This window comes from Meles meles, chromosome 12 (assembly GCF_922984935.1).
Source record: "Meles meles chromosome 12, mMelMel3.1 paternal haplotype, whole genome shotgun sequence".
In the NCBI taxonomy this organism is placed as follows: domain Eukaryota; kingdom Metazoa; phylum Chordata; class Mammalia; order Carnivora; family Mustelidae; genus Meles; species Meles meles.
Window position 1 is genome coordinate 12,536,401 of NC_060077.1, and position 215,141 is coordinate 12,751,541.

A 215,141-nucleotide genomic window follows, 5' to 3' on the forward strand; every position below is an offset into this window, starting at 1 on the left:
CTGCATGGCAGATACAGTGCAGGGGACAAGCAAAGCCATTCAGAACCACCCCTAACAGGACAGGGGTGCCACCGGACATCAGGCCCAGCCTCCTGGAGTGTGTGTGGTGGGGAGGGGAGTGGACCCGCCCCCACTCCATCCCGCAGGAGGAAGGAAGTGATTCCCTCCTCCCACCCCTTCCCTCTGGCTAGCTTGGGACCGGATTCTCGTGATTCGCGATTGGCTCCCACGGGCGGGACCTTTGTCCATCTGCAGGAGCGCAGGAGGCCCCGCCAGGCCCTGGCCTACGGAGCGGCAGGGGCGGGGGAGGGGGGCCAGCCGGAGACCAACAGTGAGACAGACCGGCCAGGGCAAGGGCCCAGAGACACAGGCAAGAGCCCGGGACCGTGGCGGGGCAGGGTTAGAGGGCGGGCTGGGGGGGAGGGGAAGGGGTCAGGAGGAGGGGCGGGAAGGGAAGGAGGGAGGGGCCGGGTGGCCCAGCGGGCGCCGAGCTCGCAGTTGCTGCGGTGGCCGCCGGCGGGAGGGGCGCAGGGTAAGTGCTCCGGGGCTGGGACGGGGGCGCGCCGGCTGTAGGCGCTCTCCCAAGCCCTCCCAGCCAGAGCCCTCCGAGGAGCGGACCCTCACCCACTCCTCGGGTCCCCCAGCCCCCCGCCAGCCTGCCTGGGACCCTGCCCCCAGTTGCCCTCTGTTCCAACGTCTAACAGCGCCGGCCGACGCGGGCGGACTGGCACTCCCCCGGGGACCCCCTGCCCTGTCCGGGGCGTACTAGAGTCAGCTGGAGGGACAGGGCAGGAGGCCTGGTGCCATGGGACCTGGGAGGGAAGACCCTCTTGGCCTCAGTTACCTCCCCTTGAAAACGGGAGCATTGATAAGAACTACCCTTTCGTCCCGGGCTTACCCTGGAGACAGGTGCCTTCACCACCCCGCTGAGGGCAGCAACAGGTGGGGTGAGTACCATGCTTGTCTCCGTTTTACAGGTGAAGACGCGGAATCCTGGGCCAAGCCACTTGCCTTGGGTCACCTGGCCGAAGCAGGCAGAGCCTGAACTTACACCCAGGTCTGTGAGAACCCCTAAACATTTTATTCACCATCCCTGCCCCCCCGCCCCCCCCACCCCGAGATTGCCGGGGGAGAAGTGAGGATGAAGGTAGTCCTGGGTATCCCAGGAGGAGGCTGAGATGAGCCAACCGCCAGGGCTGCAAGCCCTTCATCTGGGAATACTTTTTTTTTTTTTTCAAGATTTTATTTATTCATTTGAGAGAGCGAGCATGAGCAGGGCGAGAGGAGGCCGAGGGAGAGGCAGTCTCCCAGCTGAGCTTGGAGCCTGACGTGAGGCTCCATCCCAGGACCTTACAGCCCTCTGTAAGGTCAGACTCTTGTGTCCTGCCCGGGTCCTCCCACCGCATATTCCCTGCAGACCCACTGACCTCCTCTTTCTTCCTTGGACTTGCCAGGGTTTTGTTTTGTTTGGTTTTGTTTTGCCACCTTGGGGCCTGTGCACACAGTCTTCCTTCTCCAGGGAATACTCTTCCTGGGCATCTTCTTGTGACTTACCTCTTTGCAACTCAGGGACCGCTGTCCGAGTCACCTTCTCGCGTCTTCCCTGACCACTGCACGTGCAGGAGCCGCACTCGCCTGCTCTCTTCATGCATCACCATTACTCCTTCTCGTTCTTCCCATGCTTAGCCTTGGGGGATCTTACCTTGCTTACGTGTTTCCCTGGTTCCCTGTTTGTTTACCCAGCTAAAGTATCTGTCTACCACTGCCCTGACCTTTTTTTTCATCATTTCGGATTCCCACCCAGAACCCAGCACAGAGCCTGGCACGTGGTAAATGTTTCAGTTTTGTTGTACAATTGCCAGTCATGTGCGCAACCATCAGAGTTCTACTTGTCATTGCTTAACAGCCTTCTTTCTGTATTTCTACATAACCTCAGAATTGTTATTCCTTCTAACAACCCACTGCCTTTCTCAGCTGTTCTCTAAAGTGGGGCTTGTGGGGTCTTTCCAGGTTCTAGCCATCATATCCAAAGTAGCTTGTCCACATTGCACCTGTGTTTTGGTACCCAGTGATTTGAAACAATAGCTCCCAAACCGATGTGTTCAAGTCAAGAGTATGATTATTTTGAAGGGACTTGCCACTTATCACCAGAGGGCTGTTAAGGAAAAACAATGCCTGGCAGTGAGTGCAAGTTTCCCTACAGCCCCACAAGCACTGAGTTTTATCACTTTTGTTTTGTCTACTTTAATGGAGAGGTCACATATGTATCTTTAAATTTTCTGTTGCTTGAATTAGTGAAGCTGGTTGTTTTTCTATAAATGTGCTCTTTCTATTTCCTGTCTTGTGAAGGAAGGAAATCTCCAGGGCACCTTAACAGCTCCCTTCACCTTTGCCTGTGCTAAAGGTTCCACTTGAACCCGTCTCATGAGAGCAGGGTGAGGGCCCCCAGGGGCTAGAACAGGAACACACTGAGCTAGCTGAACTCTGCTGGTTGCAGAAGCCGTCCTGCCAGTCAACCAGCAAGAAACCCTCTGAGAGGCCCTTGTGCCCGCAACCCATGCTACTGAGCAGAGAAAGAACTTTATTTTTTTGTTTAAGTCTTTACGAAAATTTTTTCCAATTGATAATTTTTTCTTAAATTATCAAAGCACACGGTGTGCAGGGTTATTCATTAGAATACTGGGGCAGCAAAAGATTGGGAAGTAACCCAAATTCTGATCACTAGTGGGACTACACACATTCCTCTGGGGAAACCTTATGACCTTATGGAGTCATTCCAAGGAGTGCGTTCAATCTAGCGCGTACTGATCTAGAACAATCGGAAATACCGTATCAGTCTCCAATAGCCGCTATAACAAATTACCACAAATTGGATGGCTTAAAGCAACATAAATGTATTACCTTACAGTGCTGGGGATCTGACGTCCACACTCTGTCTCAGTGGGCCAACATCGAGGTGTTGTATGGCCAGGCCGCATTTGTTTTGGAGGCTCGAAGGGAGAACGTGTTTCCCTTCCAACTTTTGGAGGCTGTCCACTTTCCTTGGATTGTAATCCTTTCCCTCGGTCTTCAAGCCAGTAGCGTATTTGAGTAACATCTTCAAATCTCGGACTCCAGCTTCTGCTCCTGCACTCACATGTCCTTCTGTCTCTGATGCTCCTGCTCTATTCAAAAAGACCCTTCTGATGACATTGGGGCCACCTGGATAATCCCCATCTTGGGAGCCTTAATTGAATCACATCTGCAAAGTCCCCTTTGCCATGTACAGTGACATATTCATGGGTTCTGGGGAGTGGAACAGGTACACCTTTGGAGGGAGGGGGTTCATTATGGAGCTTACCACACCCTAAAGGGAAGCAAGCAAGGTTTGGAGCAGAGTGTGTGTAGGCTTACATTTGTTGAACTTTAAAGAAGAGGAAAGGAGTAAATATGGATGTGCTTGCAAAGGCACAGAAAACCCCTAAAGGCCACACAGGAAACTGCTAAGAGTGGCTGCTTCTGGGAAGAATGGGTAGAAAGGAAGCTTACTAGTCACAGTGTATTTTTTTGAATTGTTTCAGTTTTTTGGTACATACTTGTGTCACCCACATTAAAAATAAAATTTAACAACTAATACATACTCATTGTAAAGGGTCAGACCTTCCAGGAAGTGAAGGAAAATACCTACAAAAATCAGTCCCCTCGACCACTCCCTTTTTGTCCAACCATAACCACTGTAAACAGTTTGGCTATACTTTATGTACTTTTTAAAATGCATATGTAATTTTTCACGTAGATTGGGTCATACTGTATATATTATGCTGTAATATATATTTACATATACACCTTTTTTTTTTTTTTTTACAGAGAGAGAGATCACAAGTAGGCAGAGAGGCAGGCAGAGAGGGGGAAGCAGGCTCCCCACTGAGCAGAGAGCCTGATGTGGGGCTCGATCCCAGGACCCTGGGATCATGCCCTGAGCTGAAGGCAGAGGCTTTAACCCACTTAAACACTTTACATATACACTTATGTATATCTGTGGGTCTTTGTTTTAAAGTTTAAACTGGAGTGAAATTCACATAACATGAATTTAACCATTGTACAATTCTGAACAGTTCAGTGGCGTTTCTTGCGTTCCTGATGTCATGTGATGACCATCTCTATCCAGTTTCAGAACATTTTCATCAAACCAAAAGGAAACCCTGCCTCTGTTAAGCAGTCACTCACCATCCCTCCCCCCACCTCCTAGTCCCTAGCACCCACAGTCTGCTTTCTGTTTCTGTGGCTTTGCATATTCTGGGTGTTACATATCAGTAGAATCATGTCATATGTGAAGTTTTGTGTGTGGCTCCTTTGCTTTAGTGTCCTGTTCTAGGGGTTCATTCATGCTATAGCATGGGTCAGAACTTCATTTCTTTTTAAGACTGGATAGCATTGCCATTGTATGGATGGAACATCTTTCATTCATTCATTCATCCCCTAATGGACACTTGGGTTAACTTCTGCCTTTTGGCTAAGAGTATTTTTGTATATGCATTTGTCTGAGTACCTGTTTTCAATTCTTTTGGATACAAACCATGGGTGTGCATCCTTCCACATAAACTTTGAGCTTTATGCTATTTTCAGACACTGTTAACGTAAGCAAGTTAAAAATAATTTGTAACAAAGTGTCGCAAAGCACACACTAAGATAAATGATAGCAGGATGTCAGATCTAGACAAATGTTTTCTTATTTTCCAGATCCAGAGAGGACAGGAAAATGGCTGCCTGGGATGAAAAGGTAAATTATTTCTGATGGACCAGCAGTGTTAACGGACCTCCCCAGGCTTGAAGACCATTCTGGTTGGTGTTTCAAACAGGATAAAGGGAAAAAACCTGTTCGGGATGCTTCTGCTATCCCGAAGTGTTCAGTCACAAAAGTGAAAACTATAGCAGGAGTTCACAAACCTCAAGATACGCCCGTAATCTGAATCAGATCCTTCAAATCCCACCTGTGCATTTTAATAATAATCATGTGTCATGAGACCTGGACCTTCACCTCGCTGAGACCTCCGTCTCCTTATCTGGAAAAGGGAGAGAAAATTACCCTTGTTCCCGAAGCCTTGTCGGGAAGAGTTGAGGAGTCCGTGATCTCAAAATGCGAGGCTGATACCGAGGCCCTAAGTGGCTTTTCCCTCCTGCCCATTTTACAGAGAAAGACACTTGGGCACAGAGAAGTAAAGCCACTTGCTCAAGATCACACAGGTAGGAAGTGGCAGAAATAGGGTTTCACCCTGGCTTTGCCTCCTGTATCATGTGATCATCCCAAGCAGAACTATTAAACTCTGTCCTTGATATCTGGGGTGCAGGGTTGTTGGGGCTGGGGGGACATCTGTTATGAAGGGTGAGGACAAGGTAGAAAGGAAATGTGGCTTCCATTTTACTTGTTTCCTGGGAGGTTCCGGGGGGCCTAGCAGGTAGAGCTGGGGGCTCAGGGTAGCAGCAGGGTGATCAGGGAGGGTCCAAGAAGCAGGGTCATGGGTTGATAATGATGCCCATTTAATGGTAAGAATCATTTGGATTTTAAGGCTATTTAGAGTGTGGCAGGGGAAGTGGCCCATGCCGTGTGCTACCAATTCTGATTTCAGAAAAGTTGAAATCTGGGGAAAATGTTCCTCTTGGAATTCAATGAAATATAGCAGGAGAAGCATTAGCTATCGTAGCATGAACATCCGCGGAGCACCCACTCCGTGCTGGGCATGTGCTCAGCGCTTTCTGTATGTTTGGTTGTTTAAGCCTCTCAACAACCCAGTGCATTAAGTGCTGTTACTTCTTTCCTGCTCTTACAGATAGGGAGGTTGAAGCACAGCAAGGGTTATCGATTTGCCCAAGGTCACACAGCTGGCCAGAGGCCCAGACCCATGATGCCTGCCTTCCATGCCCTAAGTACGGACTAGTGATGGTGCCCTGTATGCTTTTCAGGCACAGTCTATCCCAGAGATAGGCTAGGTCTCCCGGGCGAAGAGCTCCTGGCAGGAAGGGAGCAGGGAAGGGGGATTGCAGGGGCCACAGGGGCTCTCTGGGGCAGATTCCTTCCCTCAGCCATTCCGTCACCTGACAAATGTTTACCAATGCCAGCTGTGTCCTGGCACCTTCCCCAGCTGGCAGGCTGTACCAGCAGTACAGCAGACCCTGGTCCCAGCCTGCCTGTGGCTTTCTCTCCAGCTGAGCGACAGATCCCTGTCGAGTTACAAAAGGGAGCGTGTGAAGGGGCACGTGTGCAGAGCCGTAAAGGAGTGGCCATGGTTCATGTGGGTCCCTCCCTGGGGCCATTGAGATCAGAAGGGCCTCCAGACCTTATCAGATCACAGGCCTCTCTGCCTGATACCTGGAGGGCCGGAGTAGGTAACCGGGTGCGGAGGGAAGACGGTAGGGGTGTTGTGGCAGAAGTAGTGGCCCATGCAGAGGCCAGAGGGAGCCGGGAGCAGGGCAAGGTGGGGAGGGAGCAGGGGCATGGCACGACACTGGCGGGGGCCAGCAGGTTGGGAGGGATTTGTGAGTGAAGTGCTCAGAACGTGGGGCAACAGTGGCCCTGGCGTGTATGCAGAATGGGGGACTGATGTTCAGAGGAGGAAGTCCGCTTTCCTTTGGAGGGTCATGGAAAGTTCTGCAGAAGATGCAGCCTTTCAGCTGGGGCCTTGGGATTTGAACTCATGGAATCCAAGGAAAGGGCATTTCCAGCGGCAGGAACAGGATAGACAAACACCAGGAAGCAGGCTTTCCTGTAGGGCTCCTCAGAGCAGAGCGGGATGGGTAGGGGCGATGACGGAGGAGGGAGAACCCTAGTGCCCGAGCGGACTCTCTGCCAATCTGGGAGATGCTAGTAGACCACCTGCTGCTCTGTGGCTCCAGTGGGTGGACGGCCTGGATGCCAATCCTGCCTCCGCCCGTGGTGGGCTGTGTGACCTCAGACCAGTTTCTGAACCTCCCTGAGCCTCCGTGTGCTTGGCCATGAGTGGGGTCAACAGTCCTCCCCGTGTACTTGGGTTTTGGATGTACAGTGCCTGCCACCGCGGAGTGAGGAACTCCAGGAGTTCGAGCGATTGTCATTCATCAGAGGCCAGTGGAAACACAATTCCTACTTTCCGTCATTTGTAGTTCCCTGTGAAAGCAGGAAAACCGAAAAAGCCGAAACACTCAGTGCTGGTTATTCTGTGGTGAAACCAGCTCCTACTTAGTGAGGGGCAGGATCACCCCTACAGTTGTTCTGGACAAAAATTCAATAGCATGTGTCCAGAATCATGACAGTGTTCCTCACCAAACCTGGTCCTCTTTCTTAAAAGGAAATGACCCATAAAAAGGAGACTAATTGCTAGCAACCTATTCCGTAGCCTGTCAGGCGCCATTATAGGAGATGCGCCATTATTTTGTCCTACGGAGAAAATAATGCTTCCATTCACTGTGATGTAACATGACCTAATGCTGAAATTGGTCAAATATGAGACAGTCAGCTTTCAGGAATGCTTAACTATAAGAAAATGTGGTCTTGGAATTGGTGATAAAGGTGCTAAAAATGAGGAGAAATCAGATTCCATAGCAAGAGCATTAACTTCTTGGTGAAGTTTTGTGACCATTAAAAAGGCATAAATCTATGCGCATAACTAACAGGAAAAATAAAATACAGAATTGTCTGCCATCTTTGATTATAATTAGAGAGAATGAGACCTTAGGTGGACAAGAAGTCTGGTGTGTTGGGATTATCGTGAATTCCTTTGCTTTTGCTCGCGCTTTCACAATGCTAGAAGAAATAGATCTAGGGTGAGGTCTGTTCACTGGGGTGAATGACGTCAAGTTGGGGATGGGGGCTGTGCAGGGGCTCTGTCTGACTGAAGCCAGGGAGCTGGTGGGATGGGGGAGAGGTTGAAGGCACAGAACCAGCAGAATCACAGAATGGGGGTGCAGAGCCAAGGAGGGGTGGAAGGGAGATAACTCCCGGGACAGGGGAGGGGCACAGAGGCCCGCCAGTACCAGGAGCTGGCAAGAGCTGGGCAATATTGGGCCAGGACCACCTGTAGCAGTTGAACCTCTATTGATTCAAAGGACAAGTTCCTTTTAGTACTTTACCCTTCTGGAGTTAATTGTGTTTTTAAAAATTTGTTTTAATCAGTTGCTTTTAGGAGCTTTTGAATTGTCCACCTGCCCTGTCTGAGGGGGAAATGACGGTGTCGTGGGAGGAACTGGTGGGGTTTTTCAGACCTGTCTAACCCGTAGGCAGCTTTGCAGAGCCCATCTCCTTGTGCCTCAGAGTTCCTCTTCTGTGAAATGGGAACAGTGATACTCCTCGGATTGCGGCGATCAGAGCCGCTCACTGAACCAGGGCCGGGCTACAGTAAAGATGCCACCCGTTCGCTGGATTCTTGGCCATCAGCTCACCTCGTCCTCCTTTCGGATGACGCGTGTTACCAGCCACATCTGGGGAACCTGGGAGCCAGTGTGCTCATTCATCGCGGTAGCCCTTTGCTCATTTCTCGTGGTTTACTTACAGTGCTGGTACTCACCCGAGGCTGCACATGGGAGGTCCCAGCACCCAGGCCACCCCTAGACCAACTGAATCACGATCCTGGGGCCTGGGACCCCAGCCTTGGGTTTTTTAAAAGCTTGCAGGTGGTTCCAAAGTGTAGCCAGGGCTGAGAGGCACTGGTTAGACTGTGGCTGGGGAGGGCTTCTCTCCGTGGGCTGCTTTGCAGTGAGGCAGGGGAGAGGGGCGTCCTGAATTCGGTTCTTCCCATCTTTTCCCGGCCACAGCATTGCTAAGATGCTGGGGCTGGGAACTGCCTGGATGACTCCGTCAAAATGGTGATAGGTCTTCGTTTCTGGCTGAATAACTGTTTTTTTTTTCTTGATAGGTTTTCATTTTCTTTACGCTTTCATAATAAAATAACATGACTTACGCTTCCCAGTTGCTGACGTCACATACTTTGAACAAGGCTGTCTCCTCTCTGGCAATCCCTTCCCGACCCCAGGGAAATAGACCAGGCCTGTCTTCCGCATACCCGTGTCTTTCCAACTCAGCTCATTGGTGACTCCCGAGTCCTTTAACGGGCTGCTATCTGTCATTTAAGCAATGGAATAGAATAAAATGGAAACCACCAAGAGTGCTCGCAGAGAGAAACTTGGTCATAGAACACACGTCTGTCAGTGTGTATTAAAAGGCAGGATTAAAATGTGTTTTTCTCATTGAGTAACACTGGGCTGAGCTCCCTGCCCAGTGCCCAGCCAGGTCCACCCAGGGTGGTGGTCCAAGAGGTTGTTGCAAGAAGAGGGGGCTTTCAGCCTGCCTCCGAATTCTCTTTCACTGGCTGTGGGCCCTGGGGCAGATTGTTTGGCCTCCCGGAAAAGGAAGTGTTTCGGCATCCTCTTGCCTTCCCCAGGCTGGCAGACAACTCTTTCGAGACGGGAGGGATCCTGACCCTGCGGGAAAAGGAGAGAAATGTTGCAGCATCCCTGGGGGTACCTGGGGTGCCTTAGTCCGTAAGCAGCAGCCCCCACAAGCTGGTCAGCCACCAGTGGTGGTGGTTTTTGTCAACCTCAGACTTCCTCCCCGCCCTAGAGAAGGAAAAGCTGCCACGCTTATTTAAAGACTTCCCTGATTTTAAAAATAGGCATTCCTCAGAACACAAATCCCCAGGGGCCTGGGGGTGGGGGCAGTAGCCCTGGGGCAAGTCACCTTGCTCCTGGAGGTCGTCCTGCCTCTCCACAGAGGAGAGTTTGCTCAGCAGGGGGATTCGTTCCACCATCCAGGCTGTGTTCAGCAGGAACCTGCAGGACGGGCCCTGATGGTGGGGGACAGTCCCAAACACAGGACTCACTCAGTTCCTCCAGGAGCCAGTGCTGACCCTGTGGGTCAGGTGTCTCCTGGGAAGCCTGTGAGAGACGCCGCCGTGCCCGTGGTTTCTGCGGGAGGCCGGTCACAGGGGTACCTTCTGTCCAGCCCTTGCAGACTCCCCGAAGGAAAGCCAGTGTTCCCAGTAAGCCCCGTTGCATACACAGTCTAGGCCCTGTGAGCTGTTCATATCTGTGAGTGATGGAACCTTCCAGATACTAGCCAAGGGCCAAGCAGGCCTTTCAAAGGACAGCAGCCTCAAGCCTGGTCTGCCCCTGGAGTGACAGGATTATGTCTTGAGACGCGCTCTCTGGCTGCCAATGGAGCTGCTGCGTCCTCCCCTCCGTGGGAGAGGTGGGGGTGAGGCTGGGTGGTGACAGAGGGTGGGAGAAGCAGGTGGCCCCGGGCTTCTTCGTGATGAATAGGCTGTGGGGGGAGGGGAAGGAAAGTGAGCTCAGAGGGACAGCTTCTCTGAGTATGTTTTAAGTGCCCTGGACCAGAAGACAAGAGACCCAGGCACGTGTCCAGGACTGTCTGCTGACTGGAGGCATTTGCTGTGTTATAGGGCCTCAGTTTCCCCATCTGCTAGGGGAGGGAAGATTGCACCTCAGAACCTTGATTCTACGTCTCACAAAATCCTCTTCTGTGGCCTCAAAAAAATCAGCTTTTCTGGTATCTGGTATTTTCCCCTCATTGGCAGAGCATTTCAGCAAGAACAAAGCTGGTAGACTTGAGTTCATATTGGCTGCCTTTACCACTTACGTTTCTTTGTTTTTAGGTGTTTGTTCTGTTCCATTGTTTTGGTTTTCTTACCCAGGGATTCCAGTAATGGATGTATTGATTCATTCTCCTTCCTGCCTGACCCCCAAATACTTCATTCACCATTCAGTTCTCTGTAGGCGGGATCTCCCTCCAAAAATGGCTATTTCTTAGGCTTAAATCTGATAGAATAAAATCTGAAAGTTTTTCTTCACCCTCCAACCTCCAACCTCATGCCCTTCTCAGAGGGAACCGTTTGATCTGGGTTATCGATTTTGTCTGTTTTTGGGGTTGGGTTGTGTTTTTGGTGGTTTTTTTTTTTTGGCCTTTTTTTTTTTTTTTTTCAGATTTTATTTATTTTAAAGAGAAAAGGGGGAGGAGCTGAGAGAGAGAGAGAGAGAGCTTCTCCAGCAGAGCCTGACACGGGGCTCTATCCCAGGACCCTGAGATCATGACCTGAGCTGAAAACAAAGCCAGATGCCTAACGCACTGAGCCACCCGGACGCCCTGATTTTGTCTCTTGTTAACAAAGATGGCATTCTATGATGCAATCTGGTCCACGATGTTCTGGGGTTCACTTAGAGTCTTTTTAGATCAAGGACGTCTCTCTGTGTCCGTGCCTGTGGGTACACACCGTGACCACCCTCTGAGCAGCTGCCTGGCGTTCTCTAGTGCGGGTCTACCACAGAGTGTGTAATGATGGACTTTGAGGTCATTTCCAGGTTTGGGCTGTCTTAGCAGCTCTCTAGGGACCATCCATGTGCTTACGTGTGAGTCCCTTATCAAGTCAAATGATAGGGACATTTTAGATTTTGACAGAAACTGGTTAAGGCTGAACTCCTTCTTTGCTCCCATGCCTGGCTCATTAGAGAGACTCATTTTTTTTTTTTTAAGATTTTATTTATTGGGGCGCCTGGGTGGCTCAGTGGGTTAAGCCTCTGCCTTCGGCTCAGGTTATATCTCAGGGTCCTGGGATCGAGCCCCACATCAGGCTCTCTGCTTAGCGAGGAGCCTGCTTCCCCCCTCTCTCTCTGTCTGCCTCTCTGCCTACTTGTGATCTATGTCTGTCAAATAAATGAATAAAATCTTTTTTTAAAAAAAGGTTTTATTTATTTATTTGACAGCATGTGCACAAGCAGGGAGAGGGAGAAGCAGGCTCCTCCCTGAGCAGAGAGTCCGATGTGGGGCTCAATCCCAGGACCCCGGGATCATGACCTGAGCCCCAAGGGCAGACACTTAACTGACTGAGCCACCCAGGTACCCCCAAACATCTTTTCAAAAATGAAAGAAACTGTCCCATTGGCCCCCTAAGATGAGTATCCCTTCCCTAACCTCTGTCATCCTGCCACACCATGTGACTCTGGGCAGTGGGTCTCTCCTCTCTGCACCTCAGTTTCCCCCTCTGTGGAGTGGACAGCCTGCCCTGTCTACCTCTCAGGATTGTTAGAAGCATCAAGTGAGAGTAGAGGCGGGCGGAGGTGGCCTGTAAGCTGTGACCAAGAAGAAGTTGCTGCCAGGATAGGTGGCAGGAACGGGCCTTTCCCAGGGGTTTTGCAACCTCTGACGGAGACTGCTTTCTCCTCGGAGCCCAGGATGGACGTGTGGCCCACGAAGGTAAAGGGAAGGAGCACGCCACCCATGGCCACCCATCACAGGCTGACTTGGGTGCGTGCTCTCTGCCTTAACTTCCTGGAGCTTCTATAACAAATAACCACAAACCAGGTGGCTTAAAACAACAGAAATGTATTCTGTCAGTTCTGAAGCCTCGAAGTCTAAAATCAAGGGTTTGGCAAGGTTGGTTCCTTCTGGAGGTTTTGCAGGAGCATCTGTTCTGTCCCTCTCTCCCAGCTTCTGGTGGTTGCTGGCAAGCTTTGGCACCCTTGGCTTGCAGACGCAGCACCCCAGTCTCTGCCTCCATCTGCGCATGGTCCCCTCCTCGTAAGGACATCTGTCTTTGGACTTACCGCCCATCACCCAGGATGATTTCATCTCAAGACCTTTTAACTAGTTACACCTGCAAAGACCCATATTCCAAGTAAGGTCATGTTCTCAAGTTCCAGGTAGAATTCTGTGAATTTGGGGGCAGCCACGTTCAACCCACAAATATGGCCCTAGAAGGCCCCACAGCCCTGTGCTCTGAAACACGGGCTCCCAGTCACAGCAGCCCAGGAGCAGATCCTGGCTCTGCCATTTTCCAAGCGCATGACTTGGGACAAGCCGCCGGCCTCACCAAGACCCAAAATGATGGCCTCAACCTCAGGGGTTTGTTAGGGACAAAATTAAATTACGCATTTTAGGAATTTTAGTGGTATGTTAATATACTGAAACATATAACGGAACGAACAATGAGGAATAGTAGAGGTCTCAGCTCTTGCATCTTCCTGGAGTTTTGGGGCAGGGGATGCTGAATGATGAGTAAATCAGGTCCCCAGAAGTAGGCTCTGGGAGGGAGCAGGGACATGGGGACTTAAGGGACATCAAGAGTCTGCCCAGTTTCTTTAAAAATACCTTTTTCTGTGATTGTTGGATGACCACAAAATAGGGACTTTTCCCCTCCTACGGGGGACAGCTTCTGACCAAGCCCGTAAAAACAGACATTCATAAGAACATTTTTTGTCTCTCTTCTACATCTGTTTTTCTCATTTCTACTCCCCTCTCTCCCAGGTAGTAATCTTTCTGGGATGATACTTGTGGTGTGTAAAAGAGAAGTAGGTGATCCATTTACCTTCCAGGGGTGACTCTTGTGGTTTGCTGTTAATTCTCTTGTTAAATAGTTACCGAACCCCTGCGTGTGACTGAGCGGGGAGGGGTCCCTGCCCCCCCCCAGAGTTCACAGACCAGGGCAGGAGACAGCACTGAGATGCCACAGCACTCGTTAGTCAGTGGCAAGACAGGGAAATAGAGGAAGGAGGCTCGCACAGCAGGTGGCCGCTAGGGAAGGCCTCCCTGGGGAGGTACAATCTCGAGGTCTGTAAGATCTGAAAGACCAAGAGCGTGCAAAAGGCAAAAGATCCAGCAGCCAATAGGCACAGGTGTGCCGAGTCCTAGAGCAAGAAGGAGTGAGGCACTGGGTGCAACTGGGGTGTGGCAGAGGCAGGGGCCCTGGGGAGGAGCCCGGGGCTGGGGAGACCAAGAGAGCTTTGCTTTGTCCTGAAGGCAGTGGTTGGCAGGGGGCAGGGTGGGAGGACAAAGGTCCTGGGGGAGGGGACAGGTGAGAGCAGGGACACAGCCCCATTGTCCCTGCAGAAGGGGGACCCTGGTCCCTGTCGTGTGGAGAAAGGACCAGGCAGGAGGCCAGGTAAAGGAGGCCAGTGCAGGCGTCCAGGCAAGCAGCGCTGGCAGCAGGAGAGGGTATGAGGGTGAAGAGAAGGCGGGCGCGAGCAGCCATGTCTAGGAGGTTAGACTGACATGCCTAGAGGGAGACAGAGAGCCCAAGATGAGCTTTGACTCCCGGCTTGGGCAGCAGGGTGAAGGTGATGCTGTGCCCTAGGGAAACGCGGAAGGAAGAGATATGGGGAGGAGTGCCTGGGTGGCTCCATCGGTTAAGCGTCTGCCTTCGGCTGGGGTCATGATCCGAGGTTCCTGGGTTCGAGTCCTCCACCAGACTCCTTGCTCAGCAGGGAGCCTGCTTCTCTGACAAATAAATAAATAAAATCTTAAAAAAAAATAAAGGAAAAGAAAAAGAGTGGGTACGCGGGAAAGATAAAAAATCAATTCAGTTTTGGTCCTAGATGAACTAATGACCTGGCAGGATACCAGACATCAGGCTGGAGACTGATTTGCACATGAGACTGATTTGCAAATGTTCTCAGGGTTGAGAACACAGGTGTGCTGCGACCACCAAAAGGGGGAGAGTTGCCGAGCATGAGCACAGGGTCAGGATTGGGGTCTAGGGGACTTCCAGGGGTGTGGGCGCAAGGACACGGAGATGGGAGAGAAATCAAGAGGAAGATGGTCAAACAGAACCAAGTTCACAGTGAGAGGAAGCGGGATAGTCAGGGTGGGAACCCCATTGTGCACTTTGATACAGAAGCCTGATCCTGGAGAGAGTGGTGTCAGGTTGTAGTGGGGCAGCGAGGGTTAATAGGGGGGGACATGGAGATGGGAGCTGTCCAGTGCCAGGGAATGTACTGGTCTTGAATCTTGGGGTGGCAAGTGACGGAAACAATTCGGTCTGGCGTAAGCCACAAAGGGACTCTGTCAGTTCCCGAGACCGAGGAGTGGTGGGGCGGTGGGGGATGCTGCGGAAGCCGGTGGCCGGCCAGTAAGCAGAGGAATGGGATATCCTCGGACGGCGATGAAGCTGGAGGACTGGGAATGAGAGTTTGTGTTGCTGAAGAAGAACAAGAAGAACGGTGGGCACCCATGGGGGGCTGGTCCAGGCCAGGCCCAGAGGGTGGTGCTTTCTTTTCTTTTTTTTTTTTTTTTTTTTTAAGATTTTTGTTTATTTATTTGGCAGAGAGACACAGCGAGAGAGGGAACACAAGCAGGGGGAGTGGGAGAGAAAGAAGCAGGCTTTCCACCGAGCAGGGAACCTGATGCAGGGCTTGATCCCAGGACACTGGGATCATGACCTGAGCCAAAGGCAGATGCTTAATGACTGAGCCACCCAGGTGCCCCGAGGGTGGTGCTTTCTCTGTGTAGCTCACTGAGTCAGTCCTTCCACCCGCCCAGGCAGGATGGGAGGAACCCGAGAGCCTAAAGTGGGTGGTGAGGTTGACGAGGCCCATGACATTTTCATGATCAGCTATATCTTTGACCTTTTCTGAAACTCTGGTTTTGGTATGTCACATTTTTTACTTAAAACCAGAGTTGTTTTCTGCTCTGCTGGGTGCCATAAATATTTTCATCCCAAATTACTGAAAGTTGCTTTTTACTGGTTGCACGGTTTCAGAAAGAAAATTTTCCTCTCCTGTAAAATATAAATGTGGTTTTTGCAAAGCACCCCAATGCTGCTAGCTACCATGCTGAAAACTAGCACCGGAAATTTCCATCTGACAGGTAAAGTGTTTTAGGGGGGAAATTATGGCCAGGAGCTGCTCAGAGGGCTTTGGGATAGCTGCAGACCTGGCTCTTGGTCACCTGTGGGACCCTCGTTGGGGGGGGTCCAACCTGAGACAAGGGGTCACCCAGCATGGGAGATAGTGGACCACTGCCCTCAGCCAACGGATGCTTGATGGGCTTCTGCTCTACGGCAGGCGTCCCATGAGACTCTGGGACACAGGCCTTGCTTTCTTGGAGCTTAACTGCTAGTGTGGAAAGAGGAGTCATAAACAAACGGCCACATACACCAAAAAATTCTGATTAGAAACTGTAAAAAATACAGAGAGAGGTTATAAAATTGAGAAGCATTCTGATTTAGATTTTAGGGGTCAAGGAGGGCCTCTCTGAAGAAGGGCCCTGTCAGCTGAGCCTTCAAGCATGAGTAAAAATGAGCCACAGCTCAGAGTTGGAAGAGTAGTCCAGGCTGAGGGCAGAGCGTGGGGAGAACGCAGAGCTTGGAGTGACAGAGGATAAGCAGTGTGGCTGGAGTGCAGTGAGCAGGTCATGGAAGGAGATAAGGCCAGATCCCACAGGGCCGTGCACATCATAGGAAGAATCTTGGATTTTTATCCAAAAATTAGGGGGCAGTGATGTGATCAGGGGCTGAGATCAGGGGTGAGGGTTTATTAGGCCTGCCTGGGCTACTGGTTGGAGAACACACTGGAAGGACTGGGTCCAGGGAGAGAAATCCACACGGAGGGTGTTGCAGTCTTATCTTTTTTTTTTTTTTTTAAGATTTTATTTATTTATTTGACAGAGAGAGAGAGAGACAGATCACAGGTAGGCAGGGAGGCAGACAGAGAGAGGAGGAAGCAGGCTCTCCGAGGAGCAGAGAGCCAGACGTGGGGCTCGATCCCAGGACCCTGGGATCATGACCTGAGCCGAAGGCAGAGGCTTTAACCCACTGAGCCACCCAGGCACCCCTTGTTTTTTTTTTTTTTTTTAAGATTTTATTTATTTATTTGACAGAGAGAGAGAGACAGACAGATCACAGGTAGGCAGGGAGGCAGACAGAGAGAGGAGGAAAGTCTTATCTTTTTTTAAAATAAAGATTGTATTTATGTATTTGACAGAGAGAGCACATGCACAAGTAGGGGGAGGGGGAGAAGTAGGCTCCCTACTGACTGGGGAGCCTGATGCAGGGCTCGATCCCAGGACCTTGGGATCCAGACCTGAGCCAAAGACAGATGCTTAACTGACTGAGCCACCCAGGCACCCCGAGGCCATTGCAGTCTACAGGGTGACAGGATGAAGGCTTGGGCTGGGGTGGTAGAAGAGGAAGAGATGAATAGCATATGTGGAGAGAGGAAAGCCAGACATGCTCCAGGATCATGGATGCAGAAGGAACCGGAAGGTTCACTCTCAGGAGGTTATGCAGTGGTCATAAGTTCTCCTTGGACCTCTTAGTATCTGAGGAAGCTTCAAATCAGGTGCTCCTAATGCACTTGAACTATACAGAAGATGGGGCAGAGGAGGCCATCTAGAATCCAAACTGTGGGATTCCTAGATGGAGCATTTCGGGCACTACCTTCTCCAAACTCATCACCTCCAACCTCGCCCTGCAGTCTTTGGAGTGTGGATTTCCCCAGGGCACTTAACAAGAAAATGTTGGGGTTCAGGGAGGCTTCTGAGAGAGGTGGTATCCTTTGTCCAAATTGGGAGCTTAGAAATGTCCAAGCATCATAGGGTAGTTGAAAGGACAGTGGACTGAGGGCAAAAGAGTTCGAGTTCTGTACTCCCAAGTGCGCTGAGACCTTGAGCAGGCCCGGGGTGCCCATCTCAGAAGTGCTCCCATCTCTGAGAGCGGGGAGATCAGGTCATCTCTTTGGACTCTAACGTTTTCTGAGCTCATGAAACCTATTATGAAAATAATCTGAGTATGCATCAAAGGTGTTCTGTTGGAGAGAGATCATTTTATTTTACTTCGGAAGGTGTAAAAATATAAAAGAATACAAATACTGGGCACCTGGGTGGTTCAGTCAGTTAAACATCTGCCTTTGGCTCAGGTCATGATCCCTGCCTGGGTCGAGCCCCAAGTCTGGTTCATGGCTCAGCAGGAATCTGCTTCTCCCTCTCCTCTCCCTCCTTTGGAACCTCCCCTTCTCATGGGCTCTCTTTCTCAAATAAGTAAATACAATCTTTTAGGAAAAAAACACAGATATTATCAAGTACTTATATAATCACCATCCTAAATTGACAACTATTAACATTTTGTCCTATTTTCTTCAAATCTTTGTGTGATTTAAAAAGATGTTTTTCAGATATCATTCAAGTACTTTTTTTTTTTTAAGATTTTAATTTATTTGACACAGAGAGACACACAGTGAGAGAGGGAACACAAGCAGGGGGAGTAAGAGAGGGAGAAACAGACTCCCCACTGAGCAGGGAGCCCAATGCAGGGCTCAGTCCAAGGACCCTGGGATCATGACCTGAGCTGGAGGCAGATGCCCAATGACTGAGCCACCCAGGCGCCCCAGCATTCAAGTACTTTTTGACTCCTTCAGTTCTGAGCCCTTGCCCCTCCCTAAGGGCAAACACCACCTTGTATTTGATGTCTCCTCTCAGTCCATTTGTTTTTATGTTTGTCCTCCCTGGTGTTCATTGAGCTTCTTGGATCTACATATTTATATTTTTCTATCAGATTTCAAAATTTTTTCAGCCCATTATTTCTCCAGATTTTTTCTGCCCCAGTCTCTCTCATCTTTTGGTACCCTGGGTATATGTATATTAGACTACTTGATATTATCCCTAAGGCTCTGGGGTTTTTTTCCCTCTGTCTTATTTTCTCACCATGTTTCCACTTGATGTTTTCTATTGCTCTGTCATTAAGTTCACTGATCTTTTCTCCTACAGTATCTAATCAGCTTTGTGCCCCTTGGATTTTTTTTTTTAATAGTTTCCATTTCTCTTTTTAGATTCTCTTTTGTTCCTTCATTAAGCTCATATTTTCTTTGAAATCCTTGAACATATTTATAATAGCTATTTACAAGTCTTTGTTGGCCGATTCTATTATCCATCCCTTTTGATAAGCTTTGATAAGTTTCTTCTTGTTATGGGCTATGGTTTTCTGCTTCACTTGTCTAGTAATTTTTTTAAAAAGATTTTATTTTTTTTGACAGAGACACAGCAAGAGAGGGAACACAAGCAAGGGGAGTGGAAGAGGGAGAACAGGCTTCCTGTGGAGCAGGGAGCCTGATGTGGGGCTTGATTCCAGGCCCTGGGATCATGACCAGAGTGGAAGGCAGATAGATGCTCAATGACTGAACCACCTAGACACCCTGTCTAGTGATTTTTTATTGTGTGCTATACATTTATAAACGCTACATTGTTGAGTATATTTTGTTGTCCTCCCTAGTAGAATTTAAATTTTGTTCCAACAGGAAGTCAACTTACCTGGGAATCTGCTTGATCTTTTCAAGGCTTCTTTTTTTTTTTTTTTTTCCCTTTTTATTTATTTTTTCAGCGTAACAGTATTCATTCTTTTTGCACAACACCCAGTGCTCCATGCAAAACGTGCCCTCCCCATCACCCACCACCTGTTCCCCCAACCTCCCACCCCTGACCCTTCAAAACCCTCAGGTTGTTTTTCAGAGTCCATAGTCTCTTATGGTTCGCCTCCCCTCCCCAATGTCCATAGCCCGCTCCCCCTCTCCCAATCCCACCTCCCCCCAGCAACCCCCAGTTTGTTTTGTGAGATTAAGAGTCATTTATGGTTTGTCTCCCTCCCAATCCCATCTTGTTTCATTTATTCTTCTCCTATCCCCCTACCCCCCCATGTTGCTTCTCCATGTCCTCATATCAGGGAGATCATATGATAGTTGTCTTTCTCCGATTGACTTATTTCACTAAGCATGATACGCTCTAGTTCCATCCACGTCGTCGCAAATGGCAAGATTTCATTTCTTTTGATGGCTGCATAGTATTCCATTGTGTATATATACCACATCTTCTTGATCCATTCATCTGTTGATGGACATCTAGGTTCTTTCCATAGTCTGGCTATTGTAGACATTGCTGCTATAAACATTCGGGTACACGTGCCCCTTCGGATCACTATGTTTGTATCTTTAGGGTAAATACCCAGTAGTGCAATTGCTGGGTCATAGGGTAGTTCTATTTTCAACATTTTGAGGAACCTCCATGCTGTTTTCCAGAGTGGTTGGACCAGCTTGCATTCCCACCAACAGTGGAGGAGGGTTCCCCTTTCTCCACATCCTCTCCAGCATCTGTCATTTCCTGACTTGTTAATTTTAGCCTCAAGGCTTCTTTTTAAGTATATTTGGGACAGGTCTAAGGTAGTTCTTACTATAGGGCTAGATTACGCATACTAATAAGGCATGACCTTTCTGGAATTTCGACTAAATTCTCAGGGTGTTCAACAAGATATCTCTACTCTGGATGTTTGGAACTTACACATCTCCCAACCCAGCCTTGTGTCATCTCTGGCAGTTTCTCAGCTGTTTAGAATTCAGCCAAAGTTGGATTTTTTTGGATTTCCTTCTCTGTAGAGCTTCCTATTCTCAGGTACTTTGCCATGCACATTCTTGAGGGAGGGAGGCTCAAAAGTCTTGCTGCCGTAGTCCAGAAAGTACCTCTAGGCAGAAAGCCAGGGTGAGTGTGGGGGTTCACCTTGTCTGTTTCTCTTTTCTCAGAGACCACTTTAAATTTCATTCATTGTATCCAGTTCTATAGTTTTTTTATGGCAAGAGCCCTAATCTGCTAGCAGTTACACTATCATGACCAGAAGCAGAAATCCCCTTCTTTTGTATGTTTACACTTCCATTTTATACATTCCCCAAACAGCATATAGTAGTATTTTGCATGTATTTTTAAATTTTTACATAAGTTATTATGTTCATATTCTTCTATATCTTCCTTTTCAACTCAACATATGTTTTTTGGGGGGATGATGGGCAGAGGCAGAGGGAGAGAGAATATTAAGCAGGCCCCACGACCAGCACAGACCCCGAGGTGGGGCTCAGCCTCACAACCCTAAGATCACGACCTGAGCCAAAATCAAGTCAGACACTTAACTGAGCCACCCAGGTGCCCCTAAACTCAACATATTTTTAATTTTTCTAATTCAGAAATATTAGAAAAATATTTTTCTAATATATAGTCTAATATTCTAATAATATAATATATATATTTTAAAAATATTTTTCAAATATATTTTCTAATATGTCACAAATAAGTGCAATAAAGAAAAAGATTTATTTGAGAGAGAATATGTGTGCCCATGTGCAGGAGGGGGCAGAGGGATAGAACCTTTAAGTAGACTCCCTGCTAAGTGCAAAGCCTGATGAGATCCTCAATCTCATGACCCATGAGATCATGACCTGACCTGAAACCAAGAGTTGGACACTCACTGACTGAGCAAGCCAGGTGCTCCTCAACGTATTTGTAAAGACCTATCCCCATTTATGTGTTCATTTAGTCACTTAAATATTTGGATGTTTTTAAGTATGTATTAAGTGCCAGACACTGGATAGGCCATTTGCCCAAGATGGAAAAAGTTTTCTCATGGAGCTTTGAATCTCGGGGTGGGGATGTGTAGGCAGATAATAAACAGATAAATAAGTTCATATATAATGTCACCAATAAGTGCAATAAAGAAAAATGAGGGGCGCCTGGCTGGCTTAGTCAGAGGATGAGACTCTTGATCTCAGGGTTGTGAGTTTGAGCCCCATGTTGGATGTAGAATTACTTAAAAATCTTAAAAAAAAAAAAAAAAAGTGAAGCAGGGTAAGTGGATACGGTGTGGTTGGGGAAGCGTGACCAGACCAGGTTTCAGCGGAGGTGATATTTGAGCAGAAGCCTGACCCAAGTGAAGGTGTGAATTGTGCAGTTGTCAGGGGGGTGGGGGTGGGGGGAGACATTTCCAGGAGGAAGGCCTGAGTATGCTGGGGAAGAAAAAAAAAAAAAAACACCACATGTGAAAGTTTTAAAGAAGGGCATGACGTGATCTCATTTCTATTTGAGAAAGTTCTTTCAAGTTGCTGGATGGAGAATGGATATTGGGAGGAGGTGGGAGTCTGCTGTAGTAATTCAGGCAAGAGAGCAGGAAGTAACAGGGAGAAGTGGTCTTACTTGGAAAGAAGTTAACAGGCAGGGCCAACGAAATTTACTGCTAGGTCAGAATTTTTTTTTAAGATTTTGTTTATTTATTTGACAGACAGAGATCACAAGTAGGCAGAGAGGCAGGCAGAGAGAGAGAGGAGGAAGCAGGCTCCCCGCTGAGCAGAGAGCCCGATGCGGGGCTCGATCCCAGGACCCCCGGATCACAACCTGAGCTGAAGGCAGAGGCTTTAACCCACTGAGCCACCCAGGCACCCCTGCTAGGTCAGTACTGAATGAAGAGAGAGACATTTAAAGAATGATACCAAAGTTATTGGCCTAAGGAACTAGACAAATGAAATGCCCTAAACTGAGATGGAGATGGTTTGGGTGTCAAATGAATAATTCTGCTTTGAACATGCATGCTAGGTATAAGACAACTTTTAGACAACTAAGGGTGGATGTCCTTAGTTGAGACTGGGATAGGAGATAGTGTTTCTGTATAATCCGTGTACAGATGGCTTTTAAAGCTATGCTACTGAATGGGAAGCTACCGGAACTGAGTATGGAGAAGAGACACCTGAGCCCTCAGTATGTTGATACTTAAATGTAAGGTCTTCCTCTTAGGGAATCCAGCAAAAGGGACTGGTAAGCAGTAACCGTCGGGGTGGGAGGAAAACCAGGAGAGTAAGGAATCCTAGAGGCCAGAGAAGGCAGGAGTGACCTGCTGTGTTCAGTGCTGCTAAGTGGGTAGCTGTGGATGTCATCAGTGACATTTAGTAATGCGGTTCATTCATTGTAGTGGCTCTGTAGCAGTCCCTCCCTCCTCCATCTCCCACCATTTAGGTGAACATTGGCAGTGATCATTCTTGAACAAACCACTGATTCGAGCACATGTGGGGGTGTTTCTCTTTGGAGCCTTTCTAGGGATGGAATCACTAGATTATGAAGAGAGAGATGCACAGCTTCGACTTGACAAAACGGTGCCGGATTGTTCCTCAAAATGGTGGTACCAGTGTCAGTTCCTATGGTCAGTGTTCAAGAGCCCCCACTGCATCACATCTTTGCCAGTATTTGCCATCGCAGACCTTAGAATTCTTTTTTTTTTTTAATTTTTAAAAAAGATTTTATTTATTTATTTGACAGAGATCTCTCTCAAGAGAGAGAGGGAAGGAAGCAGGCTTCCCACAGAACAAAGAGCCCAATGTGGGGCTCGATCCCAGGACCCTGGGATCATGACCTGAGCTGAAGGCAGAGGCTTTAACCCACTGAGCCACCCAGGCACCCCAGACTTTAGAATTCTTACCATTCACATTTTCCTGAGTCCTAGTGAAGTTGTGTCTCTGCAATTTGGGCTTCCTTTTAGGTGACCTATCTGTTAATATCAGTTGCCTAGTTTTCAAAGGAGTTGTCTTTTTTTATTTTTAATTTGTATGATTTCTTTATATATTCTGGACACTAAACTAAACAATGTCTATTAAGTATGTTGCAAATATGTATGTGTCCCACCCAGTCTGTGGTGCGTCTTTCTAGGGTTGTGTATGATATTTGTGTGTGTGTGTGTAAGAGAGAGAGAGAGAGAGAAAAGCTTTTAGTTCTGATGAATCAGGTCTGTCCATTTGTTTTGTGTCTTATTTAAGCAACCTTTCCCTATTTGAAGGTCATGATAATACTTGCTTATATTTTGTTCTAAGACTTCTAAAGTTTTTTTTTAATTTATAAAAAAATTTATATATGTAACAGTTAATGCATCTGAAATTTATTCTGTGTAGGGTGTGAGGTAGGGCTCTTTCATGTTTTTTGGTTTTTTGTTTCCTATCATGAAGGTCAGGTGTCCTGGCCTCTCCAGCCTTTTCCCACTGATCTGTACGCCACCTCCACCACACCCAGTGCCCTACTGGGGTATGGGTCTGATTGGGTTCCTTTTTCCTGTTCCGCTGATCATAGTCCCCCTTCTTGGACCCTTACCCCAAAGTTTTCATTATTGAACTTTATAGGAAATTTGATATCTGGTAGAGTCAGCTGGGCAAAGGGAAGATTATTTGCTTTTTGCTTTGAAGGCACTTGTCTTTAAGCCTCTGTCCACCACGCACTTCAAACAGCACCGGTTGTACTTAGGAAAATGTATTTGCCGCTCACATTTCAAGAACTGATCTGCGGCATGAAGGGGGCAGCCCTCCCTTTTCTGTGAAACTCTGGGTACTTTTACTTTTGGCTTTCCACACCCCTGCCCCGCCAACTCTCACCTCCGGTTTTTCAGGTTGTGATGTCTCTGAACCATGGGGCTGCTCTTCCGGTATTTACACGTGGTGGGTATTTTGTGACCGGGCTGTGGTACCGATTTCATTGGTTATTGCCAACCAGACCATAGTGACAGGCCTGATGGGTTCTGGGGTTTCCTGTTGCCTCACCGGCACCGGGACCCTGGATTCCAAAAATAAAAGCACAAGAAACCACCGTGACCTCACGGTCCCCGCTTGCCTGGTGCTCCGAGGGCCACAGGGCTGTCTTCCTCCCCGCCCCCCGCGGCCTGGCCCAGCCTGGGCCCTGCTCCCCGCCAGAGCAGCGTGAGGTCCGAGCGGCGTGGACAGGCTCAGAGGCCTCCCCGCCTCAGCACTGCCTCTGTGTCCCCTTCCCGCAGGCCAGCTCCCGCAGGACCAGGGCGGCCCCGACCCAGAGGATGAGCAAGTTCTTGAAGCACTTCACCGTTGTCGGGGACGACTACCACGCCTGGAACATCAATTACAAGAAGTGGGAGAATGAGGAGGACGAGGAGGACGAGGAGCAGACGCCACAGGCAACCGCCTCCGGGGAGGAGGGCAGAACCCCCGACCCAGCGGCAGCCCCCGGCTCCGCGCCCCGGCCCCCCCTCGACTTCAGGACCACATTGAGGAAGCTCTTCAGCTCGCACAGGTTTCAGGTAGGCGGGCAGAGGCCCAAGATGCCTGGGGTGGGGCAGAGCCGCCAGCCAAGAGTCACGAGGCCGGGGTGGGGGCCTGTCTCTGCCAATGCCCTGTTTGTGTGACATCGGTCTCCTGAGCCCTAACCCTGTGTCAGGCGCCCCGTCCAGCGCTGGGCAGACCCCGTGCCGTCAGGGATAAAGTCATGGTCCAGAGTCAGTGCAGCTCTGTCCCCTGACGAGTGAAGGAACAAGATGTAGGCTTGTCCATACTTGGCCGTGAAGAGGAATGAGGCAGTGACACCTGCTATGAGGGGATGAGTGTTGGCAAGGGGACACTCAGAGAAGCCAGACACACAGGACCACCTGCTGTCTGAGTTCGGTGATGCGAAATGTCCACCACAGGCAAACCCACAGAGACAGACGGCAGACTGGGGGTTCCAAGTCGGAGCGGGGCAGAATGGCAAGGGCCTGATTAACGGTTTCCGCATGGGATCATCGAGACGTTCCAGAACGATGTAGTGGTGATGCTTGCACACCTTGTGAGGGTGCTTGGTGCCCCTAAACCATACGCCGACTTCAGAATGGTTCACATTTTGTTATGGTAGCTTCAGGTTATGCAGATTTTACCACCTACACAAAAAGTCAATGAAAAGGTAGACATTGGAGGTAGAGAAAACGTTCCTGCGTTCATTCGGCCAATACCAAGGGTCTGCCCTGAGTTGAACAAAGCCAAGAGGGTCCTGTGCCTCCCAGACTTATCTCCATGGGGGCTTCGGTCTCCTATTTTGTGGAGTGATCTGCCTGGTGTAGCCCACCGCTGACCTCCGGGTGCACTGAGGGGAGAACACGAGAGGGACATGCGGACTTCCAAGAACAGCAAAGGGTTCAGTGTCTGTCAGCCTCTTCTGACTTTGAAGGACAAACGCAGGCTGAGTCTGGTGGGTCCTGTCTCAGCCCCCAGCCCTGAAGTGGGCAGGCAGGTGTCTGGAACCCTGTTCTGAGGGCCCCAGGAGAAGGCAGGAGGCTTGGGACACTAGGGAAGCACGTGGCCCCTTGTCAGCCCAGGTCCCGTAATGGAGCCATTCTGGGGACCCTGTGGCAGCTGTCCTAAACCGAAATAAACCAGCGCCTCCCAGAGCTGACTTCCCCTCTGGAAACAGAAACAGCCCTTGCCTCTCCCATGGCTGACTTTGTTCCAGGGTAAAATAGAAAAAAAATTTTTTTTTTTAATTTTGGTCTTTTTCTCGCTTTCATGTAGCTCAGAGAAATGAAACAGGCCAAACTCCCCAGCAGGCCTCACAGCTCAGTGCGTTCCTCTGTGGCTGTGACAGGAGAGGAAACGTGGTATTAAGTTGTTGGGGTTGAAATCCCAAACCCTCAATTTCAGAAGCAGAAGGAGCCAGTTTCCTTCCAGCTGCAAGGGGAACCCTGGGTCTCCCTGCTCTGGGAGGTCCTTCTGCTCCTGACTGGGCCACAGGGCTGCCCGCTGAGCCAGGACCTCTAAGGACAGTCCTCCCGGAGAAGCAGCAGCCTGACCGTTGAAACATAAGCAGAGATGCTTAGTCATTCACTGGACAGTTCCTTCTGGAACACTTTTGCAGGGGGGGAGGCGGTGGAGCACAGAGCAGCAAGCATGGGGTACGCCCCTGTCCTTACTCTCAGAGGACCGATGGTCTGTGGAGAGGCAGGCACTCCAGGAACCATCACCCAGACTGATGCTGGTTGCAAACGAAGAGAAGCCCTCTGTAGGGAGACAGAAGGGGGCTCTGAGAGATCCTGGGGGCAGAGGAACACGTGACCTAGGACTGGGTGTCAGAGGACATGTGGTGGAGGCGGCAACATTTCATCTGACACCTGAAGGTTGGGCAGGGATAGCCCTGTGCATGGTGAAGGGAGGAACTTTCCAGGCAGGGAGACGGTGTTTGCAAAGGGCCCAAGATAGGAAAGGATCTGCCACACTCCTAGAATCGAGAAGGGTCCATATGGCCTACGTGTAGCGAGTAGAGGGAGAACTTGGTAAGAGGAGGTGCCAGAAGGTCTTACGTGGGCGCTGGGCAGCCACGGAAAGTCGAAGCGTGTGGGTGGAGGGAGTGACATGAATGGATTTGCGGAGGGGCTCAGGGAGCCCAGCATGAAGTGGGGACACCAGTTCAGGGCTTTGATCTCAGCCAGTAGAATCAGCACGCGAGAAGATTCTGGAATCCCTTTCTCGGATACATTCTCTCTACCTGTTCCCATGGTTCGAAGCAGCCTAGGTGGCCTGGTGTACACTTAATTGCCGTCACTTCTCACACAGGATGGTACAAGCACAGGGTGGGGGGGTATACGGAGCGTGTTGGGCCTCTGTGGAATCCGTGGGTGGACAGCGTAGCTGAGCCAGGGAAGGACAGTCGTGAGGGTCAAGGAGCTTCACTTCATTACCCGCTCACTACTGCGGGGCCCTGTACTAAGCACCCGTCACACGTTACCTCAGGTCATGCTCCTGCTGTCATTCGAGGGAGGAAGATGTGGTCAGCCCCATTTTCTCCAAGAGGACGTTGAAACTTAGCGTTCCCACGGGAGGCTCATCGGCCTTGAGAGGTGGGCCAGGATCAGGGGAGGCTAACACGGGAGCGGACCCGTAGCCAGCGGGCGCCATGCCACTGTGTGCTCCTGCTGGGCCCGGCCCCCTTCGCCCCTTCTGGATGCGGAACTAACCAGCTTCCCTGAATTCTCGGCATTTCTCTTTGTGACGTGATTCCCCTCCGAAACAGCACTGCCTTGTGAAGTGGCCCATTCAGGGTCTGGGGATTCGTTGACGGAGGCCAGGACCGGGACCCAGGCATTGTAGTTTTGTGACCTTGGGTCAGTCTGTCTGGCTCTTCTTCACTGAGGAACTCACATAAAGTTGGTCGTTGTAAAGTCGGTAATTCAGTGGCATTTATGTGGCACTTCCACGTGCCGCACAGCCAGAGAGAGAGAGATCACAAGTAGGCAGAGAGGCAGGCAGAGAGAGACCCGAGCTGAGCAGAGAGCCCAATGTGGGGCTCGATCCCAGGACCCTGAGATCATGACCTGAGCCGAAGGCAGAGGCTTAACCCACTGAGCCACCCAGGCGCCCCAGGGCTCCTTCCTTTTTATGGCTAAATATTCACTCTGTTTTTGATGTCTCTGTGCCTTGGTTTTAGACCAGATGAGCTCTCATGTCCTGTTAGCTCTAAAATAAAACCAAGGATGAAGGAAGAAAGAAAAAGGAAAAACCACCCACCAGAGGCTTGAATCTTTATTGAGCTACTGAATTTGGATATGTGTGAAAACGTCATTACTTTGCCGTGCAGTTTTCACAGTAAACCACGTGCTCGAACACTTTAATTACTGAAGTGATTAGCTAGGGGCTGAAGTGGTCAGGAGGTTTACTAGTCCATTTTTGCCAAGGCCTGTTCAAGAAAATGGCCGATGAACCCATTGAATCCACCTGAGCGTGTCAGATGGAGGAAGCAGGGTCCTGAGGGAGGCAGTGGGGGGGGGGGGGGTCCAGAAATCCCAAGGGAAGAGAGGGGTCACACACTGTCTGTTGGGGTTCCTCCCATTGCCATTTCCACCAGCCTGCCATTAGGGCCCCCAGCAGCGTCTTCACCTCCTGTCGCACTGGGTTCCCCACTGCCGGTGAGAGCACATGCTCCCGGCACCCTGTCCCCACCATCTGCCCATCACCCCCACGACGAGCCTGTTACGTGGATGGTGGACGTCACTTAATCCAACTGCCTCAAGGAAGGCAAGTCCCTGGAGGGACTTCCATGACTCAGATCTCTGAGGCGGATCTTTTTAATTATCTATTGAGCATCTGTTCTGGGTGTACCGTGGCAAGAAAACCTCCAGAAATAGGAAAATTAAAACTTAAAAAAAATTTTTTTTGCCATCTAGGAATTAGCAGTTTGGCTTGAGAGATGCTGAGAAACAATGAATGAATACAGAGGACCAGTGGTGACTGTCACTCAGTGAGCCAAGCAGAGCAGATCTGGGAGGACAGGCACTGCCCAGGGGGGGCCAATGGGCCTGGAAGGTGCGCAGCTGTGGGCAGCGGCCTCCCATCCCTGGCATCTTCACCCAGTGGGTTTCCCTAGATGTTTCTGGCTCTTAAAGATGGAAGGAGGGTCCCTTTTTAGGTCTCACAGTTTCTCGCTCCTTCCCTTGGTCTGCAGGTTATCATCATCTGCCTGGTCATTCTGGATGCCCTCCTGGTACTTGCTGAGCTCATTCTGGACCTGAAGATCATCGAGCTTGACAAGAATGACTATGCTGCCAAGGTAGGGGGCCAGCAGCCCATTAAAACCGTTCACTTGTGTCTTTCCGGAGGTGGGCAGGGGGGGCAGAGAGCACCCTTCTGGGAGTACCAAGTCCTTAACAGAGTTGATTGGGTGCTTCTAACCAAAGAGCAGAGAAAATGTCTTCTTTCCAAATTATAGACAAGCATTTACTATAAGCAGGAAACCTCATTTCACTCGATGGCTCTAATCTCAGGTGGTGCTAGACCACTGAGCTGAGGCGTCACTGCTTCTAGGGGGAGGGTCTGACCAGGAAAGGGATACTGTCCCATCTTTAGTGGCAGATGAGCTGTTTCTCGGCCTGTCAACATTCTGACGTGGTCCCCATGCTGGAGACCTGCCCACTGTTTATTCCCCAATTCATAGCTGCTGCCTGAGCCCATCCCAGACATTTGCGCAGGCTTCACAGGGCAGCTGCTGGCTCTTCCTCTGTGGCCAGCCCAAGGCCTTCCACGGATGGGTGACTATTTTCCCTCTCCCTCTACTTTTAACATGATCACTGACATACCTGCTGTACTGTCTTTTAAGATTCTTTTTTTTTTTTTTTTTGAGAGAGAGAGAGAGAGAGCACAAGCAGAGGGAAAGGGCAGAGGGAGGGGTAGAGGGAGAAGCAAGCCCTGCTGAGCATGGACCCCCGCACCGCCCAGGATCATGAGCCAAAGGCAGACACTTAACCAACTGAGCCACTCAGGTGGCTGTCTTGTGCCTTTTTCCTCAACTTTTTATTATGAAAAATAACAAATATACTTTTTGCTACATTTGCTTTATCTCTCTGTGTATCCATAAACACGCCCATGTATTTTCAACCACTTGAAGGTAAGTTAGACATCAGGACACAAATACTTCAGTCTGCCTAAGAATAAGGTCTTCCTCCTACAGAACCATATCGCATTATCACCCCTAAAAAATTATCAATAATTCCATAATGAACAGCTTATGTTCAGATTTCCTCATTTGTCCCAAAAATATGTTATAATGCTTTTTTTTTTTTCAAACTAGAATCCAGACTTCTGATACGATACTTGGTTATATCTGCTCAGGCTCTTTTAATTTAGAAGAGTCCTCCCACCTTTTTTTTCTTTTACAGTTTTATTTATTTGTCAGAGAGAGCGCATAAACAGGGGGAGCAGCAGGCACAGCAGGCAGAGGGAGAGGTGGGCTCCCTGCTGAGCAAGAAGCCTGACGTGGGACTCGATCCCCAGGAGCCTGGGATCATGTACCTGAGCCGAGGGCTGATGCTTAACCAACTGAGTCACCCAGGCATCACGCTCCTGCCTCCTCCCCACCCCCACTTGAGTCCAGCCAGTCATCTCGTAGTGTGTCCCACGTTCTGGATTTGTCTGTTTCCCCAGAGGTCCTTCAGCTTGTTCCCTTATTCCCTGTGCACCAGAGGTTAGGTCCAGAGGCTCCGTTAGCAAGAGTGCTCAGCTAGTGGGCTGTTTTCTTTACAGCATGGCATGTCACTATAGGGATACTCGCTGGCATCACTGAAGGCAGAAAGTGTGAGCTATTCCACTGTCCAGGGCCACTTTCCCTTTGCAGTTAGAATTTGCACAGTGACACGTGACTATAGTGCAAAGATCGTCTTCCCCAGTTCGCATCCACCGGACGGTCGCTGCCCAAGTCAGTGAGCACACTGGGGGATGCACACTGAGATTTCTGGCATTCGTTCTACATCTGGTAGGTGGGTGGCTTTGTTGGTTTTATACATATATAGAAGAGCTTTCCTTTTTTCCCATATGTGTATGTATCACCAGGACTCATGAATTTTTTTTTATTCATTGTATTACAATCATAGTCATTCTGTTCGGGGTCCAAATTGTCCTACTAAATTTCGTCACTGTCTCTTCAGACCGACTGCTCTATCCTTTTAAGATGACTATGTAATCTTTGAGCATTTCCTTTGCTTTCTGGCCCCAAATAATGTCCCAGCTGCCTTTGTACTTTCCTTGTCCTAGAATGGAAATGGTTACTTTACTGAGAGCTAGTATTTCTTTTTTTATAAAGATTTTATTTATTCGACAGAGAGAGAACACAAGTAGGCAGAAAAGCAGGCAGAGAGAGAGGGGGGAAGCAGGCTCCCTGCCGAGCAGAGAGCCCGATGTGGGGCTCGATCCCAGGACCCTGAGATCATGACCCGAGCCAAAGGCAGAGGGTTTAACCCACTGAGCCACCCAGGTGCCCCGAGAGCTAGTATTTCTAAATCAAGATCCAGGAACCCTCCTCAATTACCATCTACCTGAGTAATCATTTTTAGTCAATACCTAGGAGTCAGCCTTGGTCTTTAACAATTGCATAGCGCTCCATATGGAGAGACTGTAATGCATTTGACAAGTGCCCTCCAATAGAATTTCTATTCTATGAACAAGGTAGAAAATCTTACGTCTGCAAACGAGGCTACAGCAAAGATCCCTACAACATGCCTTTGTGCCTGTGTGAGCAGAGCTGTGGGATGAAATACTAGCTTTTGGAATTACTGGGCCGAAGGGCATGGTGGTTTTCAATCCTGCCACTGCCCAACTGCCCTTCAGAGGGTGGAGCAGAGCCCTTGTCTGTGGTGTCCCAGCCGTGGCCCCAGTTGGAGAACAGCCCTGGCGGAGTTTGGGATGGGTCAAGTGCATTCGCTCTGTGGTGCCCAGGCAGGTGCTGTGCAGCCCAGCGCGCATGCACCCTGCCCCGGCCTGTGGGCAGCCCTGGACCTGTTCTCACTGTGACTCTTCTGTCCTCTCCAGGTCTTCCACTACATGAGCTTTGCCATCCTGACCTTCTTTATGATGGAGATTTTTTTTAAATTATTTGTCTTCCGCATGGAGTTCTTTCACCACAAGTTTGAAATCCTGGACGCCATTGTGGTGGTGGTTTCCTTCATCCTCGACTTTATCCTCCTGTTCCAGAAGCACCAGTTTGAGGCTCTTGGCCTGCTGATTCTGCTCCGGCTGTGGCGGGTGGCCCGGATCATCAACGGTATGTCCCCTGTCCTCCCAGGCCCAGAGGGACAGCTGGCTGGGTGGAGCCTGGGAGTGGACCCAGAGGTCGTGGTTCCTCCTCTTCCTGGCTAGTGTTTTCTAGAGAAAAATGAAGTGGTCTGATTCGGTGTCTCACCACTGCCTCTGTGGCTACAAATTTATACCAAGTTACAGATGCTTTAGGAGGAACCACTTTTCTCCATTAGGCCTCGTTTTCATGATTATTAGAAGATACTTGTAGAAAGGGCCAGACTAAGCTTTGATTAAGTCCCTCCAGCTTGATTCCAAGAACACCTTTGTTTTTAATTTGGTGTTTCCTGGAGAATGTTCTACCAAATCCCATCCCCCTGGGAAGGGCACCATCCAGAAGGGGTGAAGTAAGCTGAGAAATGCTGGACACTAGATTCTGCCCCTTCGAGGAAGTCGGAGCACTTGTGGGCATGAAGAAGACTGAGAACGCCGAGTTCCCCGAATTGACCAAGTAGACACTTTTGGGGAAGTAACACCTGTTAACCTGTCGTAGACTTTGGCTGTAGGGAACACTCTTGGGGAAATGGTGGAGGTCCTGTTCCTCACACACACCCTCGTGGTGCAGGGAGGCTCCGTGTCTGAGAAGCCATGTTTCTGCTGTTAACTGCTCAGCTCTTGGGGAATGAACCCCAGTCAGAGGTGCCCAAATGCTGTGAACCCACCCCATGAGAGTCACCTCCAGTGCTTCTGGAAGTCTGGTGTGGACCGTTCACAGGGTGTCTATTTTTGAAGCGCTACCTGGTGATTTGGGTGTCCAGCTGGCTTGGGAATCCCTAGACGAGGGCCCAGCACGACAGGTTCAGTCATTGGCAGTGAGCGAGTGAGGCAGGCCTGTCCTCTGACCTGGCGCTCCTTCACTCGGCAGCGCAGCAGGTCCTGTCCCGGCCTCGCCTGCTGGCAGGAGTGTCACGTCTCCGACGCAGGACTGCGTGAAGGGCTCTGCCCGTGGGCACCGGGGGCTCCCCCTGGCTTTAGGAGCCAGTGTAGATCTCATGAAAGCCCATTAAGAATATTCATTTGGGCTCTGTCAAGGGAAATAAGGGAAGTTTTTCACTTACTATTGAATATGCTTATGCTAATTGATTACTCATTTAATAGAAAAACGCTCTGTGCCAAGGTTATGTACCATGGAGGTAGATAAACCATTACTGTGAACGACTCATGAACACAGTTACTACCCTTTACTCTCGTATCACACCATGGTGAGATTTGCTTTTGCAGATAAAACCAAATCCCTGAGATTTGTTCATTTTCTTGGTCTGGATGGTGGCAGGCCACAGGACTGCCTAATGCCCACTGTTGTACTGCCATCAAATTTCGTGGCAGGACATGAGAGGTCTGAAAAAGCAACACAGGCTTCAACTGGACTCAGAGGACCAAGAATGCCGGCGACAAGGGGCCAGTGCTCCTGGGCCTCACACCCACCAAGTCCAGACATGGTCGCTCTCACTTGGAAGGCACGGAACATCCCCAGTTGCTGCACAGTCCTTTGAGGCCACGTCCCCACTGTGACGTGGGCATGTGGGAGCCATCAGACAAGGCTGATGTCCCCTCTGTTGGCCAAGCCTTAGTTGTCCACCTGACAGCTAAACTCAACTGGCCGTGCCTGTGGGAGGCGGAACACCGAAAGTGGCAGTCTCACAGCTCGGCAGCAGCGCTGGTTGTGAACAAGCTCTGTGTGAGGGAGTTTAACACTCATCTGGCCAAGTGACCAATAAAGGATTTCTTGGCCCGTGTGAGCTGGAGGGAAATATTTCCCTACTGGTTAGTGAGGAGCTCAGAAATGACAAATCTGATCTTCCTGGTTCTAACGCCTTTAAGTGATGGACTGTTTTGTCTGCCACCATTCTGCCCAACTGTACACACTCAGAAGGAAGACAAAGGTTTCTTTTCAAGTGGTTAAATCACAAACCTGTGTCACTGAGACCCTCAATTATTTTACAGGAATAATTATCTCAGTTAAGACACGTTCAGAACGGCAGCTGCTGAGGTTAAAACAGATAAATATACAGTTGGCCGCCAAGATCCAACACCTTGAATTCAGCTGCTCTGAAAAGGTAAGAAGACACTTTTGGGAAAATGCCATCTGTTTGCCTTCAGCGCGGTGCTTCTCCCTGCCAGGTCCTTGCTTGGACACTGCCCTTGGCTCAGTCTTCCTTGTCCTTTCAGATTAGGCATCGCCTCTTTCCCCACAGCTGTGCCAGGTGCCCCTCCCTGAGGACCTCTTGTCCTCCCTGAGGACCTCTTGTCACTGCAGTCCCCCAGTGGACCCTGGCTGACTGTAGCAGGTCCGCTGGCAGACTCCACCAGGAGCGTAGCATTCATTCATTTTTTGCGTCCTTGGGGCCCACTGAATGGTTGCCACATCCCTGGCGAGGTGCAGCAGGTAAACGGAGTTATGTATCTGCTTTTGTAATGACAGGAACGAGAAATTGAAAGACTGAACAAGCTATTGAGACAGAACGGACTCCTTCCTGAGGTCAACTAGACGTGTGCCTGCTCCATCCCAAAGAGAAGACCCCTGCCTGACGGGTGTGTACCTCTGATGACAGAGACAGCTGCCCCTCCTGGGGCCATTTCGGGGAGAGGTTTAGTTTGATGCTTTTGCCTCACCCCACCCAACTCGGGTTTTGGGGGCTGGGAGGGAAAGTCTGTGGGAAGGCTTGCTCCTTCCTTGTGGGAAGGTCTTGGCATGACCGAGAGCTTCCCATCCCATTCTCACCCCATATCACAATGTATCACAAACTATATTTTCCCACGTTGAACTCTGGACTGTTGCTTGAAAATGAACGACAAAGCCGGAAAACTACGAAGTTGTATATAAAATTTAATCTCATCAAATACACTTTTTCACATTTTGCATGTATGAGGAACCAAGGCATCCTTTCATATGAGCATTCTGAAAGACACAAGAAAAAAGGAAGCTACCTTAGCTACCAGCCCGTTCTAGAAAAGTCTTACCGTCTTAAGCTGTTCTAAACAGCTCCTCTTTGAGCAGATCCCGCCAGAGAGCATGTTCTCAGGTACCCAGCCCCCTCCTCTGCAGCCTCCAGCTTCTAACTGGCTCTACCTTGTTCTACCTCCTGACAACATTTTTCTCAATTACTGTACAATTAACATATAAAAGAAACTCCTTCCCCTGGACCCTCCTACTCTATTCTTTCCAGTATCCACTGCTTGGAACTGCTCTGTGGCATCCCGTACAGCCCACCAGATGGAGAGCTCCGGTGCCTGCCGCTGAAACAGCAATAGACCCAAGACTCCACAGAATGAAGATGACACTGGCGGGGAAGATCCCCTCGTGAGGCCGAGTCCTCTACTTGCATGATTTAATATACAGTATTTTGCTGTTTTTGTACTCATTTCCATGGGACCGGAAAAGAAAATCTGAACTACAATGAGTATTTTACAAATAACTCACGCCGAAGCAGAGGACGCATAAACTGGACAAACCCTCGACACCTGCTCTACTTCCGGGTCTGCGCCCTTTACCATCTTCCCAAAGGTGCAGTTTGGTTTCCGCACATGACCTACATGCTGACGGGACTGGAAATCACCAAGACCAGATGGTGCCCCGTTCTAAGGTCCAACCGAGGAGAATAAAGTTTCCAAAAGGAGGGGAGTGAGGGCAGAGGGGTAGTGTGTGGTCGGAGGGTAACCCCATGGGTCAGAGGTAGAATACCAGGATGTCTCCAAGGAGTCCACGCCCCACAGCACGCGATTCTAGAGGCAACTAGCAACTTACGTCAAACAAACGGAAAGAAGAAATTAAACGGCAGCTTGGCGTCGATGGTTGGCCGCGCTCTGAAGCCTGCCTCGGCAGGTGCAGATGCGTCCACAAAAGTAACCGCAGTGGAAATGAGAACCGTCCCCTCATTTCCTGAGTTGGTCTGCAATGAAAAGAGTGTTGCAAGCCCTGCCTTCCAGTGTGCACTCACGTGCTCAGGATGACAAAGCCGGGACAGGCTGCATTCCCTTCGGCCGAGCACGGTGGGTGCCTCTCCGAGGCATGCAGAGGGATCCTCAGCCGCTCACTCGGATGAGAGTTTTTCCCTAGGTTGTCCTAACCCACCAGTGTCCATCACAACTCCATTTTCGAAGAATTTTAAAGATCAAAACTGAACAAGAATGCTAGTGTCAATTCAACTGTTGTCAGTGGGGTTTTTTTCTCTAATGATTGCTGAATTGTTTTAAGAATTCAGATTAAAGTTCAATAATTCTCTCACAAAATAAATTTCATTATCACACTTGAGTTTTGTCTGGACTCACATCTTTACCCAGACCCTGAAACCCAAGTTAGACCTACCTCAGGAAAGGAGGATGAGAGGAGACTTGCAGTCACATTTACTATTTTAGCTTGTGGGTTTAGTAAGGACCCGTATTTAGTCCACTTCACTTCTATCACCAAAGCCACTGGGAGCTGGCAAGAGTCCTATACAACAAAAATGCCATTAATCAATCTGAACATTACACAACCTCATGTCAAACTTAATCTGCAGTTCAGAGTTTTAATTATAAAATGTTTCACATATTACAAAATGTTCTGAACAAGAGAGTGAAGAGACTCGAAGTTCAGATAAAAACAGCTGAGAGCACATATTTTCAAGTACTTAGTACTCCAAAAATATTTTAACACCTAAAGCATCATTTTCCATCCTCTCCTGTTTTGGAAGAAGCCGGTATTACTTGGAAGTTGTGGAGCTCCCAACACCCACACCAAACCATGGAACCTTGGGCCTTAACGGCCCGACCTCATCCGGCTCAGAGATTCCTGAGGGGAGAAGCTGGCATTGGGTGGGGAGAAGAGAGAGGATGGCATTAGTCATAGAAGTTAAACCCAGTTGCTACCCAGAAGAAATATAAATGCTTTCCTTTATTTAACCTCATCACTTGGCTATTAAGCTGTTATACAGGGTTGGGGAGGATGGCACACAGTGGAGTCCGTGAGCTGTAAAAGATACGAACTCTGAATTCTCCATGTGACCCGAGCAGGCTGGAGCTGTGGGAGCGGGCCTGAGGCCTCTGCCCCGAGAAGAGTGGCCACGGGGGCAGGGGCCTTCCCAAACCTTTCTGAGCCTTCACATCGTGTTTGTTGCCAAATGTGATAACCACTGAAGCTGCATGACAGGTAGAAGGAATTCTACTGTAATATTCTACTTCTGTGTATGTTTTAAATTTTCCCACAAAAACAAGCTTTTTAAAATATGCCTCTTCAGGGCATGAAAAGCTAGCAAGCCTGCTAAATTTGGTTCCTGCCAAAAAGGCACGGATGGAACTCCTTAGCTGGGAACTGCCTTTCAGGAAGGTTGCAAGGCTGGAAAAGTCTGTGAGGATCTGTTATTAGAAGAGACAACATGCAGCCAGCAGACGCCGGGCCTGGCGCACCCGGGGGCCACTGCCCCCTGAGTTTCCTGCAAGGTAGGTGCAAAACCAGCTCCAGGCCTCTGAGCTCCCCGCACCAGCACAGACCCCGAGAATGCACATGTCTGTGCTGCCTCTCCTCCCAACCTGTTTTCCCTTCTGAGGGGGGAACAACAATGTCTTCACCCATCTCTGAGAAGCCAGAAGCCAGGCGCCTGCTTCACAGGCCGCAGAACTGAGCCAAGACTGAGCAGCTGAACAGCAGGGACTGAGTCATCACTGGGCTCTGCTGGGGACTCAGGAGGAGGGCCGGATTGGCGCTGGAGGGCGGGTGCGCACCCCTATTGTCCCCCGGCTATAAATATGCTAAGCAGATAATGAGAGGCCTGAGAAGCAGCCACCAGCAAAAGCTGGGCGATTAAAGGATAAGCCAGAGAGCGCGCCGCCCACACTCTGATGGCTGAGACAAAAGAGAAAGGTGGGCAGAGGAATCATGTGTGATCAGGAACCTCTTTGTAGGATGTCAACTTCCATTAAACTCTTCAGGGAACTTTGGAATTGAAAGCTCTCACGTGTGGGCTGCCTTTACAGACCAGGGAACAACGGCTGGGACAGCGATGCGGGCAGGAGTCTCACTTCTTGCCACAGGCCTCACACTCCTCTGTCTCATGACGATGCCTCATGTCACACCAATGATCACAGGAACAGTCAGGACGGTGGTGAATCCCTATGTTTGGAGCAACCCCTAGGCCCCTCTGATGTTACCTCATTGAACTCCACTACCACATGAGGCTGACTCTATAGATCTCACTCCCTATTTCACAGACCAAGAAACGCCTTGAAGCCTCAAAGGCAAGAGGGCTAACAAAGGGCAAAATCAGTTTTCAAGATCCAGGCCCGTCTGATAACAAAGCCCGGGTTCCTGCCCAGAGCTACCCGCTGCCTCAACAGGTGGCTCCCCCAGCTGCCTCTACCCCCCACACCACCCCCACTCCCACCCCACCCCCGCCTCCCCGCCCCAGGGGCAGAGGAGCAGTGGGAGGAGGAGAGACAACTCACAGGTGGCCTTCAACTTCCGCTTTACCTTCATGTGGGATGCCTGGGTGATGAAGTGGACGGGTACCCAGTCCAGCACATCCTGGGCCTGGGAATTTCCGAAAGGGGCCACATAGTCCGGGAAGCCTTGGCCCTGTAGGAGGCTCTTCACTCTCTGCACTGCGAGCTGGCACGTCATGGCTTTGGGCAGTCTTTTGGGAAGGAAAAAGAAGTCAGTGGAATGGGGCTGTTGTTCATTCCAACAGTTCTCACAGGCCTCAACAGCACGCATGCCCTCACCAGTTGCCTTATTCTCTCTCTCCAAACATTATTTGACAGAAGCCAAATCTCTAACTCAGAAATCCTGGTAGGCCAGGGAGAAACAAAACAATGTTTCCCAAACTGCGTTCCATTGAGAGCCTCTGTACAAGGAGAGTTGTGGCCAAAAGTTTGGGAAATATTGCATTCTTATGTCCCTCCTGGAGCACACCATATTAAAGGCTCTTATATTAAAGGCTCACCATATTAAAGGCTCTGAGAAGTCCTTATAGTAAGGAATTGTGTTTTTAACTTCAATCTGGTGTTCCTCAAACACATTAACTGGACCACAGACATATCCCTACTGACTCTTTGGAAATGTAATCCAAGGAACACCTTCTGAGAAATACTGGTCTAAACAGATCAAAACGAATAATGTAAACGGTGTCTGTGAGTCTAACAAAACAATGATGTAATTACCCTAGGGGGACGTAGGGATGGGAAGTGACTGCGTGGTAGGGTAGGGGAAGAAAGGGGAAAAAGACAATCCTTGTCTTCCATAGTGGGAACTCAACAATTCATAAAACCTAAGTGTTAGGAAGTAGTATTACATATAGGTTATCGACAGATTTGGCAGTAAATTTCCAAAAAATCAGCTATAGGAGCTGCAAGTGATTGCCTGCAGAGTGGGAGAAATGAGGGTGGGAGCTGGCGTCTTTATAAGCCATGCAGGGCTGTTTGACATTTGACACTATATGCACGTTTGATAGGAAAAAGATAAAAACAGAGGTCACATTCAGGCTTCTTCTCCTTAGGTTTGTTGCAATACGTATATTAAAATTCAGAAATACTGGAAGGACTTTTTTTTTTTTTTTTAAAGATTTTATTTATTTATTTGACAGAGAGAGAGATCACAAGTAGGCAGAGAGGCAGGCAGAGAGAGAGGAGGAAGCAGGCTCCCCGTGGAGCAGAGAGCCTGATGCGGGGCTCGATCCCAGGACCCTGAGATCATGACCTGAGCCGAAGGCAGTGGCTTAATCCACTGAGCCACCCAGGCGCCCCCTGGAAGGACTTTCAAGCGAAGTATTTTTACTGTAACCTCAAGTGCTGTGCAACCTTAAAACCTACAAAAGCCTTGGGATTTGTACCCTGCCACATGTGACCGGAAAAATGACTGCAAGTTTTCCTCTGAATCACAACAAATGGTTTATGGTTGTGAAAATTACAATTAGAAAATACAAGTACAGTCACTAGTGCTAACGGGTCACGCCACGGCTTTCACAGGTGCTCGCTGGCTGATACGGAGATTTGATCAACTCAGTCAAGTTCCAAAAGCAGCAAGTTCTTCTCTTACCTGAGTTTACAGCCAGACTGCATGTTGTAACCAAATAATACTGGGGCCCGGATCCCCTCCACTGCAAAGCAGTCTTGCTCGGCTAGGCTACGAAGAATAGTAAATTGTCCGAATCTGTTCATGGTCTGAATAATCCCAGATATTCACAGAAAGTTAAGGGACAATCACCCAGGACTAAAGCAGTCTGATTCTCAGACCATGGTGACAGGTGTGTGACATGAGACATGACTGAAACTCAAATATCCCTTCTCGGGGTCTCTGTGATCTTGAGTTATTTCCCAGGGCAGAGCGAAAAATAGTTCTATTTTCCTTGAGTAGATTCTCAGAAGAAAAATCCTCAGAAACTGTTCCTCCAAAACCATTCCAAGTTTTCCAAATGACTAAATTTAAGAGTTTCTGCTTGCGTGTGTAATTAAATATATCTAAAAGTCTGTCAACTTTTCTGTCCCAAGATTTTCATTATAAAAACATTTCCCTGGGCCATGCTGTTCCACCCCCAACCACCAGTGTCCACATGGCCCTGTCTGCTGTGCAGCCAACCCACCAACCCTAAAGCTCCCCCCTCCAAGAAGTCCGGGCCAAACCTAACCTCCAGCCCACACGACCCTCAGCAATAAAGGGAAAAGCACCACACACACATAGACGGGGAAATCAGCCTTCTCTACAGAACCAAAAAGGATATCCCTTCTGAGGCCGAAATCCGGCAGCTAATGGGAGCCCCACAACATAACCAGGGTTTCCGCTGAGAGGAACCGGCTTTGTATTTTGCTGAAAGACAATGGAGAAATGCCCCCCAATGATTCTCATTTTAATAAGGAAATAGGGTGAAAATAAAACACTTCTCACAGCCAAATCTGGGATTTCCAACCAATAAAAGAATTTCTCCCCCTACCCAGAACTATAAATATATCTGCTGAGTGTAGGAGTACATCATTCTCTAAAAGAAGGAGCTCCCGTGGAAGAGAATCTTATTCCAGGAAAGGAAAAAGATACAAGAACTCTGCCTGATTTTGTTACAAACACATGCCACATAAAGCCCTTTGTTTAGTACAAGTGGAAAAATGGTAAGACTTCTCAACAGATTTTTTTTCACTAAGAAGTTATGATTTTTTTACTTGCAATTAAATACATGTACAACATTGATCAAACTCACCTGAATGAAATGAATTTCAAACTTCTGCTCGAGTGCAACCACTGCCTGGCTCACCGTCCCCAGAAGGAGAGCGAGGCCAGCCTGGGCTACCTCCCCTGCGTCTGTGTACCCAACGTTGTACTTCACCTGAAAACAAGAGGGAACTCCACACACACCTGCGCCCGCTGTGTTTTGGTAGCTGCATCGGGAACTCAACATACATAGAGCAGGCAAGTCCTTTCCCATTTCTCCACTCGTGGAAGCTTGTCTCTCCCGTCCCCTCAGCTTTCGGGAGGTAACACCTCAGCACCACCACCCCCCCCCCCCCCCACTGCCAGGGCCATTTGAGCCTCTCTGTACCTAGTTACAGGAATTCCCAATCAGCAGGTTTGAACAGCACGTGATCGATCTCTGCAGGTGAAATGTGTTAAAACAACAGCAACAAGAACACATTCTGGGGTGCCTGGGTGGCTCAGTGGGTTAGGCCTCTGCCTTAGGCTCAGGTCATGATCTCAGGGTCCTGGGATTGAGCCCCGCATCGGGTTCTCTGCTCAGCAGGGAGTCTGCTTCTCTCTCTCTCTCTACCTGCCTCTCTGCCTACTTGTGATCTCTCTGTCAAAGAAATAAATAAAATCTTTAAAAAAAAAAAAAAAAAAAACACATTCTGACATATTCTTGAAAGTCCCTAGGTTTGTGGAGAAAAATCACACGTGATTGTTTCAGAGCCCTTACCTAAAGAAGCATCCCCTAATGGTACAGCGGGCCGGCAAGCAGGAGGGCAAGTCAAGAACCAATACCCCAGAATGAGCCAGAACCTTCTGCGGAGGGCATCCAGTGACCCCTCAGGACCATGCGGCTTGAGTCTGCCACACACAGACTCAGCTTTCCGCGCCAAATCAGGTACCTACCTCGAGAACGACGTTAGTGCAGATTTTAACATCCCCAGCGTCGACAAGAGTCTGGTTCAATGTGACCGTGTCCTCTAGCCGGGTCAGTGTTTTATTCAGAGACTGAATGAGGACGGACTGAACAGTGACAGGGATCTGTGAAGTGAAGGAGAGCTGGCTCACGAAGGATACTGTCCGGCAGAGATGAATGGGTCACAGTGACAAGAGCCTAAAGATAAACCTCCGCGAACACACTGCCAAGCAGGGAAAAACAGGCAACAGCACAACACGCAATCTCCAACTGTACACTCGCAAAAACGCAGATGTTTACACGTATATGCCTGTACATAGGAAATACTAGAGAATATAACCCAAACTTGAAAAGTGGTTCTCTCCGAAAACCTACGTTCACACAAAAACTTGTACACAAATGTTCTCAGCAGCATTCATACAGCCAGAAACCGAAGAAAACAATGCAAATGTCCATCAACTGATATGTGGAAAAATAAAATATCGTATATCCATATAAAAGAATATTATTCATCCATAAAATGGAATAAAGGGCTAATTCATTCCACCACGTAGATGAATCTTGAAAACATGCTAAGTGAAAGAAGCCAGACACAAAAGGTCACATATTACATGAGCCCATTTATAGGAAATGTCTAGAATAGGCAAACCCGTAGAGACAGAAAGTAGATTAGTGGCTGCCCAGGGGCTGAGGGAGAGGAGTGGAGAAGAATGAGGAGAGCCTGCTAATGAGCACAGGTTTCTGAGGTGATGAAAATGTTCTGGAAGTAGGTAGTGGTGATGGTTGCACAACCCTGTGAATACTTGGTTGTGAACTTATATTGTGAGTTGTGTATTGTGAATACACTAAAAATCACTGAATTGTACACTTAAAAATGGTTTTATGGTACGTGAATTATAGCTCATTCACACACACAACTCCATCACACCACCCAACGTGTGCATGCGCTCCCCACCACAGCACAGCTCCCACCAGTCAGCGCAGTCGCTCTGTACACACACGTGCACATGCTCCACAGTCCCAGGACACATCCCACTAATCCCCACACCCTCCCTATACACAGGCTTGATCCATTCATGCACAACCTCTACACACACCCTTACATGTACACACGGGGCGGTGGGATCATGGGAAGAGAAAACAGACAAATCTTTCAAGCAGAATCAGGAAGTCCTGAATAACCCAATGCTACTAAAGGACATCTTTCATCTATGGCCACTGGCAGCAGAGTGACAAGCAGCAAGCAATCCTTTATATGGCTCAGCCCTCTAAGGAGCTGGGCCTCTTCGTACCGTGTGACAAATCTGACGTCCGCACTAAATGTCAGCACTTAGAAAGCACTGTTCGGGAAGGAATCTACCCTGTATCTAGTCATTTACATTGCTTTGAACTGCTGTGCCCTCAATTGTGTACCATGCTGTTTATAATTCAAAATCACTAAGTATTTAAGCTGTCATTTTATAGATAAATAAGTAGTCCTTAGCTGTCTGCTCCCATGACCAAGAAGACCTGTGACTGTCCTTGTAAGTCAAACCTCTAAGAACGTGACACGGTTCAGAGGCAAAGACAAACCGCCATGTGACAAGGGTGGCCAAAGGGCAACACCAATCCCCACAACACCGTCTGCGCAACAAGCCCTGCGGGTGAGTGTGAGCTACGGAGGCAGTCCCTTGCTACGAGGTGATGAGCTCTTCAGCTTATCGAAAGACAACCCTGGAGTCCTTTATCTGAACCTACTGATCCCTGGTTCAGCAATAATGCAGGCTTCCAAGAAAATGCACACTCTTCCACACCAGCCTCTGACAGAGCCGTTCCAGTGGTATGTGGGCGTGGTTGGCAGAAACCAAAGGGTCCGGGTTAGACAAGCTTTGGAAAGACGGAGGGACAAGTGTAGGTGGCAAGAGCTACCCTGGTCTATCAAGAGCCACTGGGGGACACCTGGGGGGCTCAGTGGGTTAAAGCCTCTGCCTTCCACTCAGGTCATGATCCCAGGGTCCCGGGATCGAGCCCCGCATCGGGCTCTCTGCTCCATAGGGAGCCTGCTTCCTCCTCTCTCTCTGCCTGCCTCTCTGCCTAGTTGTGATTTCTGTCAAATAAATAAAATATTTAAAAAAAAAAAAAAAGAGCCACTGGAATGGTCAAAGAATGAAAATGGTAGGGCTACTATGGTTTCCTGAATGTCCTATTCAGCTGTATCCCATTCCCACACTACCTTGTGGCAAAGGACTAATGGATACTTTTTTTTTTTAAGATTATTTATTTATTTATTTGACAGACAGAGATCACAAGCAGGTAGAGAGAGAGAGAAGGGAAGCAGGCTCCGTGCTGAGCAGAGAGCCTGATGTGGGGCTCGATCCCAGGACCCTGAGATCATGACCTGAGCTGAAGGCAAAGGCTTTAACCCACTGAGCCACCCAGGCGCCCCATAACGGATACTTAACAATGAAATTATAGAGCCATAACTTCATCTTTCATGGTTCGATAGATATGCAATAGGTAGATTCAATAGATTTAATAGATATTAACTATTTCAGGCAATCCTAACAGGCTGCATTTAATGAGAAGCCTGGATCCAATATTTATATTCATCATCTAACAAATCTTGGAAGTTACCTTTTAAAAGAACTTCAAGCAAATCTCTGATATGAGTTGACATGTTTGTCCATTAGAGCTCTGGTATCACACAGATCTGGGTTATAAGCCCCCATCTACCACTTCCAGACTGCATAGCCATGGGGTGCACAGAAAGAATATGCGTGAAGCTTGTAACTTGGGGCCTGGCACACAGTACAGCTCGTCCAGTGTCGCGGTTGAGAGTAAGGTCTTTGGGGATTCCTGTTCCAGGTCTGCCACTTCCTCACAGCCTTGAGCAGGCTAATTCACTGCTCTGTAACTCCTAAGCCAGGGAGGGACAAGAACAGGACCTGCCTCCTAGGCTTGCTGAGACAACTAACAGGCTTCAGACATGCACAGGACTTAGAACAGAATATGGCACACAGTACATGCCTTCCCATAACATCCCATCATCCTCACAGTAGGTCTTCCCTGCTTGATTGAATCCATCTCCTAGGCATTCACTCAATTAACCCACTGAGTGCCCAATACATACTAGGCCCCGCCTTAGCACTACAGATTTGTCATGAACAAGGTTGATGGGCTTGCTGCCCCCATACACAGTTCAAGGTCTGAATGGTAGAATCAAAGCACTTTCTAGAGGCTGGAGGTATTTGAGAGCTAGTCTAGTATATGGTTTTCACCCTGTGTTCCTGGGAGCCACAAGGTTCCTCAGAAGGAAAAAAAAAAAAAAAAAGAAAAAACAAACAAACAAAAAAGATTCCCCAGAAGAACAAAAAAGAAGAGAGATGGGGAGGCTGGACAGGTAGAGGGCTCTGGCCCCCACCCCTGCTCCAACCAGGGGCTCTGGATTCAATCCAAGTTACACACTAGGGAGAGTTCTGCTTGAGATCACATTTGAAAAAACTTTGTAACTAAAACAAGTTTGAAAAACACCTTCACAGATGAGGAAATCCAGGCCCACACATATAAGTGTGAAGTCCAAAGTCACAAGACTATTTCCTTCCAAGTGTCTACCTCAAACACGTTTGTATCTCGAGACTTAATGAAATCAGTTACAGCAGGTATCACTGTCCCAAGTGCCGCCTGGGTGCCAGACGCTGCACAGAGCCCATCACGCGCATTCCCCTACTGGGACATCACGTCAGCCTCCATCTGCTGGACAACTGAGGGGAATGAGGCACATTTCACAGGAGAAAACGATGGCAAAGCTGAATTTTGAACCAAGGCCAGCCAATCCCACAAGCTCTGGGAGACTGTAACAAGGCCAATGCCCTGGGCCTCCTTGGGGACTGTGCTCATAGACCCAAAAATAAGGGGTGTTAGATCCATGTCCTTTGCTCTGACATATCCACAGAAAGATCTTGATCACCTGATCACAGTCTGACAGAACTCCTGAGCTGGGGTCAAACAGAACCTACACCCACACCTCAACCCCGAAGCTACCCCGGGAGTGTTCCGCCCCTACACAGGAGCGGACATATACAGGCAAGAGGTTTCCATCTTCTACCAGAGACAGACAGTGTCTTGGGAGCTAGCCAACTCTCTGGACAAGAGACCAGATCTCAAGGGAGGCCAGGAAAGCAGAGAAGCAGATCACACCCATTGTCCGTGAAAACCCATTGTCCATGAACACAGCCATGCCATTTAAATGTGAAAAAGTGTTAACTGCAAAAACAGGGAATTTGGAAACCTCCCCCTTTTGTAATTAAGAAAGGTTGGGCCACTACAGAGCTTCCTCATTTCATTCTTTTGGCAAACGTTGTTACTGGCAGTAAGATATCCTTGTAATACTAAGTGTATTCATTTCAAAAGGCTTAGAAATAAGACAACAAATTATAAACTAGCTTACTTTCCATCAAGAAATACTCTTACCTCTGCCTCTGTTCTTAAACCAGGCACCTAAACAGAAAGAAACAAGAAATTTTGTTAAGTACATGGAAAGGCACTTTCATTGCTTTTTCAGACTACAGTTAAAGGGCATAATCATCTTATTAAAGACTTCATAAAGAGGAAAACGGAATTTCCTTAATCAAGACTTACAACCCCCGTATTTTCATATCTATGTCATAATCAAAGAGGTAGCTTTATCTTCCTTCTATATTCATTTCCTTCATATTGGAAGCTTAATAGCATACAGCAGCCCCACAGAGCTGGTCTCAGAAGTCTCCCTGCTTCAGGGTAATGATTCAGGACTTTCCACATGGTCACCAGTGACACAGCGCTGTGGGGAAGATGTGGCTCCTAGCCTTCTGGTCACCCTGCTGTGCCTGTCCACACCAAAAGGCCACCATCCCTGGCCCAGGCAATTTTCAATGCCTCCTAACCGCTCTTCCCACCTACAGCCCAAGCCCCTCAACAGTGAGCTCCTGCCTCCCCAACAGAGCCAAGAACTCCTTCTAAAGGAGTACTCCCTTCACTCCCCCCCCCCCTCACCACTTCTCATCACACAACACCCTACAGGGACAAAGGGAGGGGGCAGAGTAGACATGTTTGGGGAGCTCTGTGCTGACAGAGTTGTGCCTGCACACCTGACAGGCTACTGCCAGGACCACCAGGAGAAAGCATATAACTGGAAGAATTCACAGGCCTACGTAGCTGACTTACGAGAAGAGGGGAAGATGGAATGGGAAAGGAGAAGAAAATCTTCAACTCAATTCTGAAGACTGCAGTGCAGATGAATATTGATATCATGGACCACGCTACTCCCTTCCCGTTCCCTCCAAAATAAGAAAATCAGGTGGTGGAAATTCACAATAATCATACGATTTTTTTCATCATTGAACAAAATCTTCACCTCTTACAACCCTTCATAGCATGCCCCAAATGGGCCAGTGGCCTCTCTTATCCCTCTAGGCTTCAGTCACTACAACCAGAGAGAAAGGGCCTCTATACTGCCTTGACCTCCCGTGACCTCTTCTTTGCCAGCAGTCCTATTTCCTGCCTGTTCTTTCCTGCTGATTTCATCTGCCAACGGAAAGTGGATTTTCTATCTTTTCTGGACTCTCAGGTATCTTCTTGGTGCTAATGTGATCATTTCTGTCACAGACATTAAGATGTTTTTATAATTTCTGAAGTTTTGTGTTATTAAATAAAGTTTTTTTTTTTAATTTAGGAGAAAGAATTATTGGTTACCATCAAAATGATTGAAAGCCAAAAACAAAACAATGAACAAGAGCAAAATATGAACTATATAAAAATAAAAATCATTTAAGTGATTATTTCAATATCTTTGGTATCAGCATACCAAAGAACTAGAGAAGAAAAATTTAAACTTGAGTTGTCAATCATGTACTGCAATTATTCTATACTTGTCATACTTCAAAAGGGTGAGAAGAACAGAAAACAAATCTGACGAGTAAGTTTCACTTCAAAATAATTCTTACCCTCAAAATTTTAGGACTGCTGTAATAAGCCATGCCCAGGGCTTCAATTTCTTCACACTGTTCCAAATTTATTCTTCTGGTGCACTTAACAGCTTGGTTCACCAGAAATGCTAGAAATCATAACATTCCCAAGGAAAAAAAAAATGAAAGAATAAATTTTTCAACTGTTCAATGGTAACTAAAAAATTGTAGTCTAAATAAAACCATAAAATAAGTTATAACAAAGATATACAACATGCTTAAAAAAGGACTTAAAAATTGTATTTTTAGGGGCACCTGGGTGGCTCAGCTGTTGAGCATCTGCCTTCGGCTCAGGTCATGATCCCCGCCCGGGGTCCTGGGATGGAGCCTTGCATTGGGCTCCCTGCTCATTGGGAGGCCTGCTTCTCCCTCTCCCACTCCCCCTGCTGTGTTCCCTCTCTTGTGCTCTCTCTGTCAAATCAATAAATAAAATCTTTTTTAAAAATTGTATTTTTAATAGGTAATGCTCTCACACGATTCAAAATTCAAAGGGCACAAAAAGATACTAAGAGAGTGTCCCTCTAGGCTTGCCCCTCCCACCCATCCCCCAGCCACCACTGGAGACAACTGCTTGTCCCCAGAGACAATCAGCATCAAGTTTATTGTGTATCTTTCTGGAAATATTCTATGCAAATAGAAGTGTGTGAGTGTATACATATATTTTTAGTATTTCTTTCCCCTTTTGGTAAAAAACAAATGCTCTATATTCTACCCTTTGCTTTTTTTACTGAACAATGTATCCTGGAGTTCAGGCTATCTTAGAACATGAAGAGCTTCCTCCTCCTCTTTTTTTTTTTTTTAGGGATAATTAGTATTCTATTATAGATATGTCATAATTTATTCACCAAGTTCTGCATTAACAGACACTTAAGTTGTCTCTAGCTTTGCCATCACAAACAATGCTGCAATGTACTATTTTGTAAGCGGGCCAGATTCTGTAGGACCAACTCCTAGAAGCAGAACAATGGGTCAAAGGGCATATTCATTTGCAATTTTGACACATATTGCTAAATTGCTCTTCACAGAGATTGTAACAATTTGCAGTCCTGCCAACAGTGTAGATAAGTGCCTACTTCTCCAGAGCCTTAAATTTCTTAAGCTTTGCCAGGCCATTACATGGAAATGGTACCTCAGTTTGGTTTTAAATTACACTGTTCCTATGGTGAGCAAGGTTGAGTGTCTTTTCAACAGAATCCATTTCTGTTCCTATACGAAACGATGTTTCATTAGGGCCACATGCTACCAGACGCTACTTAGCTAGCTTCTTCGCAGTGGTGCGGCCTTAAGCATTGGAGAGCCACACCTGCTGCCTCCCACTGCCAAGACAGTCACTCCACAGATTCTGTGAGGCTCCTGAAAGGAGAAGCACATCCTGTGGGAGGCCGCTGTGTGGGCTGTATCCCTGCTCCACCACTGCCTGAGTGAGCCTGAACAAGAGACTGAATGTTTCTCAGTTTCCTCATCTAAAAAATGAATAGCCCGACCTTCAGGGATTACTGTGACAATCAAATGGGAAAACACATGCAAGCACACAGTAAGTGCTTAATAAATACTAGTTATTGACAAACTTTAGCTCCAGTGGAGAAAGAACTTTCCAAAAACTAGAAGGGTTAAACAACTGAGCAGGCTGGCTTCAGGTAGTGAGTTCCCCATCACTACAAGTGCTCAAGCAGTGACTGCGTGTGGCAGAAAAGATATGGTTGGAAATCTGACCTGCATTACCTTTGAGGTCTCTTTCAACTCTAAGACTGTTCCAGTTTTGAAGCCTGTTTAATTATGACTACTATAAATTTAAGCTTAGAGCAAACTATTTAGAGAGAGAATGATAAATACCCAGTGTCTTACCTGCAGGGTTATTATCAGTGCACAGAGATGACGTAAGGGGAGAGGGAAATCTCAAGAATGAATCTGAAGTCTGCAGAGGAGCCCCGTACTGCAAAGAGACCAACCAGTAAGTGTTACGGCGCTATGAAAGCATTCATGCAACACACACCAGACACCTACCATGTGCCAGGCAGCGTTACGGGCATCAGGAACACAGTCATGAGCAAAAAACCAGATGCGGTCTTTGCCTACATGGAGCTTATACCCGGCTGCTCCACCCCTTTCTTTCAAGGATATGTGTTTCTGTGTATGTGCATGTTATTTTATTTGCAGGCTTTCTTTTTTTAAGATTCATTTATTTATTTTAGAAAGAGTAACGTGTGTGTGTGATGTGCATGTGCACACGCACGCACAAGGGTGCATACGCAAGCAGGGAGGGGGCAGAGGGAGATGGAATCTCAAGCAGACTCCCAGGCAGAGTGCAGAACCCTGTATCAGGCTCCATCTCACAACCCTGAGATCATGATCTGAGCTGAAATCAAGAGTCAGATGCTTAACCGACTGAGCCACCCAGGCGCCCCTGCAGGCTTTTTTGTTACAGAATTCCTCTGGAAAGGTATATAAGAAGCTGACATAGTGTCTGCCTCTGCAGACAGGAACTGGGTGTCCAGGAACAGGGGTGAGAGAGGTAGTTATTTTATTTTATTTTATTTTATTTATAAATGCACAAGCAGGGGGAGCTGCAGAGGGAGAGGGAGAAGCAGGTCTGCACTGAGCAGTGAGTCCAATATGGGGCTCGACACCAGGACCCTGGGATCATGACTTGAGCTGAAGCCAGATGCCCAACAGACCGAGCCACCCAGGCGCCCCAAGGTAATTATTTTTTACTAGCAGTAATTATTTAAATAATAGACATAGTACACATTAAAATCATAACACTGATGGGCCTTCCTTCCCCAAACCAAACCACATAAAACCTTTCCCCAATATTCAAAACAAAATTTACAGCTATTGTGCATACAATCAATTTTCTTGAATTTAAAAGTATCCAAACGCTTTGGCACCAACAAGGATATAGGGGAAACAAATCCTCTCCTTCACTGGACCTGGAAGTTTAAACTCCTGTAATCTTTCTAGAAGGCAATCTGACATGGATATTTTAAATTTCCATTCATTTTAACTAAGTTGATCCAGTTATAGGAAGGTATCCTAAGGATTAAATCAAAGACATAAGTATCTATAAGAATGTTTATTGTGGATTATTTATAATAGAAAAACTGGAAACAAATGTCTGTTAATGAGTCAATAATAAAAGCTGATACATACACAGAAGAGATACTTTTTATCATTAATACATGTAGCTTCAACCGTGGCTCTACCAAGTTACTCTCCTATATAGAAGTTTTTCTTATCAGTTAAATGGAACAATGATGCATCCCTTTCAGGGATGTGTGAATTAATATCTGGAAAGCGCTGCGAAAAATGTTAACTTTTATACTGATATGAGAAGATGCATAAGATTTATCACTGAATAAAAAAGCAAGCTTACAGGGTGCCTGTGTGGCTCAGTTGGTTAAGCAACTGCCTTCGGCTCAGGTCATAAATAAATAAAATCTTTTAAAAAAAGAAAGCACGCTTACAGAACAATGTAGATAACTATAAATCTTACTTCTGTACAATACTATACATATATTTTTATAGGTACATTTCAACAGAATATAAACCAATCTGTAAACAGTGATTTGCAATGTGCATCTTAGTGGACATGGGGGCCTCTCCATCCCAGGTACCTCCATATTTTTAACTTTTAGAACTAGCACATGATGCTTCTGTATTTCTCTTTAAAGATGCTTCCAGGGGCACCTGGGTGGCTCAGTGGGTTAAGCCTCTGCCTTCAGCAGAAGCTTCAGAGGCTTCGGGTCATGATCTCGGGGTCCTGGGATTGAGCCCCACATCGGGCTCTCTGCTCAGTGGGGAGCCTGCTTCCCCCTTTCTCTCTGCCTACTTGTGATCTCTGTCAAATAAATAAATAAAATCTTAAAAAAAAAAAAAGACGCTTCCAAAAAATCTGAAACTTATTCAAAGTTAATATATATAGCATTTAAAGGTTTACTAATGAATGGATATAAAATAGCACATATCTTCCTAAAGTCTGTAAAACTAAATAGAGCTTTGAGAAGAGGACCCAGGCACCCAACCAATCCACTCCGTGCCCCTAGCAATATGATTCAAGAACTCTGCTGCGTCTTTTAAGGTGGAAGTACAAAAATTTCTGCAGAGATAAATGCAGGCTTACTAATGAATAAATAACTTTAAACCCTATGTTAGAACTCAACTACCCATTTTTAATTTTTGTGATCTTTGATTTCTAGCCACGAACATTACGTCTTTACCTCCATAATGTGAATTCTGTCTTGGGGAAGCCAATTTTGCTAAGAACATACTGAAAAATTAACCAACAAGGATGGGATATTTGCAAGAAGATGAGTGGACTTAATCAAGTTCTCGGCTCACCTTATATTTAGCAGGAGCTGGAGTGTCTGACTGGGTTGCGAAAGAAATCTCTGATTCTGAATTGAAGGAAAAACCATCAGATGTTTTCATCAGTTTATCAAAATTATTTTCATCAGGCACTTCTGGATTAATAAAGGATAACGCAGGTTTATCTGTTTTTAGAAAAAGTATTCTAAATCAGCATATAATATGTACATGATATATATATAACGTAATATTTTGGAGACAGTTTTTAGTAGCATTAAGGTTGATGTGTAAAAAATAGCCTCTCTTTCCATATTTACTTTACCCAAAATTTCTTGAGTCTTATTAAATAAACAGGATCCTCAGACTCAGCCTGCTTCTCTAACCGTGTGGAAGTAACGGTTTCTAAAGCCTGCAGGCAAACAGCACAACAGAAGCTAATAATAACCAATCTTTCTCCAGCCCATGGACTGAGGAGCCTGCTGCATTTACCTCTAAGGCAAAGCTCTCTACAGATGGCCAAGGGACAAACGATTTTTTCTACCCTCACACAGCTACCTCCAAACCAAAGCCCAGGAGAATAATGTGCTGTGTATAGGATATCTTGGGAGAAGGAGGAAATGGGCTGGTATGTTCACTTGCCTAGTGTTATGTCACAGAATCTGACAATGACAGAGCAGTCATTACTTTAGATTACAAATCCCAGAACACTGGGTGGCTCTGGGTTGCTCAGTCGGTTAAGTGTCCGACTCTTGATTTCATCTCAGGTCATGATCTCGGGATTGTGAGCTTGAGCTCCATGTCCATCCTGGGGTGGAACCTGCTTAAGATTCTCTCTCTCAATCCTCTTCTGCCCCTCCCCCTTCTTTCTCTTCCCTTCTCCCCCCCCCAAAAAAAAAAAAAAATCACAGAGCATTCGCCTAGTTTTAAACTGCAAGGGAACAAATTCAAAATATAAATATGTTCTGAAAAGATGATGAAGCTTAATTGATAAAACCATAAATATAATCTCTGATCTTAGATATCTTAACATTTTAAACTTACATGTACTTTGGATCTAAACACCTATTTGAGCCAAATGCTCAGATAAAAATAAAGATCCTGTTTTCATGCAAATATTCTTAGTAAAAATAAAAGAGAAAAAAGGAAATTGAAACCAAAGCTGAACCTGATTTTCAAACATTAAACCATGAGGAAATTAAAAAAAAAATACACACACATAGCCTAAATAAACCTAGATTCTTGTATGTGTCTACATATTATAAACACCAGTGAAATAAAGTACGAGATTTCAAAAGACCACTACATAAGCACATTGGTTTTAAAGAAAATGCTCATGCCCAAAGGTCTATAAAGTTACTTGCAGTGGCCTGTGAAACAGCCTCAGAAGATGCACCTTAGCCAAACCATAAAATTATTGCTTTAAATCTAACTCAATGAGACATATTTCCATAAAAGCACTTTTAAGATTTTATTTATTTATTTGACAGAGAGATAGAGAGTGAACAGAAGTAGGCAGAGAGGCAGGCAGAGAGAGAGAGAAGCAGGCTTCCTGCTAAGCAGAGAGCCCAATGCGGGGCTTGATCCCAGGACCGTGGGATCATGACCTGAGCAGAAGACAGATGCTTAACCAACTGAGCCACCCAGGCGCCCCTCCATAAAACAACATTTTAAAGAAAAAACTTCCAGGGCTTCTCAAAGCATGTCACCATCAAATACTTACAGTTTGTAATATGAATGCAGAAAATAGATGGGTTAATCTGGTCAACAAGTTTAAATATCCTTTGAGGTGGATTTGCTGTAAAATTCAACGAATAGATGGCTGCTTTTTGACTACAAAACTGACTATCGCCCCTGAAAATTAAAAAATAATAATACAAAATTTTAAGGCATATGCACACAATCTTAGCTAGATTATTTTAAAACTATCAGATGCCTGTACCGTACTGTGTTAACAACTACATGGAAGATATTTATGAAAGCATGATGTTAGAACTGAATCCACTTTTATTTAGTTTTTTCAGTGTTAAAGGGTCTGGCATTTGAAATTTTTTCCTCTAACAGGGAAAATATTAAGACAGGTAGAATAGCCTTAAAGGAAACCTTGTCAAGTATGGAATACAGATCAGGGTATAATTTTGATGTAAAGCAATCCTGTAAATTCTGACACAATCAATCATATAAAATTTTGCACAACTTCAGATTGTTTGTAAGTACCCAAAATGGATTCAAAATTCCTTGTCTTTAGAATAAAGTGATCTTTAAAGGACTGTGAAAATCAGAAAATGTGAAGTCATCTGGAAGTCTGGGGGCTTAGAAGTTAGGGTACAGGGGCGCCTGGGTGGCTCAGTGGGTTAAGCCGCTGCCTTTGGCTCAGGTCATGATCTCAGGGTCCTGGGATCGAGTCCCGCATCGGGCTCTCTGCTCAGCAGGGAGCCTGCTTCCCTCTCTCTCTGCCTGCCTCTCTGCCTAGTTGTGATTTCTCTCTGTCAAATAAATAAATAAAATCTTTTAAAAAAAAAAAAGTTAGGGTACAGTCAAGACTTCAACCAATCCCAGACTTGAGAAACTCTAATCAATTTGACACAGATATGGTGTGGAGATAGAGATGCAACAAAAAAGGATCCTAATTTACCCACTGCTTTAAAGCCTTTTCTCAATATGTGTTGCCTCAATATTTCCCATGTCATTGATAAGTTTTTTGCAATATTTTATGAAATGGCTTCACTGTATACCAACTTACTAAGATACTCCAATTTTTTTAGCCAAATCTCTGCTGTCAATTTGGGCTATTTCTAGTTTTCCCAGATTACATATAATACTATAACATCATCCTTACACATGTATCTTTATGAATGTCTCCAGCTATTTCCTTGGGCTATGCTCCCTGAAGTGGAATTGCTGGGTCAAAAGCTAGGTGTGTTGTTCAAGGCTTCTGAGACATACAGCCAGATCTCCCTCCAGAAAGGGAAGATGATCACTCACCAATACCCCAGTAAGAGTGTGTAGGTCCCTGTGCTCTTGCCAATAATAGATACTATCCAGTTTCTCCCCCTTGCCAATTTCATGGGAAAAAATCTGTTAACTCGTTTTAATTTGAATTTTCTCATTTACTAGGGAGCTTAAACATTTTTCCATATGGTTATTGCTCATTGGTATCTCTTCTTCAGTATGGTGCTTCTTCGTATCTCTGACCATTTTTTATTAAAATGTTTGTCTCCTCAAAAAAAAAAAAAAAAGGAATATCTTCTCATTGGTTTGTGAGAATCCATATCTTTAAGAATCTCCTCTGAGGGGCACCTGGGTGGCTCAGTGGATTAAAGCCTCTGCCTTCAGCTCAGGTCATGATACCAGGGTCCTGAGATCCAACCCCGCATCAGGCTCTCTGCTCCGCAGGGAGCCTGCTTCCTCCTCTCTCTCTGCCTGCCTCTCTGCCCACTTGTGATCTCTGTCTGTCAAATAAATAAAATCTTTAGGAAAAAAAAAAAAGCCTCTGCCTTCGGCTCAGGTCATGATCCCAGGGTTCTGGGATAGAGCCCCGCATCAGGCTCTCTGCTCGGCAGGGAGCCTGCTTCCCCCCCCCCTGCCTACTTGTGATCTCTGTCTGTCAAATAAATAAATAAAATCTTTAAAAAAAAAAAAGAATCTCCTCTGAGTATCATGTGTTGTAAATATTCTTTCCCTGTTTGCAACCTTTCAATTTTACAGTGTTTTTTGTCAAATAGAATCATTCTTTTTTCTTTCTTTTTTTTTAACCATTTTATTTATTTATTTGATGGAGAGACAGTGAGAGAGGGAACACAAGCAGGGGGAGTGGGAGAGGGAGAAGCAGGCTTCCCGCTGAGGAGGGAGCCAAATGCGGGGCTCGATCCCAGAACCCTGGGATCATGACCCTGAGCTGAAGGCAGAGGCTTTTTTTTCCTAAAGATTTTTTTGATGCATTATTCTTCCCCTATCTGACTGGAATTACACTTATAAATTAAGTTTTTATAAGTTAGTTTACACTTTTACATAATGATTCTTCCTATCCCACTACATAAACTATTTCTCCATTTAGTCAAATGTTCTGTCTGTCACTATATTTCATGTTTTCTGAGTACTTAAGTTTTTTTTGTTTTTTTTTTTTAATTTGTTTGTCAGCAAGAGAGCACAAGGCAGGGGGAGCAGCAGGCAGAGGGAGAAGCAGGCTCCCCGCTGAGCAAGGAGCCCAATGTGGGGCTCGATCCCAGGACCCTGGGGTCGTGACCTGAGCTGAAGGCAGACCCTTAACTAACTGAGCTACCCAGGTGTCCCTTAAGTTTTGTTTTGTTTTGTTTTTTTCTTATATGACTTTTTTTTTTTTAAGATTTTATTTATTTGTTTGACAGAGACCACAAGTAGGCAGAGAGGCAGGCAGAGAGAGAGGAGGAAGCAGGCTCCCCGCTGAGCGGAGAGCCCGATGCGGGGCTGGATCCCAGGACCCTGAGATCATGACCTGAGCCGAAGGCAGAGGCTTTAACCCACTGAGTCACCCAGGCGCCCCTTATATGACATTTCTATTGGGTGTTATGAATAGGATCCATTTCCATTATATTTTTTGATGGTTACTGCTGAAGTATAAGGAAGCTATCATTTTATAAGTGGCCACTTTTCCAAAAGCTTTGTACAGTTCTAATGGTATATCAGCCACTACTGTGGACATAAAGAATATTTTTGAAAAAATATAAGTAGTATATATGAGAAAACATGCAGCACTGAAAAATTTACACGGCCTACTGGGTCTTTTTTTTTTTTGGCCTACTGGGTCTTAAAGGATGCACAGGAGTCAGATAGAGAAAAATGGCCAACCCAAGGGTAAGAGTGGCATTGCCAAGGATGGGTAATGTACTGATGTGGTCTAGAAAACTGAGTACAAAAGTTAGGCGGCATGGAGGATTCAAGATGGGGGTTAGTAGGAAACAGGATCTGAGTTTGGTGATGGATCTAAATCCAGGCTAAGGGGTCTGTAGGGAATGAGAGCTTCTGAAGGCTTTTAGCAAGTGAATGACAAGATGAGGTGTGAGCTTATACAGAGGTAGGAGGAAGGGAGACACAAAGGCTAGCGTGAAGGAACACAGCAGAATGGGACTCCTTATTCTTCCCCTTCTAGTCTCACAGAGTGGATCAGTTTCAGTTCTGCATATTTCTCTAGTCATGACCTTCAGCATGGCAGGGAGGGTACCTATTCATTCATATCTGCAACAGTTTCCTCCTCAGTTCCCTGCCATCAGGCTTAGTCCCTGTGACCCATCATCCATGCTGTGGGAGAACTGCTTAAAATGGGAATCTAATCCCCTCCCTCCCCGGAGCCCTGCAGAATTCAGGACAAAAATCCAATCCCCTCAGCATACACACAAGACCCCTCGAGATCGGACCCCTGTCATTGCGGCACACTCTTCTCAGCCCCCTTCTCCCACCACACTGAGCTAACTGCAGTTAAGGCAACAGCCATTCTCCTTCACCCCCAACACTCCGCACGTGGCTCCCTTGATCTAGAGTGCCTTCCACTGAGTCCATGCTGACCAGTTTCCACTCGTCCTTCAGAACCCAGTTCAGACTGTCTTTTCTAGAAAGAGTTAACAAGTCTGGGCGCCTGGGTGGCTCAGTGGGTTAAAGCCTCTGCCTTCGGCTCAGGTCATGATCCCAGGGTCCTGGGATCGAGCCCCACATCGGGCTCTCTGCTCCGCAGGGAGCCTGCTTCCTCCTCTCTCTCTGCCTGCCTCTCTGCCTAGTTGTGATTTCTGTCAAATATAAAATATTAAAAAAAAAAAGGGTTAACAAGTCCAGCTGCCTAGGTTAGATCCTCCTCCTCTGAGTTATCTCAAGTGCTTGGGGCAGAACTGCCACCCACTCCTTTCTCTCTCTACTCAGTGGGCTCCCGGAGAGCAAGGTTGCATCCAGCTCACCCTACATCCCTGGTGTTCCTGAAAGGTACGGCATGGTGTGAAAGGACAGATGTGAGAAGGCGAAGGGGAGGCAGGAGTCAGGGTAGCCTCCAGGTTCTGGCTTAGGTGTCTGCCTGAGAGAACAATTGTAGAGAAGTCAAGAGAATACTAGAGGGTGCGTTAGGGGCAGAGGGGAGAAATTCATTCACTGATTCCACTCACTTCTCATGAGGGCCAACTACGTGGCAGGAGTTGTACTAGGCACTAGTGGCATACGGGATTGTATTCTTGCTCTCAAGTAGGTTTATATCTAGTGAGGAAAACAGATATTAATCCAATAACCTTAACAATAAGTTTATAAATCATTAGATGATAGGATTAGCTGTTAACTGTTTAGCAGATGAAAACAAACCTTTTATGAGTCAGAACCTACATAATGAAGATAATCAATTAGTTGGGACTATCAATTTTTATTTCATTATTTCTACACTTCTTATTTAGGAGAAAGTCATAAGCAAAACTAATTCAAAAAAATTCTGAGGTCCTTTCCTGAGGGCACTATGGATTCAGCTCTAACTTCTATACCAGGGGTCCACAAACCATACCTTATTTTATAAATGAAGTTTTATTGAAACATCGTCATGCTCATTCATTTACATGGCTGCTTTTGCTCATCAATGGTAGAGGTGAGGAAGTTGCAAAGAGACCACTGGCCTCTGAAGCTTAAAATATTTACTATGTGCCCTTATACAGAAAAAGCTTGCTAACCCGCATACTAAATAGTCTATATCTAAAATTCAGTATTGCCTAATGAAAGAAAAAATGCCATCTAAATTAATAGAGCCAAAATCTCACTCTCAGGCTTTTGATACTTATTAAGGCAGAAAAGCAGAATGATTTCTAACAAAGTCTGAACCATGCAGCCCAGATACCCAGAAAAATAATCTGACTACAACAACTACCATTCTCCAAACATTTTTAGAACTTTAGAAGCAGATTCAATTTCCCATTGGACAGTAATATAGTTTCTCATGAGGGGCACGTGGGTGGCTTAGTCACTTAAGTGACTCTTGATTTAGGCTCAGGTCACGATCTCAGGGGTGGTGAGATGGAGCCGCAGGGCTGCCATGGAGTCTGCTTGAGAGTCTCTCTCCCTCTGCCTCTGCACCCCCCGCCATTGTGTCATGTGTGTACTCTCTCTCAAATTAATTTTAATCTTATATTTTTTAATTTTACTTTTATTTTTTAAGATTTTATTTGACAGAGAGAGACAGCAAGAGAGGGAACACAAGCAGGGGGAGTGGGAGAAGCAGGCTCCCCATTGAGCAGGGAGCCGGATGTAGGGCTCGATCCCAGGACCCTGGGATCATGACCTGAGCTGAAAAGACGCCTTATGACTGAGCCACCCAGGCGCCCAATTAAAATCTTTAAAAAAAGAGTTTTTCATGGGAAAAGCACATTGTATTTCCAAAATCATTCAATCAATTGCTACAAGACTAAATTTAACTATCTCTGAATAATAATTGGTCCCATCCTGAATAAATTAGCCTCTTTTAAGTGCTGTGTTTTTCAAAGACCTTTGAAGTCTGAATTACAAGAAACAAATCATTCAGAGGAGATTGTTTCTTTACCTTGTAATCGACTGGGAATATCATTTTCCATTGTTCTCCTATACAATGTGAATTGTGAGAATTCCTGGTAGATTTATGTATCAGAAAAGTATAAACAAAGCTTTCCTGTCTAATTTTTTGTTACAAGTACTATGTCCACAACAAAAGCTGTAAATTCAAGTGCACTTTCCACCCTAGGCCATATGCATGAGACAAATCCACTTATACATAGCTGTACGCATTATCTGATTACAAATCAGAGTGAAATGTAATTCAATCTCTGAATACAAAGATTTCCTTATACTCTTAACCAAGTATGCTCTGTCTTTTGCCTGCCCTATCATCCAGCAGGATGCAAATAAGGGAGAGATACTCTTCTGCAGAATGGTCTGGATAGCATGGCTTCCGAATGCTGCAAAATTCAAGAAACCCAAGTTTGGGTGTTTTCACCTGGAAGGTTTTTCACTTTCTGTGCCCAGATTTTATAATCTTGGACCAATGTCATCAAAACTGCATGGGACACCAACTTACATGACAACTGGAACTGAACAGGCAGAAAAGACACTGACATCCGTGGAGCTGCAATCAGGATCACAGCAGCAGTTGACGTCACACTGCGCAGGAGTCAGGTCACAGACGCACAGAGCAGCAACTACAGAAATAAGAGGTGGGCCGCTGAACTTCGCCACCAGCGGGGAGTGACTGCCCCCTGCCACTGCGAAGTGTTGAAAGTCCATTTCATACAAAAGGTCCATTTTATTTTTCTATTGTACTTTGGGGGCGATCTGTGAAGTGAAAATTAGTCAGTTTGAATGCTTCTCAATCTGAGGTTTCCCCCAAGTAGCTAGCTAATCATCTGACTCACTTGGAAAATGCTGTTTGTGCTCCACCTACAAAGACTCTGATTTGGTAAGCTATGAAACCCAGGCATTTGTGTTTTTCAAAAACTCTCCAGGTAATGCTGATAATTAAAACAGGTTTAAGAACTAGCATGCTAAATCACTTCTCTGCCCTTAGAACCACCAGCTTGTCAGCTAGGAAACCCAGACATGTTTTTCAAAAACTTTCCAGACGATGCTGATAATTGAAGAACCAGCATGCTAAATCACTGCCGGACCATAAGTACCACTGGTGTAATAGTACAGATTCCCCTGCCCCTCCTCTGGAGATTCTGATTCAGAGGAGGAGCTCAAAAAAGGCCACCAGGAATCAGGGTTCGCAAACTTCTCTCTCTTTCCAGATGTCACCTGTGGCTTTGAAGCTGAGCCCACATTCACAAACTATTGATCAAGAATCAAGCTGATTTGGGTGCTTTGAACTTGGGGTTCTGGAAATATCTTTGGCAATTTGTTTTTAAGATTTTATTTGAGAGAGAGAGAACATAAGCGAGGTGAGGGGCAGAGGGAGAAGCAGACTCCCCGTTAAGCAGGGAGCCCGATATGAGCTTGATCCGGGACTCCAGGACCATGACCTGAGCCAAAGGCAGACACTTACCCAACTGAGCCACCGAGGCGCTCCTGTCTTTGGTAATTTAAACAATAAAGCATGAGGGGGACAGAAATCTCCCCACCTCACAACATTTTTCTTTTTTGAGACAGCACGTGAGGAGGGGTGGGGAGGAAGGGACTCAGGGTGAGAGAGAATCTTAGCATACTCCACACCCACTGAGGAGCCCCCTTAAAGGCTCAATCTCACAACCCCGAGATCATGAGCCCAAACCTAGACCTGGAAGCTTAACAGACTAAGCCACCCAGGTACCCCCACGACATTTTTAATAATAATGACTCTCTGGATTTTTAATTCCCTATTTTATTCTGTCAAACAGGGGAGAAAAACACCCGTTTAAAGATGGCAGAGCTTAAGAATGAAAAACACTGAATTCATGGTAGTAATTATTACTGGGAAGGGGAGAATAAGATCGCACTTATCTTACCTGTAGTATTTCATTTTTTTCAAAAAAATCTCATTCAAAACAAACAAGGATCGCAAGCAAATGGCGGTAGAGAGTCCACACAACATTCTGACTTGCATGGACGAACTATTTCATAACAAAAATGAGCTTTAGAGAAATACAGCTCAAAAAGGGTAAAATAACATACACTGAAAAGAAGTGTATGACTAAGAAGAGGAAAGTTTTGCCAATAAATACATAATCCTTTCTTAATCTGAGACACAGAAGTCTTCCCCGTAAGTTTATATACTCCCCTCCAGCCAAGCACTCCTCCATGTGCTTAGTAGAATGAAAATGCAATTCACGCATGTTAATATAAAATATAGAGTTTAGGCTCCCTGCCTTATGTGTTTAAAATTACAATCTTGATTTTCTAGAACTCAAAGTGCTTTTAAGTAGCTCTAAGACAAGTAAGGACAGAGCAATAGTGTTTAATAACTCCAGTGGGAGGGGGGGAGGTCTCTATCCAAGATGTGAGTGTCCTTAATCAGCTAACAAGTATCCGCTGAGCACTCCCAAGGTCTGAGTAGCTCTCAGCTGCTCTTCTATCCCTCTCAACATGGACATACCTGGCTCTAGAGCAAGATTCTAAGGAACAGAGCTCAGAGCAAGATGAATGTTATCACGTTTCTCTTCCACCTGTTATCCACCCTGCACATGGTGTCCAGTTTTCCACTCACAGTCAGCCCCTGCTCCTGTCAGTGGTGTTACCTAAAGGCAAGTAATTCACGTATCTGAGAAATGGGGATAACCCACATCACAGGGGATTAAATGAGAATACATGACAGACAGAAGGCTTAGCACAGGGCCTGCTACACTGCTTCATTGTAAGCAGTGAATAAATGCCAGCTGTCATCTATTATTACTTTCCAGGTCTAAAGCTGGGCCCTTTAAGAAGACAGGAGTGCAAATTCATCCTCCCCATGCTGGAAAACAGCCCCGAACACATGCCCTAATAATGATGGTTCAAGAATAGCTTCATTCTGGGGAGAAATCACATAAACAGATGGAATACTTAGATGGATAAAAGAAAACCCAGTCCAAAAACCGTAGAGAATTTTGGATATTGAACACTATGCTGCAGTCTGTCCCCATCTATCACTTATTTACCTTCCCTACTAATTCGGTAAATCAACAGTTTTGATGTAAAAGCTTTATTTTAAAAAAAGCTTTAGGGGCGCCTGGGTGGCTCAGTGGGTTAAAAGCCTCTGCCTTGGGCTCGGGTCATGATCTCAGGGTCCTGGGATCAAGCCCCACATCGGGCTCTCTGTCTCTCTTCCCTCTCTCTGCCTGCCTCTCTGCCTACTTGGGATCTCTGTCAATTAAATAAATAAAATCTTTTTAAAAATAAATAAATAAATTTTTAAAAGCTTTAGTATGTACTGAAACAGAAAATATATTTCTCTGTACTTTTCCTTACTCATTTTTTTAAAAGATTTTATTTATTTATTTGACAGAGATCACAAGTAGGGAAAGAAGCTGGCAGAGAGAGAGGAGGAAGCAGGCTCTCTGCTGAGCAGAGAACCCGATGCAGGGCTTGATCCCAGAACCCTGGGATAATGGCCTGAGCCGAAGGCAGAGGCTTTAACCCACTGAGCCACCCAGGCGCCCCTCCTTACTCATTTGTACTTTTATTTATACATTTATACTTATTCCTTACTAACTTACAAAGGAGGCCTTTTGGAGAAATGATGATTCAAGAACTAAGTCCGAGAGTACAAGGAATCACCCAAGGATGAGTTTTCTATGTACTAATACCGAGCCTTACTTAAGATCTTTTTCTCATATGAAGGGAGATAAAGAAAAAATATATATATATACTGCATACATACTGGAGTTACAGAGGACTTAAAGGGTTTTTGTGTGTGTGGTTTTTTTTTTTTTTTTTTTGAGATCACAAACCCTTTGAGAAACTTGCTCACTGCTAAGAACCCTCACCCAGAAAAATGCATATTCACAGAACTCTGCACTCTGAACATCTCAGGTTCACAGCCATCCCCTTAAGTCACCCACATCAAGTCAGATTATAAAATATTCGCTAATGTCTAACTCCAGAATTAGATCATTTTCTGAGAAATATGTTAATTATCCTTAATGATGAATCCTAAGAAGTGGACATAACCCCTCACCCCTTAGCTTCCCACCTCTAACTCAACACAGGAGGAATTCTGGGGTTTCATAACCTTAGACAAGGGCGTAGTCACATTTGGTAAACTAGACTTCTGGCGTTTCTTTTTGATAAATGAAAAGTTCAACACATCCTATGCATTCAATTTCCACAACTGCCCAGAAACTTCGGATTTATGTAATTTCATCTCTGCTGCTAAGGTGCAACGACTCGTTCCTTAATTACCTTTAGTGTTCATGTTGTCCAGGACAACTGCAAGTAATTTCAGAGTTAAGACTGTCCCACTTACGCTCCCTGAGTCTCGGTTTTCTCTTCCGAGAAGGACAATGAGGTCTACCCTACGGGTTCCTGAGACAATTAACGCTTATGAAATACTCGGCAATGCCTGTACACAGTAAGTGTTCAATAAACGTTCACTATCATTAGGACAGCTTCATCCGGGCTACCCGCTCCAGATTGGATCACTCTAGATCCCCAGGAACTACCACTTAGTACCCACCGTCCGTGACCGGGGTGGGCCTGGGGCCAGAGGTGGGGACGGGGGCCTTGGGAGTTCCAGAGGGCCTAGGAGACAAAGCGGGTCGGGGAGTCGTCCGGGCTGCCTCCGTAGAGTTGAGGCCCTCCGTCGGCACAGGCGGAGTAGCCCTGGTCTGGGCGCTCACGGAGGCCCAGCAATCCAGAAGCAGAAGCAGGAGCTGCCGGACGCCCTGCGGCCCCATGGCCAAGCTGAACGCCGCGCCACCCGGGGCAGGGACCGCGCGTTGCCTGGCAACCGCGGCGGCTCGGCGCAGAGCATTACGGGAAGGGTCTCGCGAGGCCGCGCGAGACCGCGGGGGCGGAGGGCGGGGCCTGGACAAGGCCAGCCAAGGAGGGGCGGGGGCGGGGGCGGGGGCGGGGGCGGGGGCGGGGGCGGGGGCGGGGGCGGGGACGAGGACCGAAAGAAGGCGGGACCAGGGAAACGCACAGACTGGGGGCTCTGTGAGGCTAGTGGGGGCGGAGGACTTGAGAATGCCCGCAGTGGCTTCCAAGCGGACTGCGGCTCTTGTTTAAAAAAATGCATATTTCCAAAGTCTGACCCTGGATTCAGACTCAGTAAGTCTAGGGCAGTGTCCAGGAATCAGTTTTTGTTTTTTGGGTTTGTTTTTTTTTTTTTTTTGCTTAATCAAACAATTTTAATCAAGTGAACAGTAACCAGGAAAAGTGCAATTACACGGACAGCCCCGTATTTCACATGTTCCATCTTTTCTCCAGTGTCTTTACTTATAAGGTGTTGAAGGCGGGACCCACTCTTGAATCTTCTTTCTAGTGGTAGAATAAGGTACAATAAGGTACATACTGTTCTGGAGTGCCACTCACATTGAACTTATCATTTGTCCAGATGAATTTTCGAGCAACAGGTTGTTTTGTTGTTGGAGGATCATCGGTCATACAGTGAAGCCAACGATGCCATTCAGGGGGCACCATGCTTCCATCCACATCCCAAAATGTGTTTTTGCCATTCATTTCAGTAGTGTATATAACCCATCTGTGACGGCCAAAAAACTGCTTGTTGTCTTCATAGTATTTGTTACCATATTTGTCTTCCCCTATTAAGGTACCAACCCTCACATCATTTGCCCTGAAGAAAACCCGTAGATAGCCACGGAGGCCGCCGTGGCCACTGACCTGCTGCAGCCCCCATCTCAGGACCTGCAAGAGCTCCCTCTTGTCCTGTAGGCCCAGCCTCCCAGGAATCAGTATTTTTAACAAAGGTCCTGACGTAACCAGTGAGGGGACGGAAATTTGGGATCCTATCTCCTAAAGCTACTAAATATCGAAGGAGCACAGTGACCACTTCATCGTCCTTGAATTTTCTGTCACACAGCGTGACAACATTAGCTTCGTGTTTTTTGTTTTAGATGGCCGGATCTAAGGAGGTTGCCAGGTAACTTCTCTTCACACTGTTGTAATAAGGGGGGGGGGGGGCAAATGAGCACTTAACTTTTTTTTTTTTAAGATTTTATTTATTTGACAGACAGAGATCACAAGTAGGCAGAGAGGCAGGTAGAGAGAGAGAGGAGGAAGCAGGCTCCCCGCGGAGCAGAGAGCTGGATGCAGGACTCGATTCCAGGACCCTGGGATCATGACCTGAGGCGAAAGCAGAGGCTTTAACCTGCTGAGCCACACAGGCGCCCCAGCACATAACTTTTTACAAACAAAAAAAAATTGACAAAAATTAAGTAGAATGATGTGTTAGTTTTAAACGAAACAAGCAAAAACAAATTGAAGAAACTCTACAAAATGACATGGAGACCACAAGACTTACTTCAGTAAGTCCCCTCCAATCAACTGGCTTATTTATAAAGATACCCCAGCCCAGGGATGTTGGCTATATGGTTGACACTTAATTTTCTTACCATTCAGAAGTAAATGTCAATGGGGCGCCTGGATGGCTCAGTGGGTTAAAGCCTCTGCCTTCAGCTCAGATCATGATCCTGAGGTTCTGGAATCGAGCCCCGCATTGGGCTCTCTGCTCAGCGGGGAGCCTGCTTCCTCCTCTTTGCCTGCCTCTCTGCCTACTTGTGATCTCTGTCAAATAAATAAAATCTTTTAAAAAAAGAAGTAAATGTCAAATTAAAATGTCATGGTATTTACTGAAACACATTTACCCATTCAGGGAAAAAATGCCCAAACAGTACATATATGCAGTTTATTAAGTTTATATAACAAAGCTAATCATCAAAGAGGCGCCTTGAGCACCTTTCTCTGTCATACCATAGAAAGTGTAGAAAAATATAATTGGACCAAAGGTGTACTACAGATATTTCCTTTTTTTTTTTTTCCCCTACAAAGGATTGCTTTAACATCTGACTGAAATTCTGGGCCATTTTTGACAACTGATGTAGTGCTTTCCTTTAAAAAAAACAAAACAAAACTGTATTTTCTCAACCTTTATTTCATAATGTCTAAACCCAGGACTTGTTTGTTTGGTTTTTTTTTTTTTTAACTTCTCTTTACCTCCAGGTACTACTTTCTTTTCTATTCCTTAATATCTGTGAATCACTTTGTCTTGTTTTCTGTTTTAAAACAGAAGGTTGCTAGATTAAACTTCAATGAAGAATCCTTTGGCCATAACATTTTCATTTTATGGTTCGGGAAATCATCTCAAAACCCCTTTTTGTCCAATCTCAAATACTTGGTAGGTTGCCCAAAGGTAATTTTATGACATCTTGCAAGGTTGAAATGAGGGCTACATCAGCTCAGATCCATTTTTTAAATCTTGGGAACACTGAGACTTTTCCTTTCACAGGTGACCCATTTCTGCCAGGCTTTTTTCATCTTTCAACCCAGAGGATCCTTCCTCCCTTCCTTTTCTTCTGCCCTTGGCAGGTTCTCTCATGAGGATGGAAGGACACAAGGAAGACCAAGATCAATTTCTGTATTTTATCCAAAACTGCATAATTTGGGTTGTGCATAAATGTTTGTGATTTAAAATGTCCATCTGTTTCTCTAGGATTATTGGCGTTCTCAATTCCTTATAGTCTGTGCCAACATTGGGAGGAATCGAGACAATTCAGCTTTTTGGAATTCTGCATTTGGAAGCTGCCTTATATGAGGAGACTGAAAAACCAAAGACAGGAGTGGCTAGGTGGAAAAACAGCTAAGGCTGCCTTTTTAACACAGCATTAACCATTCTGACTTGATCTTTGGCATGGTTTGGGGTGAACTGGTTTCTAACCTATCTAAAATTAGGTATCCAGTTTTTTCTATCTTTATTCGACTTGGCCAAATATTTTACAGATAGAGAGGCAGAACCATCAAGCTTTATAAAAGAATTGCTTAGCACTACAAGGAGATCAAGGCTGTGTGAGGACAAAGGATTGACTCTGCCACTTTGGTTGAAGTGAGCAGTCCAGTAATTGATTTCTAAATCAACACCCAGAAGAAAATAATCCCTAGCTTCTCTCCTCCTCCCATTCTTATGTGACAAATCAACCACCAGGCATCGTTCTTGTTCTGAAACATTATGGGGACAGGAGGACTGTTTGAGCAGACTTCACATTCTTGGAAGTTCCCAAATTTACAAGTTTGACCTTTCCTGAAAATGAGGTAAGAAATATGGTCACAGACATACACTCACAGGAATGAAATAAGAATTTTTTGCTTACCAAATAACTTTAAAACTACATCCTGTTAATGGGCTACACTGCAGTTTGAATAAACTAGTTGGGTTTTTAAGAATCATTTTTGGTTTTGTTATTTGCATACTGAAACAAAATCACAATCAGAGTTACAAAAAATACCACTATACACTGCACTGCACTGACCAGATTTGACATTTTGCCATATTTACGCCATATTTATTTTTAGTCATTTTCATGAGGGATAATATATATACATTATAAATTTCTTTGTGTACAGTTAACAAACACATATGGTCATGTAACCACAATTACAGTCAAGATACAGAATAATTTTGGGGCACCTGGGTGGCTCAGTGGGTTAAAGCCTCTGCCTTTGGCTCAAGTCATGATCTCAGGGTCCTGGGATTGAGCCCTGCATGGGGCTCTCTGCTCAGCGGGGAGCCTGCTTCTTCCTCTCTCTCTCTGCCTGCCTCTCTGCCTACTTGTGATCTCTGTCAAATAAATAAATAAAATCTTTAAAAAAAAAAGATACAGAATAATTTTACAACCCCCAGGCCCCTCCCCCTGGTCCAGCTATTTAGGGCAGTGATCTATTTTCTGTCCCTAAGGTTTTCCCTTCTCCAGAATGTCATGTCAATGGAATCATACAGTGCATGGCCATTTGAGCCTGGCTTTTCACTTAGCCTGATGCCTTTGAGATTTATCCAGGTGGAACCATCCAGTGGTTCCTTTTGTTTTTGTTTCTATGATTCTATGTATTTATTTGACAGAGAGAGACAGCGAGAGAGGGGACACAAGCAGGGGGAGTGGGAGAGGGAGAAGGAGAAGCAGGCTTCCGGCCTAGCAGGGAGTCCTACTCGGGTCTTGATCCCAGAACCCCGAGATCCTGACCTAAGCCGAAGGCAGACACTTAAGGACTGGGACACCCAGGCGCCCCCAGTGGTTCCTTTTGTGACTGTCTTATTACACTCTAATATTCTTGAGGTTCATCCAGGTTATGGCATGTGACAGGATTTCCCTCTCTTTAAGGCTGCATAATATTTCATTGTGTGTATATATACCACAATTCTTTTAAAAAAAATTTTTATCTGAGTGTAGTTGACACCTAATGTACATCATAGTGTTTCTGTAAGTGTATATATGACGCTACATGCCCCACAAGTGTAGCTCCCATCTGTCGCCATGTAACACTATTATAATATCATTGTGTAGCCTTGGCACCCTTGTTGAAAAGCATTTGGCTATATATGCAAGAGTTTATTTCAGTCCACTCCTTTTTCTTTCTTTTTTTTTTAAGATTTTATTTATTTATTTGACAGAGAGAGAGACAGAGAGAGATCACAAGTAGGCAGAGAGGCAGGCAGAGAGAAAGAGGAAGCAGCCTCCACGCTGAGCAGAGAGCCCAATGCAGGGCTTGATCCCAGGACCCCGAGACCATGACCTGAGCTGAAGGCAGAGGCTTAACCCACTGAGCCACCCAGGCGTCCCTCCACTCCTTTTTCTTGCTGACAAGTATTCCATGATGGATATACGCCAGTTTCTTAATTCCCAGTTGAAGGTATTTGGGTCTTTCTAGTTTGGGACAATTACAAATAAATCCCTATAAACATTCATATACAGATTTTGTATGAACATCCATCTTCATTTCTCTTGGGACTGTACACCTAGGGGTAAGATTTCTGTGTTGTGTGGTGGGTATTTAATTTTACAAGAAACTGCCCAACTTTTTTCCAAAGTGACTGTACATTTTGCATTCCCACCAACAAGGTAAGAGATTTCTAGTTGCTTCACATGCGCATAAAAACTTGGTATGGTCAGTTTTGTTTTCATTTTCATTTTTAGCTATTCTAATAAGTGTGTGGCGGTGTCTTATTGTGGCTTTATTAGTGGGATTTTAATAAATTCTGTCATCTTGCGACAGCATTCTTACACTGCATTTTAATCTTGGGGTGCCAAAAGCGCTTGTTAAATATCAAATGAAGAAATGAATTATTCGTTTTTCTATAGACAAAGAGCCTCAAAATAAAATGGAAGTGAGTTGTCCTCTCCGTGCCCTTGAAGGTCCCTGCTCTCCCCTCCCCCACTTCTATTTCTACTTCTCTGTGGTAAACATGTTTTCATCATTGTTCTCAGAATCTGCTTGTAGTTCTGCTTTTATTCACCCCTGACTGGAAGCCTGTTAGTGAATTCTTCCTGAGGCCTGAACCTGCTTCATTTTGCCCTGTCATGGGGTCAGTCATTTCTATTGCAGCTTGTTTCAAAGCACGTACCTTTTGTTAACCTAAATTCCTCGGAAAGAATGTGGAGACCAAAGTGAGCAAAAACAAAGTTGGGTAAGCCTGTGTCAAAAGCCTCAGCCTCACACTTTTGAAGTATGTTTTCCTCCTCAAAACCAGGACCCATGATCTGACAAGTCTGTGTATAATTTTGACGACAGTGAAAAAGTTGGAATGTCCTGGAAACTTCAAAGATATCATGGTCATGGTTATAAAATATCTGGATAGAGGGGTGCCTGGGTGACTCAGTCGGTTGGGCATCTGCCTTCGGCTCAGGTCCTGATCCCAGATCCCCAGGACCCAGCCCTGTATAGGGCTCCCTAGAGGAACCTGCTTCTCCCTCTCCCTCTGCCTCTCCCCTCCACTGGTGTGCTCTCTCTCTCTTTTTTTTTTTAAGATTATTTATTTATTTATTTGACAGGCAGAGATCGCAAGTAGGCAGAGAGGCAGGCAGTGAGATAGAGGGGAAAGCAGGCTCCCCGCTGAGCAGAGAGCCTGATGCAGGGCTCGATCCCAGGACCCCGAGACCATGACCTGAGCCAAAGGCAGAGGCTTTAACCCACTGAACCACCCAGGCGCCCCGTGCTCTTTCTCTTTAAAAAAAAAAAAAAATCTGGATGGAATCAACATTAATTCCAAACTCCAGAATCCCCATCTCTACATTATTGTCAATTTATTAGGGGGGAAAATGGTCTGATGAGAAAAGATTTTGTTTTTATCTAGGTCTCTTTGGACAAACACGCAAACTGATATCTCTTTTTTATCTAGATCATTTGTTAATTCCTTAAAAGAAAGAATGAACGGTCTTCCGATCTGAATCTAGCTATAAATTCTCCCTCAAGACAGCTTCTTACTTCGTGGGATAATAAAATATCAGTCACATTTTAACTTCTATCCCCTCCAACATGAATCATGAACAGGCCTGAAAGTTTCCTTTTAAAATGTTCTCTTCAAAAAAAAAAAAAAAATGTTCTCTTCAAGGCATAAGAAGCTGGTAATTGTAACAGTTTCTGGGGAGAAGGAAGGGAGACAAGTCACTCTTCAATCTATTGTGCCTGTATTACTTTTCAGTTAAAATCGAATTGATTTTTCTTGAGGTACCTGGTTGGCTCAGTCTGTGGAGCATACGACTCCTGGTCTCAGGGTTGAGTTCTTTCTTTTTTAAAAAGATTTCACATATTTATTTGACAGAGAGCACACAAGCACAGGGTGTGGGAGAAGGAGAAGCAGGCTTCCCATCAAACAGAGAGCCAGATGCAGGGCTTGATCCCAGGACCCTGGGACCGTGACCTGAGCCAAAGGCACATGCTTAACTACTGAGCTACCCAGGTGCCCCTTCAGGGTTGATTTCAAGCCCCATGTTGGGCATAGAGCTTACTTAAAAAACAAATTTGGCTTTTAAGTTAAATGAACGTGAAAACAAAATAAATTTTTAAGACATATGTTCCTCGACTTTTTTTTTTTTTTAAGATTTTATTTATTTGAGGACGGTGGGGGTTGGAGGGAGAATCAGACTCCCCACTCCGCAGGGAGCCTGATGCAGGGCTTGATCCCAGGATCCCAGGATCATGACCTGAGCCAAAGGCAGATGTTTAATTGACTGAGCCACCCAGGCAACCCTATGCTTCTCCTCTTAATCATCATTTTTATATCCCATTAGGGAGAACAGTTGGAAAATAGGGCAAAAATCCTTCCTTCCTCCCAGCTTTGCCCAATGTCTACTGCTTAAAGTACACTTGAAAACAAATTTTAAAGGTTGTGAACATTTTCAAGTCTAAAAAAAATTAGACTCAAACAAATACTGTAGGCTTCTGTGATTATACCATAAGAAATGTTTACTGTCAGGAATTATCGAAAATATATGTCACTCTCAAAATTTTTTTTAAGGACGGCACAAAGGGAGACCATTTGGCTGCCCCACATGCCTTCTGTCGGTCACTGGTCATCATGATTTGCAGGCTGGCTCTCCATTCTGACATTTCAGAAACCAAATCTTTCCAGATCAGCCCAGGATTACTGGGTCATGATAAGCAGATCTTCCAGAGATCATCAGGAGAAGAATTGTCCATTTATTGCTCCTATTTATCCTCCAGATTTCACCTCCTCCAGGAGGCCCTCTGGCCCTGACCCACCAAAGAGCAGAGTCTCACAAATTTCAGAGCAAGGCCAGTCTCAGTTAATCTAGTTCCATCTCTTATTAATTGGGTGCTTAACTTTTCTGGTAAGGTCTATCCTACTGACAGTTCCAATTAAAATCAAGACTGTGGGGCACCCAGCTGGCTCAATCAGTGGCCATGTTGTGAGTTCGAGCCCCATGTTGAGTGTAGAGATTACTTAAAAATAAAATCTATTTAAAAAATAAAAATAAATAAGACTAGAGGGTTTTTAAAAAAAGATTTTATTTATTTGAGACAGGCAGAGCACAGCAGGGAGAAGGGTCAGTGGGAGAGAGAGAAGTAGACTCCCTGCTGAGCAGGGAGCCCGATGTGGGGCTCCATCCAAGGACCCTGAGATCATGACCTGAGCTCAAGGCAGAGACTTAATGACTGAGCCACCAAGTGCCCCAAGACTAGAGGGGTTTTATTTAAACATATTGATTTTGTATATGTATTTCTTTTCTCCCACACCATAAAGGTCAGTTCTTGATAATGCCAACATAATTTATTACTTGATTTATCCCAAAATACACATTTAGCACAGGGCTAAGTCTCAGAATAACAATGTCAACACTATCACCAACACATGGGTATTGAAAAGACAGGAGGGACACCTGGGTGGCTCAGTAGTTAAGCATCTGCCTTTGGCTCAGGTCATGATCCCAGGGTCCTGGGATCGAGCCCCACATCGGGCTCCCTGCTCTGTGGGAAGCCTGCTTCTCCCTCTCCCACTCCCTGTACTTGTGTTCCCTTTCTCACTCTCTCTCTGTCAAATAAATAAATAAAATCTTTAAAAAAAAAAAAAGAAAGAAACGAGATTTCTTTGTAGCTGCACGCTTTCATTTAATGCCTCTGTTTTTATCATGTTGCCTCCACTCTTTTCTCTGAATGCTATCTCTCAACTTAGAGCTGTTCTGTTTGATGTTCTCCAGAGAATAAACAGCTAATATTCTGCAAGGATCAAGGCAAGATGTCACACAGGAGGAGAGTCTGAGGTTATGCCATTGGAATCCTAGGATATGTTACTGGTATAATTAATGGTCTGCTTTGACTCTCACCTTTCCTGTCTCTGCACCCCACCGTATCACCCCCCCAACACCTGTACCTGAGACCTTCAATCCCTGAGCCCTTCTGGGGCTCTGCAGCTGCAATCGGCTTGCTTCTCCTTGGCAACTCCTTCTGCAAGACCTAGGGCTTCTCCACTCACCCAAATCATCCATCCATTTTCTAGCCTCCAAAAAGGATTTGACATCTCTCAGGAGCAGTCATCATCTCTCCCGTTCTGTGTGGGTTTGGACCTTTTCGCTCCCTCTTCCATCATGTTAGTAGTGTTTTGGGGAGAGCGCAGAGATAAGTGGACAGGTCTTATCCATCATGTTTCTCTGTTTCACATAAACGTTTTCCATATCAGGAGTACTGAGGTAGCAGACTGAATGATGAAAAGTACACCCACGGTGTTTGGGTCCAGATCCCTGGTTCTGCTACTTGCAAGCTATGTAATCTTGGGCATGTGTCCTGTGCTCACATTCCTCATATATAAAATGGGGATAATAGTGGGACTGGTCGTAAAATTGTGTGAGTGTGTGACCTGGTACTGGACACTTACTAAGCACTCTGAAGGTTTAAAAATGTTATTAAAGAAAGGGTGCAGGGTTCCTTAACTGGAAAGGACAAAATGGAGTGCCTAGTGGGCTCAGTCAGTAAAGCATACTGATGTGGGAAACAAAGGCAGAAGAAAAATTATTCAATTTCCTTACTACCTAGAGCCCTCTGACAAGTCTTTGAAACAGAGTGACATTCTTCTAGGGACTCAACTCCCTCAATGTTGACCGTTTGCTAAGGGCAAAAGGCAATCCTAGCTACCGCCCGCACTGCTCTCCACCCAGGATCCTGTAAGTCTACTTTAACATATAAAAATTCCTTTAGAAATTTTCTTTATCTCCAAACCCCCAAGATATGTGTTGGTAATCATCTCCCCAAGCATATCGCTCACCGATATACATCTGAACGGTCTCATGACTCAGGTTTTATTAGCCAGTAATAAATGAGCTTCCCTCAACAATAGCTAGCCCCCTCCAGGTTCTGGAAGCCTTGCTTCCAAAATTCCTTAGAGACTTAAGCTATCCCTAACCTCCTCCCAATTTGAAAGGATATAATGGGTCACTCCTCTTGATCCCAGTGCAGCTCTTTCTGCCCACAGGTCCTGTCCCCATGCTTTAATAAAACTACCTTTTGCACCAAAGATGTCTCAAGAATTCTCTTTTGTCTATTGGCTTCAAACCCTAACATTCTTTCCTAGGTCACATGCAACTCCTGATCTCTAGGTCATGAGTTTGAGCCCCATGTTTGATGTACAGCTTACTTTAAAAAAAAAAAAAAGAAGAAGAAGAAGGAAAGGACAAAGTGATATTGATGAACTCTGCCAAAAGCTAAGGAAGAACACTTGATTCTCTGATCATCTTGTCCAGAAGTTGACTGTATTCTCAAGGTTTAGCAGCTATGAATCTTGCAGTTTCACATTTGTCCTGCAGGTGGCAACCTTTGTCACCAAAACTTTGTTCTCAGCCAGCGCTGACCCTGAGGGGAAAAACATACCCTTCTAACTTCAGGTCTCCTTTGGTTTAATCATTTATTCAGTATTTACTGAGTACCTACTGTGTGCCAGGAGCCACGGAAACAACGGTGATCAAGTACATACTGCCGCTGCCTTCTCAGAACTTAAGAGTTTGCAACAGCTCTGGAATTTAATTCAAAGAAACTGAGAGGACCCTTCTTTTTAAAAAGATATTCCCACATTCCTCCCCCCAAAAAAACCTTCCGTGTGACTGTGCAAGTATGAGGCACAAGCCCTAACTGGAGACCTACTAAGAAACAGAAGGCCCTCTTGAGCGAAAATGATGCCATAAAGGACATTACTTATCACCAATAATTTTTCAGGCCTACTGGTACTTAAAGATTTTCATAAGCTCCACCCTCCAATGAAATGGTTGGGAGGCTAAGGGCCATTGAGATAGTTACCAACGTAGAAAGGGGCTTTGGGGTGTTGGAGTGGGTGGATGGGAGGATTTAGGAATTACAGGCCATAGATAACAATTCTCAAATGTCCCCCCAATTTTTAAGCCATACATCTCCTTTTGAAGAAAAAAATTATCCAGAATTTGGAAGTAAGACCAAGAGAGGGCAGCATAGTTCTTTCAATGTTATCTAAGACATCGTTGACCAAGCCCACCTAAGGATGAATTCTCTAGCAGCGGTCTGGAAACTTTTCCTGTAAAGGTCCATATAGTAAAATATTTCAGGCTATATGCTCAACTATTCAACTCTGTTTTCTTAGCACTTTCTCTTGTAGAGCAAAGGCAGCCTTAGACAACATGTAAACAAATGGCTTTGACTGTGTTCCAATAAAACTTTATTACAAATGTAAGCATCAGGGCCAGATTTGGCCCCCTGGTGTAGATATAAGCCAAGGAATGTACCTTTGTTTGCCAAGTTATCTACTATTGGTTAAAAGCTCAGGATTTTTGTCTGAGAGAGTTTCAAATCATTCCTGTCCAGTGGTGGCAGGGGGAAGAACCCTGAAATGTATAGTCTTTATTACCCTGTGGAGATTAATCAGTTTTGTATTTAAGTTTCTTACTTCTCAAAATGCTCTCTGACCCAGCTGTTTCCTTTTTAACAAGTGGAATAAATTTTTCACATGTGTTTATCCTCTGTTTAAATGAGTCATGTGTAACTTTTGACATTGTTTGTTATACTTTTATTGTTCTCCAGTAATTAGTAAAACCCATTACCTTCGAGCCCTGTGTTACCATGGAGGTAGCAAAAAAAGAACTTGGGAATTCCATTCCAATCTCTTGTCAAACTCAGAGGACAGAAACTCCCTGTAGTAGGGACAGAGATTTTGTGCTTTTGGCAAGGAATTTTTTTTAAGCCCATATCATTTCTCCCCTAATTCCCTTGGCATGAATAAGGTACAATTCTTTATATTTCTAAACAATACACTATGGGAGGAGTCATTATATCTTAGCCAGTCTCAGGCACTCTCTAGGCTCTCACTTCCACATTTTAGTCCCAAAATCCCGGCCTCCTTAAATCCACTTTTTTAAAATAAGCACCTCACCAAAGTGTTATGAACTAAATGTTGACATTCCTCAAAATGCATATGTTAAAGCCCTAATCCTCAATGTGACCATAATTGGAGACAGGGCTTTTAGGAGATAATTAAAGTTAAATGAGTTCATAAGGAAGGGGATTATGGGTGAGGTCATAGGCAAGCCAGAAAGAGAGGCCTCAGAAGAACCCAGCCACACTGACACCCTGATCTCAGACTTTCAGAACTATGAGAAAATAAATTTCTGTTGTTTAAGCCACCCAGTTTATGGTATTTTGTTATGATAGCCCAAGCTAAGACATGGTCAAACCTATTCCCACCCCGGGACATTTGCACTGGCTGTTCCCTGTGCCTGGAATGCCCTTCTTCCAGAACTGGGAATGGGTAGCTGTTTTTTCTCAACTTTTTGTTTAGGTTTCAGGTCAAATGACACCTTTCAGAGTGGCCTTCTCTGCTAACCCTCATGGAGCCTCCCCACTGTAGTCATGTACTTGATCACTAGTGAGATCACCTATCTCATAACATGTCTGTTGGACAACTAGGTTTCTCTTCAGAAATGCCCTTGTTGGGGCACCTGGGTGGCTCAGCGGGTTAAAGCCTCTGCCTTCGGCTCAGGTCATGGTCCCAGGGTCCTGGGATCGAGCCCCGCATCGGGCTCTCTGCTCAGCAGGGAGCCTGCTTCCTCCTCTCTCTCTCTCTGCCTGCCTCTCTGCCTACTTGTGATCTCTGTCTGTCAAATAAATAAATAAAATCTTTAAAAAAAAAAAAAAAAAAGAAATGCCCTTGTTAAAAGCTAAACTGAGGCATATTAAAAACTTTAGGAGTTTCCTTGAGCACAAATCATTTGAGGTAGTGCCAAACCAGAAGTGGTTAGGAGCACCAACAGGAGCTAGGAGCAAGACTTCCAGGAAGACCAGGAGGTAAAGCAAGGAAATCACTTGATCAGCTGTATGGTAAGTGATTGCCTTATGTGAGAGTCCGGTTGGCTCTTTGTGACAGGTTGTCCTTGGGTTTGAATTTCATAACCTTGAGGCACCTACAGGCTTATCTTTGGGTTTGCTTATGTAGGCTGTTAGGGCACTAAGCCACCTCACTCTAACAGCCTCTTTGTATAATTAATTTAATACCCTGTTGGTCATTTCTCATATTTTTCTACTTTTCTATTGAGTTCATTTTCTTTACTATTATGAAGAAGTTCTTTATGTACTCTGGATACTAATCCTTTTTGACTTTATGCATTATAAATATCTTCTCTTGGTCTATAGATTATCTTTTTTTAAAAAAACTATTTTTATGATGACTTTTGTTGTGCAGAAGCTTTTAAAAATGTTACCTGTGGTAAAATATACATAACATAAAATTTAAGATGCCCTTTTTAAGTTCAGTGGCATTTTAAAAAAAGATTTTATTTATTTATTTGACAGAGAGACATAACGAGAGAGGGAACACAAGCAGGGGGAGTAGGAGCGGGAGAAAGCAGGCTTCCTGCCAAGCAGGGAGCCTGATATGGGGCTCCATCCCAGGACCCAGGGATCATGACCTGAGCAGAAGGCAGATGCTAAAGGATTGAGCCACCCAGACTCCCCAGTTCAGTGGCATTAAGTACATTCACATTGCTCTGCAGCCATCACCCCGTCCATCTCTAGAACTCTTTTTGTCTTCCAAAACTGAAACTCCATACACATGAAAAAAATAACTCTGCATTCCCTCTACCCTTCAGTCCACAGTAACCACCATTCTGCTTTCTGTCTCTATAAAGGTGACTACTCTACGTACCTCATAGAAGTGGAATCCTATAGTATTTACCTTTTTGTGTCTGGCTTATTTCATTTAGCATTATGTCTTCAAAATTCATCCGTGTTTGAGGAGACATCAGAATATCCTTCCTTTCTAAGGCTAATATTTTTATTGCATAGATAGTAAATCCCACATTTTATGTATCTGTTCACCCATAGCTGAACACTGGTGTTGCTTCCTCCTTCTGGCTATTATGACTAATACCGCCATGAACAAATAACAGTTCAAGTTCCTTTCATACACCCAAAAAAAGCTTTCCGTTTTTTTGGGTATATGCCCAGAAGTGGAATTGCTGGATCATATGTTTAATTTTGGAGGGAACATCATACCAGTTTCCACAGCAGCTACACAGTTTACATTCCCACCAACAGTGCATAAGGGTTCCAAATTCTCCACATCCTTGGTAACATTTGTTATTTTCTGGTTTATTATTATTATTACTATAATAGAAATGATACTTATTATATTATACAGTAACCATCGTATGTGAGGTGCCAACTGTGTGGTTTTGATTTTCATATCCCTAATGATTAGTGATGTTAGGCATCTTTGCCTGTGTTTATTGGCCATTTGCGTATCTTCTTTGAAATTTCTATTCAAGTCCTTTGCTTATTTTTTATCCTTTTTTTTTTCCTGTTGTTGAGTTGTGAGGGTTTTTTTTTTTTAACATATTCTGATATTAACTCCATATCGGATATATCATTTCCATGCATTTTCTCCCATTCCATGATTATTTTTTCACTCTGTTGATTATAATCTTGGATGAACAGAAGTTTTAAATTTTTATTTAGTCTGATTTATCTATTTTTTTCTTCTGTTGCATGTGCTTTTGCAGTCATGACCAAAAATCATTGCCAAATCCTATGTCATGAAGCTTCTTCTCTATATTTTCTTCTAAGAGGTTTACAGTTTTAGCTTTCATGTGCAGGCCTTTGATTTATTTTGAGGAACTTTAAATGTAATCAAATTGATCAAAATTATTCTTTTTTTAAAAAAGATTTTATTTATTTATTGGACAGAGAGAGAGAGATCACAAATAGGCAGAGAGGCAGGCAGAGAGAGACCCAAGCTGAGCAGAGAGCCCAATGTGGGGCTCGATCCCAGGACCCTGAGATCATGACCTGAACCGAAGGCAGAGACTTAACCCACTGAGCCATCCAGGCACCCCATGATCAAAATTATTCTTAACAACATGTACTCTTTTATTATTGAATCCATCACTTCTCATCCCAATATGCTTTTGACCCCTGGAATTTACTCTTGTATATTGTGTAAGTTAGGGATCCAGTTTAGGTTTTTTTCTCCAGAGGGATAACCAATGTCCTCACACCATTCAAAAATAATTTTTTCCCCAGGGTGCCTGGCTGGCTAGGTAGGTGGAGCATGCAACTCTTGATCTTGGGGTTGTGGGTTTGAGACCCATGTTGATTACTTAAAATTACTTAAAAGAGTACTTAAAAATAAAATCTTTAAAATCTTTAAAAATAATAATAATAATAGGGGCACCTGGCTGTCTTAGTTGGTTGAGCATCCAACTCTTGGTTTCAGCTGAGTCTTGCGTCAGACTCCACACTCAGCTCAGAGTCATCTCGGGATTCTCTCCCTCTCCCTCTGCTCCTTTCCCGCTTGCACTCTGAATGAATAAATCTTTAAAAAATAATAAATAATAATAATTGTTCCCATTAATCTGTAATATTACCTTGGATTCCTCTCAAGTTTCCATAGATGCATGTGTCTCTTCTCCCTCTTAATATCTGCCTAGCTGAGCCTTCAGAAACTCATTTATTTCCCTTGTCGTATCTGTCTGGTTGGTCTACTAATATCACAATTCCAGCTTAAAAAAAAAAAATCCCTGCCTTCCCCTATCCAGTTTAGTAAGCCGATCCCTTATTTGTCTTCCATCTTTCCACTGGTTTTGTTCTGTAACATGACAGAAGTGTATTTTAAAAATAAGAAATAAAAAATCTTCATCCCTCTCTGATTTCCTCAGCAAACATGTTTCCCAGAGACAAAGTCTTCTGGGCATAAGCATCATTAACTGCCCTCTTAGCTTTCTCTATCTCAACTCATAAAGAAACACTGCCTCCTGCATAATAAGGGTTCTATTCTTTTCCTTTGTTTTCATTAATAAAATATACCCCGTTATGTGGGTAAATCAGAGTCTGAGCTCCCTAAATCCAAAGCCATGATCAAGGTTCACTCAGTTAGCAGAACAAAGCCATCCTGGGATCGCAGTGGTGAGATGAGCCTTACCAGCAAGTGACAGACCAAATAAATGTTAAGAAATCAGCCCCTCCATGGGTCTGGCTCACGGCCCCAAAGGAAGCTCAGAATAGCCCACAGAAGAACGGATTTGAGGTTGTTAACTTTGTGGCATCCACCTACACTCTGTGTTCCTGCTGCAAGGAGGCTACAATCTCACAAAGAGCTCTGCAGACCCTGTATAATTTAGCTGTCTTGGCTGTTTTAAAGTCTAGCCTAAAGTTTTTCTGAAAGACATTCTACAAGAAGCAAAAAACCTGTCCTCCAGAGTCTAGATATTTGGAGACTAAAATTCTGCCCTCTTTGGAGTAAGCCTTTCCTGGGACAAAAAGATTTTTTTTCCCCAATGACCTAATCCCTGTCCCCACCACCTGCTGAGGTCAAAGCTGTGCTCACAGGGGTAAGGTCAAGGCCTGCCCAAGAGGCCCTTGTACTCAGGCCACTGCCAGTTAAAATCCTGCCAAACAACTGTAGTTGTCACAAAATACCCAGGTCAAAACCCACTTGACCCACAATTACCTTTGAGCCTAGGGCCCTGACTGCACCAGAAACTTGATCTCCCTGTGCTATTTTAGCCCCCAAATGTCAGTCCTCATGCCTGTCTCTCAAAGCTTTCTGAATAGAAAATGAATACGTTGGGGGTAAATGTATGGGGTTATCATTAATTACACCCTCCTCAGCCTTTCCAAATTCTAAACCTACTGAGAAGTTGATGTATGAATCGGGTAGCCGGGGCTCAAAAGTATCAGCTTTATGGATAAGGCTGCTTGGACATCATGGCTTCTGTGTGCTCTCAGTTCCCCCTTCTGGATTACAGAGATCCTCATGTCGGCTGGATTACTGCAAGCCTCCTCCATAGGGACAGGCTCCCCAAGTTGGAGGAGGAAACATGAGTACCCCAAGGTCAGACCACAGCGAGAAAGAGAAAAGAGAAAGGGACTGGGCAACATGCTCAGAATCTTCTCCCAAACTCACCAATCAGACAAAGCACTCATCTCATGGATGTACAAAAAGAAGAACCCAGAAGTTTGCCTTCACTCGTTTTTCTAATGAGGACTGGGAGCTCCTCCTCCACTATGTGAATAAGCAGAGGATAATTTCCCTCCTCACAGCTGCCTTTGGTTTGGGGACTTATTCTTGGTTCAATAAATGTAACCATGGTACCTGGGTCACATGACGTGTTTGTCAGGATTCACAGTATTGCAAGCCAAACTGAAACAGACTTGAGCAAAAAAGGGAAATAACAGGCGTTCAGGGAATGTTCCTTTTGCAGGTAAAGTTGGTTCCGGGGGTGTGCTCAGTGTCACCAGGCCTCTCTTTCTTACCCTCTGTAGGCTCTGCTTCTCTTTGTATTGCCTTTATTCTCAGGCCAGCTCTTCCCGAGTACTGGCAAAAATGGCCATCAGCAGCTCCAGGCTTGTAGTCCACCAGCTTACAAACCCTGGTGAGAATTTCTCCTTCTTAATACTTTTAGCAAATTGCATGGTGGAGTCTCACTGGCCTACCTTGGGTCACGTGCCTTGACTCTGGACCAATCACAGTGACCAAGAGAATGCAGTGTTCTGATTGGTCAGACCAGGGCCATGTGTCCACCTCGGTTGTTGGATTACACCTGCAAGGAAAGTCAAAATACTATTATCAGACAATGGGGGGAAATGGATGCTAGGTGGGAAAAAACGACACCATCACACACAATGCAAAGCAAGGTAAGTTGGGTGAAAAGAACAGCCTGTGGCTAGCTCCTTCTAAAAGGGATTGGCCGGGCAGGCACCAAGAGTTTCCTAGAGACCTCTCCAATTCAGCCCAGCTCCACCCATGAAATTTGTAGGGGATGAACATGTTTCTTGCTCCCTTTCTTCAGCTGTAGAATAAATTGCTTGTTCTGTGTGATCTCTAAAGTTCTTTTGTTCAACAGCATTCACATCCTAGATTTATTCAGTGCCGGGACTTGCCAGGCAGTGTTCTGGAGACTTGAGATAAAGGAGTGAATAAAATAGACAAAAATTCCCTGCTTTCGTAGAACTTACGTTTTAGTCAGGGAGGAGCCAAACAATTGATAAAATAAGTAAGTCCTACAGGCTGTGAAGGAAACAGCAGGTGGGACTGTTGGGTAGTCACATGATTAGGTGGTCAGAGTAGATGGTACAGGTAAAGCAGGTGGCAAGTGCCCAGTCTGTGGTGTCCATGGTTCTCACTCTCATTCTTCTTCTCAGTACTATTGTTTATTATTTTATTATAATTGTAATAAAACTTATTACTTTATTATTGTCACTAGCATAGTAAAAGCATTTGGTGACCCCTTCGTGTTTCCAGCTTAATGCAAGTAAGCTTAGCAAATAATGATCTCTGCAGTAGGTCCTCAACAATTTTTTATTTATTTATTTTATTAAAAGATTATTTATTTATTTATTTGACAGACAGAGATCACAAGCAGGCAGAGAGGCAGGCAGAGAGAGGGTGGGGGAAGCAGGCTCCCTGCTGAGCAGAGAGCCCGATGCGGGGCTCGATCCTAGGACCCTGGGATCATGACCTGAGCAGAAGGCAGAGGCTTTAACCCACTGAGTCACCCAGGCGCCCCCTCAACTATTTTTTAACCTTAGATGCAATTCATGCACTACAACCTTTGCCCTTTAAAGTGCACAGTTTAATATTTTTTGTATATTTATAAGGTCGTGCAACCCTCACCACTATCTAATTCCAGAACGTTTTCATTACCCCAAGAAGACACTCCACACCCACTAAGAGTCACTTCCCATTCCCCCACACCCAGCTTCTGGCAACCCCTAATCTGCTTTCTGTCTCTATGTGTTTGCCTATTCCAGACATTTTATGTAAATAGAAGCATACAATGTGGTCTTTGGGGACTGGTTTCTTTAATCGAGCATCACGTTTTCAAGGGTCATCCATGTTGAGGCATGTGTCGTCACCGCTTCACTCCTTTTTGTGGCCATAATAGCTCCTAGACTACTTTCCTAGCCCTGTTCCTCATTATTCCTCATTCAGACTCTAATGTGGAACAGTACATCCTTGTTCTTCTCTGGTCACTCTCTGCGTTTGTTTCGTTTCTATATCTTCCTCTCACACTGGCCATCCCCTTGTCCCCCCACCTCAGACCTCTGTCTGTGCATTCAGGCCTCTTCCAAGTTTCACCTCTTCGTGAAGTACCCTTAGTACTTCTCCCACCCCAACGGGTCCCATTTCTCCTCCTCATGCTCCTTTTTTATTTCAACCGATGATGCTTATTTTTTCTATGTATTTACTTAGCTCCTGATCCACTGCGATTGCCACGAAGGTACCAATGTCTTTTGTCCTTATCCCACAGCCTCAGACATCACAAAGTGCTCTTCAAGTATTTGCTAACTTGCATTGCATTGTTATCACCCAGTCAGTGGTATTTGGAGGGTTTGGGGGGTTTTTTTGTTTGTTTGTTTTTTGTTTTGTCAGAGAGAGAGAGAGAGATCACAAGTGGGGGGAGCTGTAGACAGAGGGAGAGGAGAAGCAGGCTTCCTGCTGAGCAGGGAGCCCAATGAGGGCCTCAATCCATCATGACCTTAGTCAAAGGCAAACGCTTAACCGATTGAGCCACCCAGGCATCCCATCTACCCAGTAGTTCTAAAGCGGGGGGGGGGGGGGGGGGGGGGGGAACAATTTTGTTCCCCAGGGACCATTTAGCAATATCTGGAGACATTTTTGGTTGTCCTAACTAGGGGGCGAGGTGTGCTGCTGGCATCTAGAAGCCAGGGAAACTGGCTAAGCCTCCTCCAACGCACAGAACAGTGCTTCATGATAAAAAATTATCTGGCCTCAAATGTCAATAGTGCCAAGGTCGAGAAACCTTGCCGTAAACTAATTAGTGCTCCTTTGGAATAGGTTAGCAAAAAGAAATTAGGAGAGATCAGTGCACCACTCTGGCAGAAAATCATATTAGGGAATTTTTTTTTTCTTTTTTTAGGAGCTGGGGGTGACTCCAGTGCAAAGCTCTTGCCTAATGCCACAGAGGTGCCCTGGGAGCACAGATGGTATTTTCACCACTTGTTCGCCTTTGAGAGTGACAACTGACCTCCCAGGAATCTTTGAAGTGCTAGGAATGTAATTCTGTTAAGGAAGAAAACTCTTAGGGCTTTTTAAATCTATCAAAATGTCAAAAGGGATTTGTGCTTCTGGGGGAGGGCAGGAGAAGGTGCTTTTTTTTTTTTTTTTTTTCTTCAAAGTGCTCTCTTCTGACTTGCCCACGATGGTGAAACTTTTCGGATCTGTCTCTGGAATAAATGATTCAAGGGAACCTGAGGCCCTGTCTCCTCTCCTTTCCAAAAGCTGCAAAGGAGCTTTAAGAAAGGATTTTGTTCACATTGTGCTGTGGGTGAACAACTCATTTGCAGGAAACTCAAGGCACCAGTATCACTTAACTGGAAACAGCAGCCCCATTAGAGCAGAGGTTACCAACTTCAGAGTCACATCTTAGCTTCCTGCTCGTCTCATCCGACCGGTTCTTTTTTTTTTTTTTTTAAAAAAGATTTTATTTATTTATTTGACAGAGAGAGATCACAAGTAGATAGAGAGGCAGGCAGAGATAGAGAGAGGGAAGCAGGCTCCCTGCAGAGAAGAGAGCCCTATGCGGGACCCGATCCCAGGACCCTGAGATCATGACCTGAGCCGAAGGCAGCAGCTTAACCCACTGAGCCACCCAGGCGCCCCTCATCCGACCGGTTCTTATGAATGACATGGAAATTAAATAATATATGCCCTGAAAATGAAAGGTAGGAGCAGTCTGAAGAAGTTTGACGAGGCAAGGAATAGGGGTTGACATGCTATTTTTAAAAGTTTGTCCTTGGGGTAGAATTACCTGACATCCTGGCTGGGATTTGGTAGTGGTGTGTGCTTAAAAGAACAACCTTTAGCACAGCTGGCATAGACATAAATGCCAAGCAGAGGATCTGCAAGCCTCCGCCCCCTCTTCTGGGCGTGCTCCCAATTCTTGTGGGTCATAAAAAATAGCAAGGTGTGACTGCGATCTTGGAATCAACCATAAATGAACTTTTTCTTAGTTCACATACTTGACAAAATGCCGCTCACTATGCAAAGTGATTTATTCCATCCAATTTTTATGAAAATCCTTAAGGATAGAAATATATAGAGCACTTGGCACACTGTGAAACACAGAAGTGTTTGATGATGATAGTAATTAGGATAATGGAACAATGCACTTTGAGTGAATGTTTGGCAGGACTTCCAATATATTAAGAAAGGTATAAAAAAGAATCATTTGACGAATGAAATGGGAATCCCCAGAGTAGCTACACTAATGTCAAAAGTGAACTGGAGGACGCCTGGGTGGCTCAGTTGGTTAAGCAACTACCTTTGGCTCAGGTCATGATTCCGGAGTCCTGGGATGGAGTCCCGTATCAGGCACCCTGCTCTGACCCTCCCCCATCTCATGCTCTTTAGCTCTCTCTCTCTCTCTCTCCCCTCTCTCTTAAACAACTAAATAAAATCTTTAAAAAGAAAGTGAACTGGAAAAGGGCCAACACATCTGGGTTATAAATGTTTGTTTTAAAAAAAACCTAAAAATTATTCCAAATTGGATCACTTGTCTCAAATCTCAGTTTTCTTTTATTTGTAACTACTCTTCATCCAATCATTCTTTTATCCAACAAATGTGTTTTTTAATATTATTTATTGTTCCTATTCAGTTATTCCTTCTTTTATTCAACATGCACTTACTAACTCCCTTACCATGTGCCAGACAGTACACTGGATTCTCATAATACAATGGCAAATGATTTTTTTGTCCTTAGGGAGTTTAGGATCTAGTGAACTATTCATTCATTCTTTCATTCATTTAGTAAAGTATTTACTGTGTGCACAGCAACAAAGAACATAGGACCCTGAGGTAACAAAATTACTTTCTAGTGAGTAGAAGGAAGAGCGAGAGGATAGGCCCTGAAGCATCTGCAAACATGGCTGGAGCCCAGTTAGTGAAGGGACATGGCACCAAATGAGATGGAGAGGTATGCAGGGGCTAGATTATGTAAAGCCCCATAGGGATAGTATGTAATCTGTACATTCATACACACATACAAACATATTACACATATTTGGTGATCTAATCTTTCCATTAGAATACAAACTCTTTGTTAGATTTAGCTATTTAACCTAAATAATTTCAGAGAAAGTGTGTTAATAACAATCAAAATCTGGAGAAGGCTACTGTGATGTCTTTGTTAGGGTTGGGCTGAGAGCTTAACAAAAAAAGCAAAGGAACTGTCTTTCTTATCAGTGGCTGTCCTTCTGAAGAGAGGAGGTGTCAGCTGTGGAAGGAGAGAACAAGGGGCCTCATCTTTGCAAGTCTTCGCCACTGTATGACCTGTCTGGGCACTCAAGCCAGAAGTTAGAAAACCTGCTTAGACACGTGGACCCTCAAGAAATTTAAGATTTAGGGCAAAGAAATTTGGGGCCTGGAATTGTTTATCCCCAGATTGTCAGAATCGTTTGCAAAGTCTGAAACACTTCTATATGATATATCTATAGTGGCCATTTCTTTATCTCCATCACTATCTGCCTGTTCACCCCCCAGTCTAATACGGACAGTAATAGTTCCTCAAATTTTCCTAAATATTATGTAAAATGGCTCTTCTTTCCAGATTGCCGCCTTTAAACCCTTCCAGTATATAAATTCTGGAGATGTCGCTAAAGTTGTGTTCTTCAGTTTCTTAAGCTATGTACTGCGGAATAATACTACATGACCTGACCCTAGTTTCTTTTGGGTTTTTCTTTGAACGGATGGTGGGGTTATTTAAAACAATAGCCTTTAAAATATATGGCTAAAACAGGGAGGAAACTTTCAAACAGCCCATCTGTGATTTTCAATAACTTAATTTAGGTTCTGGATGCTAAGCAGTGAAGTAAAGAGACTACAACTCCCAGGAGAAATTGCGTCCACACCCTCTGCGCACGCTCAACCTAGGAGACTATATAAGGCAACGAGCCTGAGGGGGCGTGGCTCGGGCCTGAGCCGCGAACTGTGGGCGGGGCCGTGGGCGTGGCCATGGGGGGGCGGCGCTGCCGGCGCGGCCCGGAACACGCTAGTGGAGCGGAAGATGGCGGCGGCAGCGGTGGCTGCAGCCGGGACCCCACTTGGGCTGAGGTGGAGGAGCCGCCGGCTCTGACCTCGCTCTGGCTCCGGTGCGCGCGGCGGAGCGTGTGCGAGGCCCCGCGCGTCGGGCAAGGGCGGCGGCGGCGACTCTGCGCCGCCCTGAGGAGCGCCCCGGCGGCGGCGCTGCTGCGGCTGAGGAGAGAGCCGGCTCCGGGCCTCCGCGTCCTCCTGCTCCCCGGGCCCCCCGCCTCCTCGGGGGGGCGGCGGCGGCAATGTTCTCGGTCCTCTCGTACGGGCGGCTGGTGGCCCGCGCCGTGCTCGGCGGCCTCTCGCAGACCGACCCCAGGGCCGGTGGCGGCGGTGGCGGTGACTACGGGCTGGTGACGGCCGGCTGCGGCTTCGGCAAAGACTTCCGCAAGGGCCTTCTCAAGAAGGGCGCGTGCTACGGGGACGACGCGTGCTTCGTGGCCCGGCACCGCTCGGCAGATGTGCTCGGTGAGTCCCCGATCCGGGTCCCCCCCGCCCCAGCCCCGGATCCGCCTCCTGGGGACTCCCCTGCTTGGGGCTTCCCCAGTTTTTCCCCAGTTCCTCCGGGCGGTGAGAGGAGCCCGAGAGCCAGTAGTAGCTGTAGGGAGCGAGCGCTTACTATGTGCCAGGCGCCGTGCCAAGCGCTCCAAGGTGCGTTTTCCGTTGCAACAACCCCCATTTTAGAGATGAGGAAACTGAGCCGCAGAGCGGTCGAGCTTTGTGCTCAAGGTCACACAGCCTGACAATGTGACCAGTTTGTCCGAGTCCAAAACCGCACTGTTAGTCACTCGGCTTGCCCGTCCCGACGACCTCGTCCCTCCCCCCGGAGACACCTGCAGACACCTAACCTCGCTCTTGTTCCCTCCCCGCCTCCTCCCTCTGCGTGCCCCGGAGATCTGATTCTTCGCGTGCTCCTGACGCCACAGCCTGACCACAGGCTGCGGGATCCAGAGCGGACTGACTGTCGTGAGCCCCAGACAGCCCAGCCGCATTCTTTCGCCGCCTCGATGGTGACCAGATCTCCATCCTTTTCGGAGTCTCGCAGCCGGTGGCCTGGTGAAAAAGCACTCGCAGTGCATTCTCCCAAACTGCTCTGGCCCACTTGAGGTCAATTGGGGTGGAAGGGAGTCTCCTTGACCCAAAGTAGAATGGTCGAACCTTCTTCAAACTGCAGCAAAGAAAACCTTGAGAATTGGTTAAAGCGTTTTCAGGCCACAGGTGCTTCCAGAGGCCTATGCCAGTTACACCTTTGGCTGGGAGACTTGTGTATTATCTTATAGAAAGGGCTAAATATAATTCACAGGCAGTCAGAAAGTTTATCATAATGCATGTCTTTGGAGACTGTGTGTATGCCTTAGAATCATATGCCACTAAATCTCTTTTAATGAGTAAAGCACTTCCTTTGAAATTGAAGGACATGCTGTCATTGAACTTAGGTTCAAATGTCACTTTGGTTGCACTTCTCAGGTGAGGTTGAGTTTTTGACTGCTTTAAATTTCATATGCTGAGGCACAGTTTGGCATTGGAACAAATGGTCCTGTAACTTTTTATGACAATAATTATTTTTTAATTTGATTTCAGAATAACTGCCTATTATCTTTGTTTCTACTACATGTAGTGTTTGTGAACATGGTTACTGGAAATGTTGTTCTCAGTTTATGAATGACCCCATTAGCTGTGTTGAAAAAAATCATTTAGTGTTTAGGCAACACTCTTGATGTTAACTTTAAGAGGGTAGGGGAGGATTCAGTAGGTGAGGAAGCTTGTACATAGAAATCATACAGATTCACTTTGAAGTCAGCTTGTGCTCGCTTCGGCAGCACATATACTGAAGTCAGCTTGACCCTGACTTAGTATCTTTTTTAAGAGGCCGTCAATAGCTGTCTTTTCCCATTACATTTAGAAGCTTCATTTAATGAGCTTGTGACCTGTGCTGCTTTTTCAAAATTGGAGTCAGTGCAACAGAATAGGTGATAATGAGCCACTGATGTTCCCCCATACAAATCTGTGTGCTGGCTTTTGTGAGAGATTTGCAATTTGATTAATGATTTGGGGACATTTTAATGAGTCAAATCCCTATGCTTAAGCTTGATTTTAAATTTTTTGAAGGCTACCTTCTTAATAAAGTGGGGTATTTATAAGGATATGGGGAATTTTGGTCAAACCCATTTTGAAAAAAGTATAAACCTACCATCTTGGCAGAAACCCTGCCAAACCTGGTTCTCAGCTTTGTCAACCTGTCTCTATCATACGTGGTTTTGGGCAAGAGCCTCTCAGCTCATTTTCTTCATCTAGACTAGAGGATGAAGGGAGTGGACTGACCCTTAGGGACTTCTGACTATCAGATCATATTTTCTTTGTGTTTTGAAAAACCTCACCCTTTGTTATTTTGTGCCTCAAATAACAGGCATTACTTCCTATTGTATTCACATGGGTACCTTCCGTGTATTTCTCCTCTTTCATATTTGGCGCCAAACCAGTGGTTCTTAACTTGCCTTGGTTCACAGCCTCAGGAGTTTTGACTGCCCAAGGGCTCTCTCTCCAGAAAAATGTGCACGGAGACAAAATTTTGCATAGGCATTCAGGAACTTCACTGAGCCCCCTCCATCTGTGTACCATTTAGTGGTCCCTCCACAGGGACCCAGATTAGGAACCCCTCCAAAAGGAATACTGCCGGGCATAACCAGACAGGTATTGCTTAGGTGACCTAGGGTTGGTCTTTGGCCATATTTGACAAAGAGCCAGTTTGAGAGAGAGAAAGGGAGAATGTGTGTATGTGTGTGTTTGATGTACAAATCAGGGGAGCCAGGTTCTCTAGGACTGTCCTGTTTTGGAGGAGCTCTTCCAGAAAGTCATCTTGGGGTCCACCTGAAACAACTGTTGAGTAGGCCTCATTTGAACTTTGGCTTCTATAAACCAGTTTGTGTGGTAGTGACTTCTATTTTATTGACACTATCCCATCACAGGCAGATCTGATTATTTCTTGCTATGAAAGAGGTGAAGCATCTCAGCAAGTCCTTAGTGAAGATTTTCCTCCGGAAGTTGGAGTTGTAAACTGAAAAGCATTAAAGGACTATGTTGAATAATGTTATGTTGAACCTCAGTGCTTTGAACCTCCTAGTTCTACAGATAATTCATTTTCTTTGGGTTAACACTGTGTTTGTTACTAAATATATGTACAACTCACTGTGCTCATCTACAATTCCTTGACTATTTGGAATAAAAGCTGTTTATTTCTTTTTTCTTAGAAAGAGAAAGTTGTTTTATTTCTTTAATTTAGAATTGATCTGTTCTATTAGTATACAGTGACTAAAAGTACTTGGTGCTTTACAGCATTTTTGTAGCGTCCCCACTGGATTTCTTTTAGGAAAAACCGACTATAGTGGGTGTGGTGAGACATAGGAACCACTCCTGTCCCTTGGGAAACTGGCAAAGGTGCTTTCTCTTTATTAGGTCCAACAGGAGTAAACCAATACCATCAGGAGCTACGTGCACTTTTGTTTTTTTCTTCTTCATTGTGGCTAATCCCGAGTTCTCTCATTACTCTATATGGCTTGGATGCGTAAGTACACAAAAATATGAGAGCTGCCTAGTGTGTATTTGGTAGGCCTCCCACAGGTCTAAGCTGCTTAACAGCAGAATCAAAGACTGGTGAGAGTTCTAAGACTTAGAAACCGTGGACACCAGTGAGGAAATGGAGGCCTACAGAGGGTCAAATGATTTTGCCAAGGTTATTCCACTGTATGGCCGAACTAGGACCAGCACCAAGAGTGCCCATTACATACAGTCCACTTTCTGTTGCATCACTAGTTAAGTTTTCCTGATAACATGAGTGAGTTCAAAACCAGTCTTTTCAGGTATAGTTTGTCCTTCTACTGCTTTTCCTGCTTGAGGGTGTGTGTGTATATATTTACAACTTCTGTGTTCACACAATGACTCATAATTAAAATGCAACAAAAGTTCCTCCGCATACTAAACCACAGTTTACTGAAACACTTCTTTAAGAAATGGCAGCATGATCTATGCCATGTAAAATCTGACCTTGGAATAAAGTTGTAAAGTAATTCTTATAAAACTGCTGGTGTTTCTTGAAGCTTGATTTAACTTGAAACCTTAAAAAGAAATTAAAACAATTTCATATTCTAGCCTTTGGATATGATTTTGATTGTGGCCAGGATTTTTGAAGTGGTTTTGTGAGTAATGCTAATCTTAAAAGTAGTTGTCTTAAGGTATAAGGATTATGTGAACAACATAAGGATTAAAAGTTTATTTAGGAAGTGAGTAGATTAGTTAGAATTTTATGTTTTCCAACAGTCATGATAATTTTAATATATTTGATAGAACCTCAGTAGCTGAAAGTGAATTATCCTTTTAATAACAAAGTAGTCACATTGGGAGAGTGTTTATGTGTACTAATTTAAGCCTTTGAAGAAGTCATCTTTGGAATTTCCCTCAGCTAGATTTTAAGCTGTGTCAGAAAACTAGTCTCATTTTTATATAGTCATAATTTTCTGAAAGTCAAATTTTAGCCGGATTTACCTCTTGACAGCAGACATGACCCTGGTTGAATTTTTAAAAATTGAGATACAGGAAAAAAAATTGAGATACAGAATTCATCTGTCAGAACGTTTAGCTTTTAAAGTTAAAAAAAAAAAATGGTGGCATTTAGTATGTTCACAGGGTTGTCCAACCACCACCACTGACTAGTTCCAGAACATATTCACCACTTCAAAAGAAACTCCTATGCACTAGCAGTCACTCTCAGTCTCCCCTCCCTCAACCCCTGGCAACAGGAAGTATAGGCTGACTAGAGATTTGCCTATTATGGACATTTCATATAAATGGAATCATATAAAATGTGGTCTTTTGTATCTGGCCCTTTTCACTTAATATATTTTAAGGTCCACCCACATTGTAGTTTGTCTCAGTGCTTTGCTCCTTTTTATGGCTGAATAATATTCCAATTGTATGGATATAGCATGTTTTTTATCCATTCACGTATGAATGGACATTGGGTTGTTTCCGCAAGTACTTTTAGCTGTTGGAATAGTGCTGCTATGACATATCCATGTACAGGCTTTGGTGTGAACATATATTTTTCATTCTCTTGGATATATACCCAAAAATGGAATTGTTGGGTCTTACTATAACTATAACTTTATGAGGAATACAGCTGGTTTTATATAATTATTTTTATATACTTATAATTGAGCAAGGAAAAATTTTTTCTTCAATATTTTATTTATTTATTTGAGAGAGACAGTGAGAGAGCATGAGAGGGGAGAAAGTCAGAGGGAGCAGACTCCCCATGGAGCAGGGACCCCGATGCGGGACTAGATCCCAGGACTCCGGGATCATGACCCCAGCTGAAGGCAGTGGCTTAACCAACTGAGCCACCCACGCGCCCCAAGGAAAATATTTTTTTAAAGGTAACAATCAAATGTAAGTTCTAAGATTAATCAGTACTTTGTTATTTTTTTTTTTAAGATTTTATTTATTTGACACACAGAGAGACAGGGAATACAAGCAGGGAGAAGCAGGCTTCCCGCCGAGCAGGGAACGCCATATGGGGCTCGGACACTGGATCATGACCTGAGTGGAAGGCAGACGTTTAACAACTGAGCCACCCAGGCGCCCAGTACTTAATTTTTTTTAAATTTTTTTTTTTTTTTACTTTTTAAAGATTTTATTTGTCAGAGAAAGAGCGCCATTAGTGAGCAAGCACAAGCAATGGGAGTGGCAGGCAGAGGGAGGAGGAGAAGCAGCCTCCCCACTGAGCAAGGGTCTTGATGTTTGACTCATCCACGGACCCTGGGATCATAACCTGAGCTGAAAGCAGACATTTAACCTACTGAGCCACCGGGGTGTCCCTAATCATTACTTTTAACTATGCCTGATTTCATAATCTATGTGCTTTCAAGAGAAAATTGTGGACTATTAAAGGAAATGGAGGGTTGTGGGTTCAGTAAAAGAACTTTCTAGGACTCATAGAAACAGCAAAGCTTAAGAAGCCACTAACCCCTCCCAAAAAAAGGAAAGAAAAAGCCACAAATTTGACTAGTTGCTGTCTGACTTTTCTGAGTGTTCTGTCATTGTGTAATAAATAAGATTACAAGGTTGATGGTTAGAGGAATTTTGCTGTTTGATTTTTGAACTCTTGCTCCCTGATATTTTTCTCATTTTGCTATACAGATATATTGTACTTTTTAGAGGTTCTTATAAGGCACAATATTTTTAAAGTCATTTCCTCATTTGTTAAACTGTCAAAACTTCTTTTCTTTTTTTTAGTCTTTAGAAATTCTCAAGCTTGGTTTTAAATTTCCCTAATTTTCAGCTTCTCTCAGTGTGTTAATCCTTTTAAAGAATTTTGAATGAATTTTTTGTAGAGCAAGGAATTGAATTTTGAAAGCATGACTGTTTATACTTTTTCGAAAATACTTTTTTGTTAAAAGGTTTTAAATTGTAGCAGGAGGTAAGATGCACGCTTTAGTTGGTTGCAGTGGGGGGTTTTTTTGGGGGGCGGGGAGGGACTGGATCAGAGGAAGCTCTTCCCTGAACTTTAGCACTGCCTTATGAAACTGGGCAATACCAAAACTTGAATAGCTGCAACAGTATCCAAATGGAGTTTGTACTCAAGTGTGACTCAAGAAGCATTATACTCAGGCCACAGTATTTGACTTACAACCATGTTCTTTGAGTAGATGCTTATGTCAAGTTCAAGCTAATTAATGTCGAATGCATTTTATGTAGGTCCCCATGCCTTTTAGAGAGGCCTTACTTGGGACTTCAGGTTCAGAATTTTCAGAAAAATGCTTTAGAAAAGTAAGTTAACATTAGTATTTCCTTCCTGAGGAAATTTGACTTTTCAAACAAGAAGTTTTAGTTAGTTGAAAACAGTGTACCTTGTGAGTTTGTCTTCCAAAATTAGTGTTACTCTTGGTCTCATTTTAAGAAGTGGTGCCCTGAATCCTAATTTTTGTCATTAGTGATCTATCTGTTTTGTTTGGGAGTTGTCAAATATTTTAAAAATACAGTAGTTTTCAATCTCCTTGAGAGCTAAAATCATGTTTCCTATTAAACAATACACACAGTTTTATAGAATTGCATCATAAATCAAGACTTTTTGCAAAAACTGACTCACTGCAGAGGGCATTGGACTGAAAACACATACTGAATCATCTAAACTTGATTTGGCGAGTGGCATAGCTCGTTCAGTTTAGTTTAAAATTTTGAGGAAAAAAAGATGCTTAGTTCTTTTGAATAAGATCCCAAATAGAATTTTGGGTGGATTGAGAGGTGGGTGTATAAAACTTTTCCTTAAAGAGTGAAAGTGCTTCACTCTTTTTCCTGAGCATTTATTCAGCATCTTGACCTAAAATATGATTCATCTTATCAGTGCTTTATATATAGTGATTTAGATTTAACAGTGTGTTTTGTGTTTTACATTGTTTAATCTTTTAACTGTGAATAGCTGCTTACTTAATCTCCACTTAATTTGCATCTGTTTCCTTATGTATAAAGTTGACTCATCAATAAAGTCAATATAGCTAGTATCATAGCTGGAATTTGGACCTAAGTTTCCTGCTTGTGTGTCGAGTGTTTTAAGTAAATGCTTTTGTTTTGTGCTCGTAAAAATAATACATGTTCAGAAAAGTGCAGTATAAAACACCTGTAACTCATAACTGAGCTATAGTCAGTGGTTTCCTTCAGCTTTTGTGTATATAGAATTGCATGTATACATACTATTAAATAAAGTTGAGTTAATATATGTATTCTCTGTAGTGTTATTTTTATTTAACATAAACTGAGCATATTTCCATGCATAACTGCGTAGTATTTTTTGCACATATAACCCATGATTTGTTTAATAACCAGTTCTCTATTTTTAGTTATTTAGATTATTCCAGTTTTCTTTTTCAAGATTTATTTACTTATTTATTTAAAAGATTTTATTTAATTATTTATTTGTGAGAGAGAGAGCACACACAACCAGGCACTGTGGCAGGCAGAAGCAGAGAGAGAAGGAGGCTCTCTGCTGAGCAAGGAGCCCGATGTGGGGCTCAATCCCAGGACGCTGGGAGCATGACCTGAGCCGAAGGCAGCGGCTTAACCGACTGAGCCACCCAGGCGTCCCTTCATTTATGTTTTTAAAGTCTTACTTAACTAATCTCTACACCCAGTGTGGAGCTTGAACTCACAACCCCAAGATCAAGAACTGCATGCTTGGGCGCCTAGATGGCTCAGATGGATAAACAACTGCCTTCGCTGGGGTCATCATCCTGAAGTCCCCGGATCAGGTCCTGCATCAGGCTCCCAGCTCAGCAGGGAGTCTGCTTCTATCTCTGACCTTCTACCCTCTCATGCTCTCTTTCTGTCTCTCTCTCAAGTAAATAAATAAAATCTTAAAAAAAAAAAACACACAAAAAACCCAAAACCACATGCTTTACCTACTGGGCCAGCCAGGCGCCCCAATTTCCAGTTTTTTGTTTTGAGTAACATTAGAGTGAATGAGTATCTCTGCACCTGAATACTTCCTTAGAATAAATTCCTCGGAAGAGTTCTTGAGTCAAAGGCTGTGAACATTTGCAAAGCCTCTGACTGTTAGCAATTATTGACTATTATTGACTGTTATCAAGACTATTAGCATGGATCTCTCCAGAAGAGTTATGCTAATCTGTATCTTCCAGTTGTTATGAAATCGCTGTCATCAAAAGCTTATTGTTGATCTTGAGTCTATCACATTTAACAATTTTATAAATTTACCAGGTTCTTAAATAGTTGTTTTTGTGGTGAATAAGTTTGGTGAATATCCTAGAATTGATTGGATTGTTGGTATGAATCCCACGGACTACAGAATGACTGCAAAAACTTTGCCAGAGACTAAAAAAGTGACTTACTACAAAGAGTGCTTTCTGTTGAAAGACCCAGTATTATTTTGACTCAGGCCAATTCCAACACATTTTTGTACTGGTTTTCCTTTTACTCATTAACAGACTTTTAAAAAGAAAGGGAATTTCTTTGTGTGTGTGTATGTGTGCTGCTTTGACTGTACCTTTTGATCTTTCAAGGATGCTATCATCCAGGAAGTTTTTTGGCTTATCAGAATTAGTCTAGGCTGTCATTTGATGTAGATGAAAAAGATTAGCTGTGCTGAAGGAAACAAAAAGTGCTTCTGTTTTCTTTTTTCTTTATTTTATTTATTTGACAGAGATCGCATGTGGGCAGAGAGGCAGGCAGAGAAGAGATGGGGGGAAAGTAGGCTCCCTGCTAAGCAGAGAGCCCAATGCAGGGCTCAATCCCAGGACCCTGAGATCATGACCTGAGCCGAAGGCAGAGGCTTACCCCACTGAGCCACCCAGATGCCCCATGCTTCTGTTTTCACATCAGTGTTTGGATATAGCACTTTTGGATAAGAAAATAGATGTGAGCTATTTGCGTAAGAGGTAGAAAACTGTTCATGGCCTCTAAGTTAATCACTGATTGGTAATATGGTGATCAGTCTTGCTATGAAATGAAGTCTAGACAAGAATGTCTTATGCATACATTTTTTTTTAAAGATTTTATGTATTTATCTGACAGAGAGCACAAGCAGGGGGAGTGGCAGGCAGAGGGAGAAGCAGGCCCCCCACTGAGCAAGGAGTGTGACTGATGTGGGGCTCAATCCTAGGACCCTGGGATTATGGCCTGAGCTGAAGGCAGATGCTTAACCAACTGAGCCACCCAGGCACCCATGCACACATTGTTTTTAAGAATTCACTTCTTGGGGTGCGAAGTCCGGCATCGGGGTCTTTGCTCAGCAAGGAGCCTGCTTCCACTTCTCTGCCAGACCCTCTGCCTACTTGTGATCTCTCTCTCTCTGTCAAATAAATAAATCTTAAAAAAAAAAAAAAAAAAAAGGAATTCACTTCTCTTGGTTCTTGAGCAACAACCTTGATCTTATCGTTGCTTTTTTTGTTCTTGTATGCTAAATTCACTGAACAGTCAGTGGTCTTTGGATAACAAAGTGTGTTTTGTGAATACGTTCCATGTATGCATATTTATTTACAGATCATCTGAATTCAGTGAAGTAAATTAATGCTAATCCATAACCATCTTTTATTCTTTTATCAGAATTTCAAACTGAAAAATGGTTGGCTGGACTTTTTGTTAATTAGGCTTAGTTTATTAGACTTCAGTTAGGTTTAAAGAAAAAGCATATTCTCCAACATTTTAGGTGGTTAGAACAAAAGTAGAAGGATATGGGGCAGTATTTTTACTCTCTGAATCATTATTGAAACTTCTCTGAAAACATACATGTGTTGGTGTAATAAGGAGAAAGGAAAATCTGGGAAGGCTAAAATGGAGCCTTTCCTTTAAAACTAGGTCATGTAATAAATGTAATGTTGTGTGTGAAAGATAAAGTATAGCTATATGTTAACCTTTATTTTATAGTTTCTAAAACAGGTTCCCTTTTCTTGCCATATGATTTAGAATCCCAGAATCTTAGATCTTAGAAAAAGGAACTCTTGGGAGAATTTGTCCTCCTGCCCCTTATTTCACAGGTGACAAAACTAAAGCTTAGAGAAGTCATTTGGCCAGTGTCCTACAACCAGTTAGTGGCAAACTAAGCTGGGAGTGGTGTCATACCTGACTCCTTTTCAGGGTTCTTTCCATCAAACTTTCTTACATGGTCTGTGAGAGGAGCATCCTGTAGCTAGCTCCAACCCACGGCACAACATCTCGTGCAACTCTAAGTTGAAATACTGGATGCATTCTCGTTTTGGAGTTCTCAGATAAAAGTTTGTACACCAGAGTGTTGGTATTCTAACTTTTCAGTACAGTCAACTGAATTCATTGTTTACTGGTTGTTTCCTGTAAGTCCCTGATGGGTGCTATGAAGAAGACCAAGAATAAGAGAGACTTCGGCTCTGAAGTCTGGCAGGGAAGGCCACAGGAACAGTACGAAGAATACACACACATTAGGTGTTGTGGAAGCATGGAGTCAGGTCTTAATAGATAGGTTTTTCAGTAATTGAGGCAAGTGAGAAGAATGGTCAAGCTCTCCAGAATGAAGGATCAGCAGACACAGAAGATTAAGATTCTTTAAACTACAGCTGCTTTATGGCTAGAGAGTAGTTTGGGCTGACCAAGCGGCTTTGGGAGGACGATTGAGAATTGTTAGAAAATAGGTTGAGACCAAACTGTCGAAAGTCACAATTGCCATGTTAAATAACTGGGTTTCTTTCTTTCTTTATTTTTTTTTTTTTTTGTTAGGAAGCTATAGAAGATGTTTTTGCCTTTGTTTTGGGTTTGCTTTGGTGGCTTTGGAAAAGGCACCACATTGAAATGGTACAAAATTTAAAAGGTATATTCTAAATTTAAAAGGGTGCAGAGTGAAGTCTCTCACTCTTGACTTCTAGCCGCAGGTTCCTCTCCCGGAAGGAACTAATGTTATCATTTCTTGTGTATCCTTCCAGAGATTTTTTTTTTTTTTAAGATTTTATTTATTTGATAGTACAAGCACAGGGAGCAGCAGGCAAAGGGAGAGAGAGAGAAGGAGGCTTCCTGCTGAGCAGAGAGCCCAATGTGGGGCTTGATCCCAGGACGCGAGGATCATGCTTGAGCCCAAGGCAGATGTTTAACCAACTGAGCCACTCAGGCGTGCCCCACTCCCCCTCCCCCTACCGAGGATGTTTTTACATATAAAAGTAGAAAAGTGTATATACATGGAAGGTATTTGACAAGAGTAACATGGACATAGTAATCTTATAAAAAGCAACAAAGAAAGAAAGAAAAGAAAATGATACAGAGTGTAATGGGAGAATAGGAAAGCAAAAGACCAGTTAGGAAGCTACTGAAATAGCCTGAGCTAGAAAAGGCTTTAACTAGGGCAGTTCAAAGTAGTCGGGCTTCAGAAATATTGCAGAATCAATAGGACTTAGTGATAATTAGACGAAGAGGGTGAAAGAGAAAAGAGAAATTGAAGTTGGTTTTTGAGATTTTGCATCTGGAAGCCTCCTTAAGTTTCTAGCCTACAGGTGTAGGTGGGTTGGCTGCTATTAATCAGGTTAGGATATGCAAGAGAAGGATCAAATTTGGGAATGGAAAAACAGGATTGCTTGGTGGAAGAGGCATTTCGGAGATGGAGTCATCTGGCTCATGTAATGGTTAAGTCCAGCTGGTCTTTACTAAGTTCTGCAGTGATTCTCATTAGGATCACCTGTGCAATTTGGTTTTGATCCTTTGCTAGGAGGTCCAGGCCCATCCTGGACAAACTGACTCAGAAGGTGGTGCTTGGGTAATCTCCGTGTGCAAGAATTGAGAACTTTGGTACCATGTACTAGGCCAGCCTCCCGAGATGAAAAAGATGGTTAGCAATGGAAAGAGACTCAGCCCTGAAGAGGAGTCACAATATAGAGAGGGGGGAAAGGAGATAGGAAAGTTGTGATAGAGGTTCTGTAATTATTGTAATTATCTAAGGAAGTGGTTTTGGCTAATTTATGTATCACTAGTTGTTACAAGATTTTCCATTTAAAATAAAGAATATCTAAGTCAGAACCCTGGCACCTAGCAGGCAGCAGGCAATTAAGAAATAATTGTTGTTTTAAAAAAAGATTTGTTAAAAAAGATCATTTCAGAGCAATTTCTGGAAAAAGAAAACTAATTTCTACAAAATGCAGGTGGATCTGTTTTTCCTTGTGTATTTTTTAGAGACATAAGTTTGTTTCTTACTTACTGTTAAATGTTTAATGAGATATTGAATGGTGGTGGATGTCTGATGGGAAAAACTGAATGAACCACTCATCTTTTATACATTATCTGTGAGTGGGAATTATCTTTCGGTTGTGACCACATAACAGTGTTTGTAGACTACAAACACCTAATCAAAGATTGTTTTTCTGATTACTAAAGGTCAGACTATTCTCTGTGCTGTTATTTAATCTTAAAGAGAGGCATAACTCTTTTATTGCATGTTGACTGGGAACTGAGCATTGTGGCTGGTTTTCTTTAACACATTATCCCTGTTCCTCACATCAGCCTTGTGAATTCCATTATTATACCCATTTACAGGTGAAGATACTAAGGCTCAGAGAGCTACCCAAGGTCACCTTTGGTACACTTAACTCTGTCCTGGAGCTGCAGTTTGAACCCAAATCTGACTCCAAAGCCTGTGTCATTGCCTAGTGTGTATACACACTGCTTTTCAAGTCAAATGATCATTTAAAACTTTGTTTTACTGAAGTGATCTTTATTGAGTCTGGATATTACTTTGATATTAGCTATTCCTAGGCTAACAGTTGAGCAAAGCCCCTTCATTAAAGCAAATAAAGGCCTCAGTTGAACTAGTTCAGTGGACCGTGGGGACTTGGTGGCTTTAGGCCAGCCCTTTCTTTCTGGGACCTCCTTTATGCCTGAATTCCTGCAGTATATGTCATTTTGGGCTGATTGCTGGTCAGAGGTTCCTGGAGGAATGTAATAGGCATTTACCTGGAGGTCAGGTTTCTCTGCTCTTAGAACTCTAACCTCACCTTTATTACTGCACTTTATCCGTATTAGTCAGAATCTTCAGGAACTGACCAAATTGCCTCTATCCTCAACTTCCTCCCTCATGACTCATGCTTTCATCCTTCAGGGCTCGTATCAGCCACTTCTTTTCTCCATGAATATTTTTCCTGATTCCTTTAGCTAGATGTAATCTGGTCTTCTTACTTTAGTTTTTATTAGTGCATGTTTATTTTGTTAGAACCATTTACCATAAACCTCTCCAAACCCCTCTCCCCTGCCATAGTCACTACCATTTGATTTTAAGCGCCGTTTGGAGGAAATCTTTTGTTATATGTAAATTCCTTTAGCTGCTTTTCAGTACAGTGTCATGTATATAGAAAAAGTTCAATAAACCTTTCAATAAAAATTTTTTTAAACAATAAAATTTTTCAGTAAAAAAGTATTGAGTAACTTTAATATTGTGTGTAAATGTAAAATGTAACTCTAACTGGATTCATATAGTTTTTTTAATCCCTCCCATAATGGTAATATACATACCCATTATTGGAAAATGTGGAAAAGAAAAAAGAAAAACAAATACTGGTCCTATCACCCAAAGATCATTACTTAATTAAACAGCATGTAGGGAAAAAAATGAATTAGTGTTTAGAAATTAATGGACAGTTCTCCACTTGGCAGGGTTATTCACAGGAATTATGTTCTCATTTTTTTTTATAAAAGAGTGTTTGTGCCAGAGCTACATGTGGCTCTTGACCTCTCCCAGAGGGTAGTATTTCAGTAAAGGCCACCTCTTACTTTTATAGAGGGGTGAGAAAACCAGGGAGGTAAATAGTAACCTCTTTGGGGTTACATCAAGGATATATAGCTTAGTTGTCATAAATACTAGGTTAACCTCTAAGACCAGAATTCTAGATCTAATCTTATAAATTATAAACAGAAGGAAGAATTCTTAGCCTAACAGGCCAGTACAAGTAGGCACACATCAAATAGCTAGACTTTAATTGCTGCTGTTTTCTTATTTAAATGTCAAATTATTAGGTGTTATATAACATTTTCTAATATCTAGAAACTAACAGGAGTCTCAGCTTTAATAGAAGCCCTTAATTCAATAACACAGTAAGAGCCCTGCCCATGCTGTCCATAGTTCACTCTAAGTGTGAGCCTGTGATGTGCCTGTTGCTTTTTTCTATTCCGAAAGCATTGCTAACAGCATTTAGCATTTGGGAACCATATGTTGCAGCTCATAAAGGAGTGAAATTACCTTTTCTGTGACTTCACCTTCAACTCTTCGGTTTGTGTGGTGAGAAGGTAGTGATTCCTACCCAAGTCTGTAAGATACCCAAGGTCCCCAGGCCACATTGAGCCAAATGTTCCACATTAAGTGTTTGGTGTTTAAACAGAAGAGCTAAAGTTAGAGGAAGAACATTTTATTTTAAAAAGGTTGGCTTTAGGGGCACCTGGGTGGCTCAATCAGTTAAGCATCTGACTCTTGGTTTTGGTTTAGGTCATGACCTTGGGGTCGTGAGTTTGAGCCCTGCATTGGGCTCCGTGCTTAGCTTGGAGTCTGCTTGGGATTCCTTCCCCCTCCCCCTCTCTACTCCTCCCCCTGTTCTAAAATACTCCTCTCTCTAAAATAAAATAAAATCTTAAAAAAAAAGAAGTTTGACTGAGTTTCTTGAGTTTCTTTGCCTTCACACTGTCATTTCCTTAACTTCTTTCCAGTGTTTTTCACTGCTTTTTTAAGGCAAAGTAGCTGCCTAGAATAGTCTGGAAGTTACTTTCTCTAGAGAATGATGTATTCTGGGCAGTAGGTATGAATATGTGTGTATGTGTTCATTTTAATTTGATTAATTATGAAGTAATTTTGTGTTTACTAAATTGGAAAGGAATAGCTATTTTGTTTGGAATTCTAAAACACAAAATGGACCATTTATTCCTGCGTTGGGGTCCTTATTGGAGTTTTGTTAACTGCCTCAGACAGTTTCATTTCTTTAGCAGAATTTGAGTTTTGCTTATAGGTTCCACTTAAGCACGTTTTATTATAGGATTGAACCTTTCTTCCTTTTCATTCTTTCAGCTTCGTTGCCTCAGCTGTTGAGTTATCTGTTCTGCTTAGAGATCTTGAGTTCTTGACGTAGACTTGGTCTCTGAAGAATCAGAAGAAGCAGGTTTCGTTGTGATTAATGCAGAGTGGATGCTTTGGGGAAACTTTTTGCAATGGGAATATATCACTTGCTTGTTAAAGCAGGAAGAACATCATAATCTATATAATTTCACCTCTAGAGAACTGAAAGGACTGTTAGTCAAAGCAAATTGTACTTTTCTGAATAACTCAACTGTTGAATTTTTTTTCCAGTAATCCTTTTTGTTCCCTTTGGGATAATTATTTGCAGATACAACATTTCACAGTCCTGAATCACAAGGGAGTGTTCTTAATGCCCAAATAGTTGAGGCTTCAGCAATGTTGATACAAATATGATCTGTTCTATTTGATAGATATTAAGTTTATACTCTGATCTCATTTTTCTTTAGTTATAGTGCTTCATGTTGTGATGTCCCTAGAAAAGAAGGTTGGCTCTGAGAATACTGGATTATAGTATTTGAAGAAGAACCTCTTCATCTGAAAAGAAGCTGGCTATAGTACTGCAATAAATACAACCTCACCAGTGCCTCATTAGATGACTACTTGCTGCTAAAAATGTAAAACCAGATATCATTATCCCTCCTTATTCAACTCTTGTGATCAAGCCAGATTCTTACTCACTTTCTCTTCTGGAATTTCAGTTCACTATCAAGTACCCATCGTAGTAGATAGGAGATGTTTTGCTAATGGAAAAACAATCCCTGTAGACCTGTCTTACTTTATTAGAGTGTGAGGCTCAATGTAAAATGCCTCAAGATCATCAAAGATGCAAGAAATAAAGCTCTTACCTTTGGGTACTATTTAATATTTGAAATTCTGCCAGCTTTTTTTTGGATAAAATAAAATTGCCATTTTTTTTCACTGATACGTACATTAAAATTGAAATTTAGTATTTATTCTCTAGGCATCACTATCTTCTGGAAAATGTTTGCTTTGTAACTAATTGCATGTCAGTCTGAAGATGATTGTAGTAGAAGGGCTTAAGAAGAATAGCAACCTCATGCCCATGGCTAATAATGGAGGACAGTGCTAGGGAGAAACGGGCTTAGTTCAAAGTCTTTTTCAGGGTGAGCCTTTTGCAGCTACACAGTTAGGTGACCATAAGTAATTGGAAAATTGGGATTTTTAAGGTTCCACAATTTTAGCTTACCAAATCTATTTTCCTTCACTTTTTGGCATAGAACAAAGGTATTAATTAAAATTCTCAGTTTAATAAAAAGTTGAATGATTTTTAAAGTACAGTAAAATTTTGTTTTTAGATGCTTATAAACTAAAGCAAAGACAAAAATGTGTTAGAAAAATGAAAATTGGTATTCCTTTAAGAATTTTTTTATAAAAATATAGACTTAAATGATGGGAAACACACCAGAATTACCCTTTCTCCTTTTCTCTTAAGTCTTCACTTTAGAAAAACAGTCTCTGGGAAGCTTAACCAAAATATTCTGTGAAAAATTGTAATTATCATATATATTTTCTAATTGATTATCTCTGACTTCACAAAACTGCTATTTCCATGCAAATAGTACCTAAAGGAATTATCTGCACTCTATAGTCTCCTCTCAGCCTTCTGCTTGGCTATTTCAGATATGTAACCATTATCTTAATCTAATAATGGTTTTAATTGGATTTTTGGGTCAAAGGAAATACTTAAGCTAAAGGTATGCTGACAGAATGTCATTAATGGAGACATAAGATGATTACAGTGAGTTAAAGGAAATAATTTCTATATTCAGTATAAACTCTTGGCATTCAAAGACTTCCCAGTTATAAACTCAGCCTACCTTTTCAGCTTCACCTCTTTCCATCTCTAAAGAAATTCTGTCTTTCTGCCAAACTGGATACTTCCTCGAACTTAATCAGCTATCGTATTTGTGATTGTAATTTGATGTCTAGAGTAAGGTGCAATTCACAAGTGAGCTCTTTGGCCAGGAATTCTCATTCCTAAGATCCCCACTTGAATTTATTACTGTCTGTGCTTTCTCTGACCATGTCATCTACCCCAGTGGTTTCAGTTCCCTATCATTGTCAAAGATTTGGTGGCCCTGATTGCCTTTCCAGTTGCAGACTCATAGTTCCTGACTTCATATAGAATATTTCCCTAAAAATGTCCTCCTGGCACCTAAAACTCCACATACCGTGAGACAGAATTAAATGTCTTCCAAAGGCATTTCCACCCTTTTCCCAATTGGGGAATCATCTAATCAGTACTCATTCCTGAAGTCCAGAAATCTACTGATATAAAATACATTGATATCAAGTCCAGGTGTCTTTCTGTATTCATTCCTTTGTATTTCCAGTGATTATTTTTCTTCTTACCTCTAACCTAAAATCTTGCAGCTGATGCCTGACCTCCAACCTCTTCCCAACCCATTCTCTCCATTGCTATCAGGATTATTTTTCCAAAGTATAGATTGTAGGGGCGCCTGGGTGGCTCAGTTGGATGAGCTTCAGACTCTTGATTTTGGCTCAGGTCATGATCTCAGGGTCCTGGGATTGAATCCCCACAATTGGGCTCACGTGCTTAGCAGGGAGGCTGTTTGAGGATTTCCCTCTCCTGCCCCTCCCCCTATTCATGCTCTCTTTCTCTAAAATAAGTAAATCTTTTTTTAAAAAACTAAGTTCTTGGGGGCGCCTGGGTGGCTCAGTGGGTTAAAGCCTCTTGCCTTCGGCTCGGGTCATGATCTCAGGGTCCGGGGATCAAGCCCTGCATCGGGCTCTCTACTTAGCGGGGAGGCTGCTCCCCGCCCCCCCCCCCCCCTGCCTCTCTGCCTACTTGTGGTCTCTGTCTGTCAAATAAATAAATAAAATCTTAAAAAAAAAAAAAAATTAAGTTCTTGGATAACAATTCTTGGCCCTCCACAGCTTCAGCTCCTGTCCTGCATTTTTCAGCTTCTCAGCACTTGACCCAAACCCCCAGCCACACCTAATTGCCCTCCACTTGTTTCCTGTTACTATTCTCCCTTAGCCTGTGGAAATCTGACTTATCTTCCAGGGCCCAATGTGAATGCTATTTCCTAAGCAAAGGCTTGCTCCATTCCCACAGTGCCCCATGAACCTTAACCATTTACTCTTAGCCCCCCACCCCCCATAGCAGCATTTCTGGGAGCTGTTTGTCTAGTTCCGGTGCGAGTGAGTAGTCGCTGCCCAGTGGAAGGCGAGCTTCTCATAGGCAGGATGTGTCTTCCTCAGTTCTCTATTTCCTAATATTTACTATACCCTCCATTTGCTCTTAGAGATGTTCTTATTCTTTGCTGTTTCGTATCTTTGGTATCTTAAGCAATCTCTCCTTTTAACAGTTGTTTTCTTTCCTTTTGAAATGTATTCTGAGTGAAATTTCTTTTTGTATCTGGATTAATTCCACTGTTTAAAAGGTGTTCTCCCTTTGTGGATAGAAGTTTTTGCTTGTTCATGAGAGGAAATACTCATTTCCTTGTAGAAATAACCTACTAATATGAATTAAACCAGGTGTCAAATGTACCTGTGGTAGGTTATTCTGGTTTTAGCCTGATTCTAATCCCAAATATGACTCTTCCTCTTACATAACTTGTTCTTTGGTAAGTAAATTATTTATGTAAACTAAGGTCTTTTTACCCCACAACTTTATTGAACACTTTATGTGCTTTTTGAATCTCTTTTTTTCCCTAAAGAGATTTCACCAGTGGAGCTTTGCGTGGTATCTTTTTCCCATAGAAAAGCAAACAGGTGCTTGAAAGGTTGCACTCTATTCTGGGAGAAATCTGATTAATGTTGAAGGGCTCTGTCAGGTCAGACTCTATAACCTGCTGACAGATTGTTTAGTGAGTGCCAGGATCAACTCTCAACGTTATCTCAGATTTTAATAGTTTTCTTGTGAAGGACATTTGTAGATGAAACCACTTTGTATTTAAAATTAATTGTGGCTCTTAGATCAGACACTGGTTAAAGAGAAATTCTTTTCTCAAGCAGGCAGTAATTTGGAAAGAATAAATGATTCATCAGATGGAATTGCAAGGTTTATAATTGCATTCTGTATTTTAACACAAATTGTTGCATTTAAAATGATGGTAAGGACAAGTTGCTTGGCTGGCTCAGTTGGTGGAGCATGAGGCTCTTGATTGTGAGTTCAAGCCCCACATTGGGTGTAGAAATTACTTAAAAATTAAATCTTTAAAAAATAAAGTAAATAATGGTGAGCTCTTAGCCCTAATGAAAGGGGTAAAGAACCTTCTATTAAACTACTTTAAATTCTCTTAAGAATTTCCAGATATCCTCAAAACTGCTTGAAAAACAGGAAAAAGTAATACTTCTTCCTGGTAGAGTAGACCTTAGTCATTTCTTATACTTCTCTCTCCCCACCACTGCTACACCGCTGTCCAGTATACCAGTAAGTCCTTCTGTTTCACTGGATCTCAAATCCCTGCCCTCTGTCTGTACTGCCACCATTTCATGACCAAGCTACTAAGATAGACTCCTGACTTGTCCCCTTTTTCTGCTCTTGCTCTCCACACAGCCAGCAGAAGAATCTTTTTTCTTTCTTATTATTATTAGTTCTGTTTAAACTTTGTGTAATGGCAAATTTCAAATATGTAGCACTTCTCATTCTACTTCAATTCCATTCATGGCCAATCTTGTTTTATCCATTCCTCCATCACTCCTCCCCTCTATTTTGCAATAAATCCCAGGCATCATATCATTTTTTTAAAAAGATGTATTTCTTTTTAAAGATTTTATTTATTTGACAGATCGCAAGTAGGCAGAGAGGCAGGCAGAGAGAGAGGAAGGGAAGCGGGCTCCCCGCCGAGCAGAGAGAGAACCTGATGTGGGGCTCAATCCCAGGACTCTGAGATCATGACCTGACTTGAAGGCAGAGGCTTTAACTCACTGAGCCACCCAGGCGCCCCTAGATTTATTTATTTTAGAGTGAGAGTGCAAGTGCCCGGTGAGGGGCTCTTGCAGAGGGAGAGGGAGAAAAAGTTTAAAACAGACTTCATGCTGAGCACAGAGCCCCACTCAGGGCTCAATTTCACGACCCTAAGATCTTTACTCTCTTTTTTTTTTTTTTATTTTATTTATTTATTTATTTTTATTTATTTTTTCAGCGTAACAGTATTCATTCTTTTTGCACAACACCCAGTGCTCCATGCAAAACGTGCCCTCCCCATTACCCACCACCTGTTCCCCCAACCTCCCACCCTTGACCCTTCAAAACCCTCAGGTTGCCCCAACCTCCCACCCCTGACCCTTCAAAACCCTCAGGTTGTTTTTCAGAGTCCATAGTCTCTTATGGTTCGCCTCCCCTCCCCAATGTCCATAGCCCACTCCCCCTCTCCCAATCCCACCTCCCCCCAGCAACCCCCAGTTACGACCCTAAGATCTTGACCAGAGCTGAAACCAAGAGTGGGGTGCTTAACCAACTGTGCCACCCAGGTGTCCCCAGATATCATATCATTTAATCAACTGATTTGGAATTGCCCCATAATGAAATTTTGCTTACTGGTTGGTCTCACAAAAGGTAGGGAAAGTTGCTGCCCCAACAGTGATGTTGTCTGTCACCTTCTTTTACTCTCTGCCAATTATGTTTTATCTAATGTTTTTCAGAATATATTCCATTTCTGCTGAGAAATGCCATCACCAGAAAACATGTTTCATGTGTTCCTTTCATGTTAAGCCAGTTTTTTTCTGGGATGCATTATATAGGCATTCTCCTACTTTTGTACCAAATAGGTTCTTTAAAATGTGTGTGAAAAAAAATTTAATAAAATGTGTATGAAAGTTGAACATATAAAAAATGCAAATATGTATGTAGGGAGGATGTTTCATGCTCAGCAAGCCTTAAAAATGATAAAATTCCTAAATATTTTTTTATGAAATCAATACATGATCATTATAAAATTAGATTTCAAACTATAGAACAGTATGAGGGAAAAAGCTAAAATCTCCCTGTTTGTTCACTGGTCACTTGCAGTCTCTTATTTCTAAAACTACCATTAATATTTCTAAAACTACCATTAATACTTCTAAAGATCCTTCCAGAAAGGCTCATATATAGTCACTTAAATCCTTAATATTACATATATATATATGATCTTATAGTTTCCTCAGTTTTTTTTTTTTTTTAAGATTTTGTTTATTTGAAAGAGAGAGAGACTACAAGCAGGCAGAGCAGCAGGCAGAGGGAGAGGGAGGAGTAGGCTCCCCATGGAGCAGGGAGCCCGATGTGGGACTTGATCCCAGGACCCTGGGATCATGACCTGATCTGAAGGCAGCTGCCCAACTGACTGAGCCACCCAGGAGCCCCTCCCTCAGTTTGTTAGAATTTGGTAGACAGAAATTGATTTTATTTTTTTAAAGATTTTAGTTATTTATTTGACAGAGATCACAAGTAGGCAGAGAAGCAGGCGGGGGTGGGGGGGCAGGAAGCAGGCTCCCCACTGAGCAGGGAGCCCGATGTAGAGCTCGATCCCAGGACCCTGGGATCATGACCCGAGCTGAAGGCAGAGGCCTTACCCACTGAGCCACCCAGGTGCCCCCAGAAATTGATTTTAATGTTGAACAATTAGCTTAGTGTTTTGCAAGGAGTTGAATAGGATATAGTATGATTTTGACTTTGATGTCTTTTTTTTTTTTTTTTTTAAGATTATTTATTTATTTGACAGACAGAAATCACAAGTAGGCAGAGAGGCAGGCAGAAAGAGAGGAAGAAGCAGGCTGCCTGCTGAGCAGAGAGCCCAATGTGGGACTCGATCCCAGGACCCTGAGATAATGACCCGTGCTGAAGGCAGAGGCTTAACCCACTGAGCCACCCAGGCACCCTTGACTTTGATGTCTTACTGACTTTTTTAAGATTTTATTTATTTATTTGACAGAGATCACAAGTGAACAGAGAGGCAAGCTCTCCCCACTGAGCAGAGAGCCTGATGTGGGGCTCCATCCCAGGACTCTGAGATCATGACCTGAGCCGAAGGTAGAGGTTTAACCACTGAGCCACCGAGGTGCCCCTCTTACTTTCTTGAACATTAGTTTTCTCTTGATGAAGGAGTCTTGTGTGGACTCTGAACTCATCAACAGCTCTAGGGACCCATGAAAATATCTATATCATTGCTGTCCAATAGAAATATAACATGAACCACACATGTCATTTTAAATTTCCTAGTATTTGCATTAGTTAAAAATAAATAGGTAAAATTAATTTTAATCTCTAGCACATTACATCCAAAATATTTTGTACTAAGTTTTCAAAATCCAGTTTGCATTTTATTCTTTGAGGACTTCTTAATTTGAATCAGCACCATTTCAAAGGCTCAGTAGTCAAATTTGTAGTGGCTGTTGTATTAGACAGTACAGGCCTGTACAGAAATGGTAGTGGTTGTCTCTGAGGAAGGAGGAAAGAGGATGATGTATGTTCTTAATTTTCTTTCTTTATTTCACAGTTACTGACCAAAATTTGAAATTAGAGTTTGCTGTTTTTGATATTCTGAATGATTGCCAGCTCTGGCTCCGTTGTATTATCACTAGTTTCAGCACATTTTTAAAAATTCAGTTTTCATTCTTATAGAACAAAGATGAATAATATAAATACTTCCACACAAAGATGATAATCCTGCTGAAATTGAACTCTTGGCTAGTAGGCAATGCCACCCTGTGGTCACTCACGTATTTATTTATCAATATATGAAAGATCAGATTCAAAGAAGAAAATGGGGAATAAGAGAATTAGTGTGTAGTTAAATTCCAACACTTTTCATTCTGAATTTCAGGGTAGATGTATGTACTAGTATGTAATAAAATTACCTGTTAAGAGGAGACAGGGAGAAGAATTTGAGAAGTTGGTAAGAACATTCTTTCAATTGTAATTTTTGTTCTGTTTTGTTTTTAGGGGTTGCAGATGGTGTAGGAGGGTGGAGAGACTATGGAGTTGATCCATCCCAGTTCTCAGGGACTTTAATGCGGACGTGTGAACGGTTAGTAAAAGAAGGACGGTTCGTCCCAAGTAATCCCATTGGAATCCTCACCACAAGCTACTGTGAGTTGCTGCAAAATAAAGTACCTTTGCTTGGTAAGTAGATATACTTACTGTGTTTTCCTCAGTAAAGAAGTGCATGAAATGGTTAACAACAAAACTAAGAAAACCACTTAGCAGCCCAGCCTTTTTTCTGAAGTTCTTTACTCAGCAGAGTTTGATAGAGAAGCTATGACCTTACCAGAATATATACTACTGCTCTGAGGGAATATAAATAGGTATGGCCACTTTGGAAAACAATTTGGAATTATGGAATAAAGTTAAATGTAAAAAGGTAGTATGCCCTAGCAATTCCACTTCTGGGTCTACACCTTAGATTAGAGAAACTCTTGCACATCTGTGTATTAAGAGATGGGTACAAGAATGTTCATTGCTTATAATAGCAGAAAACTGAGAACGACCTAAAAGTCCACTTACTGTAGAAAAATGCATTTTAAAAAGGAACAACTTGGGGTGCTAGTGGCTCAGTCAGTTAAGCATCTGTCTTCTGCTCAGGTCATAATCTCAGGGTCCTGGGATTGAGCCCTGTGTCGGGCTTCCTGTTCGGTGGAGAGTTTGCTTCTCTCCTTCTGCTCCTCCCCGCAGCTTGTGTTCTTTCTCTCTCTCTCAAATACAGAAAGAAAAGGAACAACTTAAAGCTGCATTCAATACTCAGGAACATGTTGTTGAGGGAAAATAGAACATTGCAGAATACCACCTAACAGTCTGATTCCATATTTCAAATTCAAAAACATAAAAAAGTAAAACCGTTTTGTTCAGGGACTCCAAAATAGGATAAAAGAAGAAAGAAAAGTAAGTGATTGTATAATTCAGGATAGTGGTTCTCTCCAGGGGTGGAAGAAAGGGAATGGGATCTGGTATGTAAAATTAAGGTGGGGAGTTCAAGTGGTAGATAGGCATCCCAGACTGCTAGCAGGTAGCTGATTAGTCTGTGAAATAGCATGGCACAAAATAAATCCCCATTAATTTTGTATTAGAAAACTTCCAGGGCGTCTGGGTGGCTCAGTTGTTAAGCATCTGCCTTCGGCTCAGGTCAGTCCTAAGATCGAGTCCCACCTCCGGCTCCCTGCTCAGCAGAAGGCCTGCTTCTCCCTCTCCGGTTCCTGTGTTCCCTCTCTCGCTGTCTCTGTCAAATAAATAAATAAAATCTAAAAAAAAAGAAAAAAGAAAGAAAACTTACAAATACCTAGTGTGTGTTTATCTGGTATGCTAATGGAGCATCTTTTGGCCAAGCTTCTACATTTGTTTGTTAAATGGTTTCCTGGGAACTTACCCAACAACTTACCCAGCCTTCTGAGCAAGCTCTCAGAAGGGTGTTACTAAGTTTCTGCTAGTTGCTAGGATCTTTCTGGTTACTAGAAGTAGCCTCCCCCCGAGTCACTGTCCACATTAAAAATCAACCTCTGTTCAGTGTTAATGGAGTTCTCCACGTTGTAAAATTTTGCCTTCAATTTAAATGTTTTATAAGAAGGGGTTCTTTTCATCACGCTGCCATCTTCTGTCTTTGTGCTGTGACTAATCAGCTTGTTTTCCTTCTAACTGAAGAGAAACCTTGTCTTGAGGTTTCAATATACCGCTTTGTCTTAATCCGCTCTTTTGGACATGCAATCTGGAGCTTGCCTGGCACAGTGAAACATCCTAGAGTCTGTTTCTAGCACCTCTCTGTCAACTTGCCGTATGACTTTGGGCAAACTACTTAACCTCTGACCCTCTTGCTTCGTCTGTTAAATGGAGAGATCTTTTTTTGTGAAAAGGAACGGCTCAAAGCTTCATGCAATACTCAGAAACATGTTGAGGGAAAGGGGACATTGCAGAATACTATCTGAGTCCGACATCTAACAAAGAGCCTATAGATAGATTCCAGGTCCCAGCTCCTGCCTGTTCCCATGAGTCCTCTGCCAACATCCCCCTATCCATTTACTATGACTTAGAATAAGCAGTTGGAAACCACCTGTCCTGATTTTGCACTTTGAAAGCTTCGGGGTTTTTTGCTGTGTCTTCCTTATCCCTCCTTCCTTTCCTGTTTACTGTCATATAGTTTGAAGATCTTAAAATAAATTTAAGGACTTATTAGAAGTTTTCTTACACTGAATATTATAATCACTTTTCTCCTAAAAGACATGTTGAAATAATCCTTCATTACTATGTTTGACACATAGACACTTCTCTCACCTAATCTATATACATACCTCTAAGCTTTTGTAACTAAGCTCAAGCATTTTTTGGCAAAGACGGCCTACTGAATTTTACTGAAGCTCAGATATAATTGCAAATAATGATAACTTTACAAGATTAGGTAATCCTTTAAAAAAAAGAGATTTTATTTATTTGACAGAGAGACAGCAAGAGAGGGAACACAAGCAGGGGGAGCGGGAGAGGGAGAAGCAGACTTCCCATTGAGCAGGGAGTCTGATGTGGGGCTTGACCCCAGGACCCTGGAATCATGACCTGAGGTGAAGGCAGATACTTTAAAAACTGAGCCACCCAGGCATCCCAATCCTTTTTCTTTTTTAATCCAGTAATTGCTAAAAAGCCTATAACACAATCCAAAATAAGGGTCAAATACCTGTTTCTTGAGAATTTCTAGCTGCTTTTCAGCCTGGGTTGACATCACAGACTAATTGGTAATATGTATTTCCTCAGAAACTGTTAAGTGGAGTTAAGTCTTAGGGAGCCAGCATATCTTAAGAATTTGAGGAGTCAGTCCTAATAAGATTCTTTCTTTGCTGCACAAAATGTTTCATAGTAGTTTACAAAATTAGGGGATATATATTATTAGGATAAAAGTATTTCCATTTTAGCATGAATGATTTGTTTGGGTGCCTGTCTGGGTTTGTTGGTGGTCTGAACATCGGATGCTGTTGTTCTCAGCACTTCTTTTCTTCTTTTCCTGCTTGTTCCTCTCCAAATACATATGAATAATGAGCTCTTCTCCCAGTATTAGGTTCTCAGGGCCTGAGCCATGTGCACACATCAGTTATATGAAGAGGCAGAGGAGGAGTATACACTCCAAGCCTACATAATTCTGTAAGGCTGGGCTTACCTTCTGTTGATGCTGCTTTGCATATTAAAGCTCTGTCACTCACAAGGACCATTTTGACTCTAACTCAGCGGGTGACAGCCACCGGGGTAGCAAAATGATAGCCTGGGTCTGTCAGTGAGTAATAATGAGTCAACACAAGTCCTTCCTGCCCCAGGATTTTCAAGGCTCTACTACTCATCTGTCATTTTTCCTTCTCAGATTAATCCCATTAGCTTTCAGAAGATCTTTTGTGTGGTGATTCTATTGAAGTGTGCACTGAGTTAAGAAGGAAGGGTAATTGGTGATCTTAACTGTCCCATAAGCTGTGCAGTAGGTTATCTGGCAGCACTGCCAGTTAATTACAGTGCCTTTTTCCTCTGATGCTTGATGGGTGGAGACTAGATAGCTTAGCGTTAGGGAGTCAGGTTAGATAACAAGGAAATGGAATTTCTGAACATTATGATGAGATAAATGCTTAAATTTAAGGTTTTTTATATTAAGTTATATATTTTCATCATACATCCTTCATCAAGGAAAAATATCAGAAATTAAATTATCCATAATCCCACCCAGAAAACTATTATTATTTTAGTGATTATGCGCCCTGATTTTTTTTCTATGTATGTTTTTGTGTAGAATAATGGTAATAGGAATTGTGAATATACTGTGTGCTTACAGCAGCCCCATGAGGTAGTTCTTTTGCTTTTATTTCCTATTTTGTTAGGAAAAAACTGTGGCATAGAGAGAATAAGTGACTTTCCCACAGTCACACAGCTAGAAAACAATGAGGCCCTGGGATTAAACACAGCTGGCTTCACAGCCTGTTTCTTTTGTTTTGCTTTTAACCATCATCTTAACAGCTTAGCTTTTGCCTGCTATTGGTTTATTTTTTTAATTACATTAAATTTCACTTTTTTTGATGTATAATTTAAGTTTGATAACATTTTTTATTGAAGGAGACTTAAATACGTAAAAACTTAACTAGCTTGAAATCTATTTGTTTCACTTATCTTTCATTTTCAAATATATTTCTCTAATAATCTTAGTGGCCACCAAATAGCTAACACTTACTATGGGATTTAAGTGTTTGATATGATTTAACTAATTTTATCCTCACAACACTAAGAGGTAGTTATGGTCTCCCTATTTGTAAATGAGGAAACAGGTCCAAAGAGGTTAAGTAATTTGCCCAGGTCACACAGCTAGTAAGTAACAGAGCCAGCATTCAGAGGCAGGGAGGCTGACTGCAGAGTCTGTACTCCTAAGTATTATATGACAACGTGTAGCTTTCTACTATATGGATGTACTGTAATTTATTTCGCTGATTCCTTAATTTTAGGTGTGAGGTTGTTTCCAGTTCTTGATCTTTTGATCTTAAATAATGTTTCTGTACTTACTTTGTTTACATCTCTAGTTGTTTCTTAGGAATTGTTAAATCAAAGGATAAGCACTTTTTTTAAGGTTATGTTGCCCTTTAGAAAGTTGTGTAGTGGGGCGCCTGGGTGGCCCAGTGATTTAAGCCTCTGCCTTCGGCTCAGTTCATGATCTCAGGGTCCTGGGATCGAGCCCTGCATTGGGCTCTCTGCTCAGCAGGGAGCCTGCTTCACCCACTCTCTGTGCCAGCCTGTCTACTTGTGATCTCTCTCTGTGTGTCAGATAAATAAATAAAATCTTAAAGAAAAAGAAAAGAAAAGAAAAAAAGTTGTGTAGTTTTACTATGTTGTTGCCATGGAATAAGAGTGACCATGTTCCCTGCATTCTTGCCAATACCATGCGGTATCTTTTTTTGACTCTTATTAAACTAATGGGCCAAATGGCTACTAGTGCGATGATGATTTTTTCATATATTTACAGATTGTTTACATTTACTTTGTGGTGAACTGTTTATTTTTCTATTTTGCCTTTTTTTTTTTTCTGTAGGTATAGGTTTAAATTTTAGTACTTGAAAGTAGTCTTACAGGTTGTACATTAGCTTTTCAGTCTCAGGAAGGTCACATGAGCTGTGGGCTGCAAAGGTACACAGAAGCTTTTTGCTCTCTGCTTGGAATGTGGTCTCTTCCCTCTGACCATTAATAGTCTCTGTAAATTGAACAGGATGATTGCACAGGCTACCTGCAAAAATTGGTTTTGTCAATTCATAGTGACTCAGTCTCCAGTGAAGGTTCTTCCTGACCTCAACAGATGGAAATCTGGTTAAAAATTGTAGTTATGTGCCCTGTCTTAAATTTTTGTGAATATCATGGAGAAGGCTTCCTGCCAATGACTAATGAGAAATGTCAGGAAAACATAACATTCTTATTCTGGCATTTAAGTATTAAAACTTAATATCTCAACAACATGCTTTTGAGCATTTGGCATAGATTATAGTACTACTGAAATGAAATAGTGTGATTAAATACCAGCCGTTTTTATTGTTTTCTATCTCTGCAAATGGAAGAATTCAGATTTCAGGGGCCTGCTTACTATATATAATATAAATCCCTTTTTCTTTCCCCATCATGTTGACCCTGATCAGGTTACTATTGCTAGTTGTTAGGGTACCGGCATGACTAAGATAAGCAAAGGAGGTTCCAATGTGGCTTTTTGAGGTGATGGGATAAAAATGTGGATGCAAAGATAGCCTTGGAAGAAAAAATAAATGGAGATCATTTTTGGTTCTAGGTAGCAGTACTGCCTGCATCGTGGTGCTGGACAGAACTAGCCACCGCTTACACACAGCAAACCTGGGTGATTCGGGCTTTCTGGTTGTCAGGGGTGGTGAGGTTGTGCACCGATCAGATGAGCAGCAGCATTACTTCAACACTCCATTCCAGCTCTCAATTGCACCACCTGAAGCCGAAGGAGTCGTCCTGAGTGACAGGTAATCTCCCCTCTTAGCCATTATGAGTGAGCAGGGCATGGCTGCTCTTCCTCCTGTCCCCTTTAACTACAGTAGATAGGCATTTTCAGTTGTCATGTACAATAAGAAGGTACAAAGAGAATATTCTCATCAAAAGGACCTCTTTGACTTCAGAAGATATTTTGCTGGCTCTTGCAGCCAAGTTGAATTCAGATAAACACCCAATAATTTGATAAGACTGAAAACACTCTTCAAGCTTATAGAATATCAGTTTTTCATACCAAGACCAACATGGTACATATGGTTATAGTTGTTAAATTGTGCTGGAGAAATGAGTCATTGTCCATGCATGCCACTGCCTGTACAAGATTTTGCATATGTTAGGGAAAAGTTCAAACAGACATCTGCTTTATTTATCAGAATAACTTCCTGATTCTCGGGGCCTTCTATTTTATGCATCAGATAGAACTTTTAAATTGTTAAGACCTTTCCAAGACAATAACTACTTTTTTAAAATCAACTTTTACAGTTTATTTTTTCTAAGATGAAAATACAGAGTGAGGCTAAGCAGTTTCAGATTCCTCTGCCAGTAACAATTTTATAGGACCTGGCACAAACACCGCTGGTGATTCATAAATGTTGTTAAATGGGTAATGAACCTTTTTAAAAATAGAAGTAGTCTTGCAAGTGACTATTGTCTCTATTTAATAGTTCTCATTAAGCCAGATCTTGAGTACAAACTAAGATAAAATGATTATTACTGCCATTTTTAAACTGAAATAAGTATATTATATAATTAGTTATTCAGGATTGTCCATCTAAAGTCTATTGCTGACTCTTAGCTAGAGGGAAGCATTTTTTACTGTCAGATTAGGTATGTTACCATAATTGGAACAATATTTCATTATAGGCCCTTCTCCAGTTAGCTGAAATATATATATATCCATATTAGTTGCATTGGAGTGAGGAGAAACCAAAACACCAAGGGCTTGGTACATAGCAAGCTCAGCTAACAGTTGTAGAGAGCAGTGTTTTAATTTTCTTTTATTTGATTCTTGTATTGGCATCTAAGTGCCCTGCCATATCTCACACCCTGTCTTTGGGACTGTGTGGTTAGGGCAGCATTCTGCCTGGCCTGCCAGCGAGGTGGAGGTTGCTTCCCCTGGAGCCCACAGACAGCTTGCTAGCATGTGACTTCAGCTCGTGTTTCAGTGCAGTCAAAAGTTTCCAGCGGCACAGTATGTTCAATCAAAATGGGCAAAACTGCAGCTGGCGGAACACCAAGCTCATGGGTGGGAGTGTTGGGAGAAGAGGACGAACTGTCCAATGGTAGTGAGTCTCGCACAGGCAGGATAGCAAAGGACACTCCTGAGGAAGAAAAACCTCAGCATAAAATAGAGCTTCGCTGCCAACCTGGTCATTAATCTAAACTTCTAGAATCTGATTTGTTTCCAAAGTCTGAACAACTGTGAAGTGTCTTGTATTGTTTTTCTTTATTCCACAGAGGGAATCGACCTGGTTTCCACCAGTTTTAGTCTTTTTTCCTCTGCTGCATGAAAGTATTTACTTTTTTTCTTACTTAGTTCCTCTTACCTATAAAATATAATTTTAACCTTAATTTACAGGTTTTCCTTTAGTAGCTTTTTATATAAAGTGTTCATGGTATAAATGTGTAAGTGGAAGTTCCTGGCCAAAGCCCATCATAGCACTATTAAACGTGCCCCTTCTTTGCTCAGTCAGGAGAGGATGAACCTGAAGTTTTCTCAGTATACTTTGTGTAAATCCCCAGCAGGCATTAGTGGGCTGTTTGTTTTTATGTTTTCTCTTCACATATTTGACATGGTTATGTCAGTGACACAAGTTTTGGGGTCTTTCTGTCAAGCTAAGGTGCTTTGGTTCTGGCTCCTCCTTTTTGGGGTCACTGTGTAAATGTTTCCTTTGCACTTGTTCCCTGATTTCATTTCACCATTCCCTCACCTTGGAGGCTTGGATTCAGTGAAGCTGGCCTCTGGAAATGGCTGGGAACCAACCTTTGAGAGGGCCATTAATTCTTTGACTATATGATCTTTTCTCCCCACTGGGTGTACATTCCCTACACCCAGTTCTTGTATGTTTTCATCAGGTGTTATCAGAAAAGCCTTCCTTCTATCCTTTTTAAAGTTTTGTACAAAAAGATGTAGCGAAAAATCTACCTCCTATCCCATCCCAACACAGTTTCTCTCCTCAGAGACAGCCACTATTATCTGTTTCTTTGCGTCCTTCCAGATTTATTCTCTGCATATAGAAGCATCTATATCTATGGGTCTACCCCCTGTCCCCCCACCAAACACACCCACACACCACTGTCTGTACGTCCCTTCCTTCATTAGCAATATATTAAGGAGATCCCACCTACCCCACCCCACCCCCATTTGGAGGGTTAGTTACTTTGTTTCTTCATTTATTAGATATTTCTTGAAGACCTGCTATGTGCCAGACACACTAATAATTAAATAGTTACCATGGTGAGCACTCTTTAAGCCCTGAGAGACACACGGTTCTTACTCTGCCTTACTAGTCCATAGTAGTCCATACTAGTATGGACAGCTTGCTAGCATGTACAGAATACCATTGTAGTAAGAAGAAATACCATTGTAGGTATTTCGTGTGAATTAAGTCTTACGGGATTTGCACGTTCTTATCCATAGTGCTCTGTTGTTCCACTATACAGCCTCCTGAGAGCCAGAGTCAAGCCTGCAGAGAACTGATGAGTAGAAAATGAATAAGAGAGGATGGAATTTGGCTATAAAGATTTAGGAAATAAAGACTCATTTCTACTAGGATTTTGCATGTTAGTTCTGACTCAGAAAAGAACCCTTCCTTTTAAACCATCTGTGACTAATCATCAAACTCAGTTTTACTTGGTAGATTCAGTTAAGCTTTTGAAATAGTTATATCAGATTTTTCAGTTAAATTTTTTCAAGGTTAGGAATTCAGAATGGTTTTTATTATTGATTCTGTTATTATAGTTTTTCTTAAAGCCTTATTGCATTGTAACATAGTGCCTGTTGAAAACTTTGAACCTTATCTCTGAAGGCCTCTTGTAACTTTGCCCCTACCCTGTCCTTGTCACAGCCCGGATGCTGCTGATAGCACATCTTTTGATGTCCAGTTAGGAGACATTATTCTGACGGCAACAGATGGACTTTTTGACAACATGCCTGATTATATGATTCTTCAGGAGCTAAAAAAATTAAAGGTAATTAACTCAAAGGTTGGTTGATGGAAACAATGGCCCTCTCTGGGCAGCTAAGTTTTACTGGTCCAATTGTATTATCTCTTTTTGTAGTTTTGGAAAAAGCTATATATTGCGAATTTAGGAAGACAGTGGTTCTGGTCTTTCAAGCAATTGTAAGGGGAAATATTCACAATTGGAGAACTTGAGGGTAAAAGAGGTTTTTCACCCACACTTTTAGTAAAGTGGTAAAGACTGGAAAGCCCAAATGAGAAATTTCTTGTATTTTTAATGGTGTTAGCTCCTGGCTGCCTTAATCCTCTTATTCTTTTCACAAACCCAGCAGGTGTTAAAGTTGGGAAAGACAGGAAATCCGCCATACTAGAGCCAGACGAGGGCAGCAAGCAGCTAGGGGCCTTAATGTGACCTGAGCTGTCACCAGTAACGAAACCGTTCAGACTTGGCCCATACAGAAAGTGGAAGGAAGTGAAAACCAGTTTTTCCATATTTTCCTGGCTTTGAAAAAGTACTAACTCTGGGGGAAATTAGTCTTTTCCTATGTTCTTAACACTAAGCAGTATTGACTGTAAGTTTCTAAACTTTTTAAGCAGTATTTTCCTCACCTTTAAAGTGGGGGGTACCAAAGGTCCTATTTTATAGAGTTGTGGTGAGGATTACCTAAGACCATGTGTACAAAATCCTTAGTGCCATGCCTCATCTGTGGGGTACAGTAAAGGTCGGGCGCTTAGATGGTGCTAGCACTGTGCTCTGTGTGGTGAGGGGGGAGTAACAGAAACGTCACATTCTCTCCCCATATGGAGCTTATATTTCCAGTGGAGGAAGACAGATAATACAAAGAAAGAAATATATGATAAATGTTGGTGGTAGATAAGAAGAAAAATAAAGCGGGGTAAAGGAATAGAGAATAAAGAAGGCTACTCTTTTAGAAAGATTGGTCAGAGAAGGCCTCTTTGAGGAGGGGACATTGAAGCAGAGCCCTTTTATTATTTATACTGAAACTATTCAAATCTTAGAACGGTAGAGCTAAAATGGACCTTGTTTCCCATCCCCGTTTTACAGATGAGGAAGTTGAAGCAGCAAGGATAAGGGTATGACTCAAGATTACACAGCTAAACAAGAATCTTTCATCATGATATAAAATTCTAAAGGTATTTTCAGTAGGACAACTGGCAGCTCTTACTTGGAGAGCAAACCGTGATTGGCCAGGGTTGCATTCCTAAGCAAGGAATATTTTGAGGTCAACCTAAAGTGCTATCAAAACCTGCCTTTTTAGTCCCATCCAATTTTAGCAAGAATACCTCAAGAATTCCAAATGAGAAAAACAGCAAAAATGAAAATCCAGATTAGAGCCCAAGGCCGCCCTAGCAAAGGGTGACATCTGATTGACATCTTGTGCAGACTCACTAGTGGTCTTGTTCATTTTACTGAAGATGCAATGTTGTAAAATCTTCTCTGTGATAAAACTGAAATGGTGGAAACTGTGGTTAGTTAAATGTTACTGTCTCAAAAAGTGATATTTGCAAGTAGTACACTTGCATGCCGAAATCATGTGAGGCATTATGGTAAAAATAACTCCATCGTCCTTTCATCTTAGAATTCAAACTATGAAAGTATACAGCAGACGGCAAGAAGCATTGCTGAGCAAGCCCATGAGCTGGCCTATGACCCAAATTATATGTCACCTTTTGCACAGTTTGCATGTGACAATGGATTGAATGTGAGAGGTAAGCATTCTTTAGGAAGGTCATAGGGACTGACTGGGGACATAGTGGGATGGGAGCATTCTTGGCTGTGGGGTGAGGTAAACTAGAGCACTGGGGTGAGACTGGTGAGGTGTCCTTTTCCAGCTGTGAGCCCATGGCTTTGAGCAAGGTCAGCAGGCCCTAACACTGGAGGTCAAGAGCAAGTGCATGTCATCATGTCTTCCCCACTGAGGATATCCTCCAGAACTGCACTTCGTTGGCTGTAGAGGCAGGCAGAACCTGAAGCCCTTTATTGCCACCACAGCACTGCTTGGACCTGAGCCCAGAAGGCCTCCAAGTCTGCCTAGAGGCCCTGGACATTCCTAACAGTTTAACATTCTGCCCTTCACGGGTCTGACATTTCACTTCTTCCTTCCCTCTGGCTTTGTGGGACTCGTTGACAATATTTGCCTGCCAAATTACCACAGCAGATTTTGAAGAGGGAAGCAATGTTAAACTGTCCTTGCCTAAAGAGTCCTTCTATCTACTGAACAATATGTAACTTTGGGAACAGGCCAGTAGCTCAGTCTTAGGTCTGGAATGACATATTGGTGCTGCTATATCAGAACTCATGGATTTGGTCAGTTTCTTGCTGATACAATATTATGACATGTAAAGCATTTCTTAGCCCTCCAGGAAGTATTAAAATAGAAAAAAGCACATGCCATAGCTGTTTGGCAGATTAGAATACAAGACTATTCCTAGTTTCAAAACATTAGATATGTTTGTCCAAATTAGGATTGTGAGTAGAAGCATGTAACTTTCTCGTCAGGCAGAATTTATCTTAACTAGATTTTGTCTTTACTGTGATTGCTATAAACAGAGGATGTGGTGGCCATTTTAATAGAGCGCCTGTTGTAAAGAAGCAGTGAAGGTTTTTGTTTTTTAAAAAAACGCAGAACAAAAACTTCAATTAAGTTACATGTAATTTTTTAAAACAATTCTCTTTATCAAGTTTTTTTTGTTTTGTTTTTTTCGCTAGAACACAACCAAACCTGCCTGGATTACAAGCATTTGTCTCTTAGTACTTTCTTAGGCTTATATTTTTAATTGACTTTTCCTTTTAAGATCTATGAAGACGTTTTCATTTTCATTTTAGGTGGAAAGCCTGATGACATCACCGTCCTTCTTTCAATAGTGGCTGAGTATACAGACTGACTCGCCTAGGTGTCAACTCCGGCCTTTCCTTTCATCTTCCCAAATTCTCCCCTGCCATGTGTGCTGATCCTGCTGGCAGGACTGTTTCTTTGCCACTGATCTTGATGGCCAGTGATGTAAGCCTTTGCCTGTCTTTTTGAGACCGGTTGAGATCTTTGTGGAGAACCACTACTGTCTTTCACTAGCTCGTATCTGCCAGCAGCTTTGAAGAGAATCAAGATTCGAAGATTGACCTTCACTTCTTACTGTCCTTTTTATGATGGAATGAAGGTTTTCAATGCCAGAATGGCTATTATGTTTTAAAAATGGTTTAAGTATTGAAAATGAGTGATGTTAGTGAAGTGAATTCAAAACTACAATGTGTAAAAGGGATTTTAAAAGTCTAACACAAATTGTATGTTATGGTACATCTACTAGAAACGTACATTATCATCAAAAGAAATGTTACACGTGTACTATACAGTCTTTGTTATGATGATTGGTGTGGCTTTATGTTTTCATTATAAACTCCTATTTTTCAGGGGCTTATAATTCTGCTCTAAAACATTGCTCTGGATTATGAAATCATCATCCCAGAAGCTTTTTCGTTAAAAATTGGAAGAAAAATTTAGTTTAGTTCTATGGATGCAAATGTTTTTCTGGTTTTTAAAAGATGCTTAATTGTGCTCCTATGAGGAAAGTTCCAGCAGTTTATTGATTAGTCCAAATTATAGGCTTGTGGCCTGATGTGCAGGAGGCCTTGGGGAGACACTCTACCAGATTTTTTCGATGGAAATATTACCCAAGATTATAAAACCCCTCAAAGCCTAGAAATGTTCATGTTATGGCTGAAATTCCTCCCAGCTTTCTGATAGGAGATCCCTATGTGGGAGCTCTAGGCCCACAGGCCTAATAGGTTGAGAGTGGACAGCTGTAACTTTGAACCTGGTTGTTTTTTGATGTTCATGCTACTCCTAGTCTCCCTCTCAGACCTTTCATGACTAGCCTTGCTTTCCGTAGAGCATGCACCAAATTCAGGGAGTCTGTGTGAAAAGAGCACCGTGGGCAGTGGCAGCAGCACAAGAGCCCACGAGGAAAACTCCCGGTGATGATCTGACATTTGCATTTGCCCTACACAGAAATTTAGGGGTCCGAATCAAGCTTAATGTTTACAGTTTCTGAATAGCCATCTTGCAGTGTATAGTTTCCTTATAAAGCCTACCCTGCATTCAGTTTTCCCTTTATCTGCAAGCTCAAACTTATTTTTAAGGTTTGTGTACAAGTCAACTGCTGTAAAGATATATATTTTTGGGTCAGTTTTTTTTTCCTTCATTAACTTGGTGGTAGAAAAATATATATACTTAGAAATCCTTAAATTAAAGCCATGTTTTATATATAAGTCAGGTAACATTGGTGTATAGATGAGAATGCAATTAAACCTGATGAGGATCTACTGGAGGAGAATACAGAAAGTGTCTTTCTCTAAAGGAGATACTTATTCCCTGGTTTATTGCATTAAAACTTATGTTTGAGGTTACCTCAACTTGTTTTAAAAGATTTTGTTTTGTGAATTTGTACTGTATATTTGAGTAACTGTCAAGCTTTTGTTTTATTTAAAATTGTTTAAACATGTACCATGTACATGTCATTACTATATTTCAATGCATCATGCTTGTAACAGGCATTTCATTTATAATAAGAATGAGTTATTCATTTGTAAGCCGTTCAGTAATTTATCTACTATTCCTAAATTGGCATAATGTTAGATATCTATTTTGAATCACCTTTAATTACATGTCAGAATGCCTTAACTACCCTAACTTGACAAAACAGAATTCTTTGGTAGAAGAGATAGGGGACTGGGCAGGGAGGGGTGGGTGGAGTTACATTCTGTTTAAATAAAGAGTACCCATCGTGCTGTGATAAAACATGGAAGCATGAGTGGCAAGTGGCGGGGTATTTATTTTGCACAAACTGTTTGCAGTCTCTGTGTATTTAAAAAGTAAAGTTGCATCCAGAAGGGTTTTGTTAGAAGGAATACATTAATATTTGGGCTGACAATTTCGGTTCTTTTGTTTGGGTTTTTAATTATTTCTGGTCAGAGGTATGTAGTCTTATGATCTGGATATATTTTGCATTAATTTTCCAATGCCTACATTTAATTCCTTGTAAGAGCGGTGCTGGTCAAGTCACTGGCTTTTCTCTGCTCTCATTTAACCCATCAAACACAATCTTTATAAAGCTAGATTGGTGATGTTTTACATGACTCATTTTACATGACTCATTTAATCAACTTCGTCTTTTTTGAGAAATGACCATTAGAAATCGACAGTGTAGGTGTCAGTGATATGGAAAATAGTTGGAAAAGAATTTGAGTTTCACAATGGAACTGACTTTGGACCTGGCCTATAGATTAGTGACACAGAATATTTTCTCTTTCTTTTTGCCCTGTCCTTTGTGTGTGACACAATTAATTTTATGACTGCTAGGGAGTGATGGGGGGGGTGATCAGTTGGAGTGCTGCTCAACAAGTAACACTCCTTCCACTCCCAGTAGTTAGAGGCTCTGCTGGACCCATACTGGAATTTTCCAGGTCACAGAACCCAAGTCTCTGTAGGGTGTGACTGCGATATACCACTTGGTGGGTCTGATTCTGAACTTGATGTGTGTTAATTGCATTTTAAATCAAGCGGAATAAAACACACACATTTGCCTCATGTAATGGACTTTTATAACAAAGAGAATTTGGATTTCTAATTTACAAATGGCAAATTATTTATCCCTCTCTGGATGCACCAAAGACCAGTAAAGTTTATAGCTTTTCCATCTATATTTATAAAGCAATACTGTATTATAAAAATCAATATTTTTATCACATGCTTGAAATTTTTATTTTATTCTGTTTTAAAATGTGCACTCTAAACATATCAGAACCTTATTTCTTCCTGTGAACTTAAGCTGCCTGCGCACAAAAAAAAATTCACTGAATGGATAATGCGGTAGAGTCCATTAGGCTCTTGAAAACTGAAAGAAGAAATGGGGGGTGGGGGAAACAAGTTGTTTGTCCTGAATTACTGTACTGGCTTGACATGGTTGATAGGTACTAAATCACAAAAGAATCCATTCCAGGTATGCATGTCTGGGGGGTGGGCTGTGTCTAGAGTAGAAACTAGATTTCAAGCTTTGCGTGATAGGAGAGTGTCCTCTTCTATCAGCTGCATTTGTTCCAGATAGAGCAGTCGCCTTCAGGACCACCTTTAGTACCACCAACCTACCACATCGAGTAACAAGGCAGAATTGTGGGAATTCACGGAGTCAGTTTTGAGCATTTTGGAGATTGTAAACAAGATTGGCTAGAACTGTAAATGTTTGTACTTTTGAATAAGTTCATGGTTCCTTGTCACCTTACACCAGCTATCTTTGTTAGAAGCTACAGCATCCAATTTCCCTAGAAACTATCACATTTTTGCAGTTAACAAATTTCACAAGATCAAAAAAATCTCCCAAATCTGCTTATAAAATTGAAAATACGAAGCAGAAAAGCATTTGGAGTCTATTCATTAAAAAAAATTCTTTGCAAAATTGAATTTCTCAACTAAAAAGTGACAGTGTCCATGTCAAAATTTTAACTGTTAGCAGGTAGTTTGTGGCAAAGATGGCTAAATACTGAAACAAATTTGAATTTGTGTATACTAATGAGCTGCTTTTTTCTGTTGAGACTATCATTATTTGTCTTACCCAAGAGGCAATGACCTGAATTGGATGTCTGAAATATAACTTATGCAGGAATAGTTCTGTAAATACATTTAAATAAACTGTAAAGATATTTAATAAATATAGTATTTATACTAACCTGTGTAACTCCTCTTAATTTGAACTGTTACAGAGTAAGACACCAGTCCTTGGCATTTTGTTGGTTTCTATATCAAGTCCTCATTTCCAAGCCTCTTAGTCATTCTAGCAGGAACTCCTTAATTTGTAGCTGTCGTTTTCTCTCTTTTACTAGTTTATCCCCCTCAGCTCTTTTTCACCAGCTGGTTTACTACATCAGTTTAGCTGCCTCAAAAATTCCATCAAAATGGACTGATAATTGAATGAAAATATAGATGTTTTCCCAACTGAGAAGGCTTTTGCATCTTCTAAATGGTATGGAATGAAGCCACAAAAAAATCTGGTGTCATTTAAACTTAACATTCTGTATGCAAACTCTAAAACCAAAATTATAGATAATTTAATAGTGTAACTATCTTTTCCAGACTGGTGCTGCACCCAGGCAATTACTGATGAGGGTGCCCTCACAACCTATAACCCTCGGCCTGTTTCGGTGAGTGAACCAGAAACTTCATCCTCTGCAAGATCTATAGTTACTTGAGTATAAATGCTCTCTTTGTCATCATCTGCATCTGTCAGGAATATGTGAAATTCAGTGTTAATCATCACTGTAAGCATAAGATATGTAAATCTTTAGCCTACAGTGTGAAAGGACTTGAAATTATGTGGGCATTGCCAATTTCCACAAAAAGCTTGGTGAAAACCATTTTCATTCATTGAGGAACATTTTGGGACGAACTTGAGTTTTTATTAGGTTATTGTGGGTAGCTCTGACTCATTACTAAGCTACAAGAGCCAAATTCATTCTGGTTTTAGTTAGAACTGTGTTCACAGTTCTAAAGTTTACTAATTCACTCAGCCACCTTTGTGTATGAATTCTCACAAAATGTAAAGTACAACTGCTTGCCAGTTAACATTTCCTTGTGATTTGTTGGTTTCACAAAGACTTCACAGTAAGACATTGCGGAAGTCAAGAGTTTGTCAGGTTATAACTGACTGTAAACAGGTTAGGGGAGGGAGAGGCGCGCATCATATTATGTAATAATGGGTTTGTGCCAGATTTTTTTAGTCTGTTTGTTCAGGTAAGAAGCTAATTATTACAGGGGCGAAGAACAGAGACATTCGTCATCTACCTCATTTTACTCCAAACCAAGGCTTTTCTAGTGGAGGTTGCTGCTCTATGTCAGATAATACAGAAATAATTTAAGCAGCAGTTCCATTAAATTATTTTCTGCATCCCACTGCAAAATGTATATATCACATGTGAAAAGCAGAACAACTTAAGGCTGTAAAATAAAATTTCACAATTTATTAAAAGACTTCAAAGTGAGGGGGCTAGCTATATATTTTTATTCTTGACCTTTTTTTCAGGGATTATTCTTACTTAAAATCTTAACAAAATATAAAAAGCGACGGACAAAAAGTCATGGCATTACATGGGAAAAGACTGCATAGCTTTTAAATATGTCTCAAAGCACCAAAACTCAAATGTTTGCAATCAAATACAAAAGCTACCTACGAGTCACAGAACTATAAGCCATATTGATGCACTCTAAATGGCTGCTGAAAAAAGTCTAAATACCTTTATAAAACTGGCAAAGAAAACGCTGAAAGCTCTAGTGTGAACGTGCGTTGAATTGAAGAATTCTAATGAGCTTTTTCCCTACACAGAAGACTTCTGCCTCCAAGCAGCATAATGGGTTTTAAGCAAATATGTAGACTTAACAAGCAGCTATTTCTAGATATGGCTGTTACACAGGATGACGATGTTTAGCAAAGCAGAAGCCCATCCTCCCATTTCAAGGAAGTCCAAGACAGTATCTCTATAGACTAAATGTGAAAACATGTTTGAGGCGCGAGTGAACTAACAAATGGGCTGGGGGCCAATTCAGTTATCATTAAGTGTTAGAATGTGGAAGATCTGCCATTATTCGTGTCCTCTTCAGTGTCACTTGCTGTTGCCAGACCGTCAAAAGGGTGGTTGAAGTGTTCTTGCTGGTCAGAAGAAACTGCTCCAAAGAACATGCAAGAAAACTGGAGGGAAAAAAGTAACTCCACTGTTCATTTGAGCAAAAGTCAGTGCTCATTAGATGCTCCAGGTAACAGCCCCTTTTCAGAAACTTGGCCCGTGTGGTTTCCCTAACTTTGATTGTGATGGTTCATGGAACCAAACCTTCATGACTGCTACAGCACATCCTAAAACAAAACCCTTCCCTGCCTAAAAGGAACAGTTTGGGATCAGTGATCTTCTGACTCCTCTACTGGAGCCGTTAAAACTCACACCAAGGGAATGATAGACAAAGGGACCCTCTGCAGGCAATCCTACTTGACTAATCCATCTTCTCCCCTTTCCCTCCTACTGCAGCTGAAGCTACCACTCCCAGCTACAGCCAATCCTTCTCTCCCCATCTCTGCCTCCCAGGTCCTCCCAGACGGCTTCTCTGTTGAATAGGAATACCACATAGGGTTCCTGGGTGACTCAGTCACTGGGCATCTGCCTTTGGCTCCGGTCATGGTCCCGCGGTCCCGAGCCTGGAAGCCTGCTTCTCCCTCTCCCACTCCCCCTGCTTGTGTTCCCTCTCTTGCTGTGTCTCTGTCAAATAAATAAATAAAATCTTTAAAAAAAAAAAAAAAAAAAAAAGGAATATCAGCAACTAAGTGTCTCTCATCTTTAAAATACAAATAGCCTTGGGGTGCCTGGGTGGCTCAGTGGATTAAAGCCTCTGCCTTTGGCTCAGGTCATGATCCCAGGGTCCTGGGATCGAGCCCCGCATCGGGCTTTCTGCTCAGCAGGGAGCCTGCTTCCCCCTCTGTCTGCGCCTGCCTCTCTGCCTACCTGGGATCTCTGACTGTCAAATAAATAAATAAAATACAAATAGCCTTATCCCATCCCACCCCTTGCCTCAACTATTGCCTTACCTCTGCTGTCAAGCTTCTACCTTCACTGTCTCCATTTTCTCATTCTCTGATTCCTCAGTCCTGTTTCTTGCTGATACAAGAAATACCACTTCACAAACTGTTCTTATGGTCACCCAAATCACCACATCCTTAAGGCAATGACCATTTTCAGTCTTTTTTTTTTTCTTAAGATTTTATTTATTTATTCATGAGAGAGAGAGAGAAAGAGGCAAGGGCAGATGGAGAAGCAGGCTCTCTGCTGAGCAGGGAGCCTGACAAGGGACTCAATTCCAGGACCCTGGGATCATGACCTGAGCCAAAGGCAGACACCTAACGACTGAGCCACCCAGTTGCCCCCATTTTCAGTCTTCATCCCAGTTGATACTCAGACACTTTCTTCTTGTCCCTTCCTCAAGCCACACTCTCCTGGTTGCTTTTAGACTTCTCAGCTGGCTGGCCCTCTTCTGCCCACCCTTTCAATTAAGGTTTCTCCATCCCAGCACTACTGACATTTTAGGTCTGACGAGTCTTTGTTGCAGGGGCTGTGCTGCCCAGCAGAGGGTCCTTGAGCAGCGTCCCTGGCCTCTACTCACTGGACGTCAAGTGTCACCCCCCTTCCCAAACTGCAACATCCAAAAATGTGTCCAGACATTGCTCAATATCCCCTGGGGAGCATAATTGCCCCAGGTTAAGAACCACTGCTTTCTGTGATGGTAGTCCTCTCTTCTGTACCCTCTCCCTAGGAGATTCCATTCATACCCCTGGCTGAAATTGCCACCTATATATGCCAGGGAGTCTCAAAGTTAGAATTTGAACTTCAATCCATATATCCTGCTACTTACTTGATTTCTGCAACTTAACATATCCAAAACTGACTTTGTGATCTTAGTGAGCAGTGAACCTGTTTCTCCAAACCTAAGTCTTTCTGAAACCTCTTTTTCCTTTAACCTCATAACCATAACCAAATCCTGTTACTTTTACCTCCTCCGTTGGTTGTCATCTTTGGCCACGCCCCTCCATCTCTACTCTAAGGGATCACCATCTCAGATGCTACAACTGAGCTTCCACTCTTGTCTCACTGTATCCCGTTCTTCACATGGTAACTGTTTTGTTCTACAGTTACCTTTTAAAAAATCCAACTCTGTACAGTGCACCCAAAATAAGAAGATACCTAAGAGTAAACCTAACTAAAGATGTGAAAGACCTGTTCTCTGAAAACTATTAAAAAAAAAAAAAAAAAAAGGATGAAAGAAATTGAAGATGACACAAAGAAATGGAAAAACATTCCATACTCATGGACTGGAAGAACAAATATTGTTAAAATATCTTTACTACCCAAAGCAATCTACACACTTAATACAAACTCTTATCAAAATACCAACAGCATTTTGGCAGAACTACAAAAAACAATCCTAAAATTTATCTGGAACCACAAAAGAACCCAAATAGCCAAAGCCATCTTGAAAAAGAAAAGCAAAGGCTGGAGGCATCACAATTTCAGACTTTAAGTTATATTACAAAGCTGTAGTGATGCAGACAGTATGGTACTAGCACAAAAATAGACACAAAGATCAATGGAACCAAATAGAAAATCCAGAAATAACCCACAATTATATGGTCAGTTAATCTTTAACAAAACAAGAAAAGACTATCCAATGGGAAAAAGAATGTCTCTTCAACAAATGGAGTTGGGGAGACTGGACAACAACATGCAGTAGAATGAAACTGGACCACTTTTTACACCATACACAAAAATAGATTAAAAATGGACTTTTAAAAAAATTAAAAATAAAATAAAATGGATTAAAGACCTAAATGTGAGACCTGAAACCATAAAAATCCTAGAAGAAAACATAGGCAGTAACTTCTTCAACACTGGCTGTAGCAACTTCTTTCTTGGTGTGTCTCCTGAGGCAAAGGAAACAAAAACAAAAATAAACTATTGGGACTACATCCAAAAAAAAAAAAAAAAAAAGCTGTTCTACAGCAAGGGGAACAATCAACAAACTGAAAGGCAGCCTACAGAATGGGAGAAGATATTTGCAAATGACAGAGCAAATAAAGGGTTAGTATCCAACATACATAAAGAACTTATATAACCCAACACCCAAAAAAGAAACCAATTTAAAAAATGGATGAAAAGGGCACCTGGGTAGCTCAGTTGGTAAAGCATCCCACTCTTGATTTCAGCTCAGATCATGATCTTGGGGTCGTGAGAGCAAGCCCCAAGTCAGGCTCTGTGCAGAGTCTACTTGTCCCTCTTCCCCTGCTCCTCCTCCCTGCGTGGGCACTCTCTCTCTCTCACTGAAAGAAATAAAATCTTAAAAAAAAAAAATAGAAGACATGAACGGATATTTCTCCAAAGAAGACTTACATATGGCCAACAGACACATGAAGATGCTCATCATCACTTATCATCAGGGAATTGCAAATCGAAACTACAATATTACTTCACACCTGTTAGAATGGCTAAAATCAACAACACAAACAACAACAGGTGTTGGTGAGGGTGTGGAGAAAAAGGAACCCTTGTGCACTGTTGGTGGAAATGCAAACCAGTGCAACCACTGTGGAAGACAGTATGGAGGTTCCCCAAAAAGTTAAAATAGAACTACCTCATGATCCAGCAATGGCACTACTGGGTATTTACCCAAAGAATAGAAGAACACTAATTCAAAGTGATACATGCACCTCTATGTTTACAGCAGCATTATTTACAATAGTCAAAATACAGAAGCAGCCCACATGTCCCATCAATTGATAAATGGAGTAAGAAGATGTATATATATACAATGGAGTAGTATTTGACCATAACAAAGAATGAAGTCTTGCTACTTGCAACAACATGGATAGATGTAGAGAGTATAAAGCTTAGCGAAGTAAGTCAGAGAAAGACAAATTCCACATGATTTCACTCATATGGAATTTAAGAAACAAAACAGGAGAAAAATAAGGGAGAGAGAAAAACAAAAAAATAGACTGAGGGCATCTGGGTGGCGCAGTTAGTTAAGCGTCCGCCTTTGGCTGAGGTCATGATCCCAGAGTCCTGGGATCAAGCCCCACATTGGGCTCCCTGCTCAGTGGGGAGTCTGCTTCTCCCTCTGCCTCTGCTTCTCTTTGCCCCACTCATTCTTTCTCAAATCTATAAAAACAAAAAACAAACAAACAAGAAAACCAGACTCTTAACAACAGAGAACACACTGATGGTTACCAAAAGGGAGGGGGATCGGGGGATAAGTGAAATGGGTAATGGGGATTAAGGAGCACACTTAGTGATGACCACAGACAGGGTGATGTATGGAAGTGTCGAATCATTATTGTACACCTAAAGCTAATATAACACTGTAAAACAAACTGGAATTAAAACCTAAAAAAAAAAAAAAGTCAGAGGCAGAAGGGAAAACCTCACTGCAAAACTAAAACTAAGGCTAAAAAATAGAATTTAACAGACACTAAAAAAATTTTTTTTTTAAATTTAAATAAAACAAGGCACCTGGGTGGCTCAGTCAGTTAAGCATCTGCCATCAGCTCAGGTCATGATCCCAGGGGCCTGGCATCAAGGCCTGCATCTCCCTTACTCAGTGGGGAGTCTGCTTCTCCCTCTTTCTCTGCCTGTCACTCCCCCTGCTTGTACCTTCTCTCTGTCAAATAAATAAATAAAATCTTTAAAAAAAAATTTTTTTTAAATAAAAATCCAACTTTTGTCAGCCCTCCCTGTTAAAGTTCTTCAAAAACTTTAAATGCCAAGGTACTTAAATGGCCATTTATGTAGCTTCCAGGACTCATGAGGCATGATCTGGTCCTCAACAACTGCTCTAACTTCACCCTGTGCCATTGTTTCCCCTTGGCTATCTGCTCTCTGCTATCTGCTCAGCCAGCCTTCACTTCCTTAAAACTACCACACTTCCTCCAGCACAGGGCCTTTGCACATGCCATACATGCAGCCAGTTCCACTACTTTAATCTTTCTAGCTCAGCCCAAACACCAGTTTCAGGGAGGTTTTCTGACCTAAATTCGGTAAGTCACATCTTTTTTTTTTTTTTTTTTTTTAAAGATTTTATTTATTTATTTGACAGAGAGATCACAACTAGGCAGAGAGGCAGGCAGAGAGAGAGGAGAATGCAGGCTCCCTGCTATGCAGGGAGCCCGATGCGGGACCCGATCCCAGGCCCCTGAGATCATGACCTGAGCCGAAGGCAGAGGCTTAACCCACTGAGCCACCCAGGCGCCCCGGTAAGTCACATCTTAAATCCTCTCAAAGCATCCTGAACTTTTCCTTTATTGAACTCATCACAATTTTTAAAATTAGCACATATTTAGTCATGTGACTATTTCTTTACTGTGTATCTCCCCCCTAGTCTATAATCAGGTTTAGGAATCTTGTTTATTTTGCTCTCCATTGTATTCCCCACATCTAAGACACATGACCCTTAACAGATACTTATGGGAATTCCATGGTAGTTGGATGGATGAATAAATGATGGACCCCTGTTCTGGCTCATTCTCACATATCAGAGAGTGAAGATGCTCTCTGCAGAGTGGCAGTCTGACAGCAGCTGTGGAATTCTATTTCAGATGGAACACCGCAAATTAGCTGTGATAGAATGCCACCCCAATGGTGTGTACATCTTAATCCCAAGAACTTCTGAATATGTTATGTCATATGGAAGAGGGAGATTAAAGATAGTAGATGGAATTTAAGTTGCTAATCAGCAGACTTGGACCATCCAGGTGGGCCCAATGGGATTACAAGGATCCTTAAGGTGAAGGAGGGAGAGGAAGAATAAAGGTCATGGTAAAGCGATGTGAAAAAGACTTGACCAGCCATGGTCTGTGTTTTTTTTTTTTTAATTTTATAAGCACATTTCATAATTTTATTAAACTTCTAAAAAAGATTTTATTTATTTATTTGAGAGAGCATGAGCAGGGGAGAGGGGCAAAGGGGGAGGAAGAAGCAGGCTCCCCGCTGAGCAGAAAGCTCAATGCGGGGCTCAATTATAGGACTCTGGGACCATGACCTGAGCCAAAGGCAGATGCTCAACCAACTGAGCCACCCAGGTGCCCCCACTGCTGGTTTTGAAGATGGAAGAAAACCACAAACCAAAGAATGCAGGTGACCTCAAGAAAGTAGGAAAGGCAAGAAAACAGATTGTTCCCTAGAGGCTCCAGAAAGGAACATACCCCTGTCAACACCTAGATTTTAGCCCAATAAAGACCCATTTTTGGACTTCTGACCTTCAGATCCTTAAGACAATAAATGGGTGTTTTAAGGCTCTAAATTTGTTCTAGCAGTAATAGGAAATTAATACAATATTGGCTTTGATTTTAACTAGAGGCATAGTCTCATTTGCCTCTAAAGAATTTAGCTTGGACCAAGGTCAAGATCCTAAGGCTGGAAATGACCTAAAGATAGCACCTGCGTCCGTTCAGTGTATATTAATTACATGCACATAGCTCTTCATAATGTTTATGGTGCAATATAGTACACTAGAAAGCTTATATTTACTTTGGTTTTTGAAAATTGCCCTGAATTTGCTATTGGGGTAAATAGTCTTTGCTACCCTCTCTGTACTAAATCTCTGTACTTCACTGTAAATATAATTTGGACAAAATGGGGAATGGACGCACGGAGGCCATGGGAAGGCTCCATGGGAAGGCTCCCAATAGTTTGGGTGGAAGATGATAAGGGTCTAAATAACAACCATATTGTAGGGGCGCCTGGGTGGCTCAGTGGGTTAAGCCGCTGCCTTCGGCTCAGGTCATGATCTCGGGGTCCTGGGATCGAGTCCCGCATTGGGCTCTCTGCTCAGCAGGGAGCTTGCTTCCCTCTCTCTCTCTATCTCTCTGCCTGCCTCTCTATCTACTTGTGATCTCTCTCTGTCAAATAAATAAATAAATATTTTTTAAAAAACCATATTGCAATTTCAGTTTTGCAGGAGTTTGCCACATTAAAGTAAATAATACCCTTTAAATTAGAACTGTGTTGGGGCGCCTGGGTGGCTCAGTCTATCAAGTGTCTACCTTTGGCTCAGATCATGATCCCAGGATCCTGGGATCAAGTCCCACATGGGGCTCCTTGCTCAGTGCATGGTGGGGAACTTGCTTCTCCTTCTCCCTCTGCCTGCTGCTCCCCCTGCTTGTGCTCTCTCTCTCTGTGTCAAATAAATAAATAAAATCTTTTTAAAAAATAGAGCTTTGGGGCGCCTGGGTGGCTCAGTGGGTTAAAGCCTCTGCCTTCGGCTCAGGTCATGGTCTCAGGGTCTTGGGATCGAGCCCTGCATCGGGCTCTCTGCTCAAGCGGGGAGCCTGCTTCCTCCTCTCTCTCTCTGCCTGCTTCTCGGCCTACTTGTGATCTCTGTCTGTCAAATAAATAAATAAAAATCTTAAAAAAAAAAAATAGAGCTTTGTTTTTAAGAATTGAAGTGGCATGATGGGAAAGTTGACGAAGAGTCCTACAATGGTGCTCATGGAGCTTACAGTTCTTTATAAATGTCACTTTCCCTAGCGAGGAAATGGAAATCTTAGTGAACTTCAGGGAAGCGAAATGGTCAGAAAATGTTTTTGTGTTGTTACCTTTGAAAAAGTAAGCACATTATGTGTGACCAAAAGCAGAGGAGGAGAAAAATGCTTCTGTTTAATGAAAGACAAATTTCAGTTTTAACCTTATGACCAAGCTAGTAATACACAAGAGAAAATTGCTGTAACTGTTAGGCATATAATAGGTATTCAATAAACACAGCATCAAACTGAATAACGAATGGCGTTTACTACCCAATTTTACTGGCCTAAAAGTCTTCTATACAGTGTAAGATAATGACTTTTTTAAAAAAGATTTTATTTATTTATTTGACACACAAAGAGAGACACAGCGAGAGAGGGAACACAAGCAGGGGGAGAGGCGGCAGAGGAAGAAGCAGGCCTCCTGCCAAGCAGGGAGCCCCATGTGGGGCTCGATCTCAGGACCCCAGGATCATGACCTGAGCCGAAGGCAGACGCTTAACAACTGAGCCACTCAGGCACCCCAAGATAGTGACTTTTAGAAATACTATTTCTTCCTTCAAATTTCTAAGAAACATATTTTGAAACCAATAATAATAGCAACAGTAAAACAAGCTTGAATAGGGGCGCCTGGGTGGCTCAGTGGGTTAAAGCCTCTGCCTTCGGCTCAGGTCATGATCTCAGGGTCCTGGGATGGAGACCCACATTGGGCTCTCTGCTCAGCAGGGAGCCTGCTTCCTTCTCTCTCTGCCTGCCTCTCTGCCTACTTGTGATCTCTGTCTCTGTCAAAAAATGAAATAAAATAAAATCTTTAAGAAAAAAAAAGCTTGAATAGAACATTAACGTAAACATGTTAAATTGGGACTTATTATTTGAGATACTTCAAACTCTAATAAATCATAGTTCTCGTCCATTCAATAGATATCATAAGGTCTAACACAATAGCATTCTGTAAAGTTTATTGTCCAGCTAGTAAAATGTTGGTAATAGAATAGGTTACTGACTGGGACTCCACTATGAAGTAACTGGTAATATTTGTTGGGATGAAATTTATATTTGTACTACAATGAGTAAAGGATTTCTCAACCCAATTTGAAAAATAAAATGAAGACAATTGTCTTAGAAAGTAGATTATATGACTTTAGCATACCATTTGTATTCAAAGTTTATCCTGTAAGCAATCATAATTTATTCTTTAATACAAATGACCCAAATATCTACTTGAATATACTTTGTTGCTCAAAGAGCAATTTAAACTCTTATACTGACAGCCCATAAGTCAGGCTGCTCCATTTCAGACTGGTTTCTCCTATCAAAAAGTAAGGAAACTATTTTCAGGACATTGGGGTGGGCTTGGGCAGGGAGGCTGCCAAGGGAGACAGATGATAATTCTTGACTGAGACGTGGTCGTGCCTCAACATTTTCCCTTTACCTTCCTCAGATATGAAGAGCCTGGCATCTCCTCCATGTCGCTGACGCTGCTTTCTGGCACTTCACTAATGTCTCCATTCACTCTTTTCATTATAGGGCTGCCACAGTTTTCCAGCGCAGGGACATCTGTTTGAGTCTCATTAGGATAAAGCCTTTTGGGTGCTGTTTTTCTCAAGATACATCCCGGGGCCTTGCTGGTTACATTTTTACCAGTCTTTGAATTGTTGTTTGGTGAACACATCAGATCTGACCTGAGGTATTAACGGATTAAATGAATGAACTTTTTGCCTGGAAATGTATATTTTTATGTAACTAATGAAACAATATGGGATGACAATGAGAACACTAGAGAAGATATTGGAACAACACAGAACTGAATTTTGAAAGTTTAAAATTTACCTCAAAAAAGTTGAAAATAGAACTACCCTACGATCCAGCAATTGCACTACTAGGGATTTACACAAGGATACAAAAATACAGATTTGAAGGGGTACATGCACCCCTATGTTTATAGCAGTATTATCAACAATAGCTAAACTATGAAAAGAGCCCAATGTCCATCGACTGATGAATGGATAAAGATGTGGTGTATCGCTTCTTGGCCTTTTGGCTAAGATCAAGTGAAAAAGATGTGGTGTATATAATGGAATATTACTCACCCGTCAAGAAGAATGAAATCCTGCCATTTGCAACCAGGTAAATAGAACTAGAGTGTATTACACTAAGTGAAATACATCAGTCAGAGATAAATGCCATATGATTTCACTCTTATGTGAAATTTAAGAAACAAAACAGAAGATCATATGGGAGGGGGAGAAAAAGAGAGGGAAACAAACCATAAGAGACTTTTTTATTAACATATAATGTATTATTTGTTTCAGGGGTACAGGTCTGTGATTCATCAGTCTTACACAATACAGAGCACACACCATAGCACATACCCTCCCCAATGTCCACCATGCAACCACCCTATGCCCTAAATCCCCTCCCCTCCAGCAACCCTCAATTTGTTTCCTAAGAGTCTCTTCTGGTTTGTCTCCCTCTCTGGTTTTGTCTTATTTCATTTTTTCCTTTCTTCCTCTATGAGCCTCTGCCTTGTTTCAGTGAGATCATATGATAACTTTCTCTGATTAACTTACTTCGCTTAGCATAATACCCTCTAGTTCCAACCACGTTATTGCAAATAGCAAGATTTCAATTTCTGATGGCTGCACAATATTCCATTGTGTGTCTGTGTGTGTGTGTGTGTGTGTGTGTGTGTGTGTGTGTGTATCACCTTTATCCACTCTTCTGTTGATGGACATCTAGGTTCTTTCCATAGTTAGGCTATTGTGGACATTGCTGCTATAAACATTGGGGTGCAGGTGCCCCTTCGGAAAACTACATTTGTATCTTTAGGGCAAATACCCAGTAGTGCGATTGCTGGGTCGTAGGGTAGCTCTATTTTCAACTTTTTGAGGAACCTCCAAACTGTTTTCCAGAGTGGCTGCACCAGCTTGCATTCCCACCAACAGTGTAGGAGGGTTCCCCTTTCTCCGCATCCTTGCCAACATCTGTTGTTTCCTGACTTGTTAATTTTAGCCATTCCAGACTGGTGTGAGATGGTATCTCATTGTGGTTTTGATTTGTATTTCCCTGATGCCGAGTGATGTGAAGCACTTTTTCATGCGTCTGTTGGCCATATGGATGTCTGCTTTGCAGAAATGTCTGTTTATGTCTTCTACCCAAACCGTAAGAGACTTAACAATAGAGAAGAAACTGAGGGTTGATGGAGGGAGGTGTGGGGGAGGTGTGGGCTAGATGGGGGATGGGCATTAAGAAGGGCACTTGATATGATGAGCAGTAGGTGTTATATGTAAGTGATGAATCACTGAATTCTACTCCTGAAACCAATATTGCCCTCTATTTTAACTAACTAGACTTTAAATAAAAATTTTAAAAAATAAAGCTGAAATTTACATATATGATTACTTAGAAATTTTCTCTACAGATTCAAATTCTTCAGTAAAGCAACCCAGTGTGTATGTGACAAACCTGTGATATAGTAACAGGGCCTGGGTTAGGAAAAAAAGTCAAATCATTATACATCTATATGATAAAATTCTATACAGTTATTAAAAATCATGTTTCTAAGTCATAATCAGTGATAATGGAACATGCTCACAATATATTTTGTGAGAGACAAACAGGATAGAAAACTACATATCCTACATGATCCTGATCTTTTCTTAAAACCTTATGCAAAATAAAAAGTCTGAAAGAAAAAACAGTGAGCCAAATGTTAACAGTGGCTATCTCCAGGTGGTGCAATTTATCTTCTTTGTACTTTCCTCTGTCTTCCAAATTTCCCATAGTACCTTTAAGGTACTTTTACAGTGACGCACCCTGCACCAAAAGAAAAAAAGGGGGGGGTGCCTGGGTGGTTCAGTGGGTTAAAGCCTCTGCCTTCAGCTCAGGTCATGATCCAGCATCAGCATGATCCTGCATCAGGCTCCCTGCTCAGCAGGGAGCCTGCTTCCTCCTCTCTCTCTGCCTACTTGTGATCTCTGTCTGTCAAATAAATAAGTAAAATCTTTAAAAATATTATTTTTTAAAAAGTCATCGAGACAAAAGAAAGAAAAACAAAGGCTGTCCCCTTGTCCGAGAAAGAGTTCTAGGCAGTGAATAGAAACTTACCCATGAAGCTTAACACTGTATCCCTCCTAAAAGATGACTGCCAAAACTGGAAATGAGGTTTGGGTAATAACAAAGATAAACCAGACAGTCCCGTCAAATTCTGATCAGAATAGAAAAAGCAAATGTCTAGTGTGTGACTGGTGATATTCCTATGCTAGTTAGGTCCTACTGCAGCTCTTCCTGACTCAGTCAATATTTCTGATCTTCTCGTGTTTTACTCCTCCATTGTTTCCCATATGGATGCCAATGAACTCTTTCAGAATAGGATTGCACTGGCTTTCTCTAATAAAGATGTTAAAACATTGGCCTTACCTTTTTTGTTTTTGTGAAAGACACAGTGATTGCGGAGAAGATGCTCTACTTGGCTCATCAGCTAATGTAGCCAAAATAAAGTTAGCTTCCAATAACATATCATCGATACTTAAAGCCATAGGTCTAAAAACAGGCAAAGTAAGAGCAAGCATCATACACGTTTTCTGAGGGACATTAGGAAAATTAGAAAATGACACTTCAGGAGTAAAAAGAGACAGTAAAAGTAAAAGTCCTATTTGTCTTTTCACAAAGTAACATAGTCCTAAGAGCTGAAAAGGTCCTTAGACATCATCAGATCCAATTTCAAAAAGTGCATCTATCCTAACCCAATCTCTGAAATTTTAGTTCTGAAATGAAATATCATAGTTTCATAAAAATTAGACTCGCTTCAGCCATGTTTACTTTTCTAATTAGGCAATTAACTTAGCACCATGTCAAATTTATAAATGTTTTCACTCTGCAGAATGTATCTTTCTCAATTACCAATTTAAAAATGTCACATGTGGCATCCTTCAAAATTTCCACTTGGTAAGTGTTGCTAGTAAAGTTAAGGAATTCTTGAGGTAATGAATTAATTTCAAAGTGATCCAAAGGGTTTTATTATTGATATACAACAAAAGGAAGGAAAGGAGGAATGAAGGAACTCAGAAAAATTCCCAAGGACTTACTTCCCAGGAAAATCAAAATGAATGGCTATAGGAGCATGTGTAGCTTCTGAAAATGTCAGCATTCCCTGAAAGAGAAAAAGAAGAAAAATAGTTGGAATCTTCATTTAAAAAACTACCAGTGAAAGTGTGACACAAATTTTTGTTTACCTTCAATTCTTTGAAGCAAAATGTTATTTCAGTATCAACTCCAATTTGAAAGAAGTCAAACTCTTCTGGGCCAACAAACATTTCACTGTACACAGAATTGGTCAAATCTGTTCAATATTGTAGGAAAAGGAGGAATAGAATTAGTTCCAGGGGTACTTGTTAACTTTTAATATGGAAATATAACTAACTGTAAGTGTAGATTAAAAAAATTTGACACTCCTTCCCTGAGAAATGGGGTCTTTGTCTGTGTCCGTGTCCCCTCCCCTTAAATTTGGATAGTTGGGTTCTCTGACTGCTAAGATATGGAGCTAAAAATGATCTGGGACTGGTTTCTGAGCCCGGGCCTTAAGAGACTGGCAACTTCCACTTCCTCTATCCTCCATCCACTTCCTCTATCCTACAACACTCACCCTTAGAACTTGGCCACAATGCCGAGTTCATGCTATATGAAGGCCAGGTTAATGAAGAGGCCATATGTGTGCAGTCACTCTGGTTAACTCCAAGCATCAATTATCAGCCATGTCAGTGTGCCATCTTGGATGGATTCAGATGATTCCAGACCCAGCCACTATCTAACTGCAATTGCATGAGACTCCAAGTACGAACTATCTAGCTGAGCCCCATCAACCCACAGAAACATAAGAGATAAGAATAAATTATTTGGAGTTTTTCACTACAAAAACGTTTGGTATACACACTCAGAAAGACACACACACAAATAACTTTTCTTCCTTTTTCTCATTTTCTTTCTTTCCTAATTGAAGTTAGTTCACATACAGTGTTAGTTTCAGGTATATAATATAAAAATTCAGCAACTCTTTATATTTCTCAGTATTCATCAAGATAAATTGCTCTTAATTCCCTTATCTATTTCACCCATCCCCCCTCTGCCAACACTAGTTTGTTCTCTGTATTTAAGAGAATGCTTGTCTCTTTTTCTTTGTTCATTTGTTTTGTTTCTTAAATTCCACATATGAGTGAAATCATAAGGTGTCTTTTACTGATTGACTTATTGCATTTAGCATTATATTCTTTTTAAAAAGGATTTTACTTATTTATTTGAGAGAGAAAGAGAGGGCATGTGCAAATGAGTGGGGGTGGGCAGAGGGAGGACAAGCTGACTCCCCCTTGAGCAGGGAGAATGATGCAGGCTCTATCCCAGGACCCTGAGATCATGACCTGAGCCAAAGTCAGACCAACTGAGCCACCCAGGTGCCCCTAGTATTATGTCCTTTAGGTCCATCCATGTTATTGCAAATGGCAAGATTTCATTCTGAGTAATATTACATTATATATACACCACATCTTCTTTATCCATTTGTCTATGATGGGTTTAGGTTCCTTCCATATCCTGGCTATTGTAAATGATTCTGCAGTGAACACAGGGGTGCATATATCTTTTCAAATCAGTGTTTTCATTTTCTCTGGGTAAACACGCAGTAGTGGAATTACTGGATCATATGATATTTCTATTTTTAATTTTTTGAGGAACCTCTATACTGTTTTCCATAGCGGCTACACCAATTTACCTTCCCTCCAACAGTACACAAGGGTTCCTTTTTCTCCACATTCTCACCAACACTCATTATTTCTTGCGTTTTTTATCTTAGCCATTCTGACAGGTATAAGATGATACCTCATTGTGGGGTTTTTTTTTTTCTCTTTAAAGAAAGGCAGACTACCAGGGCGCCTGGGTGGCTCAGTGGTTTAAGCCGCTGCCTTCGGCTCAGGTCATGATCTCAGGGTCCTGGGATCAAGTCCCACATCGGGCTCTCTGCTCGGCAGGGAGCCTGCTTCCCTCTCACTCTCTCTACCTGCCTCTCTGTCTACTTATGATCTCTCTCTGCCAAATAAATAAAATCTTTAAAAAAAAAAAAAAAGAAAGGCAGACTACCACATGCAGCACCTCACTTGGATATGTCTGGATTCTTTTTTTTTTTTTTAAGATTTTATTTATTTATTCGACAGAGACAGAAATCACAAGTAGGCAGAGGCAGGCAGAGAGAGAAGTGGAAGCAGGCTCCCTGTTCAGCAGAGAGCCCAATGCGGGCTCGATCCCAAGGACCCTGGGATCATGACCTGAGCTGAAGGCAGAGGCTTTAACCCACTGAGTCACCCAGGCGCCCCTGGATATGTCTGGATTCTTGGATGCTTGGCTACCCTACAATCTCCTGCAAATGGACCTTGAGAGTTTGCTTGAAGACCTAGCAGGGAAGCACAGCTATTCATATACCCTTGACCAAAGAATAGTCCTCCCCTATTGGGAAGGTTGTCCTCTGAGGGCACAGCTTTGGGAGGGACACACATGGAGTGGTGAGGTTCCCCCTCACTAGGGGGGACACCTGCCTAGCAGCCAGATCAGCTGAGTCAGTCCTGGTGGTCTATGGGGTGACTGATGTTTCAGCCACATCGCCCTCACATCTTCCTTGTGGTTTTGATTTGCATTTCCCTGCTGATGAGTGATGTTGAGCATCTTTTCATGCATCTGTGCCCATCTGTATACATTCTTTGGAAAAATGAATATTCAAGTACTCTGCCCATTTTTAAAAAATTATTGATTGATTGATTTAAGAGAGAAAGAGAGAGTGAAAAGAGAGAGCTGGAGGCAGGATCAGAGGGAGAGAGAGTCTTAAGCAGACTCCGCCCTGAGTGCCCGACATGGTCTCGATCCCACGACCCTGAGATTACAACCTGAGCCGAAATCAAGAGTCAGATGCTAACTGACTGCACCACCCAGGCATCCCAATCTGCCCATTTTTTAAATTGAATTACTTTTAATAGCTTCATAGTATTTAATTATCTTTACTCTAGCAATCTTCTGGTACTAGATCTGAAGTTCAGAAAACGTCCCAAACTATTAAAAGAACTTACCTCTGGATAGTGGGATTTCAGGTGACTTTTTTAAAAATTTGTGCTTATTTTGTGTTTTTATTTTCTTCAATGAACATGAATTAATGTAAGTATAAGAACAAAAGATAGGGGCACCTGGGTGGCTCAGTGGGTTAAAGCCTCTGCCTTCAGCTCAGGTCATGATCTCAGGGTCCTGGGATCGAGCCCCGCATCGGGCTCTCTGCTCAGCAAGGAGCCTGCTTCCTCCTCTCTGCCTGCCTCTCCACCTACTTATGATCTCTGTCAAATAAATAAATAAAATCTTTAAAAAAAAAAAAAGAACAAAAGATAAACAGTCTATTTCTTTTTTAAAGATTTTATTTATTTGACAGAGAGAAATCACAGAGAGGCAGGCAGAGAGAGAGGAAGGGAAGCAGGCTCTCCGCTGAGCAGAGAGCCCGATGTGGGACTCGATCCCAGGACCCTGAGATCATGACCTGAGTCGAAGGCAGCGGCCTAACCCACTGAGCCACCCAGGTGCCCCAACAGTCTATATTTTTTAAGGACCAAACACTACCCCAGAAATCATCCCTATCAAACAAGGAGGCTCATGTCACTGACATAGAGGAATTTCAGAAATAAACATTGGGGGACGCCTGGATGGCTCAGTGGGTTAAAGCCTCTGCCTTCAGCTCAGGTCATGATCCCAGGGTCCTGGGATCAAGCCCTGCATTGGGCTCTCTGCTCAGCAGGGAGCCTGCTTCCTCCTCTCTCTCTGCCTGCTTCTCTGCCTACTTGTGATCTCCATCTGTCAAATAAATAAATAAAAATCTTTAACAAAAAAAAAAAAGAAAAAAGAAACATTGGGTCCCCAGTCAACCATAACTATAACTACTCATTAGAAAGCTGCTCAAAGGGGCGCCTGGGTGACTCAGTGGGTTAAGCCTCTGCCTTCAGCTCAGGTCATGATCTCAGGGTCCTGGGATCAAGCCCCGCATCGGGCTCTCTGTTAGGCAGGGAGCCCGCTTTCCCCTTTCTCTCTCTGCCTGCCTTTCTGCCTACTTGTGATCTCTGCCTATCAAATAAATAAAATCTTAAAAAAAAAAAAAAAAGCTGCTCACAAGGGACAATGTCTTCTGGTTACTAAATGGTACTAAATGGCCATCTTTATTCAGAGATGGCATTATGGAATACAAAAGAGACCCTTTCACTAGCCAAGCATATATTTTCTATATCATGCACTTCTGAGTATCAAAAAACAATGTTAGATAAGACTAGAAAGAAGCAATAATGGCACCGTGGTAATGAGCCTGTGCCTTGGAGTCTATGTTCAGATAATCCACACTTACTGTGTGACACCAGACAAGTCACTGAGTCTCTTCGTGCCTCGCATAGAAAATGGTCATAATAATAGTACCTAAATCACAGAGTTGTTACAAAGATCACATGAATTTATAAATGGAAACCATTTAGAAAAAAACAAAACATGGAGGGACACCCCGATGGTTCAGTTGGTTGAAAAGCCAACTCTTGATTTTGGCTTGGGTCATGATCTTGGGGTCCTGGGATCGAGCCCTGCATCAGGCTCCCCAGTCAGTTGAGAGCCTGCCTGAAATTCTCTCTCCCCCTCTCCTTCTGCCCATCCCCCTGCTCACACTCTCCTTCTCTCTCAAAATAAATCTCCTTTTAAAAAGTTAAAAAATTTAATCATGTCTTATCTCCATTCAATCTAGGTAACTCTTGGAAGAGCTGACTTAAGAAGTATTCGCATTTTCTGCCATGTGTATTTGCCATCTGGAATATCTTACATCTAGTTCAAAGCTACTTTTTCTTATGTGATTAAAGATAATCTCAATTGGATTGCTGGCCTCTTAATTTTTCTTTATGATAAACACAAAGGGTGATAAAAAATGAAAAACAGGGGTGTCTGGCTGGCTCAGTTGAAAGAGCATGCAACTCTTGATCTTGGGGTCATGAGTTCAAGCCCCATGTCAGGTGTGGAGATTACTAAAATATAAATACATAAACTTAAAAAAAAAAAGATGAAAACCAGACCTTAAAAATCTTAACTGAAAACATACTTTTCGCAGTGACGATTCTCCTAATTTTAAAACAACCTGAATTTCAAAGCCAATTATTTTAATTATTGATTATATTCCATTTCCTGGATCTCTTAAAATTTTTATTTTATTTTTTTTAAGATTTTATTATTTATTTATTTATTAGAGAGAGAGATCACAAGTAGACAGAGAAGCAGGCAGAGAGAGAGAGAGGGAAGTAGGCTCCCCGCTGAGCAGAGAGCCCGACGCGGGACTTGATCCGAGGACCCTAAGATCATGACCTGAGCCGAAGGCAGCGGCTTAACTCACTAAGCCACCCAGGCGCCCTCTTAAAAATTTTAATGATCTTTCTACATCTTACTGCTCTTTATTTTTTTTTTAAGATTTTATTTATTTATTTTACACAGAGAGAGAGAGATCACAAGCAGGCAGAGAGGCAGGCAGAGAGAGAGGGGGAAGCAGGCTCCCCTCTGAGCAGAGAGCCCAATGTGGGCCTCGATCCCAGGCCCCTGGGATCATGACCTGAGCCGAAGGCAGAGGCTTTAACCCACTGAGCCACCCAGATGCCCCTTTACTGCTCTTTAGACAAGAATATATGTTATGCCACCAATGCTCACTGTATGGTCAGTCATCAAGAAACTCAGGGAATGACATGCTATCCAAGAGCCACACAGATGTAGTCCTTACCCATTGGTTCGTCACTGGAACTCTTAAGGCAAACACTGAGTGGGGTAACAGCAAGAGTAACTTCTTCTTGACTTGATGTAAAAAGAACAACTGCCTCAGCGAGCACTCTACAAATGTAATGAAAAGTATTATGTTGTTTGAAAAACAAGAAGAAAGAACCTTATTAAATGGGACTCAGATCTTTAATCTGGAAATAAACAAGGTTAATCAGCCGAGATTTTTTAAAAACTTACCCCCCAAAAAACCTATCTTCTTTTTTCTATGTGAGCTACAATATTTTCAGCATATTTTAAAATTCATTTGAAGGCCAAGAGAATAGTAAAATATATTCTTAGTAAGACATGTGAAAGCTATGGAATAAGCCAAACGCTGGAAGGAATGTCTTCAATTCCACAGTTTTATATACCCCATATATATTTTTAATGGCCTGCAATCATACTCCTGAGGGAGGTACTAGAAAACATTGCTGTTCAGATAGAACCGGGTGGAACCATGCTGGAGACGTGGGTGAGGGGTAGAGGTTTACGAGCAGCCTAATACTTAGATTTTCTTTCCATCTGTTACTTGCCCTAGATTATTACCTATTACTTTCAAGGTTGTCGTGACATCCCAAATGCCCTTTTATCCTGGGCTCCCTTTTAAAAAATAGTTTTATTGATAAAGAATTCACATACTGTACTCCCCAGATTTAAAGTTCGTTAACTTGTATTTCTCTAACTACTAAATAAGTTGAGCGCTTTTTCATGTGCTTTTCAACCATTTGTATATCTTCCTTGGCAAATGATCTATTCAAATCCTTTGCCCATTTTTTAAAAGACTTTATTTTTTTTTATTTGACAGAGAGAGATACAGCGAGAGAGGGAACGCAAGGGAGTGGGAGAGTGAGAAGCAGGCTCTCCGCCGAGTGAAGAGCCTGATGTGGGGCTTGATCCCAGGACTCTGAAATCACGACCCGAGCCAAAGGCAGATGCCCAAAGACTGAACCACGCAGGTGCCCCATGTCCATTTTTAATTAGCTTATCTTTATTAGAAGATATGGGCTACTTATGAAATTGAAGTGTTGTCAGATAAAAATGAGATTCTTAGAATGTATATAATATTGACATTAACCTGATACTAGACATTAGATCAGCAGTGTTTCTTGACGCCAAAATGTCAGGAACACCTACCAAATTCATCTAGGAGCTTCTCCAGTGTTGTGGGGGTGGTGTTTTATAAGATACCAAATAACCTGATACCAAAAAATTACAACATAAATGTGTAATTCAAAAAGGAAGAAAAATACAATCACTAATAAATATATGAAAAGATGTTATACTCCCAAGGAATCAACACAACAAAATGGACATCTAATAATTCAATTTTCTACCTATCAAGTTGATGAAAATTTTGAAGACTGATCATATATGTTACTTGAAAGGACCCTCCTACACTTCTGGTGGGAATGTAAATGGGCACAACATTTAAGATAGTAATTTGGTAGTCAGTATGTATGACTACCAAAATTTAAAATTTTAAATTTTGTGCCCATTTACATTCCCAAATCCCCAAAATTTTAAAATTTAAAATTTGGTTAGCCTTTGACCCAGTGATTTCATTTCTAAGACTCTGTATTAAGCCTATAAGGTGGCCCCCCAGTGATCCCCACCTCCTGGAACTCATGCCTTCCTATAATCCTCTGCCCCTGAATGTGGGCTTAACTTACTGAGTCACTTCTAACAAAGAAAATGGCAGAAGTGATGAAATGTCAGTTCTGAGATTAGGTTATAAAAAGACTTTGGCTTAGGGGCGCCTGAGTGGCTCAGTGGGTTAAGCCTCTGCCTTTGGCTCAGGTCATGATCTCAAGGTCCTGGAATGGAGCCCCACCTCAGGCTCTCTGCTCAGCAGGGAGCCTGCTTCCCCCCTCTGTCTGCCTGCCTCCTCTCTGCCTACTTGTGATTTCTCTCCCTGTCAAATAAATAAATAAAATCTTTAAAAAAAATAAAAAAGACTTTGGCTTCCATTTTTTAATTCTCTTTCTCAATCGGTCATCTCAGTCAACTCTCTGTCTTTCTGATCCAGTGGCCATTTTGTGATGATAATCAGATAGTGCACAGAGAGGCCTGTGTGGTGAGGAACTGAGGCCTACCACCAGCCTGACTAGTGAGCTTGGAAGTTAATCTTCTGAGACCTCTCCACAGCCATGTCAGTGAGTGTGGGAGCGAATCCCGCCCCAAGTCCAGCCTTCAGATGAGACCACAGCCCTGGCTGACAGCTTGACTTCAACTTCATGAGACACCTTGAGCCAGATATACCCAGTTAAGCCACACGTATAACCATGAAGTAATCAATGTCTGGTTTCTTAAGCTCTGAGTTTGGGGGAAATTTGTTCCACAGAAATAGGCAACTAATACACTTTTTGTGTGTGGCAAAAAGCTGGAAACAACCTACTTTTTCACTAATACGATAATGGGTATCTAAATTATGGTTCATACAATGAAAAATTATGCAATCATTAAAAACTATAAGATTGATTTAAGTGAACTGACACAGAAACTTAAAAAAGCAAGTTGCCAAATAATAATAGTAGGACATTTTCTTTGAAAAAATTACAAGTATGTGTCTCATAAGTAATATAAATGTGAGAGGGGAGAAGAAGGAAGAGAGAGAAAGAAAGCTATCCATAGCTATAGGAAGAGGCTGAGTTACAGAGAAATTGGCTATATATGGAAGAAGATCCACAAGCATATACACCAAATTGCTGACTGATGTTACCTCTGCCAAGTGGGGTAGAGGAGCAGAACTTTTCATTTTTTATCTTTGCAATCCTCTATAAATTCTAGATGTATTACAAGGAGCATGTATGGCTTGTGTAGCTTAAAAAACAATAAGGATAAAATATCTTTGGTTCACAAAGTAATTAATGTTTAATGCTACAGCTTAACTAAATAATTGGGTGCACTTTTACTGACAAATGTACCTAACTCATTCTCTAAAGAAAAAAATGCAAACACTTGGGATAAAATCAATTTACATAAAAAATGTTAATGTTTCCTTGTGTGTTTTATGACTCAGACAGAAGGCAATATATAAATGCAAAGTATTATTAGGTAATATATTTTTCTCTTGGTATCACTTAATGTAGAATGCCACTAATGGGATATTTTAGAACTTTCTTGCCACTAAATCATATTGCTACCATTAATCAATTACATTATCTACTATTATCTTTCTCAGGGTTTCTTCTTGACCTTGTAAGATTTTTCCAAGTCAAATGTTAGCTTTTTTAAAAAAATGTAACTGACTTCAAATTTTACTTAAAGGCATTAATTATTTACTCTGCTCCCACATTATACTCAGAAAAGGAAGAATAAACACCAGAAAATTCATTACCTTGGTTGAATAACTAGTGTATTAGAACACATACTCTTTTCAAAAATAACTTGCAAGGGCTGACTTTCCTGAAAACACACATTATGAGTTCTTCTAATACCTTAAAAAGAATAAAGCAATCCGTTAATAAATTTAAGTGCGATGTGAACTATTTAAAAAGTCTAAGTTTCACAGCCACGTTAAAATAAAATTAAAGAAACATTTCCTGTCTGGCAGGTGCATGTAGCTTGAAGGAGCACTATTTTATGAAATGTGTTTATCGCCCCCTAGTGGACACCTTGCAACACGCCATATCCAATCGGGTAGTAGAGCTCCCAAGTTCTTCTGAAATACGGTTATTCCTTAAATTGTATGTAAAATAGTGACTGACCACTACAGTTCATGTAGCTATCATTCTCTTTCACTACCTTTCATCCAGGTCTGCTATTTCTGGATTTCTGGTAATTCTGGAAGTCAGACATGAATGAACAACTGGTCTGTGAATTCTTTTCTTCCGAGGGGAGGATGAGGGGAAGAGTGCGTAGCCATAGCAACTAAGGCTCTACGTGCCAGCAACTGTAGTACGCATTCTACACACATTACCTATGGTCTTCACAATATCCCTATGGGTAGGCACTTAGTCTCAGAAGAGGAATCTGTAGCTCGGTGAGGCTGACTTTTACAAGGCTATTTTAACAAGGGTCGGTAGAATGTGAGTCTAAGTTTGAATATAGAGCCATGTAATAAAATCCAAGTGGGCTGTAACTTTCTACAGCATAATAATGTTGTGGTGGGAATCAAAAGGACTCACTAGAAACACTTCTCATCTAACTTGGATTTTTTTTTTTCTTTTGGGGAGGGAAGAGTGAGAGAGAGAGAGAGAATCCCAAGCAGGCTCCATGCCCAGGTACTCCTGGATATATTTTTTCACACAAAATTAATAATGGCAACATTTATTAATTTTGTAAGTATTTACTGACCACCTACCATGCACAAAGCTGCATTAGTTAGCTTTTGCTAGAAAACAACCCACTCCAAAACTTAGTGGCTCGAAATAACAAATATTTGTTATTTCTCACAGTTCAGCTGAGTAGTTCTGGTTTCAGCTGGTTTAGTGGTGGCTGGAAATCTTGGATGGCTTCACGTTCATGTCTAGGACCTCAGTGGGGACAACTGGCACAGCCCAGACTGCTGGGAAGGCTGAGGCCTCCCACCACATGGTCTTAATCCTCCAGAAGTCTACTGTGCAGCACTTGTTCTCATGCTAAGGGAAAGGTTCCTGCCTTCACAGGGGAAGCTGCCAGGGCTCTTAAGGCCTAGGCTTGGAACTCACACAAAATCGCTTCTATTTAATTGATAAAGCAAGCCCACGGCCAGCCAAGATTCCAGCTGGGGAAACAGACTCCGGCTTTCGAAGGGTGGGGAGCAGCGAATAATTTGTGAGCACTTGTGTGGTAATCTACTACACGGGAACAATTTTAGGAGCTAGGGATTAGCAAAGCACCAATTCGACAAAAATCTCTATCCTCACAGAGTTTACCTTCTAGGGAGGGGAGACGGATAATAAGAAAATAAATAATTATAATAACTGATAGGTCACGTCATAATAAAGGCCACAGGAAAAAAGCAAAACAGAAAGGGCATTAAGGGGTGCCAGTCATGGTAGAAAGCAGTTTTTTTTAAAATTTCTTATTTATCTATTTATTTTATTTATTTGAGAGAGAGAGAGAGAGAGAAGGAGAGAGAGCATGAGAAGGGAGAGGGTCAAAGGGAGAAGCAGACTCCCTGCCAAGCAGGGAGCCCGATGCGGGACTCGATCATGGGACTCCAGGATCGTGACCTGAGCCAAAGGCAGTCGATCAACCAACTGAACCACCCAGGTGCCCCAGCAGATAGCAGTTTTAAATAGGAGGTCAAGGAAGACCTCATGGAAACGAAGCCATCTGAGTAAAGACTTGGAGGACAAGCAAGCAATACGATATCCGCAGAAGAAGCTTGCTAGGCAGAGGGCTTCCGACCCATGTAGGACCTTACTGACCATTGTAAGATCTCTGGCTTTTACCCTGGATAAAAGGGGAGGATTTGCAGGGTGGGGATAGGAATTTGGAACACTGGAATGACATATCCAACCTATTACATCTTTGCACGCCTTCATAAATTTTTGGATATACTACAAAGAGCATGGCCCTGTGAGGAATTACTGTGATTTCGACTTTGGGAAGACACAAAGCTCCAAAGTTGGCACAACTTACCCTATTTTAAAAACTATTTTCAAGTTACTTTTGGAGCAACGGGTATTAGATGCTTGTGGTCTAAATTTCAAAAGATACCAAAGAGCAGACAGTGGAAAGCCAGTCACCCCCAGCCCCTGACTCCTGCCACCCCCCGTACCCTCCACAGAGGGAACCACCGTTACCAGTTTCTTCAATATTCTTCAAAAACAGCCTTACAAGATTTTTGAAGGATCACTCACTCAAAAAGTGGTATATACAGCATGATCATACCTCTAGAACATACCTCAAAATATTTCATTGAAGTGAATAGTGGCATTGTCAAAGATGTCCAAGCAGAGAATGTCTAATTTCTTTGTCATTCCTGATGCTCCTTTTCTTGCCACTTGCTGTCTTCTCCTTTTTCCTTATAGACAAGCGTCAAACACTTTCAACCTATACCTTTGCTCACACTGCTCTGTTCTGCTCCCTCCTCACAGAATGCCTTCCCATTTCCACCTACTGGAAACTCACCCAGTTATGGTGCCACTAACCACAATGCCTTCCCTCTTCACCTTTCTCTCCTTTGAATCTCTGGTCCAAAGAACATCCACTGTGCCCTCTTTATCTTATTTTTTTAAGTAGGTTCCACGGAGCCCACATGGGGCTTGAACTCACGACCCTGAGATCAAGACCCTGAGCTGAGATCAAGAGTCAGACACTTAACTGACTGAGCCACCCAGAAGCCATCCACTATAACCTTTTTTTTTTTTTAAGATTTTATTGATTTGACAGACAGAGATCACAAGTAGACAGAGCAGCAGGAAGAGAAGGGCGGGGGAAGCAGGCTCCCTGCTGAGCAGAGAGCCCAATGTGGGGATCGATCCCAGAACCCTGGGATCATGACCTAAGCTGAAGACAGAAGCTTTAACCCACTGAGACAGCCAGATGTCCCCACTATGCTCTTTTTAAAGCATGTAGCTCTTCACTGCGGTTTTTCTAGTCTTCTAGGTTAATTACAATTTTCCTTGATAGGCTGCAAGTGGGATAAACATTTAGAAGTCCTGTTTTCTCCCCAGGTCATTTATGAACTTTATCTTGTGCTGCACGAAGTACTGGATTGTCTTTTTTTGTTGTTGTTCTTTTTTTTTTTTTTAAGATTTTATTTATTTATTTGACAGCGAGAGAGAGAGATCACAAGTAGGCAGAGAGGCAGGCAGAGAGGGAAAGAGGAGGAAGCAGGCTCACCACTGAGCAGAGAGCCCAATGCGAGGCTAGATCCCAGGACCCTGAGATCATGACCTGAGCCGAAGGCAGAGGCTTTAACCACTGAGCCATCCAGGCGCCCCCAAAGTACTGGATTGTAATGAGATTAGAATGAGAAATGATTTTCACTGAGAAAATCTTACTGTTAAAAACAACAACTGGGGTGCTTGGTGGCTCAGTCTGTTTAAGCGTCCAAATCGATCTCAGCTCAGATCTTGATGTCAAAGTTGTGAGTTCAAGCCCCACGCTGGGCTCCATGCTGGGAGTGCAGCCCACTTAAAAAGAAGAAAAAAAGGGGCGCCTGGGTGGCTCAGTTGGTTAAGCGTCAGCCTTTGGCTCGGTTGTGATCTCAGGGTCCTGGGATCCAGGACTCCCGCATCAGAGTCCCTGTTCAACAGTCTGCCTCTCCCTCTCTCTCTCTGACCCTCCTACCCACTTGTTCATTGTCTCTTTCTCCCTCCCTCCCTCTCAAAAAGAAAAAAAGAAGAAGAAGAAGAAGGAAAGATAAAAACAACAACAACAACAGCTGAACTAAAGCAAATACTTAGTCATATGTTTGGCTTAAATTCTGGCGTAAGCGCCTTATCTCGCAGACCGGTAACAAGAGTTTGGGGCCCAGCAGCCAGGTCACGGATCATTCTGAGTAGTAATGTCTCACACCATCTGCTCTTGGCCATGGGACTCCTGATGTCAGGAGAGAATTCTACTTGCCATTTCATGAGCTGAATTTGGAACTTCCCTCAATGGGTCCAGAGAACGCTTGCAAACCTGAAGGGGTACGGCTAAGGAACCACCATTATTTTGGAGATGTGACATTTGTAGAGTTTAGAATTGTGGAGGAGAGTGATCCTTCAAAAATCTTGTACGTTATTCAAATAGGACCCGATCCCTCTAAGTTCGTTGTTAAGTGAGTTTAAAGTGATTAGCACATTTGTAGAAGGCCCTTTGACAAAAACTTGCAACCCTGAAGTGGGAGGCCAGCCTTCTTGACATCACTTCATTAACACAAGCATATAAATCAAAGTTTTATTTTCACTCAGTAGCCCAGGGCACTCCTCTCCTCTTACAGAAGCGCCCCTCTGCTGGAGTGCTGTCCCCTTGAGCCAGGACGGGACATGGGACACATTAGCATGCGGCGTATATCCGAGAGTGTTCTTCAGAGCTCAGGAACTCATTTGTACCAACTCTAGGGCCAGTGCAAAAACGTATGGAGAATTGGCGGAATTATTAGTAAAATACATATTTCAGGTGCATCTTGGTTCTTGATGATTCAAATCCTCATCTCCTATTAACAGATGATAAATAATTCAAGAAACCACTGTTCTGGAAACTTTTCGTGGTCAGATTTAGAGACATTAGTCTTTTTTAGTAGGTCATGTTTTTTCAATTGTTTTCTATCAGTGAAGAGCGCCAAATTTACATTACTGTCCTTAATTCCTTCGCAAATCCCAAACATGTATTTCTAGCAGCTTATGAGCTCTCTCTACCCAGGTGATTTTTCTCAAGTAAATTTGAACAGTGTTTCCTCATCAGGTTATAGATACAAAAATCACAAGCATAATCTGCCATGTGCATACAGTTTTGGAAACTATAACCACACCAATTACGTACCAGCATCCATGCCCTCTGGTCCCCTTCCCTCTTGAGCTGACCCTTCCCCATTTCGTAGCAGCCCTGAGTTTCAGGGGGCACTAACTCTCCTTCCAGAATCCCTGATAGGCTCTCATTGTACAAATCAAATTGGGGTAAGCTTATCCCCCCTGCAATTAAATTTGGACCAGACACGGCACTTAGAGATGGAAATGCCCTGTCCACTAGGATTAATGTAAGTTGGTGCAGTTAGCGCAAAGCCAAGCGCTTTTGTTCACTGGATATGTGAGGTAAGGCTCTCACTCCCACTGGCTGTGAAAGAGGAAACATGTAGCCCCAGCTGCTGCTGCAGAAAGCCTTAGCATTGAAAGTTTATAACAGAAGCTGGCCTTAGGATAAATCACATGGAGGAAAGCAGAACTGAGTGAATTTTAAAAAGAAAAGGAAAGAGGCACCTGGATGACTCAGTCAGTTAAGCATCTGCCTTCAGCTCAGGTCATGACCCCGGGGTCCTGGGATGGAGCCCAGCATCACATCGGGATCTCCGCTCAGTGGGGAGTCTGCTTCTCTCTCTCTCTCTCTCTCTCTGCCTGCCTCTCTGCCTGCTTGTGATCTCTCTCTCTCTCTCTCTCTCCCTCTCTCAAGTAAATAAATAAAATCTTGGAAGGGAGGGAGGGGAGAAGGGGGGGGGAGGAGGAAAAGCAGTAGCAGCTGCTGCAGCCTGAATCAAACCATGTCTATGACCTAATTTCAAACTTTTCATTACATGAGCCAATATTCCTCCTAACTATTAAAGTCAGTTTGAGTTGGGTTTTCTGTGTGTTTCTTTTTTTCTGTTACTTGCAACTCAAAGCATCCTAACTCCTACAGCTTGCCTACGAAAGCTATTAAAAATCAACCAATCACAAATATGTATTAGACATTAGACATAATCAAGCCACTTGGGAGAGTCTTCAGAAACTGAAAAATGGGTTGTTTAAAATCTAGCTGGAGGGGCACCTGGGTGGCTCAGTGGGTTAAAGCCTCTGCCTTCGGCTCAGGTCATGATCTCAGGGTCCTGGGATCAAGCCCCGCATCGGGCTCTCTGCTCAGCGGGGAGCCTGCTTCCGTTCCTCTCTCTCTCTACCTGCCTTTCTGCCTAGTTGTGATTTCTCTCTATCAAATAAAATATTAAAAAAATAAAATAAAATAAAATAAAATAAAATCTAGCTGGAAATAAGTGATGAGGGTCATTGTAACAGCAGGAATCACCAACGATGTAGTCCTCTCTCGGAGCCAGACACCACACTATGCTTCACACCGATAATGCTTCACAACAACCCCGGAAGGTGAGAGCAGGTAAGATTATTCCTATTTCCAGAAAAGAAAATGTGAGTTCAGAGAACTGATGAGAGAAAAACTCTCTAAAGGCCTGACACACGAGGGAGGCCATCTTAGATTTCTTACTAAGTTCGCATGACTGTACGTAAGCTTTGTTCGCACCAAAAGCCTGATGTATTGCCCGCCACACGTGCAAAGTCCATCTGCTTTGTGAGTGAGTGACCTAAAGCAAAACCATCTCGGCCCTGCGGCATCCCAATCAATGCTGCTGCTCCCTGCACTCCTTTACGATGAAACTCGTGATGCCTGCCTGCATGCTCAGCTGTAATCTTTTCCGCTTTTACAAGATGTAAAAATGTGCGTAACCCTGTAGAAACTGTTCATCCTCTGGAGCACCTTCTTCCCTGTGAAAAGTGTGTTTCCTGAGCAGGGAACTTGGGCTCAGAAAAAACTCTCTTACTCTGAGATCCTAAAAAGTTTGTTTAATTTGCTTTGACAAAGCTTATGTACTTTCACAAGCAAATAAGAAATATAGAAGAGGGGCGCCTGGGGGGCTCAGTCGGTTAAGCAACTATCTTCAGCTCAGGTCACGATCCCAGGTTCCGCAGGAGCTTGCTTCTCCCTCCCCTTGCTGCTCCCTTGCTTGTACTTTATCAAATAAATAAATAAAATCTTTTTTTCTTTAAGGGTTTTGTTGTTTTCTGTTTGTTTGTTTTTGTTTTTACAGAGAGAGAGAGACAGTGAGAGAGAGAACACAAGCAAGGGAATGGTAGACGGAGAAGCAGGCCTCCTACCAAACAGGGAGCCCAATGGGGGGCTCGATCCCAGGACCCTGGGATCATGACCTGAGCCAAAGGCAGACGCTTAATGACTGAGCCACCCAGGCACCCCAAATAAATAAAATCTTAAAAAAATAAAAGAAAAAATATAGAGGAATCAACACCCAAGTCTGTGATGTCAAGGCCTGCTGAGCTTTTAATTATGCTCTTTAAGTGATTCTGCTATTATGTGAACTAAAATTCAAAGAAGGGGGAAAATCATGTTAAATCATTGATATTTTGCAGGGAAAAAATTGAAGAATATAATAGAATATAAGCTTAAAATATTAAGATAAGTGTCAAGCAAAGTAAGATAATTATAACACTATCATAACCTTCCAGAAGACGGTTCCACCGCAAAAAAAAGATTTAGACTTATAATATCACAAGCATGAGCTTTTTTTTTTTTTTTTTTAAGATTTAATTTATTTGACAGAGAGAGACATAGCGAGAGAGGGAACACAAGCAGGGGGAAAGGGAGAGAGAGAAGCAGACTTCTCATGGAGCAGAGAGCCCAGTGCAGGACTCCATCCCAGGACCCTAGGACCATGACCTGAGCCAAAGGCAGATATTTAACGACTGAGCCAGCAAGGCGCTCCGGGAATGGGCTTTTTTAAAGCATTCAATTCTACCTGCTAACTTCAAATAAAATAGCAGCAGTTATAAAACTTGTAACTAGAGCTAACACTTAGAGAATGTGCCAGGCATTTTTTTAGACACTGTAGAACTCTAACTTCCTATAACTCACTGAATCCTTACAAAAACCCAAGAATGCTGGGACTAACATGATCCCCATTTTACATCTGGGGCAAATGAGGCACGCAGAGGTTAAATAATCTGCCCAAAGTAACAGCAAGGAAAGGACAGGACAGAACTCTGCCCCAGACCTTGTGCCCTCCAGAATTTGTGCTCTTAACCATCATGCTAGAAATACTTAAGCATGTAAAAGTCCTGTGAGTAAAACATTTGAATATCTACCCGACAAGGCTATAAGGCAGGAAATGTGTTTTACAGCTTGGTACGACAGAGAGAATGTGTAAAGGTTTTGGCTCCTATTAGTGGGGCTCAACTCAAAGCCAGGCTCAGCGACTTACTAGTTCTGTGACCCTGGGGGTGTTAACACACTTCTTTCGGTCCCAGATACGGGACTATCTGCCTCCCAGATCCAGGACTATCTGAATATCTGACTTCCAATACAGGCTGCCATTACTCCTTTCTGTTCTTACCAAAGAACACTGTTACCAAGGCACTCTCACAGAATATCATCAAGCAGCCAGTTAATTTTAGAAACACCTATTGTTTGAATTGAAGTGGACATTTAAAAAAAAAAAAGTGGTTTGTATGCAGGCAAAGCTTGTGCCGCTGACAAGTCGGAAAAGGAAAAAATTATTACCAATTACTTCATAATACTTCTACGGAGACATGTAAGATAATACTTTTCAAGTACTTACAATGGCTCTACCACAAAACCAGATTCTAAGCAGGAACGCAGTGAGAACTCTTAATTTGCAGTTTGAATACTCTAAACAGAAAAAATACTAACAAAAACACACAGTGCTTTAAACTAGCTTTAATGACACCTACCATGTCTGCAGAAGAACTGAATGACGACTTTGCACTGATCGGATCTGGTGAAAATTCTGCAATTCTCTACATTTCTTTCAAGGGAATTCAGACATCTAAAGATGGGCAGAATTGACTGTAACACAAATACAACATAGAACAGCACATACTTAATACGGTTTTGGTTAGTTTAACAAAAGAAGAGTATGTATATTCATAAGTGAATAGGTTTGGCCTACATGTTTTTTTAAAAAATATTTTTAAATTTTTATTTCTGTTTTGAACTATGTGACTATGTAATGTCAACCTTAAAAATAAAATAGCCAGTGGGGTGCCTGGGTGGCTCAGTGGGTTAAAGCCTCTGCTTTCGGCTCAGGTCATGATCCCAGGGTCCTGGGATTGAGCCCCCAGTCAGGCTCTCTGCTCAGCAGGGAGCCTGCTTCCTCCTCTCTCTGCCTGCCTCTCTGCCTACTTGTGATCTCTGTCTGTCAGATGAATAAATAAAATCTTTTAAAAAAGAAAAAGAAAATAGCCAATATTAATTTCTTTTCTGGGTTGAGAAAGTATTTTACCCTTCTTTTAATACTGTATTTTCTTTTTTTTTTTAATTAAATTCAATTAATTAGGGATGGCTGTGTGGCTCAGATGGTCAAGCATCTGCCTTCGGCTCAGATCATGGTCTCAGGGTCCTGGGATGAAGTCCCGCATTGGGCTCTCTGCTCAGCAGGGAGCCTGCTTCCCCCTCTCTCTCTGCCTGCCTCTCTGCCTACTTGTGACCTCTCTCTGTCTGTCATATAAATAAATTGAATCTTTCAAAAAAATTTTTTAAAATAAATTCAATTAATTAACATAGTATAATATGAATTTCAGAGGTAGAGTTTAATGAGTCATCCGTTAGTTACATGTAACACCCAGTGCTCATTATATCATGTGCCCTTCTTAATGCCCATCACCCAGTTACTACCATCCCCCAGCCACCTCCCCTCCAGCAACCCTCTGTTTGTTTCCTATAGTTAAGAGTCTCCTGGGGCACCTGGGTGGCTCCGTCATTTAAGCATCTGCCTTTGCCTCAGGTCATGATCCCAGGGTCCTGGGGTGGAGCCCTGCATTGGGCTCCCTGCTCAGCAAGGAGTCTGCTTCTCCTTCTGACCCTCACCTTGCTCATGCTTGTGCTCTCTCTCTCTCTCAGATAAATAAAATCTTTAAAAAAAAGAGAGAGAGAGAGAGAGAGTCCTTTATGGTTTGTCTCCCTGATTTCTTTTTTTTTTTTTTTAAGATTTTATTTATTTATTTGACAGTCAGAGATCACAAGTAGGCAGAGAGGCAGGCAGATAGAGAGGGGGAAGCAGTCTCTCCACTGAGCAGAGAGCCCGATGCGGGGCTCGGTTTCAGGACCCTGAGATCATGACCTGAGCTGAAGGCAGAGGCTTCAACCCACTGAGTCACCCAGGCGCCCCATGGTTTGTCTCCCTGATTTCATCTTATTTTATTTTTTCATTCTTTCCCCTTTGATTCCCTGTTTCACTTCTTAAGTTCTACATATGAGTGAAATCATATAATTGTTCTGTGGTTGACTTATTTCACTTAGCGTAATACCCTCTGGTCCCGTCCACGTCATTGCAAATGGTAAGATTTCATTTTTTTTAAAGATTTTATTTCTTTGACAGAGAGAAAGATCACGAGTAGGCAGAGAGACGGGGGAAGCAGGCTTCCTGCTGAGCAGAGAGCCAGATGCGGGGCTCGATCCCAGGACCCTGAGATCATGACCTGAGCCAAAGGCAGAGGCTTACCCACTGAGCCACCAAGGTACCCCAGATTTAATTTTTTTTGATGGCTGAGTAATATTCCATTGTATATATATATATATATATATATATATATATATATATATACATACCACATCTTCTTTACCAATTCATCTGTCAATGGACATCTGGGCTCTTTCCATAGTTGGGCTATTGTGGACATCGCTGCTATAAACATTGGGGAGTCCTGCATGCCTTTTAAACCATGTATTAAATGCAGAATAAATGTTTTGTCCTGTGTAATAAAAATTTCTACAATACCAGAGAAAACCAGGGCCACTTATATTTACCTTCATTCCCAATTTGCAATTTAAATTTGATGTTGTCGAATCATTCTCATTTACTTTCACTGAGGTTGACCATTGATAATGTTGAAAAAACACAGGAGAGAAGAGGACACATCCGTATGCTGACCGACAAGAATTCACAGATCTTAGAGCAAGCTGAAAAATAAGAGGTATTAAGGAAAAAACTTCCTTTAAATGATCAATTTTAAAAATTCTGTTTTGTTTAAGACTGCAATTAAATGTGTTCATATAAGGCTGTGGGATGGTAACTGCATTCTATGGATGACCTTATACATATGAATTAATATAAATATTAAATGAGTTGTGTCATCATTGTATATTGAATTTGCAGACATATTCATACATGGATACACATCTATATTGAATACATGTAAGTATTAACTCTAAAATCTTGCATGTTGATATTGTAAAGTTGTAAATGCCTTTAACTTTAATGCAATATAAGTTGGTAGAAGGGAATTTAAAAGGGGGTAAGAAAATGGCAGCAAAATGACAATCTCTTGCCTCATCTAAAGTGAGAAACCATCAGTCAGTGCCAGCCAACTACTTACGCCTGGGAATGCTGGCCTCAAACTGTCAGATCTTCTAAGTTTTTAAGAGAAGAAAGAAACTCAGATCTTTATGTGGATCTTCCCAATTTTTAAGCTTAGAAAATTTTTCCATTTGGTGTGCCTGGGTGGCTCAGTCATTAAGCACCTACCTTCGGCTCAGGTCATGATCCCAGGGTCCTGGGATCCAGTCCAGCATCAGGCTCCCTGCTCAGCGGGAAGCCTGCTTCTCCCTCTCCCACTCCCCTTGCTTGTGTTCCCTCTCTCACTGTCACTCTCTCCCTTTCTGTTAAATAAATAAATAAAATCTCTAAAAAAAAATGAGTGCATGGGGCTCCTGGGTGGCTCAGTGGGTTAAGCCTCTGCCTATGGTTCAGGACATGATTCCAGGGTCCTGGGATCGAGCCCTGCATCCAGCTCTCTGCTCAGCAGGGAGCCTGCTTCCTCCTCTCTCTGCCTACTTCTCCGCCTACTTGTGATCCCTGTCTGTCAAATAAATAAATAAAATCTTAAAAAAAAAATGAGAGCAATCCCACAAAACATATCTAGGCTCTTGACCATCAGTTTGCAAGATCTGATTTAAATCTCGTGTGTTTCTCTGCATGATTTTTATAATGTGCTTTTAGTGTATTCAGATATGTAAAATAAAGATGAACAGTGAAAGGATTAATTACAATTTCTGGGTTTCCAAATTAACATTCATGGGATCTTTAAACATCTTCTTTTGCCTTAATAGATGGCATATCTTACTTACACCTTTTTCAGATGGGTCTAGCCACAGCTCGTCACTGATTCGTGATAGAGCTTGGATTGCTTTTCCAAATACTACGGAGAAAAAGAAAGGTACTGCTTACATTCTTCCCTCAAAGAATAAATACAAATCATAGGACTACTTCAGCATTCACAGGACTCAAGTTTTAATGCACAAAGAACAGTGGTTTATAGACCAATGCTAAAAAATGTTTTAAATCCATAATACTCTTGACAAAATGTGAGACATATAGTAAGAGCTCAATAAATTTACGGAGTGTGCAAAATGACAAATTGCACACTCTTCCTTTCTGTATATTTGCATGGAGCTACTGTAGCAAGTCAATTTCCATACTAAAATATTTTTAGACTTGATTTAAATACATATATTACCTGCCTCCTCTCCCCTCCCAAAAAAGAAGTGTGAAAACAGAGCAGGGAGGGATTTGAAGGAATTTAATAACTTCATGGGTGGCAAGGTCAACACAGAGAAATTAGAGGCATTCAAGATGCATCTCTGATATTTGAGGTTAGCATGCAAGATGCCAGATCTTCCCACCAAACACACTCAGATGCTGTGTAAGGAAGAGAGGCTAGGCTGGGTGACATATCTGTCTAATCTGACAGTATTAATATTCTTAACAATTATGAATAAGTACAAAATGTGGCAAACAGATAGAGGATACTATGCAAGCCCCATGTTGGGCTCTATGCTCAGCATGAACTCTGCCTCTCTCTCCGTCTACCAAATAGACAGATAAAATGGATGGCCACATCAATTCACAGAACAGTAGAAAAAAGAAAAAATTCCAGAACATAAAATCAAATTATAATGCTTAAGAATCAGAAGTGTGTGAATTGGGGATGCCAGCCTGAAATTGAGATAGAATGAAGGGGGGGGGGGGGTTGACGGGATGGTTAGAGGCATTTCTCCCTTTTTACCACTTCCTATTCAACACTTTCTCCTGGAGCTACCTGATGCAGACCTTTCACTCATCCAATGAATAGTTTTTGAGCCCCTACTATGTTCCGAGTACAACCCACCGCCATGCGGGCAGAGCAATGAACAGGACAGGAATGGATCCTGCCCTCCCAGTGCCTTGAGCCATGTCCAGGAGGAAAAGCAAAACAATCATACAAATATTTGTTTATTGAGAATGAGCTATGCACTGCTAGAGAAGTTCTAGAACACTGAGAACCTGTAACAGCCGGGAGCTTGTGCTTCCCTTTCCTGTTCATTACTAGCGTTCCACGGATGGCCTCAACCCAGAGCAAGCTAACCACGACACAAGACGCCCTTCTACGGTCACTTCCACGTTACAATCTGTAGGAAGCCGTTCTTCCCTTAAACAGAGACTTTCTGGAGTAACTGATGTGTAAGTACCATTGATAACATATAACAGTTTCTGCGCCGTCCCATCTATTACTGAGCTCTTTACATGCCTCTGTTTCATCCCTACGAGCCCTATGATGAAAATGCTGTCGTTATTCTCATTTTTACAGATGAGGAAACGGAGCCCCACAGTGATTCAGTGAATTGTCCCAGCTCCTACATCGAAAAATGGTAGAATCCAGAATAAAAACCAGGTTGATGCTTTCCTCATGGGACTAAAATACTTAAACTGTTCAAGCAACCCTCCCCCCCACTCCTCCTCACGCAGTCCTTCTCATTCTGAGTTTGAGGCCCGCATTCCAAATCTCTGTTCCAATGGTGCAGGTTCATTTCACGGACACTGAAGACAATAAATACTATTATGCATTAATCAACGCAGATGGGCCCTCTTCCTCCCCTCGGAAGCGACTAGGAGCCTGGGTGGGTGGCGGCGGCTCATGGCCAGGCCTTGTGTCGCCAACCCCTACGTATAACGGGCAAAGGGGAAATCGCCATGAACCTTAGTCTCTCTCTCTCTCTCAATCGCCCTTTTTTTTTTCTTTCCCTTTTCTACATCGGTAGGCAAGAAAAGTCGCTCCACCTTTCACCTGACTGCCGCTCATCCCGCACTTCAGCATGGCCGCGGGCCCTAACAAGCCACGCTCCAAGGCACGCCTCTGCTCGACGGCCCCCAGATGCCCGGATGTCGCCCGCTCTTTTCGAAGTTTCGAGATCTTGCTCCTTCCCTACCCCGCCCCCCCCGCCACCATTTCCCAAGGAGCAGCTACGTTTTACGGCGGGGACGGGCCTCTGCGGGCCTCCGTAGACCGTCTTCCGCCGACTTCATCTGTCATTGGTTGAGAGCGAGGTGGGCGGGTCGCCGAGGAACCCGAGGAAGAAGGCGGCGACGGTGGTGGTAATTGAGCGGAGCCCAGTGACAGGATGGTGAGGACGGCAGATGCGGCGACCGAGGCCTAGCTCTTGGCCGCGGTGCTGCGTCGTTGGGAGCAACTGGGAGTCTCTAGGCGAGGGCGTGGGCCATTTCGGAATTGGTGGCGCGCAGCCCAGGGCCAGGCCTGGAGAAGGCCCGGGGGAGGGCAGGAGAGGATAAGGAGCAGCCGCCTCTGGGTGCGGCCGGTTCTGGCCTCGCACCCCCGACCCGGGGGCCAGAGGACGTCCGTGGTTGGGAAAGGGCCGCTCTCAGCAGCTCGTCCAGTCACGAGAACCGCACGCCCGATCCGGAAAAGGCCTTTAGGCCTGGGCCTCCAGCGTCCCCGAGAGAGGGGCATAGCATCCCCTCCGTTTCCAGACCTTTCCCTACTCCTTTCCCTCAAAAGGCACCTCCGGCTGGTTGGGATACCCTGGTTGCCACCGCATGTATTGAAAGCTGGCTTCTGGGATGCAAAACGGGAAGTAACGAGTATAATCCCCTATCCATTTTAATTTGCCATCTGGGGAAAGGGGGTACAAACTATCCCTTTCGCCCTTGAAATAAAGTGCAGCTGCCATTGAAATGTGGTAGCGAGTCCCCAGGGGACTGGATTTGGCCTTAGAATGGCTGGAACGGTTGTTTTCTAAATGGTTTATGAACTCCCTGAAGTTAGAAAATTTTGTGAATATGTATTCACATATTTATGTATTATATATACATATTTATATATGTATATATATATGTATATATACATATACATATATATATATATATATACATACATATATATATACATATATATACATATTCACATATGTATGTATGTTTTTTCAGGTAAAGAGCCAGTGCTGGTGCCAAGGGGGTACTTTGGGGAGTTTTACCTCAGTCGTTCATCAGATTGCCCAGCCAGCTTCAGGGCTGGCCCCCCACGCGCTGGCCTCCAGTAGGTTTCTGCCCCTAAGACCGCCCTACCTAAAAACTCAGGAGCTGCTACTGAAGAGGGCTCATAACTGTAATCAGATTTTCAGAGATGCCTATCACCCCCTAAAAAATTAAGAACGTGTTCAAAAAGAGCTCCGATTATCTTGTTATTTGTGTTGCTGAGGGTAACTCTAAAGGGACTTCTCTTTCTGATAAGCATCCGTGGCATTTTTAAGATTATCACGGTTCTGTGACAAGCATATCCTTTAAGGTGGCTTATAGATGTGACAGCCAAAGATTTATGGTACATGCTTCTTTGTTGTCTTTGTATATAAGAAAGGCGTTAATCCCGTTTTTGAATTTTGCTTCTAAACAGACTCCAGTTTAGAGTGATCTGGTTTACAGTAATTTTGAGACAGTTTTAAGAAGATGACATGATTCCATACTCATGTTTCTAAAGTTTTTTTGAAAGATGAACACTTTTTAGGGTAGTTATACTGGAATGTAACTTGTCACCTGAGATAGAATTGGGCAGAATTTAGCATTAGCTGATTCTTTTATGTTTAAAAACCTTTCACGTGGCAAAGTAGACTAGAAATGTTCAACACTTAGTAGTGTCCAGAGTCAATGGGCAGCAAATTCAGGTGTGGAGAGGGTCCAATTTTAGCTGAAGGAATGTTTTTGCTTTTTTATCATCTTTAGTTGGTGACTTCACCATCTGATAATTTATTCAAAGTGCTGTGTTAGCTCTGTACAAAACAAGGATCTAGCTGTGGCATAAATTTTCCACCTGCTAGAATTTTGAGCATAAGAGAATTAAAATGAGTACACTTGAGGAATAATTAGTCTTTCAGAATCCACAAAATGTTAGCTTTCATTTACATTGTTAGTGATGAATTTTCCAAGTTGTCTTATCAAATTCTAGACAACAGGAAACGGGAGGAAGGCAATATAGAGAATAAGATGAGAAGTAGAAAAAATTGGCAAGGCAGTTTTTCTTTTTTCTTTTTTTACAGTGTGTGTATGTGTGTGTCATGTTTAAAAATACAGCAAATGGTTCTTTCAGTGATATTTTGAGCAAAGCCAATTTTTAACATTTTCTCTCATAACACCCAGAAATCATTAACAATTGTTTGCGTATTCATTTGATATGAGTTTTTTGTTGCTCTGTTTTCGGTTTGTTTCTTTTCGTTGCTTTCTTTTAACATTGGTCATGTTTCACCCTTTTTTTTCATTCCCCTGTCTGCAATCAACTTCTTCATTCCACTAAGGCTGGGCACAGAGTAAGTTTCTTCTCTTAGCTCATACTAACAACGGTGGTCGGGTGGCTGATTACTGGGATTTTCACCCTTTTACAGTCTCTCCAATAGGAAGTAGCCAACTTCCTGTGCTTTGATTGGGTTGGTTCTTATTTGAATTTAATAAGACTGCCAGTTCAGGATCTTTTGCTGTGTCAAAAGACTATAAACTTCGTCTAACCTGAACTGTCCAAAGTGTGGAGTTTGGGCAAGGAAATTCCTCAAAGTATGACATTTGTTATGTGACACTATTTCCCAATAATTTAGTCATCTACATGAAATAAGAGTCTTAGTAAGAATCTTTACTAGTTTGAAATAATTTTTGTTTGGTCATTCCTATAGTTATATCTTTAAACTGTTAATAATCTGGGTACACTTGAGCATAATCCATAATACATGATAGAATTTAGGTCATTGATCATTGTGAAGTATCATGTCATACTAATATCCTTTTTAGCACATTCAGATTGAACAACTCATTCATTATCAGTCCCAAAGATTTTCATCCTGCAGTAGACATACGCCCTTTATGAGTTTGAGGTTCTTTTTTTTTTTTTTAACTATAGAAATCTATTTTTTTTTTTTTTTTTTTACCTTTTAATGCCAGCTTCCCACATTAACTATGTACTTCAGTCCATATCCGAAGGGATCCCCCTCTAAAGATGAAGACTGTTCTCTCTCCAGGTACTTCTGCATTGATTACGCATGAGGTTGGAAATTTCATAGTTGTTTCTAGTTTTACAGTAAGATGTTTTATCACGAAGATCTGGATTGAAACCATTTCTTTGTAAGATCTTATTTATTTGACAGAAAGAGACACAGCGAGAGAGGGAACACAAGCAGGGGGAGTAGGAGAGGAAGAAGCAGGCTGCTTGTGGAGCAGGGAGCCCCATGTGGGGCCCGATCCAGGACCCTGGGATCATGACCTGAACCAAAGACAGACAGGCAGGTGCTTAAGGTCTGAGCCACCCAGGCGCCCCTGGATTGAAATAATTAAGTCACCGAACAAATACCAGCTGAAACTGCTCTTTAAAAAGAAGAAACTTATTTAACAATTTCTTTTTAAAGTATGCTAATTTTGTAATCTTGCGTTACTTCAGTTACTCTGTGTCCTGATAACAGTTCCTTTCCTTTGTAATCATGTTGATATTTGTTGCAAGATGAGTCAAGTTTGTTTTAGTAATAATTATAGTTTCACACATTTTGTTTTTGATTAATTTCAGTTCACAAAGTCTATGGTGGCAAAACTATTTTGTTTTTATTCTACTTTAGATATTTAATGTTTTCTTGGATGATATTAAGGAATAGTCATGCCTTCTTTAAAAGGAGTTAAAGGGCATGTACATTTATGGATGGGATGTCTGTGTGGGAAAACATCCTGTTACAGAATGAAGGTGTCTGTACTAATCAACAGGAAGAAATTGATTATTGTCCTTTGGACGACAAATATTTAAAATGACCTTTGACAATATTCCATTAAATGACTGAATTAAGTGATATTAATATATCAACTTTTGAAATTGCAAAATTAAAATTTTATAGGATTGAAGTTTTTTATTCTGTTATACTTAAGTGCAAAATTTATTTTTGTCATCTGAGACTGTATTGCAACTCTAAACCACCTCCTGCTAAATTCATCATTTATTTAGCTGATTTCTTTCTCTCTCTCTCTCTCTCTAATGTTCTAATGCACACGAAAGACTTAAAATGTTATTTTAAGTTTGGGAACCAAACTGAGGATACATAGTCCGTTTAATCTAGACAGTAAAAATATGACAGCGAGGATTTCTAATAAGAGAGAACAGAGATCATAATTCAAAAGCATATGTTTTCTTTGAAACATAGGCTGTTTTTATTCCCTTGTACTATATAGCTAATAGTTTTTAGTGACAAATATTGTAACTTTTGGCTGCTTTTCCTCTAAATAGTTTCAGTCTAGTAAACATAAATTACAAAATTAAGTTTTTTCTCTATCACTACATTTTAACAGTTCTCTTCATTAATGTTCCTGGAACACTGGAATCAGTACATTATGTTTGACATTATAGCTGCAGAAATATGAATTACCATATCATTCAAAAATGCCAAATTCCATAGGACCCCACAACATATTTTTCATTTTGCAATTTTTAAAATTCAGTGTCATTTATAGGTCTCTAAATGAATTGCTTAAGAAAGCCTGATTTTATTCTTGGTAAGTAGAATGATGACCTGTATTGTGTATGCACAATGTTTATGACCAGAGTAAGGCTGATGAGAACACAGTATGTTACCAGTGTCTTTGTTTAAATGGTCATGATAACTATATGGATAACTTCTACTCTTTTGAGTTCTGGAATGTCTGCTTAGTTTAATTTACAAGGGGAGTTAAAGTTAAGGAGAACATCTTGTTTTGACGTCATGTTTGACATTACCCTTGTCTCACCTTGACACTTTAAAGTTGGTGTTGGTATTAGGAGACCTGCACATCCCACACCGGTGCAACAGTCTGCCGGCTAAATTCAAAAAACTGCTGGTGCCAGGAAAGATTCAGCACATTCTCTGTACTGGAAACCTTTGCACCAAAGAGAGTTATGACTATCTCAAGACGCTGGCCGGTGATGTTCATATTGTGAGAGGAGACTTCGATGAGGTGATGTATTTCTCTTTCCATTCACAAATATTTCTTTTCTTGATTCTTACATGTATAAGCTTTATCCTTTACACCTGAGTTTCTCAACTGTCATCGTCTTTTTATTGTTGTTAACTTCCCCAATACAAGTCTACTACACTACTTGTTCCTTACTCTTTAAAAATCACCGATGTTAGACTAAACATATTACCATACTTGTTCTAAACTGATTGATACGGACTAAAAGTGATTTTGTCACTTTGTTACAGTACTATCCCTTAGTTTATAAAGTTATTACAGACTTTTCACCACTGCCTTTACTACCCTGTTCCAAGCCACCATATCACTTTCCTGTGTTCCAGCTTCCTCATTCTACCCTTCCTCCCTTCATAGTTAGTTCTCCAAGTAGCAACTAGTGTGATCCTTTCTAGGTGAAGTAAGATCACATCACCACTATGCTGAAAACCCCGCTGTGGGTCTCTAACTCCAGGGTTAATTACGAAGGGGCGTGAGGAAGTTTGAGAAGGTGATAAAACTGTTCTGGGTCTTGGTTGTGGCAGAACTTACGTAATTGTATGCATTTGTCAAAACCCCTTATACACTAAAAAGAGTAATTTTAGTATATGTTAATTATGCCTCAATAAACCTGACTTCATTTTTTTTAAAGATTTTATTTATTTATTTGACAGACAGAGATCACAAGTAGGCAGAGAGTGCTCGCTTCAGCAGCACATACACAAGTAGGCAGAGAGGCAGGTAGAGAAAGAGGGGGAAGCAGGCTCCCCACTGAGCACCGACGCGGAGCTCGATCCCAGGACTTCGGATCATGACCTGAGCCAAAGGCAGAGGCTTTAACCCACTGAGCCACCCAGGCACCCCTAAACCTGACTTTAAAGAACAGTTAGAAGTTCTGAGATTGCAGCTTTGTCCATTGTTAATAATGAGATTTTAGGCAAATTAACATCTTCTTTCTGGCCTCAGTTTCCTCTTATGTAAATGTGATTGGAGTAGATGATTTTTAAGACCCTCAGCCCATACTAACATATTATTCAACATGATAAATCTGATGTGTGAAGAATTTTCTTTGCATTTCTGGGAAAATAAGCTTTTTCATTTAACTTCATTGGTGCTGTTTACTGGTGTTCCTTAATAAGAAACTGAATAAGCATAGTGTCTTTTTCTTCTTTTTTTTTAGTGGATTTTAAAAAAGAGTTCAGATAACCTTTCACCTGGGGGTGAAAGACAGGGAGATGAGAAGGGAAGGGGCAGATTTCTTGTCAATAAACAGAATGTAGGTTTGGTTTGTTAAAAACACATTTGCAGTTCTGTTTATATTATGCTAAAGACAAGTTTGGTAGCAAGAATTAAAATTTTTTTCTTCTGATTTGGCTTAATCACTTACTAATGTGTGACCTTGGGCAAGTTATTTTAACCTTTCTTTGCATCAGTTTCCTCATCCATAAAGTGGGAGTCATAATAGAAGCTACCTCTTAGGCTTGTCAGTATTAAATAGGTTGATATTTATAAAACCTTTAGTGCCTGCTTCATACTAAGTGCTATATGAATGTTAACTATCATTATTATTTGAAGCCATCTATATAATTATTAAAGTCTGGGATATAATTTGAACACACCTAGCTTATAGGTCATATACCTAGGATTCTTAGGTAGAGGAAACTAACAACTTTAGGGGAATAATTATTCTCTACAGCTTTCCCTAAAGAACCCAGATTCTGTTTGAAAAAGATAAACACGAGGCAGGGATTGCATGATAAATTCCAGTTTACCTGAAATAAGGTATGTTTTGAGCATAGTTGTAGCCTTAGAGACTGAGGAGTAATCATATATTTAGTAAATGTGTTGGTTGTGGAGCACTGTATCAAAATATACACATGGGATTAAATACTTAACCAGGTTAAGTACTAAATCAGTTTTTAAACATCAGTATCTCTTAAAAAAACACACATATATATATATGTGTGTGTGTGTGTGTGTGTATATATAATGTCTGTTTCTTATTCTAGAATCTGAATTATCCAGAACAGAAAGTTGTGACTGTTGGGCAGTTCAAAATTGGTTTGATCCATGGGCATCAAGTTATTCCTTGGGGAGATATGGCCAGCTTAGCCCTGTTGCAGAGGCAGTTTGATGTGGACATTCTTATCTCGGGACACACACACAAATTTGAAGCATTTGAGCATGAGAATAAATTCTACATTAACCCAGGTTCTGCCACTGGAGCATATAATGCCTTGGAAACGTGAGTAGTAATTCAGGAATTTTTTAAAGTTAATAATTGCATGTGTGACATTTCATAAAGGAAGAATGCAACCATTTCAATAATTACAGCCTTGTGGGCAATCTTCTTTTGGTGATTATTTTCAATATATAAGAACTAGAATTCTCCTTGAATCCAAATTGTTATAAATTGAAATTTTAGTGCTGGTGCTTTTCACTGACATTATTTATATTTTTTTCCAGAAACATTATTCCTTCATTTGTGTTGATGGACATCCAGGCTTCTACAGTTGTCACTTATGTGTATCAGCTAATTGGAGATGATGTGAAAGTAGAACGAATTGAATACAAAAAATCTTAAAAGCCAGGCCTGTCTTGCTGGGTATTTTTTCATTCCCCTGTTCAAATCAAGTAATTAAACATATGAGCCACAAAATTGTATCACTTTTATATTTTGCAGTAAAATATATCATCTTCTGTTAATACAATGTTCTAAGCTTCTTATAAACTATAAGAATATATTCTGTTTCCGTATTTGATTTCTATGGAAAAATGTCCATCATACAGTAAATGGTCATGCGTTAAGAAAAATTTATCCTTGTAAATATCTTCAAAGTTGATATCTGGAACTTTATTACAAAAGTAGTGCATGAGGAAAATGAATCTAGATTTTCTTGTATACGTTTTTCTCTCCAGTAATAAACAGTTACCTTTCATTTATACTTCCTTGATAAGCTGTGTTTTAATTTTTAAAAATCATAAAAATGAGAGACCATATAAAACTGCGCCTAAGCATTAAAGTGATGAGGTAGATGGGTTGACTTTTGGGACTCTCTCATTTCTTAAAATGCTCTAGGCCATAATGTTGGGCTCAGATTAGATTTTCTAAAAAATATATTGACATATTAGCAATAATTCCTCAAACTGTTGCTTTAAATTGCCCTATTCCTATATTTCAATTATGTTTTAATTATGTACACACACACACACACACACATATTTTTAAACCAGTGTTTAGAAAGAAAGCACAGTAGAGTGAATATATAATGTAAAGAGTCTTCTTGGTACAATTACTCCCAACTTACTCTGGTTTGAGAGTCCAAGCGTTTGGCAATTTTCATAAAATAGGGCAAGTTCATACTTCCCACTTTTAAATTGTATTTAAGCAGTAAATATCAAGTGCTATTTTGTATCAGACTATTTCAGAGCTTTCCTTAACCAGACCCAGAGAATACTTGGGACCCCTGGGTGATTCAGTGGGTTAACCCTCTGCCTTCCGGGCGGGTCATGATCCCAGGGGCCTGGGATTGAACCCCTCATTGGGGGGGGTCTCTGCTCAGCGGGGAGCCTGCCCCCCGCTTTCTGCCTGCCCCTCTGCCTGCTTGTGTTTTCTGTCTGTCAAATAAAAATCTTTAAAAAGAAAAAAAATACTTATAGGGGATTCTCATGTTTTTGTTCTAGGACTTGCTATATGGAGAAAAAGAAGCAATTTATTGGACAGATTTAAAAATAATACAGTTTTGGGGCGCCTGGGTGGCTCAGTGGGTTAAAGCCTCTGCCTTCGGCTCAGGTCATGCTCCCAGGGTCCTGGGATCGAGCCCCACATCGGGCTCTCTGCTCCTCGGAGATCCTGCTTCCTCCTCTCTCTGCCTCCCTGCCTACCTGTGATCTGTCTCTCTCTCTGTCAAATAAATAAGTAAAATTAAAAAAAAAAAAACACAAAAAAAAATTTAAAAAAAAATAATACAGTTTTAAGTGACAAGAAAAATTTTAATTGTATCTAGCTAGAAATACAAGCATATATTACACATAACTTTTATTACACAAATATCATTAGTACATGGAACTAAATCAACCAATTAATTTACACTGTTGCAAACGTTTCTGAACAAACTAAAATTACTTAATGACTTCATGGTGAGTAACAATACTATCCTAAATGTAGAAAGAGGACACAATTCACACACACCCCCTTTTGGCACTTCATCAATTCACAAGACTATCAAGTTCACATCAGGTGTTCTCCTTGTTCTTCAATTGACATCGATTGCATACATTTATTTAGTAAATCTTCTTCCTTTTTTTCTTCATTCATGTATGGTTCAGAATCATTTGTAGAAACTGTAAGAAAAATAAGTTTATAATGTCTGTTTTGGAAATACAGGTGTATTTCCTGAAAATGGGGATTTGTATATAAGAACCACCTTCAAAATGACCTACCTTAGTAATAACCCTTTCATAAAAACAAATGGCCTGCGATTTTCAAAACTTAACCAATTCCTCCCCCCAAATCCTTACTTTCCCAGTAAGTACTGCATTCAGCCAAGTTATTGTACAGCACATTTTCTGTCACTAGGTCCTATTTTGTCTTCACTTGTCAAAATCTTTTGGTTACAGGAAAGTCATAGCTTCAGCATTCTCCTCTCCGTAAGCATTATGTTCCTACTCCTCTCTCTCAGGGATCACAGGAAATTTCCCCCTACCTGGGGTTCCTCCAGCTACTATTTTGGGAACTAGACTTACTTTTTCCCCGCCATAACCCTCATTTCTTGGACTGTCACGTAGCAATGGGATAGGGGTTCCGAAGGCCTAACTTCCCTACTTCCTGTTTTCTTCCCTACTCACTGTAGGAGCAACTACAACATTGTTTAACTTCCACTTAATCCTTCCCACTTTATCAATTCTGCGGAATCCTTCTGAACATTCTTTCTTCCCCTTTGGCCCTTTTCATTTCGTAGTCTTCTGAACTTGTAGGATCCTTGGGCACCTGGGTGGCTCAGTAGGTTAAGCCTCTGCCTTTGGCTCAGGGTCCTGGGATTGAGCCCCGCATCGGGTTCTCTGCTCAGCAGGGAGCCTGCTTCCCCTCTCTCTATGCCTGCCTGCCTCTGCCTACTTGTGATCTCTGTCAAATAAATAAATAAAAATTTTTTAAAAATGCTGATGAACTTGTAGGATCCTTTATGCTGATACTTACCAACTCTGGACTTATCTGAGTTGCTCTGCAAAATTTTGATACCACCTGGTTGGCTTGCTTCCACTGGTGTGTTGAATATTAAACAAAATTTATATAGGTGACACAGCCCTCATAAACTATGATACCATACAAAATACTTTGTCCCATTCAAAAATGGCACTATCTCATAAAAGTGCTATGGCTTGAAAAAGTCATGTTTATGGCTCTGGGTTCTAACAAATTCATTCTGTTAAAGTCTCTGACCTTGATATTGTAAATACCTTTGTTTAGAAGTACCTTGAATCTTATTCCCCTGAGGTGAGTATGTTCTTTTAAGTGAAAGCAGAAACTGTATTTCATACTCACTTGGAGAATTATAAGCAAATCACATTCTAAATATTAATGTCTTCAGTAATAGAAATGAAATTAATGGGTTTAATATTTTTTTAAGCATAAGATCTTTCAAAATGCGTATTTTTAAAATTCCACATTTACCTGATTGCATGAACAGTTTGCCTGGTTTTCTAAAAATCTTCAGTGACTTACATCTTGTTTTAGATGCATATCCAGTTTTTAAACTATAAGAAAGAGAAGCATCTTAATTGGAATCAGCAAAATCAACAGCTGTCTAATGCATGTGGAGGACCACACAAATTCTTTTTATTAAGCTGCCAGCATCACCATAAAGACTCTTTCAGTGTCCTATGAGTAATTAACCCTGAAACACAAAGCTAACTATTTTAGTGCAGGTTGAATAATCAGTCTTCTTCTTCTCTTTTTTTCTTATTTCCTTTTTTTTGTTTATAGTTTTCTCCTGTGCAGAAGCAACCATATGCTCCTTCTGGAAGTGTTTGTACTATTTTGAATTTAAGTGGGAATTACTGAAAAGGCCAGTCTTGGCTATCTCTAGCTGATCAAGAAATTTTTACAGTTCCACAAAATGTGTTCTAAAAAGAGTGGCATATCCCAGTCAGATCAGTAAAGAGACTATAAGATCCTTTTGTGCTTTTCGTCTAACCTTTTCTGAATTTAGCCAAATGAACCTATTAGGAAACAAGATTTAATCTCATGTAGCTACCGTTCCAATAAAATTGGGGTGTATTTTCCTCTTTTAAACAACAAGAAACAGACCCTTCTTTGTTTCTCACTGGTCGCCAAAGGGAATGCTGTAGGATCATTTCCGGTGCGGGTGCAGCGGCCATGTCAGGAGGCCCGGAGTCCACTCTCTCCAGTTGGTGTCGCCATGTGGTGCAGGGGTAATGCTGCTTCTGGGAGTAACGAGAACTGAGGCGGCTCCTGTGATGACTGAGGATACCTGTCATACAGATCACCTCTGTTAGAAGACCCTCTGGTTTCTTGTGAGAACTAGTGAGAAACGAACGAGGTGCACCTGCCTGGCTTTTGTGAGCTGTGCTGGATCACGTGCACGTACTGCCTCTTCATTAACGTCCGCAGATAGTTGGCGTTATAGATCTTAGCGATGCTACACAGATAGCGCTTCTGGCCTGTGGTGAGGTCTGGATGCTAAAAGACAAGATTTATAGGCACCGTAGAACAAGAGGTTGGCAAAATTCCTCATCTGAAAGGATGAACGTTCAGGAGAGCTGCACCACACGTACATTTTGCATATTCAAATTCAACTATGCTAATCTGGCCGAAAAGAGAAAGAAATGGCCATTTAAACAGCACACGTGGGTCCGCCTGCCGTTTTCACTCAAGTGATTCAGATGTGTCTGAGGGGTGAGGACCACTGCCCTAGAAGAGTAAGGAGAGTAGGGATATGCTGCTCTGTCCGTGAGTCTTAGTTCCTGTGTGCCTCAGTGAGTGTAGGCATCTTGCCCTCTAAATACAATTTTTTTTTTAATATTTTACTTATTTGACAGAGAGAAATCACAACTAGGCAGAGAGGCAGGCAGAGAGAGAGGAGGAAGCAGGCTCCCTGCGGAACAGAAAGCCCGATGTGGGGCTCGATGCGGGGCTCCATCCCTGGAACCTGGGATCATGACCTGAGCAGAAAGCAGAGGCTTTAACCCACTGAGCCACCCAGGCGCCCCTCTAAATACAATTTTTGAGGTATCCTGTGGCATCTGAAAGCAACTCAACTACTCTACTTGATCTTAAGAAACAGTCTTCTCTAGCACCAGAAGAATAACTGTGTTGAACACACTGAGGGATAGTCTATGGGTCTTTGGTAAAAGTAATTTTAACTAAGATTTTCACTTGCTGATTTTAGAAGGTAACACTCACTTAAAATGTATATGCATGTGTGTATACACAGGATTTACTGAACTGAATAGGTAAATCCAGAGAAAACTCAAAATGTGGGTCAGAAAAATTGACCAATTTGCACGGCTGTATTGTAATCATTTGCTTTTGCACTGCTCTCACAAGGATACTTCTGGCAGTTATGACCTTTAATGGGTAATAGAAGTACAGCCGTCTTAAAATGCTGACAGCCATTTTCTTTATTTGCTTGCTTCTAATTTTGCAGACTTTCAGTGGAATCTGTGAGTTTGGGTTTCCATCTCTGGAATGTAACTTTTCTTAGGGGCATTGAGCTTCCTGAGTAAAGGGACATTAGATCTCAAGTATCATAAAGCCTTCAAAGAACTCTTAGGATAAAGAATCTAGGGGCGCCTGGGTGGCTCAGTGGGTTAAAGCCTCTGCCTTTGGCTCAGGTCATGATCCCAGGGTCCTGGGATTGAGCCCTGCATCAGGCTCTCTGCTTGGCGGGGTACCTGCTTTCCCTTCTCTCTCTGCCTGCCTCTCTGCCTACTTGTGATCTCTCTCTCTGTCAAATAAATAAATAAAATCCTTTTTAAAAAAGAATCTATAATGATAAAAATCCTTATATTCATTTCATGAGTTTACTCAGCAGATAGTTATGGGCTCCTGGATGTATGCTGAGTGTACCTTATCTTCTGAAGTGCCTTACCCTCTAAGAAGCTTATCTTCAATAATAAGTTCATCTCTGAATACAAAGAATTTGGTACTTCAACAAAATATTGATATTTAGTTAGCTTACCTTTAGAAAGGACGCATCTGTCATTGATTTAGGGATGTGAATTGCTTGAATTTGAGGAGTTTTCCACAACTCTTGCAGCTTGGCTATGTGTGTGTTCATTTTGTGTCCATCTTTGATTCTATCTGTAGACAAGGACATATGTGAATTTCATGAGCAAACATCAGCTCAATAAACTGGTTATTAATGTCTATATATTTACACGGGTCTGTGATTATCCTGGAGTAGTAGTATGAATCATTCTGTTAAATTTGAAGAGACTGTATGATATGGCCATTTGGTTTTAGAGCATACAAAACTCTAAAGATATTTATGAACATTTACTACATATATATCCTTATATACAGACTACATCATTTTGAGCTCAGCTGAGATGCAAACTGTTGACAGCAGCTTATTTTTGTTAGCTGACTGTGTCAGACCACATTTAACAGGAATATACATGCAAACTTGCACTGTAAAGATTTACAGCAATATTTTATCATTCGTTTGACGAGCATATAGTATTAAAGTCAAGATAGAATAACACAAATTTTATATCTTTAATGAGACAGTTAAAAGGGCTTTGCAGAATTTTACTAAAACCTATTTTTACACAGTTTCATTTTTTTTCAATGTTTTTAATACTGATGTGGGTAGATTAAAAGAACAGTTGTTTAATAAAATAAAAGTTGAGGCGTATCTCGAAGAATGAATCTAATTTTCAGTTTCAGATATTGCAACCAGGAACTTAATTTAGGGTATAAACTTCAGTAGCACTTTGGGGAAAAACAGTATCTGGGAAAATTTAACTAGTAAATAACTCTTTATAACACTCCCCTTCTTCTCACATACTCCCTCCCACCAGATGGCTTTCTAGCACTATGGTTAGTATCACTGTAAATCAGTTTGCATTTTCTTGAGTTTGATATAAGTGGAAACATACAGTATATATTCTGTTTGTCTGGCTTCTTTCACTCAACATAATTATACGGAAATCGATCAGTGTGTGATATGTAACAATAGTTCATTCCTTTTTATTGTTGGGTTATATTCCAATATATCACAATTTGATTATCCATCCACCTGTTGATGGACATCTGGATTGTTTCCAGTTTTACGCTAGTACAAATAAAGCTGGCAGAACAGTTTTTAAGTTAAAAGCTTGTATTTAGGAAGTCAAATTAAATAGCCACAGTTTTGTTTCAGTACTGACAACAAAGGTCACTACAGTTTTACATATTAAACTTTATTTATTTCTTCCAGATTTTGACAAATTGGGAGAGTTAATTCAGATAAGTAAGGGTTAAATGTGCTTTACTGAAGGACTAACTAGTTTGCCAACAGATGGAAAATCATCTGGAAATTATGTTACTACGACCTTTAAGATATAATTTGGAATCTATAATAATAAAAGTTAATTTTTTTAAAAAATCCTTTTTATGTCATAAATGTGGACTAATTATCTAAGAATATACCTTTGTGTCCCTGCTAATCAATATTTCTGAGATGCGTTATTATAGCCTGGACTAAAATTCAACTTCTCAAAACCTTGATAGCATTTCTTTACAGAACAGAAACATTTAAAAGTATTAGGGGCTTCTGGGTGGCTCAGTCAGGTAAGCAGCTGACTCTTGATTTAGGGTCAGGTCATGATCTCAGGGTCTTGAGAGTGAGCCCACATCCCAGTTCTGCACGCAGCAGCAGGGGCCTGCTTGAGATTCTCTTTCCCTCTGCCCCTCCCCCTCTCAAATAAATAAATCTTTTTAAAAAATAATAGTTAAAGAGAAACACCCAACTGAAAAATGGGCAAAGGACTTGAATAGACTTTGGATGTCTCCAAGGAAGAGAACACAAATGGTTAGTAAGCACATGAAAAGATGCTCACTATCACCACTCATTAGGGAAATATAAATAAAAATAATGATGAAGTCCCATTTCATACTCATAAGGATAACTATCATTTAAAAAAAATGAAAACAAGTGTAAGCTAGCATATGGAGAAACTCAGACTGTGTGCATTGCTGGTAAGAATGTAAGATGGTGCAGCTACTATGGAAACAGTATGGTGGTTCCTCAAAAAATTAAACAATGAGGGACGCCTGGGTGGCTCAGTGGGTTAAAGCCTCTGCCTTAGGCTCAGGTCATGATCCCAGGGTCCTGGAATCGAGCCCTGCATCGGGCTCTCTGCTCAGCAGGGAGCCTGCTTCCTCCTCTCTCTCTGCCCTGCCTCTCTGCCTACTTGTCTCTGTCTGTCAAATAAATAAGTAAAATCGTAAAAAAAGAAAGAAAGAAAGAAAGAAATTGCTCCCCCCTCAAAAGAAAAAAAAATTAGTGATATGCCTTTGGGGATTTGTCTTACTCTTCATCCCATCAGCTTTATCCTTTATTTCAAGTGAGAGGAAAATCGCAACATTGAGAAATATTTTATGTTCTTTGAAGTTGTTCAAGTTAGAATTTTTCCCTTCAATTTATAAACCCCAGGCCATACTCTGTGCTTTTCTAACATCAGTTATAACACAGTTCTTTTCAGATTCATTGCTATTTTGAAGCACTCTTTTTAAAATGTTTGATGTGAAATGTCTTAACAAGAGAGAAAGAACCTCCTGCTTTGTTCTTTGAAAATCTTAAAGACTAAGGTCACCAGGATGCTAATAAAGTCTATTTTTAAAACTCCATTATGTTGGTAGTTATAGCAAAATTAGCATCTCTGAACCATGTTTTTTTGTAGGTATTATCTGCTTTATATGTTCTACTTACCAATACCTTTGGAACTCTGATAATAAGAATGTCCAGCTGATCTGTTGGAGGGAAAAAAGGATTTAAATAATATGTAATAATTGACAGCTTTATAAGCATTAAAGAAAGTATTTCAAATGAAAAAAGACAGTATTGCATATGCTTTTTACTTTTCATGTTTCTATCAGGTGGAATATCTTGCAAATTTTCTCCTGTAATCCTGGTTATATCCTAATGGCTCCAGGCTTTTTCAAAGTGGGTTATCCGAGGTTTTTACTCTACTAAAAAGGATTTACCTTGAGCCAGATTTGGTCTTACTTTTAAGGCCTTTTAATCTAATTCCTGCATTGAGCTCAATAAAGAATTTGGGCTTCTGTGTTATCTGTGGTATTTCCGGGCTCTCTTTATTTTTAATAAAGTAACTTGGATATGGAAAAGACTATCTTGTTCTTTACTGTACGTAATTAAGGTATACTGGAACTGATAAATTGGTCTGAAATGTTTCTATTTTTGTACAAGTTCTTTTTTCTTCTTTCAAATTAAGACAAAACACACATCCTTCCCGCTTCCTTCAATTTATTCAGTGACCAAGTGTTCACTGATCTCCTGATATATGAGGATCCAGCACTTAGTCAAACACAATAATGGGGCACCTGGGTGGCTCAGTGGGTTAAGCCTCTGCCTTGGGCTCAGGTCATGATCTCAGGGTCCTGGGATCGAGGCCCGCATCGGGTTCTCTGCTCAGCAGGGAGCCTGCTTCCTCCCCTCTCTCTATCTGCCTCTCTGCCTACTTGTGATTTCTGTCAAATAAATAAATAAATAATCTTTAAAAAACAAACAAAAAAAAAACCACAATAATGAACAGAAAAGAAAGCCAAGACCCCATCTTTAACAGCCTTCCAGGGGCCCCTGGGTGGCTCAGTTAGTCAAGCGGCTGACTCTTGATCTGAGCTCAGGTCATGATCATAATCTCAGGGTCCTCACTCAGCAGGGAGTCCGCTTAAGGATTCTCTCTCTCCCTCAGCCCCTCCCCCTCCCCCTCCCGCGGCCTCCGCATTCTCTCTCCCAAATAAGTGTTTTTAAGAAAGTCTTCGATCCACTATATATATATATATATATATATGTATATAGCTACTATACTATATATAGTATATATATATACATGACCACTATATATGTGTGTATATATATATGTATATGTATATGTATATGTATATATATATACATATATAGTGGTCATGGGTGCAGCAAGAGCCATGACTGCGAGCTTTTGGAAAAACACCCTGCAGCTTTCACTCTTAGGGAGTAACAGTTGGGAGCCATGAGATCCTGAAGACTAGTTGTCATCAGCATCCAGGAAATAATAGTAAAAAACCTGCTCAAAATAAAATGGATTTATGAAGAAAAACTTCAGGGGGAAGAAAATGTCAAATCAAGGTGTCTCTAATATTCATAATTATCTGTCACATCGGCATTATGAATTCCCTGGACCTAAAGGTGGCTAATGTCGCACACACGGAACTGATTTATTGGCTTGGAAACCCTGGGTTGAACCTGTTTCTGCTGGGCCCTCAACCCCCTCTTTTTTATAGAGATCCTGTGGGAGACTGCATATTTTCCAGCAGGTTTCGCAGCGCCCCCTCGAGGCAGAAAAATGCACCCAAGCAATGTCGCAGTCACCGCGTTTAGTCATTGCACCACCACTCAATCCTACCTCACAAGCCCTTCCCCTAAACAGTAAGTCGGCTTCCATCTGTCCTACCCCGGGCACAACAAAGGTTGTCCCCTCCTCTCACTTCAGTCCACCGGGGACGAGTCCTTTGGAGCAGCCAGCTCCCACCCCCTCCTCCACAGGGGATCACGAACCGGAGCCGGTCATCGTCCTCCCTAACCCTTCAGGGCCCCTCAGCCTCACCCGCCGCCGCCACCCTCGGTCCCGGCCACTGCGGGAGGCTCTGCGGAAGAGCTGCATTCTGTCCAGTCGGACACCGGACCCTGGCCGGGCATCTCCTCCCCGGTGCCCGGACCTTGAGCGGTGTGCGGAAGCAGCTTTCCCCTCTCCCCTCCCCCGTCAGCACGCGTGCGTCAGGCCGGGCGATATTGGGGGTGAAGAGGCGGACGCCGTATTCTAGCCCCCTCCGATGTGCTCCGGACACTGCCCGAATAGCTTCGGGAGAGCGGGGAGGGCAGATGCACGACGCTGGAATAAGTTGGGGGAGGGGCAGGAGTTCTTTAGTTGATTGCGCGCTTGCACGGTTTGTGGAAGGGATTAGTTCATGCCCTCTAAAACAGGAGGTGCCTTCCAGACCCTCAGTATTGCAGACCCTCTAAAAATGTGCAAATCTTGAGTGTCACCATAAAGGTCAAATACCAGGACGCAAATCAAGGACCGAAGTCCCCAGCGCAGGGATGCATAATGTTAGCCGTTATCCGTTATCACCAAGGCAACCAGGCGTCTCTAGCATCCCAACTGCCAATTTCCGCCAGCTATTTCTGCGCACGCGCACACCGCCCTCCCTGCCCACCTCCCCGCTCGCCCTCCACCCCCGCGCTGAAGTTTCCTGAGAAGGCGTTTCACACGAGATTTGACCTGCGGGACGCTCCGTAGTCAGGGATGTGCTAGAAAAGAAGGCACAAAAAGACTTTGGATTGCGATTGGTTCGCACGTGGGGTTCCCGGAACTCAGCGCCGCGCGAAGGCTCAAGGGAGCGGGGCGGTCGGCTTCTGTTGTGCGGCGGGCGGCACCGGCCACCGGGACCGCAGACATGCCTCGGTATGCGCAGCTGGTCATGGGCCCGGCCGGCAGCGGGAAGGTGAGGATTTGGTTGGAGACTAGAAAAGTCGGAGTTTGTGGGAGGCAGGGAGGGGATCCTGGGATCAAGCAGGGAGGTTCTGGTACAGACCGAGGGACCGATGCGTGCTCTGGGGACCCTTGGGCTTCTGGCTTCTGCAGTCCGGGCTTCAGTGCTCGTTGAAAGTGGAGTAACTAACGGTGGTGCTAACGTTTATATTATACTTATGCCCCCAGATACTGCTTTTAAACTCCTAATTCATTTCCAGAACAACGCTGTGAGAGAACTCCTGTTGTTCTCATTTTTACAGATGGGGATTTTACAGAAAATGAGACAGAAAGGTTAAGTTCTTTGCCCAGACCTCCGAGCTACTAAGTGACGGCTGGAATTTGCATCCAGTTTTGTGTAATTCCAGAATCTGACCCTGCCCCCCTCATAGAAAGTTCAAGTGAGGCCTCATTAAATCACTGTTTCTCAGAGCTTGACACATGGACTTCTGATATATAGAGGCGATTTTAGGAAGTACATGGACCTAACACTAATGAACTTTGAATCGTATATTGAGAAACTTACTGCCTTTTCAATCGTCTTTCAGTTTGCATTGAAGTGAAATTGTCAGTGTGATGCTTGTATACCTTTAATACTTCTTTAATCAACAAGTCTCTTTAGAGAGAAGATTTTAGAGCTTTTGACGTTTATATATAGCTAGAACAAAAAGAGCTTTAAGGGTATTTAATTTTATGGTTACCTTCCATGTTTTGACAAATATAACTGGTTTTCTATTTACAATAGGGTTGTATTTTTTTTTCTTGTGAACAAGTATGAGTGGAATAATATGAGAGACATTCAAATATAGAAATGGATGAAGGCATTAGTCAAATAACAGGAGTGCGAGAAGCACTGGAGTCTGTGGAGGTGTTGTTTGGCTTCAGTCTTGCACACATTTTTCTTTTTTTTTTTTAAGATTTTATTTATTTATTTGACAGATAGAGATCACAAGTAGGCAGAGAGAGAGGAAGGGAAGCAGGCTCCCCGCTGAGCAGAGAGCCTGATGCGGGGCTGGATCCCAGGACCTTGGGATCATGACCTGAGCCGAAAGCAGAGGCTTTAACCCACTGAGTCACTAAGGCTTGACCTATTCTGAGTGTAGGAGATCCACATGTGACTGTAATGTAGCCCTTGCCTACCCAAAGTCTATAGTTTACTTGGGAAGATTGATAGATGCCTTGCCAATTAAAACATAGTGTGAGGGGCGCCTGGGTGGCTCGGTGGGTTAAAGCCTCTGCCTTTGGCTCAGGTCATGATCCCAGGGTCCTGGGATCGAGCCCTGCGTTGGGCTCTCTGCTCAGCGGGGAGCCTGCTTCCCTTCTTCTCTCTCTGCCTGCCTCTCTGCCTACTTGTGATCTCTGTCTCTCTGTCAAATAAATAAAATAAAATATTAAAAATAAATTAAAATAATAATAATAATAAAACGTAGTGTGATTGCATGGAGAGGGCCTCCTCTTCGGCAGAGAGAATAGTATGTCAAAAAGTCACTGAGCATGATAGAAGTTATTTTCTATATTCCAGATGAATTTTCAGACTGATTGTGTTAGACAAGTACTTTCCTACAGATTTTTGATGCCTACTCTTAGAAATACCACTGACGTGTTTTCTTGTGCTAGGCACTGTTCTGGACCGTAGGGATTATATAGTGAACAAAACACACACACGCACATGCACACAAATCTCTGCTCTTGTAGAGTTTATATCCAAACATATTAAGTGAATTAGAAATAATTATCAAGCATTTATTATGTACCAGGTACCATGCTAGTCCCTAGGCTTATAAAACCGAGTAAAAGACAGCCCTGCTTTTAAATAGAAAGTGGGAAAGACAGACAAGTAGCCTAGAAATTTTAACATAGTATGTTAAGGACTAAATGAGGGATAAGGAATTTGCTAAACCAAAAGTCGCAAACTGATAGCCCACCTCTAGACTATTTATTGACCTCAGTGTGCTCTCATTTGGAAATACTCTTCCCCTTGCTTGGCAAGCACGTTCACATCTCTTACCTTAAACATACCCCCCTCTCTCCGCCCCCCGCTGAAACATCCCTGACTATCCTACTTAAAGCTTTGTTTGGACTGTAATCATCTTGGTGGAGACATTGTGTGTTAGGAGCTGCATGGTATGATCAGAAGTCTTCCCTTTAAATTCCACTTGTTGGGGATGCCTGGGTGGCTCAGTTGGTTGGGTGGCTGCCTTCGGCTCAGGTCATGATCCCAGCGTCCTGGGATCGAGTCCCACATCGGGCTCCTTGCTCGGTGGGGAGCCTGCTTTGCCCTCTGACTCTGCCTGCTACTGTGCCTGTGCTCTCTCTCTCTCTCTCTCTCTGACTAATAAATAAATAAAATCTTCAAAAAAATAAAAAATAAAAAAAATAAATTCCACTTGTTGCATGTTAGAGCAGCAAGGAGCCTTAGTGGTTATGGAGGCCATCCCAGTTAGAGACAAGAAAAGTGTGGGGCGGGGGGCCAGGCAGCACCCGGCTGGTTCATTTGGTGTATCCTGCGACTGATCCTTGATCTTGGGGTTAAGTGTGAGCCCCACGTTAGGTGTAGAGATTACTTAAAAATAAAATCTTTTTTAAAACAAAAGAAAGAAGAAGAAACTGAGGGGCACAGTAGAGAAGCACTTTCACTAAAGCTACCCATGAGTCCCAACCAGGTCCGGATCTGTAGCCCAGTTTGGTGTCCCGACTCTCAGCCTGGTACCTTTCCTGTTTTCAGTCAGCTTTTTGGTCAGTGAAGGCACAGTTTTGGCCTTTGTGGCCACTGAGCCACCCTATAGGGATATAGGGTGTCCCTCTGGGGATGCAGGGGGTGGCACTACACTGCCTGTCGTTTTGACCCCCTCGTGCCTTGTGATGTTACAGAGCACCTACTGTGCCACCATGGTCCAGCACTGTGAAGCCCTTAATCGGTCTGTGCAAGTTGTGAACCTAGATCCTGCAGCAGAACACTTCAGCTACTCCGTGATGGCTGGTGAGTCCTGAGCAGAGCCTCCCCGCTCCTTCAGGGGAAATAAGGGGGTGGAGAGGCCGCAAGTGCTGGCTGCTTGGCACAGAAGCTGAAAACTTAATTATTATAGTCTGCTGCCCTATTCCAATATGAGGAACAATATGAGGCTGAATGTCATTTGGTGACATCCACTCATGATGACATGTGTGACAGTATCCTTTCTTGGTCTTTAGTTTAGGAATTAAGTGAGTAGACTCCTTCCTCCTCCCTCATCACACTTCCCTTCTGTCCCCTTCCATGCTTAGTCCTGCTGTGGTGAATCAGGTTTACTGCAGATCGCAGTGTAAGTGAGCAGCTTAACTGTTTCAAGTTTTTTAAGATTCTTTTAGGTGCACCTCCTGCTCTCTCTCTAAAAAATAAAAAAGAGGGGCGCCTGGGTGGCTCAGTGGGTTAAAGCCTCTGCCTTCGGCTCAGGTCATGATCTCAGAGTCCTGGGATCGAGCCCCACATCGGGCTCTCTGCTCAACGGGGAGCCTGCTTCTCTGTCTCTGCCTGCCTCTCTGCCTATTTGTGATCTCTCTGTCAAATGAATAAATAAATCATCTTTTAAAAATTAAAATTAAAAAAAAAGAATTTTATTTACTTAATTTTTTTAGAGGGGCAGAGGGAGAGGGAGAGAGAGACTCTTAAGCAGAGTCCACACCCAGTGCAGAGCCCACCTCGGGGCTTGATCTCACAATTGTGAGATCATGTCCTGAGCCAAAAATCAAGAGTTGGACACTTAGCTGACTGAACCACCCAGGTGCCCCTCAAATAAAATTCTTTTAATCTGTTCATTCAGATGTCTTTTGAACACCTATTTTTGCTAGACACCAGGGTTCTAGCAGAGCACAAGGCAGACATTATCCTAGTTTTCATGGACTTTTTAGCAGGGAGATGAGCAAAGGGATAAACATTACAGATTGTGGTAAGGACTGTAAATTGGCCGATGAGAAGGAGTAACTGGGGAAGTTGCTTTAGGAAGGATAGTTGAGAAGAAATCTCAAGAGGAGAGATTTGGGCCCAGACCCGAAGATAGTAATGTCCTCGCCAAGCTGGGGAGAGGCCTTCCAAGATGAGGGAACACCAGGTCAATAAATAGCCCAGAGATAGGAAGGGGTTTGGAATGTTTCAGAAAAAGCAAAGATGTCAATGAGCTGGAGCATCAGGAGTGAAGGAAAGAAGCAGGTAGGTGCTAGTAGGACAGAAGTAGTTTGGGTTCTGTCCTGTTTTCTTAGTCTGTTTGAACTGCCCTAACAAAATACCACAGATGGGGCAGCTTATAAACAACAGAAATGTATTTCTCATGGTTCTGGAGGTTGGAGGCCCAAGACCAGGGCACCAACATAGTCGGGTTCTGGTGAAGGTCCTCTTCTAGCTGGCAGACTGCCAACTCCCCACTGTGTCATCACATGATGGAAGGGGGCAAGGGATCTTTCTGGGGCCTCTTGTATTAGAGCACTAATCCCATTCATGAGGCACCATCCTCATGACCCAGTTGCCTCCCAAAAGCCCCACCTCCTATTAGTATCACCTTGGGCATTAGGTTCTCAACATCGAAATTTTGAGGGAACACAGACATTCAATCTGTAGCATCTGTCAACAGGAGAATGCCATAGGAGGGTTGAAACCAGGGAGAAGATTGACATCTGATTATTCTAAAGATAACCTGCTCTCAGGGGGCCTAGGTGGCTCAGTCGGTTAAGTATCTGCCTTTGCCTCAGGTCATGATCCCAGGGTCCTGTGATCAAGTCCCAGATGGGTCTCCTTACCCAGCGGGGAGCCTGCTTCTCCCTCGGCCTGCCACTCTCCCTACTTGTGGTATCTCCCTCTGTCAAATAAATAAAATCTTAAAAAAAGAAAAAAAAGAACTACTTAAAAAAAAGTAAAGGTAACTGACTCTCCAACAAAAAATGGACTCTAGGAGTCAAGAGTAGAAGCAGGGACGAGCAGGCTGGCTATTGCACACGTCTGAGAGGCTTGGGTTAGTGTGGTCATGGCGGAGATAGAAGCAGGTGGATTCAGTAACACTTTGCAAGTAGAATTAGCGGCATTTTGTGGGAGAACGAAGAAGGGTAAGAAAGGGAGGAAACATCAAGGGTGGCTCTTACTAGACTGTGACTGTCTTACTAGATATCTGACTTGAATTGCTGAAGAGAGCGTGTGATAGCATTTATCGGGAAGGAGGATAAGTCTATTTAGGTTTGGGGCCATTCTCTTTGTACTTACTAAGCTTGAGACGTCTGATATCTAAGAGGTCATGTCAAGAAACCAATTGGATACAGTAGTCTGGGACAAGGTCTGGCTTGGAGGTATAAATTTGCGAGTCAGCAGCATATAGACAGAACATAACGCTCGAGGACTGGATGAGATCATTTTGGGAGGAAATATGCTGAGAGAAGAGAACCCAAATCCAAGCCTTGAAGTTGTCTAATCATCAGAGGTCTGGAGGGGGTGGTGGAGTCAGTAAGGTCGGAGGAAAGCCAGGAAAATGTAGCATTGCAGAATCCAGGAGGAGAGACTGAAGAAATGGCTTGTGTGCTTGGTTATGTCAGGCATGGCTGAGAAGTTGTGGAAGATGAGGACGGAGAAGTGGCTGTTAGATGTGGGGGCGTTGGAGATGGAGGCCACTTTGCCTAGCAGTTTCCGTGGAGTGGTTTGAAGAGTGACCTGAAGGTGATGGCAGCATCCGCGGAGGAGGTGGGGGGAAGTTTCGCTGTGAAAGGAGCAGAGAAGTGGAGGGAGAACTGGAGGGGGTAGGAGGGTCAAGGGAGGTCGCCTTTTAACACTGGAGATGCTAACCGGAACGGGCTTGGTTTGTGAACAGAAAGATCCGGTAGAAAAAGAGAAACTGAAAATGCCAGACAGTGGGAATGACTTCAAGAGTGAGAAAGGGGAGGGAGATCCCAAACAAGTGGGGAGTTTTCCCTTCACTAGGAGTAGGGTGGTTTTGTTTTGTTTGTTTGTTTTCCCCAAAGTTTTATTTTTAAGTAATCTCAATACCCAGCACGGGGCTTGAACTCACAGCCCTGAGATCAAGAGTCGCTCGTACCACCGACAGCCACCAGGTGCTCTCCAGGAACGGGATGCTTCTTTTGTAACTAAAGGGAAGGCAGGGTGGAAGATACTGTGTAATACTGTAATACTGGTGAGAACAGGGGAAATGCGCTTTGGTTGGCTTCTGATTTCTGTTAATGACACGGGTGCCATCAGGACATGAGAGTGGCTGGAGGTGGGTGCGCATGAGGTTGGGGAGGCAGGGGCTGAATGAAGAGTGTGAAAGAGTCCTCTTCTGTAGGGAAAGGGATCGCTGGGGCTCCTGGGTGGCTCAGTCAGTTAAGCATCCAACACTTGATTTTGGGTCAGGTCATGATCTCAGGGCCGGGGAATTGAGCCCCATGTTGGGCTCCACACCAAGCATAGTCTGCTTAAAATTCTCTCTCTCCCTCACCCTCTGCCCCTCAAAAAAAAAAAAAAAAAAAAAAAAGGCTTTGCTTTTCTTTGGGATTATTTGGTCGCAGCCAACAGAAAGCACTGAAACCCGCTTACATAAAAGGAAGATATTGATTGATTGATTATTTATTTTTGAAGATTTTATTTATTTATTTACTAATTGACAGAGACGCAGCAGGAGAGGGAACACAACCTAGGAGAGAGGGAGAAGCACACTTCCCACCAAGCAGGAAGCCCAACGTGGGGCTCCATCCCAGGACCCTGGGATCATGACCTGAGCTGAAGGCAGATGCTTAAGGACTGAGCCACACAGGCGCCACAAGGTGCCTTTTTTTTTTTTTAAGAAAGAATATCAGGGCTGGGGAGGCTGGGTGGCTCGGTCATTTCGTATCTGCCTTGGGCTCAGGTCATGATTCCAGGGTCCTGAGATTGAGCCCTACCTACATCAGGCTCCCTGCTCGGCGGGAAGCCTGCTTCTCCCTCTCCCATTCCCCGCCCCCGCCTTGTGTCCTGCTCCCCCTGCTTATGTTCCCTCTCTCGCTATGTCTTTCTCCGTCAAATAAATAAATAAAATCTTTTTTTAAAAAAAGAAGGAATCAGGTGATCTCTCCAAAAACCCAAGAGCAAGGCTTAATGAGAGACTAGAACCCAAAATAAAAGCTAACAAACTGAGGCCCTTGGTCGCGCAATCGTTTAGTGTCTGCCTTCTGCTCAGGTTGTGATCGCAGGCTCCTGGGATCAAGCCCCATGTCAGGCTCCCTGCTCAGCGGGAAGTCTGCTTCTCCCTCTCCCACTCCTCCCGCTTGTGTTCCCTCTCTTTCTTTGTCTCTCTCTGTCAAATAAATAAATAAAATCTTTTTTAAAAAACAAAAATTAAAAAAAAAAAACAACTAACAAACTGAAGCTGGCTTTCTCTCTGTCTCTGCCTTTTTCTCCCTCTTATAGTCTCTGCCTTTTTCTCCCTCTTATAGACCAGCCTTCTTGGCTTCCGGGGATGCAGCAAGGTGCCATGAACCTCAGGTTCACATCACTTTCTGGTCCAGATGTCTTAATGACTGACTTGTGTCCTTGAATCATCCTTTTAGAAGATCCAATTTCATCGTCCCCACCTGAGTCAGAGGTGTACCCCTCAGACAGGGAGAGGAAGTCCATAAGAAGGTATTAGCCACATAAACATGGCTATGAGTGAGGCAGCTCTCTGTGAACAGAGATTGTAGGTTTGTGCACAAACATTAAAAACCTGTGGGAGAACATTATAAATACAGATTTCCAAAATTAGTCGTAGAAGACAACTATGCATATACCGGAATCTTTAAGCCCCTGCTGTAGGTGATTAAGCTACGTTATCTCATAGAGCCTTCATCCTTCCAGGATATATGATTTGTCCCTCATTTTATAAATAAAGTGAGGTGTGAAGAGGGTAAGTAGTTTCTCTGAGGTCGTGTTAAGAAACAGCAGTTGGGGGAATGCCTAGGTGGCTCAGTGGATTAAGTGTCTGCCTTTGGCTCAGGTCATGATTCCAGGTCCTGGGATCGAGTCCCACGTCTGGCTTCTTGCTCAACAGGGAGCCTGCTTCTCTCTCTGCCTCTCGCTCTTTTGCTCCCCCTGCTTGCGCTCTCTCTCTGACAAATAAAATCCTAAAAAAAACCCAAAAAACAAAAAACAGCAATTGGTTTTCTTGGTTTGGTTTGGTTTTAATCATTTTAGGATAGGTAGTATATATTGATGTTGTTTAAAATGCAAAAGGTACAGAAGAATAAGTATACAGTAAAATGTCTCCCTCGCAGGTCTATGTCCCAGTAATTGGCTCCCCTCCCTGCAGGCACCCAGTGTTACCAGTTTCTAGGGTGTCTTTCCATAAAGAATTCCATAGAGAATAAAATCAGATATATGTATTATTATATATATGTAGCAGATCCTTGTCTTTTTGTTGTTGTTGCTGTTGTTAACACACGTGATGGCATTTTTTTTTAAAAAGTTTTTTATTTATTTATTTGACAGAGAGATCACAAATAGAGAGGCAGGCAGAGAGAGAGGGGAAAGCAAGCTCCCCACTGAGCAGGGAGTCCAATGCGGGGCTTGATCCCAGGACCCTGGATTATGACCAGAGCCGAAGGCAGAGGCTTTAACCCACTGAGCCTCCCAGGCACCCCTATCACATCCATATTTAAAGAGCTTTTTGGGGGCGCCTGGGTGGCTCAGTGGATTAAGCCGCTGCCTTCGGCTCAGGTCATGATCTCAGGGTCCTGGGATCGAGCCCCGCATCGGGCTCTCTGCTCTGCAGGGAGACTGCTTCCTCCTCTCTCTGCCTGCCTCTCTGCCTACTTGTGATCTCTCTCTCTGTCAAATAAATAAATAAAATCTTAAAAAAAAAAAAAAGATTTTAATAAAGAGCTTTTTGGGGGGTGGGGGCCTGGGTGGCTCAGTGGGTTAAGCTGCTGCCTTCAGCTCGGGTCATGATCTCGGGGTCCTGGGATCGAGTCCCGCATTGGGCTCTCTGCTCAGCAGGGAGCCTGCTTCCCCCTCTCTCTCTGCCTGCCTCTCTGCCTACTTGTGATCTCTCTCTCTGTCAAATAAATAAATAAAATCTTTTAAAACAAAATAAATAAAGAGCTTCTCCTTTTAATGGTTACATAGGAGTCCATTTCTGGGTGTACAGTAATTTAATTGGTTCCCACAAACACTACTACAGTGGATAATCATGTACAGAAACAGTTTTACGCATGTGAGTTGTTATATAATTATTAACTACCACTAACAAGGGTAACAGTATTTGAATGGATAGTCTTATATTCTGGGCCCTGTCTATCTTTTGCAGACATCCGGGAACTGATTGAGGTGGATGATGTCATGGAGGATGACTCTCTGCGGTTTGGTCCCAATGGAGGATTGGTATTTTGCATGGAGTACTTTGCCAATAATTTTGACTGGCTAGAGAGCTGTCTTGGCCATGTAGAGGATGACTATATTCTTTTTGACTGTCCAGGTAAGTCAGCAGTTTGAATGTGACATGTTCCTTGAAGTTGTGCTAATTCTGTCCTGAGTGAGAGAAAGTGGACTGAGCCTTCATAGCTCTTAACTATACTGCAGTGACATGCAAAGCCCTTATTTACTGGCTCTAACTCGTTCACTGAGTTTACTGAGTGCTCGGTTTGTATGCTGGGAATACCACAGAGACCCAGGCAGCCATGGTCTTTGCCCTCGTGGAGCTCAAGGTCAAGGGGGAGTGCTAGACAGAATGAACAAAATCACCCAGATTATCACTTAATATTAGTTTGTGACAGGTGGTCCCCAGGAGTAGGAAGAGCATCACATAGCAACAAGATTAGGAGGCTTTTGATCACGTGGTCTGTAAGCTGGGCTGTGGGGTGAAGATGAAGGAGTCCGTGGTCCAGGCAAAGGCACAGCGTGCCAGAAACCTTGAGGCAGGAAGGAATGAGGCAGGTTTAGGGCCCCAAGAAGGCCAGTGTGGCCGGAGTGCTGGAAACCCAGGGAAATGTCATGAGGTGAGGCTTGCAGGGGATAGATAATCACACACAAAACTTTTTTTTTTTTTTTTTAAGATTTTATTTATTTATTTGACAGACAGAGATCACAAGTAGGCAGAGAGGCAGGCAGAGAGAGAAAGGGAAGCAGGCTCCCTGCTGAGCAGAGACCCCCCCCCCCCCCCCGATGCAGGGCTTGATCCCAGGACTCTGGGATCATGACCTGAGCCGAAGGCAGAGGCTTTAACCCACTGAGCCACCCAGGCGCCTCCACACACAACTTCTTAAGCCAGCTTGTGGGTTTTAGACTTGAGGCTGACCTAGCTGTGATCATTTGTGGCTCTCACTTTATTTTCCCTCACTTGGTATTTCATTTTACCTCATTTTTTATTTTTTTATTTTTATAGCGAAAGTGTGTGTGTGTACAAGGGTTGGGGGAGGTAGAGGCAGAGAGAGAGAATCTTCAGCAGGCTCCACTGGAGCCCGACATGGGTCTCGATCTCACAACCCTGAGATCATGACCTGAGCCAAAATGAAGAGTCGGACACTTAACCGACTGAACCACCTGGTGTCCCCCCCTTTTTTTGAGAGAGAGAGAGAGAATATTTTCCCTTGATTTTAGTTGAACCCCCAGAAAAGCACATACATCCTAAGCATACAGCTTGATGAATATTCCCAAAAAGCACAACACCTTTGTAGCACTCGCTTTTGGTTCCCTTTTTTAACCATCTTATGGGAAAATTCTTTTCGTGTGTTTGATGACTGCCTATTTCCTGTTTGTATTAGTCTTGTCATGTTCTTCACGTAGGTCAGATTGAGTTGTATACACACCTGCCCGTGATGAAACAGCTGGTCCAGCAGCTGGAACAATGGGAGTTCCGAGTCTGTGGAGTTTTTCTCGTTGATTCTCAGTTCATGGTGGAGTCATTCAAGGTTTGAAGATCAGTCTTACTGATTTTTTTAGTTGTGGGTACAAGGAGGTGACGGTCTCCTTTAAGGACTCTGTGATTGCAGCACTCTGGACATTTCAGAAACTATATTCCAGAATAATTTAGTATCCTTTATTATTCATTTATTATAATGACACATTTTTAACTCAAAAATGATGTTATGATATCATATAGATTTGGGGGAACTACTTACTAAGAAAAATGAGGCAGATGCATATTTTATAAGTATTTTTAATTCTCTGAGAGCCTTTTGTCTAGTTTATGAACTCTATTTCCCATTAATTGCCCTTAAGGAATATTCAGTGGAAAAGCGGTTAAGATACCATCTAAATTGAGATTTGTGATCACTGTAAAATTTTTTATTTTAGAGTGAAGGGAGAATCAGAGGGAAAAGGAGAGAAAGAATCTTAAGCCAGCCCCATGCCCAGCATTGAGCCTGATGTGGGGTTCCATCCCACAACCCTGAGATCATGACCTGAGTTGAAATCAAGAGTTGGGCACTTAAACGACTAAACCACCCAGGCATTCCCCCTACCCCTCTACCCCTGCTTAAAAGATTTTATTTTTTAGTAATCTCTGTATCTAACATGGGGCTCGAACTTACAACCCAGAGATCAAGAGTCATTTGCTCTGCCAACCAAGCCAGTCTGGTGCCCCATGATTACTGTAAATTAAATCTACCTCTTCCCTCCTTATTCAGTAACTACCTTTGGAAGCCAAGGGTCAACCATCTGATTAGTAGACTGTCTTTTCTTTAGGATGAGTATTTCTTTTACTTAGGCCAGTTTTGTTTCTGTGAGGAGCAAAAACCTCTCTTTTATGTGGAGACCAGCGAATTTTCTTTGCAAACAGTTCCTCTTCCCTTTTCTGTTCCCTCCTTCAGTTTATTTCTGGCATCTTGGCAGCGCTGAGTGCTATGATATCTCTAGAAATTCCACAAGTTAACATCATGACAAAAATGGATCTGCTGAGCAAGAAAGCTAAAAAGGAAATTGAAAAGTGAGTTCACGTCTTCCATTATCATCAAATCTTAATTACAGAGATGTGATTATCTATTATCTATTAGTATACAAATCTAGTTTTCTGATTTATTCTTCCTTTTATTCATCAGTCTTCTTTCTCACTTTCGAAGGTTTCTAGACCCAGACATGTATTCTTTATTAGATGATTCCGCAAGTGGCTTACGAAGCAAAAAATTCAAAAAATTGACTAAAGCTGTATGTGGACTGGTAAGTTTTTCAGGTTTTTTTAAATGGCCTGGTCAGCTGTTTACCCATAGCCAGGCAGTGGCCACTGTTATGGAAAGCACAGTCCAATCCTATTTCCTTGCAGAGGGGAGGAAAGTAGGGGTGGGCTGTGGACTGGCTGGTCAGTAGTTTAATTTAGAAGTAGTTATTATTGGTAGCTGATAAGTTAACTGACATGTCTATTATTCCAGACCATTTGGGGAGTTCAGAACTGTCTGTGCCCTTTTGAAACTTCCGATGGTTGTTGAATTCAGATAAATATCTATGAAAGAGTAAGTGTCTAGTTAAGTAGTAAGTTAATGAGTGTACTGGGAGGTTAGAGGTCAGGAAAATCAATGATGACTTGCTTTTGTTCTCTCTCCCGCCTCCCTCCTCCTTCCACACACAAATGTTTTTAATCAGAAGTATAACTGGTTATAAACTAAAATGTAAGTTGAAAATTAAGTATTTTGTACAGCTTCAGAATGACCCTTTATGAAATTCCCAACGTGCAGATTGATGACTACAGCATGGTTCGATTTTTGCCTTACGATCAGTCGGATGAAGAAAGCATGAACATTGTGTTACAGCATATTGATTTTGCCATTCAGTATGGAGAAGACTTAGAATTCAAAGAACCAAAGGTAATTTTTAATCATTGACTTTTGGTAACCATGTTTACCAGCACTCAGTGGCCTCCTGCATAATCCCAGCAATTCCTCAGATTTTGTCTTGGCAGCAGTAGTAACCAGGGCGTGTTGAAGGGGTGTCTGAAATTGAATCTGTCCTCGACAAGCAGTATCAGTTTTACTCTACCTGTTATTGAGGCACTGTAACCCAGTTTCTTTGTCCTCAGGGCTTGGGGGTATGTGCAGAGAGTATATGAAAGCCCGTTGAACTTGGGCCGCCCTCACATTTGTCAGTGGGAAGCCTGGTGGTGGTTGTCATACGCCACTATCTCAAGCAAATTAGCCAAGAGCAAGTGTAAACTCAAGTAAAAATGCTTCCAACGAGATATAAGTACTTTAATTTACCACGAAGCTGGAAAAATTCTATCAATCATGCCTTTTGCCACTGTAAGAGACACCTACATTGCAGCTGGGCATTAGCTCCTGGGAGAGCATTACCTGAAAAATAGGTCAGCACAGACTCGGTTTAACTTAGGGGAAATGAATATTTTCTGTTTTGTGTTTCCTTTGTGTCAGGAACATGAAGATGACTCTTCTTCTATGTTTGATGAATATTTTCAAGGACACCAGAATGAGTGAAAAATTAATGAGTAACTATATATGTGAAGCACCTGCGACTGAACCAGCAGGACATTCTTCTCTTCGAAGGATGCAATACCAGAAGGCTACTTATTTTAATGAAAAAAGTAATACTTGGCTCTTTCTCAGCAGCATGCCTGAATCAAATTCTAATTATTCTGAAATCACTGTGGTTTCAAGTGGAATCTTTTAGTATTATTTTAACAGCATCAATATAGATTTTAAATATTGAAATTGACATGAATGCACATAGACTTGTATATAATATAAATGAGCATTTGTGGTACAGTTAGGACCCAGTCTACCTTTACTTTTACTATTTGATTTTTATTGTTTTTGAGAGTTTTTTGGAGAGGCAGGAATTACTATAACAAAATACACACATCTGTCCCAAGATAAAAATCTGGAAGGATATAGTTAAGACCATTGCTTATCTGTAGGTCTGAGTTTTCCTACATTGAAAATGTATAGTTTATGTAATTAAAAAATGAAAAATAAATGTTTTAAAATATATATATGTATACAAATAAAAGAAATAGAAAGATACACTAAGCTTTCACTATACTTCTGTTTTCCAGTCATAATTTGAAACACTCAGCCTGGGCAAGTTTTTGAATGAATAAATTTGCCCTAGTTTTAAAACATAGTTCATGATTTCTTTAAAAATGCAGTTTGTAGGGGCACCTGGGTGGCTCAGTGGGTTAAAGCCTCTGCCTTCAGCTCAGGTCCTGATCCGGTCCTGGGATCGAGCCCCACATTAGGCTCTCTGCTCAGAGGGAGCCTGCTTCCCTTCTCTCTCTGCCTGCCTCTCTGCCTATTTGTGATCTCTGTCTGTCAAATAAATAAATAAATATCTTTTTAAAAAATGCAGTTTGTAGTCGCTGAGCATTTAAAAATTTATACTTTCCTGGAATAATAACAGATGCACACAAAAATGCAAAAGATATTTTTTTCTTTTAAAGAAAAAAATTGGTGCATTGGTTGAAGTGTTTTGTTTACAGTGTTTTTAAGTTCAGTCGCGTTGGGTGCGAAAGCATGGAAAGTCAACGGATATTTCTCTAGCATGCCATGGCCAGGCCCTACTAAAGCAAAGTAGAATCTAACTGAGTTCTGCCAGACCTTATGCTAAGAAACATTTTACATAATCTCTTCCATTTAATAATGGGACCAAGCTTCACTGGCCATTTGGCCCTAGATGGTCCAGCTAATACAAATTAAGCCATTAAAAAAACCCACAACTGAGGTTAAATTTTTCATCATTCTTGGACTAGATAGCAGAAGTACCCTATAGTGTCACTGATCCATTTTACCTAAAGATGTGTCAAGTGTGAGGAACCATAGCTATCAATGGTACCTTGTATTTGGGAGCTTAGGCTAAGGGCAGAAGTTTGGTATTTGCATCATGGTCCATTGGTGTGAGCTGTTGTCATGGGCGCAGTCAAGAGAACATGAGTGGGCATCTTGAGAATCTGCTGTCCCGCTTGGGGCCTCTCCCTATGGCCGAGTACTGGTGTTGCTAATTCTTAGAAATTTTATTGTTATGCAAGAAAGGAAAGGCAACTTCATTTGCCCTCACTGCTCCTTGAGCTATTCTTCCTGGTTCAGGTTTTGGAGAATCCAGTGTGTGCCTCTGGGCAAGAAATGAAGGGCCAGATTGAATTTCCTTCCCCTCTGGACACAGGTTTCAAAGACAAGTATGTCCATTCCATCCTCAAGGATTTCATTATCTTGGCAGAGAGCTGACGTGATTCTGTGGAAGAATTTACTGGGGGATGCCAGGCACTGGGGATAAAATGGGAACACTGGGCAGACAAGGCCTTACTCTCTTGGAGCTGACATGAGGGGCCCTTGAGACCGTAAACAGGGAAACCTTGATAAGGAATGTGGGTAGAAATGAAAACAGTAATGAAATGGATAGTGACTAAGAGACTCCTTTGAGCTCATTGTCAAAGAAGTTTCCCGAATGGTACTATTTGCCCAGAAACCTGAATGAGAAATCAATTGTAGGAACATTCCGTCTCAGGGACTAGCTGAAGAAAAAGCCTGAGGCAGCAGTGAACTTGGCTCTTAAGGTGGTGTTGAAGAAGATAATCAAGAGGATGTGACCACTGGTTGACCTTTGCACTGGGCCCAGACAATGGGAGATTCTTCACCCCTCCTACCCTTCACTGTGAGAGATGTTCTACAGACAAAGACCGGAGGGAATAAGGTGTTGAGACCATTGGACGTGACTGAACCCAGTTAAGGCCTCTGTACAAACTTAACAATATTCTGGCAGTAGGTAGGTGAAGAGATCTACTCTTGCCTCTCCAAAGATAATGTTAGGAGTTAGCTGGCCACTTAGGTAGTCAGGGTAGGGTCCTCAACAAGAAAATATGATGCAGTCAGGCCAGTTAAAATAAAACAGCACTGACATCCTGTTTGCAGCTTAGATAGGACCGCACTGACATTCTGCTTTGCAGCCTTTGCAGAAATGACTTATGCAAAGCATCCTAAAATAAGACAATTAACCACAAAAACATTTGTCAATACCATAGGCAAGGGGCAAGTAAGACATAAGCCATATTTTTTGTCAGCAAAAAATAAAAAGACCATTAATGCGTAGACATCAACTAATAGGCAGACGCAAAAGAGCTCGTAAAAACCCCTAAACTTAGAAACTCTGAGGGTAACCCACTTGCATCCCCCTCCCTCTCCAGGAGCTTTGTACTCTTTCTTGCTCAATAAACTTTGCTTTGCTGCCCACCACTCTTCACCTGGTCTACCTCTTCGTTCTTTGAAGTAGCGTGACCAAGAACTGCAGGCACTAAGGGGACACAAAATCCTTTAACAATAAGCCTCACAAGTAAGTCTCTTCGCTTACTAAAACCACCACCTATACATCCGGATTGGTCTGCCTCTTCAGTCTGTCCTTACCCTCTGTGTACAGGGGCCAGTTTGCATACTAACACATGAAGTGCTTTCTAGTAACAGGTAAAAAACTGCACTTTTGGAATGTTCCAGGCTTGTGAGTTTTAAGCATTTTACATGTAGTTCATTTCATCCTCAGGAAACTATGAGGTAAGTAGTATCTCCATTTTCGGGAAACAGAGGCACAGAGAGGTTAATTAAGTTGCCCAGAATTACACTGCCAGGAAATGTTGGAGCTGGGATTCAAACCCAGTCCACTTTCATAGTTTTTACACAAGAAAAATTGGAGTACAGAGTAATGCATAAATCCCTTCTAGAGCACGCCCCTTTATGCATTGTTAAATGCAGAACAAACCGGTTAGGCTCATTTATTCCCTTATCAAATACTTGTTGACGCTTACTGTGAACGTCACTATTACAGGTGCAGGGGATGCAATAGTGTACCAAACAGACAAAAACCCAGCCTTTTTGACATTCATATGAATGGGAAAACAAATAGCAAAAGTAAGCTAAATAATAAAAGAATCATAAGGGGGAAAGAGGGAAATAAGGATGACACAGGGGAGTGGTATGGGTTGAATTTAAAATAGTGTGATCCAGGGAAGGCTTCACTGAAAAAAGAACTCTAAGAAAAAACCCAAGGCTTCTGGAACCCAAGATCTAGCCCGACTTCGCGCACACTTTACGCATGCGCGGCACTCACAGCCCCTATGCTCGGGCGCCCTCTAGTGTCCCTTCGACCGTGCGCAGCCGCAGCAGCCAGCTGCGGGACAGCAAGACCGGAAGTGCAGCGTCCTCCCCTCACCCTCCCCTTCCGGCTAACTTCCGCTTACCCCGCCCGGGCCGCCGGACCGGAAGCTCCGCGCTCGAACCCCATCCTCCTCGTCTAGCTTGAAACCGGGGCGCCGTCAAGATGCCGGTAGGGCAACCAGTTCGCGGTGTGGGAAGATGGCGAGAGCTGGGGGGGAGAGCGGCGAGAAATCGTGCATGAGCTGAGAGAAGCGGGCCGAGGAGGGCAAAGAAGAAGCGGGGCCTGAGAGGGGAAGAAGCGAGAAAAGGGGGCCGGTCGCTGTAGGATTGAGTCGGCCGGGGGGGTGTCGGGCAGGGGGGACGGGGCCGCGGCAGAGTGGGCCAGAGATCCTGAATGTGCAGAGGAGACTGTCTCGGCCCCTCTCGCCCCCTTCGCTCCAGTGCCGACCCCTTCTCTCGCTTTCTGTACTCCCCGACTCCGGCAGGATCCCCAAAGATTCACTAAAGCCAAGAAGCGAAGGGCTGTGCTTTTTATTTTTCATTTCTCAAGTCTAGGGTCCCGCTTTTTCTCCCTCCGGCAGGCCCACTTCCTCTTCAGCCCTAGGGGGCGGGTCCCTCCCGCTGCTTTTCAGTCATACCCCACTTCCCGGACTCCTCCTCTGTCGCCCCGGCAGTGGGGGCCACCCTTAGCTGCTGGGTGTAGGGCCGTCAGAGCCGACCTAGGGTCCGCTCCTGGTTTCCAAGTGTTTCTGTTTTCGTGTGCCTCAGGGTAGGAGTAAATTCATAGTGGTCTGGTTGTCCTTCATTTCTGACAGCCAGTCTGGTGGCTGTCATTATCGCCATCATGGTCTCCATTTTGCAGATGAGGAAAAGAGGTTCAATAACGTGATTACTCACACACAAAAACATTACTGAGCACCTGCTGCATGCTAAGTACTGTTACAGCAGCGAATAAGGCCAACACATCCCTATACTCAAGGAGTTTACCTTCTAACAGGGAGACAAACATGTAAATATAAATAAAGAAAGAGGTTGTTGTTGTTGTTTTTTAAGATTTATTTATTTATTTGTCAGAGAGAGAGAGTGAGTGCACAAGCAGGCAGAGTGCCTGATGGGGGACTCCCTCCATCCCAGGACCCTGGGATCATGACCTGAGCTGAAATCAAGAGTCTGCACCACCCAGGCTCCCAGAAGATAGTTTCAGATAGTGGCAAATGCGATGGAGGAAACAGATGGATAAAACAAGACAGCTGGCAAAGGGGTGGGTGGAGGCTGCTTTAGATGTAGCATTCCTGTGACAAAAAGGAACAAGCCCGGGCGCCTGGGTGGCTCAGTGGGTTAAGCCACTGCCTTCGGCTCAGGTCATGATCTCAGGGTCCTGAGATCGAGTCCCACGTCGGGCTCTTTGCTCAGCGGGAGCCTGCTTCCTTCTCTCTCTCTCTGCCTGCCTCTCTGTCTATTTGTGATCTCGCTCTGTCAAATAAATAAATAAAATCTTTAAAAAAAAAAAAAAAAAAAAAAAAAAAGGAACAAGCCCTAGAGAGATACGTATTTGATGAACCCTCAGTTCCTGCTGTGTGCCAGACAGGCCCTGAGCTGTATACACACTGCATGTAAATTATCCCATTTAATCCTCACAGTGACTCTGTGAAATAGATACTTCCTGTTCCCATTTTGCAGAGGAGGAAATTGAGGCTCAGGGAAGTATAGTAACTTACCCAAGGTTTCAGTACTCGTGGTAAGTAAAGCCAGATTTTAAGCTAGACTTTAAAACAGTCCTAGGCTCATTCCTGGACTTCCCTGTGATTTCTTGTTTAATACCTGCCTCTTCCATTAGCTTGAAGGTTCTTCAAGGGCAGCGATCATACTGGTCTTGCATACCATTCTATTACCATGCCTTGCACATAGAAGGTGCTTGCTAATCGTTTGTGGGTGAATGAGTATGCGAATATATGTACATGAATATATGAAAGGAGCACAGATATGCTTCATGTTTTACTAAAAGCCAGACATCTTATAAAAAGCAGAACTAGGAGTCAGCATACAATTGCTCTCATAAATGTGATTTCCCCTGCTCTTTTATTTATTTTTTTTATTTAAAAGATTTTATTTACTTATTTGACAGAGAGAGAGAGATCACAAGTAGGCAGAGAGGCAGGCAGAGAGAGGGGGAAGCAGGCTTCCCACTGAGCAGAGAGCCCGATGGGGGGCTTGATCCCAGGACCCTGAGATCATGACCTGAGCCGAAGGCAGAGGCTTAACCCACTGAGCCACCCAGGCACCCCTCCCCTGCTCTTTTAACTCAAACCTACCCACTGAGAGCAATAGATATCTCTTCATTTTATAAATTTGGAAACAGGCTAAGAGAAGAGAAGTGATGTCTTGGTCAAACACAGCGAGGAAGTGGCAAAACTGAAAATCTAATGCTTGGGTTCTGGTGTAACAATAGCTAGGGAGGCGGTATAGCCCTGATGAATACGGTGTCTGCCTATTTTTGTAGCATAAATAACTCCCACCAGTTACCAAGGTGATGTCACTGAACATGGAATTGGAAGATGCACAGTAGCACACCCCTACATAGTATTTTTGGCACAAAGATACAAAAGTGATAAGTAACCTTAAGATCATAAATGATATGAAATAATTTTTTAAAATAGGAAATAATGAATTTTGAGTATTACCATGTTTTTAATATAATCTACTTAGTTATAACTTAATTTTTAGTGGTGGTTGTGTTTAACAACCAGCTTGCCTCAAAATTTGTCAAAATTCCTCAAAATTTGAGGCACCTGCCTGGCTCAGGTGGAAGAACATGCAACTCTTGATCTCAGGGTTGTGAGTTTGAGCCCCACGTGGGGTGTAGAGGTTACTTAAATAAAAATATTCTAGGGACGCCTGGGTGACTCAGTGGGTTAAGCCTCTGCCTTCCGCTCAGGTCATGATCTCAGGGTCCTGGGATCAAGCCCCGCATCGGGCTCTCTGCTCAGTGGGGAGCCTGCTTCTCTCTCTCTCTCTCTGCCTACCTCTCTGCCTACTTGTGATCTCTGTCTGGTCTGTCTGTCAAATAAATAAATAAAATCTTAAAAAAAAAAAATATTCTAAAAATTGCTCAAGGGCACCTGGGTGGCTCAGTTGGTTAAGTGACTGCCTTCAGGGGCGCCTGGGTGGCTCAGTGGGTTAAAGTCTCTGCCTTCGGCTCAGGTCATGATCCCAGGGTGTTGGGATCGAGCCCCGCATCAGGCTCTCTGCTCGGCAGGGAGCCTGCTTCCTCCTCTCTCTCTGCCTGCTTCTCTGCCTACTTGAGATCTCTGTCTATCAAATAAATTAAAAAAAAAAAAATCTTTAAAAAAAAAAAAAAGTGACTGCCTTCAGCTCTGGTCATGATCCTGGAGTCCTGGGATCGAGTCCTGCTTTGGGCTCCCTCCTCAGCGGGGAGTCTGCTTCTCCCTCTTGCCCTCTTCCCTCTTATGCTCTCACTCTGGCTCAGTGGTTTAAGCCGCTGCCTTCGGCTCAGGTCATGATCCCAGGGTCCTGGGATCGAGTCCTGCATCGGCGCGGGGCTCTCTGCTCAGCAGGGAGCCTGCTTCCCTCTCACACTCTCTGCCTGCCTCTCTGCCTACTTGTGATCTCTCTCTGTCAAATAAATAAATAAAATCTAAAAAAATAAATAAATAAATAAATAAATAAAATCTTAAAAAAAAATTACTCAAGAGGTGCCTGGGTGGCTCAGTTGTTTAGGCGTCTGCCTTCGGCTCTAGTCATGATCTCAGAGTCCTGGGATTGAGGCCCACATTACCCACATTACCCTGCTTGGTAAGGAGCCTACTTCTCCCTCTCCCCCTGCTGCTCCCCCCTGCTTATAATCTCGCACTCTTGCTCTCTCTCAAATAAATAAAATCACTAAAAATAAATAAATAAAAATTTAAAAATTACTCAAAATTTAGCATTCAGTTTTCATGAGCCAGTAAGAGCCAGCTCCGGCATATCGCTGCTGTCATCCCATTTTCCTCCTCTCCTAGTTAATCTTGGGTGGGTTCCTCATATTTCTTTTGGAGAAATGTTACTTGTCTGCCCCACTGACATTTGTTCTCTTTGTCTCCGTATTCTTACCTGGCTCGCCACTACAGGCTTACCACTCATCTCTCATGGATCCGGACACCAAACTCATCGGAAACATGGCACTGTTGCCTATCAGAAGTCAGTTCAAAGGACCTGCCCCTAGAGAGAGTAAGTTGAAACTTCTTTGCATTATTTTCAGATTTTCGTAGGAAACATCCAACAACTCTATGACATTATCAAATCAGGCAAATTCTTAGCTCAGTCCTCTGTCTCCGATGCTCTTGTATTTTCTGTTTGCTTGGTAGATACACATTCTAGACTTTTTAAGAGCATGAGTATATGTTGTATCTAGTAAGAAAGTGTATTATTGCTCCTGAGATCTCCTGGGTATTTTGTTGAGAGGGAAGAGGAGATGTGCTTAATTCTAAACACTGTTCTGTCATCACTGTCAGTTCTTACAAAGTGCTTAATGCTGCTACTTCTGTAGAACACCATGTCCCCATCCTCCTTCTGTCATAAAGCTGGTGGGAAAAGAAAAAAATTTTAACACCTTCCCCCATCTATACCTACTTCCTTTATTCATTTTTCAGGATCTTCATTTTCACAGTACCTCAATCATAAATCTTAAATGTCCTATATAACATTACACTTTCTTTCTCTTGCTTTTTCAGTTTTATATCTTTGCTTTCTTTTTTGGTACTTTCTCTTTTCTCGAACCATTTCTTACCCTTTAGAAAGCCCCATTCTTTTTAGACTCTCCTGACAGATTGTTAAATATTCTGCCAACAGCGTAATTTGTATTATATTAGATGTGGTTTCCCTGCACCCAGATAGCATCTGCACTGAGTTCCATTCAAGGTTTTCAGGACCATGGTTTTCATTGCCAATTTTGTACTGACCTCGTCTTCATTCGTCTGCCAGACTATTTGACGTGACCTCTTTTTAATTTTGTTTTCAAAATCAGTCGAAAGCTCAGTAAACTAAATAAATTTGGTGTGTCACCACGGTTCTTACTTGATTCCAAGGTGAAGGAAAAGGAATAGATGGGGAAAAAAAGACCAAAAAGAAAAATAATAATCTAAAAAGAATTACAGTGCAGAGAAAGAATAAAAAATCAATATTGGCCCAGATTCCTTAAGAAGAACTCTTGTAGATCTGTAGAGAATACCATGTAGCGTATCAGAGGTGCAACTGACCGAGGATGGGGTAGATCTAATTACTACCTCTGCAACAATTCGTGGGCCCTTGAGGGAGAACAGGACCGCAGGAAACCAGATCTTAATGGTTTCTGTAGACAGGGAATGAATCCCGTGGGATTAGAATAGAGCTACAATCATGAAGGAGTACAAGCCTGTGCTGTGAACTGAATAACTGTTAGCATTAATTAAATTCATTTATTTACATTCATCAGACACCTTTTTAACACCTCTGTGTGCCAAACACCCTTCTAGATTCCAAATCTTGTAGCCCACCCCCCAGCCTCACATTGTTACATTTAGAAGAACTAGCTAGTTTTGTACACACTGAGTCCTCTGAGGAAGTGTCCTTTCTGCAGATAAGAAAATTGCAAGAACAGGAGTCTAGAGGTAGAATTCTGTTGATATTCTTTAGCAGGGGAAAGAGCAGGGTTAAAGACAGCTGAATCAGAATACTAAACCTCCAGGATTACTTTGTTTCTGCTGTGTGAGAGGGTTAGCAGTCATGGACTAGAAATATAAATAACTCTGAGGGGAGAAAAAAAAAACCTGTCTCTGCATTGCTACAACTGCCTGCCGGATATCAAGACCCTGGGATTTTGACCTTTTTAAAATAAAAAAGGAAAACAAAAAACTGCCCAAGAAATTGTATAATGAGATCTGTCTCTGTCACAACAGTATTTCTGGCTTTTCTCAGTCTCTGGCCACCTAGAACAGCTTGTACAAGTATATTTTAAGTCACAGTTTTCATAAAAAGAAAGACGTATGTGTGAGCCCAGTGTGTTCCTAAATGACAATTGAGACTTTTTTTCCCCAAAACTGCAGTATGTTAATTCATATAAAATTACATTGAATACTTCTTATTTTTAAACAACAGTTTATCAAAGTTAGTCTGTCTCCCTCTATTTTTAGAAATGCATTGAGAGATGTCTGGAATGATGTTCACCAAATGTTAATAGTAGTTGTTTCTAGGTAGTGAGATTTAGGGTGACAATAAAATATTTTTCTGTACTGATTAATTTGCTTCTAATGAGTATACTTTTTATAAAAACAGTAAAGCTACCAGAATAAACCATGGGCTTATTTTTCTAGAAATTGTTTCTAAAGACCTATGTTTCAATGGCTTTGTTTTATTTTACTCAACTCCAAGACTTTTGAACACTGAGCTCGGGTTTTTTTCTCTACAGCTTTGTCAGGTGTTATTTTTACGCTTAGCTAATGTTCTCTGCCTTCCTCCCGTTATGTCCTGTTTAGCAAAAGATACAGATATTGTGGATGAAGCCATCTATTACTTCAAGGCCAATGTCTTCTTCAAAAACTATGAGATTAAGGTAAAATACAAAGCTTTTAATATTTGATTTAGTTTTCTGATGGGGATAACCTCCCTGGCAATCAGGGTTGTTCTGAGGAGTAAATAAAATTGAATGAGTTTGTATGACCTTAAAAACCCAGAATAGGGGGAAACACACACACACACACACACACACACACACACACACACCCAGAATAGTGCTTAATACTAGACTCTGTAGTTTTTCATTTTTCCTCCAAAGTCTATACCATGGGTCAGCAAACTATAACCTGAGGGCCAAATCTGGCCCACTGTGTCTTTTCTAAATAAAGTTTTATTGGAACACAGCCACATTCATTTTTTAATTTCACGCCACAGCGGCTGGATTGAATAGTTGTGACAAAGACTATTGTGTCCACAAAACCTAAAATATTTAATGTCTGTTCTTCCCTAGAGGAAGTTTGCCAACCCATGAACTAGACATTTTTATTCATTCAACATTAACGAAGCACCTACTGTGTGGCAGTCCAGAACTAAAAAATTCTGCATTGTAGCTGTTATTTTTCTATACTTCTGTGTTCTGGACCTGAGATGGAGAAATAAAGAAAAGTTCAGTGATCCTGACCCTTCTCTCAACTACCCTTTCTTCCTTTCTGCTCTTCTTTCGAGGAATGAGGTCAAAAGGAAGTTTAGAAGCAGGGTGGCAGAAAAGGAGAGGGGGGAGTGGAAAAAAAAAGGACTTTTCTGAGTTCTTCCTATGAGCAGGTTACAGGAATGTCAACTTTTCTTGATAATATTCTAGAATATGGAACTTCAACCTCTGCTTGCCAAACTTTGACCTTTTGGATCAAACAAGGTGTGAAATCTTTTTTGTAGGCTTTCAGGCTACAAGTTGTCATCTAAACATCCTATGATACTCACAGTGGTTTTTTGTATTTATTGCTTGGTCTAAGTGTGATGTTTGTAGTAGGTGTAAATAAATGTAATTCTGCCACATATCATTCTCTCCTGAATGTCATATGCTCTTAAAAATAGGAGCAGGTGTATTTGGTTTTTTTTTTTAACTGTACAATCTGTGTAAAATCTGACCTGAAGTATGTGCCACTTTTGCTCAACACCTAGTCTTCACATTTTCATTTTGGTTAGATCCAGAGGTGGGCTCTTGGAGCTCTTCAAGAACAAGATACACAGGAAGTATCTGTTTCCTCCTTTAGAGTCAGGAATGCTTTTATTCTCGACAGAGATCCTGAAGTGAAAGGGTTTTAAAAATTAGCCAGCCATATGGTGCATCTCAGGCTTTCCAGGCAGCTCTGTTAAACTCTCCTTCCTCCCTGAGGGAGGGGCTGCCGGCACAGCTCCCTGGGACCCACAGGCAGGGCAGCTCCACAGCTCCTGCAATTTGCCGGAGTTGGCTCCCTCCCCTGGAGTAGACAGAAAGGTGGCTTGGGAAGACTGCCTTTGGAGAATGGGAACTGTTGACGCTATAGAAACTACACTTGGACAGTTTTCGGTTGATCCTCAAAAGACAAAGCCCGAATTCATTTCTTGCACGTGATAGTTAACGTTTTGATCAGGACTGTTTTTTAACTTTTGTTCCTCCCACCTCCCCCTGCCCCATTTCCTGCAGAATGAAGCTGATAGAACCTTGATCTATATAACTCTCTACATTTCCGAGTGTCTAAAGAAACTCCAAAAGGTAATTAAACTTGGATGGTTGTCTACCAGAAAAACACAGTACTAATACATGTTCACCTTCCTAGCTATCTGGACTCATTGAGACTTTAAGAGCAAGTAGATAATACTTCCTCCCCCTTAGAGCATGGACCTAAGAGAAAGATCTGAATGTGGGTTCTAAACTTGTAGTTTAGGGGTGCCTGGGTGGCTCAGTAGGTTAAAGCCTCTGCCTTCGGCTCAGGTCATGATCCCAGGGTCCTGGGATCGAGCCCCGAATCAGGCTCTCTCTCGGCAGGGAGCCTGCTTCCTCCTCTCTCTGCCTGCCTCTCTGCCTAGTTATGATTTCTCTCTGTCAAATAACAAAAAAAAAAACCAAAAAAAAAAAACAAACAACTTGTAGTTTAGTTGACTAATGAGAACATAAGGGGCTGGTGTTTTAAGGCTTTGCATGTATCTTCCCAAGAAAGAAATCTTTCTCAACCCCAATTTAAGAACTCTGAGCCTAGGATATAATTCAAGGGTTCGTGAGCTTGAGTAGGAAAAAGATTGTGTCTTTCTTTTCACTAAACTTGTAACTGAGATTTAGCTTTCATTATTAATGTAGGCAGCAGCCCACAGTAGCGTCAACTATACCTGTGACTTTTTCTACAGTAGAAGTCACTGCATTTTCCTTTTTTAAAAAATTTATTTTATTTTTTTATTTGACAGAGAGAGAACAAGCACAAGTAGGGGGAGTGGAAGAGGGAGAAGCAGGCTCCCCGCCCCCACAGCATTTTCATACTACATTTAGAGTTGAGGATATTTTGAAATTTCATTCTCACTCATTTCAGATATTAGTTATTAGGCCCATGGCCTGGATCTTGTCATTTAGTGCCTTAATAAAGAAGCACATGTATGAGTGTGTCATAAATTTGGCTTTTTAATATTGTAATCATTGTGTTTGACTATAATTGATTTCTTTTGTAATTTTGTTTATTTTCATTCATTTAAAACATTATTCTGGGGACATCTGGGTGGCTCAGTCAGTTAAACATCTGCCTTTGGCTTAGGTCATGATCCCAGGGTCCTGGGATCGAGTCCTGCATCAGGCTCTTTACTCGTTACGGACCCTGCTTCTCCCTCTGCCGGCTGCACCCCCTCCCCAGCTTGTGCTTGCTCGCTCTCTCTCTGACAAATAAATGAATAAAACCTTTTAAATAAATAAATAATAAATAAATAAACACAACATTATTCTGAGGAGTCCACAGGCTTCCCTGGATTTCAGAAGGGCACCCAAATACATTAGTAATCCCAGACATACCTACTTAGACTTAAAAAATTACAAATTGGACGTTATTATCTTTTTCTCTTTAAAGTATGTATATGTGTATAATTTTTTTTAGTGCAATTCCAAAAGCCAAGGTGAAAAAGAAATGTATACGCTGGGAATCACTAATTTTCCCATTCCTGGAGAGCCTGGTTTTCCACTTAATGCGATTTATGCCAAACCAGCAAACAAACAGGAAGATGGTAAGAACAGGGTTTCTACTTCCCTCTCTATGGCACAAGATTTCCTTCATTTGACTTTTTAGCGCCACCCCCCACCACCACTGTCCTTGTCTTGATTGATGTATAGGTCGAGAGCGGACTCCTTAGCACGGATATGATCTTATGAGTCACTCTCACAAAAGATTCTTGGCAACAAGTATATCACATAGAGAATCTTTTGAACCAAAATAGTTATAAAACCATTGGGACTGTCATTTCTATTTCTTAATCCTGTTTGAATGTGTAGAAGTGTATTGCCAGCATCATTGTGCAGACCAGTGACCAACCCAGGATGCATTCTCAGGATGTTCTTTATTGTTCTGCCTGCTCCTTATTGTAGAGGTGATGAGGGCCTACTTACAGCAGTTGAGACAAGAGACTGGACTGAGACTTTGTGAGAAAGTTTTTGACCCTCAGAATGATAAACCTAGCAAGGTAAGACCCTCGCTTTTATCTATTTAGTTGATAAATAACGTTTTATCATGTAGCTACTATTAAACAAACTGAGGCTTTCCATGGCCAGAATACTTTGAGTTTCTGCATTGAGTTCTGCAGTGTTAACTCCAAGTATGTGCTTCGTACCTGGTAGGGATTCAGTGAGTCACACTGCGCAATGAATTGCATATAATAAACATTTTTGGTTGTATGTTCTTACGTTCTAAGGCATTGTAAACCCATAGGGCACATTTTTTGTGTGAGATATCTTGAACTATTACATTTTTTTGTCGTCATAATTTTGACTGACTTGTGAGTCAGAAAGACATGTGTTTTTACATGTGTTTTCAAGAAGTTTATAACATAAGGGATGACAGGCCAAGATTAAATGTTGTTATTACAGAAATTTCTATTCTGACCTTACCTTGCACTTGCACTGTGATTTGACCACTGTTCATTCTGTTTTATCCCCTCCTGTTAGTGGTGGACTTGCTTTGTGAAGAGACAGTTCATGAATAAGAGTCTTTCAGGACCTGGACAGTGAAAAGAGTCTTGGCAGACACTTTCCACAGCCGTGAGCAGCATTTTACAGCAAGATATACCCAGTTCTTTGCCTTTATTTGATAAAATTTTATACAGAAGAGAGAAGAGAGCGAAGTGAAGAGAAGTGTCTTCACTGAAGAGCTCTTTATCAAGAATTTGGGTGGGGGAGGGAAGAATGGGTTGTTGAAGAGTGATTTGAACTTTCTGTAGTATTAAGCTGGTGCTTAATAAAAATTAAGTAAGAATAAAGAAATTTCTGGGGCGCCTGGGTGGCTCAGTGGTTTAAGAATAAAGAAATTTCTAACATTCCATGTCAAAAAACTTTATTGCTCATCTTTGACATTCACTTAAAATTTTTTGAAGTGTATACACCCTTTTAAAGTGTACAATTCAGAGGTGCCTTTGTGGCTCAGTCAGTTAAGCGTCTGACTCTTGATCTCAAATCAAGTCTTGATCTCAGCATCGTGAGTTCAAGCCCCACGTTGGGCTCCATGCTGGGTGTGGAGCCTGCTTCAATACATACATACATACGTACATACATACAATTCAGTGGCAGTCACCCCTCCCCCATTCTTTACCTCTTCCCCTGACTACCGCCACCCCCCCCCCACTCCTTCAACCCCCAGCAACCACTGATCTACTTTCTGTCTCTATGGATTTGCCTCTTCTGGACATTTCACATAATAGGGTCAAATAACATGTGGTCTTTGTGTCTCATTTCTTTCACTTAGAATGATGATTTCAAGGTTCGTCCATGTTACTACACTAATAGTTCTCCATTCCTTTCCTTCTTTCTTTTTCTTTATTGTGGTAAAACATACATAACAGTACCATTTTAAGCATTTTTTTTAAAAGATTTTATTTATTTGACAGACGGAGATCACAAGTAGGCAGAGAGAGAGGGGGAAGCAGGCTCCTTGCTGAGCAGAGAGCCCGATATGAGTCTCGGTCCCAGGACCCTGGGATCATGACCTGAGCTGAAGGCAGAGGCTTTAACCCACTGAGCCACCCAGGCGCCCCCATTTTAACCATTTTTAAGTGTGTAGTTCACTGGCATTAATTACATTCACCGTGCTGTGCAACCATCACCACTATGCATTTCTAAAACTTTCTCAGTACCCCAAACAGAAACACTAATCATTAAACCACTGGTGACTGTAACCCCCAACTCCTGGTAATCTCTACTTTCAACCTCTGAATTTGCCTATTATGGCGCCTTGTATAAGTGGAATCCAACATTTGTCCTTCCATATGTGGCTTTTTTTACTTAGCACAATGTCTTCAAGATTCATCTATGTTTCAGCATGTATCAATACTTCATTCCTTTTTATTGCTGAATAATATTCCAGTATACACACTGGATAGGCAACAGAATATTATATATATTATATATATCATTATATATCCCATTTTGTTTATCCTTTCATCAGTTTATGGACATCTGGATGGTTTCCAAGTTTGGGCTGTTATGAATAACATTGCAGGACATCCCTGTAATTTTTGTGTGGACATATGTTTCCATTTCTCTTGGTTCTCTAACTACCAGTGGAATCGCTGAATCATAATGGTAACGTTGTGTTTAACTTTTTTTTTTTTTTTCCCAAAAATTTGTTAGAGGACAACCAGGGAGAGGGAGAAGCTGGCTCCCAGTTGAGCAGGGATCCTGATACGGCCCTTAGTCCCAGGACCCTGAGATCATGACCTGAGCCAAAGGTAGACGCTTAACCGCCTAAGCCACCCAGGCACCCATATAACTTTATGAAGAACTGGCAAACTTTTTCTTTTTTTTTTTTAACTTGGAGCTCTCGTCCTCCCTTAGGGACAGAAAAGACCAAGAGCTATGTGTGTTTTTGTTTTTTTTTTTAAGTTTTTATTATTTATTTGACAGACAGATCACAAGTAGGCAGAGAGGCAGGCAGAGAGAGGGGGAAACAGGCTCCCTGCTGAGCAGAGAGCCCGATGTGGGGCTCAATCCCAGGACCCTGAGATCATTACCTGAGCCGAAGGCAGAGGCTTTAACCTACTGAGCTACCCAGGCGCCCCTGGCAAACTTTTTCCACAGTGGCTTCACCATTTTACATTTCTAACAGCAAGCAATAAGGGTTCTTTCTCCATGTTCTCACCAACAGTTGTTACTTTATAGCTATCTGAGTTGTCACAAAGCAATTATCTCATTGTGGTTTCAATTTGTACTTTCCTACCAATGTTGAGCATCTTTTCATGTGGCTATTGGCCATTTACGTATCTTCCTTGGGAAAATGTTTATACAAATTTGCCCATTTTTTTTTAATATTTTATTTATTTGACAGAGAGAAATCACAACTAGGCAGAGAGGCAGGCAGAGAGTGAGGAGGAAGCAGGCCCCATGCGGAGCAGTGAGCCCGATACGGGGCTTGATCCCAGGACCCTGGGATCATGACCTGAGCCGAAGGCAGAGGCTTTAACCCACTGAGCCACCCAGGCGCCCCGCCCATTTTTTTACTTGAATTATTTATCTTTTGTCGAGTTGTAGGAGTTCCTTATATGTATTCTGAATACTAGGCCCTTATCAGATGTATGATTTGCAGAAATTTTCCCCCATTTCTGTAGGGTTTTTTCACTTTCTTATGTCCTCTGAAGCACAGAGGTTTTTGTTTTGTTTTAAAGATTTTATTTTGTTTTGTTTTGTTTTAAAGATTTTATTTTCCCTAGCTTACTTCATTAAAAGAATATAGTTTAAAATGCATACACAAAATATATCTTTTTTTTTTTAAGATTTTATTCATTTATTTGACAGATAGAGATCACCAGTAGGGAGAGAGGCAGGCATAGAGAGAGGAGGAAGCAGGCTCCCTGCCAAGCAGAGAGCCCAATGCGGGGCTCAATCCCAGGCCCCTAGGATCATGACCTGAGCGAAAGACAGAGGCTTTAACCCACTGAGCCACCCAGGCGCCCCCACAAGATATATCTTAATTGACAGTTTATGGTATTGGTAAGGCTTCCAGTCCACAGTAGGCAATTAGTAGTTAAGTTTTTTGGGAGTCAAAGTTATACACAGATTTTTGACTTGGGGTGGGGGGAACCAGTGCCCCTAACCCCCATGTTTTTCAAGGGTCAGCTGTATTTCTATTTTGGTTTTATGGGTCATTATGTAATTTTAATGTATGAGTTAAATGTACTTGAGCCATCTTGTTCGCTGAAAATCTGAGTTATGGACGAAGTGTGAATTTCACATACCCAGGAGTATGGGTATGTAAAAACATACTCCACAGATACATGAAAGCCAAAAGAGTGTTTTTACTGGGTTGTGTTTTTGTTTTATATTTCAAATTGTTATCTAAAATCAGATTCCAAGGTACATGCATGGTTAAGTGTCTGCCTTTGGCTCAAGTCCTAGGATTGAGCCCCTCTTTGGGCTCCCCTGCTCAGCCTGGGAGTCTGCTTCTCCCTCTCCCTCTGTCCCTCCTCGTGTTATCTCTCTCACTCACTCTCTCAAATAAGTGAATAAAACCTTAAAGAAATTAAATTAAAATCAAATCAGATTCGGCATTTGGGTTTGAACTTCTGTTACAAACTCAGACACATGTCAGAAAGAAAGCAAGCCACAGTGATTCAATATCAAGATTATTCATATCAAGGTTTATTTAA

At 42.8% G+C, this 215,141-nt stretch overlaps 8 protein-coding genes and 1 pseudogene across 18 annotated transcripts; 5 read left to right on the top strand and 4 right to left on the bottom strand.

The window, feature by feature from the left end:
- Positions 1 to 201: 201 nt before the first annotated feature.
- On the top strand, positions 202 to 34,465 carry HVCN1 (hydrogen voltage gated channel 1). Of its 2 annotated transcripts, none has more exons than XM_046025701.1 (8): positions 202 to 370; positions 978 to 1,057; positions 4,720 to 4,759; positions 24,342 to 24,620; positions 28,784 to 28,888; positions 31,639 to 31,870; positions 33,847 to 33,959; positions 34,325 to 34,465. In XM_046025701.1, exons 3-8 carry the CDS (start codon positions 4,739 to 4,741, stop codon positions 34,388 to 34,390), a joined length of 816 nt encoding a protein of 271 aa, XP_045881657.1. In that variant the 5' UTR covers positions 202 to 370; positions 978 to 1,057; positions 4,720 to 4,738; the 3' UTR covers positions 34,391 to 34,465. The 2 variants fall into 2 exon arrangements, with proteins under 2 accessions (XP_045881657.1, XP_045881658.1); XM_046025702.1 differs by lacking the exon at positions 202 to 370 and adding an exon at positions 486 to 532.
- A 257-nt stretch (positions 34,466 to 34,722) lies between these two features.
- On the bottom strand, positions 34,723 to 64,588 carry TCTN1 (tectonic family member 1). Of its 3 annotated transcripts, XM_046025699.1 has the most exons (15): positions 64,335 to 64,588; positions 60,288 to 60,408; positions 53,967 to 54,097; positions 52,280 to 52,431; positions 49,787 to 49,874; positions 47,921 to 48,030; positions 46,410 to 46,436; positions 41,951 to 42,085; positions 41,064 to 41,189; positions 40,593 to 40,678; positions 39,911 to 40,051; positions 38,348 to 38,510; positions 36,209 to 36,334; positions 35,648 to 35,792; positions 34,723 to 34,801 (listed from the first exon to the last, which is right to left on the bottom strand). In XM_046025699.1, exons 1-14 carry the CDS (start codon positions 64,552 to 64,554, stop codon positions 35,649 to 35,651), a joined length of 1,770 nt encoding a protein of 589 aa, XP_045881655.1. In that variant the 5' UTR covers positions 64,555 to 64,588; the 3' UTR covers positions 34,723 to 34,801; position 35,648. The 3 variants fall into 3 exon arrangements, with proteins under 3 accessions (XP_045881655.1, XP_045881654.1, XP_045881656.1); XM_046025698.1 differs by lacking the exon at positions 34,723 to 34,801 and having other exon boundaries at positions 35,641 to 35,792; XM_046025700.1 differs by lacking the exons at positions 34,723 to 34,801; positions 64,335 to 64,588 and adding an exon at positions 58,369 to 58,456 and having other exon boundaries at positions 35,641 to 35,792; positions 60,288 to 60,375.
- Positions 64,589 to 65,091: 503 nt separating this feature from the next.
- LOC123954393 lies at positions 65,092 to 70,362 on the bottom strand (annotated as a pseudogene).
- Positions 70,363 to 87,792: 17,430 nt separating this feature from the next.
- Positions 87,793 to 127,135, top strand: PPTC7 (protein phosphatase targeting COQ7). Its single transcript, XM_046024887.1, has 6 exons — positions 87,793 to 88,149; positions 111,165 to 111,344; positions 116,992 to 117,190; positions 120,284 to 120,407; positions 121,999 to 122,128; positions 123,246 to 127,135. Exons 1-6 carry the CDS (start codon positions 87,927 to 87,929, stop codon positions 123,302 to 123,304), a joined length of 915 nt encoding a protein of 304 aa, XP_045880843.1. The 5' UTR covers positions 87,793 to 87,926; the 3' UTR covers positions 123,305 to 127,135.
- A 1,332-nt stretch (positions 127,136 to 128,467) lies between these two features.
- On the bottom strand, positions 128,468 to 165,010 carry RAD9B (RAD9 checkpoint clamp component B). 8 transcript variants are annotated; one of them, XM_046024037.1, is made up of 11 exons: positions 164,823 to 165,010; positions 162,854 to 162,924; positions 161,534 to 161,686; positions 159,460 to 159,574; positions 150,693 to 150,792; positions 147,321 to 147,427; positions 141,745 to 141,851; positions 141,598 to 141,662; positions 140,930 to 141,052; positions 137,943 to 138,192; positions 128,468 to 129,148 (listed from the first exon to the last, which is right to left on the bottom strand). In XM_046024037.1, the coding sequence occupies exons 1-11, from the start codon at positions 164,857 to 164,859 to the stop codon at positions 129,020 to 129,022; spliced, it is 1,257 nt and encodes a 418-aa protein (XP_045879993.1). In that variant the 5' UTR covers positions 164,860 to 165,010; the 3' UTR covers positions 128,468 to 129,019. The 8 variants fall into 8 exon arrangements, with proteins under 8 accessions (XP_045879993.1, XP_045879996.1, XP_045879994.1 ...); XM_046024040.1 differs by lacking the exon at positions 162,854 to 162,924; XM_046024038.1 differs by lacking the exon at positions 140,930 to 141,052.
- Positions 165,011 to 165,098: 88 nt separating this feature from the next.
- VPS29 (VPS29 retromer complex component) lies at positions 165,099 to 172,942 on the top strand. Its single transcript, XM_046025630.1, has 5 exons — positions 165,099 to 165,166; positions 167,345 to 167,356; positions 169,812 to 170,003; positions 172,007 to 172,242; positions 172,464 to 172,942. Exons 1-5 carry the CDS (start codon positions 165,164 to 165,166, stop codon positions 172,579 to 172,581), a joined length of 561 nt encoding a protein of 186 aa, XP_045881586.1. The 5' UTR covers positions 165,099 to 165,163; the 3' UTR covers positions 172,582 to 172,942.
- A 1,024-nt stretch (positions 172,943 to 173,966) lies between these two features.
- On the bottom strand, positions 173,967 to 183,400 carry FAM216A (family with sequence similarity 216 member A). Its single transcript, XM_046025870.1, has 7 exons — positions 182,829 to 183,400; positions 180,935 to 180,975; positions 178,199 to 178,320; positions 176,568 to 176,697; positions 176,305 to 176,488; positions 175,669 to 175,751; positions 173,967 to 174,341 (listed from the first exon to the last, which is right to left on the bottom strand). The coding sequence occupies exons 1-7, from the start codon at positions 182,918 to 182,920 to the stop codon at positions 174,229 to 174,231; spliced, it is 765 nt and encodes a 254-aa protein (XP_045881826.1). The 5' UTR covers positions 182,921 to 183,400; the 3' UTR covers positions 173,967 to 174,228.
- Positions 183,401 to 183,523: 123 nt separating this feature from the next.
- On the top strand, positions 183,524 to 197,675 carry GPN3 (GPN-loop GTPase 3). The gene is made up of 8 exons (XM_046025869.1): positions 183,524 to 183,726; positions 186,624 to 186,732; positions 193,019 to 193,186; positions 194,494 to 194,618; positions 195,519 to 195,634; positions 195,768 to 195,864; positions 196,377 to 196,505; positions 197,067 to 197,675. The coding sequence occupies exons 1-8, from the start codon at positions 183,679 to 183,681 to the stop codon at positions 197,127 to 197,129; spliced, it is 855 nt and encodes a 284-aa protein (XP_045881825.1). The 5' UTR covers positions 183,524 to 183,678; the 3' UTR covers positions 197,130 to 197,675.
- Positions 197,676 to 200,833: 3,158 nt separating this feature from the next.
- On the top strand, positions 200,834 to 211,772 carry ARPC3 (actin related protein 2/3 complex subunit 3). Its single transcript, XM_046026095.1, has 7 exons — positions 200,834 to 200,958; positions 204,917 to 205,016; positions 207,299 to 207,375; positions 208,963 to 209,031; positions 210,392 to 210,518; positions 210,877 to 210,971; positions 211,453 to 211,772. Exons 1-7 carry the CDS (start codon positions 200,953 to 200,955, stop codon positions 211,513 to 211,515), a joined length of 537 nt encoding a protein of 178 aa, XP_045882051.1. The 5' UTR covers positions 200,834 to 200,952; the 3' UTR covers positions 211,516 to 211,772.
- The last annotated feature ends 3,369 nt before the right edge of the window (positions 211,773 to 215,141 follow it).

Excerpts from the sequence above, each read along its gene's own strand:
- FAM216A (XM_046025870.1), bottom strand. The coding sequence starts at position 182,920 with ATGCCCGGCCAGGGTCCGGTGTCCGACTGGACAGAATGCAGCTCTTCC. Across the intron at positions 180,976-182,828 it reads ACCGAGGGTGGCGGCGGCGG|ATCAGCTGGACATTCTTATT; the intron begins GTGAGGCTGAGG and ends TCCCTCCAACAG. Across the intron at positions 178,321-180,934 it reads TCAGAGTTCCAAAGGTATTG|ATAGAATCAAAGATGGACAC; the intron begins GTAAGTAGAACA and ends CCTTGTCTACAG.
- HVCN1 (XM_046025701.1), top strand. The coding sequence starts at position 4,739 with ATGGCTGCCTGGGATGAAAAG. Across the intron at positions 4,760-24,341 it reads TGGCTGCCTGGGATGAAAAG|GCCAGCTCCCGCAGGACCAG; the intron begins GTAAATTATTTC and ends CCCTTCCCGCAG. Across the intron at positions 24,621-28,783 it reads TCAGCTCGCACAGGTTTCAG|GTTATCATCATCTGCCTGGT; the intron begins GTAGGCGGGCAG and ends CTTGGTCTGCAG.
- TCTN1 (XM_046025699.1), bottom strand. The coding sequence starts at position 64,554 with ATGGGGCCGCAGGGCGTCCGGCAGCTCCTGCTTCTGCTTCTGGATTGC. Across the intron at positions 49,875-52,279 it reads CAGCTCCTGCTAAATATAAG|TACGGGGCTCCTCTGCAGAC; the intron begins GTGAGCCGAGAA and ends GTCTCTTTGCAG. Across the intron at positions 35,793-36,208 it reads TCTCATCCTCCTTTCCTGAG|ACCAACTCAGGAAATGAGGG; the intron begins GTAGGTCTAACT and ends TTTTCATTGCAG.
- GPN3 (XM_046025869.1), top strand. The coding sequence starts at position 183,679 with ATGCCTCGGTATGCGCAGCTGGTCATGGGCCCGGCCGGCAGCGGGAAG. Across the intron at positions 193,187-194,493 it reads TATTCTTTTTGACTGTCCAG|GTCAGATTGAGTTGTATACA; the intron begins GTAAGTCAGCAG and ends TTCTTCACGTAG. Across the intron at positions 196,506-197,066 it reads TAGAATTCAAAGAACCAAAG|GAACATGAAGATGACTCTTC; the intron begins GTAATTTTTAAT and ends CCTTTGTGTCAG.
- VPS29 (XM_046025630.1), top strand. Across the intron at positions 170,004-172,006 it reads TGAGAGGAGACTTCGATGAG|AATCTGAATTATCCAGAACA; the intron begins GTGATGTATTTC and ends TTCTTATTCTAG. Across the intron at positions 172,243-172,463 it reads GCATATAATGCCTTGGAAAC|AAACATTATTCCTTCATTTG; the intron begins GTGAGTAGTAAT and ends ATTTTTTTCCAG.
- RAD9B (XM_046024037.1), bottom strand. The coding sequence starts at position 164,859 with ATGCTGAAGTGCGGGATGAGCGGCAGTCAGGTGAAAG. Across the intron at positions 161,687-162,853 it reads TAGACCCATCTGAAAAAGGT|CTTGCTCTAAGATCTGTGAA; the intron begins GTAAGTAAGATA and ends CTTATTTTTCAG. Across the intron at positions 141,053-141,597 it reads CATTTTGATTTTCCTGGGAA|ACCTATGGCTTTAAGTATCG; the intron begins GTAAGTCCTTGG and ends GCCTGTTTTTAG.
- PPTC7 (XM_046024887.1), top strand. The coding sequence starts at position 87,927 with ATGTTCTCGGTCCTCTCGTACGGGCGGCTGGTGGCCCGCGCCGTGCTC. Across the intron at positions 111,345-116,991 it reads AAATAAAGTACCTTTGCTTG|GTAGCAGTACTGCCTGCATC; the intron begins GTAAGTAGATAT and ends TTTTGGTTCTAG. Across the intron at positions 117,191-120,283 it reads GGAGTCGTCCTGAGTGACAG|CCCGGATGCTGCTGATAGCA; the intron begins GTAATCTCCCCT and ends TCCTTGTCACAG.
- ARPC3 (XM_046026095.1), top strand. Across the intron at positions 207,376-208,962 it reads TCAAAAACTATGAGATTAAG|AATGAAGCTGATAGAACCTT; the intron begins GTAAAATACAAA and ends CATTTCCTGCAG. Across the intron at positions 209,032-210,391 it reads GTCTAAAGAAACTCCAAAAG|TGCAATTCCAAAAGCCAAGG; the intron begins GTAATTAAACTT and ends AATTTTTTTTAG.